This window comes from Myxine glutinosa, chromosome 6 (genome assembly GCF_964187855.1).
Source record: "Myxine glutinosa chromosome 6, kmMyxGlut1.1, whole genome shotgun sequence".
NCBI lineage: Eukaryota > Metazoa > Chordata > Myxini > Myxiniformes > Myxinidae > Myxine > Myxine glutinosa.
Genome location: NC_136266.1, coordinates 140,053,399 through 140,307,027, shown reverse-complemented (window position 1 = coordinate 140,307,027; position 253,629 = coordinate 140,053,399). Strand labels below are relative to the sequence as shown.

General features: G+C 44.3%; 3 protein-coding genes across 10 annotated transcripts in view; 1 reads left to right on the top strand and 2 right to left on the bottom strand.

The window, feature by feature from the left end:
- Window positions 1-17,658, bottom strand: part of LOC137430367 (ubiquitin carboxyl-terminal hydrolase 32) — a 100,240-nt gene extending 82,582 nt beyond the window's left edge. For both annotated transcript variants that reach the window (XM_068121188.2, XM_068121189.2), the window contains exon 1: window positions 17,247-17,658. The gene's annotated coding sequence lies outside the window, so the exon portion shown is untranslated. The remainder of the gene's footprint in view (window positions 1-17,246) is intronic.
- Window positions 17,659-29,516: 11,858 nt separating this feature from the next.
- LOC137430366 (uncharacterized) lies at window positions 29,517-59,596 on the top strand. The gene is made up of 8 exons (XM_068121187.2): window positions 29,517-29,544; window positions 29,770-29,824; window positions 29,967-30,089; window positions 32,800-32,870; window positions 35,146-35,382; window positions 39,221-39,517; window positions 39,946-40,043; window positions 55,770-59,596. The coding sequence occupies exons 1-8, from the start codon at window positions 29,517-29,519 to the stop codon at window positions 55,908-55,910; spliced, it is 1,050 nt and encodes a 349-aa protein (XP_067977288.2). The 3' UTR covers window positions 55,911-59,596.
- A 6,173-nt stretch (window positions 59,597-65,769) lies between these two features.
- LOC137430365 (synaptic vesicle 2-related protein-like) lies at window positions 65,770-249,567 on the bottom strand. 7 transcript variants are annotated; one of them, XM_078780611.1, is made up of 17 exons: window positions 249,429-249,550; window positions 236,162-236,322; window positions 225,053-225,159; window positions 224,700-224,791; window positions 168,858-168,956; window positions 168,507-168,578; window positions 168,253-168,377; window positions 158,484-158,547; window positions 156,097-156,222; window positions 138,796-138,927; window positions 138,610-138,683; window positions 115,698-115,774; window positions 100,522-100,629; window positions 98,898-99,009; window positions 71,594-71,675; window positions 70,486-70,575; window positions 65,770-66,439 (listed from the first exon to the last, which is right to left on the bottom strand). In XM_078780611.1, exons 3-17 carry the CDS (start codon window positions 225,153-225,155, stop codon window positions 66,176-66,178), a joined length of 1,620 nt encoding a protein of 539 aa, XP_078636737.1. In that variant the 5' UTR covers window positions 225,156-225,159; window positions 236,162-236,322; window positions 249,429-249,550; the 3' UTR covers window positions 65,770-66,175. The 7 variants fall into 7 exon arrangements, with proteins under 7 accessions (XP_078636737.1, XP_078636735.1, XP_078636736.1 ...); XM_078780609.1 differs by lacking the exon at window positions 236,162-236,322 and having other exon boundaries at window positions 249,429-249,567; XM_078780610.1 differs by lacking the exons at window positions 236,162-236,322; window positions 249,429-249,550 and adding an exon at window positions 234,488-234,632.
- Between the last annotated feature and the right edge of the window lie 4,062 nt (window positions 249,568-253,629).

Genomic DNA, 253,629 nt, shown 5'->3' with positions numbered 1-253,629 from the left:
GCAGAGGCGGCAAATGATAAGAACCTTGCGTGGAGGATCGCTTGGGACGATCGTGTGATACGAACTGACGTGGTTTTGACAGCGTTTGGCACGCTATACGTACGGAGATCCCCCGCCCCTCGCATTTGTAAGGTCCGGTCGTGCGCCAACGACACCAGCTGCCTGCCATTCTTCGCGGCAGACCCGGAGCCTGGAACCATCTGCTTGGACCCTTCTCTTCCTTCCCACCACCACCATCCCATTCGTGTAAGTGTGTTTGTATTGTCATGGGCGTGTTATACAAGAATGTATAAGGTTGCCCTATGTCCTTTTATTTCCTTCTTTTGTATATTCCCTTCTTTCGTTTCCTCTTGTAGTTAGTTAATAAACCATATTTGTTCTTCCTTCACCCTTCTCATTCTTTGGTTCCTCTCATCCGGTCACTTTAGTCTTTTCCCCATTGAGTACCTGTGGCACGATTTGGCCAACCGCTTTAAATCGGGTTTAGCCCTTTTGTTAACGGCTCGGATCGTGGATTGCTAAACCGCTCGGCAATTACCATCACATCCACGGTTCGAGCAGGGACTCATCTCCCTGCTTTGCGGAGAGATTGGTGAAGGTATTTGGGAAACCTTTGACCAATCACCTTGGCCAATCTCATCCCGCAAAGGAGCGGGATAGTTCCAGGAGCGGAGACGGCCAGCTTAACAAGACAAAGGGATTAACCCCCCCACCCTTGCTAACGGGAGTGCCGTACTCCGAGATCCGCAACAATATTAATGATCGTTTGAAAAAAAAAATCCGGGTTTTATTTATTTTTATTTTTTTTGTATACAACATCGAGGCTCGTGAAAGAGCTAACATTAATCACACAAAAAACAAGGGGAGCGGCAGACAAGATGGGGAGAGAGGGGGAAGGACACAAACACAACATTTGAGAGCAGGGACATCGGGAGGACTTGGGGGGAGGTGGGAGAGGAATAAAACATATGAACACTGCAAGGACTCTGGGGTGAATTACCGGGGGTAGAAAAGATCAAGGTTTTCGATGGGGGAAGATAAGAGATGGTGGTGAACAGCTGTTTTAAAGACCTGGAGGGAGGAGTGGGATTGAAAGGAGTGGGGGAGTTTGTTCCAGAGGCGGGAGAAAAGGGGAATGAAAGAGTGAAGGTGAGCAGAGAGCCTAGACTTTGGCAGTTTTACCATAAGAGGGTTGCAGGCAGATCTTGTGCGACCTGAAGGAATATTGGGGGGACAGAGCACAGAGAGCTGGGGGAGCAAGGCCGGAGAGGAGTCGGTAGAAGACAAAGACCACCAACCTGCCTGCGGTGAGTGAGTGAAAGGCCCTCGGAGTTAGCTTCATCGCGGGAGATTCCAATGATTCTGAAAGCTTTGGCCTCAACAGCGTGAAGCCGAGCAAGGTGTGAGGCAGGAGCACCAGCCCAGAGGGGGGAACAGTATTCCATTGAGCTGCGGATGAAAGCCTTGTATGTGGTGAGGAGCTCAGGTGTGCCAAGGAAGGACTTCGCACGACGGAGGATGCCCAGTCGGCGACTGGCTTTGGAGGCCAGCTTGGAAATGTGGTTTTCCCATGAAAGATCATGGCAGATAGTGAGACCCAAAAGCTTGAGCGACAGAACTTCTTGGAGAGGATTGTTGAGAAAGTAGATGGGAGGGTTGTCCAGTCAGTCCTTTCGGAGAGACATTGTAAGAGTGTGAGATTTGTCAGGATTGAAAGACATGTTCCACTTGTTTGACCAGTCTGTGATTTTGTCCAGGTCTGCAGAGAGTGAGGAGGCTGCAGACTGCCGATCTGAGGGATGAGGAATGGAGCGGCAGATAGTGGTCATCAGCAAAGAGATAGAGAGGATTTTCCAGAGAGTCGGAGAGGTCATTGATGAAGACCAGAAATAGCACAGGGCCCAGAACACTACCTTGGGGAACTCCAGCCAGAACAGGCAGGGAAGATGAGAGAAATCCATTCAGGGCCACATGTTGCCTACGACCAGAAAGGAAATCCGCAAGCCATGAGTGGAGATTTCCCTGAATACCATAGGAAGTGAGTTTGGTGAGCAGAGCTGGGTGCCAGACCGTATCGAAGGCACGTGATATGTCAAGTGAGACAGCTCTGATTTCCTGTTTGGCATTGAGGACCTCCATCCATTGTTGAGACAGCAGAAGCAACATGTCCAGAGTAGAATGACCTGGTCTGAATCCAAATTGATGATCAGAGATCAAGCCATTGGAGAAGAGGAAGGATTTGATATCTGAAGCAATGATGGATTCCATGACTTTGCTGATAATTGGGAGCAGGCTGATTGGTCTGTAGTTGCAAGGATCTGTTTTTGCACCTTTTTTGTGTAAAGCGGTAATGTTTGCTGATTTCCAAGATGCTGGCAGATGACCTTGAGCAAAAGAGAGGGTGAAAAGAACAGAGAGAGGGTGAGATAGAGTGGCAGAGCAGGATTTTAGGACCCGAGGGCTGATGCCATCTGGTCCAGTTGCAGAATCAGAGTCGAGGTTTGATAAAAACTTCTCCACCTTGTCAGGAGAGAAGGACACAGAGTCCAGGAGCAGTTGGGTTCGACTGGGAAAGGTGGGAACAGAGAGAGAGATGGGTTTGGGACACAAGATTTTGAGGCAAACACAGAGTTGAGGCATTCGGCTTTGTCACGTGCGGTGTCAACTGTGTAGCCATTTGAGGTAAGGGAGATATTAAGGAATCAGAGACATCTTGAAGGAGGAAAGTTTCTGTTAAGCAGATCAAGTCTGGATTTTCAGAAGCAACCTGAAAGGAGAGATCAATCAGGTTTGAGCGAAGGCCCCGGATGTTTGAGGTCCATACCGTTAGTGAGGAGAGAGGGGGAGCATCGGGTGCAGGACAGGGGAGGGGAGGGGTAGGGTCAGATGAAGGGTGAGAGGGGGATGTAGGAAGAGCAGTTGATAGTGTGTCAGAGATTACAGAAGAGTTACAAGAAAGGGAAGGATGAGGTGGACGAAAGGTTTGATGGTGATGGAATGAGGCACAGTGAGAGTTTGTTTGAGGGGGGGGCAGAGGAAAGTAGAAGGTTGGGGGAGGTGGAGGTATGACATAGGAGGGAGAGGAAGTGGGGAGGAGGCAGCTTTGAGGAGGTGGGAGGAGGGAGAATTTGGGAGGGATGGTTGGGGGGGAGATTTGAAGGGGAGGGGCAAGGTGGGAGTTTAGAAAGTGGATGATTAATGAAAGATGAACATATATAACAAATTGGGTTTGTTGTGATTTTCAAGTTAGCGATTCGTTTAAGAACGATGGAGGAGGGATGGAATGAATGAGAATTTAGAGCATGGAGTGATTTGGAATCATAAGAGATTGAATATTTTTTTGAAATGGAATGAGTTGAAGAGGGAATTGAAAGGAGCCTTTTAAATAAGAAGAAAAACAGCGTGTTGTAATAAACCACTGAATAAAACACTGAAGGGGATAGTTGAAACATATTTAAACAGAACTGTGAAGAACAATTTTATATTCACAAAAATACCAATGGGGAGAGGAAGCCTAGAGCGACGACCACGGGTCACTTGAACAGGGCAAAAGGTGAAGGTTTAGGTTTAGCACTACTGAAGCAGTCTTATACATGACCGTTTTACACAGTTATAATAAGGTGATGTTGAGTTGCAGTTTAGGAGCTGGAAGCTTTATTGATCACCACAGAACGCAGCGTTCACCACATGTGGCCTTCGAGTGCAACTTTCCAAAGAGATCTGCCATTGCCAAACATGGTCTGAAGGCTGGCCTTGTTCCCCTATGAGACAATGCCAGCATTTTGGGTGCAACCCCCAGTAAACGTAGGAGGAGGATTTTGGAGGCATGGCATGTGGAGGAGTCTGTTGTGTCTCTCACAGAGGAAGTGCTTGACTTACCACTAGCGTTTGTCCCTCTCTTGCAGAAACATACCAGAGCAACTGCATCACCAAGCATATAAGTGATTGCCTCGGTTTGCGGTCACTTGGGTATACATTCTTACTTTAGGTTTGCGATATATCCGTTTAGCTTAATTCGTTTAAATTACCACCATCACTTGAAGCAAATTATCATGTTTGTTTGTTTTTCCACGATTTATTTGAATTATGTTCTGTTTTGTTTGATTCAACGTGTGATTTAATGGTCGTTTTGATTCAACATCCCAATGGGTGGTTTCAGTTGGTTCAACGGTTTCGTTTTGATTTACAGTTTAAATTTGAATGGCACGAGTTGCTCCAGAATGGTATTGGTTGGTGGCTTCGATGTCCCCAATTCCCACACCCCCCCCCCCCCTTTTTCCCTTATATAAGGGAGGATATAGAATTGTTTTTCTTTACTCTTGAGAATGGTCAGTGGATGCACATTTGTCTGTGTTGCTGATCGAAACGTCGAGCAGTTGTTTATTTTGCTCATTAAAGGTTGGACAACTCAAGATAGATTGATTTGATTTTAATCCCAACCGCAAGTCATTACTTAATATACATATATACACACACACATATATATATATATATATATATATATATATATATATATATATATATATATATATATATATATATATTGTTGCGAATATGGAATTTGGCCTCCATATCCGCTTGTAAATATTCCCCTATTTTCTCCAATACTCCCCAACTTTCCCCAATCCCCCATTCCCTAGTCCCATTGCATGTAAATAACAATCAGTAGAGCCGACCTTCCCCTTATTCCCCCATTAAATGTCGTGCCCAGGTCCACCGCACCACACGTAGACAACTTTCGGACATCTTCCTAGTTATTCTTATTCTATGTCAGTTAAGGCCTCGTCTCCATTAATTATGACTCTTCGTTGCACCAGAATGTGATTATATGGCATCAGTAGTGAGTTTAGGACCTTTCCCATACCTCCTTCCATCTTCTTCCCCAACAATTACAACAACAACAGAGGAGATGGCGGCGGAGCGGGGGAGGATGCGTCCTCACACCGGCTCGATTAGCTCCAGACCATGCGCTCCACGGGGTTACCACGAAGGGGCTCCTTGTCAGCTCCTCGTCAAGGGCGGAGCCTGGTAAACCCCCCCGCACGCACCCAATGAGAAGCAACGTGCCGATTCCACGAGGCGGAGCTAACGAGCCGAGGGCGTGTCACTCCCCGCCGGATATACGCGGCCACGCGCCGGATGTAAAGAGAGATGCGCACCCAGCTTGGAGAAGGAAAGCCACCTGCGAGCGCTGAGTGAGATGCGCACCCAGCTTGGAGAAGGAAAGCCACCTGCGAGCGCTGAGTCAGATGCGCACCCAGCTTGGAGAAGGAAAGCCACCTGCGAGCGCTGAGTCAGATGCGCCCCCAGCTTGAGCAGACAAGACGCCATCCGAGCGCTGCGACCTCCCCGCATCTCTGGACCGGACCGGGTCGATTCTGACCTTTGAGCCCAGGTGCACCTGGAGCCATCGCTACCTGCCTTTCCTTGCCATCAATCCCCGTGTGAGTCAGCATTTTGTCCCGTTTATCTGTCGTCTGTTGGGAATAATATAAGATTGTGTCTAAGTGCTTGTCTTTCTATGCTGTCCCTCTTGTAGTTGTAATCTAACCTTCCGCCTTAATATAACCTCCTCCGGAGGTCTTGAGAACTGAACCCCTGGTGTCGTATTGTGTTATTGTAGTCCAGCCGGGTGTCTTCTTTTTCTTATTGAGCCAGCATAGCGCGACTAGTCAACGTTCGGGCACAATCGGGTAACTTGTGCAGACGTGGTCATACCAATAAACCGCTCGGTAAATAACATCCAAGCCACGTCTGTAACAATTGGTGTCGAGGAGTGGAATTCGAACCCGGGACTAAATTAGTTAGGCCCAAATTTTGGGAGGGAAAATCGAGCCGGAGCGCGTACGGCGCTCGACCGAATCGATTCGGAGCGCGTTTCCCGCGCGAAATTATAACGGCGAAATTTGAATTTGTTTTACGAAAATAAAATAAAAAACCGAATTTTGAAAGTCGCGCTATGGCGGATCAAGACGGCTGGGGTCCGGTAGGGGAGAGTGAAGCAGGGTCGGTCCAGGACCAAATTGAGGGACATGAGGGACATGAGGAGAGCGAAACAGCGAGGGTAGCAGGCACGCAAAATGGCGCCTCGCAAGAGCGCGCGGTAGCCGAGCCCGCTGTATCACCGGGCTTTAACATGCAGCCGATTGACATACAGGCCCTCATTGCGCAGCTACAGGCAGCTGTACAGATGAGTATGGGGAGCCAGATTGAGCGATTGGGTGAGCGGATGGGGAACCGGATGGATGCTCAGAGTGAGCAAATGAGGGTTGATAGTGGGCGATTAGAGGGCCAAATGAGGGGTACCGGTGAGAAGTTAGACAATAATTTTGAGGAGTTAGACAAGAAAATTGGGAAGTTAGACAATAATTTTGAGGGGTTAGACAACGGGATAAAAGAGGTGAAACATGGGTTAACGGGGGTAGAAAATAGAATGGCTGCCCAGGAGAATCAGATAGAGGGAGTGAAAAATGGGTTAGAGGGGTTAGAAAACAGTATGGAAGGCAAATTGAGGGACATGAGGGACCAAGCGGAAAGGGAAGTTAAACAAATGGAGCAGCAGATAGAGGGGGTCAGAATGGGGGTAGAAACCAAACTGGATGCTCACAGGGAGGAAATGGAGCAGATGAGGGTGGCATCTGGGCAGGAGATGCAAGTGATGGGAGAAGAGATCAGAAGAGGAGTGAGTGAGGAGGTCGGAGGAGTGCGCGAGGAGGTGAGGCACTGTAAGGAGCACATGGAGAAGGAGGTGAGAAAGGGGACTGTAAAGTTACAAGGGGGCATAGAGGACCTGACGCAGGAGGTGGAGCAGCTGACGGTGGGACAGACGGAGTTAGTGGAGCAGGTTCAAAGGAACACTGCGGTATTAGGAGGGTTGAAAGCGACACAAAACGACATAAAAAACGACTTGATAGCGACAAAGAGGGAATGTCAGATGGTACGTGAGGGACTGACAACGAGGTTGGACGAGGTGATAGAGGTAATGGAGACGAAGGACCGGCAGGTGAGGACGCACCTGGAAACGGTCAAGGTAGCCTTAGAGGATGAGCTTGAGGAGACGTACCGGGGAATAAAAGAGGTGAAGCACAAATTAGAAGAAGTGGAAGAAGGGGTGAGCGAAATTAAGAAGCGACGGAGAGGGGATAACAAAGAGATAAAAGAGGAGATGAAAGAATTGGTCCAAAGTCTGTGTTTGGATCGTGATGATGTGCTCATTAACCGGATGAGGGATTCGCAGGTGATGGAGGAGAAGCGAAGAGGAAGAGGACCCGGTGTAAGTGGTGACCAATATGGTCGTGCGTATGATGCGCCAGGGGATTTAAGAAGCTTGGGGATTGGTTTGGATCCGGGTGTTCGTGAAAGGCCGTTGGTGAAGTGTGCGACAGGGCTGGTGTGCGAAAAAGGAGGTGTGCGAGAAAGTCCGACTCTGGGGTGTGTGAGGAAAAAGTGCGTGCCAAGGAGTGAGGGTGCTGGCGAGAGTGAGTCGGTCGTAGCGCGTGTGCGAGGGGGCACATGGAAGCGCGGTGTGGTGAGTGTTACAGAGGGTGTAACGGGAGAGTGTGCGCGAGAAAGGTGTGTAACGGACAGGTGCATGGGGAAAGAGTGCGCTGTCAAGAGTAAGGGTGAGTGCGCTGTCAGGAATGGAGGTGAAAGTAGTGAGAGTGACATGGAGCGTGAGTTAGTTGTGACAGGTGAGCGAGGATGTACACCTGGGATGGAAGGATGCACACCTGGAATGGTAGAGCGTGAGTGGGAATGCACGCTGGAGTTGGTGGTGAGGCACGTGGTTGGGTGTGCGAATGAGAGCACACCTGTGATTGTCACAGAGGAGGTGACCGAGGAGGGGGCGCGAAGCGGTGTATTGGTGAGGTGTGCGAGCAACGAATGTGTGCCAAAGTGTTCGGTGGTCAGGTGTGTGACCAAGGCTGTGAGTGGAATGGGTGTACCTGGGTGTGTAAGGAAAGGTACGAGGAGCATGGGCACGGCTGGATGTGTGAGCAAGGAACGGGCTGCGGGGTGTAAGAATCCAGGTGAAACATCGACGTTAGATGGGGTAGAGTTTAGAACGACTTATAGCCGAATCAGGCCCTCGGTGCGTGCCGGGCTTCGCGTGCCGCGAGAACCAGCGGGGATCCGAACCACGGCGGTTTCGAAAGAACCGCCGTGCGCGATCCACGCTGGGCCTCGCGTGGAACGGCCGCGTCCGGGCTCCACTAGGCGGAGCGGGCAGCTCGATAGGAAGGGTCGTCATGGCGACCACTTTCTATTGAGACGTGCCGGCAGGTCGAGATCGGGACATTGGATGGCTCCACGCCGAAGTGGTGCGTGGGATCTCGGCCCGGGTAAGCCCCCGTCCCTGCCCCGAATGCGGGACGTATCCAGCCGCTGGCACAAAACGACCCGCATTCATTGCTCGGCTGTACGAAGCCGGGCTGTAGATGTGAATTGGCGCACCGAGAGGATGTAATAAGTAGACGGGTAATGGTGATAGTGATAGTAGTGATTTGATACAAAATTTAGAAAAGTGAATAGAATTGGCAGTAAATAGAAAATTTTTGAATTGTTGGATTTGGACGAGCGAAATTGGTAGTGAGAGACCCCCGATGTGGTGGGATGGCAAATCCACCATCCCTCACAGAAAGCGGGGGCAAAGGAGCAATAGATTATGGGGTGTATGGCAGTGAAAACTAGCCCGGGTGGGTTAGGATATTGTGTGTAGGGATCTAGAGAAGATGACCTTAGGTAACGTTAAGTTTAGTTAGTGACTGATACCTGTAGTGGGGACGCAGGTAGATTAGTGTGGATGATAATGACGTGGGAGCGCAATAGTTAAAGGGACGACTGGGAAGCGCAAGTTTCAGAAGGGAGTAGTTAGCTGAGATGATGCCGTGTGTGTGAGAATTGAACAGGTGTGATTGCACAGGTGTGCAACTGGACAGGTGTGTGGAGCAGTGTATGAGTAGTGAGTGTTGTGGATCAGCGCGAATGCGCTTGGGGAGAGAAGGGTGCAGGTGGCACCAGGTGTGAGAGCACAGGTGTGCAAGTACAGGTGTGTGGAGAGAGTTGGAGTAAGTGGTACGGAGTGGTGTGCATGGTGCGAAGGTGTGGATGGGGGAAGAGTAGACCCCTTTCACGAGTACCCGGGGCGGGTAGTGTAAGTGTTAGGTAGAGGGTGCAGGTAAATTGTGGTTGGATATTGGCATCTGTGGTGCGGTTGCAGAATGGTGTTGTGAATGGGTGCATTAGTGTTGTGGAAATGGCTGGGCGTGTAGCCTGTTAGTGTGTGTAGTTGGTTGAGCACTCCACCACTGTGAGGATGTCGGCCAGGTGAGGCCGCAGGTGGGCTCTGGGAGCCGGTAGAGTTGTGGATGGGGCCCGAGGATCCGGAGGACGGACCCGGGTAGCCCAGTGCCAGAGAGGGCACCGAGTGGGGAGAGTGCGAGAGGGCCTTCCCCAGGTAGTTAGGTTAGGGTAAGGAGCAGGTAAGCTCGGAGGCAACTGCAGTGGTGGAGGTGTGCAGGTGGGTAGACCCACTGGGAGAGGTACACGTCGCAGCCCAGAAATTGTACGAGGGCACCGGGAGATGAATCGGGGGAGTGAGACCCCAAATTGAAGAGCACCACAGTTTGGCCAATGGGAATTGGTTTTTAGAACCCATAGTGTAAGAGGGCCAATGGTTTGGCCGGAGAAAGACCCCGGGTAGTGTAAAGTTGTTAAAGTCATTTAGGAAATAGTTAGGATTGAAGAACCTGTCGCACCATACGCAGCCACTTACCTGTGGTGATGATGATGACTCCACACCTGTGTTTTCTTTGTTTTGTGCAGGAAATGAGATTGCTGTGAGGATTTGTGAGACGCATCACGACGTGGATGAGACATTGGGGTGATTCCATCTCTCCCTCCCTAGGAGGGACTGATGATGAATTGGTAATGGCAAATTTTGATGTTGAGTTGAGAATGGCAAATTTTGAGGAGAGTTGAAAATGGCAAATTTGATTGGTTAGGAGGGAGAGAAGACGAATTTGGTTTATGGGAGGAACGGGGAAGACAGTAGGGATGTTTGTTGATTTGTAAAGTAGATGTTTATGGGTAGTGTTGTGTTTTGTGGATACAGTAAGGGGTAAGGGAGGGGCCATGTAGGTTACCTGGTGGGGGGGGGGGCGTACGATAGGAACGTACCTGTCTCACCTGGTTCCCATGTGCCCCCAGTGTGCATCACCTTACATTGCGTGCACTTTTGCGCCCTTACCACCTTACTCACTTGTTTCTTCTTTTGTCTCCCACCTCCGAGGATCTGGCTTTGGGGTAGAGAGAGAGGAGAGAGAGGTGCTGGCTGCGCAGTTGTGGGCCTGCACTTTCGCTGTTTGCTGCCGGGATCGATACACCATATGGACCGCAATGTTTGTGGCCACCCACAATGGACCGCAGTTCGTTTGCGGCCAAGCACCACCCGGGGATGGACCTATGGGTCAACGTGGCACCTATGCCATACAGGTGAACCACTAATAGTTAACACCACCAAGTGCACCACAAGAAGAGCAAGAGACACCTGCAGGGTTAGGGGTTGTCGAATTTATTTTTATTCCAATGAACAATGGTGACTGCACCGATTGGTGGTGGGGTGGTGCTGTTGATGCTCGGGAAGGGTGCTCTGCACGTTATTAAAGGCCGTCGGCCACAGAGCACTCGTGGGTTGGTGTATCGATGTTGGCAAGCGCGCTCTCTCTCTATGCATAACATCTGCATGTGTTCCTCCAAAAACAGGTCCTGGATCGTAGTGTAAATAGCAGCGTAGTCTTGTAAATAATGCTCCCTACCGGCTGTATGTTTAGTTTGAGAATTCTTTCCGGATTCGGTTATCCTGTGGGTGTGTTTCTGTGAGGAGAAGGGTGCAACGTCGCAGGGGGACATATTTACTCATTTGTGAATATCTGTAAAACTGTCGCACTCAGGGTAGAGTTAATAGTAGAGGGAACTACATTGCGTGCCACACTAAAGTAGGTAAAAATTTATCGGGTCGGGACGCCCCGAGGGTAGAGAAGGGTGCAATGTTGCGAATATGGAATTTGGCCTCCATATCCGCTTGTAAATATTCCCCTATTTTCTCCAATACTCCCCAACTTTCCCCAATCCCCCATTCCCTAGTCCCATTGCATGTAAATAACAATCAGTAGAGCCGACCTTCCCCTTATTCCCCCATTAAATGTCGTGCCCAGGTCCACCGCACCACACGTAGACAACTTTCGGACATCTTCCTAGTTATTCTTATTCTATGTCAGTTAAGGCCTCGTCTCCATTAATTATGACTCTTCGTTGCACCAGAATGTGATTATATGGCATCAGTAGTGAGTTTAGGACCTTTCCCATACCTCCTTCCATCTTCTTCCCCAACAATTACAACAACAACAGAGGAGATGGCGGCGGAGCGGGGGAGGATGCGTCCTCACACCGGCTCGATTAGCTCCAGACCATGCGCTCCACGGGGTTACCACGAAGGGGCTCCTTGTCAGCTCCTCGTCAAGGGCGGAGCCTGGTAAACCCCCCCGCACGCACCCAATGAGAAGCAACGTGCCGATTCCACGAGGCGGAGCTAACGAGCCGAGGGCGTGTCACTCCCCGCCGGATATACGCGGCCACGCGCCGGATGTAAAGAGAGATGCGCACCCAGCTTGGAGAAGGAAAGCCACCTGCGAGCGCTGAGTGAGATGCGCACCCAGCTTGGAGAAGGAAAGCCACCTGCGAGCGCTGAGTCAGATGCGCACCCAGCTTGGAGAAGGAAAGCCACCTGCGAGCGCTGAGTCAGATGCGCCCCCAGCTTGAGCAGACAAGACGCCATCCGAGCGCTGCGACCTCCCCGCATCTCTGGACCGGACCGGGTCGATTCTGACCTTTGAGCCCAGGTGCACCTGGAGCCATCGCTACCTGCCTTTCCTTGCCATCAATCCCCGTGTGAGTCAGCATTTTGTCCCGTTTATCTGTCGTCTGTTGGGAATAATATAAGATTGTGTCTAAGTGCTTGTCTTTCTATGCTGTCCCTCTTGTAGTTGTAATCTAACCTTCCGCCTTAATATAACCTCCTCCGGAGGTCTTGAGAACTGAACCCCTGGTGTCGTATTGTGTTATTGTAGTCCAGCCGGGTGTCTTCTTTTTCTTATTGAGCCAGCATAGCGCGACTAGTCAACGTTCGGGCACAATCGGGTAACTTGTGCAGACGTGGTCATACCAATAAACCGCTCGGTAAATAACATCCAAGCCACGTCTGTAACAATATATATATCGAAATTCACACAGTTCATGATGACTACATACTTTTGACCTCCCAAGAAGTTGTACCATTGCTAAAATTCAACTATTAATTGCATCAGAAGAGACAATCGCCAGTTTAAAGCAATATGAAAAAAGAAACGTAATCAAATATCCTTCTATTACTGTTTTATCAAATACTTTTTGTCTACAATTTTGTCTTCATTTTTATATTGAAAGAAGCAACATTGTTTTTCAACTTCCAACTGAAATAAGTTGGCTGGCCTCGCTATAGAATTATCAATAAAAGTAAAACCAACAACACACAAGGTATAGAGCGCATACACCCACCAGGTTGAACAGTTTATGTTTTGTATCCCACCGATAGACCGGATCTGGACCGGAATCAAAATCTAATCAGATTTTGTTCTTATTGTCTAAACAACTCATCCACCTAGTTTTGTCACAATCCGTCCACAACCTTTTGAAATATCATGCTAAATATAGTTTTTGGTCATATCCAGAACTTCACCGATTCACTTCACTTCATGGAAAATCGAATTGATTCGTCCTTTTCACATCCCCAACCTGTCCACCAAGTTTCATCCGAATTCATCCACAGGTTTTTGAGATATCATGCTATATATTGTTGTTTGCCCCATCTCTCAATGGTAAAGAATCACTTTTTTTTTTAAATCTCAGATCCAGATCCAGATCTGGATCGTCACAAAAATCTAATAATTTCGTCCTTGTCACACACCCAACCTGTCCACCAAATTTCGTCCAAATCCACCCACAACTTTTTGAGATATCCTGTTCACAGACAGACGTGAAAATACAACCTTCGTCCATCTTCAGTGACAGAGGTAATAATTATTGGGGACTAAGGGAGAGCTTATTAGCCCCCATTGGATTTAGTCCAAAATGGGTGCGTATGAATTTGGTCTCGGCCATCCGTACGTCCGTCCACAACCATATCTCGGAGATGTATGGACCGATTTTGTTCATACTTGGCAAAAAGACAATACATGACGGTATACATATGCACATCATTTTATTTGGCGATGCGATCAAAGATGGTCGACTGGTGGCCATTTTAGTTGGAAAAAACCCGATATTGAACACGTCCTCAACCATTTCTCGGACATGCATTTGCCGATGTTGTTCAAACCTATCACACAGATAATTAATTATGCCTTACATATGCATGGCATTTTTTTTTTGGAGATCAGGTACAATATCGCCGACTGGCGGCCATTTTGTTACTTAAACGTGTCCCATCCATTTCTTGGCCATGCATGTACCAATTTTGTTCAAACTTGGCACAAAGACAATATTTGAGCATACGTATGTAGTCCGTGGGCTGAGTAGGGTTTACATGCACCCCCCCCCCCCCCCCCCCCACAACTTAACTTCCCGGGTATGTCCATGTACCCCCCACGCTAGGGGTTAGGAAAAACCATGTTAACAGAAAAAAAACTCATTCCCTCATAGTTTGACCTCTGGTGACCTCATTAGTGACCTCATTTGCATATAACACATCATTGTAAAGAGTGTCCCAGGACAAACATTTTGAGGGGTCATATGCAACCATAGGATGACGAGGTAAAAAGTTATGGCCATTTGAATTTCGCCTACCCCTAATTTTCGGAAATCACTGACACAGGGGGGGTAACATCAAAATATGCATGGGAGGTACCTTGGGAATGAGTTTTTTTTCTGTTAACATGGTTTTTCCTAACCCCTAGGGTGGGGGGTACATGGACATACCCGGGAAGTTAAGTTGTGGGGGGGGGGGGGGGGTGCATGTAAACCCTACGCAGCCCATGGACTAATGCAGAAGATTCTGTTTTGGCGGACCCGAGTGGTACGGGGCTTGAGATTTGGTCGGACCCTAGTGGAAGGGGGGTGCTTATGATTTGGCTGACCCAAATGGAAGGGGGACATGAGATTTGGCGGACATGAGTGGAAGGGAGGCCTGAGATTTGGTGGACCCGAGTGGAACGAGGACCTGAGATTTGGTGGACCTGAGTGGAAGGGGGTCCTAAGAATTGGCTGACCCGAGTGGAAGGATGAGAAAAGATGAGGACGAACGCATTCACAGGCGCGCGCCTGCCGACACGCACCATATATACAAACATGCGCACACACACATCATATATGTATGTATATATATATATATATATATATATATATATATATATATATATATATATATATATATATATATATATATTCAAAACACACCTGGTCACAAGTGTGCCGCACTGACCGGGTCCTCAGTCGAGGTCCTCAGCATCATCCCGTTTCGGCCCTTCAACCTCGATACGGTCAGCTAAGGTGGGCCAGCAGGGGCACGTACACATCCACATGCACATGCAGCAACTGCACCTGGATGCGTACATACCCCCACCCCCAGCCAGTGCGAACAACAACAACAACACCACCACCTCCACATCCAGAATCCACAGCACCAAACAAACATGGTGGAACACTCAAAACACCCACCTTTATACCCTTCACCAACAAAACACACCAGATCATTCATACACACACATACACACCCATACACACACATACAGAACACCAACCAAACAACCACCTACACTTACATCATACACCACTCAACACACAAAAACACACTCATGCAAAAATTAATTCATGCAAAAACACACACCCTCACCCACTCACTCATCTATCTATAATTCCAGTAATCTCTGTACGTTTGTACGTCTGTACGTCTGTACGTTTGTCTGTGACCGCTGTTTCTCGACAACTACCGGTCCGATATACTTGAAACTTGCCAGGTATATTGCTGGGGACCCGAGGATGTGCCTTTTCAAGGTTTGAAATTAATCGGACAAGTACTTACCGAGCTATGGCGATTTAGCCGTTCGCCGTTCGCTTTGCCGTTGCGAATGGACCAAACCATTCATGTAAATAGAGGGGGGGGGGGGGTTCTGTGGTCGTTCGCTTTGGCTTTGCGAATGGACCAAACCATTCATGTAAATAGAGGGGGGGGGTTCTGTGGTCGTTCGCTTTGGCTTTGCGAATGGACCAAACCATTCATGTAAATAGAGGGGGGGGGGGTTCTGTGGTCGTTGCGAATGGACCAAACCATTGTTTTTTTTTTGCAGTTTTTTTTTTTTTTGCAGTTTTTTTTTTTTTTGCAAGGAACGGGCACCCACGTACGGGCACGTCCTAGTATACACAAAATAAGAAGTAATAATGGTAACAAACACAAAAAAAACCAACAAAAAAAAACCACACACACAGCCAACCTACACCGTTCGCCGTGCCTCCATATCCAAAATGAGCCTTTCAAGGCAACCTGGGCCACCTTGTCACACATCCTCCTTTCTGTCCCACACACTCCCAGCCTAGCAAGAAATGCAGAAAAGGAATTGCCAACATACCCTCTACACCCCATCTCAAATGGCTGACACGAAACGCGCCAACCCTTCTCCCGGCACTCTGCCTCCAGCTCACTGTACTTTCCTCTCTTCCTCTCTTCCTCTCGTGCACCTCCTCCATGTTCTCTTCCCAAGGTACCGACAACTCCCCTAAGATGACCTGTCTTGTTGCACTTGACCAAATGACAATGTCAGGCCGCAACCTTGTCACACAGATCTCCTCTGGGAATACAAATTGTGGCTTTAGGTCTGCCACCACCTGCCAATCACAAGCATCTGACAGCCCTCTTGCTTTCCACCTCCTCCTCCTCCTCCTCCTCCTCCTCCTCTTTCCACCTCTTTCCACTTGGCCCTCTGACAAACCACACCTCTCCCCCATCAGTCTCCTTCTCCACTCTTCTCTCTCGATCTCAGCACCTCTTGTTGCACCATCTGCACCACCACCGCCAGCACCTGATCATGTCGCCACCTGTATCTTCCTGATGCCAATGCTACTGAGCATGCACTCAGTGCATGCTGCACCGTCCCCACACCTCCACACAAATAACATCTCTCCTCCTGCAACAACCCCCACAATCTCAAGTTTACTGGTGACGGAAGCACATCATACGTTGCTCGCAACAGGAAATTCAACAATATTGGCTCCATCCTCCAAATCTCTTGCCACTTCAATATCCTCACCCACACACCTTCCCACTTAGTCCAAGCACTTTGCTGTGCCTGACCGACTGCTTTCACATATCTCCCCTCCTCTTCCTTTCTTCTCAACTCCCTCTCAACCATCTTCCTCCTCTCTTTCACACATGCCTTTCCCCATCGCTCATGCTGCATCCACCCCAAGCCATGCTTCCCATGCTGTACCATCCCCATGACCTCCTCCTGTTGCAACCGCTCCTCCATCTCGTCCACCTCTGCTCTTGCATTCCACTTCCGACTTCCCTTCTCTCTGGGAGAGCATTCTTTACCACTGCATCACTTGAATCCCGCAACATCATGAACTCCCGCACCCTCACCACCTTAAATATATATACAATATATCCACGGCACACACATATATATATACACACACACACACACACACACACACACACACACACACACACACACACACACACACACACACACACACACACACACACACACACACACACACACACACACACACACACACACACACACACACACACACACACACACAATCATACACACACAATCATATACACACACACACACAATCATATACACACACAATCATACACACACACAATCATACACACACAATCATACACACACAATCATACACACACAATCATACACACACAATCATACACACACAATCATACACACACAATCATACACACACAATCATACACACACAATCATACACACACAATCATACACACACACACACACACACACACACACACACACACACACACACACACACACACACACACACACACACACACACACACACACACACCTTTTGAATCAACAAAACGCACATCGATCACGCTGTCAGTTCAAACATCTCTCACTGGGAAGGGATTATTGCAAACCCGCGTCGCCCTCGCCGGACTTGGTTCACACGTCATGCGCACAGCACACGAGCCGAGTAACGGTCCCATATGAGCCTACCTCTGTGCAGCACGAAATGATCCTTACACTACACTACAGAGCCCTACCTCGTTTCACGGCGTCTTCGTAAATCAGGAAACCCAGCTTCGATTCCTTGCCCCCATGACGGGTTTTCTTTCAGTGTGACCCAAGCATCGCATTCGTTTCCATCCCGCTCCCCTCAACCACCCGGTCGTCACTCCCTCAACTGCGCTTAACCACCCCTGAGCACGTCTCCTTCATTCCTTTTTTATATATATACGTATATATTTATCCTTTTCTGTGATATAATCAGGCCGGTGCAGCGGAGATCACTCTTCCAATCCGCTTTATCTATTATTTTATTTTATTCCTATCAGTCTCACTCTCGGCCTCGCCTTGGATCACGTGATGGGTGATGTTTCTCGGAATTAGTAAAACGACTCGGACGTTGCTTTGTTCCCCTGGAATACAAAGCGAGAACAGAATTAATATGGAGTTTTTGAAACAAATTAAAACAAAATTATAGTTTAAATCGAATGCCTTGGTGAGATGTAAAACTGAAGCCATCGAGCGTATTTTACACCGCCATGTATATATATCACCAGAGGCACCTCTTAAGCAACGCGAGCAAGTACGAAAAGTAAAAGTATAGAAAACGTCGAACTTTGAAAAGCGAGGAAAAAACCCGAAATATATCGATCATGAATGAACATGTGGAAAATAATCGTAATTTGGGGTCAAAGTTTATTCAATGACGTTTATTCAAAGTACGGCTGCCGACGTCATAATTTTAGACCTTTTTTTTTTTTGTATACTGAATCGAGGCTCGTGAAAGAGCTAATATTTATTTCACAAACAAATCAACCGGACAAACAAAATATATAAAAAGAGGGAGCGGAAGACAAGATGGGGAGAGAAGGGGAAACACACAAACACAACATTTGAGAGCAGGAGAAGTGTGGGAGGGAGAGGGCTTGGGGGGAGGAGGCGTGGAAGGGGGGGGAGGAGGCGTGGGAAGGGGGGGGGAGGAGGCGTGGGAAGGGGGGGGGGAGGAGGCGTGGGAAGGGGGGGGGGAGGAGGCGTGGGAAGGGGGGGGGGAGGAGGCGTGGGAAGGGGGGGGGAGGAGGGCGTGGGAAGGGGGGGGGGGGAGTAGGCGTGGGAAGGGGGGGGGGGGAGGAGGAGGCGTGGGAAGGGGGGGGGAGGAGGCGTGGGAAGGGGGGGGGGGAGGAGGCGTGGGAAAGGGGGAGGGGAGGAGGCGTGGGAAGGGGGGAGGGGGAGGAGGCGTGGGAAGGGGGAGGGGGAGGAGGCGTGGGAAGGGGGGAGGGGGAGGAGGCGTGGGAAGGGGGAAGGGGGAGGAGGCGTGGGAAGGGGGGAGGGGGAGGAGGCGTGGGAAGGGGGGAGGGGGAGGAGGCGTGGAGGGGGGGGGGGGGAGAGGCGTGGGAAGGGGGGGGGGGGGGAGAGGTATAAAACACAAGGGGACCGAAATTAGCCGGGGTAGAAAAGATCAAGGTTTGGATGGGGGAAGATAAGAGATGGTGGTGAACTGCTGTTTTAAAGACCTGGAGGGTGGAGTGGGATTGAAGAGAGTGAGGGAGTTTGTTCCAGAGGCGGGAGAAAAGAGGAATGAAGGAGTGAAGGTGAGCATTTTGGCAGTTTAACCATAAGAGGGTTGCACGCAGATCTTGTGCGACCTGTAGGAATATTTGGGGGACAGAGCCCAGAGAGAGCTGGGGGGGCAAGGCCAGAGAGGAGTCGGTAGAAGACGGAAAGACCACCAACCTGCCTGCGGTGAGTGAGGGAAAGGCCCTTGGAGTTAGCTTCATCGCGGGAGATCCAAACGATTCTGAACGTTTTATGGGAAAGTCTTTGATGCTGCCCCTCATGAGAGGTTGATGCAGAATGTCAGGATATAAGCTTGTAGATCGCTCGGCAAGTGGCTTGCGCACTCAAGTAAGCACTCCAACGGAACGGTTCATAAGGAACAGCTGACCTGGCAAGCGATATCAAGCTTATTAATATTAGTCCCCTACTGGTTACACCAGTGAGGACTACAGGTTTGCTCTCCATCTGTCTGTCTGTCTGTCTGTCTGTCTGTCTGTCTGTCTGTCTGTCCGTCCTATGGTTTTTAGCTCACCTGGAACGAAGTTCAGGGGAGTTTATGCGATGGCGCGTTGTCAGTCCGTCCGTAAACACTTTAAATTCTCCGAAACCGCTGATGGGATTCTGACCAAATTTGGCGCAAATGATATTTGTTATGTTGTGACTAAAGTTTGTTCGCGGCATTCAAAAAATCTGGGTCCAAGGGGGTTTACCGGGTTCAAAGTGGATCCAGGTTTGACCCCATAAAATAGGAATTTGCTTTTTCCTCTGAAACTGCACACACTATTTTGATGAAACGTGACCACAACCCGTGATGCACCAAAGTTTGTTCATGGCATTTAAAAAAGTCTGCCCCTTTAGGGGTCTACAAGGTGTTTCCCCCCAAAATAGGTATTTGCTTTCTTCTCAGAAACTACACACAAACTTTCGATGAAACTTGACCACAACCTGTGATGCACCCAAGTTTGTTCTTGGCATTAAAAAAAAAAATGCCCCTTTATGGGATTTACGGGGGGTTTCCCCCCAAAATAGGTATTTGCTTTCTTCTCATATTAAGTCTTATGATTATGTTCGTATGATTGTTCATGCTGCCCTGTCTTCTCGCAACCACTGAAATTGGTTTAAAATACCTTTAGTCGGTGCAGTATGCTGTTTATTCTACCAGGTAAGTGCCAGGGGTATTGCCCCTATATTTAAGACTATTTTCCATATCCTTTGACATATTCAATTGATCAGTTAGATCAATTGTTAGATATCAGTTAGATTTGACCTACATTTATAATATAAATTATTCTTACACAATTAATTGACCTAACTAAAGATTCTGCAACCCAAGGGAATTTTGGTATTTTTCTATCATTTGAATGTTTAATAATCTGCAATGGTATGTTTTCATTATAAACCAAGGTAAAATTTTTCATAAATTTGTCAAGGACTCGTTTGTATCTTGTGTATTAAAAACCTCGGAGCAATCAACTAGCGTTGGACTTTGTTTAAACTTATTAGTATTTAACATCAGTTAATTTACGTATATATTTCTTAGGGGAATAGTTATGGTGGTTATTTAGGATACTGGGTATACTGCAGGATATGGTTGGGAATTAGTAAAAAAAAACAAAAAAACATTATCAACTAGAAGGGCACTTGGTAGATAGTGGGGCAGATATGAATATGCGACAGAAATGGAATGATGTGTTCACTTCTGACAGAAAGCATGAAAAATTGCATATGGATATACATTTCAAAAAGCATGTAGATTTAAAGATTTTTAAAAGGGTCGAAACCAAGTCCAGAAATATATCGCTGAATATACAGATTTGACCACAATTTGTCATATTATTTAGATACAAATTTTTATAGATTTTGATGAGTACCATATATCTGTTTTGCAACTATATTGACCAAATTTATTCTAGATATTGCACACTTACACTGGAGCAATGTGACTGCATGGCAATGTGACTTCTGCATGTTCCCTGTGCGTGACAACAGGTAGATGCCCTCATTAAACAAGTTTGATTTAAATCCCTTCAGCTGTTCTCAAGTGCCACATTTTTACCAGGCATGACAGGTTTCACATCGATCGGTGAAGCGGTTTCAGAGAAGCGTTTTTTTAAGTATCGGTTTTCAAGCTAATATGTCTGCCATACCACGTGACATATGACATCAAAATGTACACTCTGCATATTGTCGCACGGACCCTTTGGTTAATACCAGGGCTTGCGGATGGACCGAAACGGATTTAATTGGAGGCGACGACCGAACACGGATTTGACTATGAAACGCAGGGAGGAAGAAGAAGTGAAGAGGAAGAAGCAGCAGAAGCGCGTACCTGTGGATGGCGAACGAACTCACACGGACACGGGGTTAACAAGGAAGGAAAAATAATACAAGGGTTTATTTAATCAAAGGTCGGGACAGGTAAACGCGACGATAAACCTAATTTCTAAATTGGGATCCCACACACCAGACTTCAGAAACGAACAAGGGATTAATTAATGAAAAGAACACGTCGTGTATTTGTGAGTGTGGTGCGTCTTAACTTGTCTGTAGTCTTGTGTCCGTTGACGTCCCACGCGGCCCCCTCCGTCTGCCTCCGAGCACCACCAGGCCTCGCTCCAAGCACCACGCGTCCAACGCAGGCTGGCGAGCTCCACACACGGTCGATCTCCAACACGAGGCACAAACTCAGAACGAAGAAATTGCAGGAGGAGAGAACGCAAGTGCGACTGCACGCTATCAGCCAAGTCCAAGTGAGCTCTCTCAGGAGTTGGATGTGCCAGAGAGACAAAGGGATGTGCAAGCGAGAGAGGGACGTGCCAGGGTCAGAGCCAGATGTGCAACTCTAGAGAACTTGCAAGACAAGAGAACCAGGGGTCGAGCAAGAGGGAAAATGTCGTTCGGCCCGCCCCTAAATAACCTTGTGGTGGTGACGTCAGTCTTGGTGTGCCACCCAATCAGTGCCCTCCACTGAATCACAGGCCTGTAGCGTGGTCATAGCGCGTGTTACTCAAGGCCTGCCGGAGATGTAGCTGGCTGCAGCCCATGCGGCGGTGCCCTGAAATGGCTTCCTGAACGTTTTCTTCCAAAGTCTTGTCAGGGAAGGGAATTTAATTAATGCGTGCACTCAAGGGCCTAACTAAATGTCTACAGGTGTGCATTGCCATAAGGGTCAAAGGTTTGATGACCAGGTTGGACACACAGGGGCGTTATTCTTAATCCCTATACTATCTAACACTCGAACATCCTGGTATGTTCACAGGTATACTCTTACCCGACAAACCGCCTAGACACACAGAACTTATTACAGATAGATTCCCTATCACGACAGTCGGATACATACCTACCTACACAGATCTATCTGGCTCTAGATATTGCGCTACCCTCCCGACATAACATAGCCCCCCCCCCCTCCCTGGAACCGTAGCTCCTGCAAGGTTCACTGCAGGCGCTACCATTCCAGTCTTAACACTTACTGTCACACACTTAATTAACCTATGAAATAAATAAGGATGGCTGTGGGAAGTGAGTTGGACTTCCTACCTATTCTCCTTAACAAGCTAATCCCCTTAACAATCATGCAAATATGTACAATGGTCTCATCCGTTGTTCCTGCGGAGGGAGGAAACAAACAAACTCAAAAATCCTACCTTACCCACAAAACCTACCCTTATCTTGCAAAAATTCAAAACTCAACGAACATTTTTACAGCCCCGGTCAACAGACCGCGTCTCCCTGTGGATGCCATAATACACAACCTTACCTGCGGGGCCATCCCAATGTACCCCTAAATTTCCGCGGGCCCTGTCCAAATGTTACAGGTGAGTGACATGGCTCGGTGGATTTCGCCCTCATTCACTCAACACAAACCACTCAACCACTCATTCTCATTTCAAAACTCATCACTACACAAAATCATTTCAAGCACTTATTTCACCCCCCCTGCAGGACCATGGCATTGATGTCATTCGTGTGTGCATGTCTCAACTAGGCAGCGGGGAGGTAGCGCACAACAGGTACCGAGGTACCATCTCCTTTACCCCAGGGCGCCCAACCAGACCCTCCACTGACGAGCTCCAATTTCCAGATACCACTGGCTGCCAGGTGCCAGGGGTAATTGCCGCAGAGGGGGGCCGCAGGCATCGCTCCTCAGAGCTTGATCCGTACCTGCGGACACACACACCTTCCCCACTCTCAAGATCCCAAAACACATCTCCTCCCCCGCTGCCATTCAATTCTCAACACATTTCCATAGATGGTGTTACAAAACGTTGCCATGGCCTGCCACATGTGAAATCCCAATTCACATTTAACCAATACATCTCAAAACTCAATAATCATCACTCATCTCACCATTATCTCCACTCTCACGACCACATGAAAACACAGAACCACAACACTAACACAAACGCCACCCGAAAGACTCTGTGGCACACATTCCATCCCCCTCACCGGCCAGTTCATCACTCTCACCTGCCTCCCAACTCCAAATTTCATGTCACAAAATTTCCATGAGCAAGTCCTGAAGCCTGGGACAGTACGCATCCAAACACTCACCTCAAGTGCAGGTAGTTGCAGGTTGCTCAGACCCAAAGTGCCATTCACCCACAAAATCCCAAAATTTATCAGTGGGCCTACCAAATTCTTCCACATTTCTCTTTTGTCCCCACTACACTGGCAGGTATGTGGGTCCGCATCCAAAGGTGATTATTACTACCCAACTACATGTGGCTACGACAGCTCCGCACCTCTACCGTGCAAGGGTCATCGGGACAAGGTGAGCAGTCAAAACACCAACATGGCCCATGAGTATCCATAAATGTGCGATCCACCATCCATCCCTCGCCCCCCCCCCCCCCCCACGAGGAACACAGCTGCACCAGCCCCAGCTGGCCAATGTGGTGAGCACCTGCTGCGAACAAACACTACCATACCCAAGGCCTCAGACCTGGGGGGCACGGTCGCAGTGCGTGGCATCCCAACAGCCACGTCCCCTGCACCTCCACATCATCCCCCAGTCCTACCACATGCAGCCCCCTGTGCCCACACACACTTGACCACACCAAGGTCCAGTCAACAGCCATGCTCCACCAGGAGACCCACTCAGAAGACATGGTCCACACACCTCGGACACGCACAGCACCACGTTGACCCCCAGGCCCCCAACTCCATCCCCATGACCCCGCGTCCCAAATATCAGCACAGTCGCCCCCGCTACCAGTTGAAGGCTGTGTCCTGCTAACCTATGAATTTTTATTCCAGCCTCCAACACTCTGGTCTAGCACACCTGGATCAATAATGGTGTCACTATACAGTGTCCACCATTTCTCTTCACAAAATTCACCCTAAAATTTACATCTAACCCACAGATTACTCGTGCCAAACATTTTTCACTTTTCACTAATCTCAACCAAAGAAAGATGCTTTGCCATACACATGCCAGCCGAGCATGGCCCATATGCTCGGCACGTTTCACATTCCAAATTCAACAATCCCGTGGCTCCCTTCCCAAACCGAGAGTCCATAAATCATAACGGGCCATCTGTGGAAGGTCACCCTCACACCATCACGTTCCACATATGCCCCAATGGTTGTCCGGTGGGCTATCTCATTCCTGTCCGTGCGGTTCGACCCACATCCATAGACCAGCACGGCATGGCAGGTCACCACATGCCAGCTGTCCCAGAGTCTCAGGGAGAGGGTGTCAGGCCGCATGCCCGGGTTGTCACCACATCAGGCCCAAGTTGGCCGTCCACGATGCCACCACAAAAGCGTGACCCACAACACCTCCCCCTAGTGGTCCTCAATAAATGCCATCCCAGGCTTGAGAAACCACCTCAGACCTCCCCCCCCCCCCCCCCCCCGGAGGTCTTAACCCCCACCAGGCTCCGGTGACCCTGTCGGCCCGAGCCACCAGCTCGGACGGCGCCCCGACGGACAAGGAATGCCACACTCCACCAGACCCCCCCAAGGGCCCAGGTCGTACCTCGACACCCAAGGCTGGACCCCATGTCCAAATCTCGCCAGCACAGCCCCCTAGCTGGCTGGCATTACCAAATTTTGAAAGGGGCAACTTTTGCCGAAGGCCATCCCCAATGACCTCTCCTGGTCCAAATTCCACAGCCTGGGGACCAATTGCAACCAAGGCTGCTCCACATCAAATTCCTATTTTAATTATATTTTCGATTTTCTTTTAACAATTTGCATTTCCCATCCCAAACTGCAGCTGCAGGTAACAACCTCTACCACAGGTTGTTCTGCCCCTCCCTGCAGCTGGTCCAAATTCCCTACGGGGACCAAATCTTCAGAGGCTCTATCTCCCGATTACCCAAGGTCCAAATCCAGCTCAGAGCCAAAACACTCCACCAACTGGTTGTTCAATTTCGGAGCCTCCTGTTCCCAATAGTTATGCATGGTGAGGGTCCCCTCGGTCATTCCAACCTCCTCCTCGGACCGACTCACCTCTTCCCCCCAAACTCCTTTGGGCCTGATCAAACTTGTCCTCCATGGGACTGTCCCAGGTCCCCAGCCGCTGAATCACATCATTTTCATCATCCCCATCATCACCACAAATCATTTCTGGCCCCGACAGGCCTTCCCCAATAAATACCCGGTCCGGCTCCATGACCCGGACCCCCAATAATGTCACCCCCTCTTGCTCCGAACCACTGCCCTGGTGCTGCAAGGATTCAAATTAATTTCCCTGTTGAGGTGCTGTGGCATCCACCAGGTCCCGATAAACCTCCAGGCCAGCAGGTGGGAAACACTCCCCATTACAATTTTGGCACTCCACGCTCACCTGTGGACACTCCCCATCTACCTGTACATTTGCAGTTTCCCGTTTTAATTCACTTGCCATTCCCGGCTCAATTCCCAATTTGCATTCCCCCCGTTCCGATTCCATTTCTGCCACTATTGGCTTCTCCTGTGCCCCATCGACACCATTCGTTCGTCCTTCCCTCAATTTACTCGTACATTCATCAATTTTATTTCCCATTCGCTCATAATGGGCATCCATTTTATTTTTCATTTCTCCCATTTGCTTACTCATTCCCCGAATTTCTGCACTGGTTCGCTCACTTTGCTCCCTCTGAGCATTCATTTTATTGGTCAATCCTCCCAGTTGGTCACCAATGAATTGCATTAAGGCCTGGTCGTCTCTGGAGGCCGTCCCTGTGGCAGGGGAAGTTCCACCACTGCTCTCTACCCCCCACTGCTTCCGACTCACTCCCAATGCTATCCCCATCTTCCATCCTCCCCTCCTCCATTTTACCGACCTCTGACATCCGCTTTGATGAAGGTTGTTTCCCGCGCGTATTTTATCTCAGAATCGAATTTAAATTTTTCCGAAGACGCGATATCGCGCTTCGTATGCCCAATCGACTATATAATTTATCGCCTCGGACTAAAAGAAATTTTGCGTTCAAATGGTGGGCGCGATGTACGCCCGACAGTGTCGATGTCTCGCCGCGGACAAAAAAATTTGTCCGACGGGCCCAGATCCCACTCCTGACACCAGTTGTCGTGCGGATGCTTTGGTTAATACCAGGGCTCGCAGATGGACCGAAACGGATTTAATTGGAGGCGATGACCGAACACGGATTTGACTATGAAACGCGGGGAGGAAGAAGTAGTGAAGAGGAAGAAGCGGCGGAAGCGCGTACCTGTGAATGGCGAACAAACTCAAATGGACACGGGGTTACCAAGGAAGGAAAAATAATACAAGGGTTTATTTAATCAAAGGTCAGGACAGGGAAACGCGACGATAAACCTAATTTCTAAATTGGGATCCCACACACCAGACTTCAGAAACGAACAAGGGATGAATTAACGAAAAGAACATGTCGTGTATTTGTGAGTGTGGTGCGTCTTAACTCATCTGTAGTCTTGCGTCCATCGACGTCCCACACGGCCCCCTCCGTCCGCCTCCGAGCACCACCAGGCCTCGCTCCAAGCACCACGCTTCCAACGCAGACTGGCGAGCTCCACACACGGTCGATCTCCAACACGAGGCACAAACTCAGAACGAAGAAATTGCAGGAGGAGAGAACGCAAGTGTGACTGCACACTATCAGCCAAGTCCAAGTGAGCTCTCTCAAGAGTTGGACGTGCCAGAGAGACAAAGGGATGTGCAAGCGAGAGAGGGACGTGCCAGGGTCAGAGCCGGATGTGCAACTCTAGAGAACTTGCAAGACAAGAGAACCAGGGGTCGAGCAAGAGGGAAAATGTCGTCCGGCCCGCCCCTCAATAACCTTGTGGCTGTGACGTCAGTCTTGGCGCGCCACCCAATCAGTGCCCTCCACTGAATCACAGGCCTGTAGCGTGGTCATTGCGCGTGTTACTCGAGGCCTGCCGGAGATGTAGCTGGCTGCGGTCCATGCGGCGGTGCCCTGAATTGGCTTCCTGTCCGTTTTCTTCCAAAGTCTTGTCAGGGAAAGGAATTTAATTAATGCGTGCACTCAAGGGCCTAACTAAGTGTCTACAGGTGTGCATTGCCATAAGGGACAAAGGTTTGATGTCCAGGTTGGACACACAGGGGCATTATTCTTAATCCCTATACTATCTAACACTCGAACATCCTGGTATGTTCACAGGTATACTCTTACCCGACAAACCGCCTAGACACACAGAACTTATTACAGGTAGATTCCCTATCATGACAGTCGGATACGTACCGACACAGATCTATCTGGCTCTAGATATTGCGCTACCCTCCCGACATAACAATATGTATGGGTATATGGGATCACGTTTGTGAAGTTTCGTCTAAATCGGATAGGTTCGTTTTTCTATCCAAGATGGCTGCCAAACCATGTGACCTACGATGTCATAATTTTCAACTATATGCAGCAATGGTGTTGGATGACATTTGTAAACTTTCGCATCGATAGAGTGGAAGCAGTTTCTGAGATATAATTATCTAATATTTTCCTCAATACAATTTGGCTGCCATCCCATGTGACCTACGACGTCATCATTTTCAACTCCATGCAGCAATGGTGTTAGATGACATTTGTAAAGTTTCGCATCGAAAGGGTAAGCACTTTCTGATATATAATTATTTACTACTGTACAAAGTGTACATTGCATGGCCTGTTTGCGCTGGGATCCTACAAGGAAGTGCCTTCGGTCCAACAATTTTCATCTAATTCATCAGTGACCTGCCGGGCACAACACTGAACCGCTTCCAGATGTATGCTGATGATTTGAAAGTCTATGGTCCAGCCTCTGATTGCGCAGCTACATCCATCATTCAAATTGATCTTAACCATGCAATGGAATATGGTTCCATGCCCGGCAGCTTCCCTTTAATCTCAAAAAGGGCAAGGTCCTTCATCTTGGCAGAGGGAATGCTTATCAGAAGTATAACATGGGTGACTCAGAAGTCCGAACTAATACTGGTTTTGGGCGTCATCGTCGACAATAAACTCTCCTGTCAAAAGCACGAGGTGTGCCTCCCGTCGCTATGGGTTTAATCAAAAACACAGTATGTTGTCCTTCACAATTACATATTGCATGTCTATATCTGGTGAATGTCAATGAGAATGTAAAATAAAGTAAGGATATGTTACAACACATAATTGGTGTTGTCATGGGTTTGGTTGTGGTTGTTTTTGTTCCTTCCGTTTACTTTTACATTGATTTGAGAAGTATTACTATGTTGTTACGGTTTAAGAGGTTCCGGGAAGACGCATACCAACACATAAAGGAGCCCCAGTGTAGTTATATCTGTAGTATTTTGTCCAGCTAAATTACCTCCACCCCACCCTTGCATCAGTGGAAAGGGCAATGTGTTGTGTTTGTGCAGAAGATTTGAACCCCTTTGTGACTCTTCTCCGTCTAAATCCTCCCTGTCTTCCTCTCTCTTATTGTCTCTCTCTCTCCCGATCTCTCTCAATCTCTTTCTGCACCTCTGCAGTGCATCCAAGCACACCTTGCAGCACTCAACATTACTCTCGACATTACACTCAACATTACAAACACCACTACAAAACCAAAATTACAAAACCACCTTTACAAAACCAATCAACCAACAACATCATGAGGTGGTGCAGACCCACGCAGCTATCACGTCTAATCAACCAAGTACATCACAACGCAGCCTCCGGTGACTCCGACTCCAGGACTCCATTGACTCCAGGATCCGTTTCCCTCCAGTGATGATGTCGATGACCGATACCCTGCCTTGGTCGGCGGCAGCACTGCGGGAGATGGGCTCACCCAATGAGCATCGCATGGATAAAAGACTGACCAATGAGGAGGCAGCCATCCATGAAGCTAAAGCCGCAACAACGCCCCTCCTAGGTGTCAGATCAACATAAGCCCGTAGTTGCTTGCACATCTGGGGAATTCATGAGCTCCATTTTGCCAATGTGGAATCTCAAAGACCACTTGGCCTTCCAAGATGGTTTTGCATCATAATAGTGTACCTGCACTGAAGTTGTGCACCTGATATTCGATTAATGTCCTTCACCTACTTTTTACGGATTGTGACCAAATGAACAAAAAAACCCACCTTTTTGATCATAACTTGAATAATTATCCTTCGGTTTTCATGATGTTGAGTTTTATGGATAGATTGTAGATGTGGACACATTTTCTTCTTTTACACTCTATCCATAAATGTTGAAGGTCAACGTCATATGACAGCCCGAAAATAATATGGCCATCATTGGATCGTGGACGAAAGGTAAGTTGCTGTGATTTCACATATGTAGTTTTACCTCGCTGTTGATTTTTGGCCTTGTAAAAATCCAAAGTAGAAAGAGAGGAACATGCGAGTCATAAATCTGGTGACATACTTGGCTGAGAGGTTGGGGTACAAAGCTACCCTTTGAGGATTGATGGCAGATAATTTCTAAACCATAAATCCAACTGAAAAAAGGAGGATAAACTTGCAACCTGCATACCATAGAATCGTACTTTTGGGTTTTGGAGCCACAGGATGCTGGTGAACTGTCTGTGAAGTTGTATGTACCTCAATCCATGAGCAATAACCTTTATGGCCCAATAACCACAGCTCTTACAAAACAGTGATCTGTTCGAACATTGTTTCACTTTGCACTTTGACCAACCATAACTTGAAACACTTTCATGGCCCTTTTGCACCAGACCCACTGTATTAATAAAACTCCCTGCATTACAGTGCCCAAGTCTGTGGACCACAACGCACACATTGTGTGAAACAGGAGCAGCGCCACCAGTTTTGGGATATTTAAGCCTACAGAGATTAAGGTAAGTTTTTGCTACTTCTTTTTATCCTTTTTCATCTGTTAATTAATGGTTAACAACTAAATCAGATGAACCTTGGCTGCACCTGGTTTCATCATGGTCCTCGTGTGTATCGACAAGAATCATCCTTTGGTTAAAAAGCTCGAGGTGAGTGAAAGTTATATTTCACAAACTGATAGCATTTACTACCAAAGATTAAAGCTTCAGCGAAGAAGACGCAAAAGCTCGTCAAAGTGATGCAGAAGAAAAATGTAAAGAAAAACCACCAATGAATTTCTGCAATTCTTCCTCAAACTTGTTCACACCTGAGAACTGTTTGGAAACGGGTACCATCTTTTCTGGGAGAAAAAAGTAGATATGCACAACACATGTTCAAACATTACATGTGTTCATTACATTCATTACATGTGTTGTTATTGTGAAGTGGAAACGTCTAGGAGCAACAATAGCTCAGCCGTAAAGTGGTAGGCCACACAAGCTCACAGAACGGGACCGCTGAGTGCTGAAGTGTGTAGCGCGTAAAAATAGTCTGTCCTCGGTTGCAACACTCACTACCGAGTCCCAAACTGCCTCTGGAAGCAACGTTAGCACAACAACTGTTCGTCGGGAGCTTCATGAAATGGGTTTCCATGGCCGAGCAGCTGCACAAAAGCCTAAGATTACCATGCGCAATGCCAAGCGTCAGCTGGAGTGGTGTAAAGCTCGCCACCATTGGACTCTGGAGCAGTGGAAACGCGTTCTCTGAAGTGATGAATCACACTTCACCATCTGGCAGTCCGACGGACGAATCTGGGTTCAGCAGGTGCCAAGAGAATGCAACTGCCTGAATGCATAGTGCCAACAGTAAAGTTTGGTGGAGGAGGAATAATGGTCTGGGGCTGTTTTTCATGGTCTGGGCTAGGCCACTTAGTTCCAGTGAAGGGAAATCTTAACGCGACAGCATTCAATGACATTCTAGATGATTGTGTGCTTCCACCCTTGTGGCAACAGTTTGGGGAAGGCCCTTTCCTGTTTCAGCATGGCAATGCCCCCTTGCACAAAGCGAGGTCCATACAGAAATGGTTTGTCGAGATTGGTGTGGAAGAACTTGACTGGCCTGCACAGAGCCCTGACCTCAACCCCATCGAACACCTTTGGGATGAATTGGAACGCCGACAGCGAGCCAGGCCTAATCGCCCAACATCAGTGCCCGACCTCACTGATGCTCTTGTGGCTGAATGAAAGAAAATCCCTGCAGCAATGTTCCAACATCTTGTGGAAAGCCTTCCCAGAAGAGTGGAGGCTGTTATAGCAGCAAAGGTGGGGACCAACTCCATGTTAATGCCCATGATTTTGGAATGAGATGTGTAATGTTTGGGTGTCCACATACTTTTGGTCATGTCGTGTATGTTCAGAGAGACGACCCTAATCTCATATCTGACATTGAGGGCTTCCATCCATTGTTGGGCGAGTCGCAGCAACATGTCCAAGGTCGAGTGACCTGGTCTGAAACCAAATATTGGTGATTGTCTGAAACTGAAACCGAAACATTTCAGTCTGAAATCGAAATGAGGCTGTTGGAGACAAGGACGGTCTTCATAATCAACTGCGATGATGGATTCCATGACCTTGCTGATGATTGGAAGTAAACTGATAGGTCTGTAATCAAGAGGATCCTTTTTGTACATTTTTAATGTAAAACAGTGATGTTGGCTGATTTACAAGCAGATGGAAGAAGACCTCGGGCAAATTGTAGGGTGAAAAGGGTAGAGAGAGGATGTGCAAGAGCAGCAGGGCAGTTTTTTAGGACACATGAGCATATGCTGGCCGGTCCAGTAGATGAATCAGATGTAAGGGTTGAAAGAACCTCCAGGAGCAGCCGGGTACAACAGGGAAGGGTGGGCACCGAGAATGAGGGTTGGGCACACAATATTTAGAAGTAAACACAAGATTGAAGCATTTAGCGTTCTCACGAGTGGAATTGGCTGTGGTGACATTTGAAGTGAGGGAAGGGATGGAAAGGGGAGCATATTCCAGAGACAGATTTAGCAAGGCACCACCAGGTTTTAGAGGAGGGAGACAAGTTTGAAAGCTCATTCTTGAGGTTGGACAGATGTTGTTTTCTGGCTCTCCTGAGAGTGGACACACACCTGTTGCAGACTTTTTTGGAATGCACTGAAATTGCTCTCAGTCGGATTTGCCTTCCAGGAAGAAAAGGCAAATTATTTCAGAGAAAATTGGCTGCCAACGCTCTCCATTCCTTTTGCTGCTGATACACAATATCAAAGATCATTTGTTGGTACTGCATCTCTATCGTTTGCTGTGATGCCAGCTCTTCATCATATTAAAAGTGTGTTTCTTCATCGTGGTCCTGGTATATCTATCACATGTTCCTACATTTTTATTGGGATCCCAGTATGTTTCTTCATTGTGGTCTTTGCATGTTTCCAAATCATTAAGGATCATTTTGCACACCCTTTGCCATACCATAGCCTTATGTGAATCCCAAGCCAGTTGAGATTTGCATACCAGATCATATGAGAGATTATACAGCATTTGTTTTAGATAAGGAAGATCTTGCAGAAGGAGAATGGTAAGGGTACTACTTAATATTTAGAAAACAAGATTAAATCTCAGATTATCTTTCAACTTGTTTGAGAAATGCAAACAATTGGTGAAGCTCGTTTCTGCGGTATGAAATCAATGTTTTCATTTCATTTGTTTTTTTTTACAGAACCATGCAGTCTATCATCACAACCTTCGTCCTTTGGACAACCTTGGCAGGACTTCTGGTTTTACAATGTGGTAAAAATGTGTACATGCACACAACAATCTAAAATATGTGTACAAAACTCCATTTATTACACACTGTTACAATACAGCTGCTCTGCAATATACATCAGCCACGAGCAGATATATATATATTGTTACGGATCCGGGGGACGGCACTCCCGTTAGCAAGGAGGGGTTAATCCCCTTGTCCTGTTATATATGATAAACCAAAAATATAAGAGAATTGCTAACTATCCACATAATGTTCTTTAAAAACCAGTGCATTGCCTGACTCTACCTTCCGAAACATGAACGAGGTGGTGGCCTCGAGGAGTTGAATCAGGCACATCAAACAACTGTAGGATTGCCCGAATATGTATAAAAAAGCTCAATGATCATCAAATACAATTTGTACATGAGCGTGAAGAAAGGAAGCCTGAATATCTATCACAAATTCACTTTGTTAAAATTTCCATGTACAAGTGCAGGGTGGCCTGAAAGTTTCTTTACCCTCCCCAGTGAAGCATTTCGTTCTTGAACTCTTTTAATACACAGGTTTTATTGCGTAGTACTGTGCTTACAATAAGTAATCAGTCATTGTATCTGTATGATTGATACAGATACAATGACTGATTACTTTATTGGAAAGTATTGCACAATAAAACCTGTATATTAAAAGATTCAGGTACAATCCGAAAATGAAAGGGAATACAGTTCCAAGAATTGCAAAGAAGCCAAAGAAAAATTACAAAACAAAATACTAACAGCAATTTATATCAACAATTTATTTCCTGCAAAGATTTTAACTGAATGACGAACAAGAGGACAGCTGAACTTGGATGGACAACAAATCATAATAAATGCATAAGACCAGGACACACGATACACAAAATGCGTTAAGAAAATAGCAGGAATGCATCAAAAGAACAAGTGCAGTTCCTCAAAAGTCTAAAACGAAAAACACCAATGACCTTCTCTAGGGATGCAAAGCACATGTCAGAAAAATTGTATACGTAAACACATGACAGCATGTGCGGAGTGATCCATTGGCATATATGCAAAAACCTCAATATCCTGCAGTTTCTCAAAGCATCATGCAAGCATGACCCACAATAAAAAAAATACTTGAATAGGAGGGAGAATATGATACTCACCTAATCCCTCCATCATGTGTGAACATTGAAAATTGCATTGTGTTTCGAGAACGATATTCGGTAGAGAGCATACCTCCACCGGGTTGAACAGTTAATGTTTGTATCCCACTGATAGGATTTAGATTCAAACTTGAACCAAAATCGAATCGGATGGTTCTTGTCACATAATCAACTCATCCACCAAGTTTTGTCATAATCCGTACATATAACTTTTTGACATATTGAGCTACACTGGAAATAATTTTAGCCCTATCTCTCAATGGTGAATTGCAGTTCGTCACCAAACTCTAATCAATTCTTCCTTGTCACACACCCAACCTGTTCGCCAAATTTCATCTGAATCTGCCCATAATTTCATGTGATATCCTGTTTACAGACAAACCGACAGACTAACAGACAGGGTTGAAAATATAACATCCGTCCGCCTTCGGTGGCGGAAGTAACAAGCTGTCTGGGGTTCAGTGACAATTTTTAAAAGAGGTTGTGGGGCAAAGGTATGACCTCAGCTTCAAATAGAAACATCACCACTTTGTCCTTGAAATATATTTTGAAAAAAAAAAAAATCGAGGCAGTTACTTTGGGCAATGTTAGGACCTCGGTCCACCTTTTGATACCAGCTTAAGGAGGTTACAAACAATGGGCATTAACTATTCTGTATGGCATTAATGTACTGTACTGCATGGTATTAAATGTACTATATGGCATTAATCAAAACTACTTTGTTTCCAAATCTTACCTCTTTTTCTCTGATTATGAGCTCATTTGTCTGTTTCCTCATATCATCCAACTAAACCAAATCTGCTACCTAATGCTATCACTGAACTGTATGCAAAAAAAAACATCAACAGGGTTCTTTGTGAAAAACTGTTGGAGAGATTATGCAATGCTGTAGTAGTGCAGTGTGTATTTCATCGACGCAGAAATAAATAACTTAGGCAGTTGAAGATTTCACAAGAGGACATTGAGGAAAGATGGATGCACATTCAGCCAGCTGACCAGCTATGACAACAAGCGTAAATTGTAAACATGTTCAAATAACAAACAGATTCACAGATCTAATCCAAGAACTACTTGCAATGGAATGTGTCTGCATACCTGCACAATGGAAACACAAAAATATGTATTTTTTTGCTAATCATGTCTCCTCCCTACAGAAACCACTCCATTCATCCGAGTGCAAGGAAACTCAACCGCAAACTCACAACTGAGTCTCATGTGCGTCAGTGAAACATCCAATACAACAATGACCTCGTGGTTACGGAATGGCGCCAAGCTTTGGACATCCAGTAGAGAGCTCTGTTTGCTGCTTCAACCACCTGATAATGGAGTGGCATATCAATGCAGCGATGACAATGGGTTGCAGAGCCCTGTGGTTACGCTGAACGTTACCTGTGAGATCTTCCACACCCTCACCTGTCCTTCAAAAACATGAACTCCCCGTTATTTATGGCCTACCTAAATAATTGATAATAACTTGTTTGGCATTTATAATTTTTGAACTAATTCAACTGAAGATGAGCTATGACGTCAAACACATTCATCCTTGTGGATAAATAAGAAATTCCTGACATGAAAGAAGGCACTAAATAAATAAATGATATTCTGAAAATGTAAGACTATTTCAAATTGTGTCCTTTGATGACGCAATCACTCAACTGATCGAGTACTTTTTGATGAATGGTACGTGTGGCCTAAGAATGACTTCAGATGACCTTTGACAGAATTTTTACATTCGTCAAAATTTTGATCTCAATGGTCCCTCAACATAAAATGTTTCCTTTATGCGAGGTGTTTCAAAAATCTGGAATCATAATGATATTTACTTCACAATTTTATAACAACAAGCATTCTGAGTATTGCGCTGCAATACATGTCCCCTACCAGCAGTCTGTCGTCTGGAAAACTGTTGGGGAAATTACCAAGGGTTATTTACCCACAGGTTCTGAATCGTTCCCAATCGCTAATTACCTCAGGACGGGCTCACCTGTGATTCGCACTCGGGACATCGATTTATACACCTTGCAGACAGGTCAGCAGAAGCATGAGAAAATAAGTTGTTGATAATCAACCTTTCGAGTCGCTAAATATCAGTAATTTATTATATTTTCCGGTTCACGATCAATGCTCGATGTGAATATATATATATGTTGCTCGCCTTGGCTCCGCCCCTCCGGAAAGCGCGCGCTGTGTCGCGCTGTTGACGTTCGCGAGACGAGGCTGAGGGCGCCCGGTGCGGCTTGAGGAGAACTCTAGAATAAACAAGAGATATCCATTTTAAAAAAATATTTTCGTTTAATTAACGATATCTGCCAAACCACGCGCCCTATTGCAAATTCCGAAAGGACGTTTTAGTAGATTGACATGCTGAACAGATCTGTGAAGTTTCCCCTCGATTGGATCAAAAATGAGGGAGGAGCTCGGTTTTAAAGGTTCATGCTTAAAAACGTCATAACTCTGAAACCATGTGACGCATGACGTCATGCTCGCTGACATTTTTGTTTGTCATGGGTATGCGATTCTGCCTGTAAAGTTTGGCCTCGATCTGTTCAGCCGTTGCAGAGAAAGAGGGGTTTTCGTATTTTCACGAAAAACAATATGGCGGCCGAACCACGTGACCTGTGACGTCATAATTACCATTAAAATATTCTACAGACCGAGTCCCTCCTACGGTGAAAATTTGATCTCAATCGGTCCTATTATTGCAGAGAAAATCTTTTTTAAAGTAAATTAAAACTTAAAATGGCACTAAGTTAAGGAGCATCAGAATTATCAGAATTCCTAAAGTTCAAAGTGCCATAACTTTGTTAAAAATGATCGAAACATCGTGAAGTTCGAACCTGATCTGTAACTTACCATAGGGAAACCATGTGCCAAGTTTGAAATCATTAGCATTAAGCGTTTAGAAAAAAGTCCGGAAAACTGTTCTTTGCGTGACAGCCTGACGGACTGACGGAATGACGGACTGACGGACTGACTGACTGACAGACTGACGGACGGAGGGACGGCGTGCAAACCTATAGTCCCCTCCGGTGTACACCGGTAGGGGACTAATAACTAGCTGAAGGATTTGTCTGTCATGGGCACTCAAGTACAGTTCTTCTCAAACAGCTCATATAACCATTTTCTGTGATAGTTGCATTATTAGTCCCGTTGGACTTAGTCTGAAAGGATTGGGTCTCGTCCGTCTGTCTGTCCGTCCGTCCGTCCATCTGTGTGTGCATCCGCAAGCATATATTGGACATGCATGGACCGATTTTGTTCAAAATTGGCACAAAGACGATACATGAGAGTATACATAATTACATATGCAGAAGATTTTGTTTTGTAATCCGACCAAAGATGGCCGACTAGAAGCCTTTAACTCCGTACAGCAAAATTACTAAAACCATGGGGCTATGACATTGTATGTCTTATTCTCATTGTTTAATTCGTTTCAAATTGAAATTATTTTGTGTGTACATACAGTGGGGTGCAAAATTATGAGTCCAGCAGGAAACTTATAAATTGAGACGTGATAACAAAATAAATAAATTATCATAATATAAAACCAAAAGCACTTTCAAAGGATTTCCATGAACTCTTAAGGATAAAACTACACTTATTATAAGAATAAAAGGTATGCATTTTAGATGCTTATGACTTCACTCTATAGTAGTTTATATGCGTACTATTTTGTACACATTTGAATGGGTGGCCATTTTTTCCCCGTGCCATCCCCATAGATATGGTGTACTGTCGTACTGTATGACTGGAGAAACCAAATCTGTCTTTACATATAATCAATAACCAGTGTGACCCCATTTTGTCTTGAGAACTGACTTAACTCCATTTTGAATTTATTTAATTAGTTTATGGATTATGTTTGAGTCAATATTTTCCCAACAGTGTTGTAATGCACTCCAGAGTATAGACTATAGTCGGACTGCTCACATAAATTTTATCTTTTCTCAAATGTATTCACCTCTCCTTTATTCTGTGAAGACAAAGTGTCAGTAAATAATCTACCATATAACACAAAAATGTGTTTGTACATTTGTATAGATGTATATATGTATAGATTGTGTAGATGTATAGATACCGACCCCCTTCATGAGGGTCGGTTTTAAAGGCTAATCTTTTAACATAAATGTGTGTTCACTACGGCATATTTTTGAGAAGAAAACAAACGAGAAAAACATTTTCCATAAAAGAGTATTTACGTCTCTTCTATTGGAATTGTAGACGGTGGCTTGCAAACCGAGCCTCAAGGGTGGTGTACAGAAGCGATTTTTAAAATAACAACTAGTGGGCCCGTTGGTCCATTGGACCAAATTTTCATTGTTGTTCACGGCCTTGTAGCATACCTGTCAGCTGTACTGCTTGAGCATTAGCTTGCCTTTAACCAAGCCCATGTCATGTGCTTTGGCCAGTGCGGGGAGGGGATTATACATTAGTTGTTATTATCGCCAAGTTATATTGCTATTATTGTTAATATTATGAGTATTGAATAATATATGCTTTGTTACAATGTTATCATTGTTTTTGCTATATCCTTTGTAACTACAATGCCATGCTGTGGAAGGACGTATCAAGCTGCTCTATACACCTCAACATTGCGTGCATTTAAAACATGGGAATTCTTCTCGATTCTTTGTAGTTAATTAGCGAAATGAACCCAGGAGGTCATGACGATCATTTTGGTGTATCACATTCCACATCAGAAAGCTCCACTAGTGCTCCACAAAAAAGTTTCCTCACACACACACACACACACACAACTCGTCCATTATAGTAGTTAATACAAGGTGCAGGGAGGTGAAATTCGCTGCACGTGATGTGCAACACGTGCAGAGTAAAACGAGTGTTCATTTACATCTGTAGGATGTCTAATAAATAAAGAAGATTATAAGCACACATGACTGCACACGCCACAAGAAAAAAAAAACTCAAGTGGTGTTAAATCTGAATTGTGTGTGGGCCATTTTATTGGTCCATGATGTCCAGTCCACGTCATAGGCATTGTCTCAAAAAAAAAAAAAGAATAAGAAATTAAAACAGTTCCCATGATACCGGACTTTTCAAACTCCCTGTATTATGTTTTATACTTTTTGAAAGGGAAAACGTAAATTTACTTTAAAAAAAACAACGGTGGCACATTATTTCTAAAATAATTAGTCACCAACTTTAGAAGCAGCAATACTGTTGTCATCACTCTCATTTACCTGACCGACCCATGTCTTTAAATTTCAGATGACCCCAAAGTGGAGATCCATCCATCCACAAGTGAATTACAGGTTCCGCTGCAGTCCGCCTTCGCCCTCTCTTGCGCGATCGATGCCAACCCGAGGCTGAGGCCCGCATGGTACCGGGGCCAGAACTGTGACCATCACTATGAACCACGAGCCGGATATTCGAGTGTGTCGTGGGATGGAGCTACTCTGAAACTGGTGCTCTCGAAGGCAGAGGGAGAAGACGAGGGATACTACTGCTGTCATGCCCCTCAAACATGTGATACCTGCACGGCACGGACCAGGATAGTGCTTACAGGTAGGCAAATGACAAGGATGTGCTTAGAATTATTGTGAACAGCTACGTGGAGTACTTGTATATCAGCAGCATCAAGGTAGAAATTATAGGTGTTTATCAGTATATTATTTCTACTTTTCATGGATTTCCTCCAAAAAAACATCTCAAACTACAGAGTTTTCTTTAAATCTAAATCGCCAGCATCTTAAAAGCATCAATGCTTGAATGTTATCTCAGAATTGGGGAAGTGGAGCTCACCATCGAACGATGTCGTGTGGGTTTGATTCCTGAAGGGATCAGAGCCAACTAAAAACCCCTGTTCTGGCAGTTGGCAGCAGCTGACCATCCTTCGGATGAGGAAATGAAACCGGCAATGCCATCGATGGAAGTGAAATACCTTGATGTCATGCCCGATGAAACATCTTCCTTAACCTCTAAACTCTCTCCAGGTTCACTTCCTGATTGGAGGCCCATCATTGCTGGCTGCGTCATCATTGTGATGATGTCACTTATGATCATCATGGCTCACTTCAAAACCGTCTTTCAGGTAATCAAGTACATTTTAACCAGGGGGTGGACCGTCTAGAGTAGACCCTCACATGTGTTCATCAAATAAACTTGAAATGAAAGCATTTCTCTGAATTTTAAGCCGAGTGGACAACATGGCCGACAGTCTGAAAATCACAGGAAATCAGTTAAACTGATCAGGGATCTCAATTACTATTCGAGTTCGTGACATCCTTTAATTTTTAGTGGTGAGGCCGCTTCAATATTTGGCTATACAGTATTAGTCTAGTAGGAAGACTAGGTCCCCCTGCACCCCCCGGAGATATACTTCTAATCAGTGTTTCTAGATTGGAAAAAATGTGTAGAAAATGACTAGCTATGGCCCCAAGCTGAAAAAATGTCCCACATACCATTTTTATGCAAATTACTGCTGCAAATTTTATGCAAAATTATGCAAATTTTATGCAAATTTTTGATGAGGAGTAGAGTTGAGGGGTCTTTGAGGGCTTCATCGAGGTGCTCTCGGTTGCAAGACTGGGTCATTCTGAGAAGCACAGCAGGGTCAGAGATCATGATGTTCTCCTCCTCAGTGAATCTCTCCATCAACAGCCTCTCCATTGCCTCACACACTGTTTTGAGGCAAAAGAGGGACTTTGCGTAGGCCTTTCCACTGAGAACACCTTTGAGAGATCCACTTGTTACTAGTTGTGCCTCAAAGAGAATCTCTGCATATCCAGAACCACGCATCTTGTGTCCAGTGAGCATCCCGATGTAGTTCATGGATGTGTGGAAGGGTCCAATCGTTACTACATGACTAGCAAATTCATTTGGCCAGCGCCAGATGATGGGAAGGGCTTTCATGCAGACACCCAGATCAAATGTATTCAGGACCCATCTCTGACCCACCTCAGCAGTTGCTGCCTCGGAACGCTTCAGTAGCTCACGAACAACTGCGTTGTCTGTGATCGGTTGGTGGATAGGCGTGCAGTAGTCGACTGTTGATTTGCTGGGTGGGGGAGAACCAGTTGCAGAGGTGAAACCCCCTAGCCCAGGCACAGGCTGCAGGCCATTGCCATGCCATGCAGGCACCAGGCATTCCTTCCATCCGTCCATAAAAAGGAAGAAGAAGAACAACCTTTCTACCCCACCATCTTGAATTCTAAACCGTTCGAAAGTGTAATTCTAGAGAGTTCTAAAGTGTAATTCTAGAGAGTTCTAAAGTGTAATTCTAGAGGGTTCTAAAGTGTAATTCTAGAGTTCTAAAGTGTAATTCTAATGGGTTCTAAAGTGTAATTCTAGAGAGTTCTAAAGTGTAATTCTAGAGAGTTCTAAAGTGTAATTCTGGAGGGTTCTAAAGTGTAATTCTAGAGTTCTAAAGTGTAATTCTAATGGGTTCTAAAGAGTTTCAAAGGGTAATTATAAAGGGTTCTAACGTGTAATTCTAAAGAGTTCAAAAAGGGCTTTAAAGTATAATTCTAGAGGGTTCTAAAGTGTAATTCTAGAGGGTTCTAAAGTGTAATTCTAATGGGTTCTAAAGGGTTCTAAAGAGTTCCAAAGGGTAATTCTAAAGGGTTCTAAAGTATAATTCTAGAGGGTTCTAAAGTGTAATTCTAGAGGGTTCTAAAGTGTAATTCTAATGGGTTCTAAAGGGTTCTAAAGAGTTCCAAAGGGTAATTCTAAAGGGCTCTAAAGTGTAATTCTGGAGGGTTCTAAAGTGTAATTCTAATGGGTTCTAAAGAGTTCCAAAGGGTAATTCTAAAGGGTTCTAAAGTGTAATTCTAGAGGGTTCTAAAGTGTAATTCTAATGGGTTCTAAAGAGTTCCAAAGGGTAATTCTAAAGGGCTCTAAAGGGTAATTCTAAAGGGTTCTAAAGTGTAATTCTAGAGGGTTCTAAAGTGTAATTATAATCGGTTATAAAGGGTTCTAAAGAGTTCCAAAGGGTAATTGTAAAGGGCTCTAAAGGGTAACTCTAAAGGGCTCTAAAGTGTAATTCTAGAGGGCTCTAAAATGTAATTCTAATGGGTTATAAAGAGTTTTCTAAAGAGTTCCAAAGGGTAATTCTAAAGGGTTCTAAAGTGTAATTCTAGAGGGTTCTAAAGTGTAATGCTAATGGGTTCTAAAGAGTTCCAAAGGGTAATTCTAAAGGGCTCTAAAGTGTAATTCTAGAGGGTTCTAAAGTGTAATTATAATCGGTTATAAAGGGTTCTAAAGAGTTCCAAAGGGTAATTGTAAAGGGTTCCAAAGGGTAATTGTAAAGGGCTCTAAAGGGTAACTCTAAAGGGTTCTAAAGTGTAATTCTAGAGGGTTCTAAAATGTAATTCTAATGGGTTATAAAGAGTTTTCTAAAGAGTTCCAAAGGGTAATTCTAAAGGGTTCTAAAGGGTAACTCTAAAGGGTTCTAAAGTGTAATTCTAGAGGGTTCAAAAGTGTAATTATAATCGGTTCTAAAGGGTTCTAAAGTTCCAAAGGGTAATTGTAAAGGGCTCTAAAGGGTAACTCTAAAGGGTTCTAGAGTGTAATTCTAGAGGGTACGAAAATATAATTCTAATGGGTTATAAAGAGTTTTCTAAAGAGTTCCAAAGGGTAATTCTAAAGGGATCTAAAGGGTAACTCTAAAGGGTTCTAAAGTGTAATTCTAGAGGGTTCTAAAGTGTAATTCTAATCGGTTCTAAAGTGTAATTATAATCGGTTATAAAGGGTTCTAAAGAGTTCCAAAGGGTAATTGTAAAGGGCTCTAAAGGGTAATTCGAATGGGTTTCGTTTGTTTCTACACTTCGCCGATTTCATATTAAAAATGCCAAACTGAACTGTTTCCATCGGACGTGGATGGGCGAGATTTATTTTACAGCATTCGAGGCTCGTGGAGAAGCTGCAACATAATGCATGCACGCAGATGTGCACACATGCACATGCATACACACACATACCCACATGCACACAAACATACACTTGACTTCAGACAAATAGCCGCTGAGCTTAGAGGAAGTGACATAACTTCCTAGAGCACTAGACGTACAGGAAATGCCACCTTCATGACATTGCTTTTCTCTCTGTACTGAATGGGGAAATTACAGAGAAATTTGCTCCTCGCTATGAATTCCAACCTATGGCGTTTGAGTGTGCTCTATCTTTGAATACTCAGTGTCGAGCAAGGAAACTGCACTTCCCATTTTTAGAGTCTTTGCTATGACTCGGCCTGGGTCAGAATTAAACGGCCAACCGACCACTCTCGGGGCTAACTCGAACCATTATTCTTCGGAAGCTGGTGAACAGATCACTCTAGCTGTATTGTCGATCCGAATTTGCACATGAAAGGGTCCATGCTATGCTTCAAAATCATGGAAGGCTGAAGGCTTTCATCGAATCATCTAGGAAACACTAACCTGACCGAAGGAAACCTTTGGCCATTTTACAAGGCTCACACCGAGTGTGTTGCTATTCTCGAGAAATCCCCAAAAAACATCTGGATAGCCTTAATGCTGAACTAATAATCTCTTCTCTCACTTCTAAGGTCTGTTGTCATCCGATGTCTATCTGTGGCGTCTGCTCCCCTACCAGTCTCCTCTCTCACCTCAGGTGGCTTCATTGCCTCGGCGACTCTGCTCGATACAAGGCAGCCTGCAGAAATCATGGGACCAACCAATCTTTTTCTGCCCCCATCTTAGCTCCTCGTTCCCACTGTTTCCTTGACACTGGAACCCTTTTTTTTACCTGAGAATGTTGAAAAGGTCCTGAGTAGCCTCTACTCAACCTCTGCGATGGGTCCAGATGGCAGCAGCGTCTGTGTTGGCAACTCCTGCAGTGCTGCTCTCACCTCTGCTCTGTTTGCTCTCTTGAGATTGTCCTTCACCTCAGGACATGTGCAGTACCATCTGCTCAGAAGACAGCCAACATCACGCAGCAACTGCTTCCCTTTCCGCTTACCTGGACATTATCAGATAGATGTTGGTCTGACAAATTTAATGCTATTCAATTCAAGAAAATCTTACATTCATCTTTCCATTTCAGAATAGAAGGAATCATCATCATCATACTAAAATATATAATTCGGTGTATTTCTGGCTGCCTGTCCACAATACATTCAGTCGTTACTTGTCCAATCTCAACCAAACTTGACAGGAAGACCAAGGGTCACACAATGGAGGTTGTACCGGTTTCATTTGTTCCCCTCCCATGGGAGTTTTCCACCTTGGGCGATATCCATGTTGAGGTGTATAGATAGTTTACTGTGGCATTTTTCCAAGGCCACATCTTCAGTGCATTCAGAAAGTATTCAGACCCCTTCACTTTTTCACATTTTGTTATGTTGCAGCCTAATGCTGAAATCGTTTAAATTCATTTCTTCCCTCATCAATCTACACTCAATACCCCATAATGACAAAGAGAAAACAGGATTTTAGAAAGTTTTGCAGATTTATTAAAAAGAAAAACCTGAAATATCACATTGACATAAGTATTCAGACCCTTTGCTATGACACTTCAAATTTAGCTCAGGTGCCTCCCATTTCTCTTGATCATCTTTGAGATGTTTCTACACCTTGATTGGAGTCCACCTGTGGTAAATTCAATTGATTGGACATGATTTGGAAAGGCACACACCTGTCTCCATAAGGTCTCACAGCTGACAATGCATATCAGAGCAAAAACCAAGCCATGAGGTCGAAGGAACTGTCCGCAGAGCTCAGAGACAGGATTGTGTCGAGGCACAGATCTGGGGAAGCCTACAAAAAAAATTTCTGCTGCATTGAAGGTTCCCAAGAGCACAGTGGCCTCCATAATTCTTAAATGGAAGAAGTTTGGAGCAACCAGGACTCTTCCTAGAGCTGGTCGCCCGGCCAAACAGTTCAATCTTGGTTTCATCAGATCACGGAATCTGGTTTCTCACAGTCTGAGAGTCCTTTAGGTGCTTTTTTGCAAACTCCAAACGGGCTTTCATGTGTCTTTCACTGAGGAGAGGCTTCCGTCTGGCCACTCTGCCATAAAGCCCAGATCCTTGGGGTGTTGCAGTGATCGTTGTCCTTCTGGAAGTTTCTCCCATCTCCACACAGGATCTCTGGAGCTCAGCCAGTGACCATCGGGTTCTTGGTCACCTCTCTTACCAAGGCCCTTCTCCCCCGATTGCTCAGTTTGGCCGGGCGGCCAGCTCTTCCTGGTTGTTCCAAACTTCTTCCATTTAAGAATTATGGAGGCCACTGTGCTCTTGGGAACCTTCAATGCAGCAGAAATTTTTTTGAAGACTTCCCCAGATCTGTGCCTCGACACAATCCTGTCTCTGAGCTCTGCAGGCAGTTCCTTCGAATAGTTTCTGGTAAGCATAAGGCTGCAACATAACAAAATGTGAAAAAAGTGAAGGGGTCTGAATACTTTCTGAATGCACTGTAATATCAAAAGTAATAAAAAGAATAATGATAATAGCAGAATATATTTATTACAAAATAATATGAACACAAATAATATCCAGTCTCCCCAAAGGGTTTTTCTTCCTTGAACAAATGCCATGTTAAGGCAAATAGCTTATCATGGCGTTTTTCCAAGGTCGTTTGCAACAACAAAATTAATAACAACAAGTCAAGTGAATCCACTTGGATTCCGCCCAGGTTGGCCTTGGTTGGCCAGGTTGGCCAGGACCCAAATGACCCAGAGGACCCAAATGACCCAGAGGACCCAAATGACCCAGAGGACCCAAATGACCCAGAGGACCCAAATGACCCAGAGGACCCAAATGACCCAGACATCTCTGATGACTGGGTCCTCTGGGTCATTTGGGTCCTCTGGGTCATTTGGGTCCTCTGGGTCATTTGGGTCCTCTGGGTCATTTGGGTCCTCTGGGTCATTTGGGTCCTCTGGGTCATTTGGGTCATTTGGGTCATTTGGGTCCCCTGGGTCATTTGGGTCATTTGGGTCATTTGGGTCATTTGGGTCCTCTGGGTCATTTGGGTCCTCTGGGTCATTTGGGTCCTCTGGGTCATTTGGGTCCTCTGGGTCATTTGGGTCCTCTGGGTCCTCTGGGTCATTTGGGTCCTCTGGGTCCTCTGGGTCCTCTGGGTCATTTGGGTCCTCTGGGTCATTTGGGTCCTCTGGGTCCTCTGGGTCATTTGGGTCATTTGGGTCCTCTGGGTCATTTTGGGTCCTCTGGGTCATTTGGGTCCTCTGGGTCATTTGGGTCCTCTGGGTCCTCTGGGTCATTTGGGTCCTCTGGGTCCTCTGGGTCCTCTGGGTCATTTGGGTCATTTGGGTCCTCTGGGTCCTCTGGGTCCTCTGGGTCCTCTGGGTCATTTGGGTCCTCTGGGTCCTCTGGGTCCTCTGGGTCATTTGGGTCCTCTGGGTCATTTGGGTCCTCTGGGTCATTTGGGTCCTCTGGGTCATTTGGGTCCTCTGGGTCATTTGGGTCCTCTGGGTCATTTGGGTCCTCTGGGTCATTTGGGTCCTCTGGGTCATTTGGGTCCTCTGGGTCATTTGGGTCCTCTGGGTCATTTGGGTCCTCTGGGTCATTTGGGTCCTCTGGGTCATTTGGGTCCTCTGGGTCATTTGGGTCCTCTGGGTCATTTGGGTCCTTTGGGTCCTCTGGGTCATTTGGGTCCTCTGGGTCATTTGGGTCCTCTGGGTCATTTGGGTCATTTGGGTCCTCTGGGTCATTTGGGTCCTCTGGGTCATTTGGGTCCTCTGGGTCATTTGGGTCCTCTGGGTCATTTGGGTCCTCTGGGTCATTTGGGTCCTCTGGGTCATTTGGGTCCTCTGGGTCATTTGGGGCATTTGGGTCATTTGGGTCCTCTGGGTCATTTGGGTCCTCTGGGTCATTTGGGTCCTCTGGGTCATTTGGGTCCTCTGGGTCATTTGGGTCCTCTGGGTCATTTGGGTCATTTGGGTCCTCTGGGTCATTTGGGTCCTCTGGGTCATTTGGGTCCTCTGGGTCATTTGGGTCCTCTGGGTCATTTGGGTCCTCTGGGTCATTTGGGTCCTCTGGGTCATTTGGGTCCTCTGGGTCATTTGGGTCCTCTGGGTCATTTGGGTCCTCTGGGTCATTTGGGTCCTATATTCCTATCCTATAACTTATATATCCTATAACCTATCCTATATATATCCTATATCATATAACATATATCCTATATATCCTATAACATAACATATAACAAATATATCCTATATTATGTACTAGCGAGCGGCCGCGTACCAGCCAAAGGGGTAGCCCATGGTTAGCCTAAATATAGATTTGATGACGTCATGTTTACACATCTGAGCGACAGAAACTGTCTACACATCTGAGCGACAGAAACGTCTACACTGTTGGAGCTTCACTTTTGGAGAGACAGAAATTCCCAGGCAAACGCTATAACGCACCAGGTTTACAACCTGTGCGTTAATAACTAGAACGACACTCAGCAGAGAGCATACCTCCGACAAGTGAACAGTTTACGTTTTGTATCCCAGAGTAGACCAGAAAATCACAACACAGAATCACATTTAATCAAAATCATCCATCCATAACTTTTTTGAGATATCCTGCTTTGTATCGTTTTTGTCCCTAACTCCCAATGGTGAAGAATCACTTTAAAAATTATACTAGCCGGATCCTGATCCGAATCTTCACCAAAATTTAATCGATTCTTCCTTGTCACACACCAAACCTGTCCACCAAGTTTCGTCCGAATCCGTCCACAACGTTTTGAGATATCCTGCTATATTTTGTTTTTAACCTTATCGCTCAATAGTGAAGAATAAACATACGCTACATCTCTGCCAAGTTTCGTCCGAATCCGTCCACAACTTTTTGAGATATCCTGCTATGTATCGTTTTTGGCCCTATCTCCCAATGGTGAAGAATCACTTAAATAATTATATTAGCCGGATCCGAATCCGGATCTTCACCAAAATCTAATGATTTCGTCCTTGTCACATACGCTACATCTTTGCCAAATTTCGTCTGAATCCGTCCACAACTTTTTGAGATATCCTGCTATGTATCGTTTTTGGCCCTATCTCCCAATGGTGAAGAATCACTTAAATAATTATATTAGCCGGATCCGAATCCGGATCTTCACCAAAATCTAATGATTTCGTCCTTGTCACATACGCTACATCTTTGCCAAATTTCGTCCGAATCCGTCCACAACTTTTTGAGATATCCTGCTATGTATCGTTTTTGGCCCTATCTCCCAATGGTGAAGAATCACTTAAATAATTATATTAGCCGGATCCGAATCCGGATCTTCACCAAAATCTAATGATTTCGTCCTTGTCACATACGCTACATCTTTGCCAAATTTCGTCTGAATCCGTCCACAACTTTTTGAGATATTTGTTCACAAACAAACAAACAAACACAAGATCTGCCAGCAACCCTCTTCGGGTGGAATTGCCAAAATCAAGATCCCTCTGCTCACCTTCACTCTTTCATTCCTCTTTACTTCCACCTATGGAACAAACTCCCCCACTCTCTTCAATCCCATTCCTCCCTCCAGGTCTTTAGAACAGCTGTTCACCACTTATCTTCCCCCATCCAAAACCTTGATCTTTTCTACCCCTGTTAATGCAAATCCTGGAAGTTATAGCAGTGTCCATGTGTTTTATACCTCGTCCACCCCCTCCACCCCCTCCACCCCCCTTCCCATGCCTCCTTCCCCCAAGCCCTCTCCCTCCCACAGATCTCCCGATGTCCCTGTTCTCTGCTGTTGTTCTTGTGTGCTTCCCTCTCTCTCCCCATCTTGTCTCCCGCTCCCTTTATTGTATGTTTTGTGTGTCCATTTTTTTTTGTGATTGATGTTAGCTCTTACACGAGCCTCGATCTTGTATACAAAAAAAACCAAAAACCATACAGACAGACAGGGGTAAAAACATTACCTCCATCCACCTTTGGTGGTGGAGGTAATGATAACGGCATAATAATATTAATGATAATAATATTAGCACGCTGCCTTTTGTCCGTCAAGTGAAGAAGAAGCACGACCTTAAGCATTTCATCTTCGGAGGACATTTTTTCTGTTCAAAAGCAAAAACGATAATTATAATAGCCTCATAATATCAACGTTATTACAAAAGAATAAATAGAAAACATCTGAAAATGCAAAGCCCGTCCGGTTCCATTTGTACTTAGATGTCTTTTCTTCTTCCGTTTGCTAAACATGAAGAAACAGTTTAGAAAAATATACAAAATGAAAATTAACGATTGGATACAGCCTTGACCTTTGAGCTTTTCATTGGTGAATTTTATGAAATCTCGAGCTAATTTTTTTCCAGCTTCTAGTGTTTGATTGGTGAACAAATTCAGTGACCTAATATGTCAAATCTTAAAATTTCTTTTAATTTTTCATTAAAATTTCTTAAAATTGCATTAACATTTATGTTTTATGTGACGTTGACCTTTTGACCTGTTGACCAAATTATTAACTTGCCCTCTCCATATTTTCATAATAAAGCTTTGTTGAAAATCTGATGACAAAACTCAATGGTAAATTTAAATTTCAGGTGAATTGGATGAAAATTGACGATTTTAGGTGACGCTGACTGACCGCTGACTTTTGACTTTTGACAACGTTATTAATTTGCCTTCTCCATAATTATTATCACTAGGGCATGCCCGTACTATATATATATGTAAAATTATATCCCCCCCCTCTATTTACATGAAATGGTTTGGTCCATTCGCAAAGGCAAAGCGAACGGCTTGCGAGTACGGTGACAATCCCCCCTCTATTTACATGAAATGGTTTGGTCCAAAGCGAACGGCTTGCGAGTACGGTGACAATCCCCCCCCTCTATTTACATGAAATGGTTTGGTCCAAAGCGAACGGCTTGCGGAGTTTGGTAAAGAAATCGCCATAGCTCGGTAACTACTTCTCCGATTAATATGAAACCTTGAAAAGGCACATCCTCGGGTCCCCAGCAATATACCTGGCAAGTTTAAAGTATATCGGACCCGTGGTTGTCGAGAAACAGCGGTCACAGACAAACATACAAACATACAAACATACACACAGAGATTACTGGAATTATAGATAGACTAGGGCATGCCCGTACTATATATATATATATCTAAAATTATATCCCCCCCCTCTATTTACATGAAATGGTTTGGTCCAAAGCGAACGGCTTGCGAGTACGGTGACAATCCCCCCCCTCTATTTACATGAAATGGTTTGGTCCAAAGCGAACGGCTTGCGGAGTTTGGTAAAGAAATCGCCATAGCGTGCACAAACGCGCAGGAAAGCGAAAGAATCGCAAATTAGTTTTAATTAGTTTTAAAACATAGTTTAACGCCAACATAGTTTGCCAACGTGAAATAAATGAATACGCTCTCAAATGTGCCGTCCGAGGCAGAGTCTGTTCGGCACGTTCGGCACACGTGATAGCTCGCTGCTCTCTGATTGGTTGAATCGTTTTTTGGACATAGCTCGGTAACTACTTGTCCGATTAATATGAAACCTTGAAAAGGCACATCCTCGGGTCCCCAGCAATATACCTGGCAAGTTTAAAGTATATCGGACCCGTGGTTGTCGAGAAACAGCGGTCACAGACATACATACATACATACATACATACATACACACAGAGATTACTGGAATTATAGATAGACTAGGGCATGCCCGTACTATATATATATCTAAAATTATATCCCCCCCCCTCTATTTACATGAAATGGTTTGGTCCAAAGCGAACGGCTTGCGAGTACGGTGACAATCCCCCCCCTCTATTTACATGAAATGGTTTGGTCCAAAGCGAACGGCTTGCGAGTACGGTGACAACCCCCCCCCTCTATTTACATGAAATGGTTTGGTCCAAAGCGAAAGGCTTGCGAGTACGGTGACAATCCCCCCCCTCTATTTACATGAAATGGTTTGGTCCAAAGCGAACGGCTTGCGGAGTTTGGTAAAGAAATCGGCATAGCTCGGTAACTACTTGTCCGATTAATATGAAACCTTGAAAAGGCACATCCTCAGGTCCCCAGCAATATACCTGGCAAGTTTCAAGTATATCGGACCCGTGGTTGTCGAGAAACAGCGGTCACAGACAAACATACAAACATACAAACATACAAACATACAAACATACACACAGAGATTACTGGAATTATAGATAGATAACTAGCGTGACTCGGCGTGCTCCATGCGCCTCACCACACGTCGTTTCAGAGGGATAGGCATCTTTGACCATTTTCGTGTCTTTTGGGTCTTCATGGTCTTTTGGGTCTTCAGGGCCAGTTGGGTCTTCAGGTTCTATTGGATCCTCTCGGCCTTTAAGGGTATTTTGTGCCTTTGTGGTGTTTTGGGTCTTCGGGGTCTTTTGGTTCCTCTGGGTCTTTAAGGGCCTTTGCGGTATTTTGGTTCTTCGGGGTATTTAAGGGTCTTCAGGGCGTTATACATCTTTGGGGTCTTTGGGGTATTTTGGGTCTTCGGTGTCTTCAGGGGCTTTTGGGTATTTTTGTTCCTCTGGGTCTTTAAGGGTCTTTGGGGGTAATTTGGTTATTCCGGTTATTTAAGGGTCTTTAAGGGTCCTCAGGGTGTTTTGGGTCTTCAGGGTATTTTCGATCATCTGGGCCTTTAAGGGTATTTAGGGGCTTTGGGGTGTTTTGTGTCTTTGGGGTCTTCAGAGTCTTCAGGGTCTTTAAGGGTTATTGTGGTCTTCAGGGTGTTGTGGATCTTCAGGGTGTTTTGGGTCTTCAGGGTCTTCTGGGTCTTCATGGTGTTTTGGGTTTTCGGGGTGTTTTGGGTCTTTTGGGACTTCAGGGTGTTTTTGGCCTTCGGGGTATTTTGGGTCTTCGGGGCTATTTGGATCCTCAGGGCCTTTAAAAGTATTTTAGGTCTTTGGGGTGTTTTGGGTCTTCAAGGTCTTTTGGGTATTTGGGGTATTTTGGTTCTTCAAGGGTATTTTGGGTCTTCAGGGGTCTTGGTGGTCTTAAGGGGTCGTCAAAGGTCTGAGGGGTCTCAGCAGACCAAACATAATTAAGAGTTCATGGACTGTGTTTTGGGTGTTACTTTTTTTTTAAAGAAGAAGAAGAAGACGTTTTGGTCGCATATAAATACTGTATAAGCATATACGTTTGCTCTATTATAATAAAGATAAAGCTTTGGTGAAAATTTGATGACATTAGCTCAAATGGTAAAAAAAAGTTGTGGCATGGACAGACAGACACAGACACACACACAGAAGTGATTACAAAACCCCATCTCCTGCTGTGCACTAGAACGGTACTAGGTAGAGAGCATACCTCCGTCAGGCTGAACAGTTTACATTTTTTAAATCTCACTGATAGGCCAGATCTGGAACCAGACCTGAACCAAAATCTAATCGGCTTGTTCTTGCCACTAACCCAACGCATCCATCAAGTTGTCATAAACTGTCAACAACTTTGAAATATCATGCTATATATCACTTTTGGCTCTATCACTCAATGGAGAAGAATCACTTAAAATTTTCTAAAAAAATTATCTTATCCAGATCTTCACTAACATTGAATAAATTTGTCCTTGTCAAACATCCAGCCTGTCTACCAGGTTTCAGTCGAATCCGTCTATAACTTTCTGAGACATCCTGCTCACAGACAAGAAAAAACAAGATGTCATGCGGAACACGATACTTGCAAAATCCACCCCTCCCCTCCAAAAAGGTTGCCATTGATCCATTAAATTGTCCATTTCATCAACATTAAAATTGACGATCTTGATTCAAAGCTTGGGTCAATAAGATGAAAGGTGATGATTTTTCAGATGAAAAATTATGATTTTGGAAGTTTGACCTTGAGTTGACCTTTGACCTAAAAAATTAGTTGGTTTCCCTATTTAGTGACAACATGCAAATGATGTTCAATTTACAGGTCAATTGGATGAAAAAATGGTGATTTTAAAAATTTGACCTCCAGATGACCTTTAACCTTTGACCTCAAAATCAATAGGCTTATCAATTGGGACGACCTCTACAACTTGGTGAAGTTTCATGACGATCGGTTTAGAATTGTGACCTGTAGGAGAGTGACAGACAGACAAACAGACAAACAGACAGAATAACAAACTCAACCGACCAATATACTTCAAAAAAATTTCGATCTTGCAAGTAACAAACAACAAAGATGCGTGCATAGCACAATACTTGCGAAATCCAAATAAACAATAGTTACCATGGAAACAGGAATTGTGTAGTTTGTAAAATTTGACCGATCAAGTGTTTTACATGATGGAATGTTGTGCATACCAAGTTTGGTTGATACATTTTGTAATTGCTTCACAAAATAAGTGTTTTTAATAAGTGTGTTTACATGTTTTGGATGGCATTGACCTTTGACCGATTTTGACCAGATTTTATACACATACACTACACATGCGTACAAATAAAGTGCGTAACTTTCACTTTGATATCTTGAAAAATTCCCGAGGTTTGACAATAATAAAATCACCAAAATATCCCATTCGATTAAAATGGGGTGAAATTGTCATGCCACGTGGGACTTTTCTGTTTGCCACGTGGGACGTTCTCTATTCCATATGGGACTTTTCTGTTTGCCACGTGGGACGTTCTCTATTCCATATGGGACTTTTCTGTTTGCCACGTGGGACGTTCTCTATTCCATATGGGACTTTTCCCGATGCCTCTAACCAAGATTAGCTGAACCACCTGAAAGAAAGAAAGAGAAATTTAATTACTTAATTCGATTTTGCACCCTCTTTGCTTGTTACTCAAATGTGGGGGGGGCACTTTGATTTTGACTGGTGAACCTCAAATGTGATTTCAGAAGGTACTCAGACAAAAGGTCTAACATGATCTTAGGGTCCACTAAAGTGTCTTAGGGTCATAAAGGGTCTTAAGAATCCTAGGGATCTTAAAGGGACGTTTGGATAGCTGTTCTCCCCTATGGGCCGGTGCTCCTGCCTCACACCTAGCTCGGCTTCACGCTGTTGAAACCAAAGCTTTCAGAATTATTGGAATCTCCCGCGATGAAGCTATCTCTGAGGGCCTTTCACTCACTCACCGCAGGCAGGTAGGTGGTCTTTCTGTCTTCTACCGACTCCTCTCCGGCCTTGCACCCCCAGCTCTCTCTGTGCTCTGTCCCCCAAATATTCCTACAGGTCGCACAAGATCTGCCAGCAACCCCCTGATGGTTAAACTGCCGAAATCTCGGCTCTCTGCTCACCTTCACTCTTTCATTCCTCTTTTCTCCCGCCTCTGGAACAAACTCCCTCACTCCCTTCAATCCCACTCCTCCCTCCAGGTCTTTAAAACAGCTGTTCACCACCATCTCTTATCTTCCCCCATCCAAAACCTTGATCTTTTCTACCCCCGCTAATTCACCCCAGATCCACCTTGTTTGAAATTCCAACTTCTTTCCTGGAAGTCCTGGCAGTGTCCATATGTTTTATACCTCTCCCACCGCCCCCTTCCCATGCCCCCCCCCCCCCCAAAGCCCTCGCCCTCTCTCAGATCTCTCGATGTCTCCATGTCTCTCGGTCCCTGCTCTCAAATGTTGTGTTTGTGTCATTCCCCCTCTCTCCCCATCTTGTCTACCGCTCCCGATGTTATATGTTTTATGTGTCGGTTTGTCTTTCTGTGTGATTAATGTTCGCTCTTTCACGAGCCTCGACCTTGTATACAAAAAAAAAAAAAAAAAAAAATGGCCAAAGGGGTCTAAATGGCCTAAGGGGTCCAAAGGTCCTATGGGGTCATGAAGGTCTCCATGGTCTTAGGGCTTATAAGGGTCTTAAATGGTCTTCGGGGTCTTAAGGGATCTAAAGGCCTTTCAGGGTCTTAGGTGTCTTGAGGGCCTTAGGGTTCAGGTCTAATAAAAGGTCTTCAGGTTCTAATGAATGTAAAATGTTTAAAAGGCCGAAGTGGTCTAAAATGTACAAGGGCTCGAAAGGTCTACATATCTAAAAGGTATGTTCCAATAATTTGTAATTAATAAAGGTAATTCATAGACGTACTCACAGTCCAACTCGCGTTGAAACAGTATGTAATTAATAGACATACTAACAGGGGTCGATCAAGACTTCACCTCGATGAGGGTTCACCATCTACCCATGTTTCTCAGTTTTATATACAGTATGAATTGTGATCTTGAACTTTGACCTATTGACCTCAAAACCAATAGGCTTCTGGCTTGTCACTACCTCTACCAGGTGCTGACGTTTCGTGAAGATCGGAGTAAAATTTTGACCTGTAGGCGATTGACATACCAACAGACAGACAGACAGACAAACAGAGATTATCTTTGATTCACAAGTAACAAACAGACAAACTGACCAGGGTGAAAAATAACCTCTGTCCACCTTTTGGTGACGGAGCTGACAACAGAAAGAGAAGTGGGAAATGCCAACAGCAGGGACGACGGAGAAAATAGACGGAGACGGACAAACAAGGGATGCAGGTAACGATGTGGGGTCGGTGCAAGACTAGAAAGGAGACTTACGAAGACAGAGACCACCGAATCGTCTGCGCTTGGAAAGTGATAGGCCCATAGCTAAATCGCGAGAGATTCCAATGATCTTGAAGGCCTTAGTTTCCATGGCATCAAGCTGAGCAAGATGTAAGGCAGGAGCCTCAGCCCAAAGGGGAGAGCAGTACTCCTTCAAGTTGTGGATGAAAGTCCTGTAGGTGGACAGGAGCTTGTGTGCCAAGGAAGGACTTTGTACGACGGAGGACGCTCAGTCGGCTACTGGCTTTGGATAGGCCAACGTTGAAATGTGCCCAAGAGACCATGGCTGAGAGTTTGAGTGACAGAACTTTTTTTTGGATGGTTACATTGTTCACTGATGGTCTCGCATCATTCTTTCTTTACCCCCAGATCTGCATTGGCCTTTACTCAGAGAAATGGCAAGACAAGACCGAGGAAGCTAACGTCTCAAAATTGCAAGCCCCCGATATCTACAAGGGGACATCACCCATCATCCGTCGTCGTTCGACGAGTTCAGTGACTCCTTTATAGGTCTACAGGTGTTTAATTTCCAGAGGTCTAGGTAGATAATATTCTCAATGCATTTGCCTACCACAACTTTTTTTTTGAAATTTATGGTGTATCACACATGGAACAATCACAAATTTTTCCAAAATGTACAATACGCATTATTTTTATTTTTGCTTGCTCTGACAACATTCCTGAAGATTTCCCTAATATAAGGAATTGGACGGATTTCAACAGATACTGGCACAAATATGTTAAACTCTTCTCCTACCTAATTGGAAAAAATTCACTTGTGCAGTTCCTGCTATTTTCACTTCCACATGCACATCATTTTAAACAACTGATTTGCTACTTTACACCTTATCAATTTCCTTTTCGGTTTACATTTTAGACTACCATTTACCTGTATCTTTCCATTTTCTGATTTTGAAAGGTGAAGGGTTTTATAATAGTAAGGGAAACATATGAAAATCTGTTAACTAAATTGTTACCAAAAAATTTCTTCACCAATATGTTTGTAAAGGTGTGTAATAACATGTGTTAAAATGTTGAAGGTCAACTCCCGTGGGAAACCCAGAAAAAAAGCTGTTGAATTCGGGTACCGAAAAATTATTTTCGAGAATTTTTATTTTTTTATCGGCCCTTAAGTAACTTATGAGGGGTCAAATAAGGGTTTTTCATGATTCTGAGTTGATTGTTAACATTTATATTTCACCACAGACACTCCTTTGTGGAAAAATAATTTCTAAATATATCTCATTTTCTACTTTGCAGGACATGGAGTCTAGCAATATGGATGAAGACGTTACTCCACCTGTGCTCAATTGCTTCATCTGTGCACGCTCAGATACACCAGCTGAAAGGCTCATACAGGCAACTCCAAAGGGATACTCAACTTTATTGAAACAAGCAGAAACTGTCGAAAATGTTACTGTTGTGGAACGTATGAAGGAGGCTCAAAAGGAAGGAAAACTGAGGTACCACCAGAAGTGTAAAAATGATCTGTACAACAACTTTGTTGCAACCACCAAGAAGTCAGCTCAAGCATCAAAGGCAGAGAAAGAGTCATCAAAGTTGAAGAGAAGACGCACTACTTGTGAGTTCAGTTCATCAACTGGCTGCAGTTCTAGAAGATCACAGTCAGTTGACCTCCTGTATAAGGATGTATGCATTCTTTGCAACCAACCAGCCCAGCTCTACAAAAATAATCCAGCACAAGCTAGAAAGAAATACAGAGTGCCAGATAATTTGACTGCAGATACACTGAAGGCAAGCTTGCTGAAGACAGCACGGAGTCGCGGGGATGACTGGGGCACTGAAGTCACTGGACGCCTGGAAGGGACCAACGACTTGGTAGCAGAAGAAACACTGTACCATTTGCGATGCAAACTTATGTTTGCGAGAGGTGACAGTTTGTCCAAGACTGATGAGGAAGGAAAAAGGAAGACAGGACAGAGGAGTATTGATGAGGAGCGAGAGGCAGTTTTTATTGAATTCTGCGAATGGTTAGACTCAGAATTAGAGCATGGGGTAATGAACATGGACCAAGTCCATGAAAAGCTGCAGGAGTTTGATCAGTCACCAGAGAAGAGCCTTTCTTATTCAAAGCATTGGCTAAAGATAAAACTTCTAGAGAAATACGAAGACACCTTGTATTTCACAACACAGGAAAGAAGGGCAGATGTACTCTGTCTCAAAGATGGCACCGACAATATTCTGCGAGCCCATCATGCTAATCTTGACCATGGAGATGAGACGACTCAGATCATAAAGACGGCACTCAAGTTCATATCCAATGATATTGCCTTGATTGATTTAGGTCCAAAGTCATACCCCACCACACACAGTATGACTGACATCGATAGTCAGCTGACACTTGTTCCTGCAAGCCTTCAGATGTTCTTGAGACCGATTGTCAAGACAGACGAAAGAGTTGCCGTTTGGGGGCAGAATTTTATTAAGGCCTGTCGACCTCGGTCTGGAGTATTGCCACACCAAATGGGGCTTGCCATACAACTTGATCATAGATTTGGGTCAAAATGGATGCTCAACAAGTTCCACCGGCTGGGATACACTGAGTCTTACACGGAGACACAAAACTACAAATACTGCTTCCTTAATAGAAGGAGTGGAGATGATGTTCCAGATACTTCTGGCACTCGACACCATTGTGGAGGAAACCGATGAACAGATCAATGATGAGGTTGCGGTTGATGCTGCGCTTGAGGATCAATCAGTGATGACAGCCAAAGTGCCAGCCAGTGAAAGTGAATTGTCAAGTAATGATCAGGTGGTCTTTATGGAGGTTGGGGAAACAAACAATGCAGTCACTCAGTTTGTTGGAGGCAATATAGATTTAAACATTGTCTCTATTCACGGAAACACTCCCTTTCACTCAATGGGTTGGATCGAAGTCACCTCTCCGGCACCACCTTTGCCAGATCCACAGACAACAGCAGCTTTCCCCCGGGTGAAGTTGAAGGCACTCGACAAAGCTAAGATCCTGAGAGGAACTGAAGTAAAGATTATTCCATTTACGAACAGGAAACAGATAGGAATGAACGCGATCATGTTTCTCCCCCTCGCTGAGCTTTCCTCCTCCCTGGCTCATGATCAGCCACTCCTCACTCCAGGTGACACACTCTGGGCAGCGGGGTGGGTGATCAAAGCCAACGATCCTGAGTTCCCACACTCCAACTGGAATGGCTGGATGAAGAGAATCCATGCTAATGATGCAAAGCAGAGCACACAGATCGAGTTCCTCCCAGTTATTGAAGGAGACCCTAATGACCTCAACACCATCTTCACCACTCTGAAAGAGTGCATACGGCACGCTGGGGTCGCTATAGTGACCTTTGATCTTCCGATTTGGCTGAAGGCTGTGAATATAATAAAGCAGGCAAATCTACCCGTCATTCCAAGGTTGGGTGGTTTTCACCTGCTGAAGTCTTATCTTGGATCAATGGGTAACATCATGGAAGATTCTGGACTACTAGATGTGATCCAGTGTGCATGGGTATGAGCCAGTTCCAACACTGGACCCCACGGCTCCTGAGGAGCTATTGCAGTTCACGAGCTGTAATTGTCATGGAGATTGCAGCAACCGGCGATGCAGCTGCAAGAAGAATGGGGTCACGTGCATCTCGGCCTGTGGAGTCTGTAATGGCATTACATGCAGAAACTGCAGTCATGATGTTGTTGAGTCTGAAGAAGACATAGACAATGACTGTTGAAACTTCTGACATTGTGAATGAGAAATAACTCTTGAGTATTATATATGTATGTGAAATAAAAGCTACTTTGTGTGTAAATGTAAAAGTGAAAATATAAATGTTAACAATCAACTCAGAATAATGAAAAACCCTTATTTGACCCCTCATAAGTTACTTAAGGGCCGATTAAAAAAAATAAAAATTCTCGAAAATAATTTTTCGGTACCCGAATTCAACAGCTTTTTTTCTGGGTTTCCCACGGGAGTTGAACTTCAACATTTTAACACATGTTATTACACACCTTTACAAACATATTGGTGAAGAAATTTTTTGGTAACAATTTAGTTAACAGATTTGTGAAATATCTCATAAAATGCCCTTACTATAAAGGAGTTTTCTTCATTGCATTCATGGTAATTCACTTTTTGGCCATTACAAGCACTTCATGTTCAAAGTGATCGATTTAAATATAATAAACCAGAGGTGTGATCAGAGCTCAAATAATGCATCAATTACAACATAGTAATCAAATCGACAACTTTTAGGAAATATAAAAATTTAATTGTTGGCAATATATATACACAAAGAATTAAGTTAAGCACCCCCCCGTTTTTTTACAACCTCGCACATTACAAGTTTGTTGTCGTCAAAACAGTGTAATATACCCATGATATTGCTATATTTTCTGGAGAAGTGATATTATGGTCACATAAAAACATAACAATCATGCCGTTTTCAATATTTTATTCTGAATAATTTAAGGTGAAATTTTTTGGGAATTTTAGGCATATTTTCACCTCAATTTAAGTATGGAGCTATAGGTCCATCACGGACAGTGTGGATGACGTTTATGTTTTCTAACGTACAGTCATTGTTCTGAGAAGACCTCTAGCGATCTTTGCGTCAATAACGTGTGTAGGACCCACGTGATCGGATCACTGACTCAACCCTACGTCTCATAGACCCTGTAAGCCGTCGTATGCGTTGCTGTGGCAGGTTGTTCCATTCCCGATGTAATGCACGTTCCAATTCATCCAGATTGGCTATTGGAGGGACCATCTTCGCAATTTGTCGTCCCAACATGTCCCAAACGTGCTCGAGGGGGTTCAGGTCAGGACTGTACGCAGGCCAGGGGATGGTTGTCACAGCACCTTGCTCCATCCGATCACGTGGGTCCTACACACGTTATTGACGCAAAGATCGCTAGAGGTCTTCTCAGAACAATGACTGTACGTTAGAAAACATAAACGTCATCCACACTGTCCATGATGGACCTATAGCTCCATACTTAAATTGAGGTGAAAATATGCCTAAAATTCCCAAAAAATTTCACCTTAAATTATTCAGAATAAAATATTGAAAACGGCATGATTGTTATGTTTTTATGTGACCATAATATCACTTCTCCAGAAAATATAGCAATATCATGGGTATATTACACTGTTTTGACGACAACAAACTTGTAATGTGCGAGGTTGTAAAAAAACGGGGGGGTGCTTAACTTAATTCTTTGTGTATATATTGAATGATCGTTTTAAGGCCATTTTCCCCGCTAGAGCGGGGGTTAGCCTTGCGGGCCCCATGACAATCATGGTTCCCTGTTTGAGGCAATGTTTTTATGGCCGGATGCCCTTCCTGACGCCAACCCTTGGTCGCCTCTTACGATGCGCAGGGATACGGTGTACCTATTCTAAACCGGGATACACACCGGGATTGGCAATGTTGGCAATGATCGTTGATAATAATAGGAATGTTTTCCCTTAAGATTGTAATAAAATCACATAATAAAAAGCTTCAAAAACTTCTCGGTAAGAAAGTCTTCGTTAATTTACTGTTGCAATTTACTGTTTTCTAAAACAAGTGAGGATACATCATCCCCCCAATCCATGTAGTCCCAAATTCCGAACCATCGCACCAGCCGAGGGGTAATGCGGTGTGAGGCGGGGGAGCCGGCCCAGAGTGGAGGGCAGTACTCCACTAAGCTGCGGACGAATGCCTTGTAAGTGGAAATGAGTTCAAATGTGCCAAGGAAGGAATTTCTACGATGAAGGATGCCTAGTCGGTGCCCGAACACCAACGTGCCGTCAGGTGACAAGACAGGTTGTCCTTCGTTGTGACTGACACACATGCACACACACACACACGCACGCACGCACGCACGCACGCACGCACGCACGCACACACACACACACACACACACACACACACACACACACACACACACACACACACACACTCTCCTTTTAGCAATATATGCAAAAATCGAGTAAAATTTCTCTTGTAGCCCCAGAAGCAAACAAATAATATATTTATAACAGTCCTCACAGCTTCCACCATGATTAGTAGTAAATACACTACATGACCAACAGTATGCGGACACCCCTTCTAATTGGTGGATTCGGCTGTTTCAGCCACACCCATTGCTGGCAGGTATATATAATCAAGCACACAGCCATGCAATCCTATAGACAAACATTGGCAGTAGAATGGGCCGTACTGAAGAGCTCAGTGACTTTCAATGTGGCACCGTCATAGGATGCCACCTTTTCAACAAGTCAGTTCGTCAAATTTCTGCCCTGCTAGAGCTGCGCTGGTTAACTGTAAGTGCTGTTATTGTGAAGTGGAAACGTCTAGGAGCAACAATAGCTCAGCCGTTAAGTGGTAGGCCACACAAGCTCACAGAACGGCACCTGAGTGCTGAAGCAGGTAAAAATCGTCTGTCCTCAGTTGCAACACTCACAACAGAGTTCCAAACTTCCTCTGGAAGCAACATCAGCACAACAACTGTTCGTCGGGAGCCTCATGAAATGGGTTCCCGTGGCCAAGCATCCGAAATGATGATTATTGATGGCCAGGAAACAAACCTAAGATCACCATGCGCAATGCCAAGCGTCGGCTGGTGTGGTGTAAAGCTCGCTGCCATTGGACTCTAGAGCAATGGAAACGCGTTCTCTGGAGTGATAAATCACTTCTTCACCATGTGGCAGTCCGACGGACGAAACTGGGTTTGGTGGATGCCAGGAGAACACTACCTGCCCGAATGCATAGTGCCAACTGTTAAGTTTGGTGGAGGAGGAATAATGGTCTCGGGCTGTTTTTCATTGTTTGGGCTCGGTCCCTTAGTTCCTGTGAAGGGAAATATCAATGCTACAGCATACAATGACATTCTAGATTATTGTGTGCTTCCAACTTTGTGGCAGCAATTTGGGGAATGCCCTTTCCTGTTTCAGCATGACAATGCCCCCGTGCAAAAAGCGAAGTCCATACAGAAATGGTTTGTCGATATCAGTGTGGAAGAACTTGACTGGCCTGCACAGAGCCCTGACCTCAACCCCATTGAACACCTTTGGGATGAATTAGAATGCCGACTACGAGCCAGGCCTAATCGCCCAACATCAGTGCCCGGTCTCACTAATGCTCTTGTGGCTGAATGGAAGCAAATCCCCGCAGCACTGTTCCAACTAATGGAAAGCCTTCCTAGAAGAGTGGAGGCTGTTATAGCAGCAAAGAAAGAAGTGGGAAATGCCAACAGCAGGGTCGACGGAGATTATAGTCCGGGGGTGGGGGGGGGGAACTCCATATTAATGTCCATGATTTTGGAATGAGATATTCGATGTTCGTGTCTCAGTACACTTTTGGTCATGTCGTGTATTTTCATTTTAAATTTACCCTGTACATTCTCAAGCCCCCGATATGTAATTTCCACCGCTGTTCAGAAGCACCCAAACCAGGTGCAGTGTCTTTCTCAGGGAAGTCTACCTGATACATCCAGATTCCATGTAAATATAGCATGCACAACCTTTTTCTATTTTAATGTCATGGAGACGTCATGTACCGATGAGTTGGTTACCGTTACTTGGTAATGACGCACAGCATCGTCTTTCAAATTGCAGATGTCCATTAAATAAATCAAGTCTGCCATGTTGACATGAGGCACTCCGACAAGGTCCAAAGTCCTTTCACTTGTAGTGATCTGTCGTGGCATGTGTAGCACGTGCCCGTCCATTCAGGCCTTGCACAGGCCCACATGGTTGGGAGTTTGCAGTACAGGTAGCTGCCTGTTCGACGGGCTGTGAAAGTTCTCCAACTCTTTCGTTGCGCCGAGGCACAGCCCTTTCTTTCCAAATATTCTCAGCTTCTTTTGGAGGCCTTGTGAGCCATTTTAGGTAACAATCCTTATCTCACAAACACGTTACACTTGATGGTGCCCTGAATCAACCTATTCTTATCACACATGCAACCCGTGTTTTAACTCTGAGAAATCCCATCCCACACACCTTTTGTAGGGGGTTTCTGCACACGTGCAAGCATTCTGGTGGAGGATTATGTCATTTTGAAAGTCGCTATGCTGTTGTCCAATTCCCTAAGCGAGCACGACACTGAATTTAATGACTATCAGCAGTCTTGAGATTTCGTCTCCAGCCACAAGTGAATTGCAATGACAAATCTCAATTTTCCTATCAACCAGGCAAATCCATTGACGACGTACACCTGTGCCTGATGAACGCTGTCCAACACATCCTGAATGCTGAATGTCAACTCATCTATCTTTTTATGGATCAGTGATCAGAATCTGATGATTTTTCACTTTGGGGTCTAAAGGGCATTAGGAAATGAAAAAATAAAATAAAAACCTCAGATATACCTGGTTATGATCAACAACAAAAAAAAACCTCAGTTATACCTTGTCACGATCAACAATGTTGATATTGAGAGTGTTCTCTCCTACAAGTATTTATACATAATTGGTTCACGTGTTATCAAGTGACCACTATATTTGTCAAGTGTGTGCTTCTGTCTGTGTGTGTGTGTGTGTGTGTGTGTGTGTGTGTGTGTGTGTGTGTGTGTGTGTGTGTGTGTGTGTGTGTGTGTGTGTGTCTGTCTGTCTGCAGCATAACTACCCGATGATATCATCCGATCTTGATGAAACTTGGGTGGGAGGTTGATATCATGATCTAGTTGTGTCCTGCCTAGAGTGGGCGCCCATTGTGGGCGGAGCCACGCCCTAAAAAGATGTCTTTTTAGGGGGTAATCGATTTCAAGCTGCATCTTATCCGAGGGGTTTGGTGCAATCTGACAGGGGTTTCGATATTTGGTTCGGCCAATGTCATGTGTCTAGCCCCACGGAGCTCGATTTTTCATTTAAAAAATTTATTTATTTATTTTCATTTCATTTTTCACCGAATTTTCGGTATTGTGTAGCTAACTAACCTCATAACTGATTATACATTATTTTCTATCTCATTTCAAGGTCAGTAACCTTCGTTTTCACATTTCCGGGCCTGGCCTGTCCGGGCCTGTTTCGGTTACAGTCCGTCCTTTGTCATTGAATACCGCTCGTTCGTGAACCATCGTCGTCTCCTGACTTGTCATTCATTATAATCTATCATTATGGTCAGAACACTAAATCGCTGGTCTGAAAAGGCTCAAAAACCATTACGAGGCTCATTAATTACATCCGCCACCAAAGGTGGGTAGAAGTTATTTTTTCACCCCTGTGTGTATCGGCCTGTGAACAAGATATCTCAAGAAGTTGTGGACACACAGATTCGGACGAAATTTGGTGGAGAGGTTGGGTATGTAAGGGTATGTGACATGGACGAATCAATTCGATTTTGGCGAAGGATCCAAACACTGATCCGGACACGAGAACTTTTTAAGTGATTCTTCACTTAAACAAGGTCCAAAGTCCTTTCACTGGAGGGCTAAAACCGACATATACCATGGTATCTCAAAAAGTTATGGACGGATTCAGAGGAAAATTGGTGGACAGATTGGTTGTGTGACAAGGGAGGTTTTTTAAATTTATTTTTAGTGAAGATTCAAATCCGGATCCAGAAACGAGAATTATTAAGTGATTCTTCACCATTGAGAGATAGGGTCAAAAACGATATCCAGCACGATGTCTCAAAACGTTATGGACGAGTTATGGCAAAACTTGGTGGATGAGTTGGTTATGTGACAATAACAAACCGATTCGATTTTGGTTCAGGTCTTAATCCAGATCTGGCCTATCAGTGGGATACAAAATATAAACTGTTCAGCCTGGCAGAGGTATGTGTTCTACCGAGTGTCGTACTAGTTGAGAATGTTATTTTGTATGGGTGTTGTGTGGTTTTGTGGTATCAAAAAGGTAGTTTGGTAAAATTCCAAAACAGGCTGGAAAGATAGACATAAATGTAGAGGAGGATGAGGGTCCATGGATTAAAGGTCAAGGGGACAGGGATAAAGAGGGGAAATAGGGAAACAAGAAGTGAAAGAAAGACGATAGATGAGTAAATTGAAAGAGACGGGGGTAAAGGTGATTGAGAAGCATCTGTTAATCGCATGGGGGGCTAACGTGCTGATCCTGAAGCCAAGGCTTTGCCATTTACTCTTTCGACCCAAATGGAGATGGAGAATGTGGAGAAATATATATCCATGGTGCCAAAATGAAGAAAGATCCCGAAGTGATAGAGTGTCATGTGGCCGAACGGATGCCTGGGAAGATTTTAGTGTTGAGCAACTTTGGAAGATCTGTGCTGTTGGTTCATAGAAGGAGGAAGTGTTCATGGAAACCTTCACATCATCTTCATCCATCCCCTCATGCATCCACTGGCAAAAGAAGGTACAACAAGAAACCCTTTTGAAAGCAAGAACCCGTCCGTAGCCCTTTCAAGAGAACGTCAGTGTACAATCAAATAAATGTTTATTCATAATATCAGGAAGTAAACCGAAGCACAGCAGGCAAAGACTTTTTCAGTGAAACGCACCAGTTATAAATGTTAGTCAAAATACACTATTAGCTTGCTTCACAAATAACTTGAAATTAATGTGGTGTTCCACATGCAGATTGTGGAAATACTGACAAGCTGGGTGCGTATTCATGAGGTCATTGTTAAAAAAAAAACACCCGACAAAAACATGATGGACTTTCCAAAACAAAATGGTGCAGTGATACTCGAACAACAAAATAGAAAAAAACCACCTTGGAATGAAACCAAATTGTCATGATCCTTGAGAGTAAAACCAACAACTGAGAAAGTCAGCAAGGTTCTACAACCACTGCAACAAAGAGGGGCACAGGAAGCTTCGACGTCACAAGAAAGCCTCCTGTTCTACAGCAACTTTGGAATTCAGAGACAGCGTAGAGGGATTTTGAACCTTGAGAGTTTTGGATACAGAAAGCCTGCAACTTCCAGGCTGTGTTCCGGTGTCTGTCACAATTTCATTTCGAACAGAAGATGGCTTGCTGGAGTTTAGTCTCTGGCCTTTGGTCTCTAAGGGTAGTAGAAACGCTGCGATGCTCGCCAAGAGCGCCAATGAGCCAAAGATGGCTGCTGCAGTACGAGCCTGGATAACCTGCACACAGCACCGGCATTTTACCACAAGTCGTACGCTTAATCTGAGCACACGTTGCTGCCATAACATTTGCTCATCACTATCATAAAACTTGTACTCTTGGCTTTTGCACGAGTATTTGTTTTTAAAAGTGATGTTGACCAACAACTGCCATTAGATAAGAAGTGGCAGTATCACAAAGCTGTGTAGTGAGGAAGCAGCAGAAAATAAATAGGACGGAGGAATAGGTGACCGGCATAGGTGCAGGACAAGGAGAATGTTGTCCTCTTAAAAGTTTGCATTTCACTCCAGCCAGATAAAACTTTAGCAACAACCAATTTGGAACTCGTTACCTCCACCACCAAAGGTGGATGGAGGTTATGTTTTCACCCCTGTCTGTTTGTCCGTTTGTTTGTGAACAAAATATCTCAAAACGTTGTGGACGCATTCGGCCAAAAATTGGCAGAATTGTAGCGAATGTGAAGGACGAAATTATTAGATTTTGGTGAAGATCCGGATTCGGCTACTAGAATTTTAAAGTGATTCTTCACCATTGAGAGATTGGGCCAAAAACGATACATAGCAGGATATCTCAAAAAGTTGTGGCCGGATTTGGACGAAACTTGGTGGACTGGTTGGGTGTCTGATAAGGACGAATATATTCGATTTTGATGAAGATCTGAATATGGATTCGGATATGAAAATTATTTAATTTTTTAAGTGCTTCTTCACCATCGAGTGATATGGCCAACCAGGCAGAGGTATGCTGTCTACTGAGTGCCGTTCTAGTGTTTACCCTGCGCTCGCGAAGCTAAAAGCAGGGTTGGGCATTTGGTAGCATGCGTACGTGTAGCGTTTCTGAATTTAAAAAATTCATTTTCTCGGCAATCGTTGGTCCGATTAACACTAAATTTTACCATACGAGCACCTCTGCCTGTATAATTTTATTTATTCATAATTATGACGTCATAGGTCACGTGGTACAGACGCCATCTTGGAAAAACGTTATAGCTCTCCCAAATCGCTCAATGGAAAAAGTTGAAACGAGGCTCATTGTTAAGTACTCCCCATTGGGAATAAGATATGTTAATGATGATGTCATCGGTGCCTTCATTACGACATCATAATTCGACAAGCACAATGCTTGATCTGATCAGTATGATTTTTTTTTTTTCCTTTGCAACTGTTAGTCTGATGGACACGAAATGTGTTACTCGGAGCGCCTCCCCCTGTATAATTTTTAATGATAATTATGATGTCATAGGTCACGTGGCACAGGTACCATCTTGGAAAAACCGAAAAACGTTGCACCTCTATATCTCCAAAACTGTTCCATGGAAAAAATTTAAACGTGGCTCATTGTAAATAACTCCATATTGGGAACAGGTGTTGTTAACGATGTCATTGGTGCCTTAATTATGACCTCATAATTCCACAGGGACAACGCTTAGTCTGATCAGTTTGAAATTTACTGAGCGTGATCTACGCAACAATTCTATTAGAGAATATAAATTTATGATGTCATCGCTCACGTGGTCTGGCAGCCATATTGGATCAAAGAAAAAATAAATGTTCAAAAACAGAAGAGTTGGCTCGCACCAAGCTGACGGCGCAGGGTAATTATTCTATGAATACCATCTAGTTTTTATTCCGAATCGTGTTTTACAGGATACATTATTTAGTTTATATCTTGTGGTAGTTCTTTCCCATACCTAACCAAAGACTGGTAGCTGCTTCATCCGTTTCAGCAATCTAGAACGGCACTTGGTGGAGTGCATCCCTCCACCAAGCTGAACAGTTTACGTTTTGTATCCCACCAACAAAACGGATCTGGATTCGGACCTGAACCAAAGTTGAATCGATTAGTCCTAGTCACAAACCCAAACGGTCTACCAAGTTCCATCCAAATCCGTCCATAACTTTTTGAGATATCCTGCTATATATCGTTTTTGCCCTATCTCTCTATGGTGAAGATTCACTTTTTTTATATATCCTGTTCACAGACAAACGGCCAGGGTAAAACCATAACTTCCATCCACGTTTGGTGGTGGAGGTAATGACATTTCGGCTTGGTTAAGCTTCATTAGAGGTGGGAAACCCTCTATCAACTGTATTTACCATATAATAGTCTCGTGAGCTCCAACATAGAGCAGCATCAATATGATGCCTCCAGTGAGAAACACTGCTTGAGAATGACTGCCTACAATTGCCTGAAGACTCACCATAGAAAAAAAAATCATGAATTTTACCATGTCCACACCATAAACATTTGGCACCCAAAGCCCTCATTATTTTGTTTGTTTGTTACTCTTCACCCTGTATTGCCATTATGCACCTTGGGATGATTTTACTGGCTGAGGAATAAGTAAAAGTGTCCGAGAAGTTGATTTGATCCAACGCATTATTAGACCGAACCCTGCGCACCGCAACTTTTTACCATTTGAGTTTTCTCATCAAATTTTCAAAAAAGCTTTATTATGATAACACAGAGAAGGCAAATTAATAATTTTGTCAAAAGGTCAAAGGTCAGCGCCACCTAAAATCATCAATTTTAATCCAATTGACCTGAAATTTAAATTTACCATTTGAGTTTTGTCATCAAATTTTAAACAAAGCTTTATTATGATTAATATGGGGAAGGCAAATTAATAATTTGGTCAAAAAGTCAAAGGTCAGCATCACAAAAAATGGTCAATTTTCATCCAATTGACCTGATATTTTAAGAATTTGCATATTGGGTCACTGAATTGGCTCACCAATAAAAAGGCTACAAGCCAATTGTTTTTTTTAGATCGAAAGGTCTAAGTTGCGTAAAATCGCCAATTTTCATCCGATTGACCTGATTTTTTTTTTTTTAGCATATTGGGTCACTGAATTGGTTCAATCAAAATCTACAAACAAATTGTTTTTTAAGATCAAAAGGTCAAACGTCAAGGTCAAGGCAAAATCACCAATTTTCACCCCATTGACCTGGAATTTAAAGAATTTGCATATCGGGTCACAGAATTGGTTCACCAATGAAAAACTCGAAGCTGATTATGTTTTTAGATCTAAAGCTCAAAGGTTAAGGCTGCATAAAATCATCAATTTTCATTTTGTCTTTTCTTCAAACCGTTTTCGTCACTTTGAACACATGGAAGAAAAAGATGACATCTGAATACAAACGGACGCGGACGGGCTTTGCATTTCCAGATGCTTTTTAGTTTCAGTTCCAGTTTTACTGCCTGCCACCTTGTGTATTTTTTCTCTGGTAATTTACAATTTTTACCATCTTGCCAATCCTATTCTCCCCATTCCCCTTTTCACTCACAACTGAAAGCTCGTGAGAATTTCACCAATCTGTACCACATTTGCTTGTTCTGTTCTGCAACGTGCTGGTCAGTATGATACCCTCCATTCTCTTGAGTTGTTGTTCCATGAGCCTCAATTCTGATTAATAAAAACGACTTGCAGTATCCCAAGTTAGTTGGTTTGGTTCTTCATAATTTATAGACATTGGTTCTGAAGAAGGCAGGCATTGCTGAATATCAGTCAAATAATCTCCTGGTTCTGATTATGAGCTTAAAAACTCTACAACCAATCATACAAGATTAGGCTTCTGTTGTTGCTATCGATGCACTTTCTGTATTCAGCAGTGGTGGTTCCATTCACTGCAAGCAACCGGAATATACTGTTAATCAGCTGCCTTGAGGTCATAAAGGAATGACCTTCTGAACAGAAATCCCAGAAAGGGTGACACCCCTTAGGCCTCTTTAACTGATATATTTTCAGTTTTAGCCTCACCGATATTAGAGGCAATACAGGTGTGTGCAGGTAAAAACAGTCTTTGGGACATGCCAGAGGGTTCATACATTCTTCAAAAACCCCTCCATATGCGGTACTGGGTTTGGTTGTTGAAAGTAAGAGGCTGTCGGACCATAGTGTTGCGAAGGAAAATAGAGGAAAGCTAGAAGAAAGATGGATGAGGAAAGATAACTGAAAGAGACAAATGAGATTGGATGAGATAACATGTAGACAGGTGAAACAAATTGAAGTCGACAAGGCCAGTTATCAAACCTTGTATCTACCTGTGCAATGAAGGGTGCCAATATGGTGCCTATCCGGGAAAATAAATCACAGGCACCAAGGCCCATAGCACGGATTTCAGTAGGATAAACCTACCCACAGATATGGGAGAGAGGTTCAAGTCAAGACGAGATCAGTGATCAATACAATCAACATTTCCCAATATCAAAACACAAAGTAATTAATATGTGACCTTGATATTTAAATGGTTATTTTAAAATATAATTTTGGACCACACATTGAGGGATGACATTTTCTCAATGGTCACTAACCTGAATCTTTGCCAGAAGGAGCACTTCACATTTCACTTGTGGTCCATGTTGTGGCATGCTCAACAACATGAGAGAATGTTTCAATTTTGCTCTACAGATCAAGCAATGGTTGTTTACAAACATTTAAATCTCTGGGTGGAGATCTGCCATCATTTCATATAGCTGATCTGTTCGACATCAACAACTCCCAACCTCTACAACTATCAGAGATGCCTCTTCACGGTAGTTGAACCCCCCCACCCCCCAATGCAAGTCGGGGGGCAAATCTTCCCCATTCTTCCCTGCTGCCAAGGTTGTCAAGGCAGTCTGTCACGGTCAGTGTGCCGATCGGTCCATCGGCCCTTTCCCTCTTATCTCACGCTCTCTTACTTTCTCTGTAACTCTGTCATAGCCCTGACTTCGTGAAGGCGGGGGTATGCCACCTGAGATGTGGGGGTGGGGATCTTTGGGTCACTCCTGGAGATCAATCAGCTGGCTCCGTGCCACGGGCTTGTTCAAGAGAACTGTCTGGGGCTATACAACAACAACCCCCTACCTCTTTCCATATTTTATCACAGTGTTCACAATTCCTTCCAAACATCTTAATTGGGTGTGAGATTTGCATTTGACAACTTCCAAATATCGGTGTCAAGGAACGAGGTAAAAAGTGATATTGAAGGAGTGTTATCAGGGGCTGAGCATCAGAAATGTGAGAGGAAGTCATTGCCAATCCTACTATAAAATTATGTTTTGTACTTTACAAATATATCTACGATCCACAACTTATTTCCAGCATAATATTGCATCTGAGTACATAAGAGTATGAAATCGTTCATTTGCTTGCGTTTCAGACACTCACCTCAAGTGTGTAAACATAAAGCACCATAAAAGCACCCGAGATTGTTGCTCGTGCCACGAACAGCAGCACAGTAAGTATGGCCCTGCAGAATGGAAGAGTACAAGGTAAATACTGCAGCTCAAGACCGCGCAGAAAGAACAACCTTTAGAGGCCATTTTTCCCCACAGAGCAGGGGTTGGCCTTTTTTGGGCACCATGGCCCCTTTTTGAAGCAATGTTTTATGGCCCAATGCCCTTCCTGCCACCAACCCTGTTAGTCGCCTCCTGCGACACACAGGGAATTACCAGTGAACTGGTACTCAATTTGCCGACCCCGGAAGGATGACAGGCTGAGTCAACCTCCCCTGGCGTTAATTCAGCGATCGACCGGGATTCGAACCCAGGATCCTAGGATCCCAAGCCGGCACCCTAACCACGAAGCCAACACCAGGCCGAGCTGAAAGACAAAAATAAAATGAGGGCAGTAATACGGTAACCATTGAAAGGTCTAGGTTGATGCATTTGTGTGCATGGGAACACAAGGGTCCCCTGATCGTGTATAAATTTAAGGCAAACTGCTTCTGCTCGCGTTTGTGCTCTCGGCACCTCCTTGGCAGAGTGGGGCTTCAAACACGTGTGTAAGGCAACCTGTTATCCACTAAAAATTCCAGTATCCGGAACTTCCCTAAAATCTAACCAATTTGGCCAACTCATGAAGACGAGTATTGTTCATTAGCTCCATAAATATTGTTGACTTTCCGACATCAAATATCTGTGATGTGCTGTCGTAGCCAGTGAATACATGCAGGAACAGGAGACACTCGCAGGTGTCTTCACTCGGTAGCATTCGGCAAGTAGTGATATCAAAGGTGTGGTTTGTCGATTTTTTTTTTTTTTTTGGATACAAGCTCGAGGCTCGTGTAAGAGCTAACATCAATCACAAAAACAAACAAACGGACACACAAAACATACAATAAAGGGAGCGGGAGACAAGATGGGGAGAGAGGGAAGCACACAAGTACAACAGCAGAGAACAGGGACATCGGGAGATCTGTGGGAGGGAGAGGGCTTGGGGGGGAGGAGGCATGGGAAGGCGGGTGGTTAAAGGTATAAAACACATGGACAATGCCAGAACTTCCAGTCCAGTCAAATGGTGCCTTGACCCAACACTAATTGGAAAAGATCGTTTCTCTGTTGGATTCTCCTCTGATATATCCCAGGAATACAATATCAAAAATAGAGATGAATGGGAGTGGTGGAAGGGGTCCAAATATGTTAATTTATGTTAATTAGGTCAGAACATCAAAGGACCAAGCTAAACAAGAAGAAATCTTGCATTTGTCTCAAGAATAATCAATTTAATGCGACCCAACTTCATCAATAGTGTTGTTAGAAATGATAGAAACTCAAATTAGGTACCTACTTGGATTATTACCTGATGATGTAATCATAATTATGCTAATTAAGTGTCGCCATTAATGAAAAACCTTCTTTTGAAATAGTGAACCAAAAATTATAAGAATGGTGTCAAAACCTGGGTTTTCATGGTCAAGGTGTTCAATGGTACAGGCCAGAACTTCATGAAGTTATTATTATTATGCAAGTTATCCAAATTATGCAAATAAGGCCCTTACCAAGAAACATTTTACAATAAAAAGTAATTGCTCATACCGGGTAAGACAAATAGAGGAGACAAACCTACATGTAAATCTCTAAAACACTTGTTTAGCTGTGGGGTCGTTCAGTCATCAATTTCAGCCTCAATAACTTGTGGGTCCATTGAATTAGTGCAACTTGTACCTTTGCACTCACCACAAGCAAATGTGCATTCAAGACCGTGCCTCCGACAAGTGCATTTCAGTGTTGCAGCCAGTTTTACAGTTACAGTGAATAACTTCAAGTAGGTAGTCAGGAGCCAGAGGCAGGTCTGTTTGTTCTGGAATGAATTTGCCATCCTTCGCCTTCCATCCCCAGTCAGTGGCATTTAGTCTGGAACTTCTCCTTCCCATTCATTGATTTGGTAGAAAACACGTAGGGAGTGGTATTTTTCCTCAGCTGAGGTTGGAGGCAAAACCTGTGCCTGAACCGCCATTGAGCACCTGACAATTTTTCCTTTAAACCGCTGGCATCTAAGTGTGTCCAGGCTGTCATTTTCCCCTCCATTATAGAGGCACACAAGTTAGTAAGGGAAACATATGAAAATCTGTTAACTAAATTGTTACCAAAAAATTTCTTCACCAATATGTTTGTAAAGGTGTGTAATAACATGTGTTAAAATGTTGAAGGTCAACTCCCGTGGGAAACCCAGAAAAAAAGCTGTTGAATTCGGGTACCGAAAAATTATTTTCGAGAATTTTTATTTTTTTTAATCGGCCCTTAAGTAACTTATGAGGGGTCAAATAAGGGTTTTTCATGATTCTGAGTTGATTGTTAACATTTATATTTCATCACAGACACCTTTGTGGAAAAATAATTTGTAAATATATCTCATTTTCTACTTTGCAGGACATGGAGTCTAGCAATATGGATGAAGACGTTATTCCACCTGTGCTCAATTGCTTCATCTGTGCACGATCGGATACACCAGCTGAAAGGCTCATACAGGCAACTCCAAAGGGATACTCAACTTTATTGAAACAAGCAGAAACTGTCGAAAATGTTACTGTTGTGGAACGTATGAAGGAGGCTCAAAAGGAAGGAAAACTGAGGTACCACCAGAAGTGTAAAAATGATCTGCACAACAACTTTGTTGCAACCACCAAGAAGTCAGCTCAAGCATCAAAGGCAGAGAAAGAGTCATCAAAGTTGAAGAGAAGACGCACTACTTGTGAGTTCAGTTCATCAACTGGCTGCAGTTCTAGAAGATCACAGTCAGTTGACCTCCTGTATAAGGATGTATGCATTCTTTGCAACCAACCAGCCCAGCTCTACAAAAATAATCCAGCACAAGCTAGAAAGAAATACAGAGTGCCAGATAATTTGACTGCAGATACACTGAAGGCAAGCTTGCTGAAGACAGCACGGAGTCGCGGGGATGACTGGGGCACTGAAGTCACTGGACGCCTGGAAGGGATCAACGACTTGGTAGCAGAAGAAACACTGTACCATTTGCGATGCAAACTTATGTTTGCGAGAGGTGACAGTTTGTCCAAGACTGATGAGGAAGGAAAAAGGAAGAGAGGACAGAGGAGTATTGATGAGGAGCGAGAGGCAGTTTTTATTGAATTCTGCGAATGGTTAGACTCAGAATTAGAGCATGGGGTAATGAACATGGACCAAGTCCATGAAAAGCTGCAGGAGTTTGATCAGTCACCAGAGAAGAGCCTTTCTTATTCAAAGCATTAGCTAAAGATAAAACTTCTAGAGAAATACGAAGACACCTTGTATTTCACAACACAGGAAAGAAGGGCAGATGTACTCTGTCTCAAAGATGGCACCGACAATATTCTGCGAGGGCATCATGCTAATCTTGACCATGGAGATGAGAAGACTCAGATCATAAAGACGGCACTCAAGTTCATATCCAATGATATTGCCTTGATTGATTTAGGTCCAAAGTCATACCCCACCACACACAGTATGACTGACATCGATAGTCAGCTGACACTTGTTCCTGCAAGCCTTCAGATGTTCTTGAGACTGATTGTCAAGACAGACGAAAGAGTTGCCGTTTGGGGGCAGAATTTTATTAAGGCCTGTCGACCTCAGTCTGGAGTATTGCCACACCAAATGGGGCTTGCCATACAACTTGATCATAGATTTGGGTCCATGGACATTTACCATGGACGAGATACTACATTGGGTGAAATTCGGTACAACATGTTCTCAAGGAAGGCAGTGGCAGGAGTGATCAAACCAGAGACTCTACCTCCAACATAGGGTGCAGCTGCACAACATTCACTCCGTGCCTACCTGCAGACCCGGGACTGGATCCTTCTACAGAGCATGTCTCTGAACCCCAGTGACTATGGATGGACAATAGGTGTGCATGGGTATGAGCCAGTTCCAACACTGGACCCCACGGCTCCTGAGGAGCTATTGCAGTTCACGAGCTGTAATTGTCATGGAGATTGCAGCAACCGGCGATGCAGCTGCAAGAAGAATGGGGTCACGTGCATCTCGGCCTGTGGAGTCTGTAATGGCATTACATGCAGAAACTGCAGTCATGATGTTGTTGAGTCTGAAGAAGACATAGACAATGACTGTTGAAACTTCTGACATTGTGAATGAGAAATAACTCTTGAGTATTATATATGTATGTGAAATAAAAGCTACTTTGTGTGTAAATGTAAAAGTGAAAATATAAATGTTAACAATCAACTCAGAATCATGAAAAACCCTTATTTGACCCCTCATAAGTTACTTAAGGGCCGATTAAAAAAAATAAAAATTCTCGAAAATAATTTTTCGGTACCCGAATTCAACAGCTTTTTTTCTGGGTTTCCCACGGGAGTTGAACTTCAACATTTTAACACATGTTATTACACACCTTTACAAACATATTTTTGAAGAAATTTTTTGGTAACAATTTAGTTAACAGATTTGTGAAATATCTCATAAAATGCCCTTACTAAGTGCATTCTCACCAGCTTCTTTATGCGGGGTATCTGGACCAGCCAAAAAGATTTCTGCGTGCTTCCTGAACTTAGAATTGTTAAGCAGCTTTTTGAACGCAAGTGGTTTTCCAACCCCAAACAGTCTAGAAGTTGTGTCGCAACCTGAAATGGCATGTGCAAAAAGAATGTTTTCGCATGCAGTTTCCTTTAGGATATCCCTCGTCTTTTTTATGTCCCATACTCTGCAGCTATTTGAATTTGACTTTGGTTCTGGTCTGAAATAGATTGCGTTTGGAAGATTCTTTGCGTGATAGCAAAGAACCACAAGTAAGTCTGTGTCCTCTCCGACGAGAACAGTGTCGACATACTCTGCAGATTTTACTGCAGTCATAGCAATCAGCGTATCAGCATCTGCCTTTGCCTGTTGGATGACACATCCTGCTCTCTCCAGTTTCTCACTCAAAATGTTTATGAACTTCTGCTTGTTCACTGTGTTTGACAAAAACTCGTTTTTCTTCAAAGAAATAACAGTTTGCCCAGAAAAGTGTACCTGAGGCCCGTAGCAACCCTTTGTCCTGCGCAAGTGAGTGACATCCTTGGTTGATGGTTCTGCCGAATAACCATCAAATACAATGGTTGGTTTAGAGTACCTGCGAGCTACATAGTCCACGTACAACTGACAAATGTGATCTATTGACTCCTTTCTCGGCCAAGGAATTATTTGTGTGAGTGATCCCCCATCAAGCACAAAGTGAAGCTCAGTAGACGGCAAGGACTCTGGCTGCGAGTCTTTCACATATTCCCATATTGCATCATAGATTAAGTATGATAAGTAACTAGACGACCCATGACCCGTTGGGTCAATGTTATTATATATAATTAAGGGGTTACCATGGTTACAGTGGGGGTCAAAGGTCAACCTATGGTGAAGATATATAATTTTCTCACACTTTCTAATAGAGAGGCAAAATGCCATATAAAACTAAATTTACTGGTTCTAATTGCTTTTATTTATCAATCCTCACATATAAGTTTTAGTAATGAGCAGTGAGGAGAAGACCCCTCAGCCAATGATCCACCCCGCAGCCAATGATGTGACCCCTCAGCCAATGATGTGACCCCTCAGCCAATGATGATGATGATGATGCTACCCCTAGACGACCCATGACCCGTTGGGTCAATGTCAGTTTGAATAGATATGAGAATAGAACTAAAGCGAACGCTGGACATCATCAGGGAGATTATTTGGGCCAGCAAGCCATAAGGCTCACCTCTCCAGCGTTCTAAATCACTTACCTGTGACACGTGATTTCGGCCCTTATCTCCGATCACGTTGACGGAAATCACCACAGCATATCGCCAAGATCCCTCCAAAAGGCTCGTCTTTGTCACATACATCACGCAACGTGCGATCCACAGCCTCGAAACTCTCTCTCCTGATCATAGGACACTCATCCCACACGATGGGTTTTGTACTTCGAAAGAGGTCTGCGATAGTGGAATTTTTATCGATGTTGCATACGCCATCTTCCCTCGGTGTCAGAGGGATTTGGAACCTTGAGTGCGCTGTTCTTCCACCAGGCATGAGGGTAGCAGCTATGCCAGATGAGGCCACCGCAGGGGGCAACTTCTCCACTCGCTCTCACTTTAGAGAGAATCAGGTTAATAAGAAACGTCTTCCCTGTGCCTCCAGGCGCGTCAATGAAAATCATTGATGACTGATTCGTGCGGATGTTGCTATTCGCGTCCATAGACGTGAGGTGTGATTCGTTGTCCGCGTCCGTAGCGCCGTCGGAGGGTTGATACGACATTCTTCCTGCAAATAGTATTGTGTTTGTGCTATCGTTTTGCCGATTATCAAATGACAAATAAATTACATTGTGAAAATTAAAGATTTCAAATAAACCTATTTAAAGTGTATGCGCATATAAGTAATAAAAAAAATCGAAGAAATATCTCTCGGTAATTTCCTGAAACATATTTTACTTCCGGGTAATAATGTTGAATGAAATAACGAAGATATATACTGTATGCCTGTTATTTTAGGCGGTGTATTTTCGTATATCAACGTGGCGCGATTTTTAAAATATATCTGCAATTTCCCGTGTGTGCGTGAATGTTCTCAATTATTTCTTTTACCGAGTCTAAAACCATCGATAAAAATGAAATCAGATGGCGACTTACATTGAAGATAAAGGCGTGAGACAGACTCAATGGCCTTGAAGATACAAGCCTTTCAGAATTCATTTCGTTCTATAAACGGAAACTTTCATCGGATTTTCTTCCCGTTTTTTTTCAACCGAGTCTAAAACTATGTTAGCGACTGTGAAAAACGAAATGATATATCGAATTTGATTTGAAATAAAACTGAGAGAGAGAGCAAGACACCACGGGCCGACAAAACGCCTCAAAGCTATGTGAGTTAATAAAATGGTGGATATTACTACTCTCTCAAAGGGGTAAGCCACGCCCCCGGACTGATCGAATGTTACATACAAACACGCAAGATTTCAATTTTATAATTATATAGATTCAGTTCTGGTGTCACAATGTGATGTACAATACGGTGTTCCGATTCTAAATCGGGGTACACACCGGGTAACCGGGCAACATAGAGAGTAACCCAGTTTTAGGACCAGCAGAGAACATAACCGAGAAGGAAGTTGAGGAAGCGATAAAAGCAATGAAGAGTGGAAAAGCGGGAGGGCCGTCGGGAGTTGTGGGAGATATGTTGAAGGCAGCGGGAAATTGGGGTGTGAGGAGAATGACAGAGATCTGCAATCTGGTGGTGAAAGGAGGCCGCATTCCAGTGGATTGGGAACCGAGTACCCTCGTCCCTCTATACAAGGGGAAACGTGACCCTCTGGACTGTGGCTCGTACCGAGCGATAAAGTTATTGGAGCATGGAATGAAGGTATTGGAAAGGGTGTTGGAGAGGAGGATAAGGAAGAAGGTGAAGATCGACGAAATGCAGTTTGGATTTATGCCAGGAAGAGGAACGACAGACGCGCTCTTTATTGTGAGGCAGTTGCAGGAGAAGTACATGGAGAAGCGGAAGAAGTTGTTTCTTGGGTTTGTTGATCTGGAGAAAGCATTCGATAGGGTTCCACGCGAAGTAGTGACATGGGCATTGAGGAAGTTAGGAGTGGAGGAATGGTTGATCAGAGTAGTGATGGCAATGTACAAAAGAGCGCGCACAGCTGTAAGGACGAAGGACGGGAACAGTGGTGAGTTTGAGGTGAAGGTGGGAATGCATCAGGGGTCGGTACTAAGTCCACGACTATTTGTAGCTGTGATGGAGGTGCTGGCTCAGAACGTAAAGAAGGGTTTACCGTGGGAGCTGTTGTATGCAGATGATCTGGTGTTGATTGCGGAAAGTATGGATGGACTGAAGGAAAAGATGAACAAGTGGAAGCAATGTATGGAGACAAAAGGTCTGAAGGTGAATATCGGAAAGACGAAGGTGATGGCAAGTGGTAAAGCATGTGGTGAGGTGGAAAGAACTGGGAAGTGGTAGTGTGCTGTGTGCAGGAAGGGTGTCGGAGTGAATTCCATTCAATGCACAATGTGCACTGAGTGGGTTCATCAAAAATGTAGTGGTTTGAGAGGGTCATTAACCAGTGTGGCAGCTACATTCAAGTGTGAGGTGTGCACAGATGGAGCTGCAGATGGAGGAAATGTTTAGTTGGATCTTGGAGACGGCGTGAAGCTGGAAGGTGTGAAAACATTTTGTTACCTAGGAGACACGCTGAATGGAGAAGGTGGATCAGACTCGGCAACGGTTGCTCGAGTGAGATGTGCATGGAAGAAGTTTCGGCAACTGAGTGGCGCGCTGACGAGGAGGGGAGTGTTGTTGAAGCTGAAGGGAAAGGTGTATACTGCATGTGTGAGAAGTGTTATGATTTATGGGAGCGAGACATGGGTAATGAAGGTACAGCAGCAACGAAGGCTGGAAAGGGTGGAAATGCGAATGGTTTGGTGGATATGCGGAGTATCGTTGAGAGAGAGGAAGACAAATGATGAATTGCGAAAGATGATGGGAATAGAACCTGTGATGGATGCTGTGAAGAGAAACAGTTTGAGATGGTTTGGTCATGTGTTGAGGAAGGATGAAAGTGATTGGTTGAGAAGAGTGATGGAAATGAATGTAGAAGGAAGTAGAGGACGGGGAAGACTGAGAAAGACTTGGCTAAAGGAGGTGGAAGAAGAAATGCGGGCAAGGGGGTTAACAAGGGGAGATGCAGAAAATAGGGCAAAATGGAGAAGATTGTCATGGCGACCGCAAGGCTAACCCCCGCTCTTGCAGGGAAAATGGCCTTTAAAATGCATGTTGTTTTTGTTGTTGTTGTTGTCACAATGCAATGAGCTACATCTGCTGAATACATTTCAGACATCCAAATTGATGGCTGAGGGTACACAATACCAGTAATGAAAGTAAAAGATCAGCATACTTGACAGAAACCTCACCAATTATTGCCATAAATGCCCAAATGGCATCACACAGGAAGGAATGTCAGCACATGCAGGCATGCATTAGGCTTTACCAAGGTGACTTTTTTTGAAGTTCCTAAAAACTCACCTGTACATGCCACAAAGAACCAACATTCATTTTTACTAACTAGTAATTTCTTCATCAAATCAGAATGACAAGGAAGAAATAATCAAGAATCATGATTCCAATCAAAACAGTATGGAGGATTGGAGGAAGCTCCCTTTGTTTTAATCTTTTAATTACCTGGATTTCAGTATAGATGGCACTGCTGTTTGGAGGAGAAATCAAGGGGATGCCAAACAGGACAAAATAGGCATACCTAAAACATGCACCGACTATCATAGAAAAAGACGGTTTTTCATTAATGGCAACACTTAATTAGCATAATTATGATTACATAATCAGGTAATAATCCAAGTAGGTACCTAATTTGAGTTTCTATCATTTCTAACAATACTATTGATGAAGTTGGGTCGCATTAAAATAATTATTCTTGAGACAAATGCAAGATTTCTTCTTGTTTAGCTTGTTGCTTTGATGTTCAGACCGAATTAACATAAATTAGCATATTTAGACCCCTTCCACCCCTCCCATTCATCTCCATTTTTGATATGGTATTCCTGGGTTATATCAGAGGAGAATCCAACAGAGAAACAATCTTTTCCAATTAGTGGTGGCTTAGGCTTCTAAATTGACTAATTTGACTGGACTATTCCAGGAAAGAAAGAAGTTGGTATTTCAAAAAAGTGGATCTGGGGTGAATTAACAGGGGTAGAAGAGATCAAGGTTTTGGATGGGGAAAGATAAGAGATGGTGGTGAACAGCTGTTTTAAAGACCTGGAGGGAGGAGTGGGATTGAAGAGAGTGAGGGAGTTTGTTCCAGAGGCGGGAGAAAAGAGAAATGAAGGAGTAAAGGTGAGCAGAGTCTTGATTTTGGCAATTTCACCAGAAGAGGTTTGCTGGCAGTTCTTGTGTGTCCTGCAGGAATATTTGGGGGACAGAGCACAGAGAGAGCTGGGGTAGCTAAGCCGGATAGGAGTCGGTAGAAGACAGAAAGACCACCTACCTGCCTGCGGTGAGTGAGTGAAAGGCCCTCGGAGATAGCTTCATCGCGGGAGATTCCAATGATTCTGAACGCTTTGGTTTCAACGGCGTGGAGACGAGCTAGGTGTGAGGCAGGAGCACCGGCCCAGAGGGGAGAACAGTATTCCATTGAGCTGCGGATGAAAGCCTTGTATGTGGTGAGGAGCTCAGGTGTGCCAAGGAAGGACTTCGCACGACGGAGGATGCCCAGTCAGCGACTGGCTTTGGAGGCCAACTGAGAAATGTGATTTTCCCAGGAAAGATCATGGAAGATAGTGAGACCAAAAAGCTCGAGTGACAGAACTTCTTTAAGAGGATTGTTGAGAAATTAGACGGGAGGGTTTTCCAGAGAGTCTTTTCAGAGAGACATAGTGAGAGTGTGAGATTTGTCAGGATTGAAAGACATGGTCCACTTGTTTGACTAGTTTGTGATTTTGTCCAGGTCTGCAGAGAGTGAAGAGGCTGCTGCCTGCCGATCTGAGGGTTGGGATATGGAGCGGCAGAGAGAGGAGTCATCAGCAAAGACATAGAGAGGATTTACCAGAGAGTCGGAAAGATCATCGATGAATACCAAAAAAAGCACAGGGCACAGAACACTGCCTTGAGGAACTCCAGCCTGAACAGGAAGGGGAGATGAGAGAATTCCATTCAGGGCCACACGTTGACTGCGATCGGAAAGGAAGTCTGCAAGCCATGTGTGGAGATTTCCATTGATACCATAGGAAAGTTTGGTGAGCAGAGTGGGGTGCCAGACCATATCGAAGGCACGAGATACGTCAATGGAGACAGCTCTAATTTCCTGTTTGGCGTTGAGGGCCCCCATCCATTGTTGAAACAGCAGCAGCAGCATGTCCAGAGTAGAATGACCTGGTCTGAATCCAAATTGATGATCAGAGATCAAGCCATTGGAGAAGAGGAATGAGGAAAGAGGAAAGAGAAGAACCTCTTGTGGTTAAAATGCCAAAATCAAGACACTCTGCGCACCTTCACTCCTTCATTCCTCTTTTCTCACGCCTCTGGAACAAACTCCCTCACTCTCTTCAATCACACTCCTCCCTCCAGGTCTTTAAAACAGCTGTTCACCACCATCGCTTATATTCCCCCATCCAAAACCTTGATCTTTTCTACCCCCGCTAATTTCACCCCAGATCCACTTTTTTGAAATACCAACTTCTTTCCTGGAAGTCCTTGCAGTGTCCTTGTGTTTTATACTCCCCCCCCCCCCCCCATTCCCATGCCTCCTCCCACCAATCCCTCTCCCTCCCACAGATCTCCTGATGTCCCTGCTCTCAAATGGTGTTTGTATGCTTCCCCTTCTCTCCCCATCTTGTCTACCGCTCCCCCTATTATATGTTTTATGTGTCTTTTTTGATTTTTTTTGTGTGATAAATGTTAGCTCTTTCACGAGCCTCGATCCTGTATACTGTACAACAACAACAACAACAACAACAACAACAACAAAAAAAAAACTCTGCCCTGAGGTCCTCATGAATGTCCACCGTGATATTCACCAATGCCTGCCCCAAGGCTTTCAAGAATCTTTGTCCCGAGGACATTCATCAATCCGTCTCCCCACGTGCTGGTGACAGATAGCAGGGGAAGAGCCCATTCCTCACTGGGCACGACAAATTTGTGACATCATTCTGCAGCTGTCATAGGTTCTGCTTGAGTTTTTAGAGGAAAAAGACACAAGACCCCTCAACTTAGCTGTATCTAAAGCAGACAACTCCAACCCCCCTCACCCCCCCCCAGTCAACACTTAATGACTCATTACCCCCAAAACAGACACTTACTACAGGTCAGACATTCTAAAGTTCTATGAACATGTGCCTCTGCCTCACACTTTGCTCAGCTTGCCACCATGGAAATGAAGGCCTTCAAGATTATTGGATTCTGCAGGCCTGCCACTCTCCCATCACAGACAGGTCTCTGTCTTCTACTGCATCCTTTTTGGTCTTTCCCCCTCTGCGCTTTCCGTGCTTCCCTCCACATCTTCCCCCTCCCCTCTCAGGGTTCTGTAATGTGACACTCCCAAAATCCAGAATCACTGCTCACCTCCACTCATTCGTTCCTCTTTTCCCCCACATGTGGAAACAACTTCCACATTCTCTTAAATCTCAATCTTTCCTCAAGGTCTTCAAGACAGCTGTTCGGCACCATTCTATCCCCGTAAAATCTCCCACCATGCCCTAAAATTTCCAGTTTTTCCTTCATGAGAGTTTGCTTCTGTATCCATCTTGTCTAACACCTGCGTCCTCCCCTAATCCCCATTCTTACCCTTGTTTGGCAGTCTCCGTCTATTTAGTCCTGCTTTTGGTGCCCCCCTCTTTCTGTTGTTCCTTTTGATCTGTTGCGTCCTGATCTGTTCTGTGTTCTTGCTCTTCCACAAGCCTTGACTGTATCCCAAAAAATTAAATAGATACACAGTGTCAACCATCTTAATCTAACTACCTTCTTCTCTCTCCCCATAAATGTAGCTATATTGATAGTTTATCATGATAATCAAATTTTAGTGATGTAGTTGATACGAAATAGCAAAACATTTGTAAGATAGTGTATTAAAAAAAAAAAAAAAAAAAAAAAAAAAACCCATACAAATGATGAAATATATAAATGCACATAATATATTTGCACAAAAAACAAATGTAACCATCTGGAATAAGGTGAAAGAAAATTAGGATCCAACGTTGAGCACATCGATTAATTTGAACCTGGGATCACAGGATGATGTTAAATCCATCCTTAACACTGATCTGAACATTATGCCATCTAACCCCACAAACAACTTCAGATGGTATTCATAGAATATTTACCCTGCACAGTCAAATTGGTGCGAGCCAACTCTTGTTTTTGAAGGGTTTTTTTTCTTTGATCCAACATGGCTGCAAGGCCACGTGAGTGATGACATCATATATTTATCTTCTCTAATATAATTGTTGGGTAGATCACGCTCAATAAATTTCAAACTGATCATACCAAGTGTTATCCCTGTCGAATTATGACATCATAATTAAGGCACCAATGATATCATTAACAACACTGATTCCCCATGCGGAGTTATTTACAATGAGCCATCCTTCATTTTTCTTCCATGGAACGGTTTTGGAGAAATAGAGGTGCAACGTTTTTCAGGTTTTTCCAAGATGGCGTCTATACCACGTGACCCATAACGTCATAATTATCATTAAAAGAAATTCTACAGGAGGAGGCACTCTATGGTGAAAATTTCGTGTCCATCAGACCAACAGTTGCAGAGAAAAAAAAATTCATACAGATTGGATGAAGTGTTATATTTGTTGAACTATGTCATAACGAAGGCACCGATGACAACAACATTAACATATCGTAATCCGCACGAGTACTTGACAATGAGTCGTGTTTAAATTTTCATGGACTGGTTTCAGAGATGTAGAGGTGCAAAGTTTTTTCCAAGATGGTGTCCATACCAGGTGAGCTATGATGTCATAATTATGAAGTAACAAAAAATATACAGGCGAATGCACTCCCTATGGTAAAATTGTGACAATCGGACCAATGGTTGATGAGGGAATAAATTTTTAAAATGCAAACACGCACGCACGTACGTACGCCACACACCCGATTGATTAACCCTGCTTTTCGCTTTGTGAGTGCAGGGTAACTACCTTGTAGAGCCACATGCACAATAAAGTTTGATTCAGGGTAGCTGTTTGATTCAATAATGTTTGATCCCAGGATAGCAGGGTAGCTGTTTTTCAGCTACCTCAGGGAGTGACGTGAGTCTATGTGAGTCCCGGGCTCAGCTAGCACCAGCTGATAGTACCTGGTATGGGCCATTCCCAGTGTGTACCCTGGATAAGAATAGGTACACCGTATCCCTGCGTGTCGTAAGAGGCGACTAAAAGGGTTGGCGTCAGGAAGGGCATCCGGCCATAAAAACATTGCCTCAAAAAGAGAACCATGACAATTACAACTACATGTGGGCAGGGTACAGCCCGAAGTGGAGATCGGTTTCTGAGGTTTGGGACATGGAATGTAGGGACAATGACAGGGAGATCAGGAGAAGTGGTGGAAGTATTGGTCAGAAGAAGAGTGGACTTATGTTGTGTGCAAGAGACGAGATGGAAGGGAAGTGGTGTGAGAATGGTGAAGGGTAGGCAGGGACAGAAATACAAGCTTGTGTGGCAAGGGTGCCTGGAGGGCATGAATGGTGTTGGTGTCCTGTTTTCTGAGGAGTTTGTAGACAGTGTGGTGAGTGTGACGAGAGTGAGTGATAGGTTGATGATGGTGAAAATGATGATTGGAAAGCTTTTGGTGAACGTCATCTCGGGATATGCTCCGCAGGTTGGTCGAAGCGATGAAGAGAAGGACAAGTTCTGGTGTGCGATAGAGAAGCTGATGGAAAACGTGAAAGATGAGGAAGTTGTTGTGGTAGGAGGAGACCTAAATGGACATGTGGGAAGGAGGATGGATGGTTTTGACGAGGTTCATGGGGGTTACGGATATGGTGTGAGAAATAGAGAAGGTGAAAGGATTTTGGAGTTTGCTGATTTGTTGATTTGTAATACTCAGTTCCAGAAAGAGGATAAAAAGCTTGTTACATACACGTCAGGTGGGTCGACGACAACCGTTGACTACCTGATGGTGCGTAGGCAAGATAGGGGGCACCTCCGGGACACAAAGGTGATCCCAGGGGAGGAGGCTGTTTCACAGCACCACTTGGTTGTCTGCGACGTAAGGGTGAAAGGTGCGAGGAGAGCTCGGTGGGTGAAGTACCAACCAAGAATGAAGGTGTGGAGGTTGAAAGAGGTGACAGTAAGGGAGGCATTAAAAGAGAGGCTGAATAGGGTCGAGGATGATGTGGTTGAGCTTGAAAGTGGTTGGATGTCAATGAAAGCTAGTCTGTTGGGAGCCGTTGGTGAGGTATGTGGATGGACAAAAGGACCACCGAGGCACTCGGAAACATGGTGGTGGGATGATGAAGTTGGAAAGAGGATTGACGAGAAGAGGAAGAAGTTCAAGGAGTGGCAGAAGGCGAAGGGTACGGGAGCAGAAACAGCAGAGCATGAAAGTTATAAGGCAGCCAGGAAGGCTGCAAAGAAAGAGGTAGCAAAGGCGCAGGAGGCATGTAGGAAAATGTTCGGAGAACGCTTGGATTCGGAAGAGGGTCAGAAAGCAGTATTCAGGATTGCAAAGCATATAGCGAAAGAGAGGTGTGATGTGATTGGGGTGAGTTGCTTGAAGGATGCAGTGGGACAAATCGTTGTCGACCCAGATGGAATTAAAGGAAGATGGAAAAGATATATGGAAATGCTGTTGAATACAGAGAATGAATGGGATGGCAACATAGAGAGTAACCCAGTTTTAGGACCGGCAGAGAAGATAACTGAGAAGGAAGTTGAGGAAGCGATAAAAGCAATGCAGGGTGGAAAAGCGGGAGGGCCGACGGGAGTTGTGGGAGATATGTTGAAGGCAGCAGGAAGTTGGGGTGTGAAGAGAATGACAGAGATCTGTAATCTGGTGGTGAAAGAAGGCCGCATTCCAGTGGATTGGGAACCGAGTACCCTCGTCCCTCTATACAAGGGGAAAGGTGACCCTCTGGAGTGTGGCTCGTATCGAGCGATAAAGTTATTGGAGCATGGAATGAAGGTATTGGAAAGGGTGTTGGAGAGGAGGACAAGGAAGAAAGTGAAGATCGATGAAATGCAGTTTGGATTCATGCCAGAAAGAGGAACGACTGACGCGCTTTTCATTGTGAGGCAGTTGCAGGAGAAGTACATGGAGAAGAGGAAGAAGTTGTTTCTTGGGTTTGTTGATCTGGAGAAAGCATTCGATCAGGTTCCACGCAAAGTATTGACATGGGCATTGAGGAAGTTAGGAGTGGAGGAATGGTTGATCAGAGTAGTGATGGCAATGTACAAAAGAGCGTGCACAGCTGTAAGGACGAAGGACGGGAACAGTGGTGAGTTTGAGGTGAAGGTGGGAGTGCATCAGGGGTCGGTACTAAGTCCACTACTATTTGTAGCTGTGATGGAGGTGCTGGCTCAGAACGTAAAGGAGGGTTTACCGTGAGAGTTGTTGTATGCAGATGATCTGGTGTTGATTGCGGAAAGTATGGATGGACTGAAGGAAAAGATGAACACGTGGAAGGAATGTATGGAGACAAAAGGTCTGTAGGTGAATATCGGAAAGATGAAGGTGATGGCAAGTGGTAAAGCATGTGGTGAGGTGGAAAGAACTGGGAAGTGGCCCTGTGCTGTGTGTAGGAAGAGTGTCGGAGTGAACTCCATTCAGTGTACAATGTGCGCTGAGTGGGTTCATCAAAAATGTAGTTGTCTGAGAGGGTCATTAACCAGTGTGGCAGCTACATTCAAATGTAAGGTGTGCACAGAGGGAGCTGCAGATGGAGGAAATGTTGAGTTGGATCTTGGAGACGGCGTGAAGCTGGAAGGTGTGAAAACATTTTGCTACCTCGGAGACATGCTGAATGGAGAAGGTGGATCAGACTCGGCAACGGTTGCTCGAGTGAGATGTGCATGGAAGAAGTTTCGGGAATTGAGTGGCGTGCTGATGATGAGGGGAGTGTCGTTGAAGCTGAAGGGAAAGGTGTATGCTGCATGTGTGAGAAGTGTTATGATTTATGGGAGCGAGACATGGGTAATGAACGTAGAGCAGCAACGAAGGTTGGAAAGGGTGGAAATGCGAATGGTTCGACGGATGTGCGGAGTATCGTTGAGAGAGAGGAAGACAAATGATGAATTGCGAAAGATGATGGGAATAGAGCCTGTGATTGATGCTGTGAAGAGGAACAGGTTGAGATGGTTTGGTCATGTGTTGAGGAAGGATGAAAGTGACTGGTTGAGAAGAGTGATGGAAATGAATGTAGAAGGAAGTAGAAGACGGGGAAGACCGAGAAAGACTTGGCTAAAGATGGTGGAAGAAGAAATGCAGGCAAGGGGGTTAACAAGGAGAGATGCAGAAAATAGGGCAAAATGGAGAAGATTGTCATGGGGACCGCAAGGCTAACCCCCGCTCTAGCAGGGAAAATGGCCTTTAAAATGCATGTTTATGTGTTGTTATGGGCTCCTTGTACAAGGTAATGGATTCCCACTGCCTTGTGGGGGAAGATTATTTAGGCTAAGTCTATGAGGACACTCACATCAAACCACACCTGTAGGTCAGCTGGGGCAGCACTACATCATGGATAAATGTGCCCATGAAAGTCAGTGGTGGCACAAATGTAGGCATCACTGCACAGCATCTGCAGGCAACTGTGTCCACTTTAGACATCAAGCGCAGCCGTCATCATACCGACGACGTGGCCAGTCTGCTGCACCTACATGCATCATACTTCACGTTGTATTTACTGCACCTGCAATCAATGCTGCTCATAGGGAGTGGGAGATGAGAGTGGGAGAGGGATACCACACACCTCTATCACTTTAATTGCTTCTCTACGCAGGTTATTCCCTTCGTTGGTAACAGCTCACCTGCTCACCTGCTCACCATCCATTTTTACCCAAGTAATGCGGTGAGGGAGCAGTGATGTCGGGGATATGCAGAGGATGCTGCTGGGAGTCCCTTGTCACGAGTTCACACATATGGCGGTCCAAGTGTGATTGTCGTTTCATCATTGACCAGGAGCAACAGTGACATTCGAATCCTGCTTGGGCGTCAGAGTAGCACTGCTCTCTCCACATGAAGGGGGTATAAAAAGTTCCCCAAAGAAAGCTCGCTCCACTTCGGCTTACCTGCCTACAGTGGCAGATTGGTCATCCATTTCTACGGTCGAGAAATAACAAATAAAAATAAATTAAAAGACAACAAGAAGTCTAACAAATGTAATACCAAGAAGCTAAATTTCGGTGCCTGGAATGTGAGCATGCTGCAAGACAACAGCAGCCACCTCAAACGTCGAAAGGACATTGGCCACGAATTGGCACGATGTGGGATAGCCATTGCAGCACTCAGTGAGACCCATCTACCTGGGATATGCCATCTTGAAGAACGAGGCTACGGTTACAAGTTCTACTGGAGCGGCAAGCCAGAAAGTGAAAGTCATCAAGCAGGTGTTGGTTTTGCGATTAAAACCAAACATATAAACCTTATACAGTCACGTGAAAAAGTAAGTACACCCCATGTAAAGTTTTGACTTTTTCAACATATTTCAACATACAGCTATTTGATCTTCATCTATCTATAATTCCAGCAATCTCTGTGTGTGTGTGTGTGTGTGTGTGTGTCTGTCTGTATGTATGTATGCGACCGCTGTTTCTCGACAACTACCGATCCGATATACTTGAAACTTGCCAGGTATATTGCTGGGGACCCGAGGATGTGCCTTTTCAAGGTTTGAAATTAATCGGACAAGTGGTTCCCAAGGTATGGTCACCGTACTCGCAAGCCGTTCGCTTCGGCTTTGCGAATTTACCAAACCATTTCATGTAAATAGAGGGGGGGGGGGGGGGGTTCTGTGGTCGTTGCGAATGGACCAAACCATTTCATGTAAATAGAGGGGGGGGGGTTCTGTGGTCGTTACTGCCACGTGGTTTCAAAGTTTTTTTTTGTTGTTGTTGTTTGCACGCATGTTTTTTTGCACGCACGTACGGGCAAGCACGTACGGGCGTGCCCGTACGTGCGGGCACGCCCTAGTTTCAACAATATTGATAGATAAAGGTGATATAATATAACAAATGTCATGAAACATTTACATTTTGTAGTCCATTGTATAATTTAAATAAACATAAATGCAAATTTCACATGTGGAAAAAGTAAGTACACCCTTGGCTCTAATAGGTGGTATTGCCCCCTTTGGCAGAAACAACCTCAAGTAGGCCTTTCTTATAAGTCTACCAGTCTCTGACATGGACAGGGAGAAATGTTTGCCCACTCCTCCATGCAGAATTCTTTCAGCTGTGGGATGTTTGAGGGGTTTCTTGCATGTACAGGTCGTTTCAAATCCCCCCCACAACATCACGATGGGATTTAGATGCGGGCTTTGACTTGGCCATTCCAGAACCCTCCATTTCTTTCTTTGCAGCCATTCCTTGGTGGATTTACTGGTATGTTTAGAGTCATTGTCATGTTGTAAGGACCACCTTCGGTTGAGCTTCAACTTTCCGAAAGATGGCCTCACATTATCCTCAAGCACCCTCTGGCACAATGAATAATTCATAGTGGATTATATGATGGTGAGCTGCCCAGGCCCTGATGCAGCAAAGCTGCCCCAAACCATAATATTTCCACCACCATGCTTTACAGTTGGTATCAGGTTCTTGTGGTCAAATGCTGCCTTTGGTTTTCGCCAAACATGTCTTCTGCTACTGTGGCAAAATAGCTCTACCTTTGACTCAACTGTCCAGAGCACATTGTTCCCGAAGTGTTGGTCTTTGCCTCGGTGTTCATTGGCAAACTTTAGTCTTGCCCTGATGTTCTTTCTGGACAGCAAAGGTTTCCTCCTGGCACACCTCCCATGTAGATCAAATTTGTGCAGCCTCTTTCTAGTGGTGGACTCATGCACTTTGACATCAACAGTGACGAGAGCTGCCTGTAGGTCCCGTGATGACATTCTGGGGTTCTCGGAGACTTATTTCAGCATCTTGCGGTCTGCTCTCGGGATGAACTTGCTGGGGCGGCATGGCCTGAACAAGTTGGCAGTTGTTTGGAATCTTCTCCACTTGTAGATGATCTTCCGGACAGTCGAATGATTCATTTCAAATTGTTTGGAGATCTTTTTAAATCCCTTCCCAGACTCGTAGGCATCTATAACCTTCTTTCTGAAGGCCTCGAGAGCTGTTTCGATCTTGGCATGGTGACGCCGCACACTTCAACAACAAAGAGCAAACCAAACTAAATGTCTGAGATTTAATAAATAAGACAGGTTCCTCCAAGATCCTCTCCAACGATGTTCTAATAATTTGCACCTGAGCTGGTGCACCTGATTCTAATTTTAGGTATTTGAAGTAGTGATAAATGTAGGGGTGTACTTACTTTTTCCACATGCGAAATTTGCATTTATGTTTATTTAAAATATACAATGGACTACAAAATGTAAATATTTCACGATATTTGTTATATTATATCATCTTTAAATATCAATGTTGTTGAAATGAAGATCAAATAGCTGTATGTTGAAATACGTTGAAAAAGTCAAAACTTCACATGGGGTGTACTTAACTTTTCACGTGACTGTAGATGTTGTCCCAACCGGTATCAGTGAACGTCTCATGACTGTGTGACTCAAACTTGACAATGAACACGATGCTACCACCATCAGCGCATATGCCCCTACCATGACGAACACAGATGAGGTCAAAGAGCAGTTCTACGATGACCTTTCAGCAGTCATACAGTCACCATCTCATTGTGACAAGCTAATTTTGTTGGGGGAATTCAATGCCCAAGTGGGACGTGATTATGTTGTATGTGTTATGGATCCATGTTACGGATCCGTCACTTCCGCCTTTGTTGTTATTATATACTTGCAGGATTATTAGTTTCAGGTCATATTGTTGCTACGATTTTTGTGTGAAATGGAGATGACTTTAGTGAAAGGTGAAAAGTAGTGCTTGTGAAGGAAAAAGGAAGCCGCGGCAAAGAGGCCGGATGAGGGGTGGAGGAGCTTAGCAGAGAGGAGACGGCCATGAGAGAGAGATACAGCGGTGAATCGCATCGAGCTGCGAGCTGACTTTTTAAAATATTGGTCACGAATGAGTTGAGGCTTCCCGTGAAAAGGATTGCCTGTGCCATCGTCACATATTGTGATTGCAATTAAACCTGCGTCTCAGGTTTTATCACCAAGGGTGAGTTATTGTTGGAGGGAGTTAGCGCCTCCAGTACAGGCATATACGCCATTTTGCCCTCGAAGACACTGTCCGCTTGGTGCATCTTGTTTTGTCATTGGGATTTCCATATCGACCTCATCGTGTTGATTGCCGTTGGTTCCCATATCGGCTCAATTCCCATAATCGACCTCTCACCGCGTAACTCCTCCTCCGCAGTCGTGCCAATACCTGCCTGTTCTCGTCGTTCTGCACGGCTCCAACCAGCGTGGGGATCCGTGCATGGACTTTGGGGAATGTTTCATTCCAATCACGTTTGGCGTGTCATGAGTTCATTGGTTTGAGAGCATTGGGGGAATGATGGTACCATTTTTTTTTTTTTTTTTTTTGTATACAAGATCGAGGCTCGTGAAAGAGCGAACATTAATCACACAGAAAGACAAACAGACACACAAAACAAATAACATCGGGAGCGGTAGACAAGATGGGGAGAGAGGGGGAAGGACACAAACACAACATTTGAGAGCAGGGACCGAGAGACATGGAGACATCGAGAGAACTGTGGGAGGGAGAGGGCTTTGGGGGGGAGGCATGGGAAGGGGGGGGGGGGGGTGGGAGAGGTATAAAACATATGGACACTGCCAAGACTTCCAGGAAAGAAGTTGGAATTTCAAACAAGGTGGATCTGGGGTGAATTAGTGGGGGTAGAAAAGATCAAGGTTTTGGATGGGGGAAGATAAGAGATGGTGGTGAACAGCTGTTTTGAAGTTATTAGTTTCAGGTCATATTGTTGCTTGCTACGACCATCATATGTATTGTTCATTTGATGAGTGATATTTTCATTGTACTTTCTTCAAGAGTTATTATTGTGTACTAGCAACGGTACCCGCCCTATGGGCGGGGCTTCAATTGGGAGGCCCAAATGAAAAGGCAAAATATCAGAAATTGAAGGTTTTTTTCTTTTAAACGATTCAGATAAACATCCGTTGAATCATATCACACGCAAATCATGAAAATCTAAACAGTACATGGCGCCCATTTTGAAAAAAAATTGAATTCTGCAAAACGGAAGTGGCCACTGCACGTTTTTCTCAGTCGCACGTTTATGTGTGAAGAGTGCGCGCCGAATCTGTAACACGGAAGCGGCCGCTACACCTGTTTCTCAGTCGCTTTGCACACACTGCCATGTTACTTCGGAGCCGCACATTTATATAGGAAGAGTTCGTGAGGAGTCGATCTACTCTCTCCTGGTACGTATAATTTCAACAAAAGCCACATCACTGTTCATATCGGTAAATATTATTCCATCATGTTTGGAAAAACTGGAAAATTGGAAAACTTGGAAAAACAATATAGCCTATTTTACTCCAGGGGGTCCTAGGATTACCCACCCAAAATATCATTGCGATCGGTTCAGCTGTTTTTGCGGTACATTCGAACGGACAGACGGATGGACATTTGGTGAATTATAGCAAGATGTGAGAGTTCTTAATACAATTACTTGTTTTGTTCTACAATTGCATTGGTGTGGTTTTACCATGGTTTATTAGAACACTTCAAATAACAAGTCTTTCTGCCGCATTCCCTCTCGAGACTCTGAGGTGCACTGTAACTGGTGTTTTGGGAGGAACAGGTAATACACGGAAAAAGGTGATCGGACACCACGGCATCAGCAAAGATAACTCCAATGGCACTCTGCTGCTGGCACTATGTCCAACCAATGAACTCGTCATTACAAACTCATTCTTCCAATAAGCTGATAAGGACAACGTGACATGGATGCATCCATGCTCTAAACATTGGCACCTCATTGATTTTGCCATTGTCAGGCAACGTGACTGGCATGATGTCAAGCACACACGTCATGAGAGGCTCCGACTGTTGGTCCGACCACAGGCTTGTTAGGAGTAAAATGTCACTCAAGATCAAGACTCCCGTGAGAAGGCAACATCTTAAGCTTGCTTCAAAGGTGAACACCCAACAGCTTGGATGCAGCGATGTGCAATAACAGCTTCAGCATCATCTCAATGCCACCTTGGAACAAATGGATCTGACCACTACAAATACTGAAGTGGGACGGGCCATTTAACAAGACATCACTTTCAGGGCAGCTTCTGACATACTCTGTTTCGTGAAGCGTAGTTTGACAAGAACGCCTCCCAGATCAACAGTTTACTTAACTCCATGAATGCGGCTCATCTTTGCTGGATTGATGACAGAGGCTCAGCGAGTAAACACTCCTCTTACCTGCAACTTAGGAGACTCGCACAATCAAGACGACGTTCAATGAAAGACAGCTAGCTGGTGGGCAGCAAGAACAGAAGAAATTTAGGAGGCAGCCAATAAAACAAAGAATTTCAGGTCTTCTGTGCTGGTCCTAAAGGCAGTTTATGGAACATTTTCACATGGTATTGCCGCACTTTGTAGCTCAGATGGTCAGCCCCTTATCACAGATCCAAACAAGATCCTAGAGTGTTATGCTGTACACTTCAAGGATATCTTCAATGGCCCCTCCTCCATCTCGGATGCGGCCATTGTCTCTTCCACCAGCGGCCTACATTAGAAGACCTTGCCCACACTCTAGAGATGTCACCTGGAAAGGCCCCTGGTGATGATGGTATCCCCTCAGAGGTTTTCAAGTTTGGCAGTGCCAAACCTCTCACCTGACGGACCCAAATGTGGGAGAACTACAAGCCAAATAAGTATTCTAGTTTTTTCTGATCAGGTGGATAGTAGGTGAATCGTCGCTGGCATTGTGACTTAATTCTTTTGTTTTAAATTCATTTCTCAGGATAGGGTAACTCATACGGAGGCAATGTTAGACCACGTCTTGTCATGGTTCCTTAAAAACCAAGCAATGGTAAATTAATTTGTAAAATAGGGGGACATAGGTAGAGATATATATTGTTGTGTTATGATGTATTTCCACTGTAGAGTTCATCTATATGACTCATTTGTACCAAGCGATGTATTGTGCTTTGAAATATGGTGTTAGAATTACTCATCGGCCTAATATTACATCCAATGATCCATTCATATGATGCTACATACATGACGAATTATGATTGAGGAAACGTGTATATTTATATATCGAATGAATGTTTTCAAACGAATGTTTTTGAAGGACATTAGTCTCTGACCAAAATGTTGAGACCTAATCTGCCTGTCTAATCTGCATGAACAATGCTCTGTATTCTTGAAACTGATTGCAATGTTTGCACGTCCTCTGTGACTCCTCTAGAGGTCAAATTGACCATTGTTAACTTTTGAAAGCTAATTAACTTGAAATGCAACTTTCACTCTGCTCTTTGTTTTACAATCTGCATATCTTTCCATGCAAACCTGCGGTGAAACAGACTTCCATTGTATCAAGCAACTCCCTGCCTTCGGGTTCGGACAGCTATGCAAATATCCCTTCCCCCGGTTTGGGATCTCAAAGGAATATAAGGACTGATTCTTGAGACAATCAGTAGAGCGAGCTATGATGTCGGGCAAGCATCATGTTAGTCTCTCCGATCATAGTGTGCACATTGATGGTAGTTTTGCCCTGTTAAATAGACGTTTTTAATGAAACGATTCAATGGACCTTTGAGCCAGTGGTCTTTGGGGATAAGACCCATGATTTTCCTCCACTCAACTCTACAATACCATCTGTAATGAGGAATCAGTACCCCAGGTCTTCAAAGATGCCACGATTGTTCCCTTGTACAAATGCAAAGGTACAAATATAGGGTCATGTGTCGACATGATAGGGTCATGTGTCGGCACCTACCGCGGCGAGGCCCTAATATCTCATGCTGGGAAAATACTTGCCCGCATTGTTCTTAATCGCATGTCAACAACAAATGTCAACAGCATCACCCCAGAAAGCCAATGCGGCTTTCATGCTGGACGTTTCACGACCGATATGATGTTCTCTGCTCGTCAACTTCAGGAGAATAGCAAATAACAACATCGTGATCTATACATGGTCTTTGCCGACCTGACGAAGCGTTTGATCGGGTCAGTAGAGAAGGCCTGCAGAAGCTACTGTACCAAGTTGGCTGTCCCACTATCATATCCCTTCACAATGGCATGGTTGCTCGTGTGAGGGACAGTGGGTGCACTTCTGAGTCATTTCCTTTTACCAACAGCACAAAGCAAGGCCGTGTCCAAGCTCCCCTATTATTTAGCATTGCGTTTTCCTTTACGCTTCATGATGCCTTCAAAGATTACACCCGGGGAGTGATGATCCAGTTTCACACCGACGGTAGAGTCTTTAATTTGCAGCGTCTGAAGGCCAAGTCCAGAATCACGGAAATGTTGCTCCTTGATCTACTTTTCGCTGATGACTACGCACTCTTCAGTCATAAGGCCGAAAAAAATATATTGCTGGTCTCTGGTCAGACCAAAGTTCCAGAATTGATGCGGCGATGCAGTTTTTTTTTTCTGTTTTTTTTTTTTAAAGCATGGATTGCACATATAAAGATGTTTTTGGGGTCCTCATGCATTGCGGTCCTCCTCATCTGCCGTGGCGCCGTCCAGAGATAAATTAAAGACAGCCAATGGGACAGGTCGGCCTTTTTGTAAACAATGAACACAAGCGTAATAAGTTATTTTAAAATGTATTTATTCTGAAAATCATTAAGTTCTTCAAGCATATTATAGATTGCCATTTCCTTCTCGAGATCGCCTCGCCGTACCGTCAAACATTCCAATGTGTCGATCGCGTCAACACTGCGCATGCGCAAGTGGTCTAACAGGCCGATGGTCTCCCATGATCTCTTCTCCCAGTCCACCAGATTATCACAGACACTTACAACTTCATGACAAACGCGATAGGTTCCAGGCCTAACTAACGAGACCACCCGCAGCTCTCTACGCCTTCTGGTTGCTTCACACGAACCCGACAAAGCACGTCTTCGTTTCAATAAATGACAATATCCAGCCGATTGGATTCATGACGGCACGGCACACAAAACTACTCGTATCTTTGGAACGGCTGGTTGGATTTGGACAAACTAAACGTAGTCTTGTCGAGCAGAACCGTGCGCGAACGTCGATACCAATGACGACCCGCACATACCCGTATTTCCCGAGATAGCGCGCCGGCCCGGCAACAACAGGCGCGCGCTGTTGTAGGTACCGTTGGAAATTATAAAAATAAAAATAAAAAATATTGACACGCAGGGTCAAAATCGATGCGCGCGCTGACCAGAGACCGGAAATACATTTTTCTCGGCCTAAATCTTGAAGATATGCAATTTATTGTCAACTCCTTTGCGCAATCTGCTCATCGCTATGGCCTTACTATTAGCCTCAAGAAGACTGACGCTATGCTTCAGCTGAGACCAAAAGGTGTGTATACCGTCCCATCCATTACCATAGATGACATGCCACTCAAAGTTGTAGATAGGTTCCGCTACCTTGGAGGTGTCCTCTCTCAAAATGCAATGATTGACGACGGAGTAACATCAAGATTCGGTAAAGCATATGTGTTCTTTCGAAGATTGGCGCATTTGGCATTCACCTGGACACCAATATCAGTGTCTATGGTGCCGTTGTCTTATCGACGCTCCTCTACAGTTGCAAATCTTGGACACCCTATTGTCGCCATATCAAACGCCTTGATAAATTCCATATGCGATGCCTCTGCAAGATTCTTGGCATCACCTGGCGAGACAGAATACCAAACACCTCAATCCTAGACCATTGTCGTATCCAAGGAATTGAGTGTTTCCTTATGCAAGCCCAGCTTCAGTGGTCAGGACACTTCACATGCATGGAAGACCATAGAACCCCAAGAGCACTTTTCTAAGGAAAACTTAAACTCGATAAATCGTCACAAGGTGGACAAAGAAAGTGCTATAAGGATGGCCTTAAGTCTACACTCAAGTCTTGTGCCATTCCAGTTGTCACCTGGGAACATCAGGCCACAAACAGGTCAGCTTGGCGTAACATTTGCCGCAAAGGCATGGATTACTTTGAATGTAGGAGACTTGCTATTGAGAGACAGCGGAGGCAAGAAAGGAAAACCTGCCAACGTCCATCTCTGCAAGGACCAGTCTATACCTGCGATGTTTGTGATGGATGCTGTGGGTCCCACATTGGACTGTACAGCCATCGCACGACTCACAATGCTGAGTGAGCACGCCAACGAAGGGAAGAGATTCGTCGAAAACGACATATCATACCATCATCAAAGTTTGATTCACAAGACCACAGCCTTAACACAAAGCAGCCTGCAACTTTCACGAAAGACAAAGACAGGATTATGAAATATATAAAGAAAAAACATGGATGCAAAAGCAAAGACTAAAGGCCAGTATCAGTAACCTAAAAGAGATCACAACAAGATGAAGAAAAAGAGGACGAAGCTATATGAAAATGCATTGTTGAAAATTAGAAGAATACGATAAATGTTATAATGGAAATTTGCAAGGTTATGAAACTCACCTTTCCAGACAAATCATCAAAAAGAAGCAACTGAAACAAAGGATAAGCATGCCATAAGTGAGTGTTCGTTTCCTTCCCAGGAAGTCCGTGCTCCAGGATGCAAATAATAGGCCTGGAAAGGTAAAAGAGAAAAGAAAACTACAGATACATTTAAAGTACACCATCCCCATGCCAAATAAATAAATATCCTCCAGCGCGGCATTGCCAAGGCGCCTTCGGTGCCCGGAAATACCGCCATGCAGCTCATAGAGGCTGTATTGGGAAGGAGAGGTGTACAATAATTATTGATTAATTAATTGCATAATTAAAATCAACAAATAATGATCATACAATATTTTCTTAATCAATTGACTAATAGCATACCTAAACCACCGATGCTTCATCAGAAGCTGTAATTTTTTGATAATTAATTAAATAAGTCATTAATCTGAAAAAATCAATTAATTAATTGATTACTCAATAAATAATTAATCCATTAATTGATCAATTAATACATTTAAAAAATATATCCTTTATAGCCACATGATTTTGTCACTGTCGTGTCCAAATATCAGCTTCCTAGCTCAAAATGTGCCTGATATGTTGCCCAGATGAGAAAGAAAATAAATAAATGATTAATAATGAAAATAAATAAATAATAATCATAAAATAATTAACCAATTGGCTAATAGAATACCTAAACCACCACAGTTTCATCTGAACCTGTAACTTAAAAAAAATAAAAATTTATCTAGTCATGAATCAAATAATTAAATAATTAATCGATTAATTAAAAAATACATAAAAAATACCCTTCACAGCCAAATCACTTGGTCATTGCCCAGATGAGAAAGGAAATAAATAAGTACTTAATTAATGGATAATAATTAAATAACGAATCAATCAATTGATTAATCAAAAAACAAAAAAATAACGTTTTGCCAAAGCACTTGCTCACGATTGTGCCGAAATTTCAGCTCCCTAGCTCAAAGGATGGCTGAGATATCGCCCAGACAAACAAACAAACAAACAAACAAACAACCAGAGTGAAAACCGAGTACTCCCTTGCAGCGTGCGTCATTGCCGGACCCCCTTCGGTGCCCGGCAATGACGTCATGTAGCGCTTGGAGATGGCAGAGGAAAGGAGCGGTGTACAATTAATGTTTTTAAACTTGCTTCTTTGCCTTATGGTAATCAGTCCTTAATCCAAACAAAAACTCCTGGTTGTCAATTCATATTGTTTGGCAAACTGCTTTAAGTTTACAAAGTACGATGGATTCTGGCTGTGGCACGGTCAAACAGAAGCAGTCGTTACTCAGCCTCCAAATATCCCTCAAGGTCTTGTTATGATGCTCAATTAATGTCGTCAAGTTGGAGAAATCCAGGATTTTTGGTAAATTTGTTATCAAGCATGTATTATGTGCATGCACAATTCATGCATGCCCCCAAGCTTGGGGGGCAATGGGGTGTTCTTATTGTACACCATTCCTTTCCCATTCCATCCCCAGGCACACCCATTGATGATCCGCCTTGGCTGTGAAACACCGGGATGACGGTTTATAGCTAGTATTAAGTTTTGATAATGTAATCACAATTATTCCCCTAAATAAAACGTTTTCTTTTAAAATGGCTATTCATCTCTTACCTGGAAACTCAGCAAGTGTTGTCCACAGTATGTCAAGATAGTCTTTGCGGGTGAGAATGTGACACGGACGTACGCAGTTTGAATCTTCTGCATTCACATAGTCAAGCACTGCAGGTAAAAACGTTGTACTTTAAGATAAAAAATAAAATCGAGGCTACACTTCCAGACTGAGGATGAAAAAAAAAAAAAACATTGTTAGAGGAAAATACCATTTATTCATGATTTTAAAACTGCACCATGTCTTCACGGGTTTGTTGCAAGAATAAGCAGATGCTTTTGGGTATTTCAGATTGTTACCTCTGCTACCTGAGGTGGATGCAAGTTGTGTTTTCAACCCTGTCTGACTTTGAATAGGATATCTCAAAAAGTTGTGGATGAATTCGGACGAAATTTGGTGGAGAGCTTTGGCATGTGACAAGGATGAAATGATTAGATTTTGGTGAAGATTCGGATCCGGATCTGGATCTGACAATTCTTAAGCGATTCTTCACCATTGAGTGATAGTGCCAAGAACGATATAGAGCAGGATATCTCAAAAAGTTGGGGACAACTTAGTACAAAAATTGGTGGATGAGTTGGGTAGGTGACACGAACAAGCCAATTAGATTTTGTTTCAGGTCCTAATCCAGACCGACCTGTTAGTGGGATACAAAACATAGTGTTCAGCTTGGCGGAGATATGCGCTCTACCGAATGCCATTCTAGTTTTAAAATATATTTATGACTCAGCCGACGAAGTCGCTGAAGGCATTATGTTTTCGGGGTGTCCGTCCGTCCTTCCTTCCATCTGCCCGTAGGGTCTAAAACTAGTTTTTATAAGCAACCATATGTATGATTGAGATGAAACTTTCAGGGTATGAGTGACACCCATGCAGAATGTTTCTATGATAATTGTGAAGTCATAGGTCACGTGGTATGGCAGCCATCTTGGATTAAAAGCAAATAAGTAAAAAACAATTTCTCGGAAACCGCTGAATGGAAAAAATTGAAACTTGGCACATTGTCAAGTACTCCCAATGGGGAACAAAAACATGATAATGATGACATCATAGGTGAAGTGGTATACCAGCCAAAAATGCTTTAATCGAATTCCTTATCCTAAAAATCTGAAATTGCATGCACATGATCTATGACCCATTTGTATTGAAATATAAAAGTTATGACATCATCGGTCACATGGTTTGGCAGCCATATTGGATTGAAGGAAAATATTAAATAACTCGTGGGGTCACCCATGGGAATACCATGGGCATGGACGTGTGTGACATTTGGATATCTTCATTTAGATGCTGCACATTCAGTTTTACAAAATGGGTGCTGGCAATTTATCAGATCCACAAATGATGTCATGTACACAATGTATTTACTTCTGATAACATGTGAATGCATGTGCATGTGAAGGGGATTTCATTCAATCCCCATCCTGACGGGGGAAGTAATGTTCCAGGCTGAAGACACTGTGACCCATTTCCCTGGTGGCTGGTTGTCGGACTTTGAAAAACTGTTGACACAAATATCCCATGATTGGCCTTGGCGAAGCATTCTTTCCAGATGAGACTTATCCTGCCTTGTCAACTTTGTACAATTTCTCTTCAAGGCGGCACTCTGTGTCCTTGGGAAGGGATTTGATCACAGGACTTTGTTTTGAGTTATTTGATCTTTGAGGGAAGTATATCAAGCCGACACGGGTTGTGGCTCGCCGAGATGTTGGGGCCGGCTGTGTGAGGAACATGTCACTGTGATGTGGTGTTACTAGCCTACATGCCATGCCAGCGTCTTCCATGCATGCATTCTTATCTATAATAAACCTCTTGTGCACTGTCCGAGATTAACAAGGTGCTTATTACTGGGAAAGGGAATCAAACCCATGACAAAGCTGGTGACGAAGGATGGGATTCACCCGGAGGGGGGAGAGACGGCGTCATTGCTCGATGACGGCAAGGTTTCCGGGCGCCCTATAAAGAGGTGAGAACTTTCTCGGTAGAATGGTGAGACTTGCCGCCATTGAATGAATGATTCTGTCTTTGCTTGATCTCCGGCGCGGATCTGAATGAAAGGTAAACGGAACGGGCAGGGTGCAGAGATTTGTTAAAGATAAGGGGGGTAAGATTCAAGTGGCTTGGGGCCCCGGGCACTTGAGAGTTTCCAGGAGGCTTGGTTAACAGCCTGGACACTCGGACGCGCTGCGAGTGCTTCAAAGAGGCAGCCTTGAAAGAAAAGCTGTACACTCGCATGCACACCCGGGACACCCTGCTGAGAGGCCAGAGAGGGTACTCTGCCTTGAGGACCTGAGCGACGGCAACACTCTACGGGTACTGTCGTGCACCCATCTGTGGGGGGGGGGGGGGGTGATGTAAGGCACAAATAAGGGGCACCCGCTGTAGCCTAATGGGTTACGCAGTAAGGGAAATATATTCAGCAAGATGAGTAATGGACAAGGATTATCTGATGGCCCGAATGTCCCCGAGGACGGGCCAGCGCGGATTTTATGCTTAAAAAGCATGGGGAAAAAGCTGTACTGTGGAATGCATGGACGCGGGGAAGCAAAAATGACAGATTGGTGTTCCCGATGGAGGGGACATTTAAACGCAAGTGCATTGAAAATGTACACAAAGTATTGAGTCGAAAAAAGGAAAAAGAAAAAGATCACTACATGTAAAGTACACTGGAAATGGTTTGGCTGGTGGGCTGAAGATTGCCTCCGTAGAGAGGATAGATCTGTAAAGGCCAGCTTGAGGGGAAGCCTTCAAAATGCACAGAATACCACAGGGGAAGTGCAAAAGATGCTGCCGGCAGTACGACAGGTAGTCACGGCAGGGCCTCCTCGACGGGGAGGAAGACCAGTGGAGACTATAGAACCACAAGGGAGACCAGCCCAGCTGGGGATGGGAGTGGCTGGGAATCCCTACCGAGCCCTAATTGCAGAACTGGCCCAAATAATGGAACCAGGGAAAGGGCCCGAATCAGTAGCCTCGGCAGTGGCGCCGCAGCTCCGATGGCCAAGGTTCGGGCCCCTCCTCTCGTTGCCTACCCCCCTTTACCTGTCCCTATCCCTACCCTTACACCATTCTCCCCCACCAACCCGTTCGGTAGCTCATTCGCTACGTACCCCTCCGTAGCGGGGGTCCAGATGGGAATGGGAAATTCAAAACCCATGGAGGGACTCCCTCCCCTACTAACTATGCCAACAGGCGAAATAGGGCTGAGACCCCCAAACACGGAGAGGATCCAGGCTGCGCATACTGTACATGTACCATGGAGGGAAACCGAGTCGAGTTGAGCGATGGAATGAACGATGAAGCCCCTGTTAACAGAACCACACTGAGCGAGGGGGAGGTTAGTTGAATGGTTTGTGAATTACGGCCTTAATCACTGGGACGTAGGGATAATGTGCAACCACGTGCTTCCGAGCGGAGTTTGGTGACAGGCAAAGTTAACTGCCAACTGGCCGGAGGACCAGCTGGTAGGCCAGGAGGATGCGGACTGGAGAGCCCTGGTCAATACCCTTTTCAATGCGATACGGGACGAGCTTCTGCCGCCTGACCAAGATTGGGAGAAGGTTTATGAAAATTCCCAGCAAAAGGATGAGAGGGCCAGTGATTTTTTGGACTGACTAACACAGGCTCTAGTCACTCATGGGGGGTTCACAGATGTAGCGACTATTCCGCAAATTCTGCTCACAAGTTTGTTCATGGAAGGACTTTTTCCCCCTGTCCGAAAACATTTGAAGTATGTGATACTCGATTGGCGGGCAAGGAGAGCGCATGACTTATGCTCGGCCGCCGACCAATGTCAAAGCTAGGGCAGTATGCGAGGTTGAGGTACAAGAATAGATGTTACAGATGTTGATACAAGAGCGAATGGTGGGGTGGGGGAGAAGAAAAGGTCAGGCCCCCAAGTATTGGCAAAAACAGCAGGAGGAGGATTCAAATAGCGATGGTACAGAGATCCCAGGGTTTCCGCCAGAAGGTTTCGGCCCAGGATGGGCAGGTGGGACCGGCGGTAGGCTGGCCCCGCGTAATTAGGCCCTCCGCACCACCTGTGCCATTTGGAACATGTTTACAGTGCGGACAGGTGGGACATTGGAAAAGGGATTGCCCTAGAAGGAAGCAAGGTGGCCAGAGGTGGAGGAGGGAAGGCATGCAAGGAAAAGGTCTGTCGTACCCCCCTGGTCCACAACAATGTTGACTGGAGAAGGGCTGCCCCTCCGCCATCTGCCCCCTCCTGACGGACCCTTTCAGATGAGCCAACATATAATCTGAAGATAAATGGTAAGCCAATGCATTTTTTAGTAGATACCGGTGGGACGCGTTCGACTATATGGGCAGATGCCTTACCTGGCGCGCCGATATCAGGTAAGCAGATAAAGATAATTGGAGTGTCCAGACATAGCGGAAGTATTTCGTTATCGGAGGAACCAACAATACAATGTGGACCGCTAGAGGAGCGACACACTTTCCTTTTGGCTGCAAACACTCCGATAAATCTGTTAGGACGAGATTTGCTGTGTAAATTAAGCTGTCTAGTGCGCTGTTCCCCAGATGGGTGTATTTAGAAATGCCCTCAGAGAATAGGTCAGAGGTTCTATGCATGTTGATGCGGCCCGCCCCAGAGGTATGGTGGTGGAGAATAGTTTCTCCTGATGTCAGAGAAATAATCGAACACGTAGTACAGCAGGAAATGAAAATCGACGAAATTCGAGAATGGATGGGGAAACAACAAATTAACCCTGCGGAAATTTTTGATCTATTACATTGTACAGCATACTGTGACTCGGAGGGTACGAATGAGAACTATGCAGGAGAGGTGGAGGGAGAGTTGGGGTGTCAGTCCAACTTGATTGGGAAATGTATGGACAGGAGCGGAGGGTATCAGAGTCTCGGTGGAGTTGACGGCATCCCAAATGGAATTAACGCAACTTCAAAATTGTTTGGTTCCACATGTTTCAGCAACAAATGCGATGGGCCGTTGGCCAGAAGATATAGGGCCGATGATTGCTAGCTTAAAGCAGCACTGGACAGGTCAAACCATATTGGCCAATGGGGGAACGATCACAAAGTTGGCAAATCAGGAAGGGTATTGATGGACGGGGATGTGGCCGACAATAACTGGAGTGTTTGAGCAGGTCACACGACAGTCCAGTGAGAAAAAGGTCCTGCAAGATACCACAGACAGCAAATGGGAGCGCTTGAAACAGGTGCATCCGTGACTGTTGACAAAGCACGATAATGACGTCGGGAGGATCCACCAAGCAACGCCCGTTTGAGTCACCATTGGTAGTCACCCTGTAGAGCCTATCCTAAGGTACGCCAATACCCCATTAGACAAGAGGCCGCAAAGGGTATTGCCCCGGTAATTGACGCCTTGCTAGAGCAAGGTATCCTGGTTGTAACGCAGAGCCCGTGTGACATGCCGATCCTTCCGGTAAGGAAACCCGGGAAGACGTCATGGCGTTTTGTGCAAGATCTCAGGGCCGTAAATAACTTAATTGAAGGAATTGCCCTGTAGTACCCAACCCCACCACCATTCTTGCTACAGTGCCTCCGGAGGCAGAATGGTTCTCAGTGATCGATCTGTGTTCCACCTTCTTTAGTGTCCCTATGCATCCAGACTCAGTTTTTGTTTGCATTTACATATGAGGGGTCAACAGTATACGTGGACCGCGTTGCAACAGGGGTTTTGCGATAGTCCGATATTGTTTTCTAGGGCGTTGCAACAAGACTTGGGGGACGTGGTGCTGCCTGCACGATCGACATTAATTCAGTATGTTTACGACTTGCTAATCTGCGCTACCACCAAGGAGGGATGTTTGACGGACACAGTCGCCTTATTGATGGCGCTTGGGAAAAAGAGCCACAACGTTAATAAGGATAAATTACAGTTTTGTGAGCCCAGTGTAGTTTACCTGGGCCACACCCTGAGAAAAGGAGAGGGAACTCACCAGGGAACGCAATGAGGCGGTTCGAGATATCCCTAAGCTGCGGACGAAACGTCAAATGCGCCAGTTCCTCGGTACTGTGGGATATTGCCAGGAATGGATAGCCGATTTTGCACCCGTCTCGCGATCCTTGCAGGATGCGGTGCTCAAAGACACACCTGCACAGGTGGAGTGGAGTGAAGAACGATTACATAGCTTTGAATACCTCAAAAAGGCTTTAGCGGACGCTCTAGCATTAGGCCTCCCAAACTATGAGAAGGCATTTGTACTTTATGTGCATGAAAGAGGGAGGTTTGCCCAAATAGTGCTGACCCAGCGACATGGTTTGAAGATGAGTCCGGTGGCATATTATCGTTCACGGTTAGACGCAGTGGCGTGAGGATTGCCGACGTGTCTCAAATCCGTGGCGGCAACAGCATGGGCGGTCCAGCGCACGGAAGCAGTCGTGCTGGGACACCCACTTATCCTTCGAGCACCCCATAGTGTAAAGGCAATTCTATTGCAGGCAAGGACACAGCATTTGTTGACAAATCGGACTTTGAAGTATGAAATTACACTGATAAATGCAAGTAACATCATGATTGAGAGATGCACAACCCTCAAGACAAGATGATGGCGACGCACATGACTGTCATGAAGTAATACAAGCCACTACGGCTTCACGCGCTGACATGCGAGGCATTGATTTTGACAACGCGGACCTCGTACTGTACACAGATGGATCAGCTGCACAGGCCGTGGACGGTACAATGCGAGCAGGCTATGCAGTGTGCACGAACCACAAAGTGGTGACACAAGCACGACTGCCGAACACATTCTCAGCTCAGAAGGCAGAGCTGCATGCACTGCATGCATGTAAAATAGCAGAAAAGAGAAAGGTGAATATTTTCACCGACTCAGTGTACGCTTGGAGTGTAGCACACGATTCCCGGGGACCGTCCCAACATTTTTAGTTCTTTTTGAATGAACTTACTACTATAATTCAGCTTTTACTCGCGGCCGTAGACGATTGACTACTATAATTCAGCTCAGCTTTTAATTGTGAAATGGGCCCAGCCCGGCCAATGCGGCCTCGCCCGGCCTCGCCACCTAGCCTATAACCTTCCCGGGGCCCGTCCCGACATTTTTGGTTCTTTTTGAATGAAGTTACTACTATAATTCAGCTTTTACTCTCGGCCGTAGAAGATTGACTACTATAATTCAGCTCAGCTTTTAATTGCGAAATAGGCCCAGCCCGGCCGAGGTGGGCCTCGACCGGCCTCACCACCTAGCCTAAAACCTTCCCGGGGCCTGTCCTGACATTTTTTTGTACAAAAACGTTTGTATGCGTTTGTGCGTTTTTTGTACGTCTTCTGACAAAGTCCCGAGACTTAGTTGGTGGATGTGAGGTGGGAGAGCCACAGACGGAGACCTGCAGTTTTCCAGAAGGAACGACGCGTGGACGAGCGCTGCTGGCCGCTGGAGCGTGCCAAAGGCCAAGGGTGAGCGAGACACACAGTGAGGCCTGCTACGCGGGAACGGGTGGCTCCTGCCAACACCAGAGCCGCGTCGGGACTGCGCGCTCGGGGCCTGACGATTGCCGACGATGCACCAAGCGAGTTGAGCCAAGTGCACCGAATAACCACACATTATTAGGCCATGGGCTACTATAGCTGGTCGTGCACCCTCCCCCCGCCCCCCCACAAACCTCCGACCCTATATTTTTCTGATGCCATAGAGTGTCCTGAACATGAAATCAAATATTAACATTGCATAAATTTGGATGAACTTGTCATTTGGGGCCAATGTATGGGGGTACCCTCAAAACGTGACCAATTTCGCTTCGTGTCGTGATCCGTTGGCACATTTTCATATTTTGGTGAATTATGGGGTAATTTGTAAGTTTGAGACAAATGTAATATGAGTTATTGGGGTACATATTGGGGTACATACACCCCTTGTAGATATCCGGCGCATCACATAATGATATGTGTATTAATTTACTTTCCCTTTATTAATTATTAGGTAAGTTTTATTTCAGCACTTCATTCTTCATGTTGGAACAGTTTAGCTCCGTTTCACTTCCAGCTTAAGTTTTTGGACTTGGCGTCCAAGAATCGCAGGCACAGACAAGGTTAGTTAAGCTTCACTTGCAGAACTGAGAATGATTAACCATATTATTTAAGCATATTTGAACTAATATTCCACCATATTTCAGCTGATTCCAATTGCGATACAAATCATTGACATTTATTTAAGATATATTTTCATTACACGAGTTCTTAAATGTGATAATTCTTCCTCATTATGAAATGTATTCCTTCACGCCAGATGTGCACCAATTGTGAATGTTGTATTGTTTTGTTTATTGCAGATCCAAGCCACAGTGTAACCTACTAATACAACCAGACAATGTTGCAAGATTCTGCTGATACTCGGAATCCAACTGAAGAGGATAGCCCGGCTCGCCCGCCATCGGAGAGAAAACGTGATGGCAGTGGTAAAGCCTCGACCTCCAAACCAAGATGCGTAGTCCATGTTCCAGGATCAAACTGTAAGCCACTGCAGTTGTTCGTCAGCATGAAAGATGGTGATAAAAGACTGGACAAACTGAAAGAAGTACGATCCCTTAGATTGAGCCAACCAGTTGATTCCGTACACAGAATGCAACAGGTGTGTGACCTCATTCCTGATACATATACAGACTATGATGGATATCATCGTGAATGTTACCAGAGGTTCACCATGAATCTTAAACGCATGAAGGTTCCTGCAGACATGCCTGGAACATCCAGAAGAAGTCGGCGATGGTCAACTGAGAGTGTTAACGTTCTCTTCAAGGCTGATGGTATTTTCTGTAACTCTGAAGGACGCAAGAAAATCAAAGTGAAAGGCAGCTGGTCAACCGAGGGAGCATCTAAATTTGAGTTTGATGGATGGAGAAGAGTTCTGGAATCAGCTGAGCGGAAAAAACCACCTTTAGAGGCCATTTCTCCCCACAAAGCGGGGGTTGGCCTTTTTCGGGGACCGTGGTTGTTGTTGTTTTTTGGTCCCCTTTTTGAAGCAATGTTTTACGGCCGGATGCCCTTCCTGCCACCAACCCTTTTTACGACAAGCAGGGAATTACCAGTGAACTGGTACTCAATTAGCCGACGTCGGAAGGATGACAGGCTGAGTCAACCCCCCTGGCGTTAATTCAGCAATCGACTGGGATTCGAACCCAGGATCCTTGGATCCTAAGCTGGCACCCTAGCCGCTAGCCCAACACCAGAGCTGAGCGGAAAGCGGACGAAAAACTGTTGACTAGGATCAGGGGCCATGATTTGTTTGCATGTGAGGCACAGTACAAGAGCTGTCGAGCCAAGTACATTATGGATCCAAAGCAATGGAGGAGTACTGATGACGAAAAGCGAGCACAACAAGAAAATCTTGAGTTAGCACATAGGACAGCATACTCGGACATGTGTGAGAAGATTGACAAAGACATTATATGTGACAAAAAGATTGTCAAGCTGAGTGAGCTCAGTCAGGAGTACATCTCAAGTCTGGCACATACAGAATTTCCAATCCAAGCTACCGCAGCAAAAAATTGAAGGCCAAGCTGGAGAAGGATGTCAACTATTGTCGGAAATTATCGTTCTGCAAACTTGATAACAAGAAGACGTTTACAGCATACATCGTATACAGCTCTAATATTGATGTAAACCGTGCTGTCCAGAGTGCATATGCACTCGGTTCAACAGACATGATCAAGGATGCCGCCACTTACTTACATCAGTTGATTCTGCACAGTTTTGAAGAAGCTGAAGAACTGAAATGGCCACCAACAGCAAATAACAGCAAAAATAATCAACTCAATCCTTCAAAGAATGTTGATCTGGGAACACTGCCCCCATGTAGAAGAAGTCTCAAGCAGCACATACGGCGGGTGAACTATCAGGTTGGAATCTGCAAGAGGGCTCACATTGCTCAAACAGATATTCCTGACGTAAGAGTTGGCCATGGATGGGAGCTGAAGGATGGTAAGTTGGAACCACTGTGGTACACAGGCGATGTTCTGCCACAGCAGCTCATCAATATCATGGACGAACCACTGGATTCTGACGACGTGGACTCAGATGCAGAACTCCAGCTGCCAGACATCCCAGGTCCGTTTGGCGGAGAAAGCACGGACAGTGACCAAGAATGACAATGTTCACCAATGAATGTGCCCGTTTATTGTTTTGATTGTTGGGTGATAATTTGATCATATTGGTAATGAGATTACTTTCGGCCAGCTTAACCCTTTATATGCCCGTTGTACAATTTGGTAGACACTTTTTTCTAAACCTTTTTTTTTTTTTCAAGTTGAGAATGTAAATTCTTATATCATTTTCGGATTTTTTATAGCAAACGCTAATGTTTTTCATGAAATGATGGTACCAAAGAGACGATTATAAGAATGTAAGGACTCTTTTAAAATGTTGTATTTGAAAGCATCAAATTTAGTTATGTCTATGATCATGGTACAGGAGTTATTGATGTATTGAATCATAGGAACGCATTGTCCTTGCTTTTCCATGTTTGCGCTATTAACGTGTGCCAAGTTTTAAATTGTCATAACTTTGTCAGTTTATGTCCTAGAATGATAGTTGTGGTATTGAATGGTAGCGCTTGGGTCACAGTGTAGTTTACAATATGATTTGAACTAATAAAGTCTCACAGATATACCTCAAACAAACTTAATGTAGAAATTTGATTATTTTTGTGATGCGCCGGATAATATTCTATAAGGGATAATATTATATATGTACCCAAATAACTCATATTACATATGTCTGAAACTTACTTATGAGGGTTTGAAACGAACTGACACAAGCTCAGCTTTCATTTGGTACCTTATATGTATGTGTAGCTGCTATAATGACCACATAATTCACCAAAATATGAAAATGTGCCAATGGATCACGACGCGAAGCGAAATTGGTCACGTTTTGAGGGTACCCCCATACATTGGCCCCAAATGACAAGTTCATCCCAACTTATGCAATGTTAACATTTGATTTCATGTTCAGGACACTCTAGTCTAGGGCATCAGAAAAATATAGGGTCGGAGGTTTGTGGGGGGGAAGGGGTGCACGGCCAGCTAGTAGCCCAAGGCCTATATTTTCCAATGTTCTTTTCTCACTTCGTCTGTGTTATAAGTCTGTGTGGGGACGTCCCGAATAGAAATTTGATTTACCGTCGCGTTTCTTGTTACCGGCAATTCGTTTTAATAAATCCTTTCGTTATTTTCTGTACATTTTAAATCCGTGTTTGTTTGAGTTATTTTCCACAAGTTTGAGGACTGCGGTGGGATCCGTGACGGTAAGCTCTTCAGCCTACTCCCCTCCTCTTTCTTTCTCCGTGCACACATATATATAGAAATCCGCATTTGAGCATCGCCTTCGGAGTTTAAAAGCTCGCTATTGGCTATCCGTGATTTCCCCGGTATTAACCAAGGGGGAGTCATGCAACAATACTTTAAGTGTGACTTTCTTTGCTTTGATATTTTAGTGTCTGACGTATCTAGATTTTTTTGATCCTTGCTTTTTCTTACACCTCCAGTCAGAACAGTTTAGACCATATCTTCCCAGTTGCTAACAGGAACATCAGTCACTTTTCGATGCTTTTTCAATAAATTCTGATACCATAGTTTCTGGCCACAAATACAGCACTTGCATGGAAATAGTTCACCGCAAAACATATTTAGGCAGGCATTAATCATCCATTCTTACAACATGACCATCCCAACATAACCATGTCAAGATGGATATATTTGACACATGTTCGCATGTCGAATAAACGTCCACATTTGACATATATTCTGCACAATTCACATGAGCAATTGCATGGGCCAGGGTTGTAAGCTGGTGAATTGACAGAAAAGATGGCGTTAGAGGACACACGTTTCAGCAGAATAGAAAAGTGTAGGTAATACTGAAGTACAATAAAACTTACTCTGGCATGCTTTCACAAAGTAAGTTTATATAAAGCCCAGAATTTAATACAGTCACGTGAAAAAGTAAGTACACCCCATGTAAAGTTTTGACTTTTTCAATATATTTCAACATACAGCTATTCGATCTTCATTTCAATATTGACAGATAAAGGTGATATAATATAACAAATATCATGAAACATTTACATTTTGTAGTCCATTGTATAATTTAAATAAACATAAATGCAAATTTCGCATGTGGAAAAGAAAGTACACCCTTGGCTCTAATAGGTGGTATTGCCCCCTTTGGCAGAAACAACCTCAAGTAGGCGTTTCTTATAACTGTCTATCAGTCTGACATCGACTGGGAGAAATTTTTTCCCACTCCTCCATGCCTAATTCTTTCAGCTGTGCGATGTTTGAGGGGTTTCTTGCATGCACAGCTCGTTTCAAATCTCCCCACAACATCTCGATGGGATTTAGATCCGGGCTTTGACTTGGCCATTCCAGAACCCTCCATTTCTTTCTTTTCAGCCATTCCTTGGTGGATTTACTGGTATGTTTAAGGTCATTGTAATGTTGCAAGGTCCACCTTCGGTTGAGCTTCAACTTTCCGACAGATGGCCTCACATTATCCTCCAGCACCCTCTGGTACAATAAAGAATTCATAGTGGATTCTATGATGGTGAGCTGCCCAGGCCCTGAAGCAGCAAAGCTGCCCCAAACCATAATATTTCCACCACCATGCTTACAGTTGGTATCACGTTCTTGTGGTCAAATGCTGTCTTTGATTTTCGCCAAACATGTCTTCTGGTACTGTGGCCAAATAGCTCTACCTTTGACTCATCTGTCCAGAGCACATTGTTCCAGAAGTGCTGGTCTTTGCCTAGGTGTTCATTGGCAACCTTTAGTCTTGCCCTGATGTTCTTTCTGGACAGCAAAGGTTTCCTCCTGGCACACCTCCCATGTAGACCAAATTTGTGCAGCCTCTTTCTAATGGTAGACTCGTGCACTTTGACATCAACAGTGGCAAGAGCTACCTGTAGGTCCCGTGATGACATTCTGGGGTTCTTAGAGACTTCGTTCAGCATCTTGCGGTCTGCTCTCGGGCTGAACTTGCTGGGGCGGCCTGGCCTGAACAAGTTGGCAGTTGTTTGAAATCTTCTCCACTTGTAGATGATCTTCCAGACAGTCGAATGATTGATTTCAAATTGTTTGGAGATCTTTTTAAATCCCTTCCCAGACTCATAGGCATCTATAACCTTCTTTCTGAAGGCCTCAGAGAGCTCTTTTGATCTCGGCATGGTGACGCCGCACACTTCAACAAAGAGCAAACCAAACTAAATGTCTGAGGTTTAAATAAGACAGGTTCCTCCAAGATCCTCTAACGATGTTCTAATCATTTGCACCTCAGCTGGTGCACCTTTTTTTTTTTTTTTTTTTTTTTGCATACAAGATCGAGGCTCGTGAAAGAGCGAACATTAATCACACAGAAAGACAAACAGACACATACAACAAATAACATCGGGAGCGGTAGACAAGATGGGGAGAGACGGGGAAGGACACAAACAAAACATTTGAGAGCAGGGACCGAGAGACATGGAGACATCGAGAGATCTGTGGGAGGGAGAGGGCTTTGGGGGGGAGGCATGTGAAGGGGGGGGGGGGGGTGGGAGAGGTATAAACATATGGACACTGCCAGGACTTCCAGGAAGGAAGTTGGAATTTCAAACAAGGTGGATCTGGGGTGAATTAGTGGGGGTAGAAAAGATCAAGGTTTTGGATGGGGGAAGATAAGGGATGGTGGTGAACAGCTGTTTTAAAGACCTGGAGGGAGGAGTGGGATTGAAGGGAGTGTGGGAGTTTGTTCCAGAGGCGGGAGAAAAGAGGAATGAAAGAGTGAAGGTGAGCAGAGAGCCGAGATTTCGGCAGTTTAACCATCAGAGGTTTGCTGGCAGATCTTGTGCGACCTGTAGGAATATTTGGGGGACAGAGCACAGAGAGAGCTGGGGGAGCAAGGCCGGAGAGGAGTCGGTTGAAGACAGAAAGACCACCTACCTGCCTGCGGTGAGTGAGTGAAAGGCCCTCAGAGATAGCTTCATCGCGGGAGATTCCAATGATTTTGAAAGCTTTGGATTCAACAGCGTGAAGCCGAGCAAGGTGTGAGGCAGGAGCACCAGCCCATAGGGGAGAACAGTATTCCATTGAGCTGCGGATGAAAGCCTTGTATGTGGTGAGGAGCTCAGGTGTGCCGAGGAAGGACTTCGCACGACGGAGGATGCCCAGTCGGCGACTGGCTTTGGAGGCCAGCTTGGAAATGTGGTTTTCCCAAAAAAGATCATGGCAGATAGTGAGACCCAAAAGCTTGAGTGACAGAACTTCTTGGAGAGGATTGTTGAGAAAGTAGATGGGAGGGTTGTCCAGTCGATCTTTTCGGAGAGACATAGTAAGAGAGTGAGATTTGTCAGGATTGAAAGACATGTTCCACTTGTTTGACCAGTCTGTGATTTTGTCCAGGGCTTCAGAGTGAGGAGGCTGCAGACTGCCGATCTGAGGGAAGAGGAATGGAGCGGCAGAGAGTGGAGTCATCAGCAAAGAGATAGAGAGCCTGATTCTAATTTTAGGTATTTGAAGTGGTGATAAATGTAGGGGTGTACTTACTTTTTCCACATGCAAAATTTGCAATTATGTTTATTTAAATTATACAATGGACGACAAAATGTAAATGTTTCATGATATTTGTTATATTATATTGAAGCGTGGTGCTACGCACGCAACTTGTTTGCCAAAGAAGGTAAGCCACAACGCGTAGAGTCAAAAGAGTCTTTATTGTAAAGCTCAAACTGTAGCACTCACTGACTTGCTCGGGGCTGCGAGCCCCGTGTATATCCCGAGGCCACGCCTACCTCTCGGGCGTGGCCGACAGCCTCTTGGTGCACGGAATTGATGTCACCGCGCCAGCGAGCCATTGTGTCCGCCACAATATCACCTTTATCTATCAATATTGTTGAAATGAAGATCAAATAGCTGTATGTTGAAATACGTTGAAAAAGTCAAAACTTTACATGGGGTGTACTTACCTTTTCACGTGACTGTACGTTAAAATAATAAAGACACAATATTCCTGTACCAAAAGAGAAACTGAGATGCATAATCAAGTTGAAATTTGGGAAGAATCACAACCAATCGAAAAGCTTAGAACAAGTGTCAAAGGTCAGTTGTGGTGAAAAGAGCAAGCACAATGGTGCAGACAATAAGGGAGAAGGAAAAAAAAATGATGGAAAGGGACAAGTATGTTTACCTGCACAGCTGTTGTCCATTTTCATAAACTCAGTAGTGAGCAGTAGCAGGCCGTAGTAGGATATCGAATTCACCAGCCTGTTCAGGATACAAACAGAATGTGCAGAAGGTTACATGTTATGATGTATTCTGTTGCCTGGTCAGAACCATAAATAGAACATCACTCGGTATTGTGCACACCTCCGCCAGGCTGAACAGTTTACGTTTTGTATCCCACAGATAGGCCAGATCTGCTGACCTGAACCAAAATCTAATTATCTTGTTCTTGTCATCTAACCAACTCGTCCACCAACTTTTATCGTAACCCATTCACAACTTTTTGAAATATAATGCTATATATTTCGTTTTTGGCCCAATCAATCATTGTTGAAGAATCATTTAGAATGTTAAAAAGAAAAACCGATAGACTACCAACAGCGACGTAGCCAGGCTTGGATATGCTGAGTGGAGGATCGACTGTGCCCCTGTCATGTGACCACATCCTCAGCTCTGATTGGTGGACGTTTTGAGGGACATACATGCATACATCGGACGGACAGACAAACCCCAAGATATTTTACCATGCAATATATTGTTACGGTTTTTAGAACCTTCACTAGTAAATTTCAGTAAATGTTTCCCTTATAAATGTTCCCCTGTAAATATCCCCATCAATTGGCTTGTTGAAGATCGCACTGTAGCGGTTACCGGAAGCATGACAATTACCGTGCACCGGCCGATGACGCAACCGGCGAGCGGTCACGTGTCTGGACTCGCCCGGGCGTGTCCAGACTTGCCCTCTCGGGCGAACACTCGCCTTGCTTACCACGCCCCGTCGAGAGGCATGAATTACCTATTTTGCATACCACGCCCCGCCTGAGAGGCGTGACTTTTGTGTGTTCAGTTTGCGTGATAAATTGCCGCCCGTTCGAGGGGCGGATTCAGTGTGCTTTTGGGTTCTTTGGTTTTGAGCTAAATAAATAGCTCGGTGAAACTTCGTTCCTGTGTCGTCCATTTGGTCTGGCTTTATCGTGCGAGCACAGCTCCCACAGCACCCTAATTAATTAGTCCATGTACAACACGTAGCGAACCATAGGACCTCTCCGTAGTTATTTCATTATTGTGTGTTTCAGTTAAGGATCTGTTCCCAATAGTTGAATCTGCGTTGCATTAATCAAATAAGATAGGTCCCTTTCAAGTCCCCCAATCGTCTCACACGCGCTTCAAAGTAGCAGTCGGGTGGCGTTCGCTGCTCCTTGCCTTGATTCGGTTGTTAGCCCCAAACCGCCATTGCGCACGCAGTCTCAAAGCCGAGGAAGAAGGAGCGGGACCACAAGAACAAGGTGTGGCACGTCGACGCACCATCAGAGGTGGAGCCAGCGAGCCCTTACCAGCCAACCAGGGATGACGAAATACGATCACGGGCGTGGCTCTATGAAGCACGCATTGATCTGGAAGCGCGTAATATAAGCACGACTGCGAGCCATTTGAGAGAGTCGACTTGGGTTGGAGACGGCGCTTGGTGAGGTCTGGCTGAGAGAGACGAAGCTTCGCGAAGCCCTCTGACGAGCTGCTTCGAAAAGCCCCTACCGCCTGAGCGAATATGTGCAGCTGCCGCCGGGTTTTCGCCTCGAGCCCGGAGCGTGGACTGGAGCCACCCTCGACGCTGCGCACCGGCCTGGACCGTCCTACCCTGTCCCCTGCATGGACCCTTCTCCTTCTTCCAGTCATTCCTGCCTGCCATTCCCTGTCATGTAAGTCTGTTTGTCTGTCCTGGGCATTGATAATATAAGACTGTTTAATAGGGTGGGCTTCAAAAAATCAAAATGCAGATTTTCTCTGGGACATGGTCTATTTCTGTTCCTTTTGGTGTCAAAGGAAACCACACCAAATTTGAATGGAATCCAATAATATTTAGGGGTGCCACATCAGTGATGAATTTTCCCCCATGCAAAAATAGGAATTCCCATTTTTTGGGCTGTATAGACACAAAATAAATACATAATTATATATATACATTAAATATAATATTAAAAATAAATATATAGTAAATATACATTAAATAATAAATATACATAAATACACATTATACATTATATATATATATACAATATATTATACATACAGTTTTGAGACTTCCTATGATCACTATCTGGGCAATTTTCATGCATGTTTTGTACAGGTTCCCGGGGTCAGGGGTATGCTTTTTTAGTGTGTAATATGTAGGCCTAACTTATTGATTGTGGCTCTTTTGTAGAGAGTGACCCTGTGGAGTAAGAATTAACAGGATTTTACCCACATTCTTGCTTATTTTGCAGATATGGCATGTGCTAGTACCAGTGTTTCATTGAAAACTCGGGCTCAGGATAATGTGTATCTCATTGGGTCCACTTCTGGAGATGCCATTAAAGGTGCCAAGCTCCCGACTGTGCATCAATCTCTTGTCCTGTTTTTCCATCACCTGAAGAAGGAGAATCGCACTGCCCGGGAGAGTGCAACCCTCACCATTGAAGAGGTTGTGAAGTTCTGGGAAAAAGCTCACCTACCTACAACGACGAAGCAGCACTGCATCCATCGTTTGGAAAGGCTATATGAAGAATGGAGGAGCCTCCAAAAAGGTGCAAAGCGGGGTGGTGCGACCCAAGAGAAAAAGGAAGCATCCTTCAAGGCCTCCTTGGAGAAGACGTTTGATCTTAGGCATGCAGATTCGGAGGCCATAATCACCAACCCCGAGGACACGAAGTTTCTTCACGATCAATTCTCAGAGAGGAAGGCTTCAATGGGATCTGTAGACACTGTGTTGGAAGCAAAAACGTTCTTGTGTGTTTGAAAGATCAGCAGCCACGAGATGATTATCGTGAACTCCTAGAACTGACTGTCATCTACATGGGAGGAATCCCACCTCGTGGAATCCGGATCATGGCTCCAGGAGCAATGCACAGAGCCAGATGGATGGCAAAAGCACTATATTCACTACAGGTGTTCATGTTTCGGTCAGAGTTCCACTTGACACTTCAAGAGGCGAGAGAACTCCGAGCCTTCAACATTTTTGTCTGCCTTGTGTATGTACAGGCTTGGTTTCGGGCTCCACAAGCTATTGAGGCTCCCCTGAATGACATTAACCTCTTCAAGAAGTTGGAAAAGTTTGAACAAATCAATCAGAAGATGGCTCAGGCAGCCTTGAAGGCACTTGGCCGCCACACGTGGTACATGAGCCCAGTACTAGTGGCATTTGCAATCTTTGACACCAGAATTGACAAAGAAAGCAAGATCAATATGATTGAAGCATTGAAAAATGACGGTGAAAACCCCTCTCCAAAGAGACCAGCTATCAAACGAGGAACCGCCCTGTCAATCGCTGGCCTCATAACAAAACACACCAAGCATTTCTTCAGCATCCTAGGGACCCCAACTGATTGGATGGATAAGGATCCTGGTTCATGGGAGCAAGAAACCAGCTTTCAGGAAGCAAAGAAAGCCGCCAGTGGCTTAGTCGTGGTGAACGACAGGCCAGAAAGGGGTGTCGAATTGATACAAGACTACAATAAGCTCCTTACAAAGGATGAAGAGCAAAAGCAAGCTCTGCTCCAAGTTGTTGCTGCTCACAGGAAGATGTACCCCGATGCCAAGAAGGCAACAGTGGTGAAACAGGCCCAGAAATAGGAGTTACATTTCTCATTATATTTGGGTTTTTTAATATTATGTGATATGGTGTCTCTTCATTTTATGAACTGAACATTTGGATTGTTATCATTGAATTTGAGTTTTCATAGCAATATAGTGCTATTTGTGCAGCTATTGTAACTTGTGTTTGCTAGAATACAAAGAAAGTGAGTGGAGGGTGGATTTTCATCTATCTATAATTCCAGTAATCTCTGTGTGTGTGTGTGTTTGTCTGTGTGTATGTCTGTGTGTCTGTGACCGCTGTTTCTCGACAACCACGGGTCCGATATACTTTAAACTTGCCAGGTATATTGCTGGGGACCTGAGGATGTGCCTTTTCAAGGTTTCATATTAATCGGAGAAGTAGTTACCGAGCTATGGCGATTTAGCCGTTCGCCGTTCGCTTTGGCTTTGCGAATGGACCAAACCATTTCATGTAAATAGAGGGGGGGGGGGGGGGGGGTTCTACCGTACTCGCAAGCCGTTCGCTTTGGACCAAACCATTTCATGTAAATAGAGGGGGGGGGGGGGGGTTGTCACCGTACTCGCAAGCCGTTCGCTTTGGCTTTGCGAATGGACCAAACCATTTCATGTAAATAGAGGGGGGGGGATATAATTTTAGATATATATATAGTACGGGCATGCCCTAGTAAAACAAACTTCTGGTTTTGCTTTCGATCCATATATAGAAAAGTTTTGTAGACACCTTTAGTTTGAAGGCTGATGTGGCACCCCTAAATAAAATCAGATTGCTTTCATATTTGGTGTCTTTTCATTTTGGAACAAAAGGAACAACATAAAGCCATGTCCCAGTAAATATATTTTTTTAATTATTTTGAGCACCACCCTACTGTTTAAGGCTGCCCTGTGTATCTTCTTCTTCTTCGTTCTGTATATTACTTTCGTTTCTTCTTCTTTGGTTTTGGTGTACATAATTAATAAATGTCTGTTATTTCTTACCTTTGGTTTCTTCTTTCCCCCGATCGCTTTTGTCCTGTCTCCAATTGAGTACCTGTGGCACGATTTGGCCAACCGCAATAGTCGGGTTTAGTCCTTTGTTAATGGCTCGGATTGCGGATTGCTAAACCGCTCGGCAAATACCATCTTGTCCGTGGTTCGAGCGGTACTTGTCTCCCTGCTTTGCGGAGGGATTGGTAAAGGTATTCCGGAGAACACCTTGACCAATAACCCTGACCAATTTCACCCCGCAAAGGAGCGTTATAAGTACCAGGACTAGAGACGGCCAGCTTAACAGGCCAAGGGGATTAACCCCCCCCCCCCTTGCTAAGGGGAGTGCCGTCTCTGAGATCCGTAACAATTGGTGTCAGGAGTGTGATTGGACCCGAACCCAATTTTTAAAAACATCAAAAATTGTCAAAATTACGAGCGGCCGAAATTTTATTATATCCAAATTATAGTCGTGCCATGGATGATCAAGGCTGTCGGACGCCGGTGGGGGAGATAGAAGAGGGGTTAGAGGTGACCCAGGACCCCAGGGAGGCAGTGGGAATAATGGAGGAGGAGAGAAATGAGGGTGCGGTGGCGGGGGTTGCAGGCGCACAAGATGGCGGCGCCTCGCACATGTCGACATGGGCCGTGCCCGCTGCGCAAGTAGGGGTTGTGGATCTGCAAGTCCTTATGGCACAATTCAGGGCTTGTATGATGGAGTCAGAGCAAAGGATGAACGCTCGGAGTGAGCGAATCAGTCAGGAAATGAGGGACGAAGCAAGGGGTACCAGTGAGCAATTGTGAAGCCAAATTAGTGAATTGAGAAATGACATGGGAAGCCAAATAGGGGGGCTCGAAGGCAAATTTGGGGGGCTAGGAAGCAAATTGGAGGGATTCGGAAGCAGATTAGGGGGCAAATTGGGGGGAATAATTGGCCAAGCCAAATAAATTAATGAGGGGTTAGCGAGGGGGCAAGCCAGGTATGAGATAAAGCAGGTGGAGAGGGAGAGAGCCCGCGGAGTGGGCGAAGAGGTCGTGGGGGTGCACGATGAGGTAACGCGGTTTGAGAAGCGCGGGGTGAGCGAGGGTGAGCAAAGCGAAGTCACATGGACAGGCATAGAAATCGCGACCCAGGGTATGGGGAAGCCGGCGACCGCTGAGGTAGAAGAGGAAATTTTAGTAAAGCCAGCGGTCGTCGAGGACAAAGAAATTAACGAATTAATTATAGTGGAAAATGGAATTGAAAAGACGGAGGTAGCCCAGGAATTGAAGGGAGAGATGGATAATGTGCAGAGTCCGTGCTCGCATCATGATGCTGTGCTTAATCCTTATAAGGATTTGCAGGTGTTGGAGGAATGAGGAAGAAGAATCCCCAAGGTGAGGGTAGTATATGGGGCGAAGAGATTTTTCGGTAAGGTGTTTGTTGCGAAAAGAATTTTCGCGCGCTTGGGATTCCAGCGTAACCCGGGCGCTCGTAAAAGGTCCGTGGTGCGCTGTGTGAATGGCAATGGCGTGCGTGTGAGGAAAAGGTGTGTGGAGGTGAACGGCGCACGTGTACGAATGGCGTCGGAGCGCGAGTGTGATACCGGGTGTGGGGGAGAATGCACGACCGAGTATGGGAGTGAAACCGAGTGCGAGCGAGAATGCACGTCGGAGTGTAAGTGTGATGAGAGTGACGCGGAGAGTGAGATGGATGGAGAGAGTGTGCGAGAACACACACCTGGGTTGGTGGTGGTGCGTGTGCGGGAGGGCACATCGGAGCGCGCGAGTGGGTGGATGCAAGAGTGCACCCCCATGAGTGGTATGGAGTACGTACCGGGAGTGTGCACAAGAAGGTGCGTGAGAGGAGTGGTGTGTAACAGGGAGTGCGGTGGTGGAATGGACGGAGTGTGTGGAATGCATGAGAGGCGCTGAGACGCCGGGTTTTGTGAGTATGAAAGGGGTCGCGTGTGGATGTGAGCATGTACGGGGAGCATCGACGTTAAACGGGATAGCGGTTAGACCGACGTTTAGCCGACGCGAGCCCTCGGTCCATGCCGAGCTTTGGGTACTGCGGGAACTGGCGAGGGTCGTAATCACGGTGGTTTCAGAAGAACCGCCGTGCGCGTTCCACGCCGGGCCCCGCCCTGCACAATCGAGTCCGAGCTTTGCTAGGCAAGGCGACCGGCCCGGTTTGAGGGAAGGTAGGAAGGGTCGGAATGGCGCCCCCTTGTGGTTGCGGTGTTCCGGCCAGGCAGGATTGGGCCATCGGGCAGGAGACCGAAAGGCTCCGCGCCGGGATGGTGCTTTAAACCTTGGCCCAACCAAACCTCCTCCCCTGAACCGAGTGCCGGACGGACTCAACCTGCAGGTGACCAAACCACACGTATGCATTGCGCGGCTTTGCGAAGCCGAGCTTTGAACATGCATGGACGTACCGAGAGGCTCAAGTTTAATGGACATTTGCTAGGGATAGTGAATTTGATTGGCAAATTGGATTGTAAAATCTGATGGGCAAAAATGATTGGCAGTAATACAACAAACAACACAACATGCATTTTAAAGGCCATTTTCCCTGCTAGAGCGGGGGTTAGCCTTGCGGTCCCCATGACAATCTTCTCCATTTTGCCCTATTTTCTGCATCTCTCCTTGTTAACCCCCTTGCCCGCATTTCTTCTTCCACCATCTTTAGCCAAGTCTTTCTCGGTCTTCCCCGTCTTCTACTTCCTTCGACATTCATTTCCATCACTCTTCTCAACCAGTCACTTTCATCCTTCCTCAACACATGACCAAACCATCTCAACCTGTTCCTCTTCACAGCATCAATCACAGGCTCTATTCCCATCATCTTTCACAATTCATCATTTGTCTTCCTCTCTCTCAACGATACTCCGCACATCCGTCGAACCATTCGCATTTCCACCCTTTCCAACCTTCGTTGCTGCTCTACGTTCATTACCCATGTCTCGCTCCCATAAATCATAACACTTCTCACACATGCAGCATACACCTTTCCCTTCAGCTTCAACGACACTCCCCTCATCATCAGCACGCCACTCAATTCCCGAAACCTCTTCCATGCACATCTCACTCGAGCAACCGTTGCCGAGTCTGATCCACCTTCTCCATTCAGCATGTCTCCGAGGTAGCAAAATGTTTTCACACCTTCCAGCTTCACGCCGTCTCCAAGATCCAACTCAACATTTCCTCCATCTGCAGCTCCCTCTGTGCACACCTTACATTTGAATGGAGCTGCCACACTGGTTAATGACCCTCTCAGACCACTACATTTTTGATGAACCCACTCAGCGCACATTGTACACTGAATGGAGTTCACTCCGACACCCTTCCTACACACAGCACAGGGCCACTTCCCAGTTCTTTCCACCTCACCACATGCTTTACCACTTGCCATCACCTTCGTCTTTCCGATATTCACCTTCAGACCTTTTGTCTCCATACATTCCTTCCACGTGTTCATCTTTTCCTCCAGTCCATCCATACTTTCCGCAATCAACACCAGATCATCTGCATACAACTCCCACGGGAAACCCTCCTTTACGTTCTGAGCCAGCACCTCCATCACAGCTACAAATAGTAGTGGACTTAGTACCGACACCTGATGCACTCCCACCTTCACCTCAAACTCACCACTGTTGCCGTCCTTCATCCTTACAGCAGTGCACGCTCTTTTGTACATTGCCATCACTACTCTGATCAACCATTCCTCCACTCCTAACTTCCTCAATGCCCATGTCAATACTTTGCGTGGAACCCGATCGAATGCTTTCTCCAGATCAACAAACCCAAGAAACAACTTCTTCCTCTTCTCCATGTACTTCTCCTGCAACTGCCTCACAATGAAAAGCGCGTCTGTCGTTCCTCTGCCTGGCATGAATCCAAACTGCATTTCGTCGATCTTCACTTTCTTACTTATCCTCCTCTCCAACACCCTTTCCAATACCTTCATTCCATGCTCCAATAACTTTATCGCTCGGTACGAGCCACACTCCAGAGTCCAGAGGGTCACCTTTCCCCTTGTATAGAGGGACGAGGGTACTCAGTTCTCAATCCACTGGAATGCGGCCTTCTTTCACCACCAGATTACAGATCTCTGTCATTCTCTTCACACCCCAACTTCCTGCTGCCTTCAACATATCTCCCACAACTCCCGTCGGCCCTCCCGCTTTTCTACCCTTCATTGCTTTTATCGCTTCCTCAACTTCCTTCTCAGTTATCTTCTCTGCCGGTCCTAAAACTGGGTTACTCTCTATGTTGCCATCCCATTCATTCTCTGTATTCAACAGCATTTCCATATATCTTTTCCATCTTCCTTTAATTTTTATTCCATCTGGGTCGACAACGATTTGTCCCACTTCATCCTTCAAGCAACTCACCCCCATCACATCACACCTCTCTTTCACTATCTGCTTTGCAATCCTGAATACTGCTTTCTGACCCTCTTCAGAATCCAAGCGTTCTCCAAACATTTTCCTACATGCCTCCTGCGCCTTTGCTACCTCTTTCTTTGCAGCCTTCCTGGCTGCCTTATAACTTTCATGCTCTGCTGTTTCTGGTCCCGTACCCTTCGCCTTCTGCCACTCCTTGAACTTCTTCCTCTTCTCATCAATCCTCTTTCCAACTTCATCATCCCACCACCATGTTTCCGAGTGCCTCGGTGGTCCTTTTGTCCATCCACATACCTCACCAACGGCTCCCAACAGACTAGCTTTCATTGACATCCAACCACTTTCAACCTCAACCACATCATCCTCTACCCTACTCAGCCCCTCCCTTACTGTCACCTCTTTCAACCTCCACACCTTCATTCTCGGTTGGTACTTCACCCGCCGAGCTCTCCTCGCACCTTTCACCCTTATGTCGCAGACAACCAAGTGGTGCTGTGAAACAGCCTCCTCCCCCGGGATCACCTTTGTGTCCCGGAGGTGCCCCCTATCTCGCCTACGCACCATCAGGTAGTCAACGGTTGTCGTCAACCCTCCTGACGTGTATGTAACAAGCTTATTATCCTCTTTCTGGAACTGAGTATTACAAATCAACAAATCAGCTCCATCAGCAAACTCCAAAATCCTTTCACCTTCTCCATTTCTCACATCATATCCGTAACCCCCATGAACTCCCTCAAAACCATCCATACTCATTCCCACATGTCCATTTAGGTCTCCTCCCACCACAACAACTTCCTCATATTTCTCGTTTTCCATCAGCTTCTCTATCGCACACCAGAACTTGTCCTTCTCTTCATCGCTTCGACCAACCTGCGGAGCATATCCCGAGATGACGTTCACCAAGAGCTTTCCAATCATCATTTTCACCATCATCAACCTATCACTCACTCTAGTCACACTCACCACACTGTCTACAAACTCCTCAGAAAACAGGACACCAACACCATTCACGCCCCCCAGGCACCCTTGCCACACAAACTTGTATTTCTGTCCCTGCCTACCCTTTACCATTCTCACACCACTTCCCTTCCATCTTGTCTCTTGCACACAACATATGTCCACTTTTCTTCTGACCAATACTTCCACCACTTCTCCTGATCTCCCTGTTATTGTCCCTACATTCCATGTCCCAAACCTCAGAAACCGATCTCCACTTCGGGCTGTACCCTGCCCATATGTAGTTGTAATTGTCATAGTTCTCTTTTTGAGGCAATGTTTTTATGGCCGGATGCCCTTCCTGACGCCAACCCTCTTAGTCGCCTCTTACGACACGCAGGGATACGGCGTACCTATTCTTATCCAGGGTACACACTGGGTAATGATTGGCAAATTTGATTGGCAAAAATTGGATGGGCAAAATTGATAGTGAGAGATGCCCGATGTAGAGGGATGGCAAATCCACCATCCCTCACATCCACCCCGGGCACATGAGCAATAGTTTATGGGGTTTTGGCTGTGTAAACTAGCCTGGGAGGGTTAGGATAAAATGTTAGGGTTTAGAAATGACAATAGGTAACTGTAGAGTTAAGTAGCGACATGTACCTGTGGAGGGGACGTAGCAGCTTAGTGGATTATAATGACGGGGGAGCGTCTAGTATAAGGGAAGACGGGGGGCGCGAGTTTCAGAAGGGAGTAGTCAGCTTAGATGATGCAGTGTATGAGTGAGTAATTGTGATTGTGTATTGCATTGAATGAATGAGCCTGGGAGGAAAGACGGGTGCACGTGCCACCAGGTGTACAGGTGACACCAGGTGTGTGGGCACAGGTGTGTAGGTGAAGCATGGAATAGATGGAATGGAGTATGAAATGGATGGTGTGGAGTGAGTAGTGTGGAATATGTGGAGTGGAGTGGTTGGTGCGAAAGGAGTTGATGGGAAAGATGGACCCCTTTCACGAATACCCGGGGAGGGTTGTTTAAGAGTAGGTAGAGGGTATAGGTAAATTGTGGTTGGATATTGGCATCTGTGGTGCGTGTGGTAGAATGGTGTTTGGATGGGTGCATTAGTGAAGTGGAAATGGCTGGGCGTGTGGCTTGTTAGTGTGTGTATGGTTAAATGGGTACTCCGCCACTGCTAGGATGTTGGCCAGGTGAGGCCGCAGGTGGGCTCTGGGAGCCAGTAGAGTTGTTCAGTGGGGCCCGAGGATCCGGAGGATGGACCTGGGTAGCCCAGTGCCAGAGAGGGCACCGAGTGGGGAAAGCGCCAGAGGGCCTTCCCCAGGTAGATAGGTTAGGTTAAGGAGCAGGTAAGCTCGGAGGCAACTGCAGTGGCAGAGGTGAGCAGGTGAGTAGATCTGCTGGTGAGCCACACGACCCAGTCCTGAAGTTGTGCAAAGGCACAGGGAGGAGAATCGGGGGAGTGAGACCCCAAATTGATGAGCACCACAGTTTGGTCAATGTGAGTTCGATTCTTAGAACCACATAGTGTAAGATGGCCAATGGTTTGGCAGGGAAAGACCGCGGGTAGAGTAAGTGCGTTAAAGTCATTTAGAAGTATAGTTAGGATTGAAATCCCTTCGCACCATCTGCATCCACTCACCAAGGTGACAGGACTCCACACCATGTTTTTTGTTGCAAATGTTTTGGGAATGTGACACACATCATGACATGGGGGTGACATTGTGCTTGTTGTTCCATCTCTTCCTCCTTAGGAGGAATTGATGAGAAATTGGGCTTGATGGCAAATTTGGTTAGAGGGATAGATAACGAATTTGTATTAGGGGAGATATGGGGAAGACGAGACAGTAGCGACGAATTTGTAAATGTGTAGAGTTTTGTAAATACGGGGTAAGGGCAAGGGTAGGGTAGGTGACAGGGGGAGTGACGTACGGTAGGGATGAGCTTTCTCTGCTCGCTCCCATGTGCACCTCACCTCTGCATTACCTTGTTTGGATGTGTACACTTGTGACCTTGCTCCGATGCTTGCTTTGTCCCTTCCTTCCCCACTCACGGCTTGTTCTTTTGGGTCCGGGGGGGAGTGTGCAGGTAGCCGTACTTATGTGCCCGAGCCGCCGCTGCACAGCCTGCCTGGACCGGTACACCACCTTATGCACCGCACGACTTGCGGCCGAGCACAACTTTATGGACCACACGTTTTTGTGGCCAAGCACCACACACTGATGGACCCCACGTGTTGGGGCTTGGCCCCTCTGCTGGGACCGGCCATGATGGCCAGAGAGAGTCCTTGCTTGCGGACCACGGTGAGGTGACCCCTTTTGCCATACAGGTGGACCACCCTTAGTTGGCCCCTGTTGGCCCTAAATAAAAATGGACGCGTTGTGTGCCTTTTATTATTTGCAAATAGGCAGCAAGCCACAAGAAAGAACAACAGCAAGAAACATCGGACCAGCAGAGCAGGGGAAGCAGGAGCTGACAACCAGGTCAACAGTTTGTGTTTTTTATTGATATGTGTGCAATGAGCACTGGATGGTGCTTTGTGAATTTATTGGTGCTTTGGTGCTTTGTGATGCTCTTGTGCTCGGGGGTGCACTGCAATATCAATTGTGCATCCCCGGGCACTTGAGTATGGTGTATCGGTGCAGTACAGTGCATGCTCTTCCTCTTTTCAAAATATTATTTTGTCTCCCAAAATGACAGGTCCTGGGTTCACATTGTAAATACCAATTAGTGTGTTGTAAATAATGCTCCCCACCGCCTAAATGTATAGTTTGAAGACCATTCCGCAATTTGGTTATTCTGTGGGCGTGAGTCTGTTAGGTAGGATGCAACGTAGCAGGCGGGACATACGTAGTTTTAAAACTGTCGCACTCAAGGGTAAGGTTAATAGTAGAGGGCTACTACACCTGAGTGTCACATTAAGTAAAGTTATTTCGGGCTGGGACGGCCATAGAGGAAAGACGGGTGCTGTGTTATGGTTTTTAGAACCTTCACTAGTAAATTTTAGTAAATGTTTCCCTTATAAATGTTCCCCTGTAAATATCCCCATCAATTGGCTTGTTAAAGATCGCACCCTAGTTAGTCCATGTACAACATGTAGCGAACCATAGGACCTCTCCGTAGTTATTTCATTATTGTGTGTTTCAGTTAAGGATCTGTTCCCAATAGTTGAATCTGCGTTGCATTATTCAAATAAGATAGGTCCCTTTCAATTCCCCCAATCGTCTAACCCGTGCTTCAAAGTAGCAGTCGGGCAGCGTTCGCTGCTCCTTGCCTTGATTCGGTTGTAAGCCCCAAACCGCCATTGCGCACGTGGTCTCAAAGCCGAGGAAGAAGGGGGCGGGACCACAAGAACAAGGTGTGGCACGTCGACGCACCATCAGAGGTGGAGCCAGCGAGCCCTTACCAGCCAACCAGGGATGACGAAATACGATCACGGGCGTGGCTCTATTAAGCGCGCATTGATCTGGAAGCGCGTAATATAAGCGCGACTGCGAGCCATTTGAGAGAGTCGACTTGGGTTGGAGACGGCGCTTGGTGAGGTCTGGCTGAGAGAGACGAAGCTTCGTGAAGCCCTCTGACGAGCTGCTTCGAAAAGCCCCTACCGCCTGAGCGAATATGTGCAGCTGCCGCCGGGTTTTCGCCTCGAGCCCGGAGCGTGGACTGGAGCCACCCTCAACGCTGCGCACCGGCCTGGACCGTCCTACCCTGTCCCCTGCATGGACCCTTCTCCTTCTTCCAGTCATTCCTGCCTGCCATTCCCTGTCATGTAAGTCTGTTTGTCTGTCCTGGGCATTGATAATATAAGACTGTTTAAGGCTGCCCTGTGTATCTTCTTCTTCTTCTGCGTTCTGTATATTACTTTCGTTTCTTCTTCTTTGGTTTTGGTGTACATAATTAATAAATGTCTGTTATTTCTTACCTTTGGTTTCTTCTTTCCCCCGATCGCTTTCGTCCTGTCTCCAATTGAGTACCTGTGGCACGATTTGGCCAACCGCAATAGTCGGGTTTAGTCCTTTGTTAATGGCTCGGATTGCGGATTGCTAAACCGCTCGGCAAATACCATCTTGTCCGTGGTTCGAGCGGTACTTGTCTCCCTGCTTTGCGGAGGGATTGGTAAAGGTATTCGGGAGAACACCTTGACCAATAACGCTGACCAATTTCACCTCGCAAAGGAGCGTTATAAGTACCAGGACTAGAGACGGCCAGCTTAACAGGCCAAGGGGATTAACCCCCCCCCCCCGTCCCCCCCCTTGCTAAGGTGAGTGCCGTCTCTGAGATCCGTAACAATATATAGCCCTATCACTCAATGGTGAAGAATCACTTTAAAATATTATCGGATCTGGATTCAAATCTTCACCGAAATCGAAACGACACATCCGTGTCACATACTCAACTTCTCCACCACGTTTCGTCCGAATCCAACCACAACACCTTTGAGACATCGTGCTATATACTGGTTCTAACCCTATCTCTCAATAGTGAAGAATCACTTTAAAAAAAAATTATCGGATCCAGATCTTCACCAAAATCTAATAATTTGCCTGTGTCACACACGGAACCTCTCCACCAAATTTGGTCCGAAGCCGTCCACAACTTTTTGAGATATCTTGTTCACAAACAGACAAACAGACGGGGGTGAAAACATAACCCCCATCCACCTTCGGTGGCAGAGTGAATAACAAGTATACATAAGACAGACAATTGCGATTGCAGTTTGACCAAAACCATTGGGTATTGAGGCAAAGCAGCCTAATGTTGAAAGAACCGAATCAGGACAGGAAAAATATTCCCTTCTCCCAGGTCACGAAACATGTGTCATGTGCAACGGAGGAGAACAGGGGAGGGATCCATAGCTAGATTGTGGTATAGTATGGACCGTTTAACTTAGATTTAAGCCTGCATCAGGGAAAATTTCAGAGGCAAGTTGTCTTGTTAAATGTGCACCATGGAGCAGGTGAGTGTAAACCTTAAAGCACATAGAGTAAGATTGTAGTGTGCAAAACCTGTTTTCATATGAGGCTAGGTGGAGGACTTGTGGGCATGAAGGCACCGCAAAGCGCATCATGCTTGTAAATTGTGGAGTATGGCCTCGCCCACAAGAGGCCAATGATGGAACCTGTCACCCATGAACGAGGGCTGTGGCCACACTATGTGTGGCAATTGGGGCTGGACCTTGAAGGGAGCAACATCTTATACTCTTCTGGCCTCATTGCCTTCACCGCGCCACTCAAGGGTGACCCAAAAAAACCTCCCACATTTCAAAGGTAAATGAAAAAAAATGGTTAAAGACAATCAAGATATTATTTACACACATGAAACTTCATTCAATACAGTTTTTATTAATCATGTTTTAAAGATGACATCCTCCAAATTGTGGCCGTCATTGTCTATACACACTTGGAGGCGATTTCTGAAGGCTGCCATGGCTCGACGGGTCATGTCGGGTGAAACAGCGGCTATCTCCTGCTGAATAGCAACCTTAAGGGCTTCAAGAGCTTGGGGTCGATGAGTATACACACGTGATTTAAGGTAGCCCCACAGGAAAAAATCACAAGAGGCGAGGTCAGGGGAACGGGCTGGCCACCCAACATCACCACGCAACGAGATCACCCGATCCGGAAACATTTCCCTCAGCACTTGCAATGATCTTCGAGCTGTGTGCTCGAATAGCTCCATCTTGCTGAAACCACACATCGAGTTCTTCAAGCTCAATGTGTTCGAGTTGTGGCCTTAGAAAGTTTTCGAGCATATCAACGTAACGGTCAGAAGTTACAGTAACAGTTACACCACCCTCTTCAAAGAAATAATGACCCACAATGCCAACATCAGCAACAGCGCACCACACAGTCACTCGATCGGAGTGCAACGGTCTTTAGTGTAGCATGCGAGGGTTGTCTTCAGAACAATAGCGAAAATTTTGTTTGTTTACAGAGCCACTCAAATTAAAATGAGCTTCGTCACTGCACAAGAGAACAGCATCTTCCGGAACACGTTGCAGAATGTTCTATAACTCCCTGGGGCTTATCCAGTCTCTCGCATTGAGTTCTTGCACAACCGTCATTTTGTATGGATGGAAGTGGAGGCCTTTGTGTAAGATTCCCCTTGCAGTTTCCCGGGATATCCCTTCAGCTAAAGCATGCTTCTGCGCAGAACGTCTCGGAGACTGCACAACAGATCGCCTCAATGCTTCAATATCCTCAGGCGTACGAGCGCTCCTAGGTCGACCAGGTGATTTTCTTTTTAAAGCTGAGCCTGTTGCCCTGAAATTCTCAACCCACTGCAAGATGGTTTTCCGATCTGGAACGTTTTGGTTCTGTGGAATACTGAAACGTCTTCGAAAGACCCTCTGCACGGCGATCACGGAACTGTTGTTTGTGAAGAACGCTTCGACAGCGAACGCACGGTGTGCTCCCGACCACGCCATGTTGGCGACTGAGGACGGTTGGGGTTGGGCTACCAATAGACCCTAGCCCCGCCCTTCCCGCCTCACTACTGCCAGTGCTACAGCCTTTCGAAATGTGGGAGGTTTTTTTGGGTCACCCTGTACCACAATTAACTCATGCCTACCAGAAGCGCTCACCTTCCCCATTATTCCTTGTGCGAGTCCAGTATTTTGGGTTAGGACTTCTCTTCAGTATATAGAATTGCATTTCCCTTTCATTCCTATCTGTGTCTGTCAACTGCCATCCTGTCCCTATCTGGATACTATAATTATTTGAAGTGATGCTTCACAATTGAGAGAGATAGGGCAAAAAAAAAAAAACGATTAAAAAAAACCCAAAACGATCATGACATTTCCAAATGTTGTGGACAGATTATGACAAAACTAGGTGGACGAGTTGGATCGTTAACAAGAACAATCCAATTGGATTTAGGTTCACATCCGGATCCAGATCCGACCCATCAGTGGGATACAAAACGTAAACCGTTCAGCATAGTGGAGGTATACACTCTACCTCGAGCCGTTCTAGTTTTCCAGGTTTCCTGTTTACCATTTTGTCCTGCCATTAATGCAAGTAAGGCAAAAGTTTTCCAGGATTGGGGTTAATGTGAACTTTTAAGAATTCCATGCAACACCTGTACACTGCCCCATTTGAGTGGTGACCTCTGGTAAAGCCTTGGAGACAAGACCACTCAGATGATCATCCACATCAAGAATTATCTGCATTGCAGGAGAAAGGAGGCAGTGCGGTCTGAAAAGTAACAATTTATTTTGCCATTTTGTAAGGATGGGACAGGTGAAGGGATTGCTGAGAGGCCCCATGTAAAGTTATGGCATAAGTGAAAGGCCTCTGCTGTTTTCTCATTCACAATCTTGTGCTGTTATTTGTGAAGACATCTTTGGTAGTCATAATTTAATCAAATTGTGGCCTGGATACAATGACTAAAAATGCCTGACACGAGGTTCAAACATCTTGCCCAGGCAGTCAGAATGAAGCAGCACATCATCCATGCTGTAATGATGCAAACCATGCAAAATAGTCAATGCACATGTCAATATTCAGGCAGAGTATGTTTATCCCCTTGATGTACAAATGCTCATCAAGCTGTCTGGGCCAATCTCATCCAATAAAGAGAAAATATAAAGTCAACACAAAATGACATTTGAACCTTGGATCCAAACATCATAAGCTATCTACTGATTCTACTCAGACATTTTTTTTTTTTTTTTGTATACAACATCGAGGCTCGTGAAAGAGCTAACATTAATCACACAAAAAGTCAAACCGACACACAAAACACAAAAAATAAGGGGAGCGGCAGACAAGATGGGGAGAGAGGGGGAAGGACACAAACACAACATTTGAGAGCAGGGACAACAGGAGAAATGTGGGAGGGCGAGGGCTTTGGGAGAGGTGGCAGAGGTATAAAACATATGAACACTGGAAGGACTTCCAGGTACTTAGGCAGTTAAGACCGAAAAATAGGGCGTATCATTCATTTTTTCAGGAAAGCACCAAATTTGGCACACATGTAGTATGGACCTATACAATTGTTTTCCTGAGGGGCGCCCAAAAATTCAGAACCCCTGGTGGCCGCCATATTGAATTTCAACATGACCGCCCTCTGTGACCTATTTCCCTCAATAACTTCGATACTATGAGCGATAACACCACAGTTCCAGTGTCTTACCCCATATTTTCATGGTCTCTGAATCCAATGGGATCAATTGCATAAAGATTGGCATCCATCATCTTTAATTTAAAGATGGCCAGCATGGTGTTTCCATTTTCCTTGAACCTCTCATAGTATTTCAGGTAAAATTTCAATTCCAAGTGATACACATTGATTGGTCTCTGACAACAATGGAATGGTATTAATTAATCAAAGTTACACACAGTTGCAGTTTTAACTTAAAATATTGTGGGCACTTGAAAGGTGGAGGCTCTCGCACAGACGCGTAGTACTACAAGCACTGTCCATCGCAGTCACACAGTGACGTGCAGGGCAGATTTGCCCTGGAGCATTTACAGTTGCCTTTACAGGCCGACTTACAATGGCAGCTTGTAAGCTCTGAACATGCCTCCTGTATCAGTGGTATTGTGGTCCAAATTGGTGTCCAAGAAGTCCCTGTTTTCATCCAGCCCCAATCAGCTGGTGATGGAAGTTCTGGGTAGGGCACAAGTGCCTGACTCCATACGTGTCCAGCCTGAAAACATGCACGTTTTAGGTGTTGTTCGAAGGCGTCTGCTGTTGGGGGAATGTGATCAATTGTTCTTGCCTTCTTCTTGAACAAGTGTCGGCACATGTCATTCACTGTCTTTATCTCGGTAGTCCGGTCAGAGGATGGGAACATATCTTTCGATGCTCTGTAGTTCCACAGTAATAGCGTCCACAAATTGCCTATAAGCGAGAGCATGAAAGGTCTGCGTGATGCTAGGGTATGCCTCCCAAGCCTTCCAGGCTGTCTTTTTCCCAATTTGGGCAAAAAATGACACTGTCGCAGCCAGGGAAGGCATGAAATAATGGCAAAGACTCCGACTTCCTGCGGCCAAGGCCGGTAGCAATTTTATGGATGGCAAGGTAGTGGTAGCTTTTACCAGTGCCAATGGCAATCCAGAGTTCTTCCACACCGTGTGACTGGTAGGTAAAGTAGTGTGCTATTGCCAAGACCACAATATCAGAATCTACAGTTCGAATCAATACCCGTTTTCTCCTCTTTTTCACGGCATCCAGGACATTCTTTTGGATTTTTTGAATTTTCTGAATTTTTGGGTGCCCCTCAGGAAAACAATTGTATAGGTCCATACTGCATCTGTGCCAAATTTGGTGCTTTCCTGAAAAAATGAACGATGCTTCCTCTTAACTGCCGAACTAAGGAAAGAAGTTGGAATTTCCAAAAAGTGGATCTGGGGTGAAATTAGCGGGGGTAGAAAAGATCAAGGTTTTGGATGGGGGAAGATAAGAGATGGTGGTGAACAGCTGTTTTAAAGACCTGGAGGGAGGCATGGGATTGAAGAGAGTGAGGGAGTTTGTTCCAGAGGCGGGAGAAAAGGGGAATGAAAGAGTGAAGGTGAGCAGAGAGCCTAGATTTTGGCAGTTTAACCATGAGGGTTGCTGGCAGATCTTGTGCGACCTGGAGGAATATTTGGGGGACAGAGCACAGAGAGCTGGGGGAGCAAGGCCGGAGAAGAGTCAGTAGAAGACAGAAAGACCACCAACCTGCCTGCGGTGAGCGAGTGAAAGGCCCTCGGAGTTAACTTCATCGCAGGAGATTCCAATGATTCTGAAAGCTTTTGTTTCAACAGCGGAAGCCGAGCTAGGTGTGAGGCAGGAGCACCAGCCCAGAGGGGGGAACTGTATTCCATTGAGCTGCGGATGAAAGCCTTGTATGTGGTGAGGAGCTCAGGTGTGCCAAGGAAGGACTTCGCACGACGGAGGATGCCCAGTCGGCGACTGGCTTTGGAGGCCAGCTTGGAAATGTGGTTTTCCCAAGAAAGATCATGGCAGATAGTGAGACCAAAAAGCTTGAGTGACAGAACTTCTTGGAGAGGATTGTTGAGAAAGTAGATGGGAGGGTTTTCCAGTCGGTCCTTTCGGAGAGACATTGTAAGAGTGTGCGATTTGTCAGGATTGAAAGACATGTTCCACTTGTTTGACCAGTCTGATTTTTTCCAGGTCTGCAGAGAGTGAGGAGGCTGCAGACTGCCGATCTGAGGGATGAGGAATGGAGCGGCAGATGGTGAAGTCATCAGCAAAGAGATAGAGAGGATTTTCCAGAGAGTCGGAGAGATCATTGATGAAGACCAGAAATAGCACAGGGCGCAGAACACTACCTTGGGGAACTCAAGCCAGAACAGGAAGGGGAGATGAGAGAAATTCATTCAGGGCCACACGTTGCCTTAGACCAGAAAGGAAGTCCGCAAGCCATGAGTGGAGATTTCCATGGATCCCATAGGAGGAGAGTTTGGTGAGCAGAGCTGGGTGCCAGACCGTATCGATGGCATGTGATATGTCAAGTGAGACAGCTCTGATTTCCTGTTTGGCATTGAGAACCTCCATCCATTGTTGAGACAGCAGAAGCAACATGTCTAGAGTAGAATGACCTGGTCTGAATCCAAATTGATGATCAGAGATCAAGCCATTGGAGAAGATGAAGGATTTGATATCCGAAGCAATGATGGATTCCATGACTTTGCTGATAATTGGAAGCAGGCTGATTGGTCTGTAGTTGCAAGGATCTGTTTTTGCACCTTTTTGTGTAAAGCGGTAATGTTTGCTGATTTCCAAGATGCTGGCACATGACCTTGAGCAAAAGAGTGGGTGAAAAGAACAGAGATAGGGTGAGATAGAGCGGCAGAGCTGGATTTTAGGACCCGAGGGCTGATGCTGTCTGGTCCAGTTGCAGAATCAGAGTCGAGGTTTGACAGAAACTTCTCCACCTTGTCAGGAGAGAAGGACACAGAGTCCAGGAGCAGTTGGGTTCGACTGGGAAAGGTGGGAACAGAGAGAGATGGGTTTGGGACACAAGATTTTGAGGCAAACACAGAGTTGAGGCATTCGGCTTTGTCACGTGCGGTGTCAACTGTGTAGCCATTTGAGGTAAGGGAGGGGATGGAGGGGGAACAAACACCAGAAACGGATTTGACCAGACGCCACCAGTATTTGGAGGAAGGAGACAGGTTTGAGAGTTCAATCTTGAGTGTGGAGAGATAGTGCTTCCTGGCACTCCTGAGGGTAGACACACACTTGTTCCGAGCTTGGTGGAAGGAACTGAGATTGCCTTCAGTTGGATTTGCCTTCCAAGAGGCAAAGGCAAGTTGTTTCAGGGCAACTGCCTCACCACAAGATTCAGTGTACCATGGACGGGAGGAAGGGTAAGACAACTTGACGAGATGGGATAAATCTGTGCATGAGAGAGAGCAGTTTGATTTGGAAGAATTCCCAGGAAGAATTTATGTCAGAGGCAGTAGAGATGGGAGACCAGTCCAGATGATTGATGGCTGCTTGCAGACCGTGCCAGTCAGCCTGAGTGAAATGCCAGACTCGTCGGCGCTGAGGAGGCTCTGAGAATGGCCAGAGAGATGTCCACTTTAACAAGCACATGATCAGAAGAACCGATTGGAGCAGAAGAAGAGCAGCAGACATTTGCAGGGAAGTTAGTCATAACCAAGTCCAGAAGAGAAGATACTCCATTGACTGAGATCCGGGTCGGGAAATTGACAGATTGTGTCAGTCCCAATGAGTAGCAGAAGTCCTTTGCTGAGGTGCCATGGCTGGTGAGATGAACCCACACCCAGCCAGCTGGCATGATGACAGTTGAAGTCACCACATATGAGGAAGAGAGAGTTTGGATGAGTTGATAGAAGTTTGTCCATGTTGTCTGACAGCGAAATGTAAATGGAGTCATCACTGTTTGGAGGACGGTACAGAACACATATGAACAAAAGGTGGGAGCGGAGAGGAAGCCGTAGCCAGAGGTACTCCTGGGGGTGGGGTGGAGAGAGGGCAGTGCAAGGAGAGTGAGGAAGAGAGTTTTTGATAAAGATAGCCACCCCACCACGACGAGGCTCAGGTCTATCATACCGGAGGAGGGAGTAACCAGGAAGAGATATTAAGGAATCAGAGACATCTTGAAGGAGGAAAGTTTCTGTTAAGCACATCAAGTCTGGATTGTCAGAAGCAACCTGAATGGAGAGATCAATCAGGTTTGAGCGAAGGTCCCGGATGTTTGAGGTCCATACTGTTAATGAGGAGAGAGGGGGAGCATCGGGTGCAGGACAGGGGAGGAGTATGGTCAGATGAAGGATGAGAAGGGGAGAGGGGGAGGTAGGAAGAGCAGTTGATAGTGTGGCAGAGATTACAGAAGAGTTACAAGAAAGGGAAGGATGAGGAGGACGAAAGGTTTGATGGTGATGGGATGAGGCACAGTGAGGGGTTGTCTGAGGGGGGGCAGAGGCAGGCCGAAGGTTGGGGGAGGTGGAGGTATGAGATAGAAGGGAGACGAAGTGGGGAGAATGCAGCTTTGAGAAGGAGGTGGGAGGAGGGAGAATTTGGGAGGGATGGTTGGGGGGTAGATATGAAGGGGAGGGGTTGGGGGGAATTTTGAATGGGAGGGGCAAGGGGGGAGTTGAGGAGGGGAAGGGCAAGGGGGGAGTTTAGGAGGAGAGTGGCAAGGGGGGAGTTTTGGAGGGGAGGGGCAAGGGGGGAGATTTGGAGGAGAGGGGCAAGGGGGTAGATTTGGAGGGGAGGAGCATGGGGAGGGGCAAGGGGAGAGTTTAGGAAGGGAGGGGCAAAGGGGGAGTTTATGAGGGGAGGGGCAAGGGGGGAGATTTGGAGGGGAGGGGCAAGGGGGACGTTTAGAAAGTAGATGATTAATGAAAGATGAACATTTATAACAAATTGGGTTTATTGTGATTTTCAAGTTAGCGATCCGTTTAACGATGGAGGAGGGGTGGAATGAATGAGAAATTAGAGCATGTCGTGAGAAAGAATTATAACATGAGCGCTAAGTAGACCGACCAAAACCTACTTACCAGATGAACCAGAGCAGGAACGTTGTTCGTCTATGTTTTTCAACCAGAAGGTCTTGCATTCTTCCCAAATTCTCCTGGATAACATAGTGAACGTTAGTTTTAACAAGTACCAGGTATCACAGGACCCAAACCCAAAGTTTCTAAACTAGTTATGAAGCCATCACATATGGAAGGTGACAATTGTACCTGCTTGGTGCTGGTCATAAGGGTACCTGCCGGGAGAGGTACTCCATTGAAACGCGACATCCATTCCAAAGTTGCAAGAGCTTTCTCACTTTGGCCGCAAACCATGTTATAGTGGGCACTCTCTGGAAGAGTCTGAAAAAAGATTTACTTGTCTCTACACAAAGTCTGAAAACACACAAACACCTTTTTTGTACTACATCAAAAACAAACAAAAAAAAAAAAACTGCCTCAAACAGGGAACCATGATTGTCATGGGGCCCGCAAGGCTAACCTTCCCTGCTTGGGGAAGGCTTCCCCGCTCTAGCGGGGAAAATGGCCTTAAAACGATCATTCATATAAAAGTCATATAACAGTTTTTCCTGAGAGCTTATCATTTGCATATACCGTACACTTAGGTGCAAGTCATAAAGGTGGCATGGTACAGAAAAAAATATTGCCAACATTACAATAGTCTCAGCAATCGGTCTTTCAATCCTGACAAATCTTACTCTCACCATCTCTTTATTTTCTTAACAATCCTCTTGAGCAAGTTCAGTCATTCAAACTCCTGGGTTTCACCATCAGCCATGATCTTTCTCGAGCAAACCACATCTTTCTTGGCAAAGCCAACCGCTGACTGGGCATCCTCCGTCATACAAAGTCCTTCCTTGGCATACATGAACTCCTGTCCACCTACAAGGCCTTAATCCACAGCTTGATAGAGTACCCTACTGTTCGCCCATATGGGCTGGCTCCCCTAACCTCACACCTTGCCAGCTTGACGCCATGGAAACCAAGGCCTTCAAGATTATTGTAATTTGCCGTGATGAAGCTGAGTCTATGGGTCTACCACTACGCCATTGCAGATAGGTCAGAAGTTTTCCTGCTTCTACAGCCTTTTTCTGATCTTGCACCCTCTGCTCTTTCTGTGCTTTGTACTCGCAGGTTTCTGCAAGGCACACATGGTCCTACAACAACCCCTTCTGGTGAAACTACCTTAATCCAGGATCACTGCTCACCTTCACTCATCTGTTCCTCTTTTCTCCTGCCTGTGGAACCAACTTCCACATTTTCTTCAATCTCATTATTCCCTCCAGGTTTTCAAGATAGCTGTACCCCACTATCTCATATCACCCCCAATCCAAAACTATCATCTTTTCTACCCTTGCTCCAAGGCAAGGCATATTTGAGCAGGCTGAAACAAAATGGCGGCTTAAGACCCTGGAGAGATGACAGCAGGCTGAGCAAACACCCAGCTTTCATTCATGCACTTCCTAGATTCCGAGAAGATCCCTTAGTATTGTCGCGTGACTGCTCTCAGTTAATACCGGGAGCTTCACTGATAACAAATCGAGCGTATTTGAGGCGTTGTTCAAATACGGATTTTATATCTACGCGTGGTAAGAAGAGAGAAGAAGAAGAAGCTGGCAGCTTTTACCTGTCGGTCCTGCCTGCAGGAAATGAACTCGCACGGAAAACGGAATTAAAATGTACAAAAATAAACAAGGCTTTATTGCCACGGATGCCGATAATACAAAATAAAACGCGACGCTCAAATAACTGTCCTAAATTGCCCACCCACACTTTACCACGCCAAGGTCCAGCAGACAGCCATGCTCCACCAGGAGACTCCTCCAGAAGACGGTCCACACACCTCAGACACCTATAGCACCACGTTGATCTCCAGACTACCCAACTACATCCCCACAAACCCACGTCCCAAATATCGGCGCAGTCGCCCCCATAGCCAGTTGAAGGCTGTGTCCTGCTAACCTGTCAATTTCATCCCAGCCTCCAACACTTTGATCTAACACACCTGGATCAATAATGGTGCCACTGCTGTCAATGTCCACCCTGGCCTCTCAAGATCCACCCTTAAATTTACATCGAACCCCCAGATTACCCATGCCAAATATTTTTCACATTTTACTAATCTCACCAAAGAAGGGTGCTTCTCCATACACATGAGTAGCTAATAAATGCTGATCCTGGAAACCATACCAAATCCCCAAAATCCCCGTATCCCCTCCTTGCCCCCAAAACAGGAAGTGACTCACCACAAACCGGAAGTGTTAGAATTATTTAATTATTTAATTATTTATTTATTTCAAATTTCTAAAATTTCAAAAAAAATTGATTTTCAAAATTTCAGATTTGTCATTTTTCTTGATTTTGCCATTTTAGTGATTTTCTCGATTTTCTCGATTTTTCTCGATTTCATGATTTCCGAATTTTCTACATGTGGCGCAAAGGGCAGATCCCTTTTCCTAAAAATATAATTTCAGAATTATAACAATTAATAAAATAGAAAAATTGAAATTTTGATTTAAAACACAAGAATTATAAAATGAATGACTTCAATGAAAAGGTGAATATTATTATAATTAGGGAATTTAATGCACTTTATGAAAAATTAAATGAACTAAAAGATTTAATTTTGCCTTATGCTGAAAAAGTAAACAGTATTGGGGTAAATAGTATAAGTGTTGAAGAAACATTTCAACATATTGTGACTAGCGATACATTTTTGCATAATACGCGATTAGGATTTTTAATCCAGGAATATAAACGAACCGCCTGTTTAATGAAATTGCTAAACCTAGACTATTCTATGGCGCTCAGGTGGAGATAAGGAGGAAGCACGATTTTTTTTTTTTACATATGACACAAAGGGTAGATCCCCACACCCCCCTTGTTTCTCAAAATAGTAAATTTTGAAAATAACATGTAATGTTTGGGGAAAAAAAAGATTTCTTTTTTTATGTTGGCATATATATAAAATGAATGAACAGCAAGACAGAATATTTCAATATATACTTAACGTAATTAAGCGTTTGGTTGAGAAACTTCTAATATGTATACACAATTATAATGTAAATAGGGATAACGCACAGGATGAATGATTAAACGGTAATTTTTCAAACCTATATAAAATCGATGATTTTTTTTACACGTGTGGGAAAGTAAGATAAAATTTAATAATCATTAGAACCTTCCAAATTCATTAAGATGTTTAATAGTTGGTTCAAGCAGATGTGGGAAAACCTGTTTGCTTCTAAATATGCTCCTCACTCCAAAATTTTTAGACTATGAAAATGTAATAATTTTCACAAATTCAAGTTTTCAACCAGAGCATCAACTATCACAAGGTTTTAATGCGGGGCTTAAAAAAGAAGATATAATCAGGTTATTTAAACTTCAACACAAACTAAATGAGTACGACATTAAAGATGGAATACAACTATTTTGTGATACTCAACAAAAAGGTAAAAATAAATCAAAACCCACATCGTCTATACCTATAACTTGTATTCTCAGCGATAATAGGGATTATATGCCTTTACCTCAAGATTAAGATGAAACAAAAAAGAACCTCCTTATCTTTGACGATTGTGTTAATGAGAGAAATCAAATGGTTATGGACAGTTACTATACAAGGGGTCGACATTCTTCTTGTAATTGTATTTATCTCAGTCAATCATACTTTCAACTCCCTCACCGCTCAATAAGAAACAATGCTAATACTTTTATTTTAATCAAACTAAATGCAATAGATATAAATAATTTTTGGAGAGATAATTGTTCTACATTATGTAGAAAAAAGGAATTTGAGGGGCATATGAAACATACGGCTGAAAAATATAAATATATTGTTGTTAAAGAAGATGATATAATAACCAATAATTTTCTCGGTTAAATAAAATGAATGCTGAAGAACGAGTAAGAAAATTTAAGGAATATAATCAATTACTTTCAAAAGTTGTTAAACAACAGGAGGGGATAAAGAAGAAACGGAGCCAAAAGCTATAAGGTGAAGACATATTTGAAAGAAAACAAGAGAAGCTTTTAAAACCTATTTTAAAATCTTCCGAACAAAAGGTGGTTTCGTTTCAAGTTCCCGCGATAACATATACTCCCAAACAACATCAAGAGATGCACGATTTGATTGACCTATCGGATCAGGTTCCCGCGATAACATATACTCCCAAACAACATCAGGGGTTGCGAGAGTTGGAGGAACTAGCGGATCAAGAGCTAGGAATTATAGAGGCACAAGAAGCACGCCAACAACTTGAGAAGATAAATCAACCTCCTAAACATGTTGTGAACGCTCTTCCAAACAGAGAATATTCACCAGGTTCAAAAACCAAAACGGGTCTCATTTATAAAGGAAAAGGAAATCAGTTTTACCTTGTTAACGAAACGGTATGGATAGTTAATGATAACTTGACATTCTTAAGTTCTAACAGACCTCATATTAGATTAACTCCCAGATTAATGTTTCTTCTCACAAACACCGGGCTCAGCGGTTCAAAATATTTTGATGAACCGCTTGATTTGGAAAGAGAGGAAGATAGAGAGTATATTGAGTTGCTAAACACGCTCGATTATGAGGCGGATCTTAAGGTTAAAAAAGTAAGAACGAGAAGGAAAAACATATTAAAAATGTTTTAAATAAACTTGGACTGGGTTCAGGCTCCGGTGTTAGTTTTCTTCCGAATGACATCACAATTAGTTAAGAGACTATTACTGTTGTTAGGTACTAGGAGGCGGGAAACAACAATTGTTTTAATGAAACATCAGCCATTCTAGATCAGCTGATGAATATGAAAATAATTAATAAATGTCAATACAAAGATATTGTATCTCACATATAAAAAAATGAGAAGCACAACTCTTAGATTTGATTTTACAGCGAGTGATGACATGGCTTCATTACCATACCCGATACAACTTGATCCCGCAAAAGAATATGAAGCGGCGTTATTGTCTATGGAAACCTATAATACTGTTTATTATCACAGAAAAAAATAACAAGTTTAGTTATAATCCGGGAAGTGGATATAAAACTATAGAAGTACCCCCCGGAGCTTACAAGATTCCTGTACTACTAGCGGTAACCCGTGAAAATCACGGGCATAAATAATGTTTATGTTCATACAAAAACTAACTTGTTAAGAAGTGATTATTACCATAAATCCACATATTTAACTTGGTGCAGCATTTTAGATGCATGCTGCCTTCCCGCTTCCTTTCAAAATAATTGTGTCAGTTGGCACCAACATTCATTCTGGCGGATCTCCTGAATATCGCTTTGTATTCAACTGCAGTATTGTCTTTTATAGTGTGGTTACCGGTAAGTATCCCCTTTACATTTCTGAAAGCATTTATATTTGTATTAAAAGGCGTAGCATGCCTCTCGAGTCGCTGTGCTACCGGGACACATGGGGACGTCTTCTTCTTCGCCTCGGTATCAAGTGCAGCATCTCAGTGTGCGTAAAACAAAATGGCGCAAGTTATTCAAAACTTTTCACTGATTTTCAGCTTTTATTCCACACCTATAGACATTTGGAGACATAGGTATGCTTATATGGAAGGGTTCGTCATAACTACATAGTATCTATCACAGATATCTTAGGGCGACAGGAGCAATAGCTGGAGAGAAGTTCCGATTACAAACTTCAGAAATAAGCGTTTTAATGATATAGATGTTTCGAAATTTCACACGTTATGAAAGAAAAAGGTGATGAACCAAAAAATATTGAAATAGGTACTCAAAAACGCATCAAAATCAACTATTAGACTTAAAAATAATTATAAAATAGATTTAACAATTAATAATTCATTCCGAGAGATGTTAGGTTTCTCCGCAAAAAAATCTTGAGGATAACAATACGTTTTACAGTGATAACGCCGTTGACATATCCTCAGGCATAAATTCGGGGTTGATTAACTGTGATTTGGTTGATGGTGCTTTTGACGATGGAGTAAAAACAAATACAACATTTTCATTCAGCGCTTACTCAACCCCAATAGGTTATAAATTCAATATGGAACCAAAGAATCTCTCCTATTTACCCGTCTCACGAAAAACCATTTCTAAAGTAAATTTTAAGATAACCGATCAGGATCACCGTATGGTTTCTTTCAATGGCAAAACTATATCCATCATAATTAGACTATGCCAAATAAAGTGATTAATTGAACATTATATAAGGAATATAAAACGATTAATAAATGAACATCCAACTGTTTTTTTTCTAGAATGTAGTTTTAACACGAGTGATCAAGACAAAAAGAAAACCTTCCAAGAGTTGGCGTTTGGAAAAATAGGTCCTGTATTTACTCGGCAAAGAGGGGAGGTTATGTTAACGTCGAGCAGGGAATTTTTAATTCCATTAAAATTTTCAATGGAAGATAAATTATGTTTTGAAAAATGGTTTTGGCCACCACACTAATTATTCTCGAGTAGAACAAAAAAAATCAAAGCGGATAAATTGAAAAAATGAAAACTAAAATGTTAAAAGTTTTTTATTCGACATAGAATAAAAACACGATGCCTGTTGTGAGAAAACACGAGTTAAGAAAATATAAAGTCATTACAAAAGAGGGGGATGGGATTTGGGAAGGTATGTATCTTTCACCGCACTATAAGGGTGAAGGTATGTATCTTTCACCGCACTATAAGGGTGAAGGTATGTATCTTTCACCGTACTATAAGGGTGAAGGTATGTTTCTTGGGAGAGGATACTACAAGCCTAAGAGAGAACGTGGTGTAGGAGACCAATTTAGAAATAAAGGAGATGGGTTAATTGATACTCTAATGGGTATTGGTTCAACTATTCTTAAACATAAAGATCTAATTGGTTCAACAGTTTCTACTGTGGGAAATGCAACGGGTGCTGTAGAGAGTATAAAAGACGCTCAAAAGGAGTCTCATAAATTACAAGCGATCAAAGAAATTAAGAGGTAAAATTGGACTAACTCCGCAAGAAAAACAAGAAATAATTAAGGTACTTGGGTCGGGTTTTCAAAAGTTTCAAATATTTTATTAGTATTACGCATAAATATAATAAATTTATTTATTATATTTTGATATGTTTTTTTTTTTTTAATATTGTTAATATATAAAGAATGGAGGCGGTTGATGCTATGTATGATTTGGATGATAAGATTATCATTTCCAACTCAACTAAAGAAGAAGATTATTATAAGGTAAATGCCGTAACAGGAACAGATTGGAATACAAATGCAACAAAAAGTTTTGAGATAAATGTGTGTGTGTTATATAATATGTGTATGTGTGTGTGTGTGTGTGTGTGTGTGTGTGTGTGTGTGTGTGTGTGTGTGTGTGTAATGTTACCGATAGACTCCTAAACGGAGAGGCTCACGAACTTGATATTTGGCACAAACATGGCCATTGAGCCTGGTACGAACATGGTCGACCTAAAAATTTATTTCATAATATTTTTAAACCATATTTTTACCTCAGCGCACTTCAGCGAGGAATATTATGACCGGAATGGCAGAGCAGCGCGCTGATTCGCTCAGAGCGATCACGTGATGTTCCAACTTTGCCGCCATAATCTCACAGTTATGCGTTCGCACGTAATTCAGTTTTTTCACATTTAAGCGAGGAACATTGCCATTCACACCACATAGGTTTTTTTTTTCTTTCATCTTTAGATCCATATTTTTAGCCATAATGTAGCGAACGTAGCGTAACGTAGCGTAGCGTAGCTAACGTAGCGTTAGCATAACGTAGCGATCCTTGCTCAGGATCGTCGTCAGGTTCGCGAGCGAGTTAGCCAAAACGTAAAAGTGAAAATATATCGAATTTTTTATTCATATTTACCTCAGCGCATTTCAGCGAGGAACATTATACACGGAATCTCAGCTGGTCGCAGAGCAGCGCGCTGATTCGCTCAGAGCGATCACGTGATGTTCCAACTTTGCCGCAATAATCTCACAGTTATGCATTCGCACGTAATTCAGTTTTTTCACATTTCAGCGAGGAACATTGCCATTCACACCACAGATTTTTTTTCACTTTCATCTGATATTTGTGATTTATTTCAAACAAACTATTTCCCATCTACACGGCCATGTATTCCTATTAACGTTATGTAAAGTACATAAATTGTGTGGATTACATCATTTGTGGATGTGATCAATTGCCAGTAACCATCTATATCCCTCCCCTCCTCTTCCCTCCCTCCTTCCCTTTCCCCCCTCCCCCTACCCTTACCCCTCCACCCTACCCTCTCCCCCTCGCCCTCCTCTCCCCCCTACCCCACCCCTTCCTCATCCCCCTCCCCCCTCCTTTCTGCCCTACCCCTTCCTCATCCCCCTCCCCCCCTTTCCCCCATGCTCCTCCCTTTCCCCCCTACCCCTTCCTTTCTGCCCTACCCCTTCCCCACCCCCTTTCCCCCATGCCCCTCCCTTTCCCCCCTATGCCTTCCTTTCCGCCCTACCTCTTCCCCACCCCACTCCCCTCCCCCACCCCCTCCCTCCCCCCTTCCCCACCCCCCTCCCCTCCCCCACCCCCTCCCTCCCCCCTTCCCCACCCCCCTCCCCCTCCCCCTCCCCACTCTTCTCTCCTCCCCTCCCCCCCCCGTTCCCCTCCCACCCTCCTCCCCCTCCCTTTCCCCCTCCCAATCCCCCCCTCTTCTCCCCTCTCACCATCCCCCCCCCCTCTTCTCCCCTCTCCCCTCCCCCCCTCTTCTCCCCTCCTCCCCGTTCCCCTCCCCCCTCCCGGCAATGCCGGGTACTTCTGCTAGTTTGTTATATAATATCAACTTTATCTATTAATATTGTTGAAAAGAAGATCAAATAGCTGTATGTTGAAATATGTTGAAAAAGTCAAAACTTTACATGGGGTGTACTTACTTTTTCACATAACTGTATTAATCAAACAAATCGTGATAAGCTATCATCTTGCATTCTACATCAAAAGCCTTGTACGATTACCATTCGTACAATCCAAAGAAAGGGTGATATAAGAATTAGTGTTTTGCTCACAAAAGTGCAGGCGAAAACGTTAAATAGTACCGGTTCACTTAGTTTTAAAATGTCAAAAACTATGTTGAAGAAATATTCAGTAAAGGAAATAAACGGAGGATTTCTTCCATTTTGAATTCCTCTATTAGGAGCTTTGGCGAGCGGTGTTGGAGCAGTGGTGGCGGCGGCGGGTGGTAGTTCAGTGGCGGTAAAAGCTGCTAACGAAAGGAAAGCTCAACTGGCAGCCCAAAAAGAATTGGAAAGGCATAGCAAGGTGATGGAGGAGAAAAAACGTTGTGGGAGCGACGTAATTAGTGGAAGCGGTGTAATTATAGATTTTGCTGAAAAACTTGAAGGTCTGCCTGATAAAGCGAGATCGGTAGTTGGAGATATGCTTTCTCGTATCACACAGATGGGTGTAAAACTAACTAAAAGGGGTAATGGATTTTATCTTTCTCCTGAATAAAATAGAGGAGTGGTTTAAACATTTTGGAAAGAATAAAACGTCAAATATAGACCTCGGTAAATATAGCAAACAGCTAAACCTCGATAACGTAAGTATTTGTATGAGGGATGAATTAACAAAGCTGCCTAAAAATACAACGAATATTATTATGAATTTAGAAGATAATACTGGGAATGGTACTCATTGGACTTGCATTCATAAATAGCCGGGATAAATATTATTTTGACAGTTATGTGCTTCTGCCGCCTCTTGAAGTAAAAGACTTCTTGTAGCATGTTGTTTTTCAAACATTTCAAGTCCAAGAGGTAAATTCCAAATGTTGCAGTCAATTATGTTTATACGTATTATTTCACCTCGACAATAATGGAAATATTTATATTTTAAATCTTATGTAAAATGACCTACGTTGGAAAAGACGGTTCTATCTTAAGGGGATCTCAAGAGTCGGATGTTGATTTATCAAATTATTATACAAAGGCACAGGCCTAACGACAGAAATATGATATAACTAAAAATATTAATATGAAAAACAATTATAAATTAATCAATTATCCGAGCCCCACAGATGACATAGACTTGGTGAGATTAGGTGATGTATTACAATATTGTTATGTCTGGTGGGGTAGTGATATGTAGAGCAGATAGAGCTGAGTAGGTAACATGCTTCGAGGTGTCGCGGTAAGGAACACTACCTGTAATAAGTTCATGTGTAGGCGTTTTGTCGGGTAAGGAGTATACTTGTGAATCTACCAGGAGGTTCATGTGTTAAGTAGAGTTAGGGATTAAAGAGTAGCGCCCCTGTGTGTCCTCACCTGGTTAGCCAAACCTTTGTCCCTTTTGGCACTGCAGACCAACATAGACATTCCAACAGGTCCTTAGCGCAACACTAAGTAACGCCCTTCCCTGACATGACCGTGAAAGAGAACCGGCAAAAGGAAACCAGGCCAGGACACCGCAGCATGGCCGCCGCCGTTTACTCCTCCGACAGGCCGATCCACCTCGAGTGCCACGTGCTATGACCACACCACAGGCCTGTGATTCAGTGGAGGCCAATGATTGGGTGGCGCACCAAGGCTGACGTCACCGCCGCGGAGTGATACAGGGGGCGGCAGGACTTTTCGTGGAGTTGGCAAGCAGAGGAGTTGGCCAAGGGTCGAGTTCACACAGGCAGAGAGTTGTGAGAGAGTTGCTTCTGGCAGTGAGTCTTGAGACGCAGTAGAGTGAGGGAGTTGCGCAGACAGAGTTGGTTCAGAGCAGTTGCGCGGTAGTTGGTTCAGAGCAGTTGCGCGGTAGTTGGTTCAGAGCAGTTGCGCGGTAGTTGGTTCAGAGCAGTTGCGCGGTAGTTGGTTCAGAGCAGTTGCGCGGTAGTTGGTTCAGAGCAGTTGCGCGGTAGTTGGTTCAGAGCAGTTGCGCGGTAGTTGGTTCAGAGCAGTTGCGCGGCAGTTGGTTCAGAGCAGTTGTGTGGCAGTTGGTTCAGAGCAGTTGCGCGGCAGTGGGTCTTGCACCGAGTGAGTCTTGAGACGCAGTGGAGAGAGGAGTTGGCCAGCAGTGGAGTTCGGACAGGGAGAGAATTGTGAGAGTTGCTTCATTGGCTTGAACTTGGCTCAAAGCAGCACTTGGCGTGCAGTGGACTCGCGCTCTCTTTCCCCCTTTGCCGTTCTTCGTCGTTCTGTGTCCGTGCTCGAGTTGAGGGTCGACCTTGTGTGGAGCTGGCTGGCCTGCGTTGGACGTGTAGTGCCTGGTGCACGGACCTCGTGGGCGGCGAGAGGATCGGAGCTTGGAAAGGGGCCTACCTCATGTGCAAACGATCAGAGCGTGGAGCGGGGCCTGGTGGCGGCCGTGTTACATGCAAGACTACAGACAGATAAGACTGCACACTACATTACCTATCCCAATTACACGACGAACGTGTTCTTTTTATTAATTCATATCCCCTCGTCTCGTTTCTGAAATCTGTCGCGAGTGGGGACGTCCCGATTAGGATATTTGTTACCGGCACATGCTTTTCCTGTCCCACCATTCTTTGCAATAAACCCTTGTATTATTTTCTATTTCCCGTTACACCTGTGCCCGCTTGAGTTAATCCCCTTACAGGACCCTACGTCGGTGCGCTGAAGGTAAGCTTTTGCCGCAGCCTCCATTTTCCTTCTTCCTCCCGCGCGCCATATAGCCGAATCCATGTTTGGGTAGTTGCCTCCGAATAAGACCGTTTAGGCCATCCGCGACTCTGGTGTTAACCGGAGTTGCGCGACAATATGTTCGAAACCTCTGCCACCTCCCCCCAAGCCCCCCCCCCCCTCCCACATTTCTCTCGGTGTCTTGCTCTCAAATGTTGTGTTTGTGTCTTTCCCCCTCTCTCCCCATCTTGTGTTCCGCTCCCCTTATTTTATGTTTTTTGTGTCGGTTGACTTTTTGTGTGATTAATGTTAGCTTTCACGAGCCTCGATCTTGTATCCAAAAAAAAAAAAAAATAAATAAAAAAAATAATAGAAAATATTTGACAACGTCTTTGAAATGTGCCTAAGACCGGTTGTGCGCACTTGTCGATTTGAGCCTGTATGTCATGCAGAATAATTCAAACCATTGGTGGAGGACAGAGGATAGCCAAACACAAAGTCAGGAATGGGCATGGATAATTTTGACGTAATCCACATTCAAAGTGCAAAATGAACTTGTGCTTAAACTTGAGAAAATATTGTTTACTTTAGACAACTCTCGGGAGATCTCGCGAGATCACGGCGAGGTCACGTCTTTTCGAAGCTGCTCCACGCGCTCACGCTCTCGAAGCTAAGTGATCTATCACAATCGTGTTTTTGTCGAGACTGTATCTATCTTTCGGTGTGTGTACCTATAGCGTATCTTTTGGAAAATTTTCGGTGCTAATTTTTCGTACATGTATATACAATCGTCGGTTAATTGTATCGAGTATTCTGCGGCCTAGTACTCGTAGGCTTAGACTACCGTACCGTCTCCGACCTTGTGGTTTCGTTTTTCTCTCAGCGATTCGTCGAATGCGCTGAAATTATTTTCGTTCTCTGTTTCGTCCCAGTCGTTCACCCCGTACCTCCTTGTTTAATATCTGTACTCACAAAAAAAAAAAAAACCCCAAAAAATATTTCCTTCCCAGGTCTTATTCGTTTATTTGTTGTTCTTTTTGTTCGTTCGTTCTTCGTTCGCGATCACGCGGTTAGAAATGTATAATCTCTCCCCTGAACAACTATTTTCTCTCATATATTATAACACCCTTTTCTTCTTTTCCTACAAAAGGATGCTTTCGTCTTGCTCACCAAATCTATTCATTCCAAAAAATATATATAATACCATCTCTTACAGTTCCTCCTTTCTACATTCCCTAAACTATCCAGAACTCCACCCCTCCTCCAGTGTCCTCAAACGTATTTTTGACTCGAAGGTCTCAAACTCATTTTGCAAAAAATGTTAGTTTCCCATGAATCATACACTTTTCAAAATCCAATGTCACCCCTCCCCTCCAAATCCTCCCCATCACCCATCCCTTTCAAATCTCCCCCCTTGCCCCTTCCCTCCCCTCCCTCCTAAACTCCCCCCACACCCCTCCCCTCCGAGACTCTCCCTCGCTCCTCCCCTCTTAGACTCGCCTCTCACCCCTCCTCCTCAAAGCATCCTCCCTGCTTCTTCCCCCTTCCAACTTTCACCTTCATCTCCCCAAACCTTCTGCCTCGCTCTTCCCCCTCCTCAAATAACACCTCACTGTGCCTCACCCAATCTCCATCAAACCTTTTGTCTGCCCCATTCTTCCCTTTCTCCAAGCTATTCTGAAATCTCTGACACACCTTCAACAGCTCTCCCTACCTCTTCCTCCTCTTCCACATCTTACCCTACCCCTCCCCCCCCTGTTCTGGACCCGATTCTCCCCCTTCCTCTTCATTAACGGTATGGACCTCAAACATCCGGGGCCTTCGCTCAAACTTGACTGACCTCTCCATACATGTTGCTTCTGACAAACCAGATGTGATCTGCTTAACAGAAACTTTCCTCCTTCATGATGTCTCTGATGCCTTGGTATCTCTCCCAGGTTACTCCCTCCTCTGGTATGATAGACCTGAGCCTCGTCCTGGAGGTGGGGTTGCTATCTTTATAAAAAACTCTTCCTCACTCTTCCTCCACTGCCCTCTCTCCACCTCACCCCCAGGAATACCTTTGGCTACGGCTTCCCCTTCGCTCCCACCTTTTGTTCATATGTGTGTTGTACCGTCCACCAAACAGTGATGACTCCATCTACATCTCACTGTCTGAAAATATGGACCAACTTCTATCTACCCATCCCAACTCTCTCTTCCTCATATGTGGTGATTTCAATTGTCACCATGCCAGTTGGCTGGGTGTGGGTACCTCTCTCACCAGCCATGGCTCTTCAGCAAAGGACTTCTGCGACTCACTGGGACTGACACAATCTGTCAATTTCCCGACCCGGATCTCAGTCAACGGAGCATCTTCTCTTCTGGATTTGGTTATGACAAACTTCCCTGAAAATGTCTACTGCTCTTCTTCTGCTCCAATCGGCTCATCTGATCATGTGCTTGTCAAAGTGGACATCTCTCTGACCATTCTCAGAGAGCCTCCTCAGCGTCGACGAGTCTGGCATTTCACTCAGGCCAACTGGCACGGTCTTCAAGCAGCCATCAATCATCTGGACTGGTCTCCCATCTCTACCGCCTCTGACATCAACTCATCCTGGGAATTCTTTCAAAGTAAATTGCTCTCTCTCATGCACAGATTTATACTATCTTGTCTTCAGTTGTCATACCCTTCCTCCCGTCCATGGTACACGGAATCTTGTGGTGAGGCTGTTGCCCTGAAACAACTTGCTTTCGTCTCCTGGAAAGCAAATCCAACGGAAGGAAATCTCATTTCCTTTCACAAAGCCCGAAACAAGTGTGTGTCCACCCTCAGGAGAGCCAGGAAACAATATCTCACCATTCTCAAGAACGAACTCTCTTATCTGTCTCCCTCTTCCAAATCCTGGTGGCGTCTGGTCAAATCTGTTTCTGGTGTTTGTTCCCCCTCCATCCCCTCCCTCACCTCAAACGGCTTAACGGCTGACTCCGCACGTGAAAAAGCTGAATGCCTCAACTCTGTGTTTGCCTCTAAATCTTGTGTCCCAAACCCATCCCTCTCTGTACCCACCATACCCAGTCGTACCCAGCTGCTCCTGGACTCTGTGTCCTTTCCTCCTGACAAGGTGGAAAAGTTTCTGTCAACCCTCGACTCTGATTCTGCAACTGGTCCTGACGGCATCAGCCCACGGGTCCTAAAATCATGTTCTTCTGCTCTTTCACTCCCTCTTTCTGTTCTCTTCACCCTCTCTTTTGCTCAAGATCATCTGCCATCTGCTTGGAAATCAGCCAACATCACCGCTTTGCACAAAAAAGGTGCAAAAACAGATCCCAGCAACTACAGACCAATCAGCCTTCTCCCAATTATCAGCAAAGTCATGGAATCCATCATTGCTTCAGATATTAAATCTTTCCTCTTCTCCAATGGCTTGATCTCTGATCATCAATTTGGTTTCAGACCTGGTCACTCTACTCTGGACATGCTGCTTCTGCTTTCTCAACAATGGATGGAGGTCCTCAACGCCAAACAGGAAATTAGAGCCGTCTCCCTTGACATTTCACGTGCCTTCGATACGGTCTGGCACCCTGCTCTGCTCACCAAACTCTCCTCCTTTGGTATCCATGGAAATCTCCACGCATGGCTGGCGGACTTCCTCTCTGGTCATAGTCAACGTGTGGCCCTGAATGGGTTTCTCTCATCTCCTCTTCCTGTTCAGGCTGGAGTTCCCCAAGGTAGTGTTCTGGGCCCTGTGCTTTTTCTGGTCTTCATCAATGATCTCTCTGCCTCTCTTGAAAATCCTCTCTATCTCTTTGCTGACGACTCTACTCTCTGTCGCTCCATTCCTCATCCCTCAGATCGGCAGTCTGCAGCCTCCTCACTCTCTGCAGACCTGGACAAAATCACAGACTGGTCAAACAAGTGGAACATGTCTTTCAATCCTGACAAATCTCACACTCTTACAATGTCTCTCCGAAAGGACCGACTGGACAACCCTCCCATCTACCTTCTCAACAATCCTCTCCAAGAAGTTCTGTCGCTCAAGCTTTTGGGTCTCACTATCTGCCATGATCTTTCTTGGGATAACCACATTTCCAAGCTGGCCTCCAAAGCCAGTCGCCGACTGGGCATCCTCCGTCGTGCGAAGTCCTTCCTTGGCACACCTGAGCTCCTCACCACATACAAGGCTTTCATCCGCAGCTCAATGGAATACTGTTCCCCCCTCTGGGCTGGTGCTCCTGCCTCACACCTTGCTCGGCTTCACGCTGTTGAGGCCAAAGCTTTCAGAATCATTGGAATCTCCTGCGATGTAGTCAACACCGAGGGCCTTTCACTCACTCACCGCAGGCAGGTTGGTGGTCTTTCTGTCTTCTACCGACTCCTCTCCGGCCTTGCTCCCCCAGCTCTCTCTGTGCTCTGTCCCCCCAATATTCCTTCAGGTCGCACAAGATCTGCCTGCAACCCTCTTATGGTTAAACTGCCAAAGTCTAGGCTCTCTGCTCACCTTCACTCTTTCATTCCCCTTTTCTCCCGCCTCTGTAACAAACTCCCCCACTCCCTTCAATCCCACTCCTCCCTCCAGGTCTTTAAAACAGCTGTTCACCACAATCTCTTATCTTCCCCCATCGAAAACCTTGATCTTTTCTACCCCCGGTAATTCACCCCAGAGTCCTTGCAGTGTTCATATGTTTTATTCCTCTCCCACCTCCCCCCAAGTCCTCCCGATGTCCCTGCTCTCAAATGTTGTGTTTGTGTCCTTCCCCCTCTTCCCCCTCTCTTTTGTGTCCTTCCCCCTCTCCCCATCTTGTCTGCCGCTCCCCTTGTTTTTTGTGTTTTGTGTGTCGGTTTTGTGTGTCGGTTTGTCTTTTTGTGTGATTAATGTTAGCTCTTTCACGAGCCTCGATCTTGTATACAAAAAAAACAAAAAAAACAAACAAAAAAAAACTGTTGAAATGTACTCAAGGCCACAATATTAAGATAGGCTGCATGGGGGCACGATGTAAAAATTGACTTGTGCGCAGACAGACACCTGACAAAATCCTATTCCATCCATGTGAGAGCAGGTGAAGCAAACAGGTGAAGCTAACTGTCGAAAATTGTAATGTTAAAAAGAAAGAAAGAAAAGTAAAGTGAATTATGTCAAGAAATACAGGGTTGGGTGCACAGAAACAAATAATTGTTTCACAATACATTCCTCCCTTAGATTAACCAAGCAAGCATACTATACTGGACAAAATGGATTCATTCATGTATATGCCTAAACTGGCAGCAGTTTTCCATTTTTTTCAGGAAAGGGAGCTATAGTAGGGGGGTGGGGGGAGTAAGGGAGGGATTCAACGAAGCCATGGATGCAGCAACCCATTGGTTAAGGCACACGTTTAGACTTTGGTGAGCTGGATACCTGTGTACCGGCACTAATGACAAAGCCAGCTAAAGGTCAATGTACCATTATTTTAGGTAGTAGGTTGTAGACAGCAACCGCCCAGGGTGGTACGACCGTCTTGAATTAGGAGCGTTAAAGTGGTGCCCGGAACCATCTTACACTCAGTGTCAAGATTGCTGGTCTTACTTTCTGGCTCACTCAAACTATATCTACTGGGCTAGCTTCAACCTCTTTCTCACAAACAAACATCATACACTTTTCTTCTCTTTTATTTAAGGCCTGGCCTCGATGAGGGCTATACAGTCCGTGCCTGGAGCCTCCAACATTAAAAAAATAAGATAAAACCAGCACACAATGGCTGACACTAAAGAACCAGCCAGCTCAACGTTGCTTCTGAATGACTTGATGTTGCAACATCCTGCCTGCAATTGTCAGGTTGGGAAGCAAATCTGACCAAACCAGGTCTTCAACCAAATGGACACGATCCCTTCAAACCAAATGGGCTAAATATAATTGGCAAAACCTCAATTCCACAATCTATAACTAGCAATAACAAAGGTTTTTTTTTTTTTCCCAATAAGACCATGTTGACCCTCACAAAGGAAATGAAGAAAATGATGAACAGTGGTAGGGTGGAAATGAAGACGAACCACCTCCAGGTCATGAAGGGAAGGATCAACATGCCCAGGCCGATCATGGTCAGCAAGCCAAAGGACCAGGTCACCTGTGCCAGTCATGCAGACAAATGAGAGATGGAACAGAGAAATATGAACTGCAATAAATAATAAAGTTGGGGACATCTCCTTGGGGTTCTATAAAATAATTATTCTATATAGCATAATCATAAATCAGCTCCAAAAAATGACAGCGTGTGGTCTCATGGATTTCCACAAGTTTTCAACACTATTAGTTAGAGTGGAGGGGTGATATGAATGAGTGGAGGGAGCTGAATGGAGCATGCATTTTCGACATGGAAGAATATACATTGATACAGTAGCTAGTAAAAAACACCCCTACCCCTCAACCCAAACAGGGATGCCAGAGCAGCAGATGGGCAAAGGGGGAGCGGGGACAGAATTGATTTGAGGGGAAAAAAAGAATCATAGAGAAACAAAGGTTCAAAGTAGACCGGTAAATTAAAACGCAAGGACTCGGGGGGGGGGGGGGGGGGGGGAGGGGGCGAGAATGGGGTGGGGGGGGGGGAGAATGGGGTGGGGGGGGGGGGAATGAGAAGCATTCTCTTTCACCTGCAAACTCAGGCATACATACAAGATATACCCAAGAGGAAAGTCTTAATAACTGGTTCAGGAGTTATCAAACAGAGTGACCACTTTATTCGTCATGGGTGTCTGTCTGTAGCATAACTACCCGATGATATCATCCGATCTAGATGAAACTTGGGTGGGAGGTTGATATCATGATCTAGTTGTGTCCTGCCCAGTGTGGGCGTATTGCGCCCATTGTGGGCGGAGCAACGCCCAAAAAAGATGTCTTTTTAGGGGGTAATCGAGTTCAAGCTACACCTTCTCTGAGGGAGTTGGTGGAATCTGACAGGGGTTCGGTATTTGGTTCGGCCAATGTCATGTGTCTAGCCCCACGGAGCTCGATTTTTCATTTTCGCCCCAAGGTCAAGGTCACAAGGTCACGAAATGTAGAAAAATCGATTTTTGATGGTTTTATTACATTGTTCACTTCCTGATAGGGTGAAATGTCATACATGATCTTATATTATCACATACATCATGAAATACAAGTTTTCCAACAAATTTCAGAATCTTCGACCTTTGACCTTTGAAGGTCACAAAGGTCAAATTTTCAAAGTTGTTGGAATCTAACCAAATTTTCGGTATTGTGTAGCTAACTAACCTCATAACTGATTATACATTATTTTATATCTCATTTCAAGGTCAGTAACCTTCGTTTTGACATTTCAAGGGCACAAAGGTCAAATTTTCAAAGTTGTCGGAATCGAACCGAATTTTCGGTATTGTGTATTAGCACGCAGTGCATTGGGGCCCTTTGTAAATAGGCATGTACACCGCATGTCGGGGGCCGACACCTACCACGTGGGCCCCCTGACCCCCCAGCCCAGGCCTGTTTTGGTTATAGTCCGTCCTTTGTCATTGAATACCGCTCGCTCGTGAACCATCGTCGTCTCCTGACTTGTTTTTTTTAAAACACTCACAGGCCTTATCTTTCTCGAGAAATGGTCAATCGATTCAAATGTGGTGGTATTGGAGTAATTAACCCCATAGCACCTGGGCAGGTAGTTCACTGTGGTCAATTACTCAGGGAAAAATAATAATAAACCCAGATTTTATGCATTGTACCAAATAATTTACCAAATACCTAAATCCTTTCTGGATAATTTTTGTCAATCTGAACATCTTAGTAAATATTCTACTAATTGTGCTGAACATGGGCTCAAATGAAATGAAAACAGATATACTTTCATTAGCGTTTTGTGATGTTATCCTTTTTTAAATTAGATTTAAAAAACTGGAGAGTTTAGCAAAAGTTTAGCATCTATCTTATCGCAGTGAAAATTGACCAAATACAGGACGAATTGGAATCGGCGAATAGTTTGAGGTAAATTTGGATCTCTGCTTCTGAAAGGCTTCCAAAGATTAGCGAGAACAAAATTATCAGCGGTCAAAGGATATGATGCATTTTAGAAACCGCTTACAGACACTAATCGTACAGCAACGTCGTCAGGCATTTTTGGGCATTCACGTGACTAGACAATTTCCGCCCCTCCTGGAAAAGGCAGGGGAGAGGTTTGCTCTTCCCCCAATCCCTCACCTGTTGCAGGACTATGATAGTAGGACATGGATAGCAAATAGCAGATAGGAAAAAAAAAATGGAGCTGATAGGATGCTGGAAACTTGCAGGTGAAGAGTGTTCCTTGGGTGGGTGGTTGGATGGGTTGGGGAAACGAGTGCAACCCATGGGCGTGTTGGTTTAACGGACTACATTTTGTCTCACCGCAAAGTTTATGATGCAGTAAGAGCGAGTTTTCACAGTCAGAAATTCAGTGAACAGTGTTGTCCTGGAAAGGGAAGAGCCAGAACAGACAGCACAAAATCCTCTGCTTCATGCAATCTTAGAACACTCGATGAATTTGGGTTCGGGGAGAGGGTGGGTAGTTTAAGCAACACTTTAATGTTATATAATCTTTTCATCTTTTACTACATCCCTCCCCACCTCCAGAAAAAAAAACAACCTAAACTACTTTTCACTTCCCAAAACCCCTCGTGCTATCACCAACAAAATGCCAAGGGACAAAATCCCCATTCAAAAGCTCATAGAGGAGCTTGTACGCACATCACGTACACGACAAGGACCTTAGGAGACCTCTGTTTACATTTACATGAATTACAAGGTTATGAGTAGACAATGGATAAAGTAACAGCATTTGTGATTTTACCCTGGTTTCCTTGAAGCATAATGAGCCAAGTGCTCAGATGGGAATGTGCAAAGTAGAAAAACTGAATTGGAGGAATTCTTATTAATGTCACAATAAAATTCAATCATGTTTCATTGACACACCTCTGCTTCAAAAATAAGTGTTTTTTGTTCAAAATAAGTGTTGGTATTAATAATCCAAAAGCAAAATGACGATTGACTAGGCAAAGATTCAATATTAATACCTCGAATAACGAACTGCACCCAAAGAAACTCGTGATAGAGGAAACTCCAATTTAATGCAAGTTCTCATGAAAGTAAGGAATATTCCATGAGCACAATTGAGCACTTATTTGGGGGTGGGGGTGAAGGGATCATCTCCTAAACATAGACTTGAATTTATTAAATAAACACGTGAACCTAACCCTTGCACACAACACCAAGCCCACTAGATAAAAAGAAATGATGACAGAATCATGAAAATAAAGTACATTTAGAGGAAATGTACTTGTTACCCGTGCCACTGAAGATGGATGGAGGTTATGTTTTCACCCCAGTCTGTTTGTGAACAGGATATCTCAGGATTCAGACGAAATTTAGTGCAGAGATTGTGTATGTGACATGGACGAAATGAGTCGATTTTGGTGAAGATCCGAATGTGGATCTGGATCTGAGAATTTTTTAAAGTGATTCTTCACCATTGAGTAATTAGGGCGAAAAACGATATCCAGCATGAGATTTCAAAAAGTTGTGGACAAATGTAAAAACTTTTAACTGTTTTATTTATTTATTTATTTATTTACAACTTTTTATTACTTGTTTCTGAGTTTTCAAAAAAGTATTTACATGCTGTATAATTTCATTTTTATTGCACGACAAATTATCTTGTTGATTATATGTGAAAACTGCATTAAATAGTCTTACTATTACATAATTGGCAGCAATAAGAACATGTACAGCAATATGCACGATTTTACTCACCAACTGTATTTAATCCCAGTCGTATTTCAATGACGAGTGATCGACAAACAGCGCGTGCTGGCAAGCTTCACAGTCGGAAGATAGTCATGCACAATGTGCATTATACTGTTGCGGATATGGGATTTGCATCCATCCATATCCGCTTGTAAATATTCCCCTATTTCCTCAATACTTCCCAACTATCCCCAATCCCCCATTCCCTAGTCCCATTTTCTGTAAACAACACTCTGTAGACCCGACCTCCCCCTATTTCCCCCCATTAAATGTCGCATCCAGGTCCACCGCATCTCACGTAGACAACTATAGGACATCTTGCTAGTTATTCTTAGTCTATGTCAGTTAAGGATTCGTTTCCATTAATTCTGACCCTTCGTTGCACCAGAATGTGATTGTATGGCACCGTTAGGAAGTTTAGGACCTCCCAATACCTCCCCGCAGCTCTTCCTCACGGTTCAGAAACAACAACAACAACAACAACAGCAACGGCGGCGGCGTGCACAGGGAGTGCGCGTCCTCACTCCGGCTTGGTTGGTAGGGGGTGTTGGGAGGGCATGAGGCCTTCCCAGCGAGCCGCCATCGAACATGTGCTTGACGGGGTTACCAAATAGGGGCTCCCTGTCAGCTCCTCGTCAAGGGCGGAGCCCGGTAACCCCCGCACCCAATGGAAGCGGCGGACCGGTCCCATCTGGGGCGGAGCCAACCAGCCGAGGGCGTGTCACTCCCCGCTGAGCATGCGCAGAAAGAGGGAGGTGACGTCAGATGCGCGCTGAGCTTGAAGCAAGAGAGACGTCCCTTCCGAGCGCTGTGAGGCCTCCCTGCATCTCTTGGACCGTGCTTGATCCTGTCCCCGAGCCAAGGTGCACCTTGTGCTATCGAACTACCTGTCCCTTCTTGCCATCAATCCCTGTGTAAGTCAGCCTTGTTCCGTTTGTCTGTGGTCTGTCTGGGAAAAGATAAGATTGTATTTAAGTGCCCATCTCTTCTGTGTCTTTTACCTCACTCTACCTTGTAATCTACCCATTTTCTCCACCACTAATTATACCCTCCTCCGGAGGTCTTGAGAACTGTACCCCTTGCGTCGTTTCATTTATCCCAGTCGTTGTGTCCTTTCCAATCATTGATTTAGCGTAGCGCGATTTGGCCAACGTTCGGGTGGAATCGGGTGAGTTGGGGAAGAATCGGGGGAACTGTTAGGTCGCGGCAATACCACCGCTCGGTAAATAACATCTAATCCGCGATCCGTAACAATACCTTGGAATGTACATAACATTCCATCGGTAACCACAGCCATTTACGTGTTTGTTTTTAATACAAGATCAAGGCTCGTGGAAGCGCAAGAACACTGAACAGATCAGGTTGCAACAGAACAAAAGTAACAGTAGAAAAAGAGGGGGGGGGGGGCAACCCGTGTAGTTTCTGAGAAGAAAGCAAATACCTATTTTGGGGGGCAACCCCCCGTAGATCCTCTTGTGGCCCGATTTTTTTTAATGCCATGAACAAACTTTGGTACATCACGGGTGGGGAAGGTTGTGGTCAAGTTTCATCAAAATCGTGTGTGTAGTTTCAGATAAGAAAGCAATTTCTTATTTGGGCGGTGGGGGGTGGGAGGATAAAATCTGGACCCACTTTGATCCCCCGTAGACCCCCATGCACTTCGATTTATTTTAATATATCGTGAACAAACTTGGGTTGCAACATACCAAATATCATTTGTGCCAAGCAAGTTTGGTCACAATCCCATCAGCGGTTTCGTAGAAGAAGTTGCAAGTGTTTACGGATTGACGGAGTGATGGATGACGTGCCATCGCATAAGCTCCCCGGAACTACGTTCCAGGTGAGCTAAAAAGTGGAAAGTTGGAAAGAGGTGGCCTTTGGGTAGAGGAGTTAATGTGGGTAGAAATTATCATGGTGTTGGTTGGGGGGCAAGAATGGGGGAGGGGTGATCTGAGATGGTGGTGAACAACTGATGGTGGTGAAAGACATGAAAGCCCGCTTGGAGTTTGCAATAAAGCACCTAAAGGACTCTCAGACTGTGAGAAACAAGATTCTTTGGGCTTTCCTGTGTCTTTCACTGAGGAGAGGCTTCCGTCTGGCCACTCTGCCATAAAGCCCAGATCGGTGGAGTGTTGCAGTGATGGTTGTCCTTCTGGAAGTTTCTCCCATCTCCACACAGGATCTCTGGAGCTCAGCCAGAGTGACCATCGGGTTCTTGGTCACCTCTCACCAAGGCCCTTCTCCCCCGATTGCTCAGTTTGGCCAAGTGGCCAGTTCTCGGAAGAGTCCTGGTTGTTCCAAACTTCTTCCATTTAAGAATTATGGAGGCCACTGTGCTCTTCGGAACCTTCAATGCAGGAGAAATTTTTTTGTAGGCTTCCCCAAATTTGTGCCTCGACACAATCCTGTCTCTGAGCTCTGCAGGCAGTTCCTTCGACCTAATGGCTTGGTTTTTGCTCTGATATGCATTGTCAGCTGTGAGACCTTATATAGACAGGTGTGTGCCTTTCCGAATCATGTCCAATCAATTGAATTTACCACAGGTCGACTCCAATCAAGGTGTAGAAGCATCTCAAAGATGATCAAGAGAAATGGGAGGCACCCGAGCTAAATTTCAAGTGTCATAGCAAAGGGTCTGAATACTTATGATGTAAATATGATATTTCAGTTTTTTCTTTTTAATAAATTTGCAAAACTTTCTAAAATCCTGTTTTCTCTTTGTCATTATGGGGTATTGAGTGTAGATCGATGAGGGAAAAAATTAAAACTATTTCAGCATAAGACTGCAACATAACAAAATGTGAAAAAAGTGAAGGGGTCTGAATACTTTCTGAATGCACTGTAGGTTTGAAGACGACTCCACCGACGAGCATCAAGGCTTCCACCCTCAACATCTCCCCAGGGGGTGACTATTCACTCATGGCTGAGGTACACTGGCAGATGTCTCCTTCATAGGAAGGTGTTCACCCATGCTATTGGAGCAGTGCCTCTCATCCACCAAGGACTATGGACAGTCCTCATCTAACTAGGTGTAGATGCCAGTTATATATCACAAGGACCTACCTGCTGCCTTCTGGAATCAATTCTTTCTCTCGGTGGTCCACTACTTCACCCACATAAGGGGCTTCTCTGGTTAGTTACCAGCCAGGAACTTTTCTGGCCAGAAACCCGGCACTTGCTGAACACTGGTTGTACCATTTACAGCCATATGGTGAAGAGGATGCCACTCCCATGCCTGATGGGCTTGCCACTCAAGTCGCTACATTAGTGCCCACGACTCCTGCTAGTGTGATTTTAAAAAGTTTATGGTACAATCCACTGGATAAGATGCTAAAAAAAGCTAAGAATCTCAATTGTCCTATTTGTGTGACCACTCCCATACCTTTTGGCCTGTCTGGCTTGGTTAAACCTACCAGGAGCTAAGAAGTTCCTGCCAGCAAAGCTCTTCGGCTCATTGGGACACACAAGCCTTACCACTCCATCAAAGTGGTAGCCACATTGAAATACTTCAATAACCAGCTTGCATGATCTTTGGAAGGTCTCAGAAGAAGCGTGGAACACCATTTCACAAGAGTTCAAAACTAAATGATTTGACACTGTGTGGAAGAACTTCAACGGTTTTGAAAGTCAAGGGTGGAATACAGCCAGACCCCGATATTCATGGTCCCATCATTCGCAGACCATGCATGTTATCGGTTAATAACATGAGAATTGCTTCTACATTCTGCGTATTCGCGGGTGCAAAAAATATTTTTGATTGGGAACTGTGAGTGATTATTTAATTATATATCTGTTTAGTTTTAAGTCATACGATTCCTTTAGTATGATTCCGCATGCTGCACTGTCTCCTAACAACCATTGAAAAATGGTTTAAAATACCACGATACCGTTTAAAATACCTTTAGTCCATGTAATATTCCCGCTTTATTGGTAAGGCCAAGGCCACGAGTTGTGCTCTCGTTAGATCACAGTCAATTCCGTCAGATCGGGAAAGTGCATATGGTCATTCACAAAATATGGAACCAAACCAAGCATGGACCAGGAGCATATCATTATATTACAGTCCGCAAACGATAAAAATGTGCTCCCCAAAGCGTGCCTTGATCCTGGAAATAGTTGCTGTTTTAACTGCTCGGAGTTTAAGCTTGAAGGAACCACCTTTAAAGGCCATTTTACCCCACAGAGCAGGGGTTGGCCTTTTTTGGGGACCGTGGTCCCCTTTTTTGAAGCAATGTTTTGACGGCTGGATGCCCTTCCTGCCGCCAACCCCGTTAGTCGCTTTTTGCGACACACAGGGAATTACCAGTGAACTGGTACTCAATTTGCAGACCTCGGAAGGATGACAGGCTGAGTCAACCCCCCTGGCGTTAATTCAGTGATCGACCAGGATTCAAACCCAGGATCCTAGGATCCCAAGCCGGCACCCTAACCACTATGCCAACACCAGGCTCTAAGCCTGTCATCCTTAAGCTTGAAGGAAGATACAGTATTCTGTATTATCTTACAAAGTTAGACCGAGTTTAAATGGCATATCATAATTTTAAATGTCCTGAAACTACTGGTTCATGGCAAGTGATAGTTTAAATTAAGGGAAGCATGACGTCGCTGGTACCCCAGAGTATCTCGGAAACGTGAACTCAAAAAAATTAAAATTGAGTAAACTCTCCTTACATTAAGTTTCCCATAAAGTAGTGGGCATTCCAAAGTGATTCAATGTTCCATACTCTTGCACCAGCAAACAACGAATGATCAACAACTTGTCTCCGACTCTCATAGGATGGACCAAAGGGGAAGTATTTTTGATTGATATTCTGACAGACATGCGAAGTTTTTTTTAAAATCACATTCTAGAATGCCGGTGTGTACCCCGGTTTAGAATAGGTACACCGTATCCCTGCGTGTCGTAAGAGGCGACTAAAAGGGTTGGCGTCAGAAAGGGCATCCGGCCATAAAAACTTTGCCTCAAAAAGAGAACCATGACAATTACAACTACATATGGGCAGGGTACAGCCCGAAGTACCCCGTGGGGGACCCCACTCCCTCTCGTCAAAACTCAAGGTGGGGAACCCGATCAAAGCAAGGGTGGAAATCACTCCATTTATGACGAAACATCTGATGCCCGACGTGGAGATCGGTTTCTGAGGTTTGGGACATGGAATGTAGGGACAATGACGGAGAGATCTGGAGAAGTGGTGGAAGTATTGGTCAGTAGAAGTGTGGACATATGTTGTGTGCAGGAGACGAGATGGAAGGGAAGTGGTGTGAGAATGGTGAAGAGCAGGCAGGGACAGAAATACAAGTTTGTGTGGCATGGGTGCCCAGAAGGCATGCATGGTTGGTGTCCTGTTTTCTGAGGAGTTTGTAGACAGTGTGGCGAGTGTGACTAGTGTGAGTGAAAGGTTGATGATGGTCAATGAAAGATAGTCTGTTGGGAGCCGTTGATGACCATATGCACTTTCCCGATCTGACGGAATTGACTGTGATCTAACGAGAGCACGTCTCGTGGCCTTGGCCTTACCAATAAAGCAGGAATATTACAGGGACTGAAAATGATGATTGGAAAGCTCTTGGTGAACGTCACTTGGGATATGCTCCACAGGTTGGTCGGAGCGATGAAGAGAAGGACAAGTTCTGGTGTACAATAGAGAAGCTGATGGAAAACGTGAAAGATGAGGAAGTTGTTGTGGTAGGAGGCGACCTAAATGGACATGTGGGAAGGAGTATGGACGGTTTTGAGAGAGTTCATGGGGGTTACGGATATGGTGTGAGAAATGGAGAAGGTGAAAGGATTTTGGAGTTTGCTGATTTGTTCATTTGTAATACTCATTTCCAGAAAGAGGATAATAAGCTTGTTACATACACGTCAGGTGGATCGACGACAACAGTTGACTACCTGATGGTGCGTAGGCGAGATAGAGGTCACCTCCGGGACAAAAAGATGATCCCGGGGGAGGAGGCTGAAGACATTTTTATTTCCACAGCACCACAGCACTCCACAGCACCATTTGGTTGTCTGCGACATAAGGGTGAAAGGTGCGAGAACTCGGCGGGTGAAGTACCAACCGAGAATGAATGTGTGGAGGTTGAAAGGTGACAGAGAGGGAGGCATTAAAAGAGAGGCTGAGTATGGCAGAGGATGATATGGTTGAGCTTGAAATTGGTTGGATGTCAATGAAAGAGTCTGTTGGGAGCCGTTGGTTAGGTATGTGGATGGACAAAAGGACCACCGAGGCACTCGGAAACATGGTGGTGGGATGATGAAGTTGGAAAGAGGATTGACGAGAAGAGGAAGAAGTTCAAGGAGTGGCAGAAGGCGAAGGGTACGGGGGCAGAAAAGGCAGAGCATAAAAGTTATAAGGCAGCCAAGAAGGCTGCAAAGAAAGAGGTAGCAAAGGTGCAGGAGGCATGTAGGAAAATGTTCGGAAAAGGCTTGGATTCGGAAGAGGGTTAATGAGCGGTATTCAGGATTGCAAATCAAATAGCGAAAGAGAGGTGTGATGTGATGGGGGTGAGTTGCTTGAAGGATGAAGTGGGACAAATCGTTGTGGACCCAGATGGAATTAAAGGAAGATGAGAGATATATGGAAATGCTGTTGAATGCAGAGAATGAATGCAATGGCAACATAGAGAGTAACCCAGTTTTAGGACCGGCAGCGAAGATAACTGAGAAGGTAGTTAAGGAAGCGATAAAAGCAATGAAGAGTAGAAAAGCGGGAGGGCCGGCTGGAGTTGTGGGAGATATGTTGAAGGCAGCAGGAAGTTGGGGTGTGAAGAGAATGACAGAGATCTGTAATCTGGTGGTGAAAGAAGGCCGCATTCCAGTGGATTGGGAACCGAGTACCCTCGTCCTTCTATACAAGGGGAAAGGTGACCTTCTGGACTGTGGGTCGTATCGAGCGATAAAGTTATTGGAGCATGGAATAAAGGTATTGGAAAGGGGGTTGGAGAGGAGGATAAGGAAGAAAGTGAAGATTGACGAAATGCAGTTTGGATTTATGCCAGGAAGAGGAACGACAGACGTGCTTTTTATTGTAAGACAGTTGCAGGAGATGTCCATGGAGAAAAGGAAGAAGTTGTTTCTTGGGTTTGTTGATCTGGAGAAAGCATTCGATAGGGTTCCACACGAAGTAGTGACATGGGCATTGAGGATGTTCGGAGTGGAGGAATGGTTGATCAGAGTAGTGATGGCAATGTACGAGAGAGCGTGCACAGCTGAAAGGACGAAGGACGGGAACAGTGGTGAGTTTGAGGTGAAGGTGGGAGTGCATCAGGGGTCGGTACCAAGTCCACTACTATTTATAGCTGTGATGGAGGTGCTGGCTCGGAACGTAAAGGAGGGTTTACCGTGGGAGTTGTTGTATGCAGATGATCTGTTGTTGATTGCAGAAAGTATGGATGTACTGAAGGAGATGAACAAGTGGAAGGAATGTATGGAGACAAAAGGTCTGAAGGTGAATATCGGAAAGACGAAGGTGATGGCAAGTGGTAAAGCATGTGGTGAGGTGGAAAGAGGCCGTGTGCTGGGTGCAGGAAAGGTGTCGGAGTGAACTCCATTCAATGTACAATGTACGCCGAGTGGTTTCATCAAAAATGTAGTGGTCTGAGAGGGTCATTAACCAGTGTGGCAGCTACATTCAAGTATAAGGTGTGCACAGAGGGAGCTGCAGATGGAGGTAATGTTGAGTTGGATCTTTGAGACGGCGTGAAGCTGGAAGGTGTGAAAACATTTTGCTACCTAAGAGACATGCTGAATGGAGAAGGTGGATCAGGCTCGGCAACGGTTGCTCGAGTGAGATGTGCATGGAAGAAGTTTCGGGAACTGAGTGGCGTGCTGACGAGGGGAGTGTCATTGAAGCTGAAGGGAAAGGTGCATGCTGCATGTCTGAGAAGTGTTATGATTTATGGGAGCGAGACATCGGTAATGAATGTAGAGCAGCAACGAAGGCTGGAAAGGGTGGAAATGCGAATGGTTCGGTGGATGTGTGGAGTATCGTTGAGAGAGAGGAAGACAAATGATGAATTGCGAAAGATGATGGGAATAGAGCCTGTGATGGATGCTGTGAAGAGAAACAGTTTGAGATGGTTTGGTCATGTGTTGAGGAAGGATGAAAGTGACTGGTTGAGAAGAGTGATGGAAATGAATGTAGAAGGAAGTGGAGGACGGGGAAGACCGAGAAAGACTTGACTAAAGATGGTGGAAGAAGAAATGCGGGCAAGGGGGTTAACAAGGGGAGATGCAGAAAATAGGACAAAATGGAGAAGATCGTCTTTGGGACCACAAGGCTAACCCCCCGCTTAGGCAGGGAAAATGGCCTTAAATGCCCGTTGTTGTTGTGTTGTATTCTAGAATGTCATTTTTAATCAGCAGACTCACATGTGGGAAAAAGCAGACCCCGAGCAACCGATCACGAACCATAGGAAGATGAACCAGCTGTACGATGGGGCAAAGGAGCTCAGCATCCCAAAATAGAAGGTTTTCAGCAAGCCGAGCAGGATACACTGCAAAATGTTCACAAAAGACCCCTAATCTTTACATTGCATTTAAATATTTATGAGTGAAACATTAGCATTTTCATCTGTACACTTTGGCTTGAAATAAGGATCACATAAAGAGCCAAGATGTCCTACCAGTTTGCGTCCATATTTATCTGCAAGTTTTCCCCACATTGTTGCACACAAGCCTCTTGCAGCAAAGGTAGTCTAAAGAGAAGGAACATAGCAGCAAGGTCAGAGCTGAAATACCACTTTGGATAAATACGTCGATGATCAAAGTGTGCCAAGATATTCCGAATGTCAAGTCTCAGTATAACATCAATAAATAGAATGAAATAGTTCAAAATTTGAGGATTTTGTCGATTGTTCATCCATCCATCCTGTGCCCAGCTCACAAACAACCACACCCACATTCAACAAATTCCATTACCCATCCTCCTCAAAAAAAATAATTCAATGATCAAAGAAATGATAAGGGAAACACACCGAGGAGATGAGAGCGATTTGCCATGCGGAGAGATTCCACTCACACTGCAGTGTTGGCCCCAATATAGTGGGGGTCATTACTATCAGAGGAAGAGCCCACTGCAGAAAAAGCAAGCAGAGGGTCAACCAAGTCAAACAATATCTGAGTACAATTTGCAGCCTTGAAAAATGAACTAATTAACGTCTATGTACTCCCAAAGTAATGGGCCATTTAAATGCTCAATAGTTAGAGACCCTGAGAAGTTAAAACTGACGTCCTGTCATGCAACCAAATGTGTCACGCCTGAGGTTAAAATAAAGGAGCTGTCAAATGCAAGGTTGAGGGTCAAATGCAAGGATTGAGAAAGTGCAATCAAGGAGCTAAGCTGAGGTTGAAGGTTATCAAGAAGGGCAAGTCATATTAAAAACCAATTTGATTATTTGAGTGTAGTTAAAACTCCAGGATCCATTAAGAAACTTTTCAAGGAGTACTGCACCAAAAAACATGGGGGCAATACCCCTGGTGCTCACCTGGTAGAATAAACAATATACTGCACTGACTAAAGGTATTTTAAACCAATTTCAAGGGTCGCTAGAAGACAGGGCAGCATGTAGAAACATATGAACATAATCGTAAGACTTTAAACAAACAAACAAAAAACATTGGGGGGGCAACACTATTTCGGGGGGCAACCTCTCCCCCCTCCCTCTCCCACCCCATGTACCTCCTCAGACCCCAATTATTCTCATGCCGTGAACAAACATTGATACATCACAGGTGATGAAGGTTGTGGTGAAGTTTCATCGAAATTGCATGTGTAGTTTCAGAGAAGAAAGCAAAGACCTATTTTGGGGGGCGACCCCCACTGTAGACGCCCAAAGGGGCAAAAAAAATTAATGCCATGAATACACTTTGGTACAGCATGGGTGCTTGGGTGGTGAAGGTTGTGGTCAAGTTTCATCAAAATTGTGTGTGTAGTTTCAGAGAAGAAAGCAAATACCTATTTTGGGGGGTCAACCCAGACCCACTTTGACCCCCAGTAGACCCTTTTAGACTTCGATTTTCTTAGTGCTGTGAACAAACTTCGGTACATCACGGGTCATGAAGGTTGTGGTAAAGTTTCATCGAAATATTGTGTTGTAGCGGTTACCGCTGGGTGTACACAATCGCCTTGCACCTGCCAGGACACGGCCAGGGCGCAATCGCCATGCCGGGCTCGTCCGGATGGGCCCAGACGCGCCTCTCCCGGGCATGCCCGAACTCGCTGTTCCCGGGCTCGCCCGAACCTCCCGGGCACGCCCGAACTCGCTGTTCCCGGGCTCGCCCGAACCTCCCGGGCACGCCCGCTCTCGCCTTTCCAGGGCTCGCCCAGAACGCCCGGGCATGCCCGCTCTCGCCTTTCCAGGGCTCGTCCAGGACGCCCGGGCATGCCCGCTCTCGACTTGCCAGGCCTCGTCCAGCACGCCCGGGCAGGTCCAGACTCGCCTTTCCAGGACTCGCCCTTGACACCCGGGCATGCCCGGTCTCGCTTTTCCCGGGCAAACGCTCTGGCATAAATGTGTATATATATATTGCTGCCCGATAAACGGGCTTTTCAGAGTACACGAGTTTGATACGTACATTAAAGCAACTCGGACGAATTTCCGTCTTTGGTCGCGTCAATTCTTTCGACTCGCGTTGGAGCACAGCTCCTTCAGTGTGTAGTTTCAGAGGGAAAAGCAAATGCCTATTTTGGAGGGTCAAACCTGGATCCAATTTGACCCCCAGTAAACCACCTTAAACCCCAATCTACTTTAATGCTGTGAACAAACTCTAGTCACAACACGACAAATATCATTTGTGCCAAGTTTGGCACAATCCCTTCAGCGGTTTCGGAGAAGAAGTTGCAAGTGTTTATGGACAGATGGACTGACGGACGGACAACGTGACAACGTGCCATCGCATAAGCTCCCCTGAACTGCAATCCAGAACTTCATTCTCCCACCATTTTTGGTTCACGAGTTATCAAACAGTGACCACTATATTCGTCATGGTTGTGTGTTTGTCTGTCTGCAGCATAACTACACGATGATAACATCCGGTCTTGATGAAACTTGGGTGGGAGGTTGATATCATGATCTAGTTGCGTCCTGCCTAGAGTGGGCGTATTGCGCCCATTGGGGGCAGAGCCACACCCGAAAAAGATGTCTTTTTCGGGGGTAATCGAGTTCAAGCTGCATCTTCTCCGAGGGAGTTGGTGGAATCTGACAGGGATTTCGGTATTTGGTTAGGCCAATGTCATGTGTCTAGCCCCACAGAGCTCGATTTTTCATTTCGCCCCAAGGTCACAAAATTTAGAAAAGTCGATTTTTGATGGTTTTATTACATTGTTCGCTTCCTGATAGGGTGAAATGTCGGACATGATCTTATATTATCACATACATCATGAAATACAAGTTTTCCAACAAATTTCAGAATCTTCGACCTTTGACCGTTGAAGGTCACAAAGGTCAAATTTTCAAAGTTGTCGGAATCAAACCGAATTTTCGGTATTGTGTAGCTAACTAACCTCATAACTGATTATACATTATTTTCTATCTCATTTCAAGGTCAGTAACCTTCGTTTTGACATTTCAAGGTCACAAAGGTCAAATTTTCAGTTGTCGGAATCGAACCGAATTTTCGGTATTGTGTATTAGCACGCAGTGCATTGGGGCCCTTTGTAAATAGGCATGTACACCGCATGTCGGGGGCCTACACCTGCCACGTGGGCCCCCGACCCCCCAGTCCGGGTCTGTTTCGGTTACAGTCCGTCCTTTGTCATTGAATACTGCTCGCTCGTGAACCATCGTCGTCTGACTTGTAGGTCTCTTTTTGCCGGTGGCATATTTATGTTGTTTAACCACCACGCTGGTCACCCCGAAGCATTCGTATTTTTGTCTCCTGAAAAAGCAACATTTCACAACGGGTTTACCTGCCAAGATCTTCAACCAGCTTCTCGAAGGAATATCCACCTTTACTCCCGTTTCGCCATGTTTGTCGAGCGTAACGGAGACAGAGAATTGCATCAAGTATCTAACCACCTTATGACCACACTCGAGTATAAATTCACACACACCTAATTTCTACAACTACATAATAATTCAAGACATGCAAGTCCCTCAAGTACTGTAGTATAATCATAGCAAACGACAAACGGCCAACCCCCGCTTGGTATCCAAGATTCAAATCCCATATACTGTGTCAATTTAGCCTCCGTCCATCAATGTCCTTGTAATTCACGCAAACGTTAAGTGTCCAAAAGCCCTGCAGGTGATACATGTACAAGATCCTCCATGAGCTTAACATTAATGCTAAAAACGACGAGGAAATAACCCCAGAATGTACAGGATAATACATACAATCGGACCCAAACATTCGCTGGTTCTGCATATTAGCCGTTGATAAATTGTGACCCACTTTTACATTCACAGCTCTGTTCCCTGTGTATTCGCAGACAAAAAAAAGGGAAAAAAAAAAAAAAAAAAAAAAAAGCCCAGCTCCCACACGAGGAAATAACAGCAGTAGGTAGAGGATAATAAATACAATCGGACCCCGACATTCGTGGGTTCAGTGTATTCGCCGTTGATAAATTGCAATCCGCTTTTACATTCACAGCTCTGTGCCCCGTGTATTTGTGGACTCAAAGGAGAAGAAAGAGAAAGAAGAAAGAAAGAAAAAAAACCAAAAAAAAAAAGAAAAAAAAAACCCCCACCTCCCACCAGCCACCCAAAGAGGAAATAAATCCAGCATGTACAGGATCATGTGGAAGTCCATTTTGGACTTCCAAATGTTTCTCTTTCTATCAGGAAAGTTATTACCTGCATCTCAAAATTCGATATTTGTTACCCATCCCAAATTGATTGTCAGGGTTTTTTTTTTTTTTTTTTTTTTTTTTTTTGTATACAAGATCGAGGCTCGTGAAAGAGCGAACATTAATCACACAGAAAGACAAACAGACACATAAAACAAATAACATCGGGAGCGGTAGACAAGATGGGGAGAGAGGGGGAAGGACACAAACAACATTTGAGAGCAGGGACCGAGAGACATGGAGACATCGAGAGATCTGTGGGAGGGAGAGGGCTTTGGGGGGGAGGCATGTGAAGGGGGTGTCAGGGAATTTGTACTGGGGGACTCACAGGACTCCAATGACCGGACACAGGTTACAAAAGGTCTAGTTTATTAAACTGTATTCACTTCATCCAATTACCAAAATGATACCGCATAATATAATGGATCAGGTTAACTCTTTTCGCTGGTCCTTCTCGTTCATCCGACACTCCCGTTCGGTCAGCGCTTCACGTAGCAAGTACTCTCGACTCCAGCCGCAGCTCCCGCTTATATGGACCAACTCGACTTAATCCTCTGTCCGCTGAACTCGTAATCTCTTCTCCGCTGACGTTACTGGTCGCCTTCCTGGCGCCAGCTAGCCCCCCCTGTTGTGAGTTCCATTTATCAAACAATAGGGGGGTGCTCCAGCCTGGGGCTGTGACCAGGTGTTTCAAGAGATTATCATGTTCGTGCACATTCCTAACTCATTTACAACTCGTCCTTCACAGAGTTTGCATGTAAAATGTATTTGCTTTGTTACCAGGTTAATCAATAAGTTACCAGTGCCAATCAATAAGTTACACTGAATTACACTTCCACAATTCCCTCATCTTTTTGTTTTTGTTTATATTAACCATTAATCTAAACATCAATATAAGTAAACAATCAATCACTACAAGTAAACATCATTACAAGTATAAGTAAATAATCAATCACTGCAAGTAAACATCATTACAAGTATAAGTAAATAATCAATCACTGCAAGTAAACATCATTACAAGTATAAGTAAATAATCATAACTTTTGTAATCAAATTCCCTTAGGCATACACCGTCATCCTGCAAGAATCACAAAACATTTCGTTGGTCATTGACTCCTTCCATATTGTTCAATCTATTGCATTTGCATCACAAATATATTTTCAAAACAACACTTCACCATCACCAAGATACAACAATTTCACTTCATTTTCAAGTTTTGTAAAGCATCTGCACCATCTGGCAAAAACGTTTGCCTCCACACAAATGTTGACTTTGTTTGAAAGGAAGGGCTGATCACTTGTGTTTGAATCCAGGTATGAAACATTTTCTCCTAATGTCTTCATAGCTCCTGCACTACTTCGTGTAGGATTTCGCTGTTGTGGTAACATTGCGGAGTCATAGACTGACCCTGCTCTCCTTGTAGCATTCTTGCCACTTTTTGCTGTAAACCATAGTAATTCCTGAACAAGGCCTTCACCCAGTTGTAGTCGACTTGCCTCCTCCCTCATTGTGAGTGGGCAGCAAGTATTGGTGTGACGTTGATTGGCCAGCAAGATGTGGAACAGGGATGCCGGATGCATCCACAATGATGTTGGGACCATGGTGTTCAGGTCATTCATGGTCCTTACCAGGAGCAACCAGCAGAATCGTGCACAGCTGTTGTGACAAGGGCACAGCCGTTTTTTTGCAGCTCCATGCTGGTTCCCCGGACGTTGGTGAAGTAAGAACATATGTCCCCGCATTTCACAGAGGTTGCAGGTAAAATGTCGTTGTCCTGCAACTTCTGATGTGGTGAATGTTCGAAGCCTTCGAACAAGAGTAAGTGATCGCCTTTCTTTCATATGTTGCAGTGTGATCCAGGCAAATGGTCACATAAATTTCCTTGGTGAAGGTAAGCATTCATCTCCAAGTTACACGGGAGAATGTCTTCATCATTCTTTGAGAAAGAGGGTGTATGCCACGATTAACTTCATTTTTTAGCCACAAATTTTCTTTCTCGAACTTCTTCCCAATTCCGTTAGCACTCCCTTCAAAATGTGATCTCGTCTTATCCTTATGCTCAGTCACATCTGAATCTGCTTTCCACACACACTGAATCAGATAGGGTGCATCTTACCATGAAATCAGCATAATCATGTATATCTTCTGACAGTTTCACATTCAACAATTTGTTGTTTTTCCTTAACACAAAAAGTTATATTCATTTATATGCGTCACACAAATAATATTCAATCAGGTATGTATTTTATTACTAAACTAAGAATAGCATTGTATATGATTACAATCACAAACGGGAATACCTAATTCCCAACAACAATTTTCCCAAACCAACAAATTAAGCATAATGTATTATTACCATAATTCCTCTCCACTTCTTTTCTTTTCCCTCTTTTTTTCCTAACAGTGTGTCACTCGTGGTGATATGAGTTCATTGATATTGTAATTGACACAACTCATAACATTGTCGTTATGCCATTATCTTAATTCTACTGTTTATGTCGCCATAAAAGTCTTCCTTTTCTGGTTCCACATTTCTTTCCTCATTTGTCACTTCATGCGTTATCATCGTGTTGTTGGTTACCTTATTCAAACACACCGTCACTAAGGCTTTCAAGCAAGCCACCACTAAAACAATTGCCAATATAACTACTAAACCAACAAACAAGTCTGCTACTCCTTGTATATATTCATATCTATGACATAGTTATATGTCGATGACATTTAACATTATGTACCAAACTAACAAGCTTCCTAAAAGGTAAATAAAGAAAATCCCTTAATATGTAACATAATCAGATTATTTGTCTTACCCTGATCCCCCTATCTCCCGGGGTTGAACTCAATCCCCTGATCATGAGTGTAGTTGTGATACATTTTTTCACTCATGCTGTATTAATATCAGCAGGTAATTGTATGTCATGTAGGCAAATAAATGTCACTATTCCAAGTAGGAATATCACATGTTGAAAATGTAATGTTTATCAATGCAAGGGGTGTTAAAATGTAATTCAAATGACTGTAAATCACGACTATCATTTTTCTACCACTGAATGTTCTGCTGGGCTGCTAGGTGCAGCCTCATTTTCTGTGGGATCGTCCACCTTAGCCCCATGTGCTTGCTTGCAATGAGAGGCATGAATCCAACTTTCTATTTTGGGTCCATATTTGTTTCTATTCTTATCAATCTCCTATGGTTTATCAATTCGTTCCAAGATACCGCAACCAAAGGTTTTAACCAAAGCTCTACCAAACTATTTCCAATTTGAACAAAAATGCCAGTGAAACAATGATTCGAAGGATTAACTTCAAGGGGTCAATAAATTTATTCTATAGCCAGATCTAATTTTCCCATCCAATAGTTTGCCTTGCCACATGTCATATTATAACACCTTAATAAACCTTCGAAAAAATGTTTCCCTTCTCAACAAATTTCCTTTTTTACAAATAGCCATGTGTAACTTACGTATTTAACTACAATTTCCTCTCAATTTGTTTGGCCTAACTGGCCGCAAAAGTGGCTGCCAGCATGCAGTACCGTTTTTATCTACCAAGGAAGTGTTCCACACAAGACCTCTACCAAAATGTTGTTTGTAAAAAACAAATCTGGGATTTCTGATTACATGGATGCACACTCTCAGGACATTTTCAGGCTGCTGTTAACAATCCACTACGATGACTTAATTCCTTTACCCACAATCAAATAATTAGTACAAATTGAGGATATTATCCCTATCACATTCTTTTATAGATTCATTATGTTGGATCTAATTTTTTCCAATAATTTTCCACTGCTGTAAGGCGGAACAATAGCTCTCATAAGTCTTAGTAATATCGTACTTAATTTGCCCAGCAGGGAATAATTTATTTACTATCCTTTCTCATCTGTTAACCAGTGACTTTGTTTAAACTCCAGAACTGAAAACCCACAATAGTTCAAACCAGCAAAATTTTCTTTACTCTTTTCCCATATCATCTATGCCTAAAACACATCCATACATACAGCACAATTTATATGCTGATAAAATTCAAGTTTATATATATAAAATCCATGAGCAGAGTATTCTGGGAAGTCAGTGCAAGACCTCTCCCAAATTTGGATGATTTTGTACTTCCTCATTTCCTTTTATGAAGCTCATATCCATAAATAGATGTTATTCTCATATACATTCTATCAAAAATGGAATCCCAAAATTACTCACAATTTTACTATTAATTAATGGCTGCTCATAACCCAGCACATCAAATTTTTTTTATATTCCATTTCCCTTGACAAAAGAGATAATGTTCATAATCAAATTATATTTCTATTTTATTTTACGGATTCTCTGGATATTCAATCCCATCCACATATCCCAATCCCATCCACATATAACTATCCATTTCCAGACAGGCACACTGTCGGTGTCAACAATCTTGTAAGATTGATACACAAAAACACACACACACATGCATTATGCATATTTGTTTGCGTTGGAACCATTATTTACAGATCAGATGGGTGTCAATTTTATTTCAATTTCATAAAATTTGTCAATCAAATTCAAAATGCTTATAAACAAATAAACCAAAAGTCCATTCTTAGAAAACCCTTATGATGTCAAATTGAAATTACCCTTTCTGCCTTCACAATAATCTATCCAAATTTTGACTACACACCCATTTGCATGTCAGTCGACCATTGACCTATCAATCGTGCGGAACAATAGTCCGAAATTCCCACCTGATCATCATGTGACTCTTGTTACTTGGTTTGCCAACAATTGCAACGCAATTGTTCCAAACTTTGTAAATTTAAAATTGCTGTGCCCAAAATAGAAGATCCAATTTTGGCATTTGATCAATTAATTATTAATTTGTTAACAAGCAAAAAGAAAAATGAATCATTCTTGCTCTGAAAACTTTTCAGACACAAGAATCATTGACAGTTGTTCATGTTTGTCCAGTAATCGAATCTGTTGAGGCCAATCATCATTTGGGATTTGCAGCAATGAAGGCCTAATCATTGTCTGAGGTACCGGTAAGCACTGGTACCCTTGATCTTGGTTTGCCCCATGACCTTGTCTTCCTGTTGACATACGGACATCTTCTTCTCCAATGTCCCATCTTTCCACACTCGAAACACCGGTTTCTGTCGTTGTCTGATCTGTGCGCCTGTGCACTTGTATTGCTGGGCTGCATCTCTACATCCCTGAGTTGCCACTGCAATCTCTTGTTATCTCCTGAAACACGAAAAAATTCTTTGTACCGTCCTTTTTGGGGAGACAACTGGAAATCAGATGGGACAACTGTGACTTTCATTCCTAATTTCGAGGGCAGTTGTGCATTTGTCTCCTCCACTGTATCCTGTATCCTTTTTATTTTAAGTTCTAGTTCCGTTATCCGTTCTTGCTGTTCCCGTTGTCTGGATTCACCATCCCAAAGATGGAATGCAAGCCAGTCTACCGTTAGATTCTGTCTCTTCCTGGCTTTCAATCTTTGTTCCAATCTTTCCAATCGACTTCGCTCAAATGTACCATCTCTTGGAAACTCCTCATCATGTCCCTTTGTCCACAAATACCAATTCTCGACCTGCCTTATAGCTTCGGCACCATAACGGTCGTACATATGATGTGTACAAGTACCTTTTTGTGGAATCTCTGGTTGTCCTTGTGTGTTCTTGCAGGCTCCATTTCCCATTCTGCCTTTTATCAAAGTAGCGTTGGATGTGTTGTAGCTTGTTCCAGGTTCCTCTAAAGCTTCACTCGTACCTCCAGGAAGGATCTCTCCACCTGTTCGCACGGTGATTTCCAGAGAATCTCCCTCAGCTGTGGCTTTTGCACAATCCAATCTCACAGATCAGTATTTGCAGATGAGCCGGAGGGTCAGTATGAAGTGGGTGAATCCTCAGGTGTCCGCTCTGTTTGACGGGGAAATCACACAATGGTAACCGCACATATATATCTGTATATAAACTCACCACCTTGCTCAATTTTCCCAGGTTGTCTCCACATTGATAATATCTCGCAAAGATATCAAAGCTTCTTTCTTGAGACCGCATTTTCATCAATCAAACAATCAATATATTCAATTCAATTTATTCAGTTCAATTTATGCAATTAAATTCAATCAATTAGATTCAATCAATTAACAATTCAATCAATTATTCAATTTCAATTAATTCATCAATATTCATCAATAAATCAAATTAATCATTTTGAATGACTCCTTGCATAAGCCCTTTCCCCAATGATGTCAGGACAGGTCCATCCATTGACTGAGATCGACTCATCGGTCGTCACCTCTGGTTCGTACCTCATGCCAATTGATGAATCACCGTCCTGTCCTAGGGTCATATCTGACATATTTCCCCATTTTGCCTGGTCTCCACAAATTTTCTTTGCAACCACTAAAGGCAACTCATCCTTCATTCGTGAGACAGCCAAAATGGATGGCAGATATTAAAGTTCATTGGGAAAAATATCTCATCATTTTTCTTTTAATAGTATCCAAAATCTCTTGGCAATATAAATTTCGTAAAACTCCTGAAATAAGACTGTAAAATTTCTTCAATCATGCTAAATTTTGAAACTCCATCGCTTGTAATACCCAATTTATCCCATAGGGCTTGAAAGTTCTTTCCCAAGTTCATGCAGCATTCTGCATTTGAACCCTATGATATCATTCATAATAATCATCATGATTTTATAGTCATGGTCCTATCATAATCATCTATTTAAAACGAACATTTCCTTTATCACCACAGCTATGTGGTATAATCAACAATAGAATAAAACTGTACATAGCAACAGGCTACCTCATGGCCACTTAGTATACCTATTGACAATAAGTCATAACAATATCGAATAATCACTGAACAATTCAAAAATCGCTTCCCCTGCTCCAGCCGCAGCATCCGTGATATTTGTTTGCTCATTCACTATTCCTGATTCGTCATCAAGGATCTCCATCATCACACAGCGTACTTAATTCCGCATTCTAATGAGAATTCAACAGGATTTTACGACTCAAAGGAAAAGAACGAGCAGACCTTTTGCAGGATGATCGTTACAAAAATCGTTACATATATTAAAGTATTTATGATGTCGACAAATCATATCTTAATTCTTACAAGATTTTGGTTCTTTGAATAAATCACAGCACCGGGAGAACCAGCTCCAAAAATGGATCTTTGTGTTTATTCAGCACCCTAGTAATTGGTTCTTTGTGTACTAATTACACAGCACCCAGGCCCCGCTCATATGGATCTTTGTGCAGCGCTACACAGCACCTGAGCAAAAGGGGTTTCATCTACATTTTCCCTATCTGGTGTACCATCCGTGATATTTGTCTGCTCATTCACTATTCCTGATTCGTCATCAAGGATCTCCATCATCACACAGCGTACTTAATTCCGCTTTTTAATGAGAATTCAACAGGAATTTACGACTCAAAGGAAAAGAACGAGCAGACCTTTTGCAGGACGATAACTGGAATTAGTCGTGAAAATATATCCAAATACACAAACTACTGTTGCGAATATGGAATTTGACCTCCATATCCGCTTGTAAATATTCCCCTATCTTCTCCGATACTCCCCAACTCTCCCCTTACCCCATTCCCTAGTCCCATTGTCTGTAAACAACACCCATTAGAGCCGATCTTCCCCTTCATTCCCCCATTAAATGTCGTGCCCAGGTCCCCCGCACCACACGTAGACAATTATAGGACATCTTGCTAGTTATTCTTAATCTATGTCAGTTAAGGACTTGTTTCCATTAATTATGACTCTTCGTTGCACCAGAATGTGATTATATGGCACCTGTTAGGAAGTTTAGGACCTCCCCATACCTCTCCGCATCTCTTCCCCATGAAGAAGCGCCAACTACAACAACAACAACAAAAGAGGGGGGCGGCGCGGTGACGGCATGGGGAGTGGGCGTCCTCCTTCCGGCTCGGTTAGCCACCATTGACCACGCGCTCCACGGGGTTACCACGAAGGGGCTCCCTGTCGGCCCCTCGTCAAGGGCGGAGCCGGTAACCCCCGCACCCAATGAGAAGCCATGGGCCGATGCCATCTGGGGCGGCGCTAACGAGCCGAGGGCGTGTCACTCCCCGCCGGATATACGCGGCCCCGCGCCGGACGTGACGTCAGATGCGCCCCGAGCTTGGAAGGAAAAGACGCCACCCTCCCGAGCGCTGAGCGACCTCCCCAGCTTGAGACCAAAGTCGCGACCCACAAGCGCTGTGATACCTTCACGCATCTCTGGACACCACCGTACGTGATTCTGTCCCTGAGCCAGGTGCACCTGAGCCATCGCGACCTGCCTCCCCTTTTCATCAACCCCCGTGTGAGTCAGCATTTTGTCCCGTGTGTCTGTCGTCTGTCCGGGGATAATATAAGAGTGTGTCTAAGTGCCTGTCTTCCTGTAATATACCTCTAGCCCCTGTAATCTAACCTTTTTCCGTACGAATATACTTGAAAATCGAAACCCTGGTGTCGTATTGTGTCATTATAGCCCAGCCGGGTGTCTTCTCTTTCCTATTGAGCCAGCGTAGCGCGATTAGTCAACATTCGGGCACAATCGGGTAACTTGTACGGATACGGCGGCCATCCCGCTCGGCCCACCATACCATCAAAGTCGTATCTGTAACAATTGGTGTCAGGAGTGGGATTCGAGGCCCGACCAAATTTTGAAAAAAAAAAAAACGAATAGAGGAAAAAAAAAATTTGGTCAAAATTTGGAGCGGCCGAAATTTGTTTTGTTTTACGAAACTCGAATTTTGCAAGTCGCGCTATGGCGGATCAAGACGGCTGGGGTCCGGTAGGGGAGAGTGAGGTAGGGTCGATCCAGGACCAAAATGAGGGACAGGAGGAGAGCGAAGCAGTGAGGGCGGCAGGTTCGCAAAATAGCGCCGTCACGCACGAAGAAGCGGGCGCGCAAAATGGCGCCTCGCTGATCACCGCGCCAGCGACCGTGGCAGCGCCCCCGATGGATTGGGGCCTTTTTTTCATACAAATGAAGGCCCTTATGGCCCAGAATAGCGAGAAAATGAGGGAGGAAACGAGGGCTAATAGTGAGCGATTGGAAAACCAAATGGGGGTAATGGGAAACCAAATGGGGGTAATGAGGGACGAAGCGAGGGGTACCAGTGAGAAGTTAGACAATAATTTTGAGGAGTTAGACAAGAAAATTGAGAAGTTAGACAATAATTTTGAGGAGTTAGACAACGGGATAAAAGAAGTAAAGAATGGGTTAACGGGGGTAGAAAACAGAATGGCCGCTCAAGAGAATCAAATGGAAGGGATGCAAAAAGGGTTAGAGGGGTTAGAAAACAGTATGGAAGGCAAATTGAGGGACATGAGGGACCAAGCGGAAAGGGAAGTTAAACAAATGGAGCAGCAGATAGAGGGGGTCAGAATGGGGGTAGAAACCAAACTGGATGCTCACAGGGAGGAAATGGAGCAGATGAGGGTGGCATCTGGGCAGGAGATGCAAGTGATGGGAGAGGAGATCAGAAGAGGAGTGAGTGAGGAGGTCGGAGGAGTGCGCGAGGAGGTGAGGCACTGTAAGGAGCGCATGGAGAAAGAGGTGAGAAAGGGGACTGTAAAATTGCAAGGTGGTATAGAGGAGTTGACGCTGGGAGTAGAACAACTGACAGTGGGACAAAAGGAGTTGGGGGACCAGGTAAAGAAGAACACAGCGGTAATAGAGGGTTTAAAATCGACACAGAAGGAGATGAAAAAGGACGTAGGGGTAATTAAAAAAGAGTGCCAGACGGTACATGAGGACCTGACGAGGAAAATGGACAAGGTGGTAGAGGTAATGGAGGTTAAAGAGCGGGAGGTGCGGGAGCACATAGAAAAAAATAAAGTGGAGTTAGAGGAAGAACTTAAAGGGGCGCACGAAGAGATGAAGGAGATGAAGCAAAAATTAGAGGAAGTGGAAGAAGGGGTGAGCGAAATTAAGAAGCGACGGAGAGAGGATAAGAAAGAGATAAAGGAGGAAGTAAAAGAATTGGTCCAAAGTCTGTGTTCGGATCGTGATGATGTGCTCATTAACCGGATGAGGGATTCGCAGGTGATGGAGGAGAAGCGAAGAGAAAGAGGACCCGGTGTAAGTGGTGACCAATATGGTCGTGCGTATGATGCGCCAGGTGATTTAATAAGCTTGGGGGTCGAGATAGACCCGGAAGTTCGTGAGAGGCCACGAGTGAGGTGTATGGCTGGTACAGAGGGTGTAACGGGAGAGTGTGCGCGAGGAAGGTGTGTGACGGACAGGTGCATGAGGAAAGAGTGCGCTGTCAGAAGTAAGGAAGAGTGTCCACCTGTGGTGAGTGTTACAGAGGGTGTAACGGGAGAGTGTGCGCGAGAAAGGTGTGTGACGGACAGGTGCATGAGGAAAGAGTGCGCTGTCAGAAGTAAGGAAGAGTGTCCACCTGTGGTGAGTGTTACAGAGGGTGTAACGGGAGAGTGTGCGCGAGAAAGGTGTGTGACGGACAGGTGCATGAGGAAAGAGTGCGCTGTCAGAAGTAAGGAAGAGTGTCCACCTGTGGTGAGTGTTACAGAGGGTGTAACGGGAGAGTGTGCGCGAGAAAGGTGTGTGACGGACAGGTGCATGGGGAAAGAGTGTGCTGTCAAGAGTAAGGGTGAGTGCGTTGTCACGAGTGGAGGTGAAAGTAGTGAGAGTGACATGGAGAGTGAGTTAGTTGTGACAGGTGAGCGAGGATGTACACCTGGGATGGAAGGATGCACACCTGGAATGGTAGAGCGTGAGTGGGAATGCACGCTGGAATTGGTAGTGAGGCACGTGGTTGGGTGTGCGAATGAGGGCACACCTGTGATTGTCACAGAGGAGGTGACCGAGGAGGGGGCGCGAAGAGGTGTATTGGTGAGGTGTGCTACCAACGAATGTGTGCCAAAGTGTTCGGTGGTCAGGTGTGTGACCAAGGCTGTGAGTGGAATGGGTGTACCTGGGTGTGTAAGGAACGGTACGAGGAGCATGAGCACGGCTGGATGTGTGAGCAAGGAACGGGCTTCGGGGTGTAAGCATGCAGGTGAAGCATCGACATTAAACGGGTTAGAGGTTAGAGCGACTTTTAGCCGAAGCAGGCCCTCGGTGCGTGCCGGGCCTCGCTTTGAACGGCCGCGTCCAGGCTCCACTAGGCGGAGCTTGCAGCCCGATAGGAAGGGTCGTTATGGCGACCACGTTTTGTTGAGACGTGCCGGCAGGTCGAGATCGGGACATTGGATGGCTCCACGCCGAGGTGATGCGTGGGATCTCGGGCCGGGTAAACCTCCTTCCCTGCACCGAAGGCAGGATGCAGCCAGCCGCTGGCACAAAACAACCAGCATCCATTGCTTGGCTTTACGAAGCCGGGCTTTGGACAGGAATTGGCGCACCGAGAGGCAGTAGTGAGTAGACTGGGTGATGAGGTTAGTGTTTTGGACCCAAAATTAGAGAAAAACAAAATTTGATGATTGGCAAAGGATTGGCAGTAGTGATTGGCAGATGATGGGCAGTGATTGGCAAATTTTTAATTTGTTGAAATTTGACGTGCAAAATTGATAGTGAGAGACCCCCGATGTGGTGGGATGGCAAATCCACCATCCTTCCCATGTGGGGCAAATGCGCAATAGCTTATGGGGTGTATGGCAGTGAAAACTAGCCCGGGTGGGTTAGGATATTGTGTGTAGGGCCCTAGAAGATGACCTTAGGTGACGTTAAGATTAGTTAGTGACTGATACCTGTAGTGGGGACGCAGGTAGATTAGTATGGATGATAATGACGAGGGAGCGCAATAGTTTAAAGGGACGACTGGGAAGCGCAAGTTTCAGAAGGGAGTAGTTAGCTGAGATGATGCCGTGTTTGTGAGAATTGAACAGGTGTGATTGCACAGGTGTGCAACTGGACAGGTGTGTGGAGCAGTGTATGAGTAGTGAGTGTGTGGATCAGCGCGAATGCGCTTGGGGAGAGAAGGGTGCAGGTGGCACCAGGTGGGAGAGCACAGGTGTGCAAGTACAGGTGTGTGGAGAGAGTTGGAGTAAGTGGTACGGAGTGGTGTGCATGGTGCGAAGGTGTGGATGGGGGAAGAGTGGACCCCTTTCACGAGTACCCGGGGCGGGTAGTGTAAGTGTTAGGTAGAGGGTGCAGGTAAATTGTGGTTGAATATTGGCATTTGTGGTGCGGTTGCAGAATGGTGTTGTGAATGGGTGCATTAGTGTTGTGGAAATGGCTGGGCGTGTAGCCTGTTAGTGTGTGTAGTTGGTTGGGCACTCCACCACTGTGAGGATGTCGGCCAGGTGAGGCCGCAGGTGGGCTCTGGGAGCCGGTAGTTGTGAGTGGGTGCCTGAGGATCCCGGGTGTGGATCGGGCAGCCCAGTGCCAGAGAGGGCACGGAGTGGGGAGAGAGCCAGAGGGCCTTCCCCAGGTAGTTAGGTTAGGGTGAGGAGCAGGTAAGCTCGGAGGCAACTGCAGTGGTGGAGGTGTGCAGGTGGGTAGACCCACTGGGAGAGGTACACGCCGCAGCCCAGAAATTGTGCGAGGGCACCGGGAGATGAATCGGGGGAGTGAGACCCCAAATTGAAGAGCACCACAGTTTGGCCAATGGGAATTGGTTTTTAGAACCCATAGTGTAAGAGGGCCAATGGTTTGGCCGGAGAGAGACCCCGGGTAGTGTAAAGTTGTTAAAGTCATTTAGGAGATAGTTAGGATTGATGAACCTGTCGCACCATACGCAGCCACTTACCTGTGGTGATGATGATGACTCCACACCTGTGTTTTCTTTGTTTTGTGCAGGAAATGAGATTGCTGTGAGGATTTGTGAGACGCATCACGACGTGGATGAGACATTGGGGTGATTCCATCTCTCCCTCCCTAGGAGGGACTGATGATGAATTGGTGATGGCAAATTTTGATGTTCAGTTGGAGATGGCAAATTTTGATGAGAGTTGAAAATGGCAAATTTGATTGGTTAGGAGGGAGAGAAGACGAATTTGGTTTATGGGAGGAACGGGGAAGACAGTAGGGATGTTTGTCGATTTGTAAAGTAGATGTTTATGGGTAGTGTTGTGTTTTGTGGATACAGTAAGGGGTAAGGGAGGGGCCATGTAGGTTACCTGGTGGGGGGGGGGCGTACGATAGGAACGTACCTGTCTCACCTGGTTCCCATGTGCCCCCAGTGTGCATCATCTTGTATTGCGTGCACTTTTGCGCCCTTACCACCTTACTCACTTGTCTGCTTCTTTTGTCTCCCACCTCCGAGGATCTGGCTTTGGGGTAGAGAGAGAGGAGAGAGAGGTGCTGGCTACGCAGTTGTGGGCCTGCACTTTCGCTGTTGGCTGCCTGGATCGATACACCATATGGACCGCAATGTTTGTGGCCACCCACAATGGACCGCAGTTCGTTTGCGGCCAAGCACCACCCGGGGATGGACCTATGGGTCAACGTGGCACCTATGCCATACAGGTGAACCACTAATAGTTAACACCACCAAGTGCACCACAAGAAGAGCAAGAGACACCTGCAGGGTTAGGGGTTGTCGAATTTATTTTTATTCCAATGAACAATGGTGACTGCACCGATTGGTGGTGGGGTGGTGCTGTTGATGCTCGGGAAGGGTGCTCTGCACGTTATTAAAGGCCGTCGGCCACAGAGCACTCGTGGGTTGGTGTATCGATGTTGGCAAGCGCGCTCTCTCTATGCATAACATCTGCATGTGTTCCTCCAAAGACAGGTCCTGGATCGTAGTGTAAATATCAGCGTAGTCTTGTAAATAATGCTCCCTACCGGCTGTATGTTTAGTTTGAGGATTCTTTCCGGATTCGGTTATCCTGTGGGTGTGTTTCTGAGAGGAGAAGGGTGCAACGTCGCAGGGGGACATATTTACTCATTTGTGAATATCTATAAAACTGTCGCACTCAGGGTAGAGTTAATAGTAGAGGGAACTACATTGCGTGCCACACTAAAGTAGGTAAAAATTTATCGGGTCGGGACGCCCCGAGGGTAGAGAAGGGTGCAATGTTGCGAATATGGAATTTGACCTCCATATCCGCTTGTAAATATTCCCCTATCTTCTCCGATACTCCCCAACTCTCCCCTTACCCCATTCCCTAGTCCCATTGTCTGTAAACAACACCCATTAGAGCCGATCTTCCCCTTCATTCCCCCATTAAATGTCGTGCCCAGGTCCCCCGCACCACACGTAGACAATTATAGGACATCTTGCTAGTTATTCTTAATCTATGTCAGTTAAGGACTTGTTTCCATTAATTATGACTCTTCGTTGCACCAGAATGTGATTATATGGCACCTGTTAGGAAGTTTAGGACCTCCCCATACCTCTCCGCATCTCTTCCCCATGAAGAAGCGCCAACTACAACAACAACAACAAAAGAGGGGGGCGGCGCGGTGACGGCATGGGGAGTGGGCGTCCTCCTTCCGGCTCGGTTAGCCACCATTGACCACGCGCTCCACGGGGTTACCACGAAGGGGCTCCCTGTCGGCCCCTCGTCAAGGGCGGAGCCGGTAACCCCCGCACCCAATGAGAAGCCATGGGCCGATGCCATCTGGGGCGGCGCTAACGAGCCGAGGGCGTGTCACTCCCCGCCGGATATACGCGGCCCCGCGCCGGACGTGACGTCAGATGCGCCCCGAGCTTGGAAGGAAAAGACGCCACCCTCCCGAGCGCTGAGCGACCTCCCCAGCTTGAGACCAAAGTCGCGACCCACAAGCGCTGTGATACCTTCACGCATCTCTGGACACCACCGTACGTGATTCTGTCCCTGAGCCAGGTGCACCTGAGCCATCGCGACCTGCCTCCCCTTTTCATCAACCCCCGTGTGAGTCAGCATTTTGTCCCGTGTGTCTGTCGTCTGTCCGGGGATAATATAAGAGTGTGTCTAAGTGCCTGTCTTCCTGTAATATACCTCTAGCCCCTGTAATCTAACCTTTTTCCGTACGAATATACTTGAAAATCGAAACCCTGGTGTCGTATTGTGTCATTATAGCCCAGCCGGGTGTCTTCTCTTTCCTATTGAGCCAGCGTAGCGCGATTAGTCAACATTCGGGCACAATCGGGTAACTTGTACGGATACGGCGGCCATCCCGCTCGGCCCACCATACCATCAAAGTCGTATCTGTAACACTACACACCCACACAAATAAACAACATTTATTCCGTTTAACAGAACAAACATTTCCTCTATCATGACATGCATGTCTTCAAAATTATATGCCCAAGAGAAAAAGTAAAATTAATTAAAACTGCGGGCAGTGATGATCCGGGGACCATACCGCTCCATCCTGATTGGACGAGTGCGTGCTAGAGTCGTTAACAACGACAGTCCAGATCCGATTGTTCAAAATTTCAACTCAATCGATCGAAAAATGAACGCAGGGATGCATTTTAAAGGTGCAGTGGCACTAACTGAGTTGCCACGAATATGGCCACGAAATTGCCAATATGGCCATCGCAAAATATTTTCCTTAATCAATTGGCTCATAGCATAACCAATCTGCAAGTATTTCATCCGAAGATGTATCTCTGAGGAATTTTAATTAAATAAGTCATTTATAAATCAACGAGTTAATTTATTAAATGATTAATCAATAAATCAATATTTTCCTTGACAGCCACATCACTTGGTCAGTGTCATGTCCAAATATCAGCTTCCTTACTCAAAAGGTGCCTGAGTTAATGTAATGTAATTACTGTAATAAGATTACTGCAATTACTGTAATGATTACTGTAATTACTGTAATTACCGGAACTGTAATTACTGTAATTACCTCAGGTAATTACTGTAATGTAATTACTGTAATGTAATAAGAAATGTAATTAATTAAATAAGTACTTCATTAATCGTTAATAATGAAATAATTCCTGAATTCTCATTCGATTCACTTGACATTCGAATGTCCCCAAAACGTTGGAGCAAAACGTTGCAACAACGAAAGTGAAACGTTGTAGCGACGTTGTGGAAACGTTAGCAAAACCCAACATTTGAATGTTCCCAAAACATTCCAACAACAAGTTCCAACAACAAGTTCCAACAACAAGTTCCAACAGCAAGTTCCAACAACAAGTTCCAACAACAAGTTCCAACAGCAAGTTCCAACAACAAGTTCCAACAAGTTCCAACAGCAAGTTCCAACAACAAGTTCCAACAACAAGTTCCAACAACAAGTTCCAACAGCAAGTTCCAACAACAAGTTCCAACAAGTTCCAACAGCAAGTTCCAACAGCAAGTTCCAACAACAAGTTCCAACAACAAGTTCCAACAAGTTCCAACAGCAAGTTCCAACAGCAAGTTCCAACAACAAGTTCCAACAACAAGTTCCAACAGCAAGTTCCAACAACAAGTTCCAACAAGTTCCAACAACAAGTTCCAACAGCAAGTTCCAACAGCAAGTTCCAACAACAAGTTCCAACAACAAGTTCCAACAGCAAGTTCCAACAACAAGTTCCAACAAGTTCCAACAAGTTCCAACAACAAGTTCCAACAACAAGTTCCAACAGCAAGTTCCAACAACAAGTTCCAACAACAAGTTCCAACAAGTTCCAACAACAAGTTCCAACAGCAAGTTCCAACAACAAGTTCCAACAACAAGTTCCAACAGCAAGTTCCAACAACAAGTTCCAACAAGTTCCAACAGCAAGTTCCAACAGCAAGTTCCAACAACAAGTTCCAACAACAAGTTCCAACAACAAGTTCCAACAACAAGTTCCAACAAGTTATTATCACATTGCAATGACCTCTAAACATTCCGAAACCAATATCCCATTAAAAAATCCCATTAAAATCCCATATTTTATCACCCTTTGCATTGTTGAAAGCAATTAATTCCATAACTTAATATTACCTCAATTTATATATACTAGGGCGTGCCCGCACGTACGTGCTCGCCCGTACGTGCTTGCAAAAACATGCGTGCAAACAACAACAACAAAACTTTGAAACCACGTGGCAGTAACGACCACAGAACCCCCCCTTCTATTTACATGCAATGGTTTGGTCCATTCGCAAAGCCAAAGCGAACGACCACAGAACCCCCCTTCTATTTACATGCAATGGTTCGGTCCATCCGCAGAGCCAAAGCGAACGGCTTGCGAGTACGGTGACCATACCTTGGGACCCCCTTGTCCGATTAATTTCAAACCTTGACAAATTTTCCATTCCTTCCCTTCCTGATCTTTCGATGTAGGGCTGGGTTCTTTTTTTAGGATCATGTTGCATCGAGCATTATTTTCCAAAACAGTGTGAACATTAACCCACACCAAAACCTCTGACATCCCACCATTAACACCTATTGTAAGCGTGCCGAATCAGTAAGCATCACCCCTTCTATGAGCCTCGACCAGAGGGTGGTTGTCACCCACAAACACTCGTCGCGAGCTGTTCCATTGTCTGTTGATTCCCATTCTGCTGTTTTTGTCTCATAATCAAGATAAATTTGGAACAGCCCTTAAACTAACACCAAGCAGATCAATTTTTATATTTAAATATAAAATCATTTCGTCATTAATTCATAATCATAAAATCATTTAATCCGTGTCACCCATGCTATTTATCTAGCAAATTTCGTCAAAAAAAAACAGCACTGGTTCCGTGGAAGCGTCCTACAAAACGCTTTGCTTCTCGCAAAACGTCCGCCAACGGGAAGTAAAGGGAGGGAAAAAGAGCGGGAGGAAGAGACAGGGTGCCGGAATTGACATGAGGGACAATGAGGGACAGTGAGGGAGTGTTGGTATGCAAATTTTTTTTTCCAATCGCCATCTTTCACAGTAATTCTGGACCGGCATGAGGTGGGATTGTCTGTCATGAATATATTTGTTGATCGAACGAGTTTTAGTTATGGCGGGAAAACTGAAAAAATTCTCTATTTAAAACGGGTGTACACGATTGTACACGTGTACGGACCTTACCGAACCGGCAAACAAGTCGCTTCATGCACATCAGTGGTGCGTTTCTTCGTGGCGCGTGTCAGAAGAATTACACAGCGCAGGAAAAATACGTATTTACAGAAATCGTTAAAAAAAAAACTCGGATAATCGCTAAAATCGTTGTGGCCGGTGTACCATATTGGAAATATATATATATATAAATATAATTCCGTTTCCCGGTTCCCTGTCGCTCGCCGAGCGCCGAGCAAGTCAAGTGCTTCGAACAAGTGCAAAAAAAAAGTAGTACTTTATACGTGTGCGGGTGGGTAAACGAGTGTACCGGCCTTACACGTCCTGGAAGCAAGCGGTCGCAAGGTGCACACTTGCTCCGCCCGCTTCCAGGTCACAGTAAGGCCCTTTAATAACCAGCGCAAAAATACGTATTTACAGAAATCATTTAGAAAAAAAACGAATAAATTGCTACAGTCGTTTATCGAAATCCCATTCGTGATGGCTCACGCCACCTATATCGCGGCATCGGTGCGCAAAGAAGCCCCAGACCACCTGCTCCCCCATGTATGTACCCATAACTTCCAAGTTCGTAAATCATATTGGACCAAACAAGACACACTCACCTTTTAAAGACTTGTTTGTGTCCAGTTGATGTCAGCGGTGCCTCCAAGATTGTCAGGGAATTTGTACTGGGGGACTCACAGGACTCCAATGACCGGACACAGGTTACAAAAGGTCTAGTTTATTAAACTGTATTCACTTCATCCAATTACCAAAATGATACCGCATAATATAATGGATCAGGTTAACTCTTTTCGCTGGTCCTTCTCGTTCATCCGACACTCCCGTTCGGTCAGCGCTTCACGTAGCAAGTACTCTCGACTCCAGCCGCAGCTCCCGCTTATATGGACCAACTCGACTTAATCCTCTGTCCGCTGAACTCGTAATCTCTTCTCCGCTGACGTTACTGGTCGCCTTCCTGGCGCCAGCTAGCCCCCCCCTGTTGTGAGTTCCATTTATCAAACAATAGGGGGGTGCTCCAGCCTGGGGCTGTGACCAGGTGTTTCAAGAGATTATCATGTTCGTGCACATTCCTAACTCATTTACAAACTCGTCCTTCACAGAGTTTGCATGTAAAATGTATTTGCTTTGTTACCAGGTTAATCAATAAGTTACCAGTGCCAATCAATAAGTTACACTGAATTACACTTCCACAGGGGGGAGGCATGTGAAGGGGGGGGGGGTGGGAGAGGTATAAACATATGGACACTGCCAGGATTTCCAGGAAAGAAGTTGGAATTTCAAACAAGGTGGATCTGGGGTGAATTAGTGGGGGTAGAAAAGATCAAGGTTATGGATGGGGGAAGATAAGAGATGGTGGTGAACAGCTGTTTTAAAGACCTGGAGGGAGGAGAGGGATTGAAGGGAGTGTGGGAGTTTGTTCCACAGGCGGGAGAAAAGAGGAATGAAAGAGTGAAGGTGAGCAGAGAGCCAAGATTTCGGCAGTTTAACCATCAGAGGGTTGCTGGCAGATCTTGTGCGACCTGTAGGAATATTTGGGGGACAGAGCACAGAGAGAGCTGGGGGAGCAAGGCCGGAGAGGAGTCGGTCTGAGCTGGGGGCTTGAGAGGGAAGTTGATTTAAAAGGGGTGTTCTAGACCACCCCCAGCTCAGACCACATTCCCCACACTCCCCACATCCCCCTCGTCCCCAAACCGAAACTACCTCAACCCAAAACTGGAAGTGACTCACCACAAACCGGAAGTGACCAATTAATTAATTATTTTTCACATTTTCATGATTTTCTCGAATTTTCTAAAATTTCCCAAAATTTACGATTTTCACAAAAATAATTATAAAAATAAAAATATTGAATTTTTTATTTAACAGGATGAGAATTATAAATACAAATGAATAACTTAAATGAAAAAAATAGATATTATTAACATTGATAATGAAATAATTCATAAATTTAACATGGAATTTGATGTACTTCATGGAAAATGAAATAGGATAAAAGATTTAATTGTAACATAATGAAACGTCAGTTGATATTAAAACAAATATTGCAAATATTGAACAAACATTACAGAATATTAATCAGGATAAAATGTTCTACATTGTAAGGACAGGATTATTGATACATGATCTAAATCTAAATTGATAATTATTGATCATGATCAACTTAATCTAAACCATTATCACCGATGAATACACATAACCCAATATTTCAAAAGAAAGTATCGATTATAAATGAGTTTTTCGATATTGCTAGAGAAATAATAAGGTTAAAATTATGGAATATACCCGTTTTATATAAAATTAGCCTGGTGTTGGTGTAGCAGCTAGGGTGCCAGCTTAGGATCCTGGGTTCGAATCCCGGTCGATCGCTGAATTAACGCCAGGGGGGTTGACTCAGCCTGTCATCCTTCCGTGGTCGGCTAATTGAGTACCAGTTCACTGGTAATTCCCTGTTTGTCTTAAAAAGGGCAACAGGGTTGGCGGCAGGAAGGGCATCCGGCCGTAAAACATTGCTTCAAAAAGGGGACCAACAAAAACAACAACAACCACAGTGCCCGAAAAAGGCCAACCCCCGCTTTGCGGGGAAAAATGGTTCAAAAGGTTGTTTTTTTTGTTTTTGTTTTTTTTAATATAAAATGTAACCTTTCGCAAATATTACTTGTACATTTTGTAAAAATCAAAACTTATCTGATTTTGAAATAACACAAATATTAAAACATGTTTGCGGTGTAATAACCAAGAATTAAGTTTTGGCACTAATATGACTTTTAATTATTATAAGAGAGTAAATATAATAGGGAAAAATATTTACAATAGAGTTTCTCATTTTCAAAAATGTATTACTCAATATAAAGGTAAACAATATTGTAAAATACCAGAAAAGGTTTATAACGATCTGAATGAAAAGTTTAAAGCATATAGACTTTTGATCGACCATGAAGACAAGGTTATAAAATATTCCAATATCACGAAAACTCATATCACCATGTTTCTAAAAGAATTAAAACACTAAACGTTATGGTAATATTAATCTAATTATGTAACATTAACCAAGAAGAAATTGGATGATATTTCTCATTTAGAACAAGCATTAATTACCGATTTTAAAACATTTTAAAACCTTTACCATGAAAAACATGGTAAAGATAAGGTTGAAGCACTAGACAGAAAAAAAAAATTCTGAATATGCAATATTTATTATTTCAGTTATTGCATAAACATAATCATGAATGTAATCTTGAAGATTTTACTGGTTCAAAAACAATTGGGCGGAAACAATGTCATGATAAGATTTGTCATAACTTATTTAACATATTGGGGTGGACATTTACACCAACATTTAAATTTTATTCATTTGACGTTGTGGAAAAAAATTTGATTTCTAGTTTAAAGAACTTTCTCTTATATAAAATGAACAATATGAGGACATATAAAAAGAGTGTCACAACATATTGTAATGTTTGTGATCATGATTATAAAAACAATTATAAACAACACCTTGAATCCAACAAACACAAATAGTCAGGTTCACTATGTCAATAAATTATATTTCGTTCAAAATCATGGTAGATTAGCAAACCTATACATTTTTGAAAAGGTTATAGCATAAGGAAACTAAAGATCAATGTTTACATTTGGAGAGATACCTGTATGGCGGCCATTTTGGATTTTCAAAATGGCCACTGTAAAATACATATTTTGTTCTATTTCTGCCTCTAATTACCCTAAAAACTTTTTAAAATATACTAAACCTATATTTTCAGGGACAAGGAATCCAATGAAAGTATCAAATTAGTGCTATGGGGAATGGTAAGACACGAATCAAAGGTTTTGAATTGCAAAATACTGTCTTTATATTCGCGATAAGTTGCATAATCAAATACATGTTATCATTTTGTACAGGCAGTTAATAACATCAAAATGTGTCACAATAATTAATATCACCAAACATACACAGGCAGTCAGCAAAATCATATATACACATGCAGTCAGTATAACTTCACATCGACACAGGCAGTCAATGGCATCAAACATACACGATTACAGAATATGCCATTTAGAATTCGTCATCACTGTCCTGTGTGTCGTATCCGACAATATAGTCCGCATCGTTTTCACAGTCCGTTCCACACAAGCAAAGGTCGGTCAAATTGATTGGCAAATCGAATTGGTCGAATGGTCGATCGAAGCGATTGGTCGAATGGTCGAATGGAATTGGTCGATTGGTTGAATTGGTCGAATCGAATTGGTCGGAATTGGCAAATGTAAACATTGATTTTCAGATTTTCCATGTAATAACGTTTTCAAAAATGTATAGGTTTGCTAATCTACCATGATTTTGAACGAAAAAACAGTGAACCTGACTAAAAGCCAAACTTTCACAGATGATGGCTCCACTTGAACAAGAAAAACCAAAAACATGGTATTGTGATGTTTGTAAACGTGATTATAAAAGTGAATGTAAAAGATATCTTAAATCCCAGAAACGCACACGCAAACTTTTACACATGGTAGCTCCACACGAACGAGAAACAAAATATTGTAGCGTTTGTGATAAGACCGTCTTGAAGAGGAGCTTTCCTGCTCATCTTAAATAAATAAATTAAAAAAACACAAAGTTGCGGGGATACACTATTAAGGACTGTGATAGAGCATTTAGGGGTCATATTAAAATAAGGATTTTTAGTTTACCACCCCCCAGAACCAAAATCAATAGCTAAGGCGGTTGAAACAGTCAAACCCACCATTGAAAGCTATATAAAGAATGTTTTGGATGAGATTAAACCCCTTAAATTTTATATGGGGGTAAAAAATGGAATTGAAAAAAATCGAATACTGAAATAGGGGGATCTTATTATAAAACGTTTTATGAGAACAAAACCTTATTTTATCGCATCACTCCAAGGGTTTTTATTAACGGACATTTATGATAAACTTATAGAACAAGAAGATCAGGTAGATCCATTCGCTTGTGGGTAGTGGATTTACTATTACTAGAATACTTTTCATCGATATACATGTTCTAAAATCAAACCCCCTAAAAGCTTCTGACATTGAATTGCCAAAAAATATAAAGTTTAAAAATGCGGTTATTAATATTCAAAACAAAGATCATAAATGTTTTCGATGGGGTGTTATTGCACACTTACATCCCGTTGAACATCATGTCCAAAGGGTATCACATTATGAGAAATATGAAAATGAGTTAAATGTTACTGGTTTACCATTTCCAATGCCATTATCTGATATTCATAAATTTGAGAAAATGAATAATCTATCTATTAATGTTTATGGACTAACTAACGGATAAAAATAACGTTCAGAATTTGTATATTTCTGATAACTATAAAAATGATGAAACTCATATTAACCTTCTATCTATCTATAATTCCAGTAATCTCTGTCTGTACGTTTGTACGTTTGTACGTCTGTTTGTCTGTGACCGCTGTTTCTCGACAACCACGGGTCCGATATACTTTTAACTTGCCAGGTATATTGCTGGGGACCCGAGGATGTGCCTTTTCAAGGTTTCATATTAATCGGACAATTACTTACCGAGCTATGTCCAAAAAACGATTCAACCAATCAGAGAGCAGCGAACGATCGCGTGTGCCGAACGTGGCGGACACACTCTGCCTCGGATGGCACATTTGAGAGCGTATTCATTTATTTCACGTTTGCAAACTATGTTGGCGTTAAACTATGTTTTAAAACTAATAAAACCGAATTTGCGATTCATTCGCTTTCCTGCGCGTTTGTGCACGCGATGGCGATTTCTTTACCAAACTCCGGAAGCCGTTCGCTTTGGACCAAACCATTGCATGTAAATAGAGGGGGGGGATTGTCACCGTACTCGCAAGCCGTTCGCTTTGGACCAAACCATTTCATGTAAATAGAGGGGGGGGATATAATTTTAGATATAGATATAGTACAGGCAATGCCCTAGTATTATAAATCAGGAGAAAATTCACATTACACTTGCATCAAAAAAATTTCAAGATTAATTTCTTCACAAGCAAGTAAACATAATGGCAAAATATACCCCTGTTTGCGATGCCACTCCCTCACCCACAGGAACCAAGAAGCGTTAAACAAACACTTACAATTCTGTGATAAACATGAAGACGTCAGAATTACTACACCCGAAGAAGGTTCAAACATAACATTCAAAGATTTCGATAAAACTATAAAACACCCATTCGTGATATATGCTGACTGAATGTATTCTTGAAAAGATAAATGACACTTCTTCAAAACCAAATGAAACATCCAAGAATAAATATCAAAAACATACTCATTGTGGTTTCTGTTATTAGTCCCCTACCAGTGTACACCAGAGGGGACTATAGGTTTGCACGCCGTCCCTCCGTCCTTCAGGCAAAGAACAGTTTTCCAGACTTTTTTTAAAAAACGCTTAATGCTAACGATTTCAAACTCGGCACATGGTTTCCTCATGATAAGTTACAGATCAAGTTCGAACTTCACGACGTTTCGATCATCTTTGACAAAGTTATGGTACTACTTTGAACTTTGGGAATTCTGATGATCCTTAACTCAGTGCCATTTTAAGTTTTAATTTCCTTTAAAAACCAATTTCTCTGCAATAATTGAACCGATTGAGATCAAATTTTCACCGTAGGAGGGACTCGGTCTGTAGAATATTTTAATTGTAATTATGATGTCACAGGTCACGTGGTTCGGCCGCCATATTGTTTTTCGTGAAAACACAAAAAACCCTTTTTCTCTGCAACGGCTGAACAAATCGAGGCCAAACTTTGCAGGCCGAATCGCATACCCATAACGAACAAAAAAGTCAGTGAGCATGACGTCATGCGTCACATGGTTTCAGAGTTATGACGTTTTTAAGCATGAACCTTTAAAACCGAGCTCCTCCCTCATTTTTGATCCAATCGAGGGGAAACTTCACAAATCTGTTCAGCATGTCAGTCTACTAAAATGTCATTTTGGAATTTGCGATAGGGCACGTGGTTTGGCAGATATCGTTAATTAAACGAAAATATTTAAATTTAAAAAAGGAAAAAAAAGGGATATCTCTTGAATCGCCAGTACCTCGGACCGCGAGTTGGTAATAATTTATATAATTCACACAGTGCAATACGTGCAGGCCGCTGCACGGAGTGACCTTGCGGGCTTATCAACGAGGCGAGGCGTGACACGTGTCTCAGCATACCTCAGATCAAGTTTGAAAACCAGCATCAACTGTGCATAAATTTGCATATTCGATCATTTTTGACAAAGTTATGGCACTTTGTTTATTCTAGAGTTCTCCTCAAGCCGCAACGCGCGCCCTCAGCCTCGTCTCGCGAACGTCAAAAGTGCGACAGCGCGCTCTTTCAGGAGGGGCGGAGCCAAGCCGAGCAACATATATATATATATACACATCGATCATTGATCTTGAAAAACAACATATTTTATCGTGCTTCTGCTGACCTGTCTGCGAGGTGTATAAATCGGAAGTCCCGAGTGTGAATCACAGGTGAGCCCGTCCTGAGGTAATTAGTGATTGGGAACGATTCAGAACCTGTAGGTAAATAACCCTTGGTAATTTCCCCAACAGTTTTCCGGACTATAATTTGGAGTGCGGTAAGTCAAAGCTGTTAATATTCCTTGTGTACAATATGCTGTAATCATGGACTGTTCTTTAAAATGCTTTCCTAGAATAAGCATCAAGTCAAAAACGTTTTCACTGAATTTTGCTTTCATTGACACAATTCTTCATATCAGGCAAGAATACATTGAATTCACATAGTTTACCAATAAATCAACAATACATCTAGGGAGGTTGGAGTGTCACTTTACCATATGCTTGTGCGTATAATCTGCGTGAATACTTTAAATATTCACGCGAGATCTCGGAGACGGTGGGAGGGATTTTCGAAGCTCCACACGGTCTCCACGTTTTTCGAAGTTAAGTCTGTTCACAATTGTATTTTGTCGAAACTGTATTTATCTTTCGGTGTGTGAAGTTATTGTGTGCAACTTTGGTTGTTTCTCGGTGTTTATCTTTCATAAATTGATCGTCTGTTTGCCGTGTCGCGAGCAAGGCCTTTGCCGCGTCGCGAACGATTTGAAATCGAAGTTAAGTGATTGTTCCCATTTGTATTTTCGTTAAAACTGTATTTATTTATGGTGTTGTACGTATATTGTGTCCCGACGAAGATTTTTCGGTGCAAATCTTTCATACCTGTATTGAAAATCGTGTTAATTCGTGTCGTGTCTTGAGGCCTTGTACAGTGTACACTGTACAACCTTGAGGCTTTGTTTTTCTCTCAGCGGTCCGTCGTTTGTGATCCAATAACTTTCGTTCTCTGTATTCCCAGTCTTTTCACCCATAGCCTACTTCCTTGTGTAAATCTCAACTTAAAAAACAAAAACAAAAAAAACATTTCCTTCTCTGTTCTCATTCGTTTATTCATTCTTATTCGTTCGTTCGTTCTTCGACCACGTGTTTCTCCCCCATTTCCCCAGATAGTTTTCACTGTTATTAACCTTCAATGTTTACACTTTCCCCTCAAGTTATGTATTCCGTCATATTTTATAACACTTTTCTTCTTCTTCTTTAAAAGGCTGCTTTCGACTTGCTCACCAAATCAATTCATCCCCAAAAAAATATCCATCTCCCAGAGTGCCTTTTTTCTACATTCCCTAAACTCTCCTGCACTCCATCCTCCATCCAGCGTCCTTAAACGTATTTTTAACTCGAAGGTCACAAGAAACTCATTTTGCAATAAATGTTCGTTTCCCATAAATCGTACACTTTCTAAAATCCAATCTCACCCCTCCCCTCCAAATCTTCCCCATAACCCCTCCCCTCCAAATCTTCCCTATCACCCCTCCACTCCAAATCTTCCCCATCACCCATCCCTTTCAAATCTCCCCCCTTGCCCCCTCCCTCCTAAACTACCCCCTCACCCCACCCCGCCAAGACGCCCCCTCGCCCCTCCCCTCCTAGACTCCTCCCTCACCCCTCCCCTCCAAATCTCCCCCATATCCCATCCCTTTCAAATCCCTCCCCTTGTCCCTTCCCTCCCAAACTCCCCCCTCACCCCTCCCCTTCAAATCTCCCCACCCTCATTGCTTCTCAATTTCCCCCCTCTCACTCCCCCTCCTCAAAGCGTCCTCCCCGCTTCTTCCCCCTTCCAACTCTCACCTCCATCTCCCCCAACCTTCTGCCTCGCTCTTCCCCATCCTCAAATAACACCTCATTGTGCCTCACCCAATCACCATCAAACCTTCTGTCCTGGAAGTACCAACTTCTGTCCTGGAAGTCCTTGGTGTCCTTGTGCTTTATACTTCTCCCTCCCCCCCACCCCCCTTCCCATGCCTCCTCCCCCCGGGCCCTCTCCCTTCCACACATCTCCCTGCTCTCGGATGTTGTGTTTGTGTGCTTCCCCATTTCTCCCTATCTTGTCTTCCGCTCCCTCTTTTTATGTATTTTGTTTGTCTGGTCGATTTGCTTGTGAAGTAAATGTTCGCTCTTTCACGAGCCTCGATTCAGTATCCCAAAAAAACCAAAAAAAAAAACCTTTTGTCCGCCCCATCCTTCCCTTTCTCTGAGCTATTCTGAAATCTCTGACACCTTCAACAGCTCTCCCTACCTCTTCCACCTCTTCCACATCTTACCCTACCCCTCCTCCCCCCTGTTCTGTATCTGATGCTCCCCCTTCCTCTTCATTAACGGTATGGACCTCAAACATCCGGGGCCTTCTTTCAAACTTAACTGATCTCTCCATACAGGTTGCTTCTGTCAAAACAGCCGTGATCTGCTTAACAGAAACTTTCCTCCTTTATGATGTCTCTGATTCCTTAGTATCTCTCCCGGGCTACTCCCTCCTCCGGTATGATAGAACTGAGCCTCGTCCAGGAGGCGGGGTTGCTATCTTTATCAAAAACTCTTCCTCACTCGCCCTGCACTCTCTCCACCTCACCCCCAGGAATACCTCTGGCTACGGCTTCCCCTTCGCTCCCACCTCTTGTTCATATGTGTGTTGTACCGTCCACCAAACAGTGATGACTCCATCTACATCTCGCTGTCTGATAATATGGACCAACTTCTATCTACTCATCCCAACTCTCTCTTCCTCATATGTGGTGATTTCAACTGTCATCATGCCAGTTGGCTGGGTGTGGGTACCTCTCTCACCAGCCATGGCTCCTCAGCAAAGGACTTCTGCGACTCACTGGGACTGACACAATCTGTCAATTTCCCGACCCGGATCTCAGTCAACGGAACATCTTCTCTTCTGGACTTGGTTATGACTAACTTCCCTGAAAATGTCTGCTGCTCTTCTTCTGCTCCAATCGGATCATCTGATCATGTCCTTGTTAAAGTGGACATCTCTGACCATCCTCAGGGAGCCTGCTCAGCGTCGACGAGTCTGGCATTTCACTCAGGCCAACTGGCACGGTCTTCAAGCAGCCATCAATCATCTGGACTGGTCTCCCATCTCTACCACCTCTGACATCAACTCATCCTGGGAATTCTTCCAAAGTAAATTGCTCTCTCTCATGCACAGATTTATCCCATCTCGTCTTCAGTTGTCATACCCTTCCTCCCGTCCATGGTACATGGAATCTTGTGGTGGGGCTGTTGCCCAGAAACAACTTGCCTTTGTCTCCTGGAAAGCAAATCCAACGGAAGGAAATCTCATTTCCTTTCACAAAGCCTGAAACAAGTGTGTGTCCACCCTCAGGAGAGCCAGGAAACAATATCTCTCCGTTCTCAAGACCGAACTCTATCTGTCTCCCTCTTCCAAATCCTGGGGGCATCTGGTCAAATCCGTTTCTGGCGTTTGTTCCCCCTCCATCCCCTCCCTTACCTCAAACGTCTACACAGCTGACTCCGCACGTGAAAAAGCTGAATGCCTCAACTCTGTGTTTGCCTCTAAATCTTGTGTCCCAAACCCATCCCTCTCTGTACCCACCATACCCAGTCGTACCCTGCTGCTCCTGGACTCTGTATCCTTTCCTCCTGACAAGGTGGAAAAGTTTCTGTCAACCCTAGACTCTGATTCTGCAACTGGACCCGACGGCATCAGCCCACGGGTCCTAAAATCCTGCTCTGCTGCTCTATCTCACCATCTCTCTGTTGTCTTCACCCTCTCTTTTGCTCAAGGTCAACTGCCATCTGCTTGGAAATCAGCCAACATCACCGCTTTGCACAAAAAAGGTGCAAAAACAGATCCTAGCAACTACAGACCAATCAGCCTTCTCCCAATTATCAGCAAAGTCATGGAATCCATCATTGCTTCGGATATGAAATCTTTCCTCTTCTCCAATGGCTTGATCTCTGATCATCAATTTGGTTTCAGACCAGGTCACTCTACTCTGGACATGCTGCTTCTGCTGTCTCAACAATGGATGGAGGTCCTCAATGCCAAACAGGAAATTAGAGCTGTCTCCCTCGACACGGTCTGGCACCCCGCTCTGCTCACCAAACTCTCCTCCTTTGGTATCCATGGAAATCTCCACGCATGGCTGGCGGACTTCCTCTCTAGTCATCAACGTGTGGCCCTGAATGGGTTTCTCTCATCTCCTCTTTCTGTTCAGGCTGGTGTTCCCCAAGGCAGTGTTCTGGGCCCCGTGCTTTTTCTGGTCTTCATCAATGATCTCTCTGACTCTCTTGAAAATCCTCTCTATCTCTTTGCTGATGACTCCACTCTCTGCCGCTCCATTCCTCTTCCCTCAGATCGGCAGTCTGCAGCCTCCTCACTCTCTGAAGACTTGGACAAAATCACAGACTGGTCAAACAAGTGGAACATGTCTTTCAATCCTGACAAATCTCACACTCTTACTATGTCTCTCCGAAAAGATCGACTGGACAACCCTCCCATCTACTTTCTCAACAATCCTCTCCAAGAAGTTCTGTCGCTCAAGCTTTTGGGTCTCACTATCTGCCATGATCTTTCTTGGGAAAACCACATTTCCAAGCTGGCCTCCAAAGCCAGTCGCCGACTGGGCATCCTCCGTCGTGCGAAGTCCTTCCTCGGCACACCTGAGCTCCTCACCACATACAAGGCTTTCATCCGCAGCTCAATGGAATACTGTTCTCCCCTATGGGCCGGTGCTCCTGCCTCACACCTAGCTCGGCTTCACGCTGTTGAAACCAAAGCTTTCAGAATTATTGGAATCTCCCGCGATGAAGCTATCTCTGAGGGCCTTTCACTCACTCACCGCAGGCAGGTAGGTGGTCTTTGTCTTCTACCGACTCCTCTCCGGCCTTGCACCCCCAGCTCTCTCTGTGCTCTGTCCCCCAAATATTCCTACAGGTCGCACAAGATCTGCCAGCAACCCTCTGATGGTTAAACTGCCGAAATCTCGGCTCTCTGCTCACCTTCACTCTTTCATTCCTCTTTTCTCCCGCCTCTGGAACAAACTCCCTCACTCCCTTCAATCCCACTCCTCCCTCCAGGTCTTTAAAACAGCTGTTCACCACCATCTCTTATCTTCCCCCATCCAAAACCTTGATCTTTTCTACCCCCGCTAATTCACCCCAGATCCACCTTGTTTGAAATTCCAACTTCTTTCCTGGAAGTCCTGGCAGTGTCCATATGTTTTATACCTCTCCCACCGCCCCCTTCCCATGCCCCCCCCCCCAAAGCCCTTGCCCTCTCTCAGATCTCTCGATGTCTCCATGTCTCTCGGTCCCTGCTCTCAAATGTTGTGTTTGTGTCCTTCCCCCTCTCTCCCCATCTTGTCTACCGCTCCCGATGTTATATGTTTTATGTGTCGGTTTGTCTTTCTGTGTGATTAATGTTCGCTCTTTCACGAGCCTCGATCTTGTATATACAAAAAAAAAAAAAAAAAAAAAAAAAAGGTATCTGATGCTCTGCCCTCTTAGCAGTATACACAGTACGCGTCAGAAGTAACCTAGCTTCCACGGTCCGTGGATAACCTGGTCAGGATAACCGTCAGGATAACCCAGTCAGGATAACCCGGTCTTATCATCCGCACACACATTCACCCGTGCATAAATTTGCATATTTAATGAGTTTCATCTGTCACACTTTGGTTTCGTGCGATAACTCCACCAAACATTGGCTGATTTCAACAAAATTTGGTACACACATGCGCCTCAGCATAACTCAGATCAAGTTAGAAAACCAGCATCAACCGTGCATAAATTTGCATATTTAATTAGATCCGTCTGTCACAGTTTGGTTTCTGTACGATAACTGCACCAAACATTGGCTGATTTCAACAAAATTTTGTACACACGTGTCTCAGCATAACAGATTAAGTTTGAAAACCAGCATCAACCGTGCATAAATTTGTATATTCGAACATTTTTGACAAAGTTATGGCAATTTGAACTTTGGTAGGGGACATGTATTGCAGCGCAATACTCAGAATGCTTGTTTATCAAATCATCCATTGGTGACAAATACAACAAACAAGAACTTTGTAGAGGAGAAGATGCGGCTTCTGAGTTTATAAAACGATTAGAAGAGGACTATGTAAGCTTAAGAAAGATAATGAGATTAACCAATAAACCGATGAACCCCCAAACAAAAGCAGAAGAAAGAATTTAAACAACCAAATAGCATTTGTCATATTTGTGGGAAGAAAATTGACGGGGAGGAAGATACTGGGGGACCAAAGGTTAGAGATCATTGTCATCCCACCAGTAAATATAGAGGTCCGGCTCATAATGAATGTAATCTTAATTATAAAACCCCCAATTTAATTCCAGTCTTTTTTTTAAAACAATGCTCATTATGACACATCTATTTATTAATACACTTCCAAAGACAAATGGGAACATTTCAGCAATTCCTACCACAGATCAGGACTACATTTCATTCACTAAAATAATCCACACAAAAATAGGATTTGATGAAAAAAAGGTAAAGCTATTTATGATACAACTCACATCAGGTTTCTTGACTCATTTAAATTTATGGCAAGTCCATTATCTACCTTGGCATCATAATATTAAAAACATTCCGTGTCTTTCAGATTATATATCAGATAAAAAAGAAATTGAACTCTTATCACAAAAGGGAATATACCCGTATGATTACATGGATTCATTTGAGAGATTTAAAGAAACACAACTTCCCCCAAAAGAATGTTTCTATAACAAGTTAAACAAGCATTCTGAGTATTGCGCTGCAATACATGCCCCCTACTGGCAGTCTGTCGTCCGGAAAACTGTTGGGGAAATTACCAAAGTTCAAAGTGCCATAACTTTGTCAAACATGATCGAAACGTCGTGAAGTTCGAACTTGATCTGTAACTTATCATGAGGAAACCATGTACCAAGTTTGAAATCATTAGCATTAAGAGTTTAGAAAAAAAATCCGGAAAACTTGTGTGACAGACAGACTGACTGACGGACGGACGGAGTGCAAACCTATAGTCCCCTCCAGTGTACACCGGTAGGGGACTAATAAATGTCATATAACTGATAAAGAATATACTCAAGCACAAAATATTTGGAAAACGTTTAACATAAAGAACCTTGGAGAGTATCATGATTTGTATCTTAAAACCGACGTCTTACTACTAGCCGACGTCTTTGAAACCTTTAGAACAGTTTGTCATAATAAACAATCATATGGGTTAGATCCCATCCACTACTACACCGCTCCTGGATTGGCTTGGAGTGCCATGCTAAAAATGACGAAACAAAAGTTTGATTTAATCAGTGATGAAGATATGCTTTTGATGATAGAAGAGGCTAAAAGAGAAGGAATATCACAAGTATGTTCTAAGAGATATGCTAAGGCTAACAATAAGTATCTTCCTAATTATGATATGAATGATGGTTCTTACCTGATGTATTATGATGCTAATAATTTGTATGGATGGGCTATGTCTCAAGCTCTACCTTATGGAGGGCTCAAATGGGTTGAAGACAAAGATTATGAAAAGGTTTTACAAAACATCGGTACATCCTCACAAAAAGAATTGGACGATTCAGAAGTTGGATATTATTTTGAGGTCGATTTGAAATATCCTGAAGAACTCAATAATAAACACGACGACCTACCATATGCCCCAACCAAAGAATGCCCAAAAGAAGAATGGTTAAGTTATTATCAACAGACATTTAATATAAAAGGTAAACCAACAGAAAAATTACTTACTACATTATATGATAAAGAAAATTATGTTTTACACCAAAGGAACTTGAAGCAATATGTATTGGCAGGATTGATAGTAAAGAAAGTCCATGGAGTTATACAGTTTAACCAAAGTCATTGGATGAAGGAGTATACTGATTTTAACACTCAAAGGAGAACCGAAGCAAAGACTGATTTTGAGAAAGAGTTTTATAAATTGATGAATAATTCTGTATTTTGAAAGACGATGGAAAATCTTAGAAATAGACAAAACATAAGACTTACTACATCTTTGGAGCAAGCAGCAAAATTAATTAATAAACCTAGTTTTCAAAGAGAAGTGGTGTTTTCAGAGAACTTTGTTGCTATTCATTTACAAAGAGTATTAAAATGGATAAACCTATTTATATAGGAACGACGGTTCTTGATTTATCAAAATTACTAATGTATGATTACCTTTACAGTAAATTGAAGAAGAAATATCAAAATAATGTTTCTCTACTTTATATGGATACGGATAGTTTCATTTTAGAAATTAAGACGGAAGATGTTTATTCAGATATGCTTGAGGATAGTGACTCGTATGATATGAGCAATTATAAGTTAACTGATAAGTTGTTTTCGTCAAAGAATAAAAAGGTTATTGGAAAGTTTAAGGATGAATTAGGAGGAAAGGTAATGACTGAATATGTTGGATTGAGAGCGAAGGTTTATGCTTATAAATATATTGATAATAATATTGAAAGATGTGATAAGAAGTTAAAAGGAATAAAGAAAGGTGTTATCAAAGAAGAAATAGAGTTTGAACATTATTATAATTGTTTAACTTTAAAGAAAGAGGAGTTTAGAAAAATGAATACGATAAGAAGTTATGCACATCAATTATATACGGAGGAGGTGAACAAGAAGGCCCTGGAAGCTTATGATGATAAAAGGTTTATTTTAAACAATGGAATTGATTGTCACTCCAATGGGAACATGTACATAATTAAAAAAATTAATTAATCTAATAATAAAAGGAGTTATTGTATCAAGTGCAAAAAGAAGACAAAAACTAAAAACATATCATACGATATAAATAAAAAGAATAGAGTTTGTGAAAAGGGATAATGTGTAATATGCAGGACTAAAAAGTGGCGATTCATCTCATCTAAAATCTGGGTGATATACAAAAATTTATATCAGGGACTAAATTTACAACCACGGGGATTCCAAGGGAACTGCATCTACCGGGATATTCCTTCTGTGGCCCAGGAACAAAATTGGAATATGAAAAGAAGATTAATTTAGAAAATCAAAGTTCAAAGTTGGTGATATTGTAAGAATATACAGATGGAAAAGCCATTTTGAGAATGGTTATACAAAGAGATGGACTAATGAACTTTTAAAAATTGCTGAGGTAACAGATACGGTACTTTGGACTTATAAGTTACATGATTTATATGGAGAAGAAATCTTCGGGTCATTTTATTCACAAGAGTTACAAAAGACAAAACTTGGTGAATAGATTATTTAAAAAATTGCTCTTTAGTATGAAGAAACATTGCGTTATTAAAATAAGGAATGCTTTTTTATGCTCGATCAAAACGTTCAAACAAGTTTAAAGCCCTGTTTGAATTATTATATAATAACATGAATACCGTTTGTTTTACAACAACTGCCGAAGGTTTACATCTTGAAACGTATACGACTCAAAACATACTGATCAAAGTTATATTACCCCACAATTGTTTCAAGGAATATTATTACAACCATACGGATATGTTTCACATTGGACTTGGATTACACATCAAACAGTTTTTCAAATGTATCAAAAGTAAAGCAGAGCTAGTTTATAAGATGGAAACACCTTTTGAATTTATCGTTGATGTAAAGTCGTTGGTTGATAATTCTAGCATGTGGCTTGGGATTAATATAGAATCTGTTCAAAATATAATTTCGGCAAATATTCAAACGTATCAAATGGTTCCAACCCCTATTTCACCATCAAGTTTTAATTTGCTTTGTCAATTATTTAAAACGCCAACCATCAAAATAAAATGTAGTAATAATACTCTTTTTTATTTTTGAGATGGCACATATGGTAAAAAAAAAAGATTGTTTCTTTCACCAATTCAGAAACAGAAATAGAGGAGGATGAGTGGTTAACTAATAAATTAGATTATCACGGTTATTTTAAATCAGAACAATTTACGCGTATTGGGAAACTTGGTTCTATTTCAAGTAATCCTATTGCAATTCATGCAGAAATGAATGAAAATACTACCCCCAATCCGTTACTTTTATGTTGTAATAGCGTTATAGGCATGGTAAAAAAATTTATTGACCCAATTGAAGATAATTAATAATTTTTCATATTAAAATGTCAAGAAAACTACTTCAGGAGAATTATAATTTTTGTATTCAGGGATACTTGCAAGAAAAGGGGGTAAAATTTTTAATTCCTTATGAATTGGAACATAAACAGGGAAAGTTTGTAATTAAGGATTGGCCATATACCGACATTGTAAAACCTACAAATAGAGACCTGCTTAAAATATTAAATAAAAATGAACTTCTCAGTTATGAAATATAAAGATCTTTTAGAAAATGTTAACAAATCCGATTGGTACCCTATTGTGAGAAAAATAATTATAAATACAAGAATATCTCAAAATCCAGATGAATACAGTCAAGTGAAAAAGTAAGTACACCCCATGTAAAGTTTGGACTTTTTCAACATATTTCAACATACAGCTATTTGATCTTCATTTCAACAATATTGAGAGATAAAGGTGATATAATATAACAAATATCATGAAATATTTACATTTTGTCATCCATTGTATAATTTAAATAAACATAAATGCAAATTTTGCATGTGGAAAAAGTGCACACTTGACTCTAATAGGTGGTATTGCCCCCTTTGGCAGAAACAACCTCAAGTAGGCGTTTCTTATAACTGTCTACCAGTCTCTGACATCGACTGGGAGAAATTTTTGCCCACTTCTCCATGCAGAATTCTTTCAGCGGTGCGATGTTTGAGGGGTTTCTTGCATCCACAGCTCGTTTCAAATCCCCCCACAACATCTCGATGGGATTTAGATCCGGGCTTTGACTTGGCCATTCCAGGACCCTCCATTTCTTTATTTTCAGCCATTCCTTGGTGGCTTTTCTGGTATGTTTTGGGTCATTGTCATGTTGCAAGGTTCACCTTCGGTTGAGCTTCAACTTTCCGACAGATGGCCTCACATTATCCTCAAGCACCCTCTGGTACAATGAAGAATTCATAGTGGATTCTATGATGGTGAGCTGCTCAGGCCCTGATGCAGCAAAGCTGCTCCAAACCATAATATTTCCACCACCATGCTTTACAGTTGGTATCAGGTTCTTGTGGTCAAATGCTGTCTTTGGTTTTCGCCAAACATGTCTTCTGGTACTGTGGCCACATAGCTTTACCTTTGACTCATCTGTCCAGAGCACATTGTTCCAGAAGTGCTGGTCTTTGCTGAGGTGTTCATTGGCAAACTTTAGTCTTGCCCTGATGTTCTTTCTGGACAGCAAAGGTTTCCTCCTGGCACACCTCCCATGTAGATCAAATTTGTGCAGCCTCTTTCTAATGGTAGACTCGTGCACTTTGACATCAACAGTGGCAAGAGCTACCTGTAGGTCCCGTAATGACATTCTGGGGTTCTTCGAGACTTCTTTCAGCATCTTGCAGTCTGCTCTCGGGCTGAACTTGCTGGGGCGGCCTGGCCTGAACAAGTTGGCAGTTGTTTGGAATCTTCTCCACTTGCAGATGATCTTCCGGACAGTCGAATGATTGACTTCAAATTGTTTGGAGATCTTTATAAATCCCTTCCCAGACTCGTAGGCATCTATAACCTTCTTTCTGAAGGCCTCAGAGAGCTTTTTGATATAGGCATGGTGACGCCGCACACTTCAACAACAAACAGCAAACCAAACTAAATGTCTGAGGTTTAAATAAGACAGGTTCCTCCAAGATCCTCTCTAACGATGTTCTAATCATTTGCAGCTGAGCTGGTGCACCTGATTCTAATTTTAGGTATTTGAAGTAGTGATAAATGTAGGGGTGTACTTACTTTTTCCACATGCAAAATTTGCGTTTATGTTTATTTAAATTATACAATTGACTACAAAATGTAAATGTTTCATGATATTTGTTATATTATGTCACCTTTATCTTTCAATATTGTTGAAATGAAGATCAAATAGCTCTATGTTGAAATATGTTGAAAAAGTCAAAACTTTACATGGGGTGTACTTACTTTTTCACGTGACTGTATATGTTTAATGTACTCTGGAGAGATGCTCTAAGAGTAAAAAGAGATGAGGAAGAGAGGGAGAAGAAAAAGGAGAAAGAGGAGAAGAAGGAAAAGGAGAAGGAAAAGGACAGGGAGGAATGGAATAAGATGAAGGAAGAACTGGAGAAGATGAAGGAAGAATTGGAGAAGATGAAGGGGGAGGAAACAAAGAAAGCTCGGGTAATAAGGGAAGCAATGGAAACAGAAGCGAGGGCAGCAGAAGAGGAGAAGAGGGAATTAGAAGCGAGGGAAGAGGAGGAGAGAGAAAAGGAGAAGTGGGAAGAAGTGAAAATAGAGCATGAGAAGGAAATGACAGCAAGGACAGCAGGCGTAGTAGAGGGAGTAGGGGAAGGGTTAGCAAGGTTGACAGTAGAAGCAAAGGAAGAGGTGACGTCAAGTGAAAGGAGGGGATCAGTAATAGAAGGGAAAACAAGGAGTGTGCCACCAGGGGTGACAACATATACAATAAGGGCAGTAGAGGAACGGGTAGTATAAGCAGTAGGGGCAACAAAGGAAGGCGGAAAGGTCAGCAAAGGCAGCAAATGTAGTAGAGTTGGCAGCAATGGTAGCAAAGGAAACAGGGGCAAGGATAGCAAGGTAAACAAAGGAAGAGGAGGAAGTAGAGGTAACAATAGAAGAGGTGATAAGGGCAGCAAGGGATGAGGAGTGCATACATAGAATTGGTAAAAAAAAACAATTTGAAATTAAATAATTTCAAATTAAATAAACATTTATGTTTTTGAAATACATGAAATTAATAATATGACAGCTAATACCGTTCCATCTTCCCATCACTAAATCTGTATTCCTCGGCTTTGTATATTTACCCGGTTGCCTTCCTCCTTTGTCATGTAAACCATCGCTATGCTGTCATATATATTTTCATGTGATCATGTCATTTTTCATTTCATGTCATGTGATCAATTTCCAGTAACCATCTATATCCCTCCCCTCCCCTTCTTTCCTCCCCCTCCCTTTTCCCCCTCCCCCCTTACCTTTCCACCCTACCCTCTCCCATTCCCCCCTCCCCCTCCCTTTCCCCCCTACCCCTTCCTCTCCCCCCCCCCTCCCCCTCTTATCCACTCCCCCCTCCCGTTCCCCCCCCTCCCGTTCCCCTTCCCCCCATTCCCCTCCCCCCCCCCCCCGCCCGGCAATGCCGGGTACTTCTGCTAGTTAATAATATGACAGCTAATACCGTTCCATCTTCCCATCACTAAATCTGTTTGTATATTTACCCGGTTGCCTTCCTCCTTTGTCATGTAAACCACTGCTAGTGGAGCTTTCCTTAGCGGCTTTTACCGCTGCTGAAATACCACCCGTCGCCACCCCCGCTGCACCTACAGCACCGGCAATTAGGGGGATTAGGGTTAGAAGTGGGAGAAATCCTCCTGTTATTTCCTTTAGTGAATATTTCTTCAACATAGGTTTTGACATTTTAAAACTAAGCGAACCGGTACTATTCAGTTTTTCCTCCTGCACTTTTGTGAGCAAAACACTAATTCTCATATCATCCTTTCTTTGAATTGTACGAACATTAATCGTACAAGGTTTTTTATTTTGGATACAACACGATAGTTTATCACGATTGATTAGGTTAATATATACGTCAGTTGATACATTACTCATTTTTATACAGACTTGGCATTTAATATGGAATTTTTTTTTGTGGGGGTGAACTTACTTTTCAAGATGTCTTAGAACCAAACGTTCATTGGAATTATGTTGAAATTATTCTAGATTTTGTTAATGTGACCTTTAAAAGAAACAAAAACCACATTTGACATTTCGAAACAAATAAATTGATCCTTGAAAGTGATGTAAACTGATATCGAACTCAATTCACGGACAGTAGTGTTAAACTTCTGTACGTTTTCCAGAAGTATCTCTTTATTTTGCACATTAACCAAATTTTTTTTTAACAAAAACAAAAGTTAAATTACGACTGGGATTACGGACAGTAAAATTACAGTTCAGTACTTCGTGTAACCCCCACGAGCATTCAGGAGAGCACGTACACGTTGAGGCATGCTGTTCACGAGATTTGCCAAGGTTTCAACAGGAATCGCTTGCCATGCAGTGACAATAGCCTGCTGCAATTCACGCACAGAGGTCGGCTGCTGGTCCAAGTGGTCGATTTGACGCGTTAATTCTGCCCACAAGTTCTCCCTCAGATTCATATCCGGGGACATGGCAGGCCACTCCATATGCTCTACACCACGGTCAGCAAGAAAGTGTTGGATCATGCGAGCACGATGAGGCCGTGCATTGTCATCTTGGAAGACAGTTTCCTCGAATGCTGCATGAGCAAATGGAAGCAATGTTTCTTCCAGAATGGCCCTGTACTTTAACTGGTTCAGGTTTCCATTCAGAACAACCAGGTCAGTTTTGCCCCCTGCATGAAAAGCAGGCCAAACGGTCACCCCACCACCTCCAGCTTGGACTCCTGGCACTATACAATCTTTGTTGTAGGCTTCATGCACTTGTCTGCGCACTCGGACGCGGCCATCTTGACGATAGACCAGAAATCTAGACTCGTCACTGAAGATCACGTGATTCCAGTGTTCTGGCTGCCATTGACGGTGCTCTCTGGCCCACTGCAATCGGCGCCGGCGGTGTTGTCTTGTCAGGCGTGGCTTTCTCAGGGGACGCCTGGCATGATAGCCTGCTTGAACCAGTCATTGGATGACTAGCCTTCTGGATGCAGGCACATTTGTCAGTTGCTGCCACTCAGCCCTAAGCCGATTAGCTGACGTGGTACGGCCATTGCGGACTAACCAGTGCAGCTGGCGATCATCCCTCCTTGTGGTTCTGCGGGGACGTCCTGGCCTCGGTATTGGAGTAGGGACACCCCTCTGAGCATTTCGTTTCAGGATCTTTGACACCTGACCTTGAGTGATGCCATACTGCCGAGTAATAGCACGCTGTTTCATGCCGTAATTTCGTAAAGCCACCACTCCATGACAAACAGCATTGTCGAGTTGACGGACCATCTCCAGAGGAAGTGGCAATAACTTTTGGAGACGTGCAGCAGTTGTTTTCCATTAATACAGAACGCAACAACCCTTGTATACCTGACTGTGAAGCCAATCATCAAATGCACCTGTCCGTACATTTTGCCACGCCACCTGTGATATAATCCTGTTGTTGACTTCTTGCTGCGACAGACAATCAGTGACATGGTTCTTTTAACAAATAAATCACCAAAGTATAAAAGAAACTCACCAGATTGATATACTGAGTTAAGAAAGTAAACCCAAGTCAAGAAAAAAAATATATTCCATATTAAATGCCAAGTCTGTATATTACGAAAATAAATTTTCTATTTATTACTTATGTGATATTAGTCATAACAACATTATCCGTATTAATCTGTAGTTTCCTTCCTTTGAAGAGCAAACAATATGCATCAAGGTTGTCACCTTCCGCATGGGTTCTTTCAATGTATCGGGAAGTATCGACTCTATTGGACTTTATCGTTTCCTTTTGAGCGCTCAGGTCAATCGCGTAGATTGTATGCAGATTTTTAAACGCGGCCATATACAAAATGGGATCCATATTACCGTTACCTTCACACACCTTTTGGTAAGACTTGTAGGCTTCGACATAATCATTATTTTCCCAATTAATTTCCAATCCATCTCGTGGGTAAAATGTACCGTCTAGAGAAACCCAAAGTTGTTTTACCTTATGGGGCTGCTTAACTGATGAATTGTGCCTTTTCCCTTAAAAGCATGAAACTTGGCACATGGCTAGAATACCCCAAAAGAAAGATTTTTAGTCCAGGGGGCATCTCCAATTTCACCCCATATGGCGGCCATCTTGAAATTCAGGATGGCCGTCATATAAGACCTGTTTTGATGAATATCTCCATAATTAGAACAGCTATCTAAATGGTTGCAGTGCCTATACCTACATTTTTAGGGTCTAGGAATCCAATGGCAACATAAAATATTCAATAGTATATGGCAGTCATCTTGAAATCCAAGATGGCCGCCATAACAGACCTGTTTTGATGAATATCTCCATAATTAGAACAGCTATCTAAATGGTTGCAGTGCCTACACCTACATTTTTAGGGTCTAGGAATCCAATGGTAACATAAAATATTAAGCAGTCATATGAAAATTAATTTTGCATAGTATCATGCATACTGGGAATGCATATAAATACTCTTAACAGGTTGGCATTCTTCAGTGATTAAAAGTGTCTGACATCGCAGACTGTAACTGTGCCATCTTGTGGTTTTCTAGTCTTTGCTGCATTCTCCATCACATGCGCAGATTGAAGTACAGGGAAGTGCAGCTTTCTTACACCGGCAACGACCAGTACATCCTTTTTTGCACCCACACTTAACAAGTTCATTGCAGATCTTTGCAGCCTCTGGAAGTGTTGTCCATATTGGTTTGAACTGGCCAGCAGACGTTTTTTGCCAACCCCATTCAGTGGGGCTTGGTAGATCAGGCTTAGCATGCAATGCTTGTCCCCAGCATAGTGCGCCTTGGTATACTGCCTGGCGCCTGCTTTATGTGCTGCACAAGGGCATCATGTGCTGGTGGAATTGATTCCACAGGTCTGCCCTTCTTTGCAAACAGTTTCTTTCGTACAATGTTAATGTCAGTAGCAGTACTTGTGCGATCATACAACAGAAAAACAAATCTCTCAATGACGTTCATGCAGGTTTCAGTTATCTCTGTGCTCTGGTGGCAAATTTCTGCTAGTACCTCTGTGAGCTCAGGGAATGATTCCCACACATTCCATGCAGTTACCTTTCCACGCCCATTAAACGCTGAAGAAGTGTCACACCCTGTTAGTGCATGAAACATGGGGAGGGCTTTAGATTTCTCAGGGCCAAGAGCTGTGGCTATATCATGTGCAGAGATAAATCGCATGTTCTTGCCTGTCCCAAATTGTAACCATATCACTGAAAGCTTCTGGGATGCTGTAACTGCAAGCACGACAACATCTGTGTCCACAGTTTGTATGAGGACCTTACTATGCCCTCTCTGTGTTGCATCAGCAGCATGTAGGAACATCCGACCATCTGCCTCTTCCTGAGTGCACGGGGAGAGTGATTCTAGATCAATGCGTGGTGGAGCAGTAAGAACCTCTGTATCAAGTGTGACGACTAGCTCCTTGCACTGGTCTTCAAATGATTTAATTGTTTCATTGGAAAGGAAGCTGAAGAGTTCACGCTTGTTTTCATCAACTCGAAGAAAGTTCTGCCACTGTCCAGGAATTGCAACTGAGGTATCTACTCGTCGGCGAACCCCCTTGCCACGCTTTTCACGGGTCATGCTCTTAAGGCTGTCGGGTAGGTAACGGTCCCACACCAGATCAAGTCTGGTTGCAGATTTGTACTGTGAGAAAACAAATGGGATGAAGACCTTTTCGGCATATTCGCCAAATGTTTTGACTGTGCCAACATCGGGCTTTAGCTTTTGAACAATTACTGCCCCGTCAAGTATGACACGTCACCTCTGGCATCTGTGTGCTTGATGGTGAAAGTTCCTCTAAGCAGTCCAAAAGGTCGCTCTTTGTACCAGGTCGAAGCTTCCCATCCTTGGACAGAGATGGAGGGAAAGATTGATTTTCATGACGGAAAAATTCATCCAGGTTTCCCTCGCGGGTTTGACAGGCAATATAGAGGCGAGAAAACAGTTGAACATCACTCTTCAATGAGGCTACCTTGTGTTTATCTGTCAGCTGGTCTGTTACTGATGAGCTGCCAAACAGAGGTAACTTTTTGCGCGGGACGACATCATTCAAAGGCTTTGAGCGTTCAATCAGCCTCTCTTGCACAAATGACTCCAGAGCCTCCTTTCCCACTTTCTGCACGTCTTTCACACTTTGTACGACTGATGCACTTGCTATATCCTTTGTGTCAAGGACCAAAAGGTCAGCGGTTTCTTCAAGAAATGGATTACCTAGCTCCTCGATAACTGATACAAGTGATCTGACATGTTTGTCAAAGGTCATCTGGGTGCTTTTATTCTGATCATGATGCAGTGATGGCACTTTGCTTTCATGTTGCTGCTGTGCAGTCTCAAACTCATCAATCACCCTTGAGACCTCTGGACCTGCAACCATCCATCTTTGCAGAGCATGGGCATTGTCCAGCAGACCCACAGCTCCTCCATCTCCCTTGATACGTGCATTGTTCTGTTCATGTGCATGATCTGTAGCAATTGAAGAAAATTTGCATTGGGTCTTTTGTACCGTGAACATGCCAGCTCGGAAATTATCCAGAACTTTAGGGTGTGTCTTGTGCAAGTCCATCATATCACGCAAATGGACTGTGACCCATCTTGCATAGTGCGTATGGTCAAGAGCAAAGAACCACGGAAGAAGCTCCCATAAAGCATCCAAGTACATTTCAAAGTCAGCCTCCCTCAATGAGCGCACAAAGGTCAGGATGCTGTTCTCCAATGCCATCGTGAGACTCCAGTATTGGAACTGTGGGTGTTCCAATATGTTGCCATTGGATTTTATGTTGCCATTGGATTCCTAGACCCTAAAAATGTAGGTATAGGCACTTCAACCATTTTGATATCTGTTCTAATTATGGAGATATTCATCAAAATAGGTCTTGTATGACGGCCATCTTGGATTTCAAGATGGCCACCATATGGGGTGAAATTGGGGATGCCCCCTGGACTAAAAATCTTTCTTTTCGGGTATTCTAGCCATGTGCCACGTTTCATGCTTTTAAGGGAAAAGGCACAATCGATCCGAATTTTTTAGCTAAGCCGCCCAGCTATTAGCATTATCACACAATGCGTTATTTTTATCAGTAGCAGTATCTCCATCTGTTTTCTTTAAAATGAGCCAAAGGTATCGGGGTTTTCCTTGAAGAACACCCAAATTCCAAGTGTAAGTGGTTTTGTCCAGTTTAATGTGTTGACGTCTTCTTTTAAGGTATGATACATTTAGCGGGGTCTTTGAGCCAGGTCTTCTATTCAACATCTCTTCCGTTTTAAGACTGGGACTATATTCGCTGATATACCAACACAGATCATTAATAACAAATTTATTATCAGCGAGAGCATTAGCAACCCCAAAAAACAATCTATTTTCATTAACATTCCTTTTTAGTTGAAGTTTAATTTTAAGGCCGTATAGAACTTTATCATAGTCACAAAATCCAAATATACCTTTAAGGGGTACAGCTACGGTTAAACTATTCTCTTGTTTTGCCTCATCATTATACATTAACTTCCTTTGAGTATAACCGCAATGTTCGGTTGTTCCCTTTGACATATTGGGGATAAAACCTTCGGCAGTTCCCTTACCCCATCTATCACGATGCGAATATAATGTGAATTTCATCATTTCAGATGTAGCAGAGACATAATCAACCGCTTCCAATTCTTGTGTTTCAATATACAAACTAATAATATAAAACATTTTCCAGAAGAAATAATTTATGAGTAACGTTTTTGGTAGCTTCACCCTTATTGAATTTAAATTTACACAAGAAACTATCGGCTAGGTTGAAGTAAGTTTGTCGATTTATCTCAAAACTTTTTGTTCCAGTCGTATTCCAATCTGTTCCTGTTACGGCATTTACCTTGTAATAATCTTCTTTTTTAGTTGAGTTGAAAATGATAATCATATCATCCAAATTATAAATACTGTTGATGGCCTCCATCTTTATATATTAACAATAAAAAATATAATAAATTTATTATATTTACATGTAATACCAATAAAATATTTTAAACTTTTGAAAACCCGACCCAAGTATTTCAATTATTCTTTGTCGTTCTTGTGCAGTAAGTTCAGTTTTACCTTTTTTAATTTCTTTGATCGCTTGTATTTTATGAGGCTCCTTTTGAGCGTCTTTTATACTCTTTACAGCACCCGCTACATTTCCCATGGCAGAAGCGGTTGAACCAATTAGGTCTTTATGTTTAAGAATAGTTGAACCGATACCCATTACAATATCAATTAAACCATCTCCTTTATTTCTAAATTGATCTCCTACACCACGTTCTCTCGTAGGCTTATAGTATCCTCTCCCAAGAAACATACCTTCACCCGTATAGTACGGTGAAAGATACATACATTCCCCAATTCCATTCCCAGCTGCTTTACTATCACCTTTCGTAATGACTTCATATTTGCTTCACTCATTATTTCGTACAACAACCATCGTGTTTTTATTCTAAGTGGAATAAAAACTTTTAACATTTTAGTTTCAATTTTTTCAATTTATCCGCTTTGATTTTTCGTTCGAGTCGTGAATAATTAGTGTGTGGTGGCCAAAACATTTTTTCAAAACATAATTTATCCTCCATTGAAAATTGAGGGAATTAAAAATTCTCCGCTCGACGTTAACATAACCTCTCCTCTTTCCCGAGTAAATACAAGACATATTTCTCCAAACGCTAATTCTTGGTAAATTTTCTTTTGATCTTGATCACTCGTGTTAAAACTACATTCTAGAAAAAACAGGTGGATGTTCATTTATTAATAGTTTTATATTTGTTATATAATTTTTTCCAATTATTGTTGAAGACCTTCATGTAGCTGATCTACAGTTGTTTGTTGAACAACTTCGCGTAGGTGAATTCTGATGGATATAATTTCATCATTGAAAGAAATCAACTGATTATCTTGATCGGTTATCCTAAAATTTACTTTAGAAATGGTTTTTCCTGAGATCGGTAAATAGGTGAGATTCTTTGGTTCCATAATGAATTTATATCCCGGCGGAGTCGAGTAAGCGCTGAATGAAAATATTATATTTGTTTTCACTGCATCGTCATAAGCACCATCAACCAAATCAGTGAATTAATATTGAATTTATACCTGAGGATATGTCAATGACGTTATCACTGACAAACGTATTATTATCTTCAAGCTTTATTGCGGTGAAACCTAACATCTCTCGGAATGATTGATTAACCGTGTAATCTATTTTATAATTATTTTAAAGTCTAATAGTCGATTTTGATGTATTTTTGAGTATCTATTTCGATATTTTTTTGGTTCATCACCTTTTCCTTTCATAACACGTGAAATTTCTGAACATAGTACAGGTATCTCATAAGCTCCGGGGGGTACTTCTATAGTTTTATATCCACTTCCCGGATTATAAATAAACTTTTTTTTTTTCTGTGATAATAAACAGGGTATTATAGGTTTCCATAGACAATAACGCCGCTTCATATTCTTTTGCGGGATCAAGTTGTATTGGGTATGGTAATGAAGCCATGTGATCACTCGCTGTAAAATCAAATCTAAGAGTTGCGCTTCTCATTTTATTATATGTGAGATATAATATCTTTGTATTGACATTTATTAATTATTTTCCTATTCATCAACTGGTCAAAAATGGCTGATATTTCATTAAAACAATTGTTGCTTCCCGCCTCCTTACTGCCCAACAGCAGTAATAGCCTATTAACTAATTGTGATGAGTCACTCGGAAGAAAACTAACGCCGGAGCCTGAACTCGGTCTAAGTTCCTTTAAATCCCGACTAATATGTTTTTCCTTCTCATTCTTACTACCTTGACCCTTAATATACTCCACATAACCAATCGCGTTTAGCAACTCAATATACTCTCTATCTTCCTCTCTTTCCATATCAAGTGGTGCATCAAAATATTTTGAACCACTGAGTGTGAGAAGTGTGTGTATGTGAGAAGAAACATTAATCTGGGGTTTAATTTAACATTTGGGTGAATAAAACTCAAAAACATCAAATTATATACCACTAGCTCCTCGTTAAGAAAAATAAACATGCTAGTTCTTCTGTTGGAATGAGACCCGTTTTGGTTTTTGTCTTTGGTTTATATTCATTGTTTTGAAGAGCTTTCGCAACATAATCAGAAAGGTTATTTATCTTCCCAAGGTCTCGGAATGATTGTGTTGCTTCTATACTTGTAAGTTCTTGATTCGCTATTCCTCAAACTCTCACAACCCTTGTTGTTGTTTGGTAGTGTATGTTATCGTGGGAAATAAATAAAATAATGGTCAATCAATCAATCTAGGTCAATAAAATCATGCACCTCTTGGCTTTTTTGGGGGGTATATTCTATCGCAGGAAGTTGAAACGAAACCGACTTTTGTTTGGCAGATTTTAAGAGGTTTAAAAAACTTCTCTCGTTTTCTTTCAAATACGTCTTCACCCGTTAGTTTCTGCCCCCGCCTATTCTTTATCTCTTCTTCTTGTTTAACAACTTTTGAAAGTAATTGTTGATGTTCCTTAAATTTTCTTGCTCGTTCTTCAGTATTCATTTTATTTATGCAAATAAATTATTAGTTATTATATCATCTTCTTTAACAACGATATATTTATATTTTTCAGTCATATGTTTCATATGACCCTCAAATTCCTTTTTACCACATAATGTATAACAATTATCCCTCCAAATATTAGTTATATCTGTTGCATTTAGTTTAAATAAAATAAAAGTATTAGCATTGTTTCTTATTGAGCGACGAGGGAGTTGAAAGTATGATTGACTGAGATAAATACAATTACAGGAAGAATGTCATCCCCTTGTATAGTAGCTGTCCATAACCGTTTGATTTTTCTCATTAACACAATCGTCAAAGATACCGAGGCTCTTTTTTGTGTCATCTAAATCTTGGGGTAAAGGTATATCATCCATATTATTGCTAAGAATATAAGTTATAGGTGATGTGGGTTTTGATTTCTTTTTCCATTTTTGTCGAGTATCACAAAATAGTTGTATTACATCTTCAATGTCGAGCTCATTTAGTTTGCGTTGAAGCTTAAATAACCCGATTATATCTTCTTTTTGAAGACCCGCATTAAAACCTTGGGATAGTAGTTGATACTCTGGTTGAAAACTTGACTTTGTGAACATTATTAAATTTTCATAATCTAAAAATTTTGGAGTAAGGAGCATCTTTCAAAGCAAACAGGTTTTTTCACATCCGCTTGAACGAACTATTAGACATCTTAATGAATTTGGGAGGTTCTTATGATTATTAAATTTTATCTTACTTTCCCACACGGGTAAAAAAATCATCCATTTTATATGTGTTTGAAAATATTTAACGTTTAATCATTCATCCTGTGTGTTGTTATCCCTATTATAATTATGTATACATATTAGAAGCGACTCAACCAACCGTCTAATAGAGTTGAATATATCTTGAAATATTTTGAAAATAGGTCCATCCATTTTAAATACAAAAACATTATTTTAAAAGAAGTATAACATAAATGTTATATTTCTATAATTTTAATTAAAATTTACCCACAACTCATCATATAAATTTACCTGTGTGTTACCCCAGTATTAATATCACTAAACATACGTGTCGCCGCTGTCCCCATAATTTTATTTGCGGTCGTAAGATTACCCATATTAATCATCAACCTGTCTGTTTTCCAAAATAGTTCTTGAACATCATTTGCTTTCATTTGAATGAATGGTTTCGCATCACCGATAAAAACGTTTGATATTTTAATAGAGCAATCAACTTTACATCTCTTGTACATCAACTCCTCTGGGTTAATACAATGACCTACGGGGCATGATTCTTCGCTGTCTGTGTTGTATAATTTTGAGGGGTTTGTCCACTTCCCAATGCCATTCATATTTGGTCAAAAGTTTTGGGTACATTGTCGGTGGGTATCCTTCAACGCAAACTCCTCCATCACGTTTTCGCCAGAATATATCAACCCCGTTAACAAGGGCTCTGAACTTGTTCTGTTCCTTTTTCATCTTTTCAATAACATCGGCTTTCATCATCGGCTTTTACATCGGCTTTAACATCGGCTTTAACATCGGCTTTCATCAACTTTAATGGCATTAAGAATTTCTTCAAACATTTCTATTATTTTTGTTTCCGCCATCGTCATGGGTCCTCGATAATTATACATAACAAGGGGCAACGAATATGATTAAACTATGTCTCCCTTAGCACTATTTTTATTTTCGTTAATACCCCATGAAAACAACGTGGGTGTTTTGATAAACAGTTTTCTAATATCATCTTGTGGGTGAGTGTGATCATAATTATATTTAATCATAATACGGTAATAGTTAGTTCCGTTGTTGTAATGTTTTGGTTCTTCAAAGACATTTTAAATATCAAAATTCAGATAAGTCAACGCCATATGTATTTTATATCGGGAAAGTATTTTTTTTTAAACTGAAAAACAATTTTTTTTATTTAATTTCATAATCATATATAAATGACAATATCTATTATTACACAAATATTATGTATCATGATCTCATTCTCCATTATGAATCGTTGTACTCCACAGCTAAATGATATTAACCATGTTATTCCCCGTCATTTTCCCCCGTTGTTGTGCGTGCGATTGTTATTACTCATGATTCTCCTCGTTATCCTCGCCATGTTGATTATGGAGATTGTAACGGGGATCATCACGACGATTATGACGATCGTGATGATTTTGGCTGTAGTGGTGTTAAGGATAAGGATAATGATAATTACATTACTGAGTATTGCAAGTCAGCAACTCTACCCAACTGTTGTATGAAACACGTTAGTGTTATAGATTCAACTACTAAAGTTAAGATAGTAGAAAATGACGCCAATATTGATTATTGTCACAAATATTGTTCATAAGTAAAATTATTTCTTACTAACCTAAAATTTTGAGTAAATCGATAAAATCACAAAAATGGTGAAAATCGGATATTTTGGAAATTTTAGAAAATTCGAGAAAATCGTGAAAATTAAATAATTGGTCACTTCGGGTTTGTGGTGAGTCACTTCCTGTTTTGGGTAGGGCCAGTTTCGGTTTGGGGGCAGGGGGATGTGGGGAATGTGGGGGATGTGGGGAATGTGGTCTGAGCTGGGGCTGGTCTAGAACTCTTCTTTTATATCTACTGAGGGACACTCTGGTTCCTTGTGATTATAGAAATACTTTAGTGATAATTCCTTTTGTTGGTCTGAAGGATGTTGCATTGTAGTTTGTGGGAGTTATGGTGAAAGGGTTTGAAATACCTAATGGGAATGAGTGGTCACATTGCACCAGGCATCTGCAATATCAAGGATCGATCTGTTCTGCAAAGGTCATTGACCACAAATTGACATTAGGACAAAAGCTTATCTCTCTTAAAGTTAGAAGTCATTGTATGGCTCCAGCCTGATAGAGAAAATTGTCTTTGTATCTCTCATTTGCAACGCTGTGTAAATACCAGCTAAAGAGATAGGGTTGAGAAATGCTTTATCTCGTCTTACCGGCACTCATGGCGCCTCAATGATGCAATTCCCATTGAATTTCTTTGGTAAGATAATGTCCGACTCGGTGTTATGAAGAACTCTCGTCCTCCGATCTCCTCCCTCCCTTCACACTTCCAATCTAAGACAGCCCAACTCTGTCCACATCGACTATCTTACTATAATTCACCAAATGTCCGTCCATCTGTCTGTTCGAAGGTACCGCAAAAACGGCTGAACCGATCGCAACGATATTTTGGGTGGGTAATCCTGAAATCCCCTGGAGTAAAATAGGCTCTATTGTTTTTCCAATTTCAGCTTTGGCCTACAGCATTTTCAGGTTTGGTCTCCCGCGTAACGTTATTTTCCCGGGTGCTGCACAAACGTCTGCACCGATCGCTGCACTGCCGCGCTCATTCTTACACTCATTAACCGTTCATTAAATGATTACGAAAAACATTACGAAATTACATTCACACAGTCACATCAAACACTACCGTGAACACAAACATCATCACAACATCGTCAAACGTTATGTTACGTAATTCAAACCGTGAACACATCGAATATTGGAGCCCATTGCCCAAATTTGAAACACTATGGAATAATATTTACCGATATGAACAGTCATGTGGCTTTTATTGAAATTCTACAAATAGTTTAGATTTTGATGATTTGCGTGTGATATGATTTAACGGATGTTTATATAAATCGTTTAAAATAAAAAAAGCCTTCAATTTCCGATATTTTGCTTTTTCATTTGGGCCTCCCAGTTGAAGCCCCGCCCATAGGGCGGGTACAGTTGCTAGTGTAAATAAAGCTCCAATCAAGGCAATTCAGAAGATTCCTGGAACTTTTGTGTTGAGTCCTGTTCATGTACGCCAGCATAATATTTTGTTGTAATCCTTGTTATAACACGAGTTAATCTCCTCCAAAGAATTAAACCTTCAAAATTGTTATTGGTGTGAACATTTAGTCTCTTTACATTCTTCAACAATAGTAAATACAGTCAGACCCCGATATTCTCGGATCCCGACATTCGCAGTCCCAACATTCGCGGGTTCTGCGTATTCACGGTTGATAAATTGCGACCCGCTTTTGCATTCACAGCTATGTGCCCTGTGTATTCGCAGACCCCAAAAAAACCCCACCAGCCATCCTACAAGGAAATAGCCCTAGCAGGTATAGGATAATAAAAACTGTACTGAAACAACAACCAACTACTTTTAAATTGTGAGCTTCTCAAAGACAAGTGATGCATTGATATCACAACCATTACTAACATGATGTGGAAGCTATGCTCTGGTAGATACAGAGCTATACAAGGCAAGCGAGACAGACCAAAATTCCATCTGTGTTCATATTTTCTTTCATCATTATATCAAAATCAGCAAGTGGAGCAGCAATTGGGGGTTTGTTTTCAGCTCGGTGACAGCAAACAGATAAAATCCCTTACAAATTCTACAGCTGAGTAATACGAGGCAATAGCAAATACAGTACATCAACAATTAGGTAGAAATGGATGCAAGATGGCTTTCATAATTTTTTTCTTTCACCTACCGAAGAAAGACCACAAACTGCAAACAAAAAACACTGGAACTTCCCAAATCCAAGAGTCTCAATTGCATCATCCACCGTGAAAACTCGAGATTCTGAGCATCAGAAGGTGCAAGGGATGGCAGAGAGACAATAGAGGATGTATGGCAAAAATCAATAGACATTTTACCAATAATATCACTAATAATATATATCCCATCAATAGAGACATTTTATTGCTTTGTTCACTTGCACCGCATATGAAGTTCAATCGTGCAGTCAAAGGGCAATGATGATCAATTGCCAACCACCACCTCCCTCCCTCCACATTACCAGTACGAGATGAGCCTTTGCAGGTGAACAAATAATTCTGATACCTTTTTCACAGCAAGGTGTTCTGGTATCTTTGGGAACAACAACTGTTTCCCTCTTCTTGATCAGGCCTTCTTTATTTTCGACACCATGGCAGAGTGAAGGCATGATACTGGCAAAATAGAGGAGAATGTTTGGGAGGGGTGGCAAGAACAAGATAATCAAGGACTATGAATATCCTCATCATGACATTCCCTTTTAATTCCCAATGAGGAGGAATGAGGAGGTGTAAAGATCTCCTCACACAATGTACAATGTTATATTTATAAACTTCAGTACAATCTAGTTTACAAATTACTACACTTACCAGAGGAGAGGGTATTGCATCCAGGCCCATTTCTTTATTTCTGGATGTTTGTTCACACATAATGTGCTAACATAGACTACAAACACCACCTGGTGGTAGCCAGTATGTACCAATTTATTTTTAAAATACATAGTCGAGGAACGTGGAAGAGCTAGGCCACAGAACAGATCAGGACACAACATAACAAAGGGAACAGTAGGAGATGGGGGAAACGCCAACAACAGGGTGGAGGAAGAAGGTAGACGGAAACAGAGAAAAGGGATGCAGGTAACGATGAGGGGGGGGACAAGATGAATACATAAGCAAAATTTGGAGGAGGTAGGGAGGGAGGGACTACAAGGTACGTACTATAACATAGTCTGTCAGTAAAATATGTGCATCTACAAAATAAGTACATACCTCCACAACATACATACCGAATTGGAATGCGATTCTGTACAATAAAAATGACAAGCGTTATGCCTAGGTCCCCCGTCGGTGAAGTGATGCGAGTTGACAAAGTGGAAGACGCAGGAAACATGGAAGAGTCGATAATATTTGCGAGTGAGTTGGAGATACACCCACACCAGATAAGAAGTTAGTAGTTCGTTTATTATTCAAGATATTCTGCTCAAGGTTCAGACATATATGGTGGTGGCCATCTTGGATTTTGACGTGGCGACCCAATTTTCAATAGCGTTCTTCCTTATGCCTAGATACACCCACACACCAGGTTAGAAGTTCGTAGTTCATTTATTTTTCAAGATATTCCACTCACAAGGTTCAATGTGTAGTGAAATTATACCAAGGTGAACCCAGGGTGTGCTCGCTTCAAAAGGGGCGTCTATAAGACCCGGGACAACCGGGGCGCACGGACACTCCAGCGGAACTCACTGTGACATAGTCCTGTAGTTTGAATGGTATGTACGCCCCTAAATGCTGCGCCGACTGTCCTCTCTATTGGACCATTGCCATATTGAATCGACCATTGCTCTTGAAATACTCTGATTTTAATGCCTGTTGCATGAATGTATTTTTACAGGATGTACTTCAGATCTAAATGATATTAAACCTACCCAGAGGTCAAGTCGTGTCTGAGCTTGAATTTCACGACACAATGCACGCACGCACACACGGACGCAAACACGGACGGAGGGGAAAACCATAGTCCCACTTTCACTCCGCGGTGCGTCGGGGGACAAAAAAGGCAGTTTGTCCACTGTATAAGCATAACGTTACATTGTCAATACATGGTCTATACACCAAACAAAAAACACCAGTACACAAAATATACCACATAAAACAACACAAAATTAGATATCCACGATCAAAAAGCGATCGCAAAAGGTAGGTTTCCCCTGACCGGAGGAGGCTTACCCTTGATGATTGCCACGACTTACTCTCGACTCGTGATCCAATGATGGCCATATTTTCTTCAGACCACTATATGACCTTGACCTTCAGCGTTTAGGAATAGGATATAAATAAAGAAAATGTCTCCCCATCTACAATCGATCAATAAAACTCAAAATCATGAAAATATGAGAAAAATATTCAAGTTATGATCAAAAAGTTGTTTTTTATTAATTAGGTCACAATCCGAAAAAAAAGTAGGTCAAGGACATGAAACAAATACCAAGTGCACAACTTCAGTGCAGGTACACTATTATGATGCAAAGACTTCCTGGAAGATTTCAGTCTAAGATTCCACATGGGCAAAATTGAGGGATGGCAAAAAATGCATTAATTTTTTCAGACCGCCATTTGACCTTGACGGTTATGATGTAAGGTAAGCGTAAATGTGCCTTGCTCTAGGCCAGTGGTTCCCAAACCCAGGGTCGTGAGGGTGTTCCTGAGGGTCGCAAGACGTCTCAAAAAAGAAATATTAGTGTTATAAGGGGATTACTTCACTGGCACAATATGAAGGATTATTGAAATAGCCAGTAATGAAAGTAGAATAGTTTTTTTTTTTTTTTTGTATACAACATCGAGGCTCGTGAAAGAGCGAACATTAATCACACAGAAAGACAAACCGACACATAAAACATATAACATCGGGAGCGGTAGACAAGATGGGGAGAGAGGGGGAAGGACACAAACACAACATTTGAGAGCAGGGACCGAGAGACATGGAGACATCGAGAGATCTGAGAGAGGGTGAGGGCTTTGGGGGGGGGGGGCAAGGGAAGGGGGCGGTGGGAGAGGTATAAAACATATGGACACTGCCAGGACTTCCAGGAAAGAAGTTGGAATTTCAAACAAGGTGGATCTGGGGTGAATTAGCGGGGGTAGAAAAGATCAAGGTTTTGGATGGGGGAAGATAAGAGATGGTGGTGAACAGCTGTTTTAAAGACCTGGAGGGAGGAGTGGGATTGAAGGGAGTGAGGGAGTTTGTTCCAGAGGCGGGAGAAAAGAGGGATGAAAGAGTGAAGGTGAGCAGAGCCGAGATTTCGGCAGTTTAACCATCAGAGGGTTGCTGGCAGATCTTGTGCGACCTGTAGGAACATTTGGGGGACAGAGCACAGAGAGAGCTGGGGGTGCAAGGCCGGAGAGGAGTCGGTAGAAGACAGAAAGACCACCTACCTGCCTGCGGTGAGTGAGTGAAAGGCCCTCAGAGATAGCTTCATCGTGGGAGATTGCAATAATTCTGAAAGCTTTGGTTTCAACAGCGTGAAGCCGAGCTAGGTGCGAGGCAGGAGCACAGGCCCATAGGGGAGAACAGTATTCCATTGAGCTGCGGATGAAAGCCTTGTATGTGGTGAGGAGCTCAGGTGTGCCGAGGAAGGACTTCGCACGACGGAGGATGCCCAGTCGGCGACTGGCTTTGGAGGCCAGCTTGGAAATGTGGTTTTCCCAAGAAAGATCATGGCAGATAGTGAGACCCAAAAGCTTGAGCGACAGAACTTCTTGGAGAGGATTGTTGAGAAAGTAGATGGGAGGGTTGTCCAGTCGATCTTTTCGGAGAGACATAGTAAGAGTGTGATATTTGTCAGGATTGAAAGACATGTTCCACTTGTTTGACCAGTCTGTGATTTTGTCCAAGTCTTCAGAGAGTGAGGAGGCTGCAGACTGCCGATCTGAGGGAAGAGGAATGGAGCGGCAGAGAGTGGAGTCATCAGCAAAGAGATAGAGAGGATTTTCAAGAGAGTCAGAGAGATCATTGATGAAGACCAGAAAAAGCACGGGGCCCAGAACACTGCCTTGGGGAACTCCAGCCTGAACAGGATGAGGAGATGAGAGAAACCCATTCAGGGCCACACGTTGACGACGACTAGAGAGGAAGTCTGCAAGCCATGCGTGGAGATTTCCATGGATACCAAAGGAGGAGAGTTTGGTGAGCAGAGCGGGGTGCCAGACTGTGTCGAAGGCACGTGATATGTCGAGGGAGACAGCTCTAATTTTCTGTTTGGCATTGAGGACCTCCATCCATTGTTGAGACAGCAGAAGCAGCATGTCCAGAGTAGAGTGACCTGGTCTGAAACCAAATTGATGATCACAGATCAAGCCATTGGAGAAGAGGAAAGATTTCATATCCGAAGCAATGATGGATTCCATGACTTTGCTGATAATTGGGAGAAGGCTGATTGGTCTGTAGTTGCTAGGATCTGTTTTTGCACCTTTTTTGTGCATAGCGGTGATGTTGGCTGATTTCCAAGCAGATGGCAGTTGACCTTGAGCAAAAGAGAGGGTGAAGAGAACAGAGAGAGGGTGAGATAGAGCGGCAGAGCAGGATTTTAGGACCCGTGGGCTGATGCCGTCGGGTCCAGTTGCAGAATCAGAGTCTAGGGTTGACAGAAACTTTTCCACCTTGTCAGGAGGAAAGGACACAGAGTCCAGGAGCAGCAGGGTACGACTGGGTATGGTGGGTACAGAGAGGGATGGGTTTGGGACACAAGATTTAGAGGCAAACACAGAGTTGAGGCATTCAGCTTTTTCACGTGCGGAGTCAGCTGTGTAGCCGTTTGAGGTAAGGGAGGGGATGGAGGGGGAACAAACACCAGAAACGGATTTGACCAGACGCCACCAGGATTTGGAAGAGGGAGACAGATAAGAGAGTTCGGTCTTGAGAACGGAGAGATATTGTTTCCTAGCTCTCCTGAGGGTGGACACACACTTGTTTCGGGCTTTGTGAAAGGAAATGAGATTTCCTTCCGTTGGATTTGCTTTCCAGGAGACGAAGGCAAGTTGTTTCTGGGCAACAGCCTCACCACAAGATTCCGTGTACCATGGACGGGAGGAAGGGTATGACAACTGAAGACGAGATGGGATAAATCTGTGCATGAGAGAGAGCAATTTACTTTGGAAGAATTCCCAGGATGAGTTGATGTCAGAGGTGGTAGAGATGGGAGACCAGTCCAGATGATTGATGGCTGCTTGAAGACCGTGCCAGTTGGCCTGAGTGAAATGCCAGACTCGTCGACGCTGAGCAGGCTCCCTGAGGATGGTCAGAGAGATGTCCACTTTAACAAGGACATGATCAGATGATCCGATTGGAGCAGAAGAAGAGCAGCAGACATTTTCAGGGAAGTTAGTCATAACCAAGTCCAGAAGAGAAGATGTTCCGTTGACTGAGATCCGGGTCGGGAAATTGACAGATTGTGTCAGTCCCAGTGAGTCGCAGAAGTCCTTTGCTGAGGAGCCATGGCTGGTGAGAGAGGTACCCACACCCAGCCAACTGGCATGATGACAGTTGAAATCACCACATATGAGGAAGAGAGAGTTGGGATGAGTAGATAGAAGTTGGTCCATATTATCAGACAGCGAGATGTAGATGGAGTCATCACTGTTTGGTGGACGGTACAACACACATATGAACAAGAGGTGGGAGCGAAGGGGAAGCCGTAGCCAGAGGTATTCCTGGGGGTGAGGTGGAGAGAGTGCAGTGCAGGGCGAGTGAGGTCGAGAGTTTTTGATAAAGATAGCAACCCCGCCTCCAGGACGAGGCTCAGGTCTATCATACCGGAGGAGGGAGTAGCCTGGGAGAGATACTAAGGAATCAGAGACATCATAAAGGAGGAAAGTTTCTGTTAAGCAGATCACGTCTGGTTTGACAGAAGCAACCTGTATGGAGAGATCAGTTAAGTTTGAACGAAGGCCCTGGATGTTTGAGGTCCATACCGTTAATGAAGAGGAAGGGGGAGCATCAGATACAGAACAGGGGGGAGGAGGGGTAGGGTAAGATGTGGAAGAGGTGGAAGAGGTAGGGAGAGCTGTTGAAGGTGTGTCAGAGATTTCAGAATAGCTCGGAGAAAGGGAAGGATGGGGCGGACAAAAGGTTTGATGGTGATTGGGTGAGGCACAATGAGGTGTTATTTGAGGAGGGGGAAGAGCAAGGCAGAAGGTTGGGGGAGATGGAGGTGAGAGTTGGAAGGGGGAAGAAGCGGGGAGGACGCTTTGAGGAGGGGGAGTGAGGGGGGAAATTGAGAAGCAATGAGGGTGGGGAGATTTGAAGGGGAGGGGTGAGGGGGGAGTTTGGGAGGGAAGGGACAAGGGGAGGGATTTGAAAGGGATGGGATATGGGGGAGATTTGGAGGGGAGGGGTGAGGGAGGAGTCTAGGAGGGGAGGGGCGAGGGGGCGTCTTGGCGGGGAGGGGTGAGGGGGATAGTTGTGGATAATATAGCATCCGTTACGTTTGGAATTCACGTGTTATAATTGACATGTAATTTATGTTTGAAATTCACATGTTATAGTTCATATGTATGGGAAACGGAAGTGACGGTTGGTTTTGGAGAATGGTAGGAGCTAAGGAAAGATGGGGTTTTTGGAGGCCCAATTGGCATGCTGTGCTGTGTTGAGATTTCGGATTAAACCGCTGACGTTATCATAAAGTATGTTTCGGGTAATTGCTGGATACAACAGCATCCATATACGCTCAATATAATAATGTTCGAATCTGTTCACATCCAATATTTGTGCATCAAGCAGAGAAGTGAGGAGCCTGTTGTTTAGTAGCACTCTTATCTAAATTCAATATTATAGATGGTGCTGTAATTTTAACATTTTGAGCTTAAATATCGAATGCACTGTTTTTATTCGTTACATTTTTATTCAGATTTAAAATGTTTGATTTTTATACATTCATAACTGTTCCAGATGAGTTTTATCATTAGAGTATATTTTATTACATTATGTTGCCAAAATTTCTTTTTTATTCTGAATCATTCAATAATGTGCAAGAAAACCAATTTTTCACATACAAGAAATTTGATTTTTACATGGTTCGACAGTTCACAATCTGAGTCGTGCTTTCACTTGTTTACTGTAGGCTGAGATCTAGTTACTACAAAGAATAAGTATTGCCTGCATCTTATTTGTCTTTATTTACGTGTGGTTTTTGATTAATGTTACTGTGTGGAGTCGAATAATATAATAAGTAATAATAATTAACTTTACAATTGGTTATTTTTAACTTTTTGAACAATTTCCAAAGGTTTCTAAAAATGTTATAATTTATAACTCTTTTCATTCCTGGTCTGGTCTAACTGGAAAATGGCCCAACGCAAAACATAACTGCTGTATAAGCCTGAGTTTTTGAAATATGGCTTCACTGAGATTAGAGATAAATCTGGGAATGTCCGGCCTCAGTGTGTTCAGTGCCTGCAAGTCCTCGCCTATGAATCTATGAAGGAAAACAAATCGAAGCGTCATTTGCATTCAGTTCATCCAAACTTTGTTGAAAAGCCACTGAGTTACTGGGAGGACAAAAAAGAAGAGGTAAAACGAAGTCGGATAGATGCTCCCTCGAGTTCAGCCTTTTCTCTGGAGAAAGCTTCCTTGGCGTCCTTTGAAGTGGTGTGGTATATTGCAAGATGCGAAAAGCACCATAACATTGGAGGAGATGGTGAAGCCAGCAGCAGTGGCAATGGTGAAAACTGTTTGCGGAGCAGATGTTGCCAAGAAGATTGAAAATTGAATCGGTACCACTTTCTGGCAATAGCATCAAACGTTGAATTGACCTCATTTCAGAATATATTTTGGCTCAAATGGTTGTGGCACTGAAAAAGCAGGACAATTTTCGTTGCAGACGGATGAATCAGTAGACATTGCAGGTGATGCTCAACTTATGGTTTTTGTGAAGTACAGAGGAGAAAAAGACATTCTGGAAGAACATATTTTCTGCAATGCACTGTCAAGTACCACCACTGGAGAAGACGTCTTTAATGTGATGAACAAATTTTTTTCAAGAAACATCAGCTTGAATTGTTTGGCTGTGTGCACTGACGGAGCTCCATCTATGATGGGAGGTCGTTTGGGTTTTGTTACTAGTGTTAATGCAGAAAACCCTGATATCATAATAATTCACTGTTTCTTACATCAGGAAAACCTTGCCACTCAACGTTTGCAACCAGACTTCCATGTAGTTCTCAATAATGCTATCCAAGTTGTGAATTTTGTCAAGGCCAGGGCTTTAAACTCACGCATTTTCCATAAAATATGTGAAGAGGTGGGATCACATCACCAGGTCTTGCTGTTCCACTCTGATGTTCGTTGGCTCTCTCAAGGGAAGATTCTCGGAAGAGTTATTGAACTAAAAACGGAAATTGAATTTTCTTTACGTGAGAAGAGACATGCACTGGCAGACTGCTTTAAAGATGCTGCTTGGCTGGCAAAGCTTGCCTATTTGGGTGACATCTTCATGCACCTGAATGAACTTTATTCAGACATGCAGGGCCATAATCATACCATGGTGGACATAGGTGAAAAAATTGCCTCATTCAAGAAAAACTGGCTGAAGGAAAAACGGCTGCCTTTCCAGAACTGAGAGCTGTGCTGGAAGACGCGTCAGAAATATCCCTTGTTGATGTCAAAAGTATTTTCGAAGATCATCTGATGAACCTTAAGGAAGAAATGGACAGGTATTTTCCAGAAAACGTCGACCTCAAGAAGCATAATTGGATCAGAAATGTGTTCAATGTGGACGTCAGTTAAGTCGGAGAAGATATTCCAGGATTTCAAGAAGAACTTGTCGAACTCCAGGAAAATCAAGTGCAGAAGCAACGCTTTGAAAAGCTCCCGTATTCGAAATTTTGGACCCAACTTGAGGATAAGCCCATTCTGACTCGGCAGTCTGAAAAAACTCATCCCTTTTCCAACAATACATCTCTGTGAGCAAGGTCAGGTCTTGTTGCAATCAAGATTAAAGCAAGAAACCATGTGGATCCTCAGTATGACTTGTGTTGTGCTCTGTCCATCAACATAAAACCAAACTTAGAGGAGCTTACCCACAAAATGAAGCAGTATCATGGTAGCCACTGAGAAAATCTTTGTGTAATAAAGTCTCATTTTCATGTAAATTTGTTTCATTTTGTCCAATTAAAAACTTTGAAAATAATTATGAGATGGTAATTAATTCAATAAAGTTATATGAATAAACACAATGTATCAAAGTGATAGGTCATTAACACTGCATGTGCAGTGTTTCGGGTCGCCAGGCCTGGACAAGATTGCATTCAGGGTCGCCACCAAAAAAGCTTGGGAACCACTGCTCTGGGCTATCGAGAGAGGGCAAATTTGTTCTGATCAGACAAACCAGGGGCGTTTTGGTGAAAAATGTCAAAATGTCTATAATTGGGTCATGACCTAAAATTAGGTCATGGTCAAAAAGTCAACCCCACACACTTTTTCCCATTATTGATGCAAAAATTCATTCCAGAAGTCCCAGCCGACTCAGAGCTGGAGCCAAATTGATAGTTTGGAAATTGGAGTGTACGAAGAAACTAGAACGACTTGATAGAATCCATACTTCTGCCAGGCTGAAATTTTTTTTAAACTTTGTATCCCACTGATAGGCCAGATCTGGATCTGGAAAAAAAACTCATCCACCTAGCTTTGTCATAACAAGTCTTTAATTTGTTTGAAATATCGTGCGATATATATCGTTTTTGGCCTCATCTCTCTTAATGGTGAAAAATCAGACAAAATTTTAAAAGATCTCTGTATCCAGATCTTCATCAAAATCGAATTGATTTACCTTTGTCACACACCCAAACCTGCCCACTAAGTTTTGTCCAAATTCGTCCATAACATTTTGAGGCTACGGCTCAATGAACAGAAATAGATAAGTAAGGGAATCGATGAGATAAGAGAATATTTTTTTCCCCAAAAAAGCCAAACCAAAACATTTGGGATTTCAGCACATCGGAGCATACTTACAGCAACAAGAAAGGGCAACTGAAGAGGGAACACCGTTTCATGAAGGACAGAATGGTGAGTTACGAGTCAGAGAGTGGCCAATTTACTCTCCATCTACTGGTGATGTGTTCCGCTACATTTGCAAACTCATTGGCAAGAAAGTTTCCTGTATAAAATAAAATTATGGGGACAGCGGCGACACGTATGTTTAGTGATATTAATACTGGGGTAACACACAGGTAAATTTATATGATGAGTTGTGGGTAAATTTTAATTAAAATTATAGAAATATAACATTTATGTTTCCTGTTTTCCAAGAAAGTTTCCTTTCCTGTATGTACACTCACATCTGGATATAACAACTGGGAAAATATCACTTGCGCTTGTGTGAACATGAAAATTCCCGTGATCATCTAAATGCAATCCTCAGTATGGCTGTACAGACAAAAAACTAGAATTGATTGCAGTCTAGTTACCCAGGCGGAATTAGAGATCATTGGAGAAACGTTCTTAAAAGCGTCGTCAGCACTGTACAGTGTTCAGCCTCTCGTGGTCTTCAATTTCACGGAGAAAACGAACATCTTTTTTTCAAACAACTCAAATTACCTGGGTTGTTTTGAACTACAGTCATTTTGATCCGTTCCTGTCAGGACACATGGCTAAATATGGACATTGTAGCAGAGGTCGTGTTAATTACTTGTCATCCACTATCTGTGATGAAATTATGTTTTGCTATGCATTATGTTTTGCACTCTGTCAAAGCGTCTTTGGGCTTCCTGAAAAGCGCTATATAAAATAAATGCATTATTATCTATCTATAATTCCAGTAATCTCTGTGTGTATGTTTGTATGTTTGTATGTTTGTATGTATGTATGTATGTATGTATGTATGTATGTTTGTCTGTGACCGCTGTTTCTCGACAACTACCGGTCCGATATACTTGAAACTTGCCAGGTATATTGCTGGGGACCCGAGGATGTGCCTTTTCAAGGTTTGAAATTAATCGGACAAGTAGTTACCGAGCTATGGCGATTTCTTTACCAAACACCGCAAGCCGTTCGCTTTGGACCAAACCATTTCATGTAAATAGAGGGGGGGGGTTCTGTGGTCGTTGCGAATGGACCAAACCATTCATGTAAATAGAGGGGGGGGGGGGTTCTGTGGTCGTTACTGCCACGTGGTTTCAAAGTTTTTTTTTGTTGTTGTTTGCACGCATGTTTTTTTGCACCCACGTACGGGCACGCCCTAGGATGTTTACACACACACACCCCTACACAAATTTTTTTTTTTTTTTTTTTTTGGCAAGGAACGGGCACCCACGTACGGGCACGTCCTAGCTTATATATAGTACGGGCATGCCCTAGTTATTATTAATTCATACAACCGATGAGTGATAAAGCCCTAATAATCTATTGTTGATTAATTTAAAGCCTGAAAATACTACTCTATTGTTGTGGATTCCACCCCTCATGTAGCCCACACTGACTAACTTACCTTCGTGATTAGGTATATTCTGTCTAGCGGAGATCGCATGGAGCATAGTTTAACTTTGCTTGGTCGTTTGGTCAATAAAATCCAAGTTGACATCGAAGATTGTCCACCGTCAACGATATGACAGTGCAAGAGACATGGCAGACAAATACAAAAAAATGTGAATCCTTTGGCAGAATATGTCCCATGTTATACACACTCACTCAGTTTAAATGGATCTTGTGCAGCAGAGTGTTGCTTCGAGGTAGTTTCGTTTTTTTTGTTTTGTACAAAATTTGTACAATCTCTTCTCCGCTTCTACGCTTTTACGCACCAAGAGGTGCTACAAGGGCACGTACAACGTGACGGTCTCACGTTGAAATATCTGTCAGCAGCAAAAGAAAAAGCAGATATGTGGTCAGCAAAAGCAGATGCAACCAAAGTCCTACGTTTCTGCTATAAATCCATCCAGGAATCCCTGGCAGAAATTTATAATGCTGAGAAAACTCCCAAAATGGCACAACTTGAGGCCCTAGAGATGGCTGTCATTGTTGTATTGTGGGATACTATCTTTCCAAGAATGAACACAACAGCCAAAACACTGCAAATTCATGTAGCATTGGGCGTCATTAGCACACCGTTTAAGTCACTCATCTGATGCTGCTTCCAGGATCTGAAGGAACTTTGACACTTTCCAGAATAAAGCTGAAAGTCTAACGATTCCAAGTGGACAAAAACATAGAAGAGAATGTTTGGAGAGCGAGGTGAGACCAACGGGACGAGAGGGATCCATTGTGGAAACACTACACAATCTGTGATCGCTTCTCCAAGGAATTCCAGACGTAACGAGGCTTAGGAAGCACTGTACAGAAATTGGGATTCATATCCAAAGTTTGCTCTTTAAGCCACATGGAGATGATAGTAGCTACCGGTGAGTTGATGTAAATTTATCCATGGGATGATAAAAGGGGGCTCGCAAACAAATTCTGCCATTTCAAGTGAATTCTTGATAAGGATAGCTGATTACATCTGCCCATGAGTTGCTAAAGATGAGGGATTTCAGCCTGTCTAATTCGTTCCCCAACATTTACATTTGTCTGAGAATGTATCTGTGCATCCTGGTATATCTGCTCAGGGGAAAGATCCTTTTCAGTGCTGAAATGGGTGAAGCACTCACTACCTGTGATCAACAATGGGCCAGAAAAGACTGAATGCCGTGAGTTTACTTGCAATTGAGAACACCTTCATGACATCCGTGTTATTTGATGACTGTCGAGAAATTCTCTATCAGCAAGACATGATGGTGGCTTCTGTTGTTATGTACCATAAAACAGGTAAACAATTACCGGTAATTAGCCCGTAATATTGAGAGGGCAAATTAATAATTTTCAAAAGGTCAGCGTCATCCAAAATCAATTTTCATCCGATTGACCTGCAATTTGAAGAATTTGCATATTTGGTCACTGAAACTGTTCACCAATCAAAAGCTAGAAGCTAATTTTTTTTTTTTTAGATCAAAAGGTCAAGGGTCAAGGCTGCATAAAATCAACAATTTTCATTGTATTTTTAAAAACGATCATTATCTTGAGCGTACAGAAGAAGAATACAAACTGACGTGGATGGGCTTTGTATTTTCAGATGCTTTCTTGTTATGTATTGGTTACTTATTTAAGTATTACAATTAATTAATTATTATTAATTTTAAATTCAGGCCAGTCTTTTGGGATTCCCACTGGTAACATGTAACGCAGTGCTACCTGCCGCAGTGCCGCATGGTCGGGTTGTCGGCGACTAAACCACTGGATTTGCTAGTGGGAAAGGTGACTGACACCCTGCCAGGGCCAAAAACAACACCTGACAAAGGGCTGATGATCTCCCATAGGGAGCAAACGGCCATCCAGTAAGGAAATGGTGTCTCCTAAAAAAAACACCCATCCAGTTTGGACCGGTTCAAGTTATACCAAAGACTTTAAAAATGGTACATGCTGCTTCCTTGCTTGACGTTCAGCATTTAAAATGACAGCGCACGGACAATCCCCAAAGGTTGACATCCATGGGGAGAAGGAAATAGCCTTGCCGAGTATGGTGAGAAAAGCGACGCAATTGTTGGGACGTCGCTGGGAGCCATATTACTCGTATTTCGGGAAGTGACGGCACTTCCCCCAATGTCAGTGGCTGTGTTGTGTTTGTCTCGTTGGTCGTCTCCATCTGCGGGTTTCAGAAGGTGGAACATAGCCCTCCCAGGTCTCAAAGCATCCACTGTGTGTGTGTGTGTGTTATTTGTGTGTGATATGTAAAAGAAAAGGAAAAAAAATAAAAATTAACTCCATCCCCTCCTTTAAGGCTAATGTTATTCCTCTTTTCGAAACTCGTGCTTCACCCCTTAGGTAATGCTCCTGCGCCCCATATGTATGTCCCCACCAGTGTGTGTGCGTGTGTGATCTCCATTATCGGCCTTAGACCATGTATTAAAAAAAAAAAAAAATCAAGTTGCTTATACTTATAGTCACTCTGCGTGCTCTGCCCCGACTCTAGCCGTCAGGGTTGTATTGCGTTTAGGATAGGAATGATACGTTTCATATTTGTGGGTCCGTGCGGTAGTTAGGAGATGGGGGATGGAAGGGGAAGGGGGAGGGCTAGGGGGGGGCGGAAGGGGGGGTGGGGGACGGAAGGGTGGTAGGGTGGGGGACGGAAGGGTGGAGGGTGGGGGACGGAAGGGTGGAGGGTGGGGGACGGAAGGGGAGGAGGGCTAGTGCTAGTGGGGGACGGAAGGTGGGGGTGGGGGACGGAAGGGGGGGTGGGGGACGGAAGGGGGGGTGGGGGACGGAAGGGGGGGTGGGGGACGGAAGGGGGGGGGGACGGAAGGGGGGGACGGAGAGTGGGGGATGGAAGGGGGGAGGAGTGGGGGACGGAAGGGGGGGTGGGGGGCGGAAGGGGGGGTGGGGGACGGAAGGGGGGGTGGGGGACGGAAGGGGGGGAGTGGGGGACGGAAGGGGGGGGAGTGGGGGACGGAAGGGGGGGAGTGGGGGACGGAAGGGGGGGAGTGGGGGACGGAAGGGGGGTGGGGGACGGAAGTGGAGGGGGTGGGGACAGAGGTGGAGGGGGTGGGGACGGAAGTGGAGGGGGTGGGGACGGAAGTGGAGGGGGTGGGGACGGAAGTGGAGGGGGCGGGGACGGAAGTGGAGGGGGGTGGGGACGGAAGTGGAGGGGGTGGGGACGGAAGTGGAGGGGTGGGGACGGAAGTGGAGGGGTGGGGACGGAAGTGGAGGGGTGGGGACGGAAGTGGGGGTGGGGGACGGAAAGGGGGGAGGGCTAGTGGGGGACGGAAGGGGGTGTGGGGGACGGAAGTGGAGGGGGTGGGGGACGGAAGTGGAGGGGGTGGGGGACGGAAGGGGGTGGGGGCGAAAGGACGGTGGGCTTGGGGTTCGTGGACTGTTTAATCCGGTGCTACTCAGACAACTACAAAATGAGTGGCTCCCGAAACTTTTTCCTGTTGCACTGAACCAGAAACACCCGCTCCCTCGGGGAATGGGGCCACGTGGGAGTGGGGCAAATGGATTTTGTGCCAGTGGCTACCAATACCCCTCCCTCCGGCAGAGTCATGTAACAGATCGAGACGTGAAATACCAGAATTCCACGGTTGTACTCTCGAACCTTCCTACATAGTTTTCTTCCTCCTCCTCTACTTCTTCTTCTTCTGCCCAAGGAAAAATCGCAAGTCAGTCTCACCATACTCTCGGGGGTATAGTTATTTTGAGCGCACGATCTGATTCTGGGTACACCGAGCACATGTGCACAGTTTTATGGATATCAGTGAAGTTTACGAATACACAAGGTTCAGACATAACCACTGCCTCCAATCTAGGGATCAATAAATCAATCACGTGATCCAACATCCAGGCTGTTTTTCACTTTCAACATTTCTCGATCGTGGTCGCCAATTTAACAGAGTTTACACAACTTGAACGCCATCAACGACCAAAACAATGATTAAATACCTCCGGGGCTGTTTATCCTGACTGAGAAGAGTAAACTAAAACCCTCCACCATTCTCGGATATTCACCACGGGACTCTCGTCTTCGACATCTCCTGTTAGTGTTACAGAGTCCATCAAGACAAATTAAGATTATCCGGAAACCCGAGAGGAAATCATTTGGAGACAAGGAGAAGAGAAGAGATCGTACAGCGAAATACCAGAACTCCAAGGTTGCACTCTTTCGTGTTCTTCTTCCTCCTATTTTTCTTCTTCTTCTTTGACAACGAAGGCTCTATATACACCACGCCCCAAAATTAATTTGTCCCTCGGCATGGAGGGTTTTTTTTTAGTGACGTCACAATTTGTGAGCATGAACGACCCCACCGCCCTGTTTAAATACAAGCGTAGGCCAAGGGAGCGTCCATTGACGATCAGTGAAGTGGTAGATTATTACCCTCGCCAGAGGAGAGGTTTTTACATTTGAGTCCGTTAGTTTGTTACTTGGCAAAAAAAAAAAAAAATTTCAAGTATGTTTATCACTCCGGTTTGTGTGTTTGTGTGTGTGTGTTAGTGTGTTTGTCTGTCCGCTCACTTATACTTTCCTACAGGTTACAGTTTTTAACCGATCTTCCCGAAACTTCACCAAATGGTAGAGTTCGTGGTCCGACAAATTCCTATATGTTTTTGAGGTCAAAAGGTCAAAAGGTCAACATAGGCTAAAGGTCAACCACTTTTTTTTGAATTTCTAAAATCCTCACTTTTCATCCGATTGCCCTGAAATTTAAATAGGATTTACATATCAGCTTACTGAATTCAACCACCAACTATTTTTGAGATCAGCATAGGCCAAAAGGTCAAAATAGGCCAAAGGCCAACCACTTTTTTTTTGAATTTTTAAAATCCTCACTTTTCATCCGATTGACTTGAAATTTGAATAGGATATACATGTCGGCTTACTGAATTAAACCGCCAACTATTTTTGAGATCAGCATCGGCCAAAAGGTCAACATAGGCCAAAGGTCAACCACTTTTTTTGAATTTTTTAAAATCCTCACTTTTCATCCGATTGACTTGAAATTTGAAGAGGATATACATGTCGGCTTACTGAATTCAACCACAAACTATTTTTGAGATCAGCGTGGGCGAAAAGGTCAATGTAGGCCAAAGGTCAACAAATGTTTTCAAATTTCTAAATTCCTCAATTTTCATCCGATTGACTTGGAATTTGAATGTGATTTTCATATCTGCTAACTGAATTCAACCACCAGCAATTTTTGAGATCAGCATAGGCCAAAAGGTCAACATAGGCCAAAGCTCAACAACAATTTCGAATTTCTAAACTCAATTTTCATCCGATTGACTTGAAATTTGAATGGGATTTTCATATCGGTTTACTGAAACCAACCACCAACAATTTTTGTGGTCAACATAGGCAAAAGGTCAACATCGGCCAAATTTCTAAAATTGTCAATTTTCATCAGATTAACTTAAACTTTGAAGGCGATTTGCATATCAGGTCACTGAATTCAACCACTAATTATTTTTGAGGTCAAAGGACGCTCTACTGAGTGCCATTCTACTTTGTTCTGTTTTGCCAAGTGTCGCTCTATGAGTGATGTTTCACTTGTCGGTTTGTCTGTCTGTTTGTCCGCACAGAATAAATATGATTTTCTCTGCAACCGTAGGTCTGATTGACAGGTCTGTTGGTCCGTTTCACCAAAGGTGCAACTCAACCTGCAGAATATTTTATTGATAATTATGACGTCATAGATCACGTGGTTCGGCCGCCATCTTGGAAAAAAACGAAAAAATTTGCACCTCTATATCTCCGAAAGCACTGAATATAAACAATTGAGACATGGCTCATTGTAAAGAACTCTCCATGGGGAATAAAATATATTAATGATGTCATAGGTGCCTCCTTTATGACGTCATAATTCGACAAGTACAAAACTTCATTTGATCAAGATGAAATTTCTTGAGCATAATCTAGGAATAAACTAGAACGCCACTCAGTAGAGCGCATACTCCCGCCGTGGGTCAAGTTGGAATTGTACGATTTCACAAAAGTTTGAGGGAGTAGTTCAGTGACAACACAAGACAAGACAACACAAGACAGACACTGCACAGATATATATATATATATATATCTGTATATATTGTTGCGGTTTTAGAACCCACACTTGTGTAAATATGACATTAAAAGGTTAAAGGTTGCACCCCATAGGTAGGCCACAAGCAACACGTAGGTCACCATAGGACTTCAGTTATTTCATTAGTATGTGTATAGGTAAGGCCAAGTTTCCAATAGTTGAATCTGCATTGTGTCAATCAAATAAGAAGTAGGCCATTCCGTTCATTTTGGCAGCCTCCCTCTCCAAGCAACGCCATTACGCGCCCTCCAGTCTGCCCATGGCCCCTCCCAATTTGTTACGCGCCTTTGTTAGCAGCGTTCGCTGCCTTGAGCTGGAGCTCGCTCAAACGCCGCCATAAGCCACGCGGTGAGGCCCGGAAAAAGGGGGCGGAACGCCAAGGAGAAGGTGTGGCCACGTCATCCAGCCGTCAAAGGCGGGGCCGGTAAGCCTTAACCAGCCAACCAGGGCTGAAGTGACATCACCGACAGGCGTGGCTTTGGGTCCCGCGGAGTGATCTCTTGGTCGAGTTATCAAAGCGAGCGTTCAAATCGACTTTTTACATCGACTTTTTGGGGCACCGCGTCACCAGGCACGGGGCCGTCCCCCTACCGGCCAAGGTGGAGGCGGTGAAGGGGTTTCCACGCCCCCGCACGATCAAGGGGCTCCAGGAGTTCCTGGGCATGGTAAACTTTTACCATCGGTTCCTGCCCCGCATCGCCAAGCTCCTGCGCCCCTTGCACGAGGCCCTCCGGGGCAAGCCGGGCAAAGGTGACGTTACCTGGACCGAGCAGATGGACGCGGCGTTCGCGGGCGCAAAGCTCGCCTTGGCTAACGCCACCATGCTCGCGCACCCGGCGCCCGATGCACCGATCGCCCTCACCACCGACGCCTCGGACTACGTGGTGGGCGCAGTGCACGAGCAATGGGTGCGTGGTGCCTGGCAACCGTTGGCGTTCTTCAGCCGGCAGCTTCGCCCACCCGAACGCCGCTATAGTACCTTCGACCGCGAGTTGCTCGGGCTTCACCTGGCGGTCAGGCACTTCCGCCATCTGCTCGAGGGCCGTGCGTTCACGGCCTTCGTCGACCACAAGCCACTGGTTTTCGCGATGGGCAAGGTCGCCGAGCCGTGGTCGGCCCGGCAGCAGCGTCACCTCTCGGCCGTGTCCGAGTACACGACGGACATCCGGCACGTCACGGGGAAGGACAACCCGGTGGCGGATTGCCTTTCCCGGTCCATCGCCCACGCAGTCCACCTTGGCATCGACTATGCCCGGATGGCGGCGGACCAGGCCGCCGACCCCGGCGTCCAGGCCTTGCGGACCGCCGTCATGGGCCTCCGCGTCACCGAGGTGCCGTTCGACGGCGCGGCCCTCTTGTGCGACGTCTCCCTCGGGCGGCCTCGCCCCATCGTGCCCGCGGGCTGGCAGCACCAGGTTTTTGACGCCGTCCACGGCCTGTCCCACCCGGGCACGAAGGCCTCCCAGAGGTTGGTCGCCGACAAGTTTGTCTGGCATGACCTCCGGAAGGCCGTCCGCGGCTGGACCAGGACGTGCCTCGCGTGCCAGCGCGTGAAGGTGCACCGGCACACCCAGGCCCCATTGGCCCCGTTTACGGTGCCGGCACGTAGGTTCGACCACGTGCACGTGGACCTGGTGGGACCTCTGCCCCCCTCGCGGGGCTTCACCCACGTCCTCACCATGGTGGACCGCACCACTCGGTGGCCGGAGGCCGTGCCTTTGGCGGCGACGATGGCGGCGGACATGGCGCAGGTGTTCATCGCCACCTGGGTCGCCCGGTTCGGCGCCCCCTCGGACAACTCGTCCGACCGTGGCCCCCAGTTCACCTCGGAGCTCTGGGGGGCGGTCGCGCGGGGGCTCGGGGTCCAGCTGCACCGAACCACGGCCTACCACCCCCAGGCCAACGGCCTGTGCGAGCGGTTCTACCGCTCGTTGAAGGCCGCGCTCCGGGCCACCCTCCGCGACGGCGGCTGGGTCGACAGGCTCCCCTGGGTCCTGCTGGGCCTCCGGACGGCGCCCAAGGACGACCTGCGCGCATCCGTGGCGGAGTTGGTCTTCAGACAGCCGCTGCGGGTGCCGGGCGAGTTCCTCCCCGACCCCACGGCACCATGGTCCGCGGCGCAGGAGCACTCCGCGCTGCAGGAGACCGCCCGGAGGTTCGCCCCGGTGCCGACGGCGCACCACGGGCACCCGCCTATGCACGTCGCCCCGGAGCTTCGCACCGCGGAGTACGTCTTCGTCCGGCACGACGCCCACCGGACACCACTGCGGCCCCCGTACGACGGGCCTTTCCGCGTGCTGGAGACCGGGGTGAAACATTTCACCTTGGACATCGGCGGCACTCCCGACCGCGTCTCTGTGGATCGCCTCAAGCCGGCCCACCTCGACGTGGACCACCCACCGCTGGTGGCTCGGCCCCCTCGTCGGGCCCGCCCCCCTGCAGGCGGACCCCTGGCACTGCCCAGGCCCGCCGGCACGCCGCCCCCCGGTCCTGCACCCATCCCGGGTGCAACCAGAGGCATCCCTGCACCCCGGACGCCGCCAGTCGCCAGAGGGCGCTTCGGCCGGGTCATCCGGTTGCCCCGCAAACTGGCCCTCCAGGTGCGCGGGAATTCTGGGGGGGGCGCGTGTGGCGGACACGAAAGCTCACTGGCGTGAGGGCATCATTCCACGCACCAAGTGGGCGGCGGCCACGCCCGAGGGGTAGGCGTGGCCGCGGGATATACACCGGGCACGCAGCCCGGAGCGCTCCAGTGCGGATGAGTGAGCAATGAATAAAGAGCTCGATGATAACCAAAGCGTTGTGGCCTACCTTTGTTCAACGTGTGTGCTCCCGCACCACAGTATCTGCTTTTTCCATTGTCCCTGTAAATTACTTTCGTTCCCTTCTTTGATTAGTTTTGCATAGCCATAATAAATAGTTGTTCCTCCTACCTTCGTCTTCTTTCCTTCACATTCGGTCGTTTTAGAGATTTCCCCATTGAGTACCTGTGGTGCGATTTTGGCCAACGCATATGAATCGGGTTTAGTCCCTCGATAAACGGCTCGCGCCGCAGTCCGCTTCGCTCGGCATAATCCATCAACGCTGCGGCTCGGGCAGAGGTTATTCCCTCGTTCCTGGCTGGCGGTAGTAATTAGGTAAGTAGCGAACCCCTAGGCCTACGGACCCTACCTACCGTCGGTCCGGTAAGGACGTTGTAACTTCGAGGACCACGTCGGTCAGTCACAGACAAGGGGATTAATCCACCCTTGATAAGAGGAAGAGGAGCCGACGTTGAGATCCGTTTCCGAACTTTTTTTCAGTTTGTGTCCCTATTCACCCCCATTTTACGGTAAGTGCTGCTTCATCATGATGAAGATTACCGGCTACTGCTAGTTTGATGGAGCCTAGATTAGGCCACATAAAAATAAAAAGTTGTTGAGCGTCCTTTTTCTCAAAAGTTCGGGAAGGGAGGGAGGTTTTTATTTTTATTTTTTTTATTTTTTTCCTACTTTCCATTGAGTTTTGTTGACATGAAAAACTATGAAATAAAGACTCCTTTCTCCTCAAAATGATTTTATTTCTTCATTCATCGGGTTCCATCCTGTGATCCGTGGCCATGTCTGCAGCCAACACAAATTTGAGAAATGAGCCAAGAGTCTTTGTCACATCAGAAACTTTGCAAGCTGGTGAAGCTTTCGTCATGTCAGTTTTACTGGGGTCGGCGAATACTTTGACAAAAGTACCGCGTGTATCGTCAGGCAATGGCTCCCTATCCCCATCATACTTGCCGCCTGAGAAGTCTGCATAGAAGTCCGAGATTGTAACATCCAACTCGATATTGCACGCAAACCAGTCCTTCACCGTCTTGGAAGAGCCCTCACGGGCTATTGATGCGATCACAATAAGCATTTCAAGCCGATTCTAGCACGAATCAATACATATTTCAGCGGGAAAAATCTCACACAATGGCCGCCATGAATGGCCAACGTAAAATGGGTGAAGTTGCCCGAGGCACTTGCGACGCTCTGCGCAGCACGCACTGCGCATGCGGTGCAGAACGGCGCCAAATTTGAATGTGAAAAGATCATTTTTAATGATTTTTTTCAAAATAAAAAAAGTTTCGGGTCGGGTGTGTTTCGTAGGGTCGGGCGGGGACGATCAACAACTCTTTTTTAAAATCTGGCCTTACCGAAGTTCTGAGACTTTTAAAAGGGAACGGGAAATCCTTATAGTATTATGGATTATATAAAAGCTCCTTCGTTCACCACTGTCATGTCTGGGCTTGTAAAGCTAATTGGTAAATCAACTGCAACTGGAAAACCTGCTTTGGTAGGCCTAAGGGGACTCATAATGGATTCCCCGCTCCCCTCTGCTCTCCCTCCTCCCCACCCTCCTCTTCCCCTCCTCTCTCCCTCTCGCTCCGTTCTCCTTCCCCTCTCTTATCCCCTCCCTTCCACCTCCCCCCTACCCTGCACCCATCTCCCACCACCTCTTTCCCCTCACACTTCCCTCCCCCCATCCCCTTCCTTCCTCCCCCCCCCCCCTATCCATCCCATCCTCCCCTCTTCTTTCCATACTCCACACTCCCCTCCTCCCTCACCCGCTCTCCTCCTCTCTTCCTTCCTGTCTCTCACCTCCTGTCTCTCGGAGTACAGATGCTGACGTTGCAGTAATGTGTCCCATGTACTGTATACTGTGTCCTATGTACTCCCATGCAACCATGTACAGTAATGCATGTACACCCATGTACAGTAATGTGTCCCATGTACTGTATACTTATGGCCTTGAAGAAATGTTTCTTCAACCCGGAACTGCCAAAAAACACAGATATACTGTATTCCAATCCATACAGTTGTTCAAGATCTTGGCCAAGATGGCTGTCATATTCTGACTTTACTTCACACTTTGAGTGGATGCGGTTCCACAAGTGCTTTCTGTGGAATTGGAAAACAAATGGATGAAGATGCTAAACTGACATCATGATTTGATTAATGCATTGCAAGGAATGGGGAGTTCGATGCAAGTTCCTGGAGACACACAAGGAACATGTGTGTCACTCGTCTCGCTTACTTATTCTAGCAAGATGTTTACTTCTCCAAAAAGAATGCAACCGGTCAGAAACTGCCACCAACTTCAGATTCCTTCAAACTGCGCTTGAAGCGTGTAACTGAGCAGCCGTACGTGTTGACACACGCAACTGAGCAGCGTCTTAACTTGCAGTCTCCATTACAACACGCTTTGACACAAACACTGTATTTGGAGCTACACCTGATGACACCACGACCAACTCCAGGGGCTATTCTTCTGTTCACACAGTGTGATTGCAGAACTCTATGCCGGATTGTGCGATGCAAGTGCAAACGGAAGGCTCATGTGGGTGTGAATCAGTGTCATGTAACAGGGAATTAGACATGATCTGATGACAATGAGCAAATGTTGTGTTTCTTAATTCGAGTGCCCGGTAGACTTGGACGTGCACAACTCCGTTCGGGGTTACTGGAGTGATTTTGCTGTGGAGTTGCAAAAGGGAACTTTGGAACTTTAATCAGAACTTCACAAAACAGAGTACCTCAACACAAAACTGTGGCCAAAGGCAAGGCCAAAGCGGGGGTGGCCCCAGATCAAGGGAAGGGACACACATTTCTAGGAGTAAGATCAGCCTCTTAGGTACATTTTTTTTACATGTAGCAGGAAACGTATTGGTACATTAAAGCTGGCACCATTTGAAGAAATAAAGCTTACATATACCCTCAGTGTACAAAACATGAGGAACACCTTCCTTATAATGAGTTGCACCCACTTTTGCCCTCAGAACGGCCTCAATTCGTCGGGGGCATGGACTCCACAAGGTGTCGAAAGCGTTCCACAGGGATGTTGGTCCATGTTGACTCCAAGGTTTCCCACAGTTGTGTCAAGTTGGCTGCCTGTTAGTGGGATCTCTATGCAGAGTCGTACAGCAAAACATGCTTGTGACGTCACAAATAACGAGGTCCTGCAGTAATCTTGTAGGTTGAGACTCCACAAGGCGCGATTTCTGAGATGTACTAAGTTTACTAAGGCCCCCCAATCCGTTTACGTACTTGGATCGTTACTATACGGAAAAATGGACTTGTCGGTCCTTCAAAAAAGACGGAATTTTGTGACTTTTGGAAACGTGTCTATATGACACCATCTCAAGTTACTATGAAATCAACCACTCGAGCGTGCGACCTCAAAGCGGAGTCCTCATTCAAATAATAACAACAAATCATTGCAATTTGTAACGATTTAAAGAATAACAACAGGTAAGGCATGTGAAAATTCTCCTGAAATTCTCAACAATTCCTCTGATCTACGAAGACAGAAACTCCACTCACTGCAGCTGCAACAAGAAGGGTACTTGGTAGAGAGAGAGCACCTACCTCCTCCGGGCTGATCAGTTTATATTTTGTATCCCACTGATAGGCCGGACCTGGATTCGGACCTGAGCCAAAATCTAATCGGCTTGTTCTCGTCACCTAACCAAGTCGTCCACCAAGTTTAATAATAACTCGTCCATAACTTTTGTAAAATATCGAGTTATTTATCGCTTTTCGCCGGTCTCTCAATGGTGAGGAATCACTTGAAAAATTAAATACTTCTCGTGACCGAATCCACATTCAGATCTTCACCAAAATCGAATAGATTAGTCCTTGTCACACACACAACCTGTCCACAAAGTTTCGTCGAAATCCGTCCACAACTTTTTGATATATCCAGCTATGTATTGTTTTTGGCCCGATCTCCCAATGGTGAAGAATTACTTTAAAAATTAAATAATTCTCATATCCGAATTATTCAGATCTTCACCAAAATCGAATCGAATCGTCCTTGCCAGACACCCAACCTCTACACCGAGTTAAGTCACAACTCGTCCATAACCTTTTAAGATATCCAGCTATGTATCGTTTTTGGCCCCATCTCCCAATGGTGAAGAATCACTTTTAAAATTCTAGTAGCCGGATCCGAATCCGGATCTTCACCAAATCTAATCATTTCGTCCTTGTCACATACACTACGTCTCTGCCAAATTTCGTCCAAATCCGTCCATAACTTTTTGAGATATCCTGTATGTATCGTTTTTGGCCCGATCTCCCAATGGTGAAGAATCACTTTTAAAATTCTAGTAGCCGGATCCGAATCCGGATCTTCACCAAATCTAATAATTTCGTCCTTGTCACATACACTACAACTCTGTCAAATTTCGTCTGAATCTGTCCACAACATTTTGAGATATCCTGTTCACAGACAGACAGACCGACTAACAAATAAATAAACAAACAGACAGGGGTGAAAACATAACCTCTATCCACCTTCGGTGGTGGAGGTAATAATGACGCATTAAAAGGAATCAGACTGACCTTATCGCTGCAGAAACTTTATGTGACGTCCACTCGGCTGACAAGGCAACTGAAACAAATGCAAATATTTGTTGCATTCAGAAACCTGTCTCGCAAGTTTCTCTCCCTGTTGTCCAAGTCTCCAAGTCTCTGTCTCCCTGCCTTCCTTTTCCCTCCCACCTTTTTCGCCCGAGCTTTTCGCCCTCCTTCCTTCACCTACTCTCTGAACCCATACTTTAAAAAAGTAAAATAGCCATTTATTTATGAGTATTAGTGTAGCAGCATAGCAAACCTGTTGTGCATTTTGTGATACAAGCACCAAATTTGGCACAAATGTACATTAATATGTTGCGAACATTTTCAGATATTGGGCCACTTGAAATTCTCTCTTTATGTCCGCCATATTGGATTTCAAAATGGCCGCCACTTGAAATCTACATTTGCTATTATCTCTGGACGTAATGCAGCTATTGACTTGATTCTGGTATCTAAATGTATGTTTTTGGGGGCAAGGAATCCAATGGTACCAATTTCAACTTAATATTATCTATCACAGTCTGTTAAAAAAATTTATTTGGAAATTATCTAGGCAAATATTGGATTCAACACAATACTTTGAAAAGAATGTCTTAGTTCTGTAAATGTCTTAGGTATAATACTGACATGCTACATGGTCTAGTATTTGAGGCTAGGTGTACTGGTATCTGAGGCTAGGTATATACCGGTACTGAAGATACGTGTACATAAACAGTGTCATGTTAACAAGTTCAGCATTGCCACAAGTACATGTATGTTGTTGACTCATCGTCATGTGCAGTCCCCTTCACACACACAGAGGGCTGTGCACTGAAGGGCAGCCTTTTTGCACTTGCAGCGCCTCACACACCCTTTCTTGCACTTGCAAGAAACCAGCTCAATGCAGCTGTGAGCTGCCTCAGTTAGCCTGGTCCAGTAAGGTGTGTACTGTCCTTCTCCAGTCCTTGACCAACCCCAGTTGGTTGGTGGAGGGAGCTCTGGTGCTGGCAGCAGTATCTGACCCCACACATGTCCACCTTGATACACTGCCCTCTTGACATGTTCCTCCAGAGCTGCCTTCGTTGGAGGGATGAGCTGCACATTGTTCTTCCTTGCGAAGAGTTTCCTCCTGGCCTTGTCAATGTCTGTGCATTTGCTGGTTCGATCATACAACAGGATCACGAACCTCTCGATGATGCGCATTGCATCGTCTGGTATGTCACGAGGTGCAGAGGACAGCAGCAGCAGCGCCTCAGTGAGTTCTGGCAGTACCGTCCAGACTGCCCACGCAGTGTTCTTGCCATGTCTATGAAAACTAGACACAGTGTCGCATCCATTTAGAGCGTGGAACATTGGCAGTGCACGAGCCTCTCTCGTCCCAATCCAGCTGCTATTTCGTGTGCTGCTAGGTATCGGAAACTCTGGCCTGTTCCGAATGCCAGCCACAGTTTGTCTTCTGGTTGCAACTCCTGTGCCAGGGACACTGCCATCACCACAACATCGGTGTCTACAGTCCGGATGAGTATTGCATGGTGTCCGTGCTGGACTGCGTGAGATGAATGCAGCAACATCCGACTGTCAGCCTCTTCATGGTTACATGGGGCGAGTGAGGTCAGATCTGGCAGTAGTGGCTTGCTGAGCACTGCCTCTCCATCAGTAATGACGAGTTGCTTGTCCTCCTGGTCAAACCATTCCATGAGAGCTGCTGAGAGGAACCTGAACAGCTCGGTCTTGTTGCTGTCCACTCGTAGGAAGTTCTGCCAGTTTCCTGGTATGGCTGCGGCAGCCACCACACGTCTCCGCACACCTTGTCCCCGCTTTGCACGTGTACTACCTTTCAGTGAATCAGCAAGGTAAGTATCCCAGACCAGATCCAGGCGTGACACTGTTTGCAGCTTCGTGGACATATATGGGATGAAGATCTGTTGTGCATACTCTTCAAAGGTCTTTGATGCAGCCGGCTTCAGCATCTGGACGATGGCTGCTCCATCAAGCACAATACAGGTCGTGACAGGAGTCTCTGTCTTTGCGTCGGAGACTTCTTCCAAGCATGTGAGGAGATCACTCTTGGTACCAGTGCAGAGGCTTCCACCATCAGACAATGCAGGAGGACATGCCTGATTCTCGTGACAAAAGAACTCCTCAAGGTTTCCATCCCTCGTCTGGCAGCCAATGTACAGGCGTGCGAAGAGTTCACGGTCATTCTTGATGGAGGCGAGCTGTTGCTGACCTTTGCTCTGGCTTCTTGGAGTGGAAGTGCTGAACACCTTCAGCTTGTTACGAGGAATGGGTGCGTCCACTGCCTTTGTTCTGTCCAACAGACACTCTCTGGTGAAAGCCTCGAACTGCTCTTGGCCAATCCTCTTGGCATTCATCACGGTCTCCACAGCAGCAGGATCTGCGATCTCCTTTGTGTCCAGTTTGACTACATCCTGACTCTCCTCCTCGAATGGGTTGCCCATCTCCTCTATGACACCGACGAGAGAGCGAACATCTTTCACAAATGAGGCCTGTACACTTGGCGTCTGATCATGATGACGTGTGTCTGCTGTTTGCCGTCTCCAGTGTTGGTTCCCATCCTGGAATTCTTCGATCACCCTGGCAACTTCTGGTCCCGCAACCATCCAGCGATGTAGGGCACTAGGGTTGTCAGTGAGCCCAACTGCTCCACCGTCTCCTTTGATGCAGGCATTATTCTGCTCATGTGCCTGGTCAATCGGGATTGAAGAGAACACCCTCTGTGTTTTCTGAACGGTGAAGTGGCTTTCCCTGAATTTCCTGGCTACATCTGGGTGTTTGATGGTGAGTTCGGCCATGTCCTTCAGGTGCACTGGTATCCACCTAGCATAGTGGGTGTGATCCAGTGCATGGAACCAGGGGACCAGCTCTGTCAGAGCATCGAGGTACATCATTAACGATCCCTGCCTGAGAGAACGCACATACACTAGAACCAACAGTTCTAGTTCCAGCACGGTTGCCCAGTAGTGAAACTGGGGGATGTCTTCTCCTCTCTAGCAACACCAGTCTTCAAACTCCGGAAGGTCCTCTGCATCCCTGGTTTCTCCCAGACAGTAGTGGTTGTAGGCACGGTGTTGCAGGATGTACAGTGCTGCTGCAGTCACTTGATGTGCTCTTCTTGTGCGCATCACTTCACTCAAAATACTACTTTATATAAAACATTTCTAATTTAAAGCCTTATAGTAAGAATTTCAGATAAACCCCAAAAAAGTAAGACCAGGTTGGCTATTAGACAACCTGCCTCTGTCGTGCCCACCAGACAAGTGGTTTTAGCCAGCACACATGTGTATCAGGTAAGCTTGTGCAGAGTACATCATACCTGAACAACTCAGTGAGGCAGAACACAGCAGTGCACACCAGGGTGACCCCTTCAGTGCATAAACCAATTAACCTGTCCACTGCAGGGCATATAGAAATGAAGTTATTTTCTGCATATAATAATAATATAAGTTCAGTTCTATATAACAATTTCTGTTATCACCACTACCACTACAACTACCACTACTACAAGCTTTGTCTGGAATTTTGTGGACTAACAGACAAACAGACATACAGACAAGCTGGGATCAAAACATTACCTCCTTCCACCATTGAGTGTAGAGGTAAACATCATGGAAATTATATCATGCCCTAGATTTAATTCATGCTTACCCGTGTATTTGCTTCACTGGTTCACAAGGTCTTTTGCATACATGTAATTCAGACTCTCGTCTTCATTGCTGACCACACAATGTTGTCTAGCTGAGCCCAGATTGTATGTAATTAACTCATTTATGTGGAGTCACAAGGTGATTTAAACACAGCCACACACAAAGAACACAGTTGATGTGGGTCAACACACATGCAGCCTCTCTACTCTTTTATTTGGGTCAGGGCTGTGATTAAAGACATGTAGTGGAGTCATGTTTGTAAACATTGTTAAAGACATGCTACAGTGCATTGTTAAGGAAACAAGACAGATGGAAGCCTATACAAGAAATTTCTGTACTCTAGAAACACAAAAGATGGCTTAAAGGGTCTAGGAAAAGGGGATTATGCATGTTTGGTATTTATTGACAATATGAATGTAATGTTACATAAAATATGCATATGAAAAACACAAATGAATGGGTCACTTTGTTTCCTAATGGGATATGAATTTATATTTTAGACTGCCAGTATATATGAGCTTGTCTGAGTTGTTACTAGT

Coding starts and splice junctions, on each gene's coding strand:
- LOC137430365 (XM_078780609.1), bottom strand. CDS start 249,505: ATGCAACAAATATTTGCATTTGTTTCAGTTGCCTTGTCAGCCGAGTGG. Junction 168,957..224,699: donor CAGTTTGTGGTCTTTCTTCG/GTAGGTGAAAGA, acceptor CTTTTTCTGCAG/TGGGCTCTTCCTCTGATAGT. Junction 138,684..138,795: donor TTATGACCAGCACCAAGCAG/GTACAATTGTCA, acceptor TATGTTATCCAG/GAGAATTTGGGAAGAATGCA.
- LOC137430366 (XM_068121187.2), top strand. CDS start 29,517: ATGGCCATCATTGGATCGTGGACGAAAG. Junction 29,545..29,769: donor CATTGGATCGTGGACGAAAG/GTAAGTTGCTGT, acceptor TGCATACCATAG/AATCGTACTTTTGGGTTTTG. Junction 29,825..29,966: donor GGTGAACTGTCTGTGAAGTT/GTATGTACCTCA, acceptor CTTTTGCACCAG/ACCCACTGTATTAATAAAAC.